General features: G+C 40.0%; 2 protein-coding genes across 5 annotated transcripts in view; both read right to left on the minus strand.

The window, feature by feature from the left end:
• LOC126416163 (proton-coupled amino acid transporter-like protein pathetic) overlaps positions 1 to 10,476 on the minus strand; it is a 225,464-nt gene extending 214,988 nt beyond the window's left edge. Inside the window, exons 1-2 of one of the 3 annotated variants that reach the window (XM_050083728.1) lie at positions 10,324 to 10,417; positions 9,719 to 9,763 (exon numbers count right to left, since the gene is read on the minus strand). In XM_050083728.1, the coding sequence (XP_049939685.1) occupies positions 9,719 to 9,751 (33 nt within the window). In that variant the 5' untranslated portion in view covers positions 9,752 to 9,763; positions 10,324 to 10,417. Of the gene's footprint in view, positions 1 to 9,718; positions 9,764 to 10,323 lie in introns of all 3 variants that reach the window. The other 2 variants (XM_050083729.1, XM_050083727.1) reach the window with 2 other exon arrangements.
• Positions 10,477 to 68,719: 58,243 nt separating this feature from the next.
• LOC126416152 (kelch domain-containing protein 3) lies at positions 68,720 to 179,418 on the minus strand. Of its 2 annotated transcripts, none has more exons than XM_050083701.1 (9): positions 179,309 to 179,418; positions 178,394 to 178,552; positions 156,225 to 156,395; positions 138,955 to 139,142; positions 129,576 to 129,789; positions 104,041 to 104,127; positions 89,584 to 89,796; positions 88,049 to 88,127; positions 68,720 to 70,527 (listed from the first exon to the last, which is right to left on the minus strand). In XM_050083701.1, exons 1-9 carry the CDS (start codon positions 179,334 to 179,336, stop codon positions 70,464 to 70,466), a joined length of 1,203 nt encoding a protein of 400 aa, XP_049939658.1. In that variant the 5' UTR covers positions 179,337 to 179,418; the 3' UTR covers positions 68,720 to 70,463. The 2 variants fall into 2 exon arrangements, with proteins under 2 accessions (XP_049939658.1, XP_049939659.1); XM_050083702.1 differs by lacking the exon at positions 179,309 to 179,418 and adding an exon at positions 178,635 to 179,282.
• Positions 179,419 to 229,709: the final 50,291 nt, after the last annotated feature.

Raw genomic sequence — 229,709 nt, forward strand, 5'->3', positions numbered from 1 at the left:
GTATCTGCTGTGTTTATTAAACTTTTGGAAAAACACTACAAACGTATAAACTAAGCCAATAATCGAAAATCTGATGACTGCGATTAGCAGGGCCGCGGCAAAGGATGCCGCCAAGGGAGCACGCACAGACGAGGCGCAAAAACTCACTGGAAAAAAACAAAAACAAGAAAGAAAGACGGTTGAAGAATTAACCGATAGAGGCGCGTGAGTTCTTCCACCCCTTTTGTTCCTATCTGCTGCCTAAGAAAAGAAGACTTCCCTCGACCCTCAACAGTGCACACACGCTTTTGTCACCGTGTTTTCTACAGCGTCATTTATTCTAAATAGCATCATTAAAAGAAAAAAAAACTATTACTACGGAACAGACGTCTGTCACTAACACGGTTTACGTGGCATGGGTGCGCCTGATTCACACAACTGCCGCCTAAACAGCTCGCTCATGTTCAACATTGGAGTTCTTGCTGCTGCTTCATTATGCTGTTGTCGGAATTCAAAGTTCGGCGAGTGGGTGATGAATGAGACACGATATTAAGTCGAAGGCTTCTGATGTTCCTTGTTTTCATCCGACTGAGGACTTGAGCGATATGTGACGATCAAAGGAAAAAGGGTGAATGGGTGACCATACAGCCAATACTTTTGCTGCTCCAAAGTTTCGATGGGTTCGATATGCTGTGTAAATAAAAAAGAATTCAAGTATAAGCCTTCCGAACCCGAAAAATATTACAAGTTTTGATACTCGGTGTCTCCATGGACAGATATACCCTGTTCATCTAATCTGAACCCTCGTGTAACATACGTACGCTCTGCCACTAATCGTAGTCAATCAAATAATAAATGCATTTTTTCGGTCAAAGAAAGGAAATGCAGAGTAGAATCATAATAAAAACACCATTTCTGGATGGAGCTATTTTGTTAATTATTAATTACAGTCGTTTATTATTTCGTATGATTATACACTGTTAATAGTTAGGAGGAGCAAATAATATCTGTTCCTTATTACAACAATATACAGTAGCTGTCATAAACTGAAGAGCATTGATTTTGTTTTATTTTCAATCTTTTTTAAGTTTGTACAATTTTTAATTTACTTACTACTGTAATACAGTTAATTTGTCGTGTGCGACATTTCCAACAGTATAGTCAATATATTTAAGACGTATTTTTCAATAACGCTTTATTTCATTAAACCTACTCACAAAATTATAAAAGTTGCTAAATCTGCATAGAAAAATTGCTGAAACATGGATAAACGAGTAAGAGGGTAGATGGGGGGGGGAGGGGAGGGGGGAATCAGGATCAGCTCGGTACAGCTCTGATGATTATATGCACAACTTCCACAAATTGTGTGATAATTAATAAGTACATAAAAGTATGTACGCCTTACACGGTACCGTGGAAAAGTAGTGAATTGTCTAAGACATTCAGCGATTTAATTAAATTCTGTTATTTTCGTAGGACACAATCATTTGGCATTTCACAATGTAGTAACTAGTTACCCTACATTTCAGCAGGATAATGCACGACCGCATGTTGTACGGGCCCTTCTGGATACAGAAAATGTTCGACTGCTGCCCTGGCCAGCACATTCTCCAGATCTCTCATCAATTGAAAACGTCTGGTCAATGGTGGCCGAGCAACTGGCTCGTCACAATACGCTAGTCACTACTCTTGATGAACTGTGGTATCGTGTTAGAGCATTTTTGGAAACGCAATCAGTAAGGTGGTAAATTAGTGAGTGAAAGATTTTTGAAAATAAATTATTAAAGCGCTACTAAAGCATTTTTAACGATGCATCTATGAAAACTGGTATTTGACTTCTCAGTTAGAAATAAAAAATAGGCACGTGTTTCCGTGTTTTTGGATATTTAACCCCCTACGGGACTGAAATAGGGCATGAAAATGTTTATAAAATTATCTCATTATGAAAGCGTTTTCAAATATAAATCTACGAAAATTTGTATTTGGCTGTCTGTTAGAAATAAAACTACGTGTTTGATGTTTTTGGAAATTCAATCCCTATGAAAATTTTTACGAAAATATTTCCTTTGTGATAAATTTTTAAAGCTAAATCTATGAAAACTAGTATTTCACTTCACAGTTATATAGAAAGACATATGTGTTAGGAGGTGAAAGTTCCTGTGGAAATATCACCACAAGAACGCAAAAAGCACAATTAACAAAAAGCTTGGAATCCAGCTACCAGAATCGCTTTTTGGTCAGAAGTACATTCGGAAAAGACCACGCTTCTATGGCCTTAACTGGCATGAAAAGTTCAGAAGGTGTTGCAATTTGTGAACATAAAATGTCGATTAAAAAAAAAAAAAAAAATCTGTGTAGACCACACAATCTACGCGAGCGAAGCAGCGGAAGCTACGCTAGTCCTGCTATAAACCGCTACCATATGAAAAAGGAAACAATAGCTTTTATTATTGTTTCACTATAAACAGAGCACAGTAAAAATGAGGTATGAAAATATATCACATTTCCGCGTTGTGCAGGTCAGTAATTCTCATTTCTTAACGATTTAAGACGTATGGCTTCTTCGTTCAATCCCGACCCATGTGTTGTGAGGATTTGCCACGAAAATGAAACAAAATAGTAAAGTGTCTATTTGAATTTTTTTACGCGCTACAGTGCCTAATTACCTAAGAGAAGCTGATACCGCCAATGGACACTGTGGGAAGTGACGATGGGTGCTGGAAACAGCTGGCGCATGAGATAAGGATCTACAACCTGACCCACTTTTTCCCGACAGCGACGACATAGCCCTGCTGTTTCCGGTCAGTCCACTCGACGACCTTCCCGAACAACACTGAGATAAACCCAGGCGGCTGCTTCTGGACTTGGTTCTCCTTCCGCTGCGGGTTACCAGCGGAACAAAGCAATCAAAAAGGCACTTCTACAGGGTGCAGCAGAACGAATAGTAAAATATAAACAGGACTCAACCTGGAAACAGATTGACGAATGCACTGAAACACACAATGAAAACAATGAAAAATGTAAATCACTACATACAGGATGATTCAAAATGGATGGGATAAAAAAGAAAGTGTTCCTGTGACTAAGGTAACGACTTTAGTTCAGAAATACACACATTGCCTGAAAAGTGATTCATCATTCATCACTCCATATTACTCGTTTACAGCCATCCACTGTTCAGTAGCATCGCTCTTTACACCACCTCAAGCGTCGCTTAACATTGAGTAGATAGTGTGGCTTCTGAGTTGCTGCTCAACCACTGTAGCCCTTTCTTTTTCACACCCTACGCACATTCGTTGTACTACCTGGAGTGCTGGTAGCAATTTAGATTGAGGAGTGATCCGCTGATTTCATGCGATTTTTTACAGCCAATCTCCGCAACGTTCGACGGTTCCTCTTCGTCAGTATATTAGGTCTGCCTGACCTTGGTTTCGCTGTTGTTGCCCTTTCGCCACTTCACAGTCACATCGTCAACAGCAGAGGCAGCTTTAGAAGAGTTGATATATCACTGATGGATCATTTTTCACATGACATCCAGTGACTGGTCCACCTTTTACGTCACAGAGTTCTTCTGAGCGACCCATTCTGCTTTTACTGCCTATCTATTGCCAACAGATACTCCCTACCTCATTTTATGACGGCGGGATTGCTTCTCGTGACGTCTAGTGGCCGCTTCCGCATTACATAGTAGTGTCCAGATACTTCTCACCAGATAAATGACCTTCAGAGACCGCTTGAAAGCCGCGAGGTATCGGGCGCCTTGTCACGGTTCGCGTGGCTCCCCCCGTCGGCAGTTCCAGTCCTCCCTCGGGCATGGTGTGTGTGTTATCCTTAGCGTATGTCAGATTAAGCAGTGTGTAAGCTTAAGGACCGATGACCACAGCAGTTTGGTCTCACAGGGTCTTACCACAAACTTACAAATCTTACCACGGGAAGAAACTCGCACAGATGGCTAAGGGCGTATTTCAGTATACGAGAGCGTGGACAGGAGTTCATGCTATTTACCTATTAGGCGAGGTCTGGGCCAATGGAAAGAGGCCATTCCTAACCGAAATAGCTCTACTAATATCAACCGTCGACTTTAATTGGAGGACGAAATTTCCGAGATTGTACGCTGAGAGCTTAGTATGATTATATCTTTACTGATGTACTTTGGAACGATGTTAACAGGGTGCGAGTGTGTGTGTTTTTCTTTTTCTGGCGGGAAGGAAAGAAGGAGCGATGTAAAGATATTTCTGCTGTGCTCAGCTACTGGACAAATTGTGAATTCGAGTTGCGTACAAATGGAATGACAGCAAGGCATCTAGGACTATTAAATACGAAAATTACTTACGAATCAGTTTGTCGTCTACGTTGTTCAAGAAACACCTCAACCTATCAGGTTGTAGACAAAAGAAATTCAAGCCATGGATTGAAGGAGATCCTCAAAAAACTAGATGAGTAATTTATCTTTAAAACTACCTTTAGACCCGGCCAATCTTTTTTACCCAATGAAATTAATTACAATTAATGGTCATACAATTGTGGGTAACAAAGGAGGTCGTTAAACTGGTAGTGAATCATGGACCGCGGGAAAAAAGGGAACACCAGCGTGTAAGATATGGTGCTATAGAAAGATACTGAAAATTAGGTTTACTGATAAGAAATGAGGATGTTCTCCATAGAATCGGCGAAGAGAGGAACATGTGGAAAACACTGACAAGAAGAAAGGACAGAATGACAGGACATGCGGGAAGACCTCGAAGCTTCTGGGAACAGTAGAGGATAAAAACTGTAGAGGAAGACAGGTTGGAACATATCCAACAAATAATTGAGGACTTTGTGTGGAAGTGCTCCTCTGAGATGTATGAATTCGTGACAGCCCACACAAAACCAGTCAGAAGACATGGGAAGAATGGTTGTATCCAAAGATGGACAACAGACGGTAGCTGCCCACAGCGCTCCATCGCCACAGAAAAAAAAAGACCTTTGCAAACCGAATCGAATCCCTCTACACAAGCAGACGTGTATCAATTCACCACCAGTCTGAAGAACAAGAAATAATGGATACAAACTATTAACAAGGGTATCCACAACTATTTATCGTTAAATCCTGGAACTATTTCGCCATTCGCCACTGTTCTCCGTAAAACTGAAAATGTCAGACGGATCTAGGTTGTTAATGCTTCCAGTAGCGCTGTACCTTCAATTCCCGACTTTATTTTTCCTGTTATCAGCCAATGTGCCCGCCTGGATAGCAGTGTGCGCTAAAGCGCCATTTCCGGGACGGGGAGATGCGCCGGACCGAAGCGTATCCGCCTGGCGGATTAAGGACGACGGTAGGTGCGCTGGCCAGCCTCGATGTAGTTTTTAGGTGGTTTCCCACATCCCACTATCTGAATACCAGGCTGGTACTCAATAAGCAAACATTTAAAAAACTTTCTCTCGTTTTTACATGGATAACACTACAAGCAGACAGTTGAGGTAGACATATCCCATCAAAGGGGACACAGAAATAATGACAGGACGTGTATCTGACGTGCCCCTTAAATTAATCATGCCAAATCTGTTAATAACCTTGCTGACCCTATACCGAAACATATGAAGAAGGGTGTAACAATCAATATCAGAAACTATTAAAAATGTGGATGTAGAAGATATCTGCATGTTACCTAGCTGACAATAAAACAGTATGTACAAAACTCATATGAACTATACTAACTGCTTTCAACAGTTTGAAGTTTTTTTTGTGTGAAATTGTGCTTCATTACCTTTACCCTTCCATGAAAATAACGTCTTCCACCCCCACCCCCACTCAGATGCTGGATAAGCTCTCGAAACTTACTTTACTTAATCCTTATAGGAATTAATCATCAGTTACATATACATGCATGGAACAGTACATAGACAACATATTTTTCGTTAATATTAGACAGTCGTTAATATTTTAAATTTATTTCCTTACTGATTCCTTGGCTCCACCATTCTCCTCCACCCTCAGCTACGTTTAACACAACTTCAGTATTAACAAAACATTAACCAATAAAATACAAATAACAGGTAACAGATGTGACTAAATGAACTTTCCCAGCATATTAATTGATTATATTCTTGACAGGTCTGCAGTCCGATTATACAGACATCTTGACACAATACTTCAGCAGTCCTTTTATCCTTCATCTTTAGGTAAGAGTAATGGTTGCTAACACTCACCAGAATAATGGCAGCCAGATGAACCACTGAAAAATTTTGTCAATATTACTGTAGAATCTGGCTGCAGATCTGACAATAATACAGCACATTTAACAGAACCCAGTTGGTGCTTATAACACAATCTTCAGGACAAATTAAATGGATAATGTGGTGTCCTTTCCCCATCTAATGCCTGGTCGGGACTGGTATGTTACTTCTCCAATTTGCCAGAGAAACAACTATACCTGAATGTGGGCTATTATTACGATGGGATCCACATTTCCACAAGCTTTTTAAAGCTACTGTCCAGTACATGAAAATAAACTTAAGAGAGAGCTTGGATGAGTTAATAGGTATAGTAACTAACTTGACACAGGTCACAGATATTTTAAATAGTGCTTCATCACAAATTAACAAAGTTTAAGGTCTGATGCTTGGCCAGTCCTAAGATTTTTTTCTGTGTCTTATCTCTACTTTCACTTCTAGCAGTGCTTTAAGACCTGAAACAACAAGCTGTTATGCACATAACTGTTTAGGTACGAAAAAATGGAAAGGAGGGTAGTTCATAAGCCAGAATAAATGAAAAAAGACATTCCATATCACAGATGAATCATGAGATGTCAGTACCAGTAATGGATAAGCCTGAAAGGACAGATAAAGTCACAGAGTTAAAATAAAAGCATCCAATAGGGCAAGAAACCTGTGTGACATGAAAGAAAAAGGTAAATATTATGCAAGGAGAGAGATATTTGTAGACAGTGAGGCAGAAAAGAATTGAAATACGAAAGAGGATTGGGGAACACAGTGACTTAAGCAAAAATGGTACAAACCAGCATAAATTACAACCAGCTGAATGATTAAGAGTCTTGTGTATATATGGGCCTATTTTGAAAGGATGTTTCCATCTCCAGAATCAGAAAGCAGTGATTTTAGAACAGTGGATCGAAAGATCGTGTTTGATGAAGCAAGTTTCCAAGTCTACACTATTTTTTTCCCACAGCAAGTGGTCCAGTTGGGTTTCCTGGAAATATTTATTATGGATCAATCCCATAATTGGCAAAACAATATAAAATGATGGTGGTCACTGACAGTCAACATATCATCCCTATCCCCACCCCCCTTTCTCTTGATGCTTTTTGAAAGGTAAGGATAGACTTTAATATCAAATTATAAAAGCACAATCTCAGTCACACAAGAATAGACCAGAAAACTGGTCACAACCATTCTAAAGGAGCCACTGTTGCTTTTAGAAAAACTCTGTGAAACCTGAAATAGATTCAACATGCACTGCACTGAAAACTTGTCAAAGTGAATATAAGCTCATAATTTTACCCACTATGCCATCTTGATTCCTTTGAATACAAATATCTGTCCACTGACAGAAAGACAAAGGAAAAGTGGCGTTTGATGTCTGGTCAGTGGAAAGATCACTAAAAATGGAGGGCTAGCTCGGATTGAGAAGGGAAGTGGAAGGAAATTGGCTGTGCTCTTCTAAAGGCAATATCCCAGGATTTTTCTTCAGCAATATGAATTTAATTAAATTGCCATCCTCTAAGGGTAAGTGTCAAGTGCCTTAACACTTGGCCACCTTTGTTGATCTTTCCAGATACAGGTCTGGAAAATATGATACTGTAACAAGCGGTTATGAAATGAGGCACTCACATAATATAAAGATCATGTGAAACATATCACTACTCAACTTACAAAATATGGCAGAAAATCAGTCATAGCTTTACTGACAAAACCACCTTCATACTTGTTTATGTTATTTGGAGACCAACAGAAAACTTAGCTCAGTATAGAAAGATAGGTATTTGAATTACAGTCTCAATGAAAATGATCTGAGCTTTTGCCCGCTGTTACACCTTGCTCTATAAAAATTTTGTGGTAGAAACTATACTTTAGAAGTGTTACACTGGCACTCAGTAAAGTATCAATAGCATCTACATATATGTTGTACACCTGACAATCAGTTTCTTTCCTCTATTCACAGTTTTTGGAAAATCAATCATTTAGACTTACATGCAGTACAATTATTTGATTTCCTAACCTCATGATAAATGGAAAACAGTGGTTTTGCATATGTCAACAAGGTTACTTATCTGTTCGTAACTGCTGCAGTTTATAATTTCTTCACTAATAAACAAATTTTTGTGTGCTATGCACTGTTCATGTACTCAAACTGAATCTGTATACAATTTATTTTCCACCTTTTGAATGAACCTGTTAAATCCTGTGAAGTGTATACGTAAGTATCGTGCATGTATGGTTTATGAACGAAAGAGATCTATCAATAACCAATAAGATAAAGGTGGATGACTCAACAAAATAACAGCACAGAACATGAATTATTATTACAGGATCCTGCACAATTATAGTTTACTTATAACTGAAACACTCTTCTAACTGCCAAGTACTTCAGTAACTTTATATATGTCTCTGCATTTTAAGTGGGGGGAATTCAACAAAAAAAAATTCTCATAATCTGATACAATTAATTTCCCTCCATTGTCTGCATAAGTACCCTACGTCTGTAAACAAAAAGAAACTGGTAGAACTTGCTTTTAAATTAAGTGATAATTCATCATTGCTCACAGTGAAAGAAATTGACTATGAAATTGTTAAGGCTTATTAACTTTTTCCTGCTTGTAAGATTCTTCCACAATTAAATAATTCCTATGTTGCAAGAAAAGACTTACCTGAAAATTGGCAAGGCTTATTACTGTCATCAAATTTGTGACACAGGGCACAATTATGCACATTTAATGTGTACTTACTTCAACAAAAATAGTAGAGCATAATTTAAAAAATTCCTATATATGCCAACTCTACCAAAACAATGTGTAGTAACCAGAAATAACAATTCAGTGTAAAGATTCTAAGGGAAATCCTATTTAATTCTGCTGCTGCATTCATAATTAGCTCCTAGCAAGCAAGGACAGCTATACACTAATCACTGTGCATTGACATACACACATCTATCATCCAAATTACTTGCAGCAAATATTTGCTTTATATGCTTTCTGTGAAAGATGCAAATAAATAAACAAATGAATAAAACCTCTAAGCTAGTATGAAAAGTGAGGGTTCCTTCAAGTGGAATATCTAAGACATGTCCTAAAGTGACAATGTGTCTTGTTTCTAACAACATACCGCATTTTTCTAACAAAATAAGATTTGAATAAATCACATAAAAAGTATTTTCATCATGAATTTAACAGTTCACTAAAATTAACTTCAAAAGACTTAGATTACAAAAGACAACAAAAATTTCTTTAAGAAATGCAGTGAGAGAAACCTTTGTCACTACATCATCTACACTTAACAAGTGTTAAAATAAATAAATAAATAAATAAAAAAATAGCGAATATAAAACTATAGTCCTAAACATTTCAGGAAAGCACTATATGATTGCAAGAGTGTAGAGTATGCTGGCACCCAAACAATATAAAGCTGATCCTCGGCATCACAAACATAAAAAACTAAGCAATCACATGTGTAACTAAAGAATCACATGCAATCAGACGTAACTGTGCTTCAAGCAGAACGACCAATTAGATATATTCACTTTTAGTTGTTGTAAAGGAGTGATATCTCCCATGCTGCTTCTCAACTGGTGTGCAGATATGTTGATGACGCCAGTGCGATTGCAAAAACGAAGCAAACACACAACATCAACCAATATATTCATCAAAAGAAAAAGTGCATTTCAGGCATACAAATAATTTAGTCAGGTAATATGGAACAACGTCAGTAGTCGCAAACGAAAATTATATTTATTAACATATTGCTTGTGATCTCTCTCATCGAGCGAAGAAATAATGTCACTACGTTGCAAATATGTACGTTACCTAGTGTAACAACAGTATTAAATGTAAGTCTTTCATAAAAAAAAAATTCTCGCAGCAGACGGAATACACACGAGTCGTCAAACTGCTGTTAGAGGCTGTCATATGTCTATTTTCACTTTCTAGGCGATCAGAATTGCAGCCAAGCTTCTGGGCCTTGGGTTTATAAGCGAATTTTTGCTTTATTGTTAACAAAGGCGTCCACAAGAAATTTCCCTGAAGTGGTTAGAATGAGTGAAATACACTTCCAACAACTTAAGAACTATTATAACTCAGAAGCTGCTGACAGATTGCAGGTTAAATAGAAGGTGAAAAACACATTTACCTTGTGAATCCACTAATAATTCAGCAAACCATTCCGATAAACAGCATCCCTACAGCTCTCGGTTTTCGACCTGCCGTAACAAAACAAAGGACCTACCACCACTGTGTTTGTCAATAATCGCAGACGTCCACCTGTCAACTCGCCAAGGCTAAATCCACAGATATCGTCGCATCAAGGGCGAGTGCAGTGTTTACAATATCTTTCACACCAAATGAAACGTTGTGAAGCTAAAAAGTAATGAATACGTCCAGAATGAATTTTGTACGAATACAAACGAGTTACCTGGTTCTAATAGTAGGAACACAAGACAAGCTATAGCCTGATAAACGCAACTCAAGGCTTCTGTTTGTGATAATGTGGTTTGAACGAACATTTCAGGGCCAGATGATGACACATTGTCGTTAATAATAAATTTTTGTACAGTGATATCAGACCACTGCTGTTGTTATCTTTGTGTGGCTGTGCATGACACACAATGAAATTCGACTGCCCAGAGAGTAGCTCTCACCATACCATTTGGGAATGGTTTAGCTCCTAAAATAACAAAGAAGGCTTGTAAGTCTTTGAAGTCATCTAAATGCAAAACCTGAAGACACAGAATGGTTCTAATCCCATTTACGCTGAAAGAATGTAAATTATTTTTCATGTGTTCCTTCTGCAACAATGCGATAACATTAACCTGACGACATGAGTAATAGTGTGTATCAGGCGTGTATTGACAGTAGTAGGGTAGGTGGGAGTAAACCCTCGCAATTTTAAGTTTTTTCTAATATTGTGATCCATGAAGGGTACATTTTCCTGCGATTTCAAACTGAAGTCACAGGTTGAATTGTTACCTATGCCTCATAAAAATTCCAGCTCTGTGCGGGTCTTTGCCCCATTGGAAATACGGATGACCGCATAATAAAAACTGTTGAAATAGCCCTTTGTTAACATTGTTGTACTGTAACCAAATTACTCAACAAAATATTGAACTAAAATGTCTCGTAAATTTTGAACGTCATGCTTAAAAATACTTGTACACAAATACTTTCATCTCAACGAAATGAAGATTAGTAGGTTAACCTGAAAGAGTTCAATTACTAAGGGTAAGCTACCTAGGTATCTAGTAAATAGCGTACTTTTTTAGGTCCTCTGATTCTTCCTTCTTTGCACCTACGTCACGCGTTCACCGACAGACAATGTGCGTTCACTAGTGTTCTGAGCGCTCCGCTGTGAATATTGTATGCAATGCGAAAATAATACGTGATCATAGCGAGTCATTTAGTGAACTTTTTTTCCATCTCTTGCGAGTTGTCGTGGTCGTGGTGAGCGAAACATTCTACACAAGCAAGCGGGAGACATAATTTGGGGGATACAAGCTTTCACCAAGCGCAAAGCACATGTTTCCACGTACAACAACTGGCGCTTGCAACCGGCAACAATGCAATTTGTCTTTGTCTCGACCTACGCGAATCGCCATCGTTCGTAGATCGGGCTGTAGCTGCCCATACATTTAGTTACTTGAAGTCGCAGACTCGTGTTCTTCGTCTTCTTTAGAATCTTCTTCGCCAAATAGTAAGTCCATATTTGCACTGTGCTACTGTCATGATGTGAGAAGTCTGAATCTGCCTGCGAGGAGTTTGGTCCACTGGCGGATACCGAAAAATCTCAAAGAGGAGGTGCTAAGGATATCTTGAGTTGGCTTTACTTTTACCACAGTCTATTATGTTAGACTATGCTTTTACCATAGCCCGCATTGCCGCCCCCCACCTCAGTAAGCCCACACGCTACTCGATATTCGTTTCTTTCGTCAGTTGACTCGACTTAATCGAGTGGTTGTACTTTGCTATGTAGCTCGAGCATAAAAGCCCTTAATGATCGTGATTCTGTCATGGAAGCGTTGATTGTTTGTCCTATATCTGACTATCTTACTCTGCACACGCAGTACAAAGTATTTGCTAGCCCACCTGCATCTATTTATTTATTTATTATCATCCCAATGATCACATTTGTGATATAGGATTTGGCAGGATACATTTTAACAATATCTTTACAAAAAATTTTCTATGCTGAATTCATATGAATCTATCTTATGTTTAATACAATATACAACTAATTATAACTTAATTTGTTATGTGCTTGATAGATCTATTCCTTGATATGATTTCATTTGTCACATTTATGATATCATATATTCTTACACAGTTGAGCAGAGCTATTCACTTATACTGTAGTGACATTTGTTAAGCATGTGGTTCTCAATCTTCCTATGTGCTTGATAGACATATTTATTGACGTAATTTCATTTGTCACATTAACTTAAGAATACATTCTTATACAGTTGTGCAGTGATATTAACTAATGCTGTAATAACATTTGTCAAGCATGTAGTTCTTTATATTCTAATACAGTTGAGCATAGAAATTCACTTACACTGTAATAACATTTGTCAAGCATGTGATTCTTTATAACAGTTTTAAATTTATCCTCATTTTCCAGCTCTTTGATATGTTTTGGTAGTGCACTAAAAAGTTTGATGCCTTGATTACATACATGCTTCTGACTTGAGGTCCTTGTTACAGCTTGTAAGTGGAAATCTTTACATTGCCGTGTATCATAATTATGGTAGTCTGTATTTGTTTTCAATTTTGTTCTATTTCTACAGTAGATAGAAGTTTTTCAATACAAAGACATGGCTGAGATCGACAACGGAGGAGGATCGACTTAATGACTTAGCTCTGTTGAACACTCACCCTGACATTGATTGCCCTGTTGACGATGTAATTAACCAATTTTCCAGGAAGAATAGGTGCATACAACTCATAATTTAACAAAGAAAGCCACAATTGTAATTTTTATATGATAAGATGGCATTGTCCTGTATGTGCGTATAATCAGTATTCTCCATTAAAAAGAAAATACTACGAACAAACGGAGGGAGTCGCCATGGGTAGCCCACTCTCACCGGTGATAGCGTATTTGTACATGGAGAACTTCGAGGAGGAAGCCCTGTCGTCATCCGTATGGAAACCTACTTGCTTTTTCCGTTACGTGGACGACACGTTCGTCATCTGGCCACATGGTATGGATAAACTCCTTGACTTCCTTACACATCTAAACTCCATTCACCCCAACATCAAATTCACTATGGAGACTGAAACGGAGGGTAAATGACCTTTCCTTGACGTCTTGGTCAAGAGAAGGGCTGACAGCACCGTAGGTCATGGGGTGTATCGGAAGACTACGCACACTGATCTGTATTTGCACGCAGACAGCTGCCACCACCCTTCACAGAGGAATGGGGTACTTAAAACTCTAGTAGATAGGGCGCGCACTATCTCTGACGCAGAGAGTCTACCCCAGGAATTGGAACATCTGAGAACTGTATTTCGAAAAAATGGGTACTCAGAGTGGCAGATTCAACGTGCTCTCCGCCCAACCACTGCAGCACAACCTGTTGAGATGGATGAAGTCACGATGGAGGAGGTAGGCACTGCATTTATCCCATACACAGGCGCGCTCTCGGGGAAAATCGCACGCATTCTGAAGAAACACCGGGTCGGAACTGTGTTTTGTCCTCCAAATAAAACTCGTGCACTGGTGGGGAGCGCCAAAGATGACCTGGGTTTGAGGAAGGCCGGAGTGTACCAGATTCCGTGTCAATGTGGCAAGTCGTATATTGGTCAGACGATGCGTACCGTCGAGGATCGATGCCGTGAACACCAGCAGCACACTCGACTGATGTATCCGAGCAAGTCGGCGGTCGCTGAACATTGTTTGTCGGAAAATCACGCCATGGAGTATGACCGCACGAGGATTCTGGTACAGACGTCGAGATACTGGGACAGCGTTGTTAGAGAGGCCATCGAAATTCGCACCAATGACGACGTCATAAACCGTGACTGTGGCTACAATCTTAGCAAGGCTTGGGAACCAGCGATCGGGTTAATCAGGAGTAAATCGAGCAAACGTATAGTTGTGACGACCACGTCGGACAGAGCCATCACACCGACGTCATCTCAGACGCCGTCGCAATCTGTTCCACCGCGCGACCGTGGCGCGGGGCGCGGACGGCGGAGGGAGCGCGCCGCGGGCGGAGGGTATTTAAACCGGCCGCCGCCGCGACCGAACCCAGTTCCCTCTGAGCAGCCATAGCGTACGGATCTCCGTGCCGGCACGTTCACAGGAGCTCAGTCCGTCAGTTCACCTGATGATGGCGACATGTATGATCGCCGAAATATTGTGCCCGTTGGACACTATAGACCGGCAGCATACCCGTGGATATTTTGATTAGATATGGGCCCGTTTACAGTCTGTGCCGACACAACATTTTCATAATTGGTCATTACATGATCTATGGAACTGCTGCTTGACTCAAGTTATTCTAGTGGGCACATGACCAAGTAGATCTTTAATATCATAGGATCGTATGCAGTCTTCTAAACCTTTGTATTCTTGGCTGTTGCTTAGTGTGTTTATATTAAAGTCTCCTAACATTATAATATTTACTGTATTGCCACCCTTGCTTAGCTTCCCCAATACACTGTCCAGTGCTTCCAGGAAAACCTCGAAATTACCAGAAGGGGCTCAATATATACCTACCACAATAAGTGGGACGGATACAATCATTGACTTAATTATCACCGCTTCAAAATCTTTCTCAATACAATAATCATTAACCCATGATACTTTTTCTACAGAACTTATTAGGTTACATTTCCTTACGTAAGTAGGAACACCCCCTCATTTATGTTCTGTTCTACAGAAAAACGATGTATGATTATACTCCTGTAACTTATAATATTGAATAATATGGTTAGTTTTTTGATGCTCTGTAACCACGATTACATGTGGGGCTAGATCTGTAACTAAGGCCTCAAATACATCGATTTTGTTACCCAATCCCTCAACATCATAATGTAAAAATGATATATTAGTACAATCATGAGAGGATATATCCTTGTCGAGGTTAATATTATCACACAAATTGAAAGTTTCTAAATTAGGAACACTGAGGGACTTTGTTCTCCTAAAAAATCAAGTCTTGACATTGCAGTGAGGAATTATTTCCGTTTGCTTGCTCTGCAGGCATATATAATTATCACTTCTGTCTTTCGTGTGTATGACATCTGAGGTAAAAGGTAGCAGATTTGAATGATTGCTTTTTGTTTCCTCAATAGCTCTGTTGATGTCAGTTGCTAGTTCATGGGGCAGAATTCTGATGTACAGTAACACAAATACTTCCCATATTTTTCAATATACAAAGAATAAAATATATAATTTGCTTGTTCAAACTGTAAAACTGTTCTCAATGAATTCTTCAGCAGAATACTAATACTTTCCCATCAGCAGAGTAAATTTTCGCAATCTTTTCAGCCAACCAAGCTTCTTGTTAAATATATTACTGCTTCTTATTTTATTGTACACATTTAACCCCATATACTCTAGTGTTTGCTCATAGAGTTTTAAACAAGTGTCAGAAGTTTGAAATTCTCTCTGTTGAAAGTGCTGTGGCTGGAGTGGAAACAGAAAGAGACAAGATATGTTGGTTTTTGTGTAATGAAATCAACACCACCTCTATATTTCAAGGGAGGGAGGGAATGGATAGCACTTTTAAATTGTTTAGCATTTGTCGACAGGATACCAGCTGCTTGACAGCTATCCTAATTATTTTCTTTTGCAATACTAGGAGCTTCATGATATCTGCTGAACTTCTCCAGATGATTATGCCGTAATGAATAACTGACTTAAATTAGCAGTGATAGACTATCTTTCAGTTGTCCGTATTTGCGGCAGCTGACAATTTAGACATTGCATATGCTCAGCAGTTCAGTTTATTTCCTAAAAAGTCAATGTTTCCCTTCCGGCTTAAGTTTTTAAAAGATTTAAGCCTAAGAACTTTAGATGGTTTGCATCTGTGATATCATGATCATTGCAAATTATTTTAAGTTCATTTGTTTCTAATGATTTAGTTTTAGATTGCATCATTTTAGTTTTAATTACATCCATTTTCAATCCAGTTTTATAGTAGCAATAGTCTAGTTTTCTGAAGTATTTTTGACACTTCATGGAAGTAAACAGGAACACAATACTGAACCTTGTGCTCTTCTTGGAATTTTGTTTCTACTTTCAGAATTTAAAGTTACAATTACTCTTTGTTTCCTATCTATTAAGTAAGAACAGAACCATCGTAAAGCAGTGCTCCTGACTCCATATATTCATAATTCATAGAGAAGTAAGGAGTATTTCACTGAACTGAATACTTTTGTCAGATCACAGAATATTCCTGTGACTTTCTTACCCTTATCCTGTGTGGAGCACACTTATTCTGTAAAGTCCTTGAAGATATTCACAATATTTTTTCCATACTGGGATCCAACCTGGTTTGTAATATGTCATTCATAGCAAGTAATTTTTGAATTTTGTTGTTGTAACCTTTTAAAATACTTTAGAGAAGACAAGCAGAAGAAAGATGGGATGGTAATGCCCCATACCTTCTGCAGGTCCATTTTTGAATAATAGTTTTATCCTGACATATTTCAATACATTTGAAAAATGTCCCTGCTCAAAGCATTGGTTTACAATAATCAACAGTGGTAGTGAAATGATATCATATGCACCCTTGATTACAGAGATATATATTTCATCCCACCCAGATGAGGTTTTTCCACATCTGTGGGTAATTTTTCCCCAGATCATTTAACAGATGTGTTCTGGTTGTTTTCCAAGCTTATAAAATTCACCTTGTCTTGATAGGCTGCCATACCTACATTTCATCTTCCTACATTGATAAATAATTTGGTGAAACAACTGGACATCTGAATAAGATTTACTATATATCATTTTCAAATCTAATTATCAGAATCTATTGATTGTTAACCCTAATTATGACTAAACAACTGACCACACTGCTTTTGTCTTATTTATGTGTGGAGGATAAGTGTATTATTTTCCAATGTTTTATCACTCAATACAAATTTCTTGAATACAAATTTATACAGTAGTGTTTAATGTATACATTACATTTATTTTAGCTCATTGTGGAGCTGTCTCTTTGCAACACTAGAGGGTTTTCTACCTTAAGTTTACTGTTTACTTTCTGTTGCCAAGTTCTGCTAAGAAAAGATTCATTGAATGTATCTAAGATACAATTTAAGAACTTGCCATAGTTTATGGTGCTTGATATTCAGTGGTGTATGGCCCAGTTTGCAACACTTCGTTTAATGCAGAAAAAAGTCCATTTGTCTTTTGATGGAATCTCTTTTTATATACGTTTATAGAGGCTTTAGTTTATCTGCTTTTGGGAGCTCAATAAACGCAGCTGAACAATGTAAAATACCTACAGTTGAGCGGTAATTTTCTGCATTTTCAAACTAGTAATTTGTAATTATATTACCAATGTAGGTCATTGTGAACCATGGATGAAAGGCAACAGGCTGCTTCCATATTACTACACTCCTGGAAATGGAAAAAAGAACACATTGACACCGGTGTGTCAGACCCACCATACTTGCTCTGGACACTGCGACAGGGCTGTACAAGCAATGATCACACGCACGGCACAGCGGACACACCAGGAACCGCGGTGTTGGCTGTCGAATGGTGCTAGCTGCGCAGCATTTGTGCACCGCCGCCGTCAGTGTCAGCCAGTTTGCCGTGGCATACGGAGCTCCATCGCAGTCTTTAACACTGGTAGCATGCCGCGACAGCGTGGACGTGAACTGTATGTGCAGTTGACGGACTTTGAGCGAGGGCGTATAGTGGGCATGCGGGAGGCCGGGTGGACGTACCGCCGAATTGCTCAACACGTGGGGCGTGAGGTCTCCACAGTACATCGATGTTGTCGCCAGTGGTCGGCGGAAGGTGCACGTGCCCGTCGACCTGGGACCGGACCGCAGCGACGCACGGATGCACGCCAAGACCGTAGGATCCTACGCAGTGCCGTAGGGGACCGCACCGCCACTTCCCAGCAAATTAGGGACACTGTTGCTCCTGGGGTATCGGCGAGGACCATTCGCAACCGTCTCCATGAAGCTGGGCTACGGTCCCGCACACCGTTAGGCCGTCTTCCGCTCACGCCCCAACATCGTGCAGCCCGCCTCCAGTGGTGTCGCGACAGGCGTGAATGGAGGGACGAATGGAGACGTGTCGTCTTCAGCGATGAGAGTCGCTTCTGCCTTGGTGCCAATGATGGTCGTATGCGTGTTTGGCGCCGTGCAGGTGAGCGCCACAATCAGGACTGCATACGACCGAGGTACACAGGGCCAACACCCGGCATTATGGTGTGGGGAGCGATCTCCTACACTGGCCGTACACCACTGGTGATCGTCGAGGGGACACTGAATAGTGCACAGTACATCCAAACCGTCATCGAACCCATCGTTCTACCATTCCTAGACCGGCAAGGGAACTTGCTGTTCCAACAGGACAATGCACGTCCGCATGTATCCCGTGCCACCCAACGTGCTCTAGAAGGTGTAAGTCAACTACCCTGGCCAGCAAGATCTCCGGATCTGTCCCCCATTGAGCATGTTTGGGACTGGATGAAGCGTCGTCTCACGCGGTCTGCACGTCCAGCACGAACGCTGGTCCAACTGAGGCGCCAGGTGGAAATGGCATGGCAAGCCATTCCACAGGATTACATCCAGCATCTCTACGATCGTCTCCATGGGAGAATAGCAGCCTGCATTGCTGCGAAAGGTGGATATACACTGTACTAGTGCCGACATTGTGCATGCTCTGTTGCCTGTGTCTATGTGCCTGTGGTTCTGTCAGTGTGATCATGTGATGTATCTGACCCCAGGAATGTGTCAATAAAGTTTCCCCTTCCTGGGACAATGAATTCACGGTGTTCTTATTTCAATTTCCAGGAGTGTAGATTTCTGGAAAGCATTTGACACAGTGCCCCATTGCAGGCTGTTAATGAATGTATGACCATACAGAATAAGTTCACAGATATATGAAGATCTCTTAACTAATAGAACCCAATATGTTGTCCTTTACAGAGAGTATCTTCTGGTAAACCTTGCGGGATGTAAGGTCGTGGTCCATGAAACTCTTCAGCTCCTAACGTTTCGTCCAGTGCTTCGCTGGACATCTTCAGAGGGGTGTTTCTCCTCCGGTGAGTCTTGCCGACAGTCGGCAAGACTCACCGGAGGAGAAACACCCCTCTGAAGATGTCCAGTGAAGCACTGGACGAAACGTTAGGAGCTGAAGAGTTTCATGGACCACGACCTTACATCCCGCAAGGATTACCAGAAGATATGTCATCCGGTCGTGAAAGCCTTCATACTTTACAGAGAGTGCTCATAAGATCAAGGATATCATCAGGAGTGCCCCTGGAAGGTATGATAAGACCACTATACATAAATGATTTGGTGGATAGGGTGGGCAGCAATCTGTGGTTGTTTGCTGATGATTATGTTGTGTATGGTAAGGTGTTGAAGTTGAGTGACTGTAATGTGATACAAGATGACTTAGACAAACTTTCTAATTGGGTTGATGAATAGCAGCTAGTTCTAAATGTGGAAAAATGTAAGCTAATGTGGATGGGTAGAAAGAACAAACCTGTAATGTTTGGATACAGTATTAACAGTGTCCTGATTGACACTGTCACATCACTTAAATATCTGGATGTGACACTGCAAAGTGATATGAAATGGAATAAGCATGTGAGAATTGTAGTAGGGAAGGCAAATGGTCGATGTCAGTGTATTGGGAGAACTTTAGGAAAGGTTGTTCTCATGCATAGTACACGACAAGACACTGGTGTGACCTATTATTGATACTGGTTGAGTGCTTGGGACCCATATCTGATCAGACTGGAGGAGAACATTGAGGCAGTTCTGAGATAGTTTGTTAGATTTGTTACTGACAGATTCAAATATCATATGTATTACAGAGATGCTTCAGGAGTTCAAATGGGATTCCATGGAAGGAAGGCTGTGTTCTTTTTGAGGAACACTGTCGAGAAAATTCAGAGCATTTGGAGCTGAATGCCAAATGATTATACTGACACCAACATACATTGTGAACAAGGACCGAGAAGACAAGATAAGAGAAATTAGGGCTTATTTGGACACATGTAGACAGTTTTTCCCTCACTATATATGAGAGTGGAATGGGGGAGGGGGGAGAATGACTATTAGTGGTACATGGTACCCTCTGCCATGCACTGTACATTCACTTGTGGTGTATTTATGTAGATCTTGAAACAGATTGATCTACTGTTTTCCCTAGCATGTTCAGAGAACTTTAACATGAGACCGATTCTTTACTTTCAACTAGCGCATTTAACTTGAAGTCTGCTGTGATTATGACTTTCTTGTTACCTTATTTTTGAAATTTTTCTGAAAGGCGTTAGAATTTTGCTAAGAAAACATTTGTCACAGCAAATCCAACGTTTCTACATATTGCTACAATCACTGTATTCAAATCGCTGAACTCTACAAACCAACTCTCAAATGCACAGTGTCCATTTAAATAATTAAAGTTTAACCATACAAAGAATGTGTACTCTCTTGTGGAATATTACAAGGAGAGAGCATACATTCACAATGTGCATGGATAGCACCTCTCTGAGAGGCTGTTTCCTGACATTGCATTTCCTTGCCAACAGTTTATGTTTGGCATCAACAGAGTGGTGTGGCTCGAAGGTATCCCCACATACTCTGATGATGACAGTTCGCCATAAACTGACTGTTCTGGTAGTTAGATTTCAGCTGATTTTTCTTATAATGAAATTAAGTCCTTGGATTTTGTCAAGTCTGCCTCCACAGATTCGAAAGTATTTTCTTGCTTTATTGTTGATATAAACAAAACTAGTGGGAGCCTGTGGCAAAGGTTGGTTATTTGTGTGGATACTACACTGAAAGAAGGTTGTGACATCATTCACTGCATTAACCTCCTAAAGCAGTATGGTAAAATATCAGCAGTTTTTTTTTTATAAAAATGCCATCCTTTTTGAAAATATGAAGTCCTTTGTAAGATGTAATAGTTTCATCAAGAGGACTGTGTGATTTATTGTCTCATCAAATGAATTTGATTCTACAGAATCAGCTTCTGAGGTTTTTCATTTCTCCATATTAATTTGTGACTTTCTCAGTTTTGTGAACTTGATAACTAATCTGAAACTTTACAGTGCTTTTGCTGGCTTTTGACTAGTGCAGCTCACGTCATCATACATGTAATGTGGTCCACTCATTGATGAACGTTGTATAAGTGATTGACTGCAGCCTTTTCCTGTAAAATAAGCAACATGTGTCACTAAGAACCACTCTGACAGATTGCTAATAGCCATTACGCCACCTGAAAAGTGTGTCCATGTCAGGAAGTGGTCACAAAAATGCAAATCATCCACTTTGTACTGATCAGTGTACATCAGGGCAAGTTAGCATTGTGAAAGATCTACCGTAGAGAACAAACCTGTAACAGTGATGAAGTGTGTGATCTGTGTTGCATTCAAAAGATACTGATCTCCTCACTTAGTTGCCTCATTCACAGGGCAGGTGGTACTGGAGCTACTTGGCACATTGTGTGCTAGAAAATGTCCACAGAAGAGAAAAGGCTGGGAAAGCTAAGTACAAAGTAATGAGAGTTCAAATGGCTCTGAGCACTATGGGACTTAACATCTGAGGTTATCAGTCCCCTAGAACTTAGAACTACTTGGACCTAACTAACCTAAGGACATCACACACATGCGTGCCTGAGGCAGGATTCGAATCTGCGACCGTAGCGGTCGCACGGTTCCAGACTGAAACACCTAGAGCTGCTCGGCCACTCCGGCCGGCAGTAATGAGAGTCTTACTAGTTCGTGCTTCATGTGGTGGCCAGTGAAACGTATGTGCAAACATTGTATTCTGTCACTATATCTGACTCTTTGCCTGTAGATTTACTTATTCATACGGATTCTGAAAGAGCATGCACAAGTGCAGATTTTTGTGCTTTTAGTTATTGTTTGTCATTGTTTGACTACCAGCAGTCATCCCTGAGAAAGGTTTGTCAGAGAGGCTGTAAATAATGACTCATAGATGGAACAGATGGCAGTGTGTTGCTTTCATGAACATATAAAAGTCGGATCCTACTTTGATATATGATTGTGAACAATAGTGATGCAGTCCACTGATTGCTAAATAATGATCTTTCAAAGAGACAGACGAATGAAATTTGAAAATTGTTGTGCACTGTAAAATTTCCTCATGCATAGCTCCATGATGGTTTATTGTTCTGCCGCAGCACAGGATGAACCATAACTGACAGGGATTATCCAGAAAGCAAGTTATTCATGGCACTATAAAATGGCAGGCCATGCAGTGTGAAAGGTGAGAGTGCATTTATAATTGCCTACTGTATGCAACAGTTATTGTTTTCCATAGCTCTTTATTTTTTTACTGTCCAATCGGAAAATGACATTTTTGATATCATCTTCTGCCAGCTGTGACATAAGATCAGTAACAATGTATTTGTGAGCATACAGCTTTGTTATGACCAAAATTGATCATCAACTCTGCCTGATTTATTGATGAACTGCCATGAGTAAGCAGATTCAGTGTTTTTGATGCAAAGAATTATCCAAATGTGTCAAAATAGCTATGATGCATAATTCAGTTAGGTAATTGCAAGCAGTCATCCTTCACAAAGGATGATAATGTGAAGTAAGTGTGACAGTGCAGTATGGAGAACTGTGCTTTACCATTACAGACTTTATCAGCCATTTTCTGTAATTATTCTTCTCTATCAAATTGCAACAAGCAGCTCAGAATAAGAGGCAGCTAGAGTAACTATTGTGCTGATCCACAACAATACTGTCTATATTGGGTTCAGTGTGGAAAACATTTCCTGCAGGTGCTACATTTGGAGATATTTGTCCATCCATCATACAACACTTATCTGCTCCTACCAGTTTCCATCTTTTCCTATATGGAACTTGAAGAAACTTCTATCTCCTCAATATTTTTACAACTATGAAAATGCAAATGGATCTTGTGCATCAGGTGTAATCACTGGCAATGTACTTTTATGATACAGGAATGCAAACATTGATCCACAGCACAACAGGTGTCTCAGTTGCAGTGAAGACTATGTTAAGAAGTCAGTCAGCATTTGCTGTACTTATTGCAAATAAATGTTTTCAGGCAACTATGTATTATTAACATTTATAGCTTAATGCAACTGACTTTCTGAATGTTGTTGTTTTTGTTGTTGCTGTTGTTGTTATGGCCTTCAATCCTGACACTGGTTTGATGCAGCTCTCCATGCTAATCTATCCTGTGTAAGCTTGTTCATATCCCAGTACTTACTGCAACCTACATCCTTCTGAATCTGCTTAGTGTATTCATCTCTTGGTCTCCCTCTATGATTTTTACCCTCCACGCTGCCCTCCAGTGCTAAATTTGTGATCCCCTGGTGCCTCAGAACATGTCCCACCAACTGGTACCTTCTTCTTGTCAAGTTGTGCCACAAACTCCTCTTCTCCCCAATTCTATTCAATACCTCCTCATTAGTTATGTGATCTACCCATCTACTCTTCAGCATTCTTCTGTAGCACCACATTTCAAAAGCTTCTATTCTCTTCTTGTCCAAACTATTTATCGTCCATGTTTCACTTCCATACATGGCTATACACCAGACAAATACTTTCAGAAGCGACTTCCTGACACTTAAATCTATACTCGATGTTAACAAATTTCTCTTCTTCAGAAACGCTTTCCTTGCCATTGCCAGTCTACATTTTATATCCTCTCTACTTTGACCATCATCAGTTATTTTGATCCCCAAATAGCAAAACTCCTTTACTACTTTAAATGTCTCGTTTCCTAATCTAATTCCTTCAGCATCATCCGACTTAATTCGACTACATTCCATTATCCTCGTTTTGTTTTTGTTGTTGTTCATCTTATATCCTCCTTTCAAGACACTGTCCATTCTGTTCAACTGCTCTTCCAAGTCCTTTGCTGTCTCTGACAGAATTACAGTGTCACTGGCGAACCTCAAAGTTTTTATTTCTTCTCCATAGATTTTAATACCTACTCCAAATTTTTCTTTTGTTTGCTTTACTGCTTGCTCAATATACAGATTGAATAACATTGGGGAGAGGCTACAATCCTGCCTCACTCCCTTCCCAACCACTGCTTCCCTTTCATGAGCCTCGATTCTTATAACTGCCATCTGGTTTCTGTACAAGTTGTAAATAGCCTTTCGCTCCCTGTATTTTACCCCTGCCACCTTCAGAATTTGAAAGAGAGTATTCCAGTCAACATTGTCAAAACCTTTAGAAACGTAGGCTTGCCTTTCCTTAATCTTTCTTCTCAGATAAGTCGTAAGGTCAGTATTGCCTCACATGTTCCAACATTTCTACGGAATCCACACTGATCGTCCCCGAGGTCGGCTTCTATCAGTTTTTCGATTTGTCTAAAAATAATTCACGTTAGTATTTTGCAACTGTGACTTATTAAGCTGATAGTTTGGTAATTTTCACATCTGTCAACACCTGCTTCCTTTGGGATTGGAATTATTATATTCTTCTTGAAGTCTGAGGGTATGTTGCCTGTCTCGTATATCTTGCTCACCATATGGTAGAGTTTTGTCGTGATCGGCTCTCCCAAAGCTGTCAGTAGTTCTAATGGAATGTCTACTCTTCGGGCCCTTGTTTCGACTCAGGTCTTTCAATGCTCTGTCAAACTCTTCACGCAGTATCCTATCTCCCATTTCATCTTCGTCTACATCCTCTTCCATTTCCATAATATTATCCTCAAGTACATCGCCCTTGTATAGACCCTCTATATACACCTTCCATCCTTCTGCTTTCCCATCTTTGCTTAGAACTCGGTTTCCATCTGAGCTCTTGATATTCATACAAATGACTCTCTTTTCTCCAAAGGTCTCTTTAATTTTCCTGTAGGCAGTATCTATCTTACCCCTAGTGAGATAAGCCTCTGCATCTTTACATTTGTCCTCTAGCCATCCCTGCTTAGCCATTTTGCACTTCGTATCAATCTCATTTTTGAGACGTTTGTATTCCTTTTTGCCTGCTTCATTTACTGCATTTTTATATTTTCTCCTTTCATCGTATATCTTGCTCACCATATGGTAGAGTTTTGTCGTGATCGGCTCTCCCAAAGCTGTTAGTAGTTCTAATGGAATGTCTACTCTTCGGGCCCTTGTTTCGACTCAGGTCTTTCAGTGCTCTGTCAAACTCTTCACGCAGTATCGTATCTCCCATTTCATCTTCGTCTACATCCTCTTCCATTTCCGTAATATTATCCTCAAGTACATCGCCCTTGTATAGACCCTCTATATACACCTTCCATCCTTCTGCTTTCCCATCTTTGCTTAGAACTCGGTTTCCATCTGAGCTCTTGATATTCATACAAATGACTCTCTTTTCTCCAAAGGTCTCTTTAATTTTCCTGTAGGCAGTATCTATCTTACCCCTAGTGAGATAAGCCTCTGCATCTTTACATTTGTCCTCTAGCCATCCCTGCTTAGCCATTTTGCACTTCGTATCAATCTCATTTTTGAGACGTTTGTATTCCTTTTTGCCTGCTTCATTTACTGCATTTTTATATTTTCTCCTTTCATCAATTAAATTCAATATTTCTTCTGTTACCCAAGGATTTCTACTAGCCCTCGTCTTTTTACCTATTTGATCCTCTGCTGCCTTCACTACTTCATCCCCGAGAGCTACCCATTCTTCTTCTACCGTATTTCTTTCCCCACTCCTGTCAATTATTCCCTTATGCTCTCCCTGAAAGTCTGTACAACCTCTGGTTCTTTCAGTTTATCCAGGTCCCATCTCCTTAAATTCCCACCTTTTTGCAGTTTCTTCAGTTTTAATCTACAGTTCATAACCAATAGATTGTAGTCAGAGTCCACATCTGCCCCTGGAAATGTCTTACAATTTAAAACCTGGTTCCTAAATCTCTGTCTTACTATTATATAATCTATCTGAAACCTTTTAGTATCTCCAGGGTTCTTCCATGTGTACAACCTTCTTTCATGATTCTTGAACCAAGTGTTAGCTATGGTTAAGTTATGCTCTGTGCAAAATTCTACCAGACAGCTTCCTCTTTCATTTCTTACCCCCAATCCATATTCACCTACTATGTTTCCTTCTCTCCCTTTTCCTACTCTCGAATTCCAGTCACCCATGACTATTAAATTTTTGTCTCCATTCACTACCTGAATAATTTCTTTTATCTCATCATACATTTCATCAATTTCTTCATCATCTGCAGAGCTAGTTGGCATATAAACTTGTACTGTTGTAGTAGGCATAGGATTAGTGTCTATCTTGGCCACAGTAATGCGTTCACTATGCTGTTTGTAGTAGCTTACCCGCACTCCTATTTTTTTATTCATTATTAAACCTACTCCTGCATTAGCCCTATTTTATTTTGTATTTATAACCCTGTATTCACCCGACCAAAAGCCTTGTTTCTCCTGCCATCGAACTTCACTAATTCCCACTATATCTAACTTTAACCTATCCATTTCCCTTTTTAAATTTTCTAACCTACCTGCCCGATTAAGGGATCTGACATTCCACGCTCCGATCTGTAGAACGTCAGTTTTCTTTCTCCTGATAACGACGTCCTCTTGAGTAGTCCCCGCCCGGAGATCCAAATGGGGGACTATTTTACCTCCGGAATATTTTACCCAAGAGGACGCCATTATCATTTAACCATACAGTAAAGCTGCATGCCCTCGGGAAAAATTATGGCTGTAGTTTCCCTTGCTTTCAGCCGTTCGCAGTACCAGCACAGCAAGGCTGTTTTGGTTAGTGTTACAAGGCCAGATCAGTCAATCATCCAGACCGTTGCCCCTGCAACTACCGAAAAGGCTGCTGCCCCTCTTCAGGAACCACACGTTTGTCTGACCTCTCAACAGATACCCCTCCATTGTGGTTCCACCTGCGGTACGGCCATCTGTAACGGCAAGGTCCATGGTTCATGGCGGGGAGGGGGGCGGGGGGCAAAGACGTTAATTGGGCTAAAATTAATGTTCAGCTAATGGCATCATTTGTATGTGCCTCAGTCAGGTTTTAAGTACAAATACATGCAAAAAAGAAAAAAAAATGTTTTTTCTGGATGGTTTTTGAAACATGTCACTTCTATACTTACTCTTAGGTGATTTGGTTCAGACTTTGCACCAAAATAGATGAAGTCAACATGAATTTTTTTTTTATCCACTGATATTTATCCATTGTTGAGATTTGATGGTTTATAGTTGAGGTAAATGTAGCACACAAAAATAATTCTTACTGAATTGATGCATGGAAATGTTTTGAAGTGATTCATATAAATGAAAAATGAATTGTTACAATAAAATTGAAAACCTACTTCCAAAAATATAGCTTCATTCAGATTTTGTGTGCTTTTTTATGTGCACCACTTCTCTGTTTCAAACTTGTGCAAATCGCTTCAATTTTGTAAGAATGTAGGCAAATGTATCATGTAATTAATGGTCACCTTGTTGTTCCATGATAGTTTTCTCCATTGCCTCGATATAAGCAACATTGTTCGAAAGACAATAAAAAAAATCTATACCAAATCAGTCATCACCAAGCCAACAAAAATATACATTGGTTGCCAAGCTATGGTGGTCAAGTGTCAGAATTAGGGTAGAGTAAAAGTTGGAAACCAGAATAAAAAATTTTCTATCATAGCACAAAAAAGGGCTAATATGTCCTGGGCACAGTTATGGATGTAAAAGAAGGAAACTAGCTATTTGACTTATCTGGCAGCTTCAAAGACATTCAAATCAAAATAGCTTGACATATTCGCACTTTTTTACAAGTTAATCCCACTTCCCCTGCCCAGTGGCTCTCTTAGCTGTAATGTGTTGGCGCACCTGCATTTTGCAACTTATAACCTAAAGTCCCTGATCCTGTGGCCAAAATCCCGAAGATTCACTGGCCACAGTAAACAATATATAATATCATATCGCTGAAGAGCATTTATGTAATAGTTAAAACATGGTTCTGGGGGAATAAAATTTCTAGGGGTGGATTTCTTACTGGGGGGGAGGGGGGGAGATGACATCATGCATCATGTTACTTTACTTGACACTAGTACTAGTACTAACAAGTAAAAAATGCTGTTAAGATGTTTCGATTTAAATGCCTTTGAAGCTGCCAGGTAAGTCTAAAAGCTAGTTACCTTCTTTTACTTCCCTAACTCTGTCCAGGACTTACTTGCCATTTTTGTGCTGTGATAGAAGCATTATTTATTCTGATTCTCATTTGACATTTGATGTGAATGATGTTATATAATTACCCATTTTTTAGTACTGTGTATGAGTTATGGAAGTCTAAAGTGTTAGTAACATGTAAAGGTATTGTTGTGGATCATGCAGTGATCAATATGGGTTTAGGTAAGTCAAAACAGTCAGCAAGCTCAGTCAGTTAGAAGTCAGTGGGACATGCAACAAGCAGAATGCAACTGTAATACTACACATGAGAGCCACAGGAACTTTAACAATTACCTTGTCTGTCCAATACTAATAATCTGATAGTAAATAATTTACAAATGTATTTGAAAGAGCACAGGATACTGGATTGGTCTGAAATGCCTTTATGAAATCCAAGAATAATTTAAAAGGCAATAATCTTAGATTTTATAAAGGTGTTTCAAACTAATTCAGGATCCTGTGCTCGTTAAATTTGTAAATTGTTTATTATCAAATTAGTATTGTTGCACAGGCAAGGTAATTTTAAAATTCCTGTAGCTTTCATGTGTAGGTTTTAAGTTCTGTTAATTGTTAGTGCTTTCAATGTTTTCGTGTTTGGACATTTCATAGGATGAGAACCTATGTAGTACATGAGGCAAAATGTGAGAATATGAGGTAAATACACCAATGGTCCAAAAGATCATGACCTCATGCTTAACAGCATGTCAGTCCATTCATCAACAGTTCTTTGTGGCATGGATTCACCAAGTCTGTGGCAGGTTTCTGGAGGTATATAACACCCAATGTCTACATACAGGTGATGCGTTTCCCGTTAATTATAAGCCAGTGATTTGTGGACACAAATCCAGAACCCAGTAGTGTTCTACATGTGCCCACCTGGTTTCAATTTGGGTGACTTTGGTGGCCAAGACCTCAGTATGAGTTCACTTGGCCTTGTGGTGTGGACAGTTGTCTTGATCCTAGATGCTGTCACAATTGTGTAAGACATCAAGCATGAAGGGATGAAGGGGACTTGCAGAATTGTGCATTTATTCACAGTTGCCAGGGTGCCTCTGAAGACTACAATAGGTTCCAGGAATTCTAATTAAATCTCCCCCATAGCATAATACTGCCCCACACCCCCTCCCGGACTATGTCTGTGGTGTGGTGCAAGTTTCTAGGCAGCCATCCCCTAATGACAGCATACCTGGGCATGACCTATTATAACAAAAGAATACATGATTTACCCAACCTGTTGATATATTTCCACTGGTTTGTGGTGCAATATTGAGATCTTGTGCACACTGCAATTGATTATGATGTAGGATCAACATGGGAACACACAGGGGTAATCTGCTGCAGAGTCCCACATTCGACTATGTACACTGAATGTTGTGCTCCAAAACACTTGTGCCTGAACCAGCATTGTACTCTGTCACGAGATCTGCCACAGATCATCATCTATTCTTCACAGAGTGAGCAAGTCTGCATGTTTTGTGATGAGGTATGGATATCCACCACCTTGTCATTTACTCATGATATCAAGTCCTTCAACCATTTTCTGTAGATGCTCACAACGGCAGCAGCCAAACAGCTGACAAGCTTCACCAATTCCAAGTGCTCATTCCAAAACATCATGATTTTGTCAGTCATATATTTTTAATGGATTACTTCATTTATGCCCCTTATGGATTACCTCCACTCCACTTGTATTCTTTCCTTACCATATCTTTTGCCCACAACATTGCTAGGAAGCATTCAGACTCATGGGAATCAGCGATCATAACATTTTTGCTCATAAATGTTGATGTGTTGGCAAATGTGCCAACACCTTGTAGATAGAGGAGGAGGAAATGCACGCTATCTAACGCAGACGGGCGTGAATTCTGGAACAGGATAAGTAGTGAATGCTAATAAGAAAAGTATGCAGCTCCTCGAATACTTAACTTTTATTCCTTCATGTGAATACAGCATTCTTGATGAGACATTTCATACGATAACTATCAAACTATGTAAGGCTAATGGCACCTTGCTAGGTCGTAGCTATGGACTTAGCTGAAGGCTATTCTAACTGTCTCTCGGCAAATGAGAGAAAGGCTTCGTCAGTGTAGTCGCTAGCAAAGTCGTCGTACAACTGGGGCGTGTGCTATTCCGTATCTCGAGACCTGCCTTGTGGTGGCGCTCGGTCTGCGATCACACAGTGGCGACACGCGGGTCCGACATGTACTAAATGGACCGCGGCCGATTTAAGCTACCACCTAGCAAGTGCGGTGTCTGGCGGTGACACCACAAATGTATTTCCCATCTTTCTTTTGAATCTGGGATTTCAACCAGCACCAGTGAAGTTAGAAATACTGTTTTGTACACTATTATAATTTAATTTATAAAATCATACATTATTACTTTTAAAATTACTACAGAATTAATTATATGTGACAAAGAAAAGAATGTGTTACTGCATTCCCGTTATGAGCAGATCCAGGCATATTCAACAACAAACAATGGAAGTTCAGGCTGGAGTATCAGCAATACTAGGTAAATTATAGATTGCTACTCACCATAAAGATTACGCATTCAGTTGTAGACACAGGCACAGTGAAAGGACTGTTAAACACTTAGCTCTTGGTCTAAGCTTTCTTCAGAAAAGAAAACATACACATTCACACAATCAGGCAAACCACACACACTTGTGACTGCTATCTCCATCATCTCTGACTGAAATGCAGCTGTCACATTGAACAAAAGAAGCAGTCTGAAGTGGGCAGGGAACGAGGTGCAGTGTCAGAGGCTGGGGGTCAGGGAGGTGGGGGATGGGTGGACTGGGGGAGCAGAAAAGTAAAGGAGCAGAGAAAGAGTGAAGACAATTCGATGTATTGGCAAAATGACACACACAGTGAGATTGATGAGATATGAAGAAGGAGAAGTTGATAGGACAGAGGGGGCACAAACTGTTGCTAGGAGGGTATGAGCACAATAGTTTACTGGCGTAGGTTTAGGCAAAGATAATTTTGGCAGCAGAGAATGTGTTGTAAGGATAACTCCCATCTGCACAGTTCAGAAAATCTGGTGATGGAGGGAAGGATCCAGATGGCTCACATTGTGAAGCAGCCATTGAAATCAATCATGTTATACTCAGCTGCATGCTATGCCACAGGGTGGTCTACTTTGTTTTTGGCCACAGTTTGGTGGTGACTGTTCATCCTAGTGGACAGTTGGTTGGTAGTCATAGCAGTTCTGTGCAGTGACTGCAGCAGAGTGGTATATGACATTGCTGCTTTCACAGGTGGCCTTGCCTCTGATGGGGTAGGATGAATCTGTGACAGGACTGGAATAGGAAGTACCAGGTGGATGAATTGTATAGCACCTAGGTCTTCCACAGGAATATAATCTCTATGGCAAGCACTTGGGATTGTTAGTGGCACAGGGATGGACTAGGATGCTGTGGGGGTTGGATGGGTGATGTAACACGACTTTAGGAGGATCAGAGAAGGATTTTTGGTAGGATGTCATTCCTATTGAAACATGATGATAGATAATCAAAGACTTGATGAAGGAAGTAGTTCAGACATTCCAATCATGGGTGGTTCTGGGTGACAAAGGGGCATTCCTTTGAAGCTGATTCTTGGGGGTGTGCAGGAAAGTGACATGGGGAATGTGTTTGCAGACTAGGCTTTGGGGATAGTGCCTGTCTGTGAAGACTTTAGTGAGATTTTCAGCATACTGGGCAAGGCAGTTCTTGTCACTGCAAATATGCCATCCCCAGGTGGGTAGGCTGAATAGGAGGGACTTTTTGGTGTGGAAGGGATGAAAGCTGTTGAAATAGAGGTTGGCAGTTGGTGGATTTAATGTTGAGAGAGATGTGGATGGAGCCATCAGGAGGAAGAGGTTAATATCGAGGAAGGTGGCATGCTGAGTTGAGGAGAACCATGTGAAGTGGATAGGACAGCAGATGTTCAGGTTATGAAGGAATGAGGAGAGAGTGTCTTGGTCTTGAGTACAGATTGTGAAGATATCATTAATGAATCTGAATGAGACCAGGGGTCTGGGGTTTTGGGAGGCTAGTAAGGTTTCCTCTAGATGGTCAATAAACAGGTTATCATAGGAAGGTGCCATGCAGATGTCTATGGCTGTTCCACAGATTTGTTTGTATACCTTCCCTTCAAAGGAGGAGTAGTAGTGTGTTAGGATCAAGTTACTAAGATGAGGTAGTGGGTTCAGAGTCTGCAGGACATGGGGAAAGGTAGTGTTCAACAGTTGGCATGAGGGATGTTGGTGTATAGGGAAGTGGTGTCAACAGTAATGAGTAGGGATTCAGGAGGTGAACAGGTGGGGATGATGGAGAGTCAGTGAAGCAACTGGTTGGTATCTTTGACATGTGAGGCTAGATTTTGGGCAATTTGTTGGAGGTGTTGGTCAATTAGGACCAAAAAAGTCTTTCAGCAGGTCACAATAACCAGTTACAATGGGGATTTCAGGATTGTTGGGTATATGGATTTTGGGGAGCATCTAGAAAGTAGATGTGCAGGTTGTCATAGGGGGGAGGAGGGGAATAGATTCAGGGAAGAGGTTCTGAAAAGGGACTAAGGGTTTTATAGGCAGGGATTGGAGCTGATGTTGGACTTCTGGGACGGGATGGGAGCAATAGGTGGAGGAACACGATAATTAGCAGAGGCCTTCTGCCAGGTAGTCACTGCAATTCATAACAACAGTGGTGAAAACTTAGTGCGCAAGTAGGATGATTAGGTCAAAATTAGTTTTGAGACTGCATATGGCTGTCCTTTCTTCCACTAAAAGACTGGGGTTCTTAGAAAGGGACCTGGGAAATGATAGTGAGGTGAAGGAAGGTGACCAGGGGGTGATTAGGCGGGAGACGAGGAGGATCACAGTTGGATGGTGGCCTGACCTGAGAGAGGCAGGGTCACAGGCACTGACTCCATGGGGCCTGAGGGGGCTTGAGCCCCCTCAAAAATTTGTTTGGAGGGTGGAGCCCCCCCAATAATTTAAGAAAATTATTAGTAAAATCACAAAATTATGTTGGAATTTTTTATTTTGCTTGTTTGATGATAGTTACCTTTTAAAATACATTCAGTAATGAGTTATAACAAATAATTTTTACAGTAGTAAGGGTAACTGAAAATGAGTGGTGTGAATCGTGATAGTGTTATGGTGCTATGGGCATGCTTAGAATTTGTTCAGGTGCATGAACCTTCAGGTAAAGTCTGGTGCCGGCAGGCCAGTGCTGTGGCCATGGCAACATCAAAAAGGACTGAAGTAGAAGCACCTGGAACCCTTTGCCTTGACGCTTCAAGACATTATGATGCCATGGCTATATAAAGCCCACCCTGCTGTCACAATCATTCAGTGTGGATAGTTTCATTCAGTGCATGATGCAGACATGTTTAGTGTTCCAACTTTAGTGTCTAGTGACTATTTTACATAACTATAATTTATTCATTTACTTTAGTCTCTTAGCGTATTGTGAATTAAGTGTGCAATGGATAAATTTGTTACCAAAAAGGGGCACTTGGAAGTTGATGATACTGCAGGTCAACCTCCATCAATTATTGTGTTGTCAATTGCTTCATCGTTTTCAGACAAGAGCCATTCACAGCCAAAACCTGGACAATCCAGTAAGGGAAGATCATTTCAGAAGTCTTGGTTGATCAAATATACATGGCTAGAATGTGAAGCATCTACCGCAAAAGTTTTTTGCGAAACCTGCAAAAGGCAGATGTTAAAAACTATTTTCTTCGAAAACAGAAGATGCATTTACTTCCTTAGGGTTTTCTAACTGGAAAAAGGCTTTGGAAAAATTCCATCTTCATGAAAATAAGTTTACGCATAAAGAAGGTGTTCTGAAACTAACCAAAGTGAGGCATCCCAGTTGAATGGACAGTTAGATAGTGATATGAAGGAAGGCCGTTTAGCTGTTGAGACAATTTTTACTAACGTGCAGTTGCTATGCCAACAAGGACTAGCAATTACAGGGCACAAAGATGTAAACTCAAATTTTTTTCAATTGTTAGAACAGCATACCTCAGTTTAAAGATTGGTTAGGGTATTCGGGGTACAAGCGGATGTCCCACAATATTCAAAATGAGATCATTGATCTACTAGGAAAGTCTATGTTGACGAAGGTATTGGCTTCAATCAAGAAGAATGAACAAAGTTTTCTATTAGGGTTGACGAAACAAGTGATTCTTCGATTCATGAACAAGTGTAATTTTGTATTTGTACTGTCGATGATTCCTTAATCATCATCGAAGACTTTATTGGCTTATACAAGACCCCCAACACTGAATCACAGATCAGTGTGGAAAATACAGTGCCAAAATATCGGAGGATGAGGGAGAAAATGTGATCAAAATCATCAATATGAATGATTATAATTATCAGCGGGACATGAGAAGCTGCTGCAATAATCCGTGCAGTCATGTAGCTGTGTGTTGTGCACTGATTACACAATTAACAAAGAGTGGCTCAGAAGTCATAGCATGGGCAGTTTGAAAGGTGATGAAAACACAGAGGAAATAAGAAAAGGAATGGACACTGGGAAGAATAATGCTTTAGATAATAGTAACAAAGGAAAACATCACAAGGTTATGGAAATGAACAAGAACTGTTAGGCAAAATAAAGCCTGGCAACATGGACACAGCATATCTGCAGTGCAAGAGCTCCCTTGCCCAGTATACAGAGGCCACACCACGGCCTTCATAGAGGAACTGATCCCCAGACCTAGTCCGCAAACAGACTTCCTGTGCCATTTCCCCACACACACCCAATCCTCCAACCATCCCCATGAATCAAAGGAGTCCCCCATCATCACCTGGTACCAACTACGACTGGAGCAACTGAACCGCATCCTTCATCAAAGCAGCGATTATCTGTCATCTTGCCATAAAATGAGACATCCTTCCAAAGATCCCCCTCTCTCCTCCTAAAGTGGAGTTCTGTCACCCACCTGACCTCCACAATATCCTAGTACATCCCTATGCCACTACCAATCCCAAACCCTTGCCACAGGCACCATACCCTGTGTAACACCCAGGTGCAAGATCTGCCCAATACATCCACCCAGCACTTCCTATTCCAGTCCTATCACGGGCTTGTCCTACCCATCAGAGGCTGGGCCACCTGAGAAAGCAGCCCTGTCATATACCACTCTGCTGTAATCACTGCACAGCATTGGTATGACTACTTTTTTTGAACTACAGAAATGGAAGTTATCCTTACAATACATTCTCCACTCCTGAAATTATCCTGGCCACAACCTGTGGTAACCTATTGTGTTCACACCCTCCACACAACAGTTTCCACCTCCTCTGTCCTGTAAACTTCTCCCTGTTCACGTCCCCTCACCCTCACCATGTGCTGCTCTTTGCCAATGCATCTACTTGTCTTTTCTCCTTCTTTGCTCCTTTACTTTTCTGCTCCCTCACTGCCCCCATCTCCCTATCGCACAGCTTCCTGATGCTGCACCTGGTTCTGTGCTCCACCTCAGATTGCTGCTTTTGTTCAATGAGACAGCTGCATTTTGGTCAGAGCTGCTGCAGACAGCTTGCTTGTGTGAAAGATTGTGTGTGTATTTTCTTTTCTGAAGAAGACTTTGGCTGAAAGATAAGTGTATACCAGTCTTTTCATTGTGCCTGCTTGCAACTCAAGATATCATTTTTATTGTGGGTAGCAATCTATTCTTTTCCTAGTATTGTTCATACTCAACAAGAGACATGTATACTGAAATGTTCAGTTAATTAAGGAGCAGTTGGTCCAGTCTCTGTTTCTGATGTGTGCTTGTTGGTGTTCAGTTATCTATACATGATTATGGTATTTCAGCTATGAATTCATTATCAATGGACAGTCAAGAAACAGAGGTAATATTAACAGAAAGACTGGAATTTATCATTTATCTGTTTGCAGATTATTTTACTCTAAACTTGTCAGAAAATTAAATATTAGGAGGATTGATTTGAAACACTGATTGGCTGTTGTACATTTTGTATGTATGTATTGATCACATTGAAAAGCTTTAAAAATTTATTTCCAGTGACATAATTCAAAGCAGAGTTCAAGGCACAATTCAATACTACATTTTGAGCATGAAACTAGGGTAACTGCTATTTTTTTCTATTTTATGTACACAAATTGTTTGTAGTGTGTTCATACTGTTTTAGGCCTGAAGAATCACCTAGTAAAGTGATTCTGTGTTATTTTAGTAAGTCTCCAAAATTTCACTTATGAGATGAAGACAGAACTTGGCAACTGAAATATTTGTTCCAGTTTTATTACTTTATTCCAGTTCTATGTCATTCAGCAGCCACAATTGGACAGACAGCATCTAGTTACAATATTACTACCACAAAATGAATACAATATTGCATTTACACTACAATACCAAGTATTTATTATATATTATTTATGTTTGTATGAAAAAAAAATCAACTGCTTGTATTAGCAAAAGTTCTTTAAGTAGATAGTTTTACAACTCATTATCATATCCAACCTATTTACTGCCTCCGTTAACTTAGTGTAATCAAAAAGACTCTTTAATTTTTGGACCTTCATTCCAGATAAGCACTCAGTTTTTTAAAATAATTCCTCTGTGTTATGAGTTGTCGTATTTCAGTTTTTTTTTTTTTTTTTGGCCCCCTCTCTCATGCCATTTGACTGTGAATTAAATGACAGATTCCTTAACTTAATCTCTCCTCTCTTCAGCTAGTCCCCCAATTTTTCAGAGAGTGCTACCTACATTTATACCTTTGCCATGCTACTGCCTAAATAATGTAGAACTAGAGTGCTAATTGTTTACATAAATGTATATCCTTTCTGAAAAAAAAGTTTTAATAGTGCAGCTACTATGTACTCTGATTTCCCCAGCCCATATTCTTTGATGTCACTGGCAGTTCCACTTAAAGTTCTCTTGCAATTATACAGAGTGGGACAAGAAGTCACTGTCCAGCATAACCCATTGAAAACATTAAGCTAATCCTGTTTTTTTGGTGGTAATTATAGATTCAAACATTACATATCTCATCTGATACATGGGCTATGGGGAGACAATCCTGATTGTGGGCTTTAGTTTTGAGAGACATTGTTAAGTGAATTAAGAGAAGGTGATAATGAGTTGTTTTCTAAGATAATTTGAAATGATGGGGCAACTTTCAAACTGAAAGATCATGTGAATCGATATGAGGGTAATCCCAAAAGTAAGGTTTCCTATTTTTTTATAAGTACTTATACCTCTTTATTTCTACAATGGTATACATCAGTTTACAGCTTGAACATTAAGCTATTTTTCGAAATAATCACCATTTCTGTCAATGCATTTTTGTAGACAGTGTGGCAGTTTCTGTATGCCCATGTCATACCAGCTCACTGCCATGCTGTTCAGAAAGTTATGAGCCTCTTCTTTCACCTCGTCACTGGAGCTGAATTGCTGGGACCACAATTAACACTAACAGGTACTGTGAGACTCTGAAAAACTCAAACAGGCAATTCAGAACCGGAGAACAGGAATGTTGAGCAAGGGCATACACATTCTCCATGACAACGCTTGCCCACACATTGCTCGGCAAACTGTTGCTCTCCTGCAGGAGTTTCAGTGGCACATAATCACCAACCCACCCTATAATCCTGACTTGGTACCCAGTGACTACCCCCTGTTCCCTAGGTTAAAAGAACATTTGGCCAGAAAGTGATTCAGCTCTGACAACAAGGTGAAAGAAGAGGTTCATAACTTTCTGAACAGCATGGCAGTGAGCTGATATGACATGGGCATACAAAAACTGCCACACTGTCTACAAAAATGCATTGGCAGAAATGGTGATTATGTCAAAAAATAGCTAAATGTTCAAGCTGTAAACTGATGCAAACTATTGTAGAATTAAACAGGTCTATGTACTTATAAAAAAATAAGAGACCTTACTTTTGGTATTACCCTCACACAATTGTACCTACAGGTATGCAGAGAACCATAGAACTGTTTTTGAGAGCCAGTTAATTCAACCTGGTGTTTATGTTTGGAATGTATCTCATGTATTGGAGTAATTAGGCCTCAGGTGTTTGATGGAACAGTAGCTGAAGACAATTACCTATGTCATTCCAAGACTACAAAAACCTATAACTTCAACTGGCTTTACTTTCAGTGTCATGGACATTAAACATGCTTTTATTTATACATATATAATTACATATGAACTTCCTCATGCTTGGTGCATAGTGTGAAGTAGGGTTTCCATGGTAACATATGAACACAATGGTTGTTGAACAGCCTTGTGATTTACATTAGTTGATAACAGGAGACCACTTGCCACACATTGAATACATTATCAGTATATACTCAAATATACAATAAATGTGGCTTGTACAGAACTATTGTGTTTTGCAAATTGTACTGTACACTCATTAATCATCGTATTTTAATTTGTAGCATTTGAGGGAGATGTGAAGTGGGGTGATTTTCAGATTACTGTGAGCTCCTTCTAAAGTATGAACATTAATAATATCGACAAACTGCAGGGACAGATTCCTGACTGGAAATGGAGAGAAAAGGTCCTGTGAACATGCATCGTTGCTGTGGTAGATGGCACTGATGAATAAAAGTTCTCTGACCACCTGGTGTATGTTCCAGGCTGTGTGAGTGATGCTCCACACTATAAGCAGCAGAATGGTCCAGTATTCATGTCAGGAACAAGCTGAGATGGTGTGTGTGTGTGTGGCCAAGCAGATGGAAATGGTTGAGAGGCAACACAGGTATACCAAAACAAGTACCCTTACAGACACCAGCCATGTCACATAACATTTCAACCCCCTTTTTGGGTGTTTGTATGACATGGGTCCTTTCGGATGACGAACATGCAGGGAGGTGGCGGACTGTGTATTCACCATATTTGAAGGACCTGGTTCTACAGGATATTGAGACAAACCCTAGTGCAAGCTCCAGGCAAGCAGCCTATGAACATGGTGTAAGCTAAAGTATGGTTACGTATTGTCTGTTGTTGTGAGACATGGACTGCCTCTTCAGTAGACTAGTATTTCCTGATAGATGTACACGCGAATATAGTTCTTGTGAGATCGTGCTATGGTCAGGACACATGCACAGTTCAAAATGGAATGTCAGCAAACACTTGAGGAAGGGGAAATAAATAAGGCTCAGGAACCAGAGGCAACTCAGTCAGTTATGGTAGATCCTTTAGTGGCAGTGTTACAGCAACTAAGACAAATTAATGTGACTGTAGGTACATTAACTACTAAACAGACTGAAATGTCTAAAAGTATTAACAATGTCGCCACAAAAGGGTATCTAGTTGCAGTTACTAGCCAGTTTACTGAAACAGAGAATGAGAGTGTTGAGCTGGGATGGGCTCAGGAGTAATATCTCCTCAATGAGTAGGCTCTGTCTATGGAAGGGAACAGGAGAGTACAGATAATAACGTACATCAGTTAACACGGGAGGTGGACAATCTTACCTCAACTGAAGGAGACTTTGTTGTGCAACTACTCACAGATAGTTGAAATCAATTCAAACCAAACTTGGATGCTTGGTTCAGACTGAAAGAGGAACAGGTGTATCAGAATCTATCCCAACCCATTCAAGCTACAGTTCAGCCTTTGCCCCCATTGAATAACTTGGTAGATATACACTTAAAAGAAGCTCTACATGACATAAGACAAACTAGGACCAGATTTTCTTAAATGGAAAAGCCAAGTAACAGACAAGGTCAAACCTGTAGCCAGAGACTTCAGTGAGGTCCAGGGGACAGTTAATAAATCAAAGGACAGATTCTGTGAGGCACAAAAACCACTAACATTGAGCCCTAGCTCACATTTTGATTATGATCGGGCTTTTCAGCCCTCTATGAAAATGAGTTCACCTCCTGGCTCTCTTCAGACAATGAATTTTATTTGGTGTTATTAAGGGAAGAGAAACTATTAAGACACCACCAGTTTCAAATTTCCTCTTCCCAAAAAGTCAGTCAACCCAATGGTTTTCATCAGGAGTTTTTGAAGTGTACTACCATGGGCGTGTTGGGATAGCCAGGAAATGAACCTGGTTACTTGCAAGGAGATGGAACTATGTGGGCTACTAATGCAATAGAGATGTGAGACATATGAAGATTTTGAGTAAGCATGACACACACAATATTGGTTGCAAGGGGACTAAGAGCATATGTGGAATGAGGTTTACAATCCTGAGCCTTTTTTTTAAATACAGGAATGGAAGTCTCCACCAGTATTTGAAGAAATATTTGGGTAAGGGAGGATACTGAGAGGACCCACTACCCCTACCCAAATTCTGCAAATACTAAAGGGAAAGTTACTTATAGATATCTGAGAAAAAATGACACGTGTGTCTCACAAACATATCAAACAGTTTACGTCAGTGCTTGATTCAAATTATTTGATACAGGAAGACATGAGCCTAACAAGAGCAGAACAATTTCTGCATGAATGGCAAGAGTTCTGGCAGTACGTGCAGTAATAGTTAGTTGCATCTGACTTAAACAAATGTTGCTCACAAGCCAAGCCATAAAATAATAATAATAACAATGACAGACAAAATGGGAACAACTGAGTACAAACCAACGTCAGAACAGTAGCTATGACCAAAGGTACAATTCTGGACATAATATAAATGCTCAGCAACAATCATGGAACTGGAACCAAGCCATAACACCAACTAATAATCACAGGAAAGCTTACTTGTAGTGGAAGAGGGTACTCGAACAGATGAAAATGATACAACAAATAGATTTCATTTGTATAATGTCCCAGATCAGCAACCAAGGACAAGGTAAGGGGCAATAGATGAGACTTACAGTTTTGTAGATACAATGGAGGAACTGACATTAAGGATGGCCTCTGATCCCACAAAGATCAGTACTTCAGGCAACTATAAAGGCCAAGGTGATGGATAATCTGGTTGTTACATTTTAAAACACAGGTTCTGGGCTGAATGTCACCTTGGCTATCTTATATGAGATTATGTCTGAACAGATCAAGCTGAATGTCTTACCTGTACATAACTGCAAGATAGTAGGTGCTATTGGTTCAAGATTAGAAAATGGCAGAATGCAAACAAACACAATTGTACACTTAGGCAATGTAACCACTATATGCATGTGCCTGGTTGTTGAAGGGTTGGCAGTGAAACACATCTTAGGCATTGACTTCCTCCATGAGAAGAATGCCAAAATTGACTTCTCTATGTGATAGGTGATGCTCTGGATTGATGGAGCCAAAGTTTAATTTGCAAAGAGGCTGAACACAGCTGGTATTGCTGGGGAAATCAGATTCAGTTAATCATGAAGCAGTGTCAGAAATTTTTCAGGTTTCCTGTATACCTCATAAGTGTGTTGGAGATCCAAATCCAAGTACAGAAGAAGATACAAGACCGGAGACACTCTTAAATGAGCAGAGGCAGCAGTCGGCTGACCTGCTTGAACAGTCTTCATGTGTTTTTGAGGAGAAACCTGGAATTATTCAAAGTTATACTTGTCATTTGAACATTTTTCCATACCAGAATGATTGCAACAGTGAACAATTTGTACCCTGTTCCATGGGCCAGAAAAGAAAGAGACTATGTGTCAGAAAGAAATGGAACTTGATCATATTGTCATTGACTAGTATCTACCATGTACTTTAGAAATTTAATTAGGGAGTGAAATAGTGATGAACTTGATCCATATCTATTTTTTATGTGCATGTTAACTGTGCTTTTTTACCTGAGTTCATTTAGTATGTAAGAAATGTACATTGATTTATGTATATTCAATCAAGATTTGATATCAGAGTTTTCAACAGTAATTGTAAAAGATTCACAATGAATTTTGTGATGATTATAAGTTCAAACAGCAACAACAACAACAACAACAACAACAACAACATCAACAATGATGATGATGATGACAGTATTAGTTAGATTGTTGAAAATAGCGGAAGAGCCTTCCGATACAGTTACAATAATTAATTACTCCAGGACAAATGTTTTTAAGGATAGTTTACAAGAGGTAGCCAGGGATGAAATTTATAGCAAACCAAATGCCAACATAAAATTTAATTTATTTCATGATAAAATTCATATCATTATATGAAAATAGCTCTCCACATAAGCTAAACAGAAAAGACAGTAATCAGCCTTGTAAAAAAATAAAAATAAACTCTGAATCACTAGAGGGATTAAAGTATCTCAGGAAAGGAAATCTATTGCAAAAACATGTAGAGATCCTGTAGTAGTTGCACACTATAAAAACTACTCAAAATTACTAAGAAAGGTTACTAAAAATCAAGGAACATGCACATAATGTCAGAAAGTAGTACTTCCAACAACAGACTGCAGGCTATATGGAATGTAGTGAAAAGAGAGACAGGGCAACCAGCCACAGAAAAAGGATAACTTCACTACTGAACTAAATGGAAGGGCTATAAATGATGAGTCACAGATAGCAAATATATTTAATAATCATTTCTTAAATATAGTAAGAAGTATAAGCTTTTGACAATGTTGACTGGAATACTCTCTTTCAAATTCTGAAGGTGGCAGGGGTAAAATACAGGGAGCAAAAAGCTATTTACAATTTGTACAGAAACCAGATGACAGTTATAAGAGTCGAGAGACATCAGAGGGAAGCAGTGGTTGGGAAGGGACTGAGACAGGGTTGTAGCCTCTCCCCAATGTTATTCAATCTCTATATTGAGCAAGCAGTGAAGGAAACAAAAGAAAAATTCGGAGTAGGTATTAAATTCCATGGAGAAGAAATAAAAACTTTGAGATTTGCCGATGACATTGTAATTCTGTCAGGATGAACATCAACAAAAGCAAAACGAGGATAATGGAATGTAGTCGAATTAAGTAGGGTGATGCTGAGAGAATTAGATTAGGAAATGAGACACTTAAAGTAGTAAAGGAGTTTTGCTATTTGGGGGGCAAAATAACTGATGATGGTCTAAGTAGAGAGGATATAAAATGTAGACTGGCAATGGCAAGGAAAGCATTTCTGAAGAAGAGAAATTTGTTAACATCGAGTATAGATTTAAGTGTCAGGAAGTTGTTTTTGAAAGTATTTGTATGGAGTGTAGCCATGTATGGAACTGAAACATGGACAATAAATAGTTTGGACAAGAAGAGAATAGAAGCTTTTGAAATGTGGTGCTACAGAAGAATGCTGAAGATTAGATGGGTAGATCACATAACTGATGAGGACGTATTGAATAGGATTGGGGAGAAGAGAAGTTTGTGGCACAACTTGACTAGAAGAAGGGCTCGGTTGGTATGACATGTTCTGAGGCATCAAGGGATCACCAATTTAGTATTGGAGGGCAGCGTGGAGGGTAAAAATTGTAGAGGGAGACCAAGAGATGAATACACCAAGCAGATTCAGAAGGATGTAGGTTGCAGTAGGTACTGGGAGATGAAGCAGCTTGCACAGGATAGAGTAGCATGGAGAGCTGCATCAAACCAGTCTCAGGACTGAAGACCACAACAAAACAGTAAGAAGTACAGGGACAAATAGTTCAAAGAGAAACATCACATCATTATGTTGAAAAAGTAACTCTCATAAAATTGAGTCATATGAATGTTATCACCAACTTCTCCTTCTGAAATTAAGAAAAATTATACATTCTCTCAAAAATAAAAGCTCATCTGGTTTCGATTGTGTTTCAGATAGAGCACCACATACTTGTTCCTATATAATACCACAATCTTATGTGAAATATGTAATGCATCATTAACTCAGGGCATTTTTCCAGAGAGACTGAAATATGTCATCATCAAACACTTACACTACTGGCCATTAAAATTGCTACACCAAGAAGAAATGCAGATGATAAACGGGTATTCCTTGGACAAATATATTATACTATAAGTGACATGTGATTACATTTTCACGCAATTTGGGTGCATAGATCCTGGGAAATCAGTACCCACAACAACCACCTCTGACAGTAATAATGGCCTTGATACGCCTGGGCATTGAGTCAAACAGAGCTTGGATGGTGTGTACAGGTACAGCTGCCCATGCAGCTTTAACATGATACCACAGTTCATCAAGAGTAGTGACTGGCGTATTGTGACAAGCCAGTTGCTCGGCCACCATTGACCAGACGTTTTCAATTGGTGAGAGATCTGGAGAATGTGCTGGCTAGGGCAGCAGTCAAACATTTTCTGTATCCAGAAAGGCCCGTACAGGACCTGCGACATGTGGTCGTGCATTATCCTGCTGAAATGTAGGGTTTCGCAGGGATCAAATGAAGGGTAGAGCCACAGGTCGTAACACATCTGAAATGTAATGCCCACTGTTCAAAGTGCTGTCAATGTGAACAAGAGGTGACCGAGACATGTAAGCAATGGCACCCCATACCATCACACCGGGTGATATGCCAGTATGGCGATGACGAATACACGCTTCCAATGTGCATTCACCGTGATGTCACCAAACATGGATGCGACCATCATGATGCTGTAAACAGAACCTGGATTCATCCGAAAAAATGACGTTTTGCCATTCGTGCACCCAGGTTCATCGTTGAGTACAGCATCGCAGGCGTTCCTGTCTGTGATGCAGTGTCAAGGGTAACCGCAACCATGGTCTCTGAGCTGATGGTCCATGCTGCTGCAAACATTGTCGAACTGTTCATGCAGATGGTTGTTGTCTTGCAAACATCCCCATCTGTTGACTCAGGGATCGAGACGTAGCTGCACGATCCATTACAGCGATGCGGATAAGATGCCTGTCATCTCGACTGCTAGTGATATGAGGCTGTTGGGATCCAGCGATTAGTAGATGAAAGTACGTGCCTCTCCAATGGGAACCAAAAACATTTGATCGCAAGGTCATAGGTCAACCGATTCCTCCACAGGAAAACACTTCTGATATATTCTATAAGACAATGGTGATGGCATGTGCATCACATGACAGGAATATGTTGTCGACCCACCTAACTTGTACACTTGGCGAATGGGTAAAAAGATTCTTCTACCTTGCCCGATTTAGGTTTTCTTGTGGATGTGATAATCACTCCCAAAAAAGTGATGAAAACATAAGAGTTTGTCACATAAACTGCAACAAATGAATGCAACAGTTTCACAGTCGCACAGTTTTCCCTGTGCTCTGTCAAAACATATGTTTTTAACGTTTTCCAATTTTTTCCGTGTGTAGACCGTCAAATCCTGCATATGTCCAAGCAAATCTGAAAATGTCCTGGAATTTTGGAGAGCGACGTTGATTATGTGTGAGTGCCTGAACTTTCATAACTGACACACGTCAATTGCCTGAAAATAAAAAGTTAAAATTTTTACTCGAGGGAAGACTTGAACCAAGGACCTCTCGTTCTGCAGTTGCTCACGCTAACCACAGGACCATGGCGCTCCTGAGGTCACATTATCCTTGATGTTGCCTATCTTGCACATTGACTACTCAATTTGTATATTTTGCTTATTTTTGTCATAGTTCCACAAAACTTCTTTCTGTTTTCTTGATTGATCCGTGTTCAGTTTTTCAAGGCCTATCCACTGTGCCAACTTATAACTAAATATGAGGGGGGTGCGATGGGGAGGTTCCCTTGTTAGTAATTCTGGAAACGTTATTCTGCCTGGGGAGAAACAACATATGAGTTTCCCCAGGGCTCAATGTTAGGCCCACAGTTGTTTCTCAAATATATAAACAAACTTCTGTCTAATATAAAACAAACAGAATTAGTTCTTTTTGCAGATGACATTAGTATTGTAATCAGTCCAAGCATATGTACAAAAATAAAAGAAATGGTAAGCAATGTTCTTAAAAATAATGTTGCAGGTTTTCTGTGAATGGCGCTCACTCTCAATGTTAAGAAGGCTCATCTTATTCAGTTCTGCACATCTAGGGGATCTACACCAGTGATGAGTGTAGTACATGTTCAGAAGATAATAAATATGGTGAAAACTTCAAAAATTTTAGGTGCCCATATTGATGAAAATTTATACTGGAAAAAGCAAGTTTAGTACTCCTAAAACAACTAGTTTTGCTGCATTGACACTTAGAATCATTGCAAATCTCGTGGAGAGACTAATCAGTAAGGGAATATATTTTCATTCACTAATGTCATATGGAATAATGTTCTGGGTGTAACTTACCTTTAAGAAAGTCTTTATTGCTCAAAAACTTGCTGTTTTTGCTGGTGCACACCTACAATCATTTTGTAGACATCTATTTAAGGAATTGGGCATTCTGACTACTGCTTCATGCTATATTTACTCACTCATGAAGTTTTCTGTAAATAATCTTCGCAGTTAAAAATTAACAGTGATAAACATAATTACAGTGCCAGAAGAAAAAAATGATATTCGTTACTCCACATTAAGGTTGTCTTTAGCACAAAAAGAGGTACATAATGCTATGGCTAAAATTTTTGATCACTTATCTGGGAATGTAAAATGTCTGGCAGATATCAAAGTAAAAGTTGACAACAAACTGAAAAAGTTTCTTCTTGAAAATTCCTTCTAGTCCACTGGCTAATTTCTATTATTGGAATATGTAAAAGGTGATGAGTAGGAATTACTAATCCAAATCTAAAATTCTTTTCTTATACAAAAAGAACCTTATAAATTGTACTTGTGGTTTGGGATGTGAGTGTCAAAGCTATACTCTAAGATGGATCTGGTTGATGCTGGTGAGAGAAATGCTCAGAATTCAGGTTTGGCTGATTCATGTTTGGTAATCTTTCACGAGATATAAAGAAATATCTCATGAAACTTTATGTACAAGGCAACTATTAATGATGATTGAGTTGAATGCAAAGGAGTACCAATCACAACTCACTTTTTGTGACAGTGTTACTGGTTTATGGTGGAAATAATGAGCTGATGATTAGTTGATGTGAGAAGGACTGTTATTTCAATTTAAAGGACAAGCCAAAGTAAAACCTTCTGAGGTGGTGTTCCACTTCATTAAGAAGGGTTACAGTGGTATGCGCAGATGTAATTGACAGAAGATGCTGAAGTGTGACATGGTATTCTGGGAATGAGATGCTGATTTTTCTGCTCTCCATTGGCCAATGAAAGATGTTGGTGAGTTAAGGTAGTTAGTAAGTAGGAAGCATCTCACTATTGGGAGGTGTTTTATGGCCTGTGCAAATTGGAATTGTACCAGTCCTGTGCTATTGGTGAAGTGGGTCACGAACAGTTGCTTCTACCTGCTGTATGGAGTCACCTGCTCTGTGGTTTGTGAATGAAAGGCAAGGAGAGAATGTGATCGCCTTGGCGCCAAAGAAATGCTTGCCATAGGGCAGATTATGTTGAAATATATTTGCACCAATTGTTATTGTCTTGACTGATAGAGACACATTCTCGTCTGGCTGGAGTATGTGCAGAGTAGTTGATTGTCATGATTTAGAATTTATATTACAGGGAACACATTGACTTCAAACTATCTTGGTGTGCTATTCCAGAGAAGAGTTGATTCACAGATTAGCAGGACCATTTCAGCATAAGAAGTATGGCAACCGATAAATATATTGCAAATATATATGAAATTTCTACAGATTGACTAATGAAATATTTTAACAATTCACACCTATTAGCAAAATAGGAAAAGTAGGAAGAAACATTTCAGTTTGTGACCTCGGTGAAGGATGTGAAAGGTAAAAGATGCAAAGAAATGGAGGAAAAGAAGATTTGAAGAATCTTTTTTATGAAATTATGCAAGAAGCTAGATCTTTGCTCAGGGCAATCGAATTCAACAACAGAAAGTTGCTGTGTGGTCAAATTTAAATTAAGAAAATGTCTGTGTTGGTTATGACTAGAAAAATAAGAAACTGGTTGCATAATAGGAAGACATAAATTGTGGTTGCCCACAGCAATAGAGTCAATTGTTACAACGTTGTGCCTGTTAATGGAATAGTAGAGTTGCAACCTGGAAGATTTACTTCAGGTTTGAAGCAGAAGAGTGCTCACCTTGTACCAGCAGATGAACCCTGTGGCAACAGTTTAACTTGGCATGTGGCATGCAGAAGCTCACCTGCGCAGGAGAGCTTCTGTTAAGTTTGGAAGGTAGGAGACGAAGTACTGGCAGAAGTAAAGCTGTGAGGACGGAGCATGAGTCGTGCTAGGGTAGCTCAGATGGTAGAGCACTTGCCTACTTAAGGCAAAGGTCCAGAGTTCGAGTCTCAGTCCGGCACACAGTTTCAATCTGCCAGGAAGTTTCATATCAGCGCACACTCCACTGCAGAGTGAGAATCTCATTCTGGAAACATCCCCCAGGCTGTGGCTAAGCCATGTCTCTGCAATATCCTTTCTTTCAGGAATGCTAGTTCTGCAAGGTTCACAGAAGAGCTTCTGTTAAGTTTGGAAGGTAGTAGACGAGGTACTGACAGAAGTAAAGCAGTGAGGATGGAGCGTGAGTTGTGCTTGGGTAGCTCAGATGGTAGAGCACTTGCCTGCAAAAGGCAAAGGTCTTGAGTTTGAGTCTCGGTCCGGCACACAGTTTTAATCTGCTAGGAAGTTTCATATCAGCACACACTCCACTGCACAGTGAAAGTCTCATTCTGTTAACTTGTTTTGAATAACTAGAAACATCGAACAAAGAGAGAGAGAAGTGCACACATAGAGATGACAATGTAAATAGTAATAGTAAAGATTGTAGATACACAAACAGAAACATAAGGAAAAAAGAAAGCGTGGTCTTCAATCCTGTCTCATACATCTTGCTCACCAGATGGTAGAGTTTTGTCAGGACTGGCTCTCCCAAGGCTGTCAGTAGTTCTAATGGAATGTTGTCTACTCCCGGGGCCTTGTTTCAACTTAGGTCTTTCAGTGCTCTGTCAAACTCTTCACGCAGTATCATATATCCCATTTCATCTTCATCTACCTCCTCTTTCATTTCCATAATATTGTCCTCAAGAACATTGCCCCTGTATAGACCCTCTATATACTCCTTCCACCTTTCTGTTTTCCCTTCTTTGCTTAGAACTCGGTTTCCATCTGAGCTCTTGATATTCATGCAAGTGGTTCTCTTTTCTCCAAAGGTCTATTTAATTTTCCTGTAGGCAGTATCTATCTTACCCCTCATGAGATAAGCCTCTACATCTTTACATTTGTCCTCTAGCCATCCCTGCTTGGCCATTTTGCACTTTGTATCGATCTCATTTTTTGAGACGTTTGTATTCCTTTTTGCCTGCTTCATTTACTGCATTTTTATATTTTCTCCTTTCATCAATTAAATTCAATATTTCTTCTGTTTCCCAAGGATTTCTACTAGCCCTCATCTTTTTACCTACTTGATCCTCTGCTGCCTTCACTACTTCATCCCCGAGAGCTACCCATTCTTCTTCTACTGTATTTCTTTCCCCATTCCTGTCAATTATTCCCTTATGCTCTCCCTGAAACTCTGTACAACCTCTGGTTCTTTCAGTTTATCCAGGTCCCATCTCCTTAAATTCCTGCCTTTTTGCAGTTTCTTCAGTTTTAATCTACAGTTCATAACCAATAGATTGTGGTCAGAGTCCACATCTGCCCCTGGAAATGTCTTACAATTTAAAACCTGGTTCCTAAATCTCTGTCTTACTATTATATAATCTATCTGAAACCTTTTAGTATCTCCAGGGTTCTTCCATGTGTACAACCTTCTTTCATGATTCTTGAACCAAGTGTTAGCTATGATTAAGTTATGCTCTGTGCAAAATTCTGCCAGGCAGCTTCCTCTTTCATTTCTTAGCCCCAATCCATATTCACCTACTACATTTCCTTCTCTTCCTTTTCCCACTGTCGAATTCCAGTCACACAGGACTATTAAATTTTCATCTCCCTTCACTACCTGAATAATTTCTTTTATCTCATCATACATTTCATCAATTTCTTCATCATCTGCAGAGCTAGTTGGCATATAAACTTGTACTACTGTAGTAGGCGTGGGCTTCGTGTCTATCTTGGCCACAATAATGCATTCACTATGCTGTTTGCAGTAGCTTACTCACACTCCTATTTTTTTTATTCATTATTAAACCTACTCCTGCATTCCCGTATTTGATTTTGTATTTATAACCCTGTATTCACCTGACCAAAAGTCTTGTTCCTCCTGCCATCGAACTTCACTAATTCCCACTATATCTAACTTTAACCTATCCATTTCCCTTTTTAAATTTTCTAACCTACCTGCCCGATTAAGAGATCTGACATTCCACGCTCCGATCCATATGACGCCAGTTTTCTTTCTCCTGATAACGACGTCCTCTTTAGTAGTCCCCGCCCGGAGACCTGAATGGGGGACTATTTTACCTCCGGAATATTTTACCCAAGAGGACACCATCATCATTTAATCATACAGTAAACCTGCATGCCCTCGGGAAAAATTACGGCTGTAGTTTCCCCTTGCTTTCAGCCGTTCACAGTACCACAACAGCAAGGCCGTTTTGGTTGGGGTTACAAGGCCAGATCAGTCAATCATCCAGACTGTTGCCCCTGCAACTACTGAAAAGGCTGTTGCCCCTCTTCAGGAACCACATGTTTGTCTGGCCTCTCAACAGATACCCCTCTGTTGTGGTTGCATCTACGGTACGGCTACCTGTATCGTTGAGGCACACAAGCCTCCCCACCAATGGCAAGGTCCATGGTTCATAGGGGGCAGCGAATTAATAGACACTATTAAAAATAAATGTAAGTGTCCTATATTGCCGGTAACTGGAGTACATTTACCAGGATCACTGACTAGATGCAGAATAATTAAAGAGGAGATGACATTACTATTACATATAAATAATATTAGGCACATGCAAACTCTATTAATGGCACCTAACAAAAATTTACATATACTGTTAGTGATTGACTGGCTGATAACCTACAAAGGAAAGTTTGATTTTGATAACAAACAATTATTTTGGAAATATGAACAATATAATTTGAAGTACCATTTAAGATAAATCATTCAGTTAATACAGAAAAGTATTAATGTTTATTTAATATTAAAAACTAAAATTCTCACCAAGGAAGTGGGGGAGGAGGGGAGGGGGGGGGGGGGGTCACAAAGCTTTCAAATCCAACCTATTAACCAAGAAGCAGTAGAGGGAGTTGCATAATATTTTACAAACTTATAGTGATGTACTTTTGGATAAACTGAGAGTGACTGGTGACTATGTACGTCATTCTGAAATTAAGGATAGAGAACTTTTCTTTTGTAAATCATATCCAGTCCACTTAGTTTTAAAAATGGCAGTTCAAGACAAAATAGAGAAACTGGTCGAAAATAACATTGCAGAAGGGGTTCTTAGTGTTTACAACAATTCATTACTAGTTGCAAGAAGAACTACAGGAGGAGTATGCTTAGTGTTAGATGAATATATGCTAAATAAACACATGGAACCACATGTATGTTTTGATCATGTGTAAGCAATATTTTAACATGGAAAGTATGTTAGTTCAATGGATTTAACCACTTGCTATTGGCAAAATGGTCATGAAGAATTAAGAAAATATACAGCTTTCCTATATGACAGTACATTGCACCAATTTTGTGTTTTACCCTTGGAACTGAACATCTCGTTTTGGTGTTTATAAGAGCACTTAATGAAACATTACATTATATGTTGATGGCATTTTGATAGTATCAAAAATGTGGGAAGAGCATTATAGAACAATGGTTAAGACTTAAAAGAAATTTCAAGAAGGAGGTATTACAATTAAACTAGTGAAGTGTCACTTCAGGAGGAAGAACTAAAATTCTTGGGAAATATGAAGGGTGTGGTCCAGAATGGATCATAGTGATTAAGGAGTGTCATTGATGTAATTCATATCTAGGGATGGTCTAGATAATGTCTCTGGGACTACATTTTGTGAGCCTTTGATGTGAATAATTTCTATAAGATATTCTGGCAAGAATAAGACCCGTTATGATAGCCATCTATGCTAGAATCAACACACTATCAAGAATAGTAGTGCTTGATGTTTGTATGTTTATCCTATGCACACCCTTCAAGCAAGCAAACAGGTGGAAAAGGAGTGATTTTCGTTACAAATTTTCTTTTGTTAATTTACACTAACTGGCAATAAGAATTAAACGAAGCATTAAAATGGATAGCTATGCTAAACTGGCACTACAAACAATGTAGGATAAAACCCTGTGGCTGTGGGAAGAGGGTGTGTTGCTCTGGAGAGCAAAAGAATGTAAATCACCCTGGAAGTTGAGTATTCTACAAATACCAGAGAACAATTTAATATGATTTATTCTGAGAGGCTATGGACATTATGGTAATGAATAAGTTCATTATTTCAAAAATTTAAGTGGAAAAATAAGGGAAGTCTTAACCCTTAACTCATGAGGTGTGGTCTCTCAGACTGCCAGAATTTTCCCAGTCACTCTCGTAGGCCAATTATGGCAGGACGTTTTTATACACCACCTGCCCTCTTTTGATCACCAACCCTACAAATTATTATTGTCAGTTGCATTATCACCTTACTTGACTGTTGTTGACATGTGATGGTGTCTCCTAGACTGCGCCTTGTGACCTAAGCCCATCCATTTGTCTGTCAGTACAAAATGTGTTAGCAAGCAGGTGACAACTTTACATGCTCTAAGTTCAATGAAATTTTTAGTCAGTGGATGGAGATTGATGTCAATGATATAGAACAAGAAGTAGATTAAGGAGACAATGATTTTTCAACAGCTAGTCATCACAATTCTGCTGGCAAACAAGAGGAGCATTCAGAGGAAGAACTTAAGGACAATTGTGATGAGCACCTTTTTGATTCTCCGACAAAATACTTAGTGTAAGTTAAAATTAAATGTTTTCTGGATGGTGGTAAAGAAAGATGTAGATCTCAGTACTGAATATTAATTTTGCAGCCTTCTTTTTTCTGGCTGTTGAGTTCAGTTTTTATATGCAAGTTTAAACCCCAGATATTAGCTTTATGCAAAAATTTGCTTTCTACAGAGATACCAATTTTTCAGAAGGTAAAATTCAATTCTCTAACAGTTCATTTTGTGTACTATTGAAAAAGCTGTACAAAAATATGATTTTTGCTTGACACAAAAATAAAATACTGTTGGCCGTATTTAGCACAATAAAATCAACAAGGAATATTTAAACAACACTTATACAGTAGTAACCCTAAGTGTTTTATAACATAAATTAAATTTTCAAATGATTTACAGCTTAAATCTTGGTTTAAGGATAGGGCTTTCAGAGACCACACCTCAGGGTATATGTTACAGAAAAGTCGCCTTGTGAGTTAAGGGTTAAGGACCTGCGTGTCAGAAAGTGAAGGAAACTAATGAAGTTGTACCTTGTAGGCTGTTGCCTTTAATTCGTAAGTGATTACATGATTTAACTGAGGCAGTTATCAATGGTCCACTTCCTCGAGGTCACGGTGAGATGATGTATATTTTGTACTTGTAGAATGCTGGTCTAAATGTGTTAAACTTTACGCAGTTAAACAAACTGATACACATACAGTAACACAGTGTTTACAAGAGTATTGCCAATACAATATGTGTGAACATGTCAAAAGAAATAGAAAGATTACACATGACTTAGTGCTCAGAAAGATGTACAATGTGGATTTTCAAGTAATTCCAGTGGATACACTGAACAACAGAAATTTCTCCCAGTACTTTTTGATGCACTGAGAAAATCTGGTCCACTGGTAAAGGGCCATTGATTAGCAGAATCCTTTCAGCATAAAAAATATAGTGACAAATAAATATATTGCAGGTACTTTGAAGAATTAACCTACAAAAATTCTACAGACTGAGTAATGAACTGTTTTACCTCTGAATGCGTATCACCAAAATAGTAAAACAAGGAAGAAACATTTCAGTACAATTATGTGTACATAAGGACACTGTTCCCTTACATGGAGAGTACAGTATGCAATTCATATTCACCTAAGTCTGACAGTAAGCATATGGTGAACCCTTATAAGCTCATATCTACATTAAATTACATATATTTACCCATAACTGTTCCACGTTCATGCTATTGCTTTGGACATGGCAGTGTTGTGTACCTTCCAACATACATCCCAATGACCAGATGTTTCCTTGGCCGAGATCCTTTGGACAAACATGGCATTCATCTCAAGTATCTTCACCACATACCCTCTGATGGCTAGCAGACATTGTTGTGATATCATACTCTGCTGTCACAAGCGATTAAGATATTGTTACCAATTTTTTTCTTATGGCAGCTCAGTTACAACATAATACTATTATGGCTATTGTCAACTACTGCAATCAAACCTACATATTGACTATTTATTCTATTTACAAATAACTTATGATATGTTGTAGGGATATTATAATGTATTAATGTTTCTGAAATTGATAGGACTGCTTAGGAACCGTTCATCGAACACCATCACTTAACGAAAGAAAGGTTTGTTTGCTGAATGTGAAAACTAGATAGGACTGCTCAGTGACCGTTCATCGAACACCATCACTTAATGAAAGACATGTTTGTTTGCTGGATGTGAAAACTAGATCTGTCAGCTACTTCTAAATCCAGTATCATATGAAGATATTTATAACTAGACTATCTTATCCCTTACAAGTTTATTGTCATTTGCAGCTTTTTTTAAAATTGTAAATAAATAAAATTGCAAAATTTTGACTGAGTCTCGTCCACGGTTTCTGTGGTTTCCAAATGGACCCGCACCCAAATGGAGGGACTCAAAATGTAGTCATAAGTTCCATGTTTTTACTACCAGTAATAAAATAAATGTTAGTAGGTGAACCAGAAGTCAACTTCAGCACTTAATTGACTGATGATATGTGAGCGCCTTATTGTCAATAGGTATTGAACTCTTAGCATGCTGGGAGCAACACAATTAATAGAATTAAGTGAGAACTTTCAGGAGGGGCTTATACTGACCCTTTTCTATGGCTGTGTGCTCTCAACTTATCAAAAATAAGAGTGTGTGTGTGTGTGTGTGTGTGTGTGTGTGTGTGTGTATGTGTGTGTGTGTGTGTGCGCGCGCTGGATACGCCAGTGATTATTATCCTGAAAGTAAATGTGAGCTAGCTGCGGATAATAACTATTCTGTGAAGTGCAACGTTAAATGACGAACAAAGGATACATGGACTACTACTTCAGCTATAATCGAAGTATGTCAAGGTGTAATTATGCTCTAGAGAATTCATTGTTATATATGCACCAGCTTATATTAATTTGTGGAACTGTATAAAGGGATCCAAAATGTGGACAAAATTCGCACTGAATGTACAATAAAAATATTAGAAATGTGTGATGCTATTCTTGAGAATACAATGATTTACATAAGGTACATTTTAAAGTCTTCGTTATGTAACCAATATTAAAGCATTTTATACATTGGCTTGTAGTGAAATTGCAAGCATCAGTGATAAGCTGGATGACAGATAAGACCTGCAATTACTTACCCTTTTCATGTGAAAGAATATTGTCTGCTTTGAACTTTCATATAATTACAACAGATTTTTTTTTTTTTTTTTTTTTACAGCAGTTAGCCCTTCTTGGTGAACTGTGTATACACACCACACATATTCCTTGCCATTTTCAATCAGACTGAAAACTGCTCATGTCTGATTCTAGATTGAACACAACTAAATTTTACATTGACTTTTTGAGGGCAAGAAGACATGACTAGAAGATCCAAGTAAGATATTTGCACAAGTATTCATGAATAATAAACATGCTTCTACATATAAATATATAATTACATATGAACTTTCTCATGCTTGGTGCATAATGTGAAGTAGGATCCCTATGATAACATATGAACAAAACAGTTCTTTGGTTTGCAATTTAGATTTTCCAGATACAATTTTTTCTTTAATTTTAGGGCTTGTGGTTCAATCTGTAGAAATGGAACACTTACAGGATCATTGTTATCCATCGGTCTATCTGTCTGACTGTTAAGAAACATTATTTTCAGAAACAGGTGGACATATCAAGTTCAAATTTCTGTCCAGTATTAAGGTCTACGGTCACGTGGCAGTGTAAAAATTTTAAGATTCTGCATCAGTTTAGTCAAAATACATGGCCATTTAAGTCATATATTTAGACACTCAAAAACTATAGCGTACTTCCCATTGACCTAGAATCGTGAAGCTTGTGAAGATGCACAGTATCACAACCCAAGTAAAGGAAAAAACTCCTAAAATCATTAATTTGTAATTATATCACACAGAAAGAGTGTTTTTGTTTATCATTTTTTATCTATCTGTCTGCCTGTTAGGACCCATTTCCTCTACAATGGGTTGGCGTACCAAGTTCAGATTTATGTCAGATACTGAAGTCTGTGATCCCCTGGTGATGTTTAACATTTAAGCTTCTATGTCAATTCAGTCATTTATGTTACATATTTTGAAACTTGTAAACCCACTGATCAAAACCCGTAGGGCATTTCCTGTTGATGTAGATTTATGAAATTTGGCAAGAAGTAAGGTTTCACAGGACAATCTGAAAATTGTAATTATTTTACATAAAAAATACGTTTTTGCCATATCTTTTAGAACATACATTGCATTCATCATCTGTCAGAGGCCTAACAGACAAACATTGTTGTATGAAAATACAGGATTAAGTTGATAAAAACATTTTTATATGTGGTGTCTGAAAGAACAGACACCATATACGTATGGTTAAGGTGAGGATGGCCAATGATCTCATCAGTTCAGATGCACAGTAGGGTCACACTCTCACAGTAATCGACAAAACGCTGCTAGTTATGAGTATAACGGATAAGGGACACTACATTGGCAGTGTGAGAGTAAGGTAGACGGAAGACATGCTACGGTAGTCTGTGCCATTGTGATGACCACTGTGTCCGGATGTCTTAATGCTCAGGGTATCTGCCTAGTAAGCAGGAAACTGTTCTTTAAATTTTCATGGTGAACTGTGTATATGCACCACACATATTCCTTGCCATCTTCCAATGGCATAAATGTCTGGCATAAATTTTCAGCTTTCCCCATTGATGTAAATAAATGCTCATCCACACCCAATATCTGCAATTCCTTTGTGTCTTAAAATATATTTTATTAAATCTTCTATATGTAAATAGACAAACTGAGGTCCCCTGCTCACTTCTTTTTTATGTCTGGGCTAATGTGAGGAATTAATGTGGAGATTTTGATACATTTATAGCCCTACTCACACTTCGCCTTGCACTTCTTGTTTTCATACATGGTTTCATTTTCAGATTATTCTTTCCTTCCATGAAGAACATGGAGGAAAATGGAATCTGCAACCCGTCTTGCCAAGTACTATCTATCAATACCACTTGAAGAAACTCTAGAAACCATGTCTTTCCCTGACTGCTGGGCATTTAACTTCCAATTTCTTAGGCTCCCAATTTTGAACATTTCATTACTGTACTTCTGTATCTCATATGGTGGACATCCTATGACTACACATACTTTGGATGACTCCACCTTTCTCCCTGTATTATGTGATGTCAACAAACTTATCCTTTTCCTTGGAACATGGAGGAATTATTGTTTCAAAACCTAACATTTTTGTCATCTCACAAATTAAAATATTATCACCAGATAAATAGTACTTCTTTTCCTATTTTTGTGCAATTATAGTTTCACTGTGGAAATTGTTTAACTCAGAGATGTTCCATAGGTTCCATGTTGTAGTCTTCAGTCCAAAGATTGCTTTGATGCACCACTACATGTTAGTCTATCCTGTGCAAGTCTCTTAATCTCTGCATAACTGGTGCAACCTACACTCATTTGAACCTGCTCACTGTATTTGAGCCTCCCACACTTTTTACCCTCTACATTTCCCTCCATCATTAATTCGAAGACTCCTTCATGTGTACTATTAACCACAGGCTGGCTGTGCCATGGATTTATTTTCTCCCTAATTTGCTTCAGTATCTCGTCATACCACCTACCCATCTGATGATCAGCATTTTTACATATCACAACATTTCAAAAACTACTGCTTTTTTTGTTTAACTTCTTTATCATCAACATATCATTTCCGTAGAAGGCTACACTGCAGACAAAATACCTTCAAAACAGACTTCTTAATATTTGATGTTAAAAAATTTCTTTTTCAGGAAAGCTTTTCTACCTCTTTCTAGTCTCTATTTTACATCCTTCCCTTTCCTCTCGCTGTCCATCATCAGTTATTTTTCTGCCCATACAGCAAAACTCTTCTAATAATGTTAGAGTCACATGTTCTAATTCCCTCATTGCCTCCTTATTTACTTTGTCTACATTCCATTACCACTATTCTACTTTTATTGATGTCCACCTTACAGCATTTTCAAGACACTATCTATTCCATTCAAATACTCTTTCAAGTTCTTTGCTGTCTCTGACAGAATTACACAGTCACCAGCAATTTTTTTTTTTTAAAAAAAAAGACTCCTCTCCCTGAACTTTAATTCCTTTTCCAAATTTCTCCTTTTTTCACTCACAGCTTGCTCAACATACAAACTGAATAACATGGGTGTAGGCTACAACAGTGCCTCATTCCTTTCTCCAACTACTGCTTCCCTTTCATGATGATCAATTCTTAAAACTACAGTATGGCTTCTTTACAAGTTGGAGATAACCTCCACTCCTTATATGTTATTTCTGCTACCTTCAGAATTTCAAAGAGTGTATTCCAGTCAGCACTATCAACAACTATCTCTAAATTAACAAGTGCTATAAATGCAGGTTTGCTTTTCTTTACCCTATCTTCCAATGTAAGTCATAGGATCAGTACTGCCTTGTGTTTTGCTACATATCTTGGGAATCCAAACTGATGTTCCTCAGTTTCAGCTTTTACCACTTTTTCCATTCAAAACTGATCATTTTGTATTATTGACACCTGTCAGCACATGCCTTCTTTGGAGTATGAATTATAAGTCTGATGATATTTTGCTTGTTTCATGTGTCTTACATATCAAGTGGAAGAGTTCTGTCATAAAAGTTAGCCCAAGAATTTAAGAAATTCTGAGCAAATGTCTACTACAGGTTCCTTGTTTCAGCTTAAGTCTTACAGGGTTCTGTGAAATTATTATTGCAGTTACAGATTTCCCAGCTTATCTTAATGTACTTCCTTTTCCCTTGCTATAATACTGCTTTTGACTTCTTTCCCTAGTACAGCCCTTTTATGAATTTGTTCCACATTTCAGCTTTCCCTTCTTTGCTTAGGACTTTTTTTTTTCAACCGAATTCTAGATTTTATACAGCTGCTTCTCTATTCTAAGGCCTCCTTAATTGCTCTTTAGATGGCATCTTTCTTTCCCCTAGTTATGCATGCTACTACAGTCTTGCAATTATCTTCTAGCTGTACCTGCTTTTCACTTCATGTCAATGCCATTTTTTTTTTTTTGGTCATCTGTATTCCCTTTACCTGCCTCACTTTTATATTTTCTGCTTTCATCATTTAAATTCAGTATCTTACATTATCCATGGATTTGTGCTAGGATTTGTCTTTTTGCTCATTTTAGCTTCTGCTGCTCCATTATTTTATTTCTCGAAGGTACACATTTTGTTACATTATATTCCTTTCCCTGTCCAGTCATTTGTTGCCTATTGCTCCATTTGAAACACTCAACAACTTTTAAAGTGCGCGTCATTTATGTTGGCGGCCAAGTTTAGGTTCGTTCTGCACATCTGACGTCACAAAACACAGTCAGCCAATGGACAGAGAACGACGTTGCCAGATCTCGACTGCAGAGCAGAGTACGGACAAGTGTCTTCAGTTTTCGAAACATTCAGTCATAAATAAAGTAATTGAACAAAAATAATGTCTTGATATCAGACTTCCTTTTATAGAAACTTTGGAAAAAGCATTCTTTATACCAATTGCTTCATATTCTGTTAATTAGTTAAACAAAATAAGACTACTAATTCAGGCGATAGCAAGGAAAGGTGTTCGTATCAATCTCACGAACTGCTTTTCCGCAATAAAGAACAGCGGTAATTGTTTATTTCCTATTGTACTTCGATGAAGTGTGAGTAATTCATAGTCATACCAACAGTGTGTGTCAGTATTTTGCATGACCTGTTAGAGTCCTCAAGGAGTTACATTGTGGTAAGAACTGCGTTAGCGTAACGGTTAAGGCGTTGGGCCAGTCAGTGAACGGTTAAGAGTTCAAGCCGTGTGCAGTGCTTAAAATTTTCTTTATTTAAAAATAATATCGAAGTGTCTTAATTCACGAATTTTATTCATTTGAATGCAATTTTTTAAAATTTCTAGTGCTTTGTCTCTTCATTAACCCTTTCGCTGCTGCAGACACGTGCTCCCCGCAATCCGCACTGTGCGCGGTTTTTTCGTCACTGCACTGCTCGCCTGTGCAGACACATGGTGTTTCGACTGCTTTGACACACTTATTATTCGATTTCACAAAAATCTGGTTTTTACACATCTTCTTGACTGATACCTTCCCCCCATAAATGACTTAATTTTGTTTCGATGGTCAACGCAGTTATCGTGCGGCATTAAATGTAGTAAACCATTGCACGAAATTTTGAAGAGTTTGCAGAGGTAAAAGTCCATAGCGTATACTTTCCGTATGGTCGATTTTAGTTGCCACAATGTTGAGAATGAAATGTGGACAAGATACCTAAATTTCATATAAAATATACTGTACAACAATATCTCATTTAATTTAAGTACCACATAGGTGTCGTATGTAATATTAAGAAATATTCCGTCTTTCGCGACTGTAATAAAAAGTTTTATTTACACCGGGCGCGTTTGGCTTTATTTTGTAACACTTCAGTCAATGAAAGGTATGGCACATACACAATGGTACTCATGTTCTCTTTCTTGTTTTTGATCCACAGTCGCAGTTTTACCAATGGTATTGAAATATATTCCTCTTCTGCAACTGTAATAAAGCGACTTATTTAGACCAGATGCGTGTCTCTCTTTTGAAGCATCTTCAGTGGACAATATTTTGTCTCCTCCAATGCCAAGTCACCTTTCGTAGTTTTGTGCTGCGGTAACACAATATTCAACGTTTGTGTCGGCTGATCAGTGATTTAGCAAATAAATGTTGTTTGTGTGTGCCACACACAAAAATTATATTTGACATAGCTCGGAGCACTTCACTGATAGACGGTATATTCAAGTCCTAATGTTTTTGTAAATCCGCAGTTTTGTTTAATTTATTTTGTCTACTTCCTTTTGATTGATTGAAGTACTTTAAAATAAAGCCAAACATGCCCGGTGTAAATAAAACTTTTGTTACAGTCGCGAAAGACGGAATATTTCTTAATATTACATATGACACCTATGTGTTAATTAAATGAAATGAGATATTGTTATGCGGTAAATTTTATATGAAATTTAGGTATCTTGTCCACATTTCATTCTCAACATTGTGGCAACTAAAATCGACCATACGGAAAGTATACTCTATGGAATTTTATCTCTGCAAACTCTTCAAAATTTCGTGCAAAGGTTTACTATATTTAATGCTGCATAATAACTGCGTTGAACATCGAAACAAAATTAAGTCATTTATGGGGGAAGGTATCAGTCAAGAAGATGTGTAAAAATCAAATTTTTGGGCCAAATAGTTTTTGTGAAATCGAATGATAAAATGTGTCAAAGCAGCCGGAACACCATGTGTCTACACAGGCGAGCAGTGCAGTGACAAAATCGCGCACACCGCGGAATGCAGGGTGCACGTCTTTGTAGCAGCGATAGGGTTAATGCGGCCGTGGAGGCTTTACTTCATGAACTACGCGCTCCCCCCTAAACCTAAGCTTGCGAACTATGCTATACTATGACGCTGCTTCTCTTGGCGCGTGCGTCGTGTGCAACTGGCAACGCAGCAATCTCCCGCGTCTGGGCGGGCATGCACAAGCCGCCAAGATAAAAGAATTCAACTATAGTTCTTCCACTTGATCCACGTCTCATCTTTATTTCCCATCTTTCTCCTATCTCTTCAGGCTTAATCTGCAGTTCACCTGGAAATTTTTTTTTCATTTTAAAATCTGATTTTGAATCTTTGTCTTACCATTATATTATCAGTCTGAAACCTTCCTGTCTCTCCAGGTTTCTTCCACATGCACAGCCTTCTTTCATGATTTTTATTTATTTATATATTCTTTAAACATGTATTAGCATTGGTTAAATTATTCTTTGTGCAAAATTATACCAAGTGGGTTCCTCTCATTCCTTTCCTCCAGTCCATATTATCCTACTACTGTTCCTTTTCATCCTTTTGCAACTATCAAATTTCAGTCTCTCATCACAATTAAATTTTCATCTCCCTTAATTATCAGATTAATTTCTTTTATTACATCACACAATCTTTCAATCTCAGAGCTGGGAGGCATTTAAATTTGTACTATTGTGGTAGGTGATGGTATCATGTCTATTTTGGCTATGATGTGTTCAGTACACTACTACATGCATTCCTATTTTCACATTCTTTATTAGAGCTACTCATGTGTTACCCTTATTTTATTTTCTATCTGTGACACACTATTCACCTCACCAGAAGCACTGTTCTTCCCACCACTTTACTTCACTAATTCTTACTATATCTACCATAAGACAGTTAACTTTCCTTTTTAAAACCTCTATTAAGCAATCTAGTATTTCATACAATGATCCACAGAATATCAATTTCATTTTTCCTGATAACATCCTTCTGAGTAGTCCCACAGCTGCAGATCCAAATGGGCAATTATTTTATCTCCAGAATATTATACCTAAGAGGATGTCATCAATTTTGAGCCACACAGAAGAGCAGCATATTCTTGGGAAATATAACAACTGTAATCATCTAAACAATACATCACATTTATTTCGCCATAGATACAATTTTATGGTTGTCTTAAATAAGTATGATATTTTTTGGAAATTTAATGAGACGAAACAAATTATACAAATTAACTGGTGATAAACTGTTCTGAAAGATAATTAAAAAATTAAATTCTTAGATGGACAAATTAATGATTCTATGGCAGATATCCACATGTATGTATACTACATTGCAACAATATATAAGGATACTGACACTACTTTTGCATTCTTGATGTTAAAGCACAAAATATAATCAGAAAAAACTGAAATTAAAACAGGAAGCACGCAAGCAGCTTCCAAGAATTAATTTATATCAATAGCTCTGTGGTGATATGAACTCTCCATACATTCTTTTTCTTATGTTAACATACAGTAAATGGATTCATCAACCTGTAATATGACACACAAACCACAGAATCCAAACACTGGCACTGAATTGACTGGAAAGAACAAAATTTAGCTTGAACAAAATTTAGCTTAAACAAATCAACTTGTGGAATAAGTTGCATTTTACTTTGACTGGAATAAAATTGTGATAGAGAACAAATCTTACTGTAATAAAGCTATAGGTATCAGGAACATGTTGCAATTATAAACTAAAAAATATTAACAAATAATTTATACAACAGTAAACTTCTCACATTCTTGGCAGCTATTTACACAACACAACATCATGAGAATTATACATATATGAAACTGCATTTACTTATAATGAAGACTTTTTATTACATAAAAATAGACATCATATAACTTTATTTTGCATCATTATTTTATTACAGCCTTAAATTTTCCATAAATTTTGGAACATATGCATAAACAGAAATTATCATCAGCAGTATCTGTTTTAGAATGTACTTGAATTATGTATTTACAATAGCATAGGAAGCCAATTCGTTATCTGCTGATCTAAGTAGAAAGCTGATTCCTTCAAAGTATATTGTGAACAAGACACTGCCGATAGTTTTCTTATGAATTGAAAGGTGCAGTAAACCAGTTACTAATTTTGCTGAATACTTGGCATAATTGTTGCTATAACTGCATGCTTGCTTTCATACACACAACAAAAAAAAAAAAAAAAAAAAAAAAAAAAAAAAAAAAAAAAAAAAAAAAAAAAAAAAAAAAAAAGGGAAACCAATATGAATCTTGATACATGAACTCTGTTATATGATGTGATTTTTTTCACCGAGTTAACCTGTCAATCAAAAGCATCATTTTCAATATGGATGTAAAAACAGAAGCTCCTATGTGATAAAATTACAATATGGTGTAGAGAAATGTCTACATCATAATAACAACAATTCTGCTGTAAACAACATATGCTTAAACAGGAGTAAAAATACATAGCACAAGATTGCAGTCACATGCAGGAATCGTGACAAGATCAACAGCAACATGGTAATGTAGTTAATCCACTAACCACATTAGACTTCTTAGATGAACTTATCTATTAGAACTATAATTGATAGTGGAGCTAACAGATAAGTAGCGACTGATGACTAACCTCCAACCTGTTATTTCAATGTGATTCATTGGTAAAACTCTCTTTCAAATATCTGAAACTTTCAATATTTGAATGCCTCCTCAATAATTTTAATTACAGCTTGGTTTCTGGTCTTGATGGACATTTATTTGGCTTTTCATAAGGATAGCATAAAGCATCATGAATCCAAAGAAACCTAACTGAAAATAAAATAAATGAAATGCCAAACACAGGAGACAGGGACAGAATGACATTAAATCTTTGATTAAAGCACACAATATTAATTATGAAAACAATCAACTTTTGGCAATATAATGTAATTGGAAACATGAAAAATCTACCCACCAAGTGGTGGTACAAAACACATGTAATAGAAGGTTATAATTAGGCACGCTTTCTGAGTCAGTGGTCCTTCTTCAGGCAGAAGGGTTGAAGTGGACGGAAGAACGGTGAAGAAAAAAAGACTGAAGAGGTCTAAAAGTCACCCAGAACTGCGAGTCAGGGGAGGCTTACCACACTGGATGAGAAGGAAACTAATTCAATGACAAAAATCTGACAGAAGCACATCCAGAATGATAGCATGGGGCACAACCTGTGTTCTCTGACCTAATAATAGTCATTTGTATAGAAAAAAAAAGAAAGAAACATTTCCTTCTCATCCCATCCGGTAACTCTCTCCTGACCCACAGTTCCGGGTAACTTTTCCAAAGTTTACCCATTCTCTTAAGACTTCTCCAATCCTTTTCCTTCACTTCTCTTCCTTCTCCTTCAACCTTTCTGCCTAAAGGAGCCGCTCGTCTAATTATAACCTCCTCTGTGTGTGTGTGTGTGTGTGTGTGTGTGTGTGTGTGTGTGTGTGTGTGTGTGTGTGTGTTCTGTCGCCACTTGGTGAGTAGATTTTTAATCTACCCTATTAGTAACATTAATTATGAAGTACATTCATAATAGCATAAATATTGTACCTGCAATATTGCTGCATGCTGTAAAGAACATTACGGTACACCAACAAGAAGAATGTAAATCAGCAGTTACACAGTACTTTGTATTTAAAAAAGGAAGCTATAAATTTTTAAAACAGTGGAAGCCTAGTAAGCCATTTTCTAATGAAATTTGCTTGTAAAGCAGGCTGTGGAACAGTTGTTGAGTGGGTGCTACACTGCAAAGCGAAGTACAGGACAAGAAACTAATTCAATGACATAAATCTGACAGAAGCACATCCAGAATGACAGTACGAGGCTCAACTTGTATTTTCTGACCTAACAATAGATGAAAAAAAAGGAAAGAAACATAATCAGGATGATCTATTTACAACCTGTTGTATGCATTTATGTGGATCCTAACTGTTTCATTTATAAAGATTACTTTTTCTGCTTGTGTGACAAGAACTAGTTTTAGCAGCCTCTCTACCCACTGATGACACATGTAACAATGGAAACCTATAATGCAGTGTTTTATATAAGTAGGAGCAACAGAAAATTTCATTCATAATTTGTGTGTTAACACAACATGTACTATAATAAAATACAGTTGCCTAATTAGAAAACTGGTCTGACAATGGAAAATCTGGGATGGAATAACACCAACTGAAATGTTTAGATTGTTAGTCGCCACACAGAAGAGGCATTGAGTGGCAGCTACACACACTGAAAGAAGACAGTACTTCCTCTATGTTGTGGGCAGCAATCCATCCCTTTCATTTGCTGTTCAAGATAACAGTTCTTTATAACGTTAAAACAAGCTTTATTAAGATAAGATGAGAGAGAAAAAATATTATGAGGCTAGACTGAAGTTATGAACAATGGGAAGATAAGGGAAGTGGGGCCATCAGACAGAGCAAATGTCTGAAACCAAAAATGTATTAAAGATCAGTTTTTCTTATACAGTGTTAGAAATTTGAGTGGCAGCTCTGTAACTGAAGAATTACAAAATCCCACTTGGCTTTGAAATGCATTATGCAATTGTACAGAGCGTCTATTTTCCTATAAGTTATGACTTCATGAACAAAGAAGGAGTGAAGTGCTGTTGTTGGAGTTAAAACAGATAAGTGTATGACCATGTCCTGCACTGGAAGTTTTGGGTTCACAAAGCATGGAATGAAGCAGGTTTGGGCTGACAATTGGTTTGACAGGAAAATTAGGCAAGCAATGTAAAGGTACTATGACCCATACAGTAAGACTCTCACATGTGATGCTGTCTGTTATCAGATACTTTATAAGTCATTTAAGAACAAGATAATGGTGTAAGTGAAATCTGGTGTTTATAGTAGACATGTTAAAATGAGAATATTGGTAACAAATGTCTAAGAAATTTGTCCATAGTCAACATCTGAGTGAGGTAGGAATGTAACTGAGATGAGTGGTGTTATTTCTGAGATTCTTGGATATGTCATTATGGTCCTTGAGACAATTAAAGAAAAATCCTGACATCTATCTCCCCATATGGTACGAAGCAGGAGGAGAGGGAAAGTGGCAATGGCCTCCTTGGAGGTCAGAAGAGCAGGTATAGCATAGGATACAGGGTACCCTATTACAAGGAGAATAGTGCTGTTTCCATCAAGACTGTATTGAGATTTACTGAGCTCTGTCTGGGGTATGGCTTTATACGGTTCAGAAATGTGGATATGCATGCCATAAGCAACTTTGGGAGATATTTGAAATATGGTGCTAGAGAAAGATCAAAATTATCTTGTGGACAGCAAAGCTCAAGAATGAAGAAATTCTTAGAAAAATAGGCGAAAAAGCTTTCAGCTACCAACAGTATGGAAAAGAAGAGATCAATTAATTGACCATCTCAGCTGTCCTGATAGTTTTCTAGTTAATGTAATGGAAGGAACGAGTCAAGGTAAGAGAGGAAGATGAGAACCTAGAGTGCAACACTCTAGCCTGATAACAGATGATGTAGAAGATGGCCCATATGAGAAAATTAAGAGGCTAATAGGGTACAGGTAGGAGTGGAGAAGAATTGTTGCCACCCAACTTTGGATTGAGGATTAAGTGTAGGGAGTTTCTCAAAATGTTAAAAAATTATTTCTGTCTGTGGTTTGATGGGCTGTTCTGAGTATAAAAATGAATTAAATCAGTAACTAGTCTGTTGGTGGCAACATAATATCAACAGCAGGAATAATGTTACTGATTCCTGGCCATACTGTGCTCTACAGTCCATGATATGTGGGTGAGACTGCCAAATGCAGTGGAACACCAATAGCAGAGATAAAAACTTACTTCCATTTTTGTATCTCAGCTCAAATATTACACACCTATTTCTCAGCAAGCTCAAGGTGAATTCGGCAGTGGTTACGGCAATTACATGACCAGCATGTCACTTTTATGTTGCATTGCCATTATTAATACCTACAACCTGTGAGTAACACTTCCTTGAATATTCTGTCACTATTCAAAACTTTAATTTCTAACATTAGTTGTTAAATTATATATTTGTAATGTACACCATAAAAATCAGAACATTTAGAAATGAAATAAATCACATACGTTTCAGTGCCTGAGCTACAATATCAACTGTGAAAGAAGAAATACAAGCTTCACAGTTTCAAATTACACTGTACAAATTTCTGTCCTCTACATAGCTTCAAATACTACAATATAATGGAATATTTAGTTATCACTTCAATAGATAAAAGTAACAATTACCAAGAAAAACATTGTTTTATTGTGGTAACAAATCTCGGGTTACCAGTTAACAGGTAGACTATTTTCATTGAAATATAATATGTTGTTGTTGTTAGTCTACTGTAATTATAGTAAATCAAGCTGAATACACATATTATCCATGTTACAAACATCTATCTAGATATGTCACACAGCAGTACAGTAATTATGAACAGCACAAACTGATACAGTTTTTTTAAATTTTTCCCCCAGAATGGTGCCTAGTTGATGACAATGTCTTTAGAAGTGGATTTCAAGTAATCATATTGAGAAAAGAAAGTAGCTACAAGGTTCAAAAAACTATTTTGGCTATGTATATATAAAAAAGAAAGAAAGAAAGAAAGAATATGCAAATGTAACACATTAAAGTTAAGAGAAAATAAATGTCACTTTTACCCTCAGTTACTTTATTTCCATGTATCACATTTATGATGACAAGTCTCAAGTCATTACTGCACTTTGTAAAGGAAAATACCATTCACATATCTCTCTCTCTCTCTCTCTCTCTCTCTCTCTCTCTCTCTCTCTCTCTCATACACACATGTGCACCGAGAGAGAATTCTGTTTGTTTCACACATGTTTTCTCTACTGATCACATTCTGAATGCAGTCATGTACATTCACTTTCATCAAACTAACACCCAAGAGGTCTTTCTACAAATTTCATGGCTACCAATACTGTGCAACTGTCAGTCACTTTCTTACAAAAGCAAGAGGAATAAAATATATATATGGTATCAATCATCGGTCAAAATCACTTTTACACACAAAAGTTTGGAGATTCTTGCTTTACAGTATGTATATTAATAATCATCTATTCACTTCTCATATAGATAGCTTGTGTTCAATCTGTATTAATTTTTGCATCCCCTATTGATATAATTTTCCATTCTTCCACTAAGTATGATTGCAAATAGTCCTTGCAGCAAAATAAAAACAATCTCTCTTTTGAGACTAACAATTTGAGTTTCTCAGCAAAATACACATTATAATTTTTTGTCATACACAGTCTCATGCAAACCATTCTAGCCTGTCAGGCATCTTAAAGATACCTGTATAATGCAGGTGACTAAAGAGAATGCTGGTATGAAGCAATGACATGAAGTAAAATAGAAGTAACTTTTCTCAAATTTCAAACCAGTCAGCAACAAAAGATAATGGAAATAAAACAGAAAAATCTCACACACATACACTGCACTTTTAACGTTTAAAATATCTCTTGTGATTGATGATAAACAGAATTTTTGATATCTGCCATTTGAAGGTTCATATCTAGTCTCTACATAAAGAAGGATCACTTAATTCTGAGCTATATGTTTCTTTTAAATATCACATTTTCTTCCGAGGTTGAGGTTGTACCTTATAAAGTCTTAATACAAACTCTGCACTACTGCAATCTATTTGTTAAAGTGAAAGGACACAATAAAAAACAGTTTTTATGTGAATTACATCTGATTTTCACATCAGCAATATATATTTTGTTCCTGCTAATAGTTATATAAACCAAATACTGAAGAATTAAGTGTGATTTAGTTATTAGCTGTACACGTTTTAGACTTTATAGCATAACAGAGCTAATAATAATTGTTTAACAGTAAAAAAAAGTTTCAAACATTTTCTTTGGGTCAAAAACAACATTATGCTAAATGAATTAAACATTATTTATGTCAACTGAAAATTCAAATGAGTACACCCAAATTACTGAAAGTTACACACAAAAACTGCATTACAACTGCACATCACATCAATAACATCAGAGATTCAACAATATAACCTGATGACACGTATTTATGTATAAAGAGACACATCATGTAGTGGCTGCAATTTCAACAGTGTATCTTCATACAATGTCAGCAAGTCTTTTCAAACAACAACAATATGTCACAAGTTTTGTACCTAACATAAACTCACACCAAACCTCTCTCTCTCTCTCTCTCTCTCTCTCTCTCTCTCTCTCTCACACACACACACACACACACACACACACACACACACACACACACAATTTATTTCACAAGACTTACATTCTCAGTAGTAATCTGATACTTATAACTTGACAACAGAACAGTCTTGCCCTATTCAGCCACACTGACCGAGTTATAACAGCATAATGAACAAGTTACCCTATGTCAGCCAGTGTTGTTCAAAGGTCTTGATATGGAGTTTGGTGTCACCATTACACGCAGTTCCCACCTGAAAATTAATATAATTTCACATAACCATACAAACATGTTAGTGTATGATACTTTAAAACAACAGTACAACAGTTCACACTTTGATTTCTTGAACAATATGATGAGAAATTAATTAATCTGTCACCAAAAGGTACGTTGCCGAACACACGGTCAGGGTTTACAAGAAATTTTGTGAATGCATTTCCTTTCTTTCCCAAATTTTTGTTCTTGTTAAGAACCTATCTGCACTATGGCAAGCATTTGGACTTAGTAAGTAGGGTGCTTATGCCAATAAGAAACATACAATTGATCAAACTTCAGTTTCACAAATTTTTTACAAAAATACTGTCTACAACTTCACAGTACTCAAAAAGATGCAGTACAATGAACACTGAAGATTTTTTAATAAGCTAACAGCTTCTGTAGAGTAGTAACAGGCACATAAAAGCTCTCACTATTGGTCAACAAAGAAAGTTCTGTATGGAAATTGTCACATGCTTATTGAACACTTTTCTGGATAATTTTAGGATTGGACTAGCCGCCGCCTCCTCCTCCTCGTCACTATCAACATGTACAGTTTCCTGCCATTTGCAGGATCTGTTTTGAACACAATTCTCTCCATCTTTTTCATTCTTGCCACTACCTCTCTATCATTACTTTGGCCCATTCTTCTTCATTCTTCCAAACGCTTTTTCCCACTGTTTTTAGCCAGTTGTCCCTTTGTCCTTCCTTTGGTTTCTTGCTCTCCACTTTCATCTCTTGCATCTTCTTTGGTATCCTTGAGTCTTCCACTCTCTCCATATGCCGATACCAATTTAATCTGTTTTCCTCATTCTTCTCTTTTAGGGGTTCCACAATTGTTATGCCCCAAACACTTTTGTATTTCTTTTTGCATTTTTGTTATATCTATTCAACATCAATAAACCTGCCACTTCACTTGTTCAAGTCTTATTTTTTCCCCTTTCCTACAGGTTTCTGCAGCATATAACAAAACTGGTATATAATACATTTGGTATATCACTTTCTTGCTTTTCTGAGTGACTTCTTTGTTCTCTATTGTTCACCTTATAGTTCTCACAAATTATCAGCTTGTCTTGCACATTCACTTGTCTCTTTGTCATTTCTTACATTTTCTTCTATTACATTCCCCCAGGTATTTGAAACGTTCCACCATTTTCAGATGCTCCCTACCCAGTGTCATGCTTACCATAGGTCCACCCTTCTTTCTTGTTGTGACCACTGTCTCTTACATCTTTGCGTAACATTTTTCTCATACTACATTGCACCAAATTTAGACTATACTCTTGCAGACCACCTCGCCACAGATCCATGAGGGCTGTTCAAAAAGTATCCAACTTTTAATATCAATTTTAATTCAGATATAATTGCTTGACACTAGTCACCTTCAAAGTAGTCCCATTCAGCTTCTATAGACCTCTCCCAATTCAACAGCCACTGCTGGAAGCATCACTTGAAAGTCCCTTTTGGTATGGTGTGCAGATTCTCCTTTGAATTCTGCAGAATGTCTTCCGTGTTCTGAAATCTGGTCCCTTTCAGTCTTTTTCAGCTTAGAGAAAAGTCAGAAATCATTCAATACTAGGTCAGGAAAATAAGGAGAATGACAAACCATAGCCGCGTTGTGTTTGACAAAAAATGTCTGAATTGATAATGATGACCAGGTGTGTTATTGTGGTGGATGCGCCAACAACCTGCTGCCAACAAGTCTGGCCGTTTGCACCTCACTGCTTCACAAAGGCCATGTAGAACCCCTTGGTAACACTCCTTATTGACTTTAGTACCTTCTGGGGTGTACTCATGATGGGCCACACCACTGGAGGTAAAAAAAAGATGGTCAGCATATCTTTCACATTGCTGCAGACCTTCCTCGGCTATTTTAGGTCAAGAGGATGATGGATGCTTCTGTTTTGATGACTGGAATTTCTGTTCCTGGGTCGTATTCATAAACATAGGATTCATCACCATTAACCACTGTGCTAAGAAAGTCGCGATTACTATTCACAGTATCCATCATGTATTGTGTGATCTCCAAACCAAGTTGCTACTGCTCAGATGTTAGCAACTTTGGCGTAAATTTTGCTGAGATCCTCCTTAGGCCAAAATGTTCCCGTAAAAATGGAATGAATGGATTCAGTACTAATTTTAGCATTGTCTGCAAGTTCCTTGTTCATGATTTGTCTATCCTGTGATCAATAACAACCTCATTTGTGGATGTGAGGGCTTTTCTGAATGTGCTTTACTCCTCACTGGTGAGCAGCCATCTTTGAAGCAGTTTTACCAGTCCATTATCTGTGTAGTACCCACTGCTTTGTCCACTTATCAAATATTGCGGACTGTTTCAGCTTCAGAATGGCCAAGCTTAAAATTTGATGCAATAACTTTGGTCCACTTTTTCTATCATTTTGCCAAATAATATACAAATCAGACAACTACCACTTACACATATTCACTTGTCAACAGCTACTGGAGTCACTTGTCAACAGCTACTGGAGGTTTCCCCAGTCATGAAAAAAAAAAAAAAAAAAAAAAAAAAAAAAAAAAAAAAAAAAAAAAAAAAAAAAAAAAAAAAAAAAAAGGGATGCACTTGCATTACATATGCCTCCAAACATAGGAAGCATGTGCACCCCGATGCCAAAGTTGGTTGCAACAACAAAAAATAAGGTTGGTTATTTTCTGAATAGCCTTTGTAATTGCCTCTGTATTTCCTCTGAGTTGTTACCTTCCCCTCACCCCCTCCAACACCACCACATCAAATCACCAGCAAACACAAATACTGTCTTCCTGTTTCATATCTGTCTTGTCACTAATTAATTAAGTGTTCAACAGATCTCATTCATAATAAATTTTATAACGTGGAATCCATCAACACCATGAAAAGTAATGGAGAGGCACACTTCTGTATTCCAGACTGCTTCTCTGTGTTATTCTTCCTGTCCTCTCACACAACTTACATTTCTTTTACCCTCAGGGCAATCTGCTTCTCTTCCCTTCTTAGTGCTTCCCAAACTTTACAGTGTCATATGATTTCTCTGAATCCAGGGGGGAGGGGGGGGGGGGGAAGGAGAGGGGGAGGGGGGAAGTCAGCCATGTAGCTCTCTCCCATACTCACGGTCATGGTCCTGCAGCTGTCCCATTGAAAATATACAGCTGCTTTCTCCCTATTTTCCAGATTCATCTCTCCTTAATCTTCCCATAAATTTTTGCACAGTGGAACATAAGGGTACTGCCCTTAGGTTTTTAGATCCTTTTGTCACCCTTCTTGAAGAGTACACCTATGCCCTACTTCTCATCTTCAGATGTTCTCATTTCCTTCCAAACTGCTCTCATAAGTCCGCATAGCCATCATGTCCCCAACTCTTCTACTGCTCTGATCATTTCCACTCTTGGTTCATCCTACTTTAATGCCTTTTCTCCTTTCAAATTATTCAGTGTTTCCTCTACTATATCCACATTAGATATTGTTCAATCTACAGATCTGTCTCTATTTCATCCAGAGCTCTGTTTCCTCCAATGGTCCATCTGCATTCAGCAAATCATCCAAATTTGTCTTCCACAGATCTCTAGAGATCCTCTTACATCAATCCCATCTTTATCAACCATTTTGACATTCTCTGCCATTCCTCCTATTTCTGATCATTCTGTACAATATTTTCTTATCTCCTATACTACCTTGTTCTGTAGCTGTGGTCCATTTTCCATCCACTTTCTTTTCCTCTAAATTTTTTATGCCTCCTCTTTGTCACTCCATATTTTTTCTTGCTTTTGGTGTTATTTGTTGGAACTGTACTCTAAATAGCTTATTATCCTTCAAAACTGCATCTTTAACTTCATAATTTTGCCAAGGGGCCTCCTTGTATCTCCTTTTATTAATATTTCTTGCACACACTTCCTCTGCTGCTTCTAGTGGTGTGTTCTTAAAAGTCCTCCAGTCTTCTTCCACAGTTCGCAGCTCACTCAGAGGCACCTTTTTTCCCCTTTTTTTCTTCTGCTATTGTGTCTTCAGCTCTGCTTCTTTAAACTTCCACATTCATTCATGTATCTTGGTTTTCTGTTATTTTTCCCTCCTTTATTTCTCAGATAATGATTACTAACAACTGATAATCATCGTCTAAGGCCTCTGATGGTATTACCTAAATGCCTATTATGTTTCTCATTTTCTAACGTATAATCGATTACTCATATTTTAGATCAATCACTTCTGTACCATGTTAATTTATGGCTTTCTCTCTTATTAAACTGTAAGTTCCAACCTTCATTCAATATCTGTTGGAAGAGTTCAATCATCTTTCATGTTCCTTGTTTCTGCTACATCAGACATTTGTTCCAAGTTCATTTTCATATCCATGTCTCTCTACATGAACTTTATCTCCCATTACAATCATCTCTTACTGTGTAAAAGCTTTTCTTTTTCCTCTGACGTGCAACCTGTCTGTAGGACACAGATTTTTTAAAAAATTACTGCTTCCCCCTTCAATGATACATTGGTCTTTTATCATTTACTCATCCACCTTGCTGCCTATCCAGTACAGCCTAACCCGTTTCTCAGTTCACATCTTCCTTTGCATCTTCACCTAGTTTCAGCCATCTTTGAAACACCCAGATTTTTTCATTCCATAATGTCATAAGGTTCTTCCACATCCCTTTTCAAAGTATGTACACTCCATGCTGCAAATTGTAATCCATGCCCATTGCTGTGTCTTCTGCCTTTAGACCCAGTCTTTATTCTGAGTCTTGTTCCATTTTTGAAAGCTCCTTTTTATCCACTGTTGGCCTGTTGTGTCTATCGTAACTTCACCAGAGACCCGATTTGCTAGCACTTTTCGACATTATTGTAGGGCTTTCACACCTACTGTAAAAGACCCTCAGTATTTTGCCACCACAGGCAGTCCCTGCTTCATGCTGTTGCCTATCTCCCATGCACCATTGCACATAAGCTCGATTCCTCATCCAGGTGTTAGCTTTGCCCATTACAGCTTCTACTACCCAAACTCTTCAACACACACATTAAAACACACAGTTCTTATTATAATAAAGTTCAAAGAACAAATAAAACGGCTATTTGTTGTTACAGGAAAGTATTTCCTTGTTCCATCGACTGTCCACCTAACTATATCTCCTGTCCACCTCAATTTTAATTGCACAGTGATAAAGAAATTCCAATACCAGAATGAAAACTGCAAAATTTCCTGAGCGGATTTGGACTCTAACCATAATTTATTAATTATGTACAGCAAGTAAAAATTAAGGAAACAGCAGAAAGGAATGTTATTAATGACATGGGACTTGGATAAATCTGAAGAACCAAATGTAGCCAAGTGTTTCAGAAGGAGCAGCATTAAGCAAAGATTCACAAATAGGGAAAAGAAACACAACAATATTGTGGAAAAGGAAGTTGCTACTCACCATATAGTAGAGATTCTGGGCCACAGATCGGTACAACAAAAAAGACGGTCACAAAGCTTTCAGCCATTAGGGCCTTTGTCAACAACAACAACAACAACAACAACAACAACCACACACACACACACACACACACACACACACACACACACACACACACAGCGAGAGAGAGAGAGAGAGAGAGAGAGAGAGAGAGAGAGAGAGAGAGAGCTAACTAACTAAAAAAGAAATGCAAATGCAACTCTCACACATGACTGCAGTCTCAGGCAACTGAAACCACACTGTGAACAGCAGCACCAATGCATGATGGGAGTGGTGACTGGGTGGGGGTAAGAAGGAGGCTGAGGTGGAGAGACAGTATGGTGGGGGTGGCAGACAGTGAAGTGCTGCAGGTTAGACGGTAAGCATGGAGGTGGGGAGGGGGGGGGGGAGGGAGAAGGAAGTAGCGGAAAAGGAGAGAAGGAAAAAGACTGGGTGTGATGGTGGAATGACAGCTGTGTAGTGCTGGAATGGGAACATGGAAGGGTTTGACAGATGAGGACAGTGACTAACGAAGATTGATGCCAGTAGGATTATGGGAATATAGGATGTATTGCAGGGAAAGTTCCCACCTGGACAATTCAGAAAAGCTGCTGCTGGTAGGAAGGATCCATACGGCACAGACTGTGAAGCAGTCATTGAAATGAAGGATGTCATGTCAGGCAGTGTGTTCAGCAACAAGGTGGTCCACTTGTTTCTTGGCCACAGTTTGTCAGTGGCCATTGTGTGGGCTGACAGCTTTTTGGTTGTTATGCTCACATAGAATGCAGTACATTGGTTGCAGTTTAGCTTGTAGATCACGGCTGGTTTCACAGGCAGCCCTGCCTTTGATGGGATAGGTGATGTTTGTGACCAGACTGGAATAGGTGGTGGGGAGAGGATGTATGGGACAGGTCTTGCATCTAGGTCTATTACATGGCTATGAGCCATGAGGTAAGGGGTTGGGAGCAGGGGTTGTGTAAGGATGGACGAGTATATTGTGTAGGTTAGGTGGATGGCACAATACCATGTGGGAGAGGTGGGAAAGATAGTGGGCAGGTCATTTATCATTTCAGGGCCGACGAGATGTAGTCGAAACCCTGACACAGAATAAAATTCAGTTGCTCCAATCCTGGGTGGTAGTGATTTATGAGGGGAATGCTCCTCTGTCGCCGGATGGTGGTATTTTGGGAGGTGGTAGGAGACTTGGTGCAGGAGATTTGGTTTTGTACACGGTTGGGAAGATAATTACAGCCTGTGAAGGATTCAGTGATACTCTCACTATATTTTGAGAGGGACTGCTCATCACTGCAGATGCAATGACCACAGGTGGCTAAGTTTCACAGGAGGACTTCTTGGTATGGAACAGGTGGCAGCTGTCGAAGTGGAGGTATTGCTGGTGGTTAGTAGGTGTGATATGGATGGAGATACTGATATGAATCTGAAGCATGTGAGAGGTTTAGGATTATCGGTTTTTTGGTAAGATTCCTCTAGATGGTCCATGATTAGGTTTACATAGGATGGTGCCATGCGGGTGCCATAGCTTTACCCCAGATTTGTTGTAGGTAATGCCTTCAAAAGAAAAGTAATTTTGGGTAAGGATATGGCTGGTCATGGTGACAAGGAAGGAAGTTGTTGGTTTGGAATCCATCGGGCATTGAGAAAGGTAGTGTTCAATAGCAGTATTAGGAATGTTTGTGTACAGGGAGGTGGCATCAATAGTGATGAGCAGGGCACAGTGTGGTAAAGGGACGGGAACTGTGGAGAGTTGGTGGAGGAAATGGTTGGTATCTTTCACACAGGAGGGTAGGTTGAAGCTGTTGGTCTATGAGAGCAGAGATTCTGTCAGTGGGGGCACAGTAACAGGCCACAATGGGGCGTCCTGGGTGGTTAGGTTTATGGACTTTAGGAAGCACATAGAAGGTAGGAGTGTGGGTAGTGGTAGGGGTAACACACCCTCTACACATTCCTCCAGAACATCAACAACTTCTCCCCCATCTGCTTCACCTGCTTCTACTCAACCCAATGAGCCACCTTCCTAGATGTTGACCACCACCTCAAAGATGGCTACATCAGCACCTCCATCTGTATCAAACCTACTAACCACCAGCAATACCTCCACTTCAACAGCTGCCACCCATTCCACACCATGAAGTCCCTTCCATACAACCTAGCCACCTGTGGTCAATGCATATACTGAGGGTCTCACTGAAGCCTTCACAGATTGTAATTATCCTCCCACCCATCTACACAAACAAATCTCCCATACCTTATCTTTACTACCTCTCCCATCACCTCCCGAAGTCCCACCATCCGGCCACAGAGGAGCATTCTCCTCCTAACTCACTACCACCCAGGACTGGAGCAACTGAATTACATTCTCTGCCAGGGTTTCAACTTCCATCGTCATGCCCTGAAATGAGAAATGTCCTGGCCACTGTATTTCCCACCCCTCCCACAGTGGTATTCTGCTGTCCACTGGACATAAAAAATATACTCATCCATCCTTACACAACCCCTACTCCGAACCCCTTACCTCATGGCTCATACCCCTGTAATAGACCTATATGCAAGACCTATCCCATACATCTTTCCATCACCACCTTGATGAACATCACCTATCCCATCAAAGGCAAAACTACCTGTGAAACCAGTCATGTGATCTACAAGCTAAGCTGCAACCATTGTGCTGAATTCTACATGGGCATGACAACCACTGACAAACTGTGGCCACAAAACAAATGGATCACCCTGTTGCTGAACATACTGCCAAACATGACAGCCTTCATTTCAATGACTGCTTCACAGCCTGTGCCATATGGATCCTTCCCTAACACCAGCTTTTCTGAATTGCACAGGTGGGGACTTTCCTTGCAATACATCCTATGTTCCCAACTCAGTCGGTGTGACCTTTTTGTATGAATCAGTTGCATAACGATTCGGATTCACAGTTCCAGTTTTATGCCACCAAATGATAAGCTTGTTGGTACAAATAAAGTGTATGGGGCCTGAAGATGGCAAAGTGGATTGCCAAACCTGATAGCGTTTGATATAAAATAGAATGACCTAAAGTATACGGCTGTTGGTAAAGCTTATAGAATTGAGAAGTTGAAAGAAGTTGCCATCAAGCAGGAAATACTGCAATATGCTGTGTCTACACATCCAGAAAAATGTGCCAATTTAAATGGCATCAGAGATATAGTTGTGATTCATAAATAATGTACTCAGAATGCCCTGTTTGGGATATTGGCAATCCACAACTTTACTGGGAGACCTCAGCTGTGAATATGGCGGTGTGTATTATTTTTATGAAGTATGCTGGTTGTGTACAGGTGTTGCTTTCAAATGTTTCTACATCAAGTATAAAGTTTGCTCCATGCATGTAATTCTATTGTAATGTAACTGATTGAGATTTGTCAAAGAAACAATATGACACAAACATTTAATGCAAACCATGAAATATAAAATATTTCATTTCCATAACTAATCTTTCAATTCTCATGTCATTTCATAGTACGACATTAGTGCTATTAAGTTATGCTTATTCTTCTGTAATATTTTTGTAGTTTAACTTCATTATTTTGAAAGTTAAGTAGAAAAGAGTTCTGGAGGGAGAAGGGTGGTGGCGGAGAGGGAGGTGGTGATGGAAGGGGGGGGGGGAGGTGGTAAGGGAGGGGGGAGAGCAAGGGGGAGAGACTGAGACAGAGGGAGTTGTTACAGTTAATGGAGAACATACAAAGGACTGTCAGGAAATAATTTCCATGAAGCATTTATAACTTTATTAATCAGCACTTTTTACAGCATACACTGCAGGCCACATTTCAGATGTTGCATTATGATTTCATATTTTGTATATAATAGTATCTTAGTAGTCATTTCTAGGATTAGCCTTTCTTAAGCATATTTCAGTTTGCTGGTATAAAATGTAGATAAACGCACGGAAATGTTAAGAATCGGTTTCAATAGATTGTCAAAATCAATTTTGTTCATTAACATTGTGAAAAACAAATATGTATCTATAATGACTGATGTGGGAGTGTGTCTGAAAGTTTATGTATATAAGAGGAAATGATATTTATCACTTTATCGTATGCATTGTAATTTTTGTAGTAATGATGAATTTCTTCCAGCACTGTGGTGTCTCGTAAATAATATGCACATCTTTCTTGGATTAATGTAATTTGTTTGCTAGAAATGTCAACTTTTGGCACGTGTGCCACCTATAGCAGATCTAAATGTATTTCTAATATGTACATTATGTAATCAAGCAATTACATTAAACGAGTACTAATGGAAAATAATAAGACTGTTTTCTTATGTAAGACACAGAACTCATTCTGCTTTCCCCTGTACCTACATTTGTATATTTAGTACTGAATGTATATAGTTTTGGTGGTGAATGCATTTACAATTAATAATATAAATATACTTTTCTAGCTTCATGTATTATCTACCCACACAATATTTATTATTTTTAATGCATACTGTACCTTTTATGCGCTTGGTTTGACTTGACACTCACTATATAGCGCTATTTGTAGGATACGAGTGGCATCTGATGTGGTGTTCATGCAAGATTCAAGTGAAGGAGATGAAGCTGGATGACTAGTCACAAATTAAAAGAAACGAGAGAAGAAAGAAGATGTGTCTAATTACCTGCTACCCTGCTATCCCTCCCCCTCCCTGCCATAGCCCCTTCCTTAGCCCTACCACCCAGTTTTTGTTGTGCCTGTCTGTGACTCAGCATCTCTGCTATACGGTGAGTAGCAACTCTACTTTTCATAATATTGTTACAATCCATCCCGGATTTTCCATCATTTTTTTTTTATTTTTATGCATCACATACAACTTAAACAATCACACAATTAGATTTGTTTAAAAAGAAAAAATAACGCAAATGATTACCCTTCATATAGCTCTGGGTATCAAAGGTATGTGCTGATCTAATTCAGCCAATATCTACACAATCGTGACACATGGAAATTTTCTTTTTCCTGTTGCATTTATACGCTGGCAGAATTCAAGCATAAAATTCTGAGGATGTGTGTAATAACAGACCGAGGTTACACATATTTGACACACATCATGAAAGACGTGTATGTCCTAGTTTTCAAAGTGAATCTTTCTATTCCTAAGTTACTGCTGTGCAATAATACTTCATCTTCTGTAATTTTTGTTTTATTGGCATTCTACATATGAAATAATTGACCAGATAAATCAGTAACAGGGATATGTACATCACTGAAGTGATAATGTTATGTAATTAATGAAACTTTCATAACAAGACATTGATTTTTTAAAAGTTATGATCATTGAAGGGCTTTTATACTGACTGTTATTCTCATTCTTGCAGATGCGTGTCAAATTCATAGTAAATAAGGAAAAAAGTATCTAAATATATTTTACACAAAAAACTCTAATAATTACATCACAAAAGGTCAAGTTGACAAAAAAATCATCATTTAATATGAATCTTCAAGCAAAATCATCTGGATCATGAAATTGTAATTATATTTTAAAGAAAGTAAACAGTTTGCGTGTTGTTAAGAGTGTGCTCAGCTGCCTGGAACTACCAAGTGGACAGGTCTCATACACAGCACTGACCTAGATAATTTTGTTTTCTGAAACTGTATTTGTCTCATCAGGTATCAAAGAATTTTCATAATCCCCCTACTAATGTTTATCTTTCTGTAATGAATTTTTAAGATATTTCAGATTTTGTTGTTCCTTATTTTTGGTTTCAGCTTACTGTTTGGGTTTTACATCCAATAACTGCATGGGTTGTTAAATTGCAAACACTGCTTTTATTTTAAGGCACATATGAAAAGCCAGCTAAACTAAAACAGTGAAAAATAAAATGAAACCTCAAGAGTCACAGCTGGTTAATGACCTACTAGAAGTGAAGGAATCAATCACTTAGCACTCTAACACCCAGAGGGGTCAAAATGACCCTTTTCGGTTTTTAAGTGCTAGCTATGTTTTGAAGAATGATTCAAGTGACATTTACTTTCGTGACATTTAGTGACATTTATTTATTTGACATGTACTTTCATTATACAACCTCTGACAATAAAGTCTGGTGAATGAAGTCAGAACCACCAATTGGGCAACACTGGTGACTAACAACGCTACACTTGCATAGCGGCTGATGTTGACAACCTGCCCGCACCGTAGTTCGGTTGAGCATTGTGTGTGCTTTGTGTTAGACCTGTTGGATGAAGTGCTTGTTCAGTGCATTGGTTCTGAACTGAGAACAGGACAATGAACCAGCAAAGGATCAATTTAACATTTTGTTTTAAGCTTGGCGAGACACTGAAAGAAACACGTGAAATTCTGTTATATGTTCATGGCGATCAAGCACAGTCCATGAAGTGTGTGTACGAGTGGTTCACTGGTTTTCGAGGAGGCCGGGAAAGTTTCTGTCAATCCCCATAGTGCATGACCAGCGACTGTCATCAGTGACACAAAACACTGAGAAAGCGATGACATTAATCACAAAGGACCATTGATTAACTGTGCGCATGATAGTGAATGAACTGCAGCTGAACCATGAGTCCGTGTGACAAATCCTTACCCAGGAGTTGCGGAAGAGGAAAACATGTTGTCGTCTGGTGCCACATAATTTGACTGGTGATCAGAAGCAGGCACATTTAGAGGCTTCACAGGATTTTGTCAAAACGGTGGATGTGGCAGCAAATTTCTGAACCGTATTGTCACTGAGGATGGAACCTGAAACGAAACAGCGAAGGAATGGGTTCTCCAACATCATCTCATCGGAAAAAGGTCAGAGCCGAAAAACCACACATCCAAACGATGCTCACCATTTTTTTCAATAGTCAAGACATTATCCACAGAGAATTTCTACCTGAGCGAACCATGTTGAACGCTGTACAGTATGTTGAAATTTTGTCCCATTTCATGCAACGTCTACGCAGGGTACGACCCGAGTATGCACAACAAGGTTCCTGGTGTTTTGTTCACAACAACACTCTTCCAAACGCAGCCAATTTCATCAAACAGTTCCTGGAAAAAAAGGAGTGGCGCAACTTGAACATCCACCATATTTGGCAGAACTCAATCCTCCAGACTTCTTCCTATTCCCTCGACTCAAACTCGCTTTGAAAGGAAAGAGATTTGATGATATTCCTGACATCCAACGAAATGTAATGCAGCTTTTCAACACCATCCCAAAGGAAGACTTCATGCAAAGTTTCCAGGACATGTATTGCAGAGTTCAGAGGTGCATAGTTATGGGAGGTGACTATTTCTAAGGACAGTAAGGTAACTGTAGTTCAGTGTTCATTTACATTAATGTTACACGACTATTCACCGAACTTTATTGCCAGAGGTTGTATTTTTTTAAAAAAAACACACACACACAACAACGGTTCATTTCACTTAATTGATTACCACTTTTTTCCAGTTTTACTTTTAACACCAGAAGGGTCATATCATCCCTCTAGAAAAAAAATTATAATTTGTTTATAGTTACGCCATATACATATCTCATGCATTCTCAAGCCTCGGTTACTTTACTCTGTAGTGCAATAATTTACTTTCGTTAATATTATTGCCATATGAAATGACAACAATGGACTCTGTTCACCATTGTTCATCATCCCTTGAAACAATCTGTCTTTCATGGTGATTGTGAACTGAAGATTGAAATGAAATGGAAACAGTATTTATGAGTTGAAGAGATTCTTGCAGAGTTACAAAGAGTTATGGAGTGTGATTCAGATGGTGGTGAACTTTTTTCTGACAATTCAGAGGCAGAGTTTTTGCCACGGAAATTGAGAGAAGATCAATCATCTAACACTAATGACTCTGATTCTTCAGATATAGATAATGGAAGTTTACAGTCTAGTAAGTATATTATTATTATTGCTGCTAATTTATGATCATCATATTCTTATCTACATACAATGTTACTGTACTTAATCTAGATTTTATGGTGGCTTTCTTACATTTGTTCTATTATTCATGCTCCATAGAGAGAGAAGAATCATGTAACAGAAGAGGAGATAATCCTGCTTCTCAGAGTGTAGAACAAGTGATTGCTTCTTCATAGCCTGATGAAAGACATAAAGAAGTTGCTCCTGATGGAACAGTCTGGAGAGAAGCATTGCCTAATTCATAAGGTGGGCATCTTCCTAATCACAATATTTTGAGAGAATCTCCTGGACCTACACTACATCCAAAAAGAAATGTAAGTCATGAACTTGTATCAAGTGCTTGGCACTTGTTCATCGACAATTATGTAATCAAACATATCTTGAAATGTTCTGTAACACAGGCACACAGAGTAGTAGAAAATGACAGCTGGTCAATGACCACAGAAAAACTAGAAGTATTTATTGCAATTATTTATGCTTGTGGTGTGAGTGCTTGCCGAAGTACAGACCTTCACATTTATTGTCAGATTCCTGGGGCCTACCATTTTGTGCGGAAACCATAAGCAGTAATAGATTCTGTGAGATTACAAGATTCCTGAGGTTTGATGAGAAATCTACATGCTCTGTATGATTACAGAATGATAAGTTTGTATTGGTTTCTGCTGTCTGGAACAAATTCATAAATTCACAGAAAAATGTACAATGTGTTACAAACCTGTAAGTGACATAACAATAGATGAGCAGTTCTTCCCTAGTAAAACTAGGTGCCCATTCACACAATTCATGGCTTCAAAGCCTGACAAGTATGGGTGAAAGCACTGGTTTGTGGTAGATGTTGAAAGTAAGTATATACTCAATGGCTTCCCTCATCTTGTTACGGATAGTGCACAATCCCAAGACGAAAGGGTTTCAGATTATGTAGTGGTGCGTCTAATGTTTCTTTGATTGGCAGAAATGTCGCTACAGAGAATTAGTTCACTTCACTCAAACTAGCAAAAAAATTGAAAGAAAAATCAACCTCCATTGTAGGAACAGTAAATGCAGTAAATGCTCTGAAGTCCTTGAAGAGTCCTCTGTATTCCACAAAAGTTTTAGAACATGATGATATTTTGTTGACAGTCTATCAAGGGAAGAAAGCAAAAAATGTGCTAGTAATATCTTCTCTTCATCCTAGTGTTACCATAAATACAAATGAGAAAAGCTCCACAAACTGTATGTTATTACAACAAAACAAAATTTAGGGTTGACATAGACAAAATGGCGAGGCAGTATTCAGTCAAGGCTTCCTCTAGAAGATGGCCAGTGCACTACTCCGACAATATCCTTGACCTAACATGAATAAATGCATCTGTAGTATTTAGGGCTGTTGCTGGGAAGAAGATCAAAAGAAGACATTATTCAGCAGCCTGCAGATGAACTATGCTCTGAGCATGCAAAGAGTCGCTTTCCTTGTATGACCACAGACACGTATGAAAAGAATGAAAATTAAGACGAAATGCCACAGAAGAGCCATAAATGTTAAGTTCTCAAATTCTGCAAATGTAATAAAACTATTTCCACATGCAGTGTTTGTAAGAAGATGGTCTGTGGAAAATGTACACAGGAAACTAAATACAACTGTTTAACTATGAAGTAGCTGAAATTTCTGTACACATGAATAGTTAAATTTTTTATAAATTTAGAACAAAGAAAAGCCTGTCACTTGCTTACACTTGTTTGTGTGTTACCAAGTTCAGTGAAATTTGTTCATATGTCAATAAATGATATAATTTGTGTTTGTTCTTTTTATTTACAACTCTGCATCTGAAATGGCTATAAACTTGCAAACATTAAAATATAATAAATGCTTAAAATTTTGAAATAATAGTTCACAAAACTTTGTTTAAATGGTAGGGGTCAAAATGACGCCTCGGGACACTCAACGGGGCAGGCAAAGTCTGGTCATCCGAGTGTTAGTAACAGACTGGAACCATTTTTCCTGTCAGTTGCACGTAAGCTAATTCCTCAACAGTAAAGACTCAGTTTATTCGTAAGTAAGTTTCTTTGATCGGCACTATCTGATAACTGGTTTCCTTTATTTTATGTATTTTCCAGTACCTGGCAGAATGTCACCTTTTGTCCAGCCTTTGTAGGTAACAAAAGCAGTCTTTGAGGGTTGGGATTTGGCTAACAAAGTTCTGTAGAACCTCATGAAGTAGTGATGTGTGTCTTCTGTGGCGTTGTTTGTTAAAATATAACGATAATCGGTGAAAAATAAATAAAAATTACTACCTGTAACTGTGTTATTTGCAGCTCATCAAAATCCATTTGAGGTTGTACAACTGAATTCCTTGATCTCCACCAGCTCCTGAAGGGCTTAGGTCTATCCCAACACCTGAATCCATCTCCCTCCTCAAACCAGGAACATGCACTTATCTTTCACCTCCTCCACAACCCCCCCCCCCCCCCCTCCCGGTCTTCCTACCGACCATCCCATTATGGCAATCCTCCCACAGAACAAACCTTTGCTTCTTTTTGAACAGTACCTCCAAACTATTGTTCATAACCTACCCTTCTACAACCAAGACACTGGTCACTTCCTCCTTCATCACCTCTCCACAGTTCCTGTCCTATTACAGAATATCTCTGGCCATCCCTATTCTAATGCTGCATCCTATTGGTCATTCCCTTGTGGTCAACCCAGGTGCACGACCTATCCTACCCACAACCTCCTACTGCACTCCAGTCACAGCTGTTTCCTACACAATAAAAGACAGGGCCATGTGAAAGCAGCCATGTAATAGATCAGCTATGCTGCAATTACTGTGCAGCATTCTATGTGGGCTTGACAAGTAACCAAGTGTCTACTCTCATGAATGGCCACGGCCGAATGATGGCAAACTGATAACTTGATCACCCAATCGCCGAACATGCTGCAAACCACATAACAAATGACTTCAATAGCTGCTTCATTATGCAGGTCATGTGGATATTCCCTTCCAGCACTAGTTTCTCTAAACTACGTACACAAGAATTGGCTCTCCAGTTTATCCTGCACTTTCACAATCCCTCTGGCCTACAACTCTGCTAACCTGTTCCCTATTGCCTCACTTTACCTTTTTCCTTCTCTCTTCTGTTAGCACCACTCCTTCCCTGTCCAGATCATGTGCGGCCTTCCATCACTATCATCCCCCACGTGGAAAGCCTCCTCTACCCTCCCCTCTCCACCCTCCTTTCCCACTCCTCTCCTTTTCACTTCTCCCTGTCTCCCTCTTTATCTCCACCTCCTCCATTTTTTGCCCCCCACCCCCCCCCCCCCACCCACCCCTCTCAATTTTTCCATCTCTCCTTTATGCTCTACCCTTTGTACTCCTTCATCTTGTTGTGAAGTCACTAAGTCAGCCGTTGAAAGACCTGACTCTTTCCCACCACCGCCTTCTTGTATCCTTACGTATCCCCTCCCCAGCTCCTTCAGCCCAGACAACTGCTTTCAATAACCAGTCTCACTGTGGTCACATCTGTGTAGTTATGTGTGTGAATGTGTGTATATTTACCAGAAAAACAGCAAGAGCTCGAAAGATAGTGTGAATAGTGTTCCTTCTTATGTATTTCTATGCTCCGCTTAGCAGTCAACTATAGGCGAGTGATTGTTTTTCCCTTATTTTACGCACTATTCCATACAAAAAATCCCATTGTTGAAAAAAATATATAGTTTTTCTCAATTTGACAACATGCTTCATGAATGTCACTCTTGTAATTTGTGACCGGAACACTGACATGTCAGTCCCCACTACATATGTATCACATGTATTTGTTTTTCTGATGAGTTCTACATCACTGAGGACCTGCTCTTTGGAACTAACAATGAGTCTAAATAATCAACAATAATTGTTAGCTATTGTAGAGAATTAGTTTGGATTTAAAATTTTGGAAACATATGGAAAAAACCACTTTGAACAGCCACAAGGAAAGCACAACCTTTACTCTTATTTTTTCCAAATGTTATTATCAACTAAAACAATTAGCTGTTGGACTTCCCAACAACAAAATGTAAAGTAAAACTATAAGAGTGTGTTAAAACCATTCAAAGATTTAGCACACTTACTTTACCAGTTTTTTATGTCACAACATACTCCTTTTCTATTCGTTATGTTCAATCTAATGAATATTATAGCCTTAATGACTTGGAACACTAAAAAAGAAAATGGAGGGAAGTGCAGATACGGGTACCTTAACTCCTCTGGCAAGCTGCTGTAGTCCAACTGATTATTAATAACAATCATAGCACAGAGTGTTCGTAGTGAGGGTGCTGAAAGTTGCAAAAACAAGAAACACAAAATTAATTATCATAAACTGTAACCATTCTAATCAGTAGCTTATCAAACATTTTAATATTTAGTAAGTTTCACTGAAAGCAGCTCAAGAAAGCAGCTCAATTTTCAAATTAAATCTACGTACTTCTTTGTTTAACTATTAAAATACACTGACAATTTATGTTCAGTTTTATGAAGAAAATGTGGTGGAGATTAAATTATAACATAGCCTAATAAGGATGTCAAAAAGACACAAAGTTGGCACAGGAATATGTAGCTGCATTAAATTTCATTTTGCCTAGTACAAACAAAATGAAACATTTTATACGGTCACTGTCATGCAACATAAGAAAGAAAGAAGCGCTGGACTAAAAGTAATCTATAAATTGCAATATTTTTAAACAGGGAAGGACCATTCTAATCAGAAAGGAAACTGAAAATGAAAATTTGTGAAGGAATAAGCTCTATGTCAACTTTTGTACTTAGAAAATTATTTAATAGTCCTTCACGAATTTCTACTTTTATTGTGTTCCTAGTAATAAATCTTGAACTGATAAATATCTTGTAGGAAACAGGATCTGACTAGTTTGCAGGTACACCTGACAAAACATTTTGCTCATATTTGTATGAGTAACCGAATAAATATCAGAAGGTGGTACAAACATCTGGTGATGCATTATGGGACCTCAGTATCTCTCAACTTTAGGAAAACAACATTTCATAAGAAGTTTACAGAAGTGTTAATTGAAGAGCTAATACAACATACAGTCCAAAACAGATCATCTTATTTTATCATCATGAAATCAAGCAATGCCAGAATGCATGGCAGTACTGTTACCAAGCACATGTGACTATTCTCCATCTTGGTGCAATTATTATTTTATAGATATAAACTAAATACAACAAATAATCCAGGTAATAACATGCTAGTCAGTATATCATGTTCTAGCCCATGTGACAAAAATCTCAGCACTTACTAACAGTTTCACACTAAGATCAACAATACTACACTGATATTTTTCTTGCCAACAGCCTGTCCCCCCCCCCCCCCCCCACCTTAACATTGTTTCTTTACACTAGGAAAAGGAGACAAAACTGTTTCTTTGTAGGTACAAAAGGGTACTTATTGTCTGAAAGTTTCCAAACACATTAAACTGCTTCTTATTTTGTCTGCCCTTTTCCTACAAAATAATCAAACATGTTTATAGCTGGAATGATTATCACACTGACAACGAAAAGTAGCAAAATTAAATAACACTCTGAAATAAAAAATAAGAACTCTTCTTTAAAATTACAAGACGTGTTAATGGACTAGTCACACATCAACCAACTTTAAGAAGATAGAATTCTTGATATTCACTGTACTCTTCTTTCAAAAATAGAAATATGAAAAATCCAACACTGTTAAATTTCAAAACAAACATGCAACTTACAGGTATACATGTTACATACCAAAGTCCAGTATATGCATATCATTATGATCCATAAGTTTTGAGTCAATGCCTTCATTGTACAGATCTTCAATTACTTGGTATGACATCTGTCCCTGGTATGGACTTGTACCACCAAATAAGAAAACTCTGTCTCCAACAACAAGACATGACTGCCTCCTCCTCCTGCTTGGAGGTTTCCCAAGTGTCTGCATAAGTGTCCAAGTGTTGGTCACTAAAAGAGAAATGCAGGAGTGATACTCTATCGTATTTCGCTATTATGTAATACTGTCCTTCCTAAACAATGTAGTTCAAGTGTATACTAAAGACTATTTGAGAATCAAAGAATCAATATTATCATCATCATAATTTTGGAAAAGAGGGTTGATTCAGTGTTTATTGTCCTTGATGTCAATGAAACATTACAGATGAAGTATTAGCTTAGTTGGAGAAAGGGGGGAGAGAAAATTAGTAGTTACCTTGACAAAAGGAGTATAAAGGCATTCACTGAAAGTGATTTAGTGAAAACATGAAGAAATAAAATTCAGTACTACCCATTTGACTATGTTTTGGAACAGGGAATGTACTCATTAACATCTGATACTGTGTTAGTTTACTACAATGTTCTTTTCATGAAATATACCATTCACCAATCAACAAAACAAAAAGTAGAATATTTACATGGTACAACTGCACCAAATTGGATTTTCTGTCATCTGAGCAAACAACAACAATCTTTTTTAGCTTCGTCATTGTATGGTACAAGAGCTATAATTTGTAACTACCGATCTGATATTATGCTAATGATAGGCAATCAGTGTGCACCTAGAATCACTTTCTTGACCTGTGGACAAATGAACACCAACACTGATTCTACATTGAGTATATTACTTGTTTATATTTAACAACTTACAATTCTATATTCATAATAAGAGACAAATTGAGTTTTGATTATGCAAGTATTATAAATTACGCCTGTAGATAAGAAAAATAGTGGCCATGTGATGGCATTAATATTGTCCTCAAGAAAAAGAAAGTCTGTATTCAAGATTTATTGTCAAGTCGATGTGTTTTACATTGTAGATACATTTTTTAGCATAGTACATACAGCTGATTTACACAGACTGTTTCATATTTACATGAACAGAAGAAAGTAGAAAGTAATTTGTAAATTTGACTGGTTTTGTCTTTCGACGAAAGTTGTGCGACAGACATTTTTCCAAAAGAAATCCTAACTGATGGATTGTTTTTGGGCTTCTGTATCTGCGAATGATCCCATTTTGTGCTAACTATTTCTAAGAAGGAGTAAACAGTTTTCCTCAATTGTTGTAAGTACTGGCTGTGAGAATGCGACAAGCTTTGATTCCAATCAACAGACTCATTTGAGTCCACAGAATGACCACTTACAAGACCACTGTTTGTAACACCTGAAGTCAACAACACAGATTTCATTGAAATGTGTGCGAAATGGGCCTGCCAACTCACTCAGAAATGCAAAAACCAACTCTTTTCAACTGTGCCAGAAAGTACTCAGAAGTAACATGAACTCTTAATTAATTGCATTGACTGGATTGAACCTTATGAGTTAATAGCTTGATCTTTTTTTATTAACTGTCACTTACATACAAGAGATTGAAAATTTAACTGTCTGTAAGTAAGGGAATTTGAATATTGTATTTTTGCTCAGATTATATGTTCCTGTTCCTATTTTTGGTTTCATTTAGGTTTTTGCAATGGCTTCTACTTGCTTTTGATACGGACAACACTGCTAAAACTAAAAATAAAATATGCATAATGATCACTTAATTTAGTATTACTGTAACCTAAAACTTCTGTATGTATCAAGCAAGCGATCATTGTACAATAACTTTATTATGAGCAGAACAACAGAATACACATAAAATGTCATCAGTTACATTTCTTAATTTCTTCCAAAGCTTATGTTTGAGATATTGTACTGTGATGAATGCTGTTAGGTGGTTATATTTGTGTCGTGGTAGTACAATTAACTGGCCACTGAGATCGCCAGACCTTAAGCCATTAGTGTTTTGTTTATGGTGCTGGACAAACTAAAAAAAAAGATGAATATGCGAGATGTACTGCTCGGTCACATCATGGAGGCTACTGCCCTTATTAGGGAATGTGCACAGCCACTTGGACAAGCAAAACAACATGTTCTCTCACGAGTGCACAAATGCACTGAAGTTGATGTTTGTTTGTTTTGTTTTGTTTTAGGGCACAAAAACAACTTGGTCATACACACCCATGTCAAAACTGTAGAACACGAAACCAAAGAGAGGAGTTACAAACGACTACATGTCAGTCCCAAACAACTAAAGACAAGACAGCTAAAAACAGGAATGTGGAGAAAGGTCTGTAAAATATGCCATAGAGAAGCAGAGTTCTAGAACTAAAAATTAAATGGTCTTCGTCATATTGCTACAATGGACAGAAAGTAAAACACGATCAACAGCCCAAGCATCGTAAGCTAAAACGTCCAACAACTCAGACGGCAAACACAAACGGGAACGTAAGTGGTTGAAAAAGTGGTATTCCATCAGAAAATGGCAGACAGTCAAAAGTTGGGCGCAATGGGTACGAAGAGGTGGGGGAGTCCCACTCAACAAATAGCGATGGCTAAAGAGATAGTGCCCAATACGCAACCTAGTTAAATTGATCTCTTAGGACTGAGAGAAGGTCGTCTAAGCCACTGGGAGAGGCTTAATGGCCAGGAGCTTGTTCCCATGAAGGGAGGATCAACAGTGACACCAGACTGACGCCACCTGCTGACACACAGCAACACAGATACCATCGGAGGGAATATAAGAACTAGTAGGCTGAGGTACAAGGACTGCAGCTTTGGCAGCAGCATCAGTGGCCTTGTTTCCTGTCAGACTGACGTGACCAGAAACCCACATACACATCACAGTGACTCTGTCAAGAGTGAACAAGTGACAGGGATGTACAGGATGCAGCACACAGAGGCTTTGAGAAGGGCACTGAGAGAGTTGGAGCAGATGATGCAATTGAAAGGCACGTGTTGGCAGATGCACTGCATGGCCTGATAAAGGGCGAAGAGCTCTGCTGTAAATACTGAGCGTGTTCCAAAAGCTTGTAATGAGGCACCATTTTCTGACACTTTTTTTTTTTAATAGAAATAACAGATATCATTTATACTATCGATTCTTGTGTAGGTGAACATTATCTCCACTGTTTAACTAAAGGAATTTCATATGATTATGTGTACCATGGATAATATTTCTGACTACAATGTATAAAAAGAAATTAATTTGTCACACACTGTATGTACAGTTAAAATTACTCTTCTTTTAGAAATATTTGAAATTACAAAATATCTGGCATACTTAAAATTCATATTATTAATTGCACAATCTAATGCTAATTATTAAATTTATTTCTGGATTCATTTATAAAATAATGTTATATCTTGGTGATGATTCTTCTTTTCTCAAGAATGCTTGTAAACTCTTTTGCTTTGTAAATCCTTAAAATATCGTTAGTACCGCAGAATGTAAGTAGTAGTGGGTATGCCTCTGATGGAGACAGATGTATTCTTTATGATTGACACTAACAATGTGATTTGGAATATTAAGTGGAAATTGTAATAACGGTGTGATATTGAAAATGTGGAAAAGAATAAAATTCAGGAGTAATACAGGCAAACCTTCATAAGTTATTTGGTCATCAAGAACCTACAAAATCAAAATTTCAACCACAAGAATGTGTCCCTAGACACAATAATTGCAGCTAACAACAAGAAGAGAAAATGAAGATAAGTAAAACATTTCTCTTTTGTATATCTTATGCCTCTCGAAGCTTTCAAAACTTGTGCAGAGACAGAGAATTTTAAAAGTGATGTGTGGGAGGGTAAGATTACAAGCTGATACCAAAAAATGTTGGCGCAAATGACAAAGGCGCACCTGACACCATGGTCAGTCAGAGCCATCAGTGCACACAAAGGTACAACTGGAAAATTAAATGCGAAGGTCGTGAAACTTAAGGTGACAGAGCGAGGCTGGAGTAGTGTCCTTAGGAAGCAAATGAAGGCCAAGGTGAAAACGGGATGCTGCACGAAGTCAACGTGGTGAAGGGTTCACACCCATCGGGAAATTGGCAAGTAGCATGAAGTTAAGCTGCTGGAGCAAGAACTGAAAGCGAACTCCAGGAGGTAACAGAGAAGAGGGACACACCCTATACTGGTGATGAAAGGAGTCATCGAAGAAGGAAGCATATGATAGGTGGCCACGCATGACAAACGAGCAGCATGCATACCTGCTGAGGAGAAAGTCACAGCAGTAGGACAGCAGTAGTTCGGCAGCTTCTGTATAAAGATTCTCAACTGGGCTAGTGTAAAACTCCACCAGTGGCCAAACGAATGCCATAATGGTGGATAGTATTCAGATGGCGTAATACGGGCAGACGTGCAGATGCATGAACAAAGCACCCATAGTGTAGTTTCGATCAAACAAGGGACTGGTGCAAACAGAGGAGGGTGGTTCGATCGACACCCTAGGCTGTACAATTGCGGATATGTAGGACACTGAAGGACAGCCTATAGGGGGCTTCCAGGTATGACACGTGGGAGGAAAAAAGAGTTTCCTATCGAGCATGAGCCCCAGAAATTTCATAGTTTCAAAGAATGGAAGAACAACAGGCCCACGATGTAAAGATGGTGGGAGAAACCAACTGTGCTGCCATAATTCCATACAAACGGTTCTGTCAGCGCAAAAATGAAAGCCATTATCAATGCTCCATGAGTACAGACAATCGAGACTTAGCTGAAGATTCTGCTCAATGAGACAGGTCCGTGTAAAACTGCAACAGACACAAAATCATCAACAAAAGGAGCCAGAGATGCCCGGCGGGAGACAGGCCATTATAGGCTTAATGGCAATGGCAGAGGACAATGCTCAGGATGGAACCCTGAGGCACACCATTTTCCTGGATAAAGGTGTCTGGCAAGGCAGAACCCACACATACCTTGAAGACTCAGCATTTAAAAATTCCTCAAGGAAATGGGGCAGGCTGCCACAGAAGCCCCACATGTAGATAGTATGGAGGATACCAGTCCTCCAGCAGGTGTTATAGGCTTTCTCCAAATCGAAAAACAGGGCCACAGTCTGGGATTTCCCTCAGAAAACCATTCATGACATCGGTCGACTAAGTGACAAGATGGTCAACTGCAGAACACCACGCTCGAAATCCAGACTGTGCAGTGGTTAGTAAATTGCGAGACTTGAGCCATTATACCACCCAGGCATAAATCATATGTTCCATCACCTTGCAAATTCAACTGATGAGAGAAATTGGGCAGTAGCTAGACAGAAGGTGTTTGTCCTTGCCAGGTTTGTTGTTGTTGTTGTTGTTGTTGTTGTTGTGGTCTCCAGTCCTGAGACTGGTTTGATGCAGCTCTCCATGCTACTCTATCCTGTGCAAGCCTCTTCATCTCCCAGTACCTACTGCAACCTACATCCTTCTGAATCTGCTTAGTGTATTCATCTCTTGGTCTCCCTCTACGATTTTTACCCTCCACGCTGCCCTCCAATACTAAATTGGTGATCCCTTGATGCCTCAGAACATGTCCTACCAACCGATCCCTTCTTCTGGTCAAGTTGTGCCACAAACTTCTCTTCTCCCCAATCCTATTCAATACTTCCTCATTAGTTATGTGGTCTACCCATCTAATCTTCAGCATTCTTCTGTAGCACCACATTTCGAAAGCTTCTATTCTCTTCTTGTCCAAACTATTTATCGTCCATGTTTCACTTCCATACATGGCTACACTCCATACAAATACTTTCAGAAATGACTTCCTGACACTTAAATCTATACTCGATGTTAACAAATTTCTCTTCTTCAGAAACGCTTTCCTTGCCATTGCCAGTCTACATTTTATATCCTCTCTACTTCGACCATCATCAGTTATTTTGTCTCCAAATAGCAAAACTCCTTTACTACTTTAAGTGTCTCATTTCCTAATCTAATTCCCTCAGCATCACCGACAGGTTTAGGTATAGGTATAACAGTAGCTTAACACCAGCGAAACGGTTAATGGTGCGTACCAGTGACATGGGGGTTAGCCGGGCAAGGGTATCACATGGCAACAATGTTGTAGAGAATCTTCGAGTCGGCGAAGTAGAAGACCATTTGCTTTTGTTTGACTTCTTCAAGCCTTTCTGGGTAGTAGAGGAAGATTCAGTTGTTGGGTGGCTGGAGGGACGTAGGAAGTCTTCATGAGAGTATTCCTTGTGTCCTTTCCAGCCTGCTGGTTGTGTAGCTGGTGACTTCGCCCCACGAGGCAAAAGTTTGGTGGCGTGTTGCTGCACAGTTGGAGGAGATGACAGGGATACAACTATGATGCTGGGAAATTTCACAACCACAACACAAAATTTGAGGTTGCATGTCTGTGTGGCCATGTCCTTCGTGGAGCAAGATGTAGCAAGAACAGTACTGTAGGTGCCATATGGTACAACACAGGGTTTCTGACTAGCCAACAACTTGTGAGCATCTAGGTAAGGCACTTTTTCTTTCACCCGGATCTCCTGTACACCCCGCTCATCGGGATACACGGGACTATCGCGGGAGGCAGCGGCGTGATCGCCAGTGCAGTTGATGCAGCAGGGAGAAGGAGGTGGACAATCGTCCTCATGATCATCCCTGCCACTGGTTACATATTTGGCTGGCGTCGACAGAACTATCGAGTGTGGTTGTAACAATGACACTGATAGCAGCACATCGGGTTTGGAATATACGGTCTGACTGTGGTAACTTCATAGCCTGCTATGATCTTTGATGGAAGAACCACTCTATCAAAAGTGAGAAAGAGAGTGCGTGTGGGCACTAATGAGACATCTACTTTTTTCATCACTCAATAGACGGCAATGACACCCAGATCAGAGATGTACCTTTGGATTTTTGCCTCTGTCAGACCATCAAGAAGCCTTTTGTAAATAACATCACAGGAAGAATTCAGTGTTTGATGGACATTGACACAAGCAGGATAGCCATGGAGGAGTGAAGATGCAAGCAGTTGTTGTGCTTGAGAATCAGAAGTAGTCTCCAAAAGAAAAGTACCATTGTGTAAACAAGAGCAGGATTTCACAGGGCCAGTAATGGCTTCAACACCTTACTGAATAATAAATGGATTCGGTGTTGCAAAGGACAGGATTTTTAGGTACAATTTTCAGATGAAAAAAAGGAACAGGCGCTAAAATAAAATAAAAATGGGGTAAGAAGATGCTGATTTAATCAACTATTTCAACAAGTTCTCTTTTGTTCATTCTAGTTTATTAAATTGCAAACAAATACATCAAATCATCATTCATTAGAAGAAGGAAAAAACAAAGCCGTTGCATGGGTCATTAAGCCTATCTACGTTTTTTAAAAAAAGTATGTTTCTATTAGGAGATAGAACATCTTTGTAGTTGCTGAAGCGTATTCAAAATCCACAGAAACCAGCGGGGAAAATTTTGTACTCACTACGCATAGAAACTATACATATGTGGCAAATTCCTCAAAAGCCACATTATTTTGAGGACTAGACTCAAGTTTGTCTTTGGCAATGCCATCCAGCTGCTCCCTCATACAAGGAAGAATGTCCTACTGTTTTTTTCCTATTCAAGACCTTGCTCTTCTTATCATTTAATAGGTGCAGTCAGGTACTTGTAACTATGGACACAAAATAGTTCTGTCCACAAATTATGCATTTTCTCCAGTATCAGAAGTTGCTTTGCCTTCAGAATTGCACCTGTGTCAGCTGCATCCAAAGAAAGAACAAACTTTTTAATTTTGGCACACACTATACAAGATCCCCAGGAAGTAATAACCGAGAAATCTGGAGGGACAGGCCATTCATTTCCCTGTACGCAACAACGCGTCTTAGAGCTTCCAGTATGATCTTTAGGGCAGAGATGAATTGATTTGCGGTGGCACATTCATTCCTTATGGATTCACAAACCCTCTGAAGGCCATTGATCAATCGTGTCACCTGCTTCATTTTAGGGAATAAAGGTTTCAATTGGTTAACAGCTGAAATCAGGAGTGGAGCCTGGTACATAAGCACCAGAAGAACTTTTTAAATCTTGGTACCATTTGGCAACAGTTTCTGACAGAAGTTCATGATTGACTGCGTTACTGAACTGCCATTGGCTTTCACTTTTAAATTTCCACTTTTAAATTTCGTAAATTTGTGGTAAGACCTTACAGGACCAAACTGCTTAGGTCATCGATCCCAATCATCCACTTTTAACAACATGGGGTTAACTACAAATTAATCATGTTCAATGTTAACATGCAATAACCACTCACAGATGGCAGGTGGCAGCACTAGCAGCGGAGGGCATATAAAGCGCATCTGTGGGGACGCGGAAAACAGTCCAGTTATTGTTATAATGTGGAAACAGTGTGATTTATCTGATACCCAAAAGCACATGAGCAGTTCCAAAATGGCTAGGTTTGTAAACTGTTTGCCACCACAGTTAAAGTTGACCATGCATGGCAAAATGGCACTATCCAAAATAGGCACTGATATGCTGGTGTGCCACGGGTGACAGATGATGGGTGAATAATGGCTGTGGAGAAGTTTGCAACTGTTGAGAAACTGACTGTCAAGATGAACCAAGGGGCTACCAACAGTGTCTCCTCAATAACCATTCAGCAAACAATGTTGGGTATGGGCCTCCACAACAGGTGCTTTGCTCATGCCCTCATGTTGACTGCTGTTCATTGGCAATGAAAGCTGGAATTTGTACACCACTACTGTAATCCTCTCTGTCCATCTCCTCCTCCCACTATCCCTGTTCATTTCCTCCTTTCTTCTCTACCTCTTTTTCCCATCTGCACCTTCCATCTATCCAGAAGATGTGGGCAGAGAGAGGGAGAGGAGGAGATGGACAGAGAGATGGTGAAGCAGGAGATATGTACAATACACATGTCAAACCCATACGAAATTGAAGCCATGGGAAATGGCTAGAGTTAAAATGTATGTGACTTTCAAAGTTGAAAGTTGCTATCTTGGGTTAAGGCAGTAGATTACCTGACTAACATTTAAATAGGCAGGCAGGGTGAAGTTAAGAGTCTCATCTTCATTGTTTGGTTTGTAAGTATGGCTTTTGATAACACTGTACAGGCAGACAGCTGTGTGGGCGTAATTGTTACTTGGAACTTTAAATTATTCTGATGTGCTACCATTTAGAACTTATTATGGGTGCATCAGCTCAGGACAGAAATACTGTGTCTGATTACTAGTGGGCATAGACTCTTAGTCACACCATCAGTGAGTGAACACTTCTGTGGCAGTGAATTTGTTAATGTACAGAGAGTTGTATGTGCTGGCTGAATTTTATGATTTGCTGCTATTTAGGTGACCTAATTCACAGCTCTACTTCTTAGTTTCTAACCACTATTGCTTAAATAGCACACTGCTTGCACTGTAAAGTTGCACTGTTTTTCTTTTATATTTGTATTGTGTTCAGCAACTACTTGTTTGAACCCAGTACTCAGAACAGGTTCCTATTTGATTTGAATAAATGTATGATTAATACCAATCCTTTGCTTATGAGCCACATTATTGTCCTCTGATATCACATCCTATTTTTTCCATTATTATTCACAATCATTTATTAATTTGCTAATTTAAGTTGCCTCATGACTGATCCTGGTTTGTAAGGGCTCAAAGCAATGGTACATGATCAAAACTATGTTGTACTGATGAGCCATATTTTGTTTTAAGGTAATGATCTCTCCTTTTGGTTGTTAGGTACCAATGAATTAATGCTGATACCAATTAATTTCTCATCTTTAATTTTTTACTGAGCCCAAGAGATGTTTCTATTGTTTGGTCTCATTCAGGATTAAAACTGTTGTAGCTAGTATGCTGCAATGGGAGCATCAGAAGTGAGACACACTTTAAGAATAGAATGCATGATATTTGTGAACCGAAACCACAGATTGTATGATTAAATTTTTCTAGACTAAGAAAACTTTTTGTGACTGTCCAGAGCTGCTCCATAATATACTCCATGAAGAGGCTCTTCCAGCTCGAGTGCCAACATGCTGGCAGCCTGGAGCCTGCAGGCAGATGTGATCAAGACTGAATGAACAGCTGATATATTGGAAAACTAGCAGTTTACCTGCAGCGTATGAGACCATACATTGAACCAAGCACTTATGGGCATGGATAGACAATGGCTCACAAACACAACAGCACGAAGTGCAACTGCAGTTTAGTAGGGACACAAGACAGGTAACCTATGTCTACCACTTGTGCATGTCCATGAGTGGGCTGATGGGTACTCACAGGCGAGTATGCCCCACGCAGGCCAGCACTGGAACAGCTTACCAAAGGAGATGACAAACTGAAAATAGTCGAAGTAAACAAGCTTTGACATTACAGTGTCATTAAGGGAGGAAATTAATCTTGTGGTAAAGACAACAACAGCTATTTTCAATAGAAGATCATAAAAGCAAGACTCCCAATGAAACTTCCCATTTTCCTTCAGACATCAGGATTAAATATATTCAGGATTTAAAATGTTCAGCTTTAATTGTTACTTGAGCATCCTGTGAAGAATTCTACTTCAGAAATTGTATGCACTGTATCTCTTTGCAGTCAAGTAACAACCTGATGACTGAACAACAAGCCAATGTTGTCAGCTACCCTATTTGCTACATTTTTAACATTACATTCATTGTATGTCTTTCACAAAGACATTTGTGTGATCAACAAATATAATTTTTAAAATCATTTGCTATGTTTTGGGACAGAAAACATATATGTTGAGTCCTAAAATAGTAATGGGAATTTTGTGTGTTTGGAAAGAATTTTATTTGTCTTAATCAATTTTCATCCCCTCCAATGTACTCCCCATTAGAAATCATACCTTTATGCCAGCACATTCTTCAGCTTTAGTAACATTACTGGAATTCTTATCTTTGGAACAGCTTTTTGTTCTCTCAGTGATGCTTCTTTAACTTTATCTATATTTGTAGAATGATGGGCCTTTAGAGCTTTCCTTTCTTTTTGGGAACAGAAAAAGGTCACATGGGCCCAGGTCTGGCAAATGTGGAGACTGAGGTGTCATTATTACATTGTATCTGTAAACAGATACACGGAAGAGCAACAAAGTGTGAGCAGGTATTTATCATGGTGCAATATCCATGAACTGTTTCACCACAAATACGGATTTATTTCTGGATTGCTTCAAATAAACAGAGTTGAACTTTTAAGTAGTGAACCTTACTGTTCATTCAACTTTCTGGCAAAAACTCATGGTACACAATGCCATTAAAAACTAACACCATGAGCAAAACCTTCACATTTGACCCACTTGTAGAGCTTTTTTCAAACTTGGCAATTCAGAATACTTCCAAAGAGATGACTAAGTCTCAGCTCCAAGATCACACCTGTAAATATATGTGTCACCATCTGTTGTGACATGTTTCAGTACTTCCTCATTGTTGACTACTTCTGAACTCCTGAGCATTTTGCATTCACTGATAATTTTATTGAAAATTTAACAATATCGTGAAACATTTTACTGTAATACATTTCATACTCAAACATCTAAGTAGAAAAATTGTATCATGGGCCAACTGATATACCATTATCATCTTCAGTTTCTTTGACTGTGACTCAGCAACTGTTCATAATCATTTCTTTCAATTTTCCAAGACTGCATCTGTTGATGGTATGGCCGGAAATCCAGCGTGTTCATTGTCTTCATCACTGTCATGACGTTTACCACTTGTAAACCCTTGTTTTACTCGTAGCAGACTCACCAAAAGCAATATTCAACATTTATAAAATTTTGCTGCAGTTGCAAAAATTATTACAAATTCTCCAATCCATTTTTCTACAAACAAAATAATTGCTGCTATTGCCAAAACACATGTAACATTTTTTAGTCTGGTGCCAGCTAACACTGTACACATACTTTTCTCGCATTTTCACCAATACAAGAAAGAAAAAAAAACAAAAAACAAACAAACCATGTGAATTAAGGTAATACAACATTCAAAATTACAAAAAGTCCTGGTGATTATATTAACTATTATTCAATTGCAGCTTAGTAGAAGTATTTTATCTCTTAGTACATGGTAATTATTGTTGACAATATAATTTAATTGGATAAATAAAAAAATATACTCACCCAGCAGTGGCAGGAGAACACACATATATAAAAAAAGGTTTTACTTATGCAAGCTTTTGAAGTCAGTGGCTCCTTCTTATGGCAGAAGGGTTGAAGGGGACGGAAGAGGTATGAACGACAAGAACTGCAGAGGTTTAGGAAAGAGAGATAGAATTCCAAAAAGTGACCCAGAAGCCCAGGTCAGGGGCGACTTACTGGACAGGATGAGAAGGAAAGACTGATTTTTGGGGACTGCATTGGGCAACATTTGATAACCTGAGAGCTTAAAGGTGGAAAATAGGGTAACATACAAGACAGAAATTACCGCGAGTTAGGAGGAGTGAAAAGCTAAGCACTGTACTCAACAGAGGTAGGAGGGGGACAGTAAACTGTAGACACGTCGTTGGAAAATGAAAGATGTAGAAAACTAAAATGAAGTGGAGAAAGGAGTAGCTACTCTAAGTACTTACCAACAACTACTTCACCTTTGAGGTGCAGACATACAAATAGGCAAAGGGTACGACCACAGGAACCAGGATGGCTCCTTCCTATGTCAACCTTTTCACGGGTTGCTTAGAGGGGGCTTTCCTGGGATCCATAAGCATTCAGCCCCTAGTTTGGTTTGGATATATTGATAGCATCTTTGCCATATGGACTCGTGGTGAGGCTGGCCTGTTAAAACTCCTGTTATCTATCAATACCTTTCCCCAATAAAATTTCAGATGATCCTATTCATCCCATACTGCTTTCCTTTATGTTGATCTCATCTCATTAAACCTACTAACAAACAGCAGTACTTACATTTCGACAGTTGCCATTCTTTCCACATCAAATGTTTCCTCCCATACAGCCTTGGTATTCAAGACAAACATCTTTGTTCAGCTGCAGACTCTTTACAGCAATACACCACCATTCTCACCACAGCCTTTACTGGACATAATTATACATTACCCTAGCTCAAAAGTACACTTCCTGGGCCATCACATCCAATCCTGGTCCTGCTGATCCCTCCAAAAAACTACTTTGAAGTGCACCACTTGTCATTCAGTATTATCCTGGTCTTGAATGTATTTATCAGCTACTTGACAAGGCCATGACTTCCTAAAATCTCACTCTGAAATGAGACCCATTTGTCTGAAATTTTGTCCACCACACCTAGAATAGCTTCTTGTTGCCCTCACAATATCTGCAATATCTTTGTCAGACCCTATGCTCCATCTGCACCCATCTCCCTACCCTATGGCTCCAACCCCTGACTGTCTCTGCTGCAAGACTTGCCCTATGCACCCTCATACCACAACCTACACCAGCCCTGTAACTGGCAAAACATACACTATCAACAAATCATATCCCGGCTTTTATGGAAGCACTGTTCATCAGCCTTCTGCATCGTCATGACTACCACCAAGTTATCAGTTAGGATAAATGGGCATAAGCAGAGGGCGTACACTGGCAACACACAATATCCTGTTGCACAGCATGCTCTTCAATGTGACAGTCATGACCTCAGTGCCTGCTTCACCACACATGCCTTTTGAATTTTCTTCCCACACACCAGTTTCTCAGAACTCCACAACTGGAAACTAGTGCTACAACATGTCCTTGATTCTCACACCCACCTGGCCTTAATTTAGATTAATTTCATCTGCTTCAGCATTTCTTCACAGTAACTACTTCTTCCTTCACTCCATTTTAGTTTTCTACATGTTTTGTTTTCTGACCTTCAATTTTTCTGACCCCGTATTTTTCATTCTTATTAACTCATACACAAAGTTCTAGCAGTAAGCTCTGTCTTGCATACTACCCTGTCTTCCACCCTCAAACTCTGAGGTTTTCAAATCTTGTACAGTGCAGTCCCCAATAGTCAGTCTTTCTTTCTCATCCTATCAGCTAATTCTCCCCTGACCCAGGGTTCTAGGTGACTTTTTCGTACCCTGCACCTTTTCCTAAACCTCTCCAGTCCTTTCCATTTACCCCTCTTCCTTCCCCTTCAGTCATTCTGCCAGGAGGAGGAGCCACTGGCTCTGAAAGATAGTTTAAGTAAAACCTTTTTTTATGTGTGTGTTCTACCACCACTAGGTGAGTAGATTTATTTTATCTATCCAATTACAGTAAATACTGTTGGGTATACATGTGCTTCACGTGCACAGCTTATCGCATAGTTCAAAATTCTTAAGCTTGTATGTTGTAAAGAAGTCGATGGATGTCTCATCAATGGTTATGATAAATAAATATTAATATATATATATATATATATATATATATATATATATTCTTATTGGAAAGAGAGATCAGCTCTCTACTAGTAAATATTTTACTATGCCACTTACCTGGAGAAAACTGGTACAAGTCATTGAAGTGCTCATCACAGAGTCCATTGTAGCCACCAAACACATACAGGCTATTTTTGTATACAACTGTCAACAAGAAAATGCATAATGCAGTCAATAGTAATTGAAACGCAAAATAAAAAATGTAAGAAATGGGGAGGGGGGGGGGGGGGGGGGGGAGGGAGAGGGGGAGAGAGAGAGAGAGAGAGAGAGAGAGAGAGAGAGAGAGAGTGTGTGTGTGTGTGTGTGTGTGTGTGTGTGTGTGTGTGTGTGTGATATAATGCCAGTGGGAACCAAAATTACTAATGCTGTGTAGGTTGACAAAGCACCATTTTTGAACTACGGAAACGTGGCACCACGTGTTCCGATTGGCTGCAGGATTGCCCTGTTGCCAAATGCTCTGGACAATGCACGACTACGAATGCTTTGATTGACGGAGATCATGATGTATCGACGGCGACCCGCACACTTGGCGGTAGCGCCCCAGACTTCCACTCTGGGGATAGAACCCGCTGGGGCCCCGACACATCCATTGTAGTTTCATGATAAGACATACTGGGAACAAACCCATCAACAGCTGTTAGTTCGCATACAGAAAGCCTTTTACAAATTGTGTCAGCCCTGAAAAGGGCCTTTTTGTAGCAAGGACATTGTTTACTTAAAGGAGATACTTTAACTGGCGACCTTCTGACGCGACATAAGCCTGGTAGTGCCTAACTCCTGGAATTGTGCTGATGCAATTGGCGGCATGCTGAATGTGATCCATTAATTCCTCTTCGTTTCTAGGTGGTTCATGTCCGGGTGGGTGAACTAAAACCTTGAAGAATACCCGCAGGAAGAAGAACTGTGGTGTGGGATCTGGTGATCGTGGGGGTCATGTCCTATGAGCACCTCTGCCAATTACCTGGCTGTTGAACAGTTCATTTAAATGCCTGCACACAGCATGTCTATTATGTGTGGGTGCCCCATCATGCTGCAACCACACGCATAGCTGTATGTCCAGGGAACACATTCCAGCAGGCCGGGTAGAGTTTCCTGGAAAACGTGAAGTTAATAATACCCTGGTAAGTTGAGGAGATAGACTGACCGGTCCAATCAGATGGTCACGTACAATGCCTGCCCAAATGTTGAGTGAAAATCATTCCTGGTGTCCATGGACGTACACGACATGAGGATTTCCCGTTGCCCAGTAATGAACGTTTCGAGTGTTGTAAAGGCCATCCCGATGGAAGGTGCACTCGTCGGTAAACAACACAATGGTGGGGAATGTGAGATCTCTTGCCACACTTCGCAAAATCCACAGGCAAAATCCTAGCCTGTGTTTGTAGTCCACCACCAGATTTAGGTCTTGGACAGGGTGAAAACTAAATGGATGCTGGCCATCATCCCTCAAAACCTAGAAGACCAACCAATGAGTGAGCCCCATGTCGTGTCAAACCACTCTAGTACTTGTCGTAGGTGCTTCCTCGAAGCGCTTGAGAATAGTCTCTTCAAATGCAGCATCCCATCATGTTCGAGGTCTTCCAGCATCACCATGATATCCCACTAAAGAGCCTGTTTTGCTAAGTCGCTGGTGAGTAGCTGCAAACTTTTGCGGGCGTGGGTGGCGTCTTGCTCGGTACCGTTACTCATACAACCAGCGAGCTTCATGCGTATTACCATCAGCTAGTGCGTAAACAAAAACCATATTTCGTTCTTCAAATGAATACTGTGCCGTCATGCTTACTGTGTGACTAAATCACAGCCGATGTGTGTGCTCCAAAGCAAAGCTTACATATGAATATTTACTATCAAAAACAGTCTTGATCACAAATTAGTTATTCTAGTAACCAGTTTCGACCACAACTGTGGTCATCTTCAGACCAATGAGCAACAACCTCCTTCTGGTGGTAAATCACTACCTGGTGGTAAATCACTACTCACCAGTCACCAGAATAAATAATTTGTGATCAAGACTGTTTTTAATAGTAAATATTAGTAATAACATTGATCATTGTTTGCTCCCACAATGTATTCAAGAGTAATTTACGTGTAAATGCCTCCAAAATTATTTGGAGACAAATAGCAAGACCTATTCGGCACATGTGCGTACCTCATTTTGATCACTCTCCCTGCCTCAATCTCCCATATTTTCGCATGTTACTTCCTGTACCTTTCCAGTGCCACACAACCCTTTATCCCTTCCTATGAACCCCTGCCCACCCCTCACTCTTTCTCCTTTCTATTCTAGTTCACATCCACTACTTCCACCTCATCCAGTCACATGTGCCAGCCACCTCCTTCACATTTATCTACCCTCAAACCTGCTACCCACATTAATGTATATATTTTTATTATTTATTCTTTACTTTGATCGTTGTGACTTCTCGCCAATTTTAGTTAGTTAGTTTTTGCCTTTCGCTATTGCCGACCCCCTCAGATTTCATCTTTTTTCCCCCTTTTGCATTCATTTCATCCTTGTCATGAATTTTCACATGTATTTGGGTGCATTTTTGTGAATTTTTTGGATGTAATTCTACGTTATTTTTGTAACTTTTCACATTTTTTCCAGCACCATGAATCCTTGCTCCTTCCATCTACATCAATACAAAAAAGTTTCCCCATCCCTAGCCAGATCCCAGTCCCAGATACTGTTCCTGCGTTGTTGCTTAGCTCATGGAATCCACCCCTCCCCCCCCCCCCCCCCCCCCCCCTAATGGCTTTACCATTGAATTACCCATCTCTGGCTGCCACCCCTCCTTCCACAATGCCCTCTACCTGTTCAAATTCCGCCAATCCTTATCCCACCACATCCCAAAATCCCACTGTCTGGCCACAGAGGAGCATCCCCCTCATAAATCACTACCACCCTGGTCTGGAGCAACTCAATTACATTCTCCGCCATCGTTTCGATACCTCTCATTGTGCCCTAAAACGAGAAATGTCCTACCCACTATCCTTCCCACCCCTTCTACAGTGCTATTCCGCCATCCACCGAGCCTACACAACATACTCTTCCATCCTTACACAACCCCTGATCCCAACCCCTTACCTCATGGCTCATATCCCTGTAACAGACCTAGATGCAAGACCTGTCCCATACATCCTTCATATCAAAATTGTTTCTAAGGGTGGAAGGAGAGCTATCTCACTACAATGTGAAATAAATATAATTTACATAGTCACAGTATGCCCCTGTGCACTACAATCAATTGTCTACGAGTGCTATGCTAAATTCATCTACTAGTTTCATGTTTCTGTTTCTTGCGTTCTTTATCAGGTCACTCACACCCATAATCTAGGTCGATATTACGATTATAGTATACTGCAACAAAATTAAATTAAATTAACATGTCTGTGTGACACATTAGTTTTTTGGGGGTTTTAGGGCACTCAACTACTGAGGTCATTAGCACCCAGTCACAAATGTAAGTACAAATATAATCTGGTAAAACTCCAGAAAGTTCTTACAAAGACGCAGATAAAATAATTATTAAAAGAGTTAGATGTCTTTGGACAAGTCCGTCAAAGTAATAAAACGAAGAACATGAGCAGCTGCTCGAACATCATCAGCTAAAACTTCCTGTAAAGTAGATGGCAGAGGCAGGACAACACGAGCTTGATTAAAAAGGGGACACAAGAATAAAACATGGCGCACTGTCAATGCATGACCACAAGGGCACTGCAGGGCAGGGTCACCGGATAGCAGGTAGCGGTGGCTAAACCGGCAATGCCCAATCCGCAACCTGGCCAAAAGGACCTCCTCTCGCCGAGATGGTCAGGAGGAGGTTGTCCAAGCTGTTGGGAATGGTTTTATGGCCAGGAGCTTATTTTCTTGAAGTGACGACCAAGTATCCCACCATGACGACACAAGCCTCTTACAAACAATCCCACTAACGTCAGACGATGGGACACAAGGGGAGACTGGCCAAGGCAAGACAACTGCAGCCTTGACCGCAGCATCAGCAGCCTCATTCCCAGGCACTCCTACATGGCCTGGAACACACATAAAACTAACAGGAGAGCCATCATCAGCAAAAGAATGGAGGGATTGCTGGATCCGTTGCACCAAGGGATGGACCAGATATGGAGCTCCAAGGCTCTGAAGAGCACTGAGTGAATCAGAGCAGAGTACATATGGAGAATGGCGGTGGCGGCTGACATACTGAACGGCCTGATTGAGAGCAAAAAGCTCGACTGTAAAGCTGGAACACTGGTCGAGGAGCCGGTATTTAAAGGCGACGTCCCTGATGACAAAGGCACAGCCAACACCATCATCAGTTTTGGAGCCATCAGTGTAAATAAAGGTGTTACTGGAAAGTTGTGCACAAAGTTCAACAAACTGTGAGCAATACACTGCACCCAGAGTACCCTCCTTCGGGAGCGAGCTGAGGTCAAGATGAATGTGAACCGGAGCCTGGAGCCAAGGTGGTGTCGAGCTCTCACCCTCTCTGAAGGTGGTAGGCAGGGCAAAACCCAATTGTCGAAGCAGGCGACTAAAGCGGACTCCAGGGGGCAGCAGGGCAGACACATACGACCCATACTGACGGTCGAGAGAATCGGCGAAGAAGGACTGATAAGCGGGATGGTCGGGCATTGACAACAGCCGGCACGCACACCGACAAAGCAGTACGTCGTACTGGTAGGTCAATGGTAATTCGGCAGCTTCAGCATAAAGACTCTCGACGGAACTAGTATAGAATGCTCCAGTCGCAAGACGTAACCCCCGATGATGGATGGAGTTGAGACGGCATAAGAGGGATGGCCAAGCAGACGAGGCTCCCATAATCCAGCTTTGATCGGACTATGGACCAATATAAGCGAAGCAGGACAGTTCGATCCGCTCCCCAAGATGAACCACTAACAACATGGAGGGCATTAAGGGAATGTGTACAAAGAGCAGCCAAATAAGAGACATGCGGAGACCAACAAAGTTTCCTGTCCAGTGTGAGCCCTAAAAACTTCGTTGTCTCCACGAATGGGAGAACAACGGGACTGAGATGTAAGGATGGTGGAAGGAATGCTTTATATCGCCAAAAGTTGATGCAAACTGTCTTCTCTTCAGAGAACAGGAAGCCATTAGCCACACTCCATGAGTATAGGCTGTCAAGACAACGCTGAAGGCAGCGCTCCAGGAGGCATGTTCTCTGGGCACTGCAGTAGATCGCGAAATCATCGACGAAAAGTGAGCCTGAGGTGGAATGCAATCCATAATTGGATTGATCGCTATGGCAAAAAGGGCTACACTCAAAACGGAGCCTTGAGGCACTCCGTTCTCCTGGAGGAAGACGTCGGACAATACGGAACCCACACATACCCTAAACATTCGATCTGTTAAAAATGAATCAATAAAAAGGGGCAGGCGACCACGCAGGCCCCACCTGTGCATAGTGCGGAGGATACCTCCTCTCAAACAGGTATCATAAGACTTCTCCAAATCGAAGAACACAGCTACAGTTTGGCGCTTTTGCAAACAGTTGTTCATGATGAACATCGACACGGTCACAAGGTGGTCAACAGCGGAGTGGCGTTGACGAAAGCTTCATTGAACATTGGTAAGTAGCCATCGAGATTCAAGAATCCAAACCAACCTAGCGTTAACCATGTGCTCCATCACCTTACAGACACAGCTTGTAGGAGAAATGGGGCGGTAACTAGAAGGAAGGTTTCTATCCTTCCCGGGTTTGGGTATGGGAACAACGATGGCCTCACGCCAACGCATGGGGACCTGACCTTCGGCCCAGATGCGATTATAGGTATGAAGAAGAAAGCATTTGCCTACCGTAGAAAGGTGTGTTAGCATATGAACGTGAATGGCATCTGGCCCCGGAGCAGAGGACCGGGACAGTGCAAGTGCACGTTCGAGTTCCCGCATGGTAAAGGGGGCATAATAATCTTCCAGATTCAGCGTGGAAGGGTCGCCGAGCCTCTTCTGCCTCTTTTCTGGGAAGGAAGGCAGGGTGGTAATGGGCGGAGCTTGAAACCTCCGCAAAAAAGCGGCCAAAGGTGTCGGAGACATCCACAGGGCCCACAAGTACCTCATTACCTGAAGTCAGGCCAGGTATCGAGGAGTGGGCCTTAATGCCCGACAGCCAGCACAAGCCACCCCAGACGACAGAAGAGGGAGTAAAACTGTTAAAGGAGCTTGTGAAAGAGGCCCAACAAGCTTTTTGCTGTCTTTGATGGGTCGACGACATTGTGCTTGGAGTCGTTTGTAATTAATACAATTCGCCAGCGTAGGATGGCGGCGAAAGGTGTGTAAAGCACGTCGTCAAGCACGGATAGCGTCTCTGCAAGCCTCATTCCACAAGGGGACTGAAACGCAACGTGAAGAAGAGGTAGTACGAGAAATAGAACGTTTGGCAGCATTGTTGATAACAACCATGAGGTATTCGACCTGACTGTCACAGCTGAGAAAATCTTGGTCCGGAAAGGTCGCCAGGGAAGAGTAAAGTCCCCAGTCAGCTTTTGGTAGGATGGGGTGTGGTGCAGGAGACAAACGACACAGGGGAAATGGTCGCTCGAATAGATGTCAGAAAGGACATACCACGCGAACCGACGGGCAAGAGTGGTAGAACAGATTGAGAGGTCCAAGTGGGAGTAGGTACGAGTAGAGTCAGAGAGGAAAGTCGGGGTGCCAGTATTGAGGCAGACAAGATTGAGATGGTTGAAAACATCCACCAAGAGGGAGCCTCTCTGACAGGATGCAGGAGAACCCCAAAGGGGATGATGAGCACTGAAGTTGCCAAACAATAAAAACGGTGGAGGAAGCTGAGCAATGAGGTGCATCATGTCAGCCCGACTAACTGCGGATGACGATGGAGTGTAGACAGTACAAACAGAAAAAGTAAAGGCAGAAAGAGTAATATGGACAGCTATTGCTTGGAGTGGGGTGGTCAATGGGATGGGATGGGATGGTAATAGAGATCGTCCCGAACGAGCAACATGACCCCACCATGAGCTGGAATACCGTCCACAGGCGGTAGGTCAGATCGCTCGGAGGTATAGTGGGTAAAAGCAGTACGGTCAGTTGGGCATAGCTTCGCTTCCTGGAGACGAATGATGAACGGACAGTGCAGGCGGAGGAACAGTCATATTTCCTCCAGATTAAATTGAATACCTCTGATGTTCCAATGTAATAGAGCCATCGCGAATCAGAGAAAGGGGGAACAAAACAGGTGAAGAGCTGGTCACCTCGACGGCCGCGGAGGGCCAGGTTTTGAGGGAACATAGCTACAACCGTCGGGAGGCGGATCCTGTTCCATCGAGTTGTCGCCAGCTGCGGCCACATTCCTGGGTTGCGCAGGAGGGGCAGCATCGTCCGCCGACGACAGGCCAGCTGAGCGTCCCGGCGAAACTGAGGACGGCCGGGAGCAGCGACTGTCAGATGAAGCATCAGACGAAACGCACCGGGGTGGAGAGGGGGATAAATACTTCTTCTTGGAAGACCGATGAGTCACAGGGATGGTGGGCTGTGGGGGCTGGGCCCAAAGAAAGTCCTCACGCTCAGGGTCCTTTTTGGAACGCCGGACCTCGGAAGCCGCGGTCCGTAACGTTTCCCCGATGGACGCCTGAGAAGAGGATCACTTCTCAGGTGGCGGAGGAGGAGGAGGAGGAGGAGGAGGAGGAGGAGGAAGGGTGGCTCCTGGGGCAGGGGCCGTGAGGGAGGAGGATTTGGAAGGGAGGGATTTGGGAGGCGGAGGCATAGACCCCGGATGGAGTGAGGAGGTGGAGGGGGGCAGGATAGGGGTGATGATACTGCGGAAGGAGTGGACACGACTGAAGCAAACGACGTTGTCAACATCACGGGATGGAGGCGGTCATATTTCTTCCGGGCCTCAGAATAAGACAGACGGTTCAAGGTTTTCAATTCTTGTATCTTCTTCTCCTGATATGCAGGGCAGTCGAAAGATCTAGGCGAGTGGAGGCCAGGACAATTGACGCACCGAGGTGGTGAGGTACGTCCCTCACGAAGAGGACGTCCACAATCGCCACAAAGGGGCTCAGCTTCACACCATGACGACATGTGCCCGAAGCGCAAACATCGAAAGCATCGCATAGGAGGCGGGACGTAAGGTCGCACGTCGCACCGGTAGCACATCACCTTTACCTTCATCGGGAGAACATCCCCCTCGAAGGCGAGGATAAAGGCCCCAGTGTCGACGCGACGGTCTTTGGGGCCGCGTTGGACTCGCCGGACGAAATGCATGCCATGACACTCCAGGTTGGCCCTGAGCTCCTCATCAGATTGCAGCAGGAGGTCTCGATGGACAATAATCCCCTGCGTCCTATTGAGCGCCAGATGTGGGACAATGGACACTGGGATGTCCCCTAGTCGGTTGCATGTCTGGAGCGCCGCCGACTGTGTAGCGGAGGTGATCTTTATGAGAATGGACCCCGAACGCATTTTACTAAGAGCCTCGATTTCTCTGAAGATATCCTCGATATGCTGTACAAAGAACATGGGCTTGGTGGTGGTGAACGTCCCTCCATCGGTCTGAGAACAGCCATCCTTCCTCCCACGGAGTGGCCAAGGGGGAAAAGGCAGAAGTACCAGAACCAGAGACAGAACCTTTCCTCTTGCAAGACGCGGCCGCAGAGCGACCTGATGCATGTTGACGTTTCATCTGCGAAATATCCGCCCCGATACCACCCACTCCGACCAGGGGCTCTCCCCACGGGCGCCACCCACCCTCAGCAAGGGTCACCTGGCAGGATGACCATTGCCGGGAGTCCTGATGCCTCAGGTAGATGGGTATCTACTCCTTGGCTGATGTGGGGAGGGTGCAGCTCAGGTATTGGCAGTACGATCCCTGTGTTGTCAGGGGGTTACAACCTAGAGGGTACATGACGACCCCACCACAATGGGCTGGCTACCGTGCTGGATTTCGGGTGCCATGGAAAGTCCATCATGATCGTAGGTGCAGATGGGGAGGGGACACACTATGGGCCTAACTTGGGCAACCCATCAGGTGTTTAGGCCCAAATTGATGAACAGTGGGTGCAGTTACGATGCCGTTATGATGATGAGTGCCAAGGTCTTAGGGCACTGAGGACCGGTGATACACCACGTAAGGTGTCCTTCCCCAAAAGGCTCTTACTTCTGTAGAATTTTGAAAAATGGAGGTCAAACTCCAATGGGGACCATTACATTGAATGGCCGAAATGGTTTAAACTCCTTTTAGTCGCCTCTTACGACAGGCAGGAATGCCTCGGGCCTATTCTTACCCCGGACCCCCAAGGGGGGGGGGGGGGGGGGGGGGGGGGTGGTGACACACTAGAGTAGGACTAAAGCAGTGGACTGGTAATGAAAAGGTTATGAGTTTAAATATGGTACCCGTTCAAACTTTTTTAATCTTGTTTGTTATATTTCTCTAAGACACATATGTTCTCACAGTAAGTTGGTCATAAAATTAATAGCTCTCATTTTAGTTAGTATTACTCCTTTTATCAATTTAACAAACTATGTGTTTTGAATTTATATAAATGATTATTCCTAACTTTTCGTTATTGAACGATGCATTGCAGTGCAATGGAGATTTGTCTCAGCTAAAAGCATATAGAACTGGAACCTGTAAATCATTATGTTGTCCTTGTTGATATCGAAGTAAAATACATTCCATTTCAGAGGAAAATCAGCAACAAAGAAAGGTTCCTATGCATGAAGTCCTCGAGAAGCAGGTCTGTATCGTTAATACTACTTGAGAACATATTACTCAGCTAACCTGAAGAGAACACTATACAAAACTTTGTTTGGTATGTACAAGGCCATATACTACATTTGTAACACAACATACTGTTATTACTTCTTCCCTCAAAATGGCAACTAATTAATTGTAAATTTGTTAGTAATACAGCAACTGTTGGGAGATGGAGCACTGCTGCAACTGTGCATACAGTATAGCAAAACCCCAATACCATAATGTTAGCTATCCGACAGAAATCTCTACTGTAAGTCCACCACTAACCAACATCATTATGTTCCTGTTGTGATGTCTAGTTTGGATAGTGTGATTGTAACACAAGCAAAGGAACTGCAGCACTCTGACAGTTAAAACACTTTAAGGATAAAGGAAAATTTGGGGCAAATTTCTGAAGTTTTAATTGTTATTGTAAGCTCTGCTTATATCAACAATGTAGGAAAAGATAGATTTCTATGTACTGTAAAGAAGACACATTAAGTTTCTGACACAACACAACACACAACACAACACACAACACAACACAACACACAACACAACACAACACACAACACACAACACACAACACACAACACCACACCACACCACACCACACAACACCACACCACACCACACAACACACACACACACACACAATTAAAGGACACTTAAACAAAGCTTTTGGCCACCGCCACCATCAACAAATGAGAAACACAGAAACACACACCATACACCATTCACGCACCCCAAGTAAGCATATTACACACACACACACACACACACACACACACACACACACACACACACACACACACTCAAAACTGCCAATTCCAGCAGCTTAGGCCAGAATGCAACTGTCACTTGGGATGGCAGCAGCAGTCTGGAGGGGCACAGAAGGGGAAGGAGTAGTGATGTACAGGTGGGGGGGGGGGGGGGGGGGGGCATAGGAACACTACCTGGCAGAATGTACAGGGGCTAAAATGCCAACAGGCAAAGTGTCAAGAGGTTGTGGGTCAGGGAGGTGGAGACAAAAGCAGCAAAAGGAGTGAAGCAGGGAAAGATAGGCAGGTGCACTGGCAAAGGGCAGCAAACAAAGAGGCTGGGAGATAAGAATACGGTGGAGATGATAGGACAGAGGGTGTGAAAACTGTTGGTTGGAGAGTATGGGGCAGTAGGTTATTGTAGGTTGACACTGGGGTAATTACGGGAGTAGAGACTGTTTTGTAGGGTAGCTCCCATATGTTTATTTCAGAAAAGCTGGTGGTGGAGGGGAGGATCCAGATGGCTTGGGCAGTGAAACAACCACTGAAGTTAAGCATGTTATGGTCAGCTGCATGTTGTGCTGTAGGTGGTCTGCTTCGTTCTTCGCCACAGTTTGGTAGTGGTCGTTCATCCTGGTGGACAGATGGTTGGTAGTCACACCAATATAAAAATCTGAGCAATGGTTGCAGTAAAGCTGGTAAATGACATGGCTGCTTTCACAAGAGGCCCGGCACCAGATAGAGTAGAGTAAACCTGTGACATGACTGGAATATGAAATGCTCGGATTGTGGATTGGGCAGGTCTTGCACCTGTGTCTTCCACAGGAAGTGTGTGTGTGTGTGTGTGTGTGTGTGTGTGTGTGTGTGTTGGGGTTTATGGGCGCTCAACATCGAGGTCATCAGCGCCCTCTTCCACAGGGATATAATCCTTTTGGCAAAGGTTGGAACAACTGAACCAGATTGTACATCAGGGCTTTGATAATCTATCACAACACCCTGAAATTAGGGCATCCTATCCAAGATATCACCCCCGCACCCCCCACCCATGAACCATGGACCTTGCCGTTGGTGGGGAGGCTTGCGTGCCTCAGTGATACAGATAGCCGTACCGTAGGTGCAACCACAATGGAGGGGTATCTGTTGACAGGCCCGACAAACGTGTGGTTCCTGAAGAGGGGCAGCAGCCTTTTCAGTAGTTGCAGGGGCAACAGTCTGGATGATTGACTGATCTGGCCTTGTAACACTAACCAAAACGGCCTTGCTGCACTGGTACTGTGAACGGCTGAAAGCAAGGGGAAACTACGGCGGTAATTTTTCCCGAGGGCATGCAGCTTTACTGAATGGTTAAATGATGATGGCGTCCTCTTGGGTAAAATATTCCGGAGGTAAAATAGTCCCCCATTCAGATCTCCGGGCGGGGACTACTCAAGAGGACGTCATTATCAGGAAAAAGAAAACTGGCGTTCTACGGATCGGAGCATGGAATGTCAGATCCCTTAATCAGGCAGGTAGGTTAGAAAATTTAAAAAGGGAAATGGATAGGTTAAAGTTAGATATAGTGGGAATTAGTGAAGTTCGGTGGCAGGAAGAGCAAGACTTCTGGTCAGGTGAATACAGCGTTATAAACACAAAATCAAATAGGGGTAATGCAGGAGTAGGTTTAATAATGAATAAAAAAAATAGGATTGCGGGTAAGTTACTACAAACAGCATAGTGAACACATTATTGTGGCCAAGATAGATACGAAGCCCACACCTACTACAGTAGTACAAGTTTATACACCAACTAGCTCTGCAGATGATGAAGAAATTGATGAAATGTATGATGAGATAAAAGAAATTATTCAGATAGTGAAGGGAGACGAAAATTTAATAGTCATGGGTGACTGGAATTTGAGAGTAGGAAAAGGGAGAGAAGGAAACATAGTAGGTGAATATGGATTGGGGCTAAGAAACGAAAGAGGAAGCTGGCTGGTAGAGTTTTGCACAGAGCATAACTTAATCACAGCTAACACTTGGTTCAAGAATCATGAAAGAAGGTTGTATACATGGAAGAATCCTGGAGATACTAGAAGGTATCAGATAGATTATATAATGGTAAGACAGAGATTTAGGAACCAGGTTTTAAATTGTAAGACATTTCCAGGGGCAGATGTGGACTCTGACCACAATCTATCGGTTATGAACTGTAGATTAAAACTGAAGAAACTGCAAAAAGGTGGGAATTTAAGGAGATGGGACCCGGATAAACTGAAAGAACCAGAGGTTGTACAGAGTTTCAGGGAGAGCATAAGGGAATAATTGACAGGAATGGGGAAAGAAATACAGTAGAAGAAGAATGGGTAACTCTCAAGGATGAAGTAGTGAAGGCAGCAGAGGATCAAATAGGTAAAAAACGAGGGCTAGTAGAAATCTTTGGGTAACAGAAGAAATATTGAATTTAATTGATGAAAGGAGAAAATATAAAAATGCAGTAAATGAAGCAGGCAAAAAGGAATACAAATGTCTCAAAAATGAGATCGACAGGAAGTGCAAAATGGCTAAGCAGGGATGGCTAGAGGACAAATGTAAGGATATAGAGGCTTATCTCACTAGGGCAAGATAGATACTGCCTACAGGAAAATTAAATAGACCTTTGGAGAAAAGAGAACCACTTGCATGAATATCAAGAGCTCAGATGGAAACCGAGTTCTAAGCAAAGAAGGGAAAACAGAAAGGTGGAAGGAGTATATAGAGGGTCTATACAAGGGCGATGTACTTGAGGACAATATTATGGAAATGGAAGAGGATGAAGATGAAATGGGAGATACAATAATGCGTGAAGAGTTTGACACAGCACTGAAAGACCTAAGGTCGAAACAAGGCCCCGGGAGTAGATAACTACTGATGGCCTTGGGAGAGCCAGTCCTGACAAAACTCTACCATCTGGTGAGCAAGATGTATGAGACAGGCGAAATACCCTCAGACTTCAAGAAGAATATAATAATTCCAATCCCAAAGAAAGCAGATGTTGACAGATGTGAAAATTACCGAACTATCAGTTCAATAAGTCACAGCTGCAAAATACTAATGCGAATTCTTTACAGACAAATGGAAAAACTGCAGAAGCCGACCTCAGGGAAGATCAGTTTGGATTCAGTAGAAATGTCGGACATGTGAGGCAATACTGACCTTACGACATATCTTCGAAGAAAGATTAAGGAAAGGCAAACCTACGTTTCTAGCATTTGTAGACTTAGAGACAGCTTTTGACAATGTTGACTGGAATACTCTTTCAAATTCTAAAAGTGGCAGGGCTAAAATACAGGGAGCGAAAGGCTATTTACAATATGTACAGAAAGCTGATGGCAGTTATAAGAGTCGAGGGGTATGAAAGGGAAGCAGTGGGGAAGGGAGTGAGACAGGGTTGTAGTCTCTCCCCGTTGTTGTTCAATCTGTATATTGAGCATGCAGTAAAGGAAATGAAAGAAAAGTTCGGAGTAGGTATTAAAATCTATGGAGAAGAAATAAAAACTTTGAGGTTCGCCAGTGACATTGTAATTCTGTCAGAGACAGCAAAGGACTTGGAAGAGCAGTTGAACGGAATGGACAGTATCTTGAGAGGAGGATATAAGATGAACATCAACAAAAGCAAAACGAGGATAATGGAATGTAGTCGAATTAAGTTGGGTGATAGTGCGGGAATTAGATTAGGAAATGAGACACTTACAGTAGTAAAGGAGTTTTGCTATTTGGTGAGCAAAATAACTGATGATGGTCGAAGTAGAGAGGATATAAAATGTAGACCGGCAACGGCAAGGAAAGCGTTCCTGAAGAAGAAAAATTTGTTAACATTGAGTATTGATTTAAGTGTCAGGAAGTCGTTTCTGAAAGTATTTGTATGGAGTGTAGCCATGTATGGAAGTGAAACATGGACGATAAATAGTTTGGACAAGAAGAGAATAGAAGCTTTCGAAATGTGGTGCTACAGAAGAATGCTGAAGATTAGATGGGTAGATCATGTAACTAATGATGAAGTATTGAATAGAATTGGGGCACAACTTGACTAGAAGAAGGGACCGGTTAGTAGGACATGTTCTGAGGCATCAAGGGATCACCAATTTAGCATTGGAGGGCAGCGTGGAGGGTAAAAATCGTAGAGGGAGACCAAGAGATGAATACACTAAGCAGATTCAGAAGGATGTAGGTTGCAGTAGGTACTGGGAGATAAAGCAGCTCGCACAGGATAGAGTAGGTGGAGGGTTGCATCAAACCAGTCTCAGGACTGAAGACCACAACAACAACAATAACAACAACATCCAAGATATTTCAAGACCCTTCCTAAAGTGGTGTTTGGTTACCCATCCAACCTCCACAACATCCTAGTCCATTCCTATGCTGCTCTCAGTCCCAATCCTTTGCCACAAGGATCACATCGCTGCGGAAGACCCAGGTGCAAAACCTGCCCAATCCACCCACCTAACACTTCCCATTCTAGTCATGTCGTAGGTTTATCCTACCCCATCAGTGGCTGGGCCACCTGTGAAAGCAGTCATGTCATTTACCAGCTTTGCTGCAACCACTGCATGGCTTTTTATATTGGTATGACTATCAGCCAGCTGTCCATCAGGATGAACAGCAACTGCCAAGCTGTGGCTAAGAGCAAAGTAGGCCACCCTGTGGCACAACATGCAGCTGAGCATAATACGAGGGACGTCTACAAAGTAAGCTCCGTTTCTATTTCCATCCGCAGCAGCACTATGATCGCAGTTCCGAGTATGCACAGCAGTTACTCTAACTCAAGGAGAAGATATGTATGCCATTTTCAGATCGCTGCTACTGACGTGCTTTGCAGTGCTTCTTTATAATGTCAGCCGTAATTGAAAATGTCACCAGGTGTGAAATCAGATCTGTGATTTGTTTTCTAAATGCAAAGAAAGTTAAACCAAAGGAAATTCATGGGCAAATGTGCTAGGTTTACAGACAACATGCTATGAGTGATTCAATGGTTAGAATATGGGTCAAACTGTTCAATGAAGCACGTGATCAAGTAAACGATGAAGAACGAAGTGGACGCCCATCTGTGATTACTGATGAACTGGTTCACACAACTGAAGAGAAGATTAAGCGCAACTGTAAGTTTACACTTAGTGCCCTTGCTTTGGAAGTTCCACAAATGTCACAATCACTAATACATGAAATTGTTACTGAAAAACTGAAATGTTGAAAATTTTGCTCACATTGGGTACCCAAACTACTTACTGAACAACACAAAAAACAACAGATGGGCAGTGCACTTCAGTTTTTGACATGCTACAATGAAGAAGGCGATGGTTTTCTTTCTCAGATAGTCACGGGGGATGAAAATTGGGTATCATATGATACACCTGAAACAAAATGGCAATCAGTGGAATGGAGGTGCACTTCATCCCCAATGAAGGTTAAGCCCAAGCAAATCTTGATACCTCGAAAAGTCGTGCACCATTTTTTGGGACAGAAATGACATTTTGTTGATTAATTTCTTACCACAAGGCCAAACAATCAATGCACATGCTTACTGTGAGATTATTAAGAAATTGTGCTGCACAATACAGAACAAGCGCCGAGGATTACTGTCAAAAGTTGTTTTTTTTTTTTCTTTCTTTCCCCCCCCCCCCCCCCCCCCCCCACAATAATGCCCAATTTCAAACGGTGAAGGTTCCCAAACAACTCTTACGGGAATTTTACTGGGATGCATTTAATCGTCCTCCATACAGCCCGGACCTCACTCCTAGTGCCTTTCACCTCTTCTTGCACCTAAAATCTGTCCTTGGTGGTCAACACTTCAGTGATGATGATGATGATGATGATGATGATGATGATGATGATGATCTGAAAGAACATGTTACCACATGGTTGAATACACAGGCGGAAAGCTTCTATGAAGAAGGCATACAAAAACTTGGGCCGCGTTACGACAAGTGCCTACAAAATTTTGGAGCTATGTAGAAAAGTAGTTTAACAGTTGTAGATTTTTGCACAATAAATATTTTTTTCTGTATCTGTACACATTTGTTTTATATAACCAAACGGAACTTACTTTGTGCACATAGCTCGTATGTTTCATTTCAATGGCTGCTTCACTACCTGTGCCATCTTCCCCTCCACCACCATCTTTTCTCAACTGCACAGATGGCAGGTATCCTTTCAACACATTCTCCGCTCCTGTAACTATCCCACCCTCAACCTACAGCAGCATACTGCCCGACACCCTTTGTCCAACAGTTTCCACCTATCTGTCCTATCACCCTCCCCCCATTCTTATCTCCCAGCTTCTTTGTTTGCTGTCCTCTGACAGTGCACCTTCCCGTTTTTCCCTGCTCCTCTTCACATATCGCTTTTTTCCCTCCACCTCCCTGCCCCACAACCTCCTGGCCCTTTGCCTATTGGCATTCTAGTTCCTGCACACTCCATCACACAGCATTCCTCCGCCCCCAAACCCATGCACTACTATCCCTTCCCCGCCCCCTCCAGACTGCTGCTGCTATCCCACATGATATTTGCATTTTGGCGTGAGCTACTGGAGTTGGCAGTCATGTGTGTTTACTAGTGTGTGAATGGTGTGTGGTTCTCTGTTTCTCTTTTGCCGATGATGGCTATGGCTGAAAGCTTTGTGTAAGTGTCTTAATTGTGCCTTTCAGAAGCAATTTATCTTTTCCTACATTGTTGTATTCCTTTGTGAAGTTTCCATTACTTGTTTTAAGATATGGTTATAATATCGACAGCCAACTTTTCACCTGCACACTCCTGCAACGTAAAAATTAAGGCAAATTGATAAGCTGGCAGTCACAGAATACATGCTCTCTAAGGAATACGAAGTATTGTTTGGAAATATTAAAATTTTGGTATATGAATTGCACTGTTGGGAACAGTAATCAATGAAACAATGTGGAGCTGACTGTATCCTAAAAGATCAATGGCAATACTAATTGTTTCTGTGAGTGCTGCACGTCAGAGTACTGGCTGCGCAATGTAAGTACCTCATTGATTATAATAGTGGTTCCATTCCCAAACCATCAACATGACTACTGCATCACACTATTAGAAGCTTTTCATCACCGATTTTACATATTTCAAACAACTTCTGGAATCCTGTACACATGGGTATTAAAGATTACTAACTACAAGTACCAATTGTCTCTAAATACTAAGAAATGTACAGGCCTTAATCTATCAGTCAGATTTTACTTATTGACAATAAAGACTGAGCTGGTGCGTTGCTGGCGCCAGTTCCCATCGATTGTCCTTTCATTGTTAAGTCAATTTCGGTGCTTATTTGTCTTCTTCACTTCTTTGGCGGCACAGGATTTTAAATGGAGTGCGCGCGCTCTGCTGGTGGCTGGTGTGTGGGTATCAGCGGTGTGAGGTGGAGTGACGTGGGACTGTTTTTTTATGGAGCACGGCGAGAGGCCGAGTCGGCGTGACAAAGGAGCATGGCCAGCCGCTATTGCGAGTTTAACCATTACAATACAAATTGTTTGTCCGTGGTGATGGGAATTTCCTCGAGTTTGGAAGGACAAGTTCCATCTAGTTGGTTACAAGTTACACAGGCCAAATGCATTGGAGTTCTCGAGTTGCTTTGGTGGCTGGTGTTTATATTAACTAAGAATTCCAGTGAACTAAAAACCATTTGGAACTGTTCCAGTAACTTACCACTGAATTTGGTATCATCACTACATACACTGACGGCAGTTAAGGAAGTGTAACGATGCCCACCACGGCAGTTAAGGAAGTGTAACGATGCCCACCAAACAGACACGATGCATGGCTAAACATGTAGCTAGAAGTGTAACTAGGTAGTGAAGTCAGTGTTTGGCATTCCAAGCTGCACTGAAATATTTCTCTCAGAGTACCTGTTATGTCATTATTTTAGTCTGGCCTTTAAATGTGTGCCGAGATTATTCTTGTTATTCTAACTTTTATGCCATTATTTTGGTGATGGTTTTCAGGGATTGGCTAACCAAATTTTAAGAGCCGTGACAGCCCAAGTAAGTCACGGAGGTTAATTCTGTTCGTTGATAACTAGTTGTGCAGTTAGGATTGTGTATCCAATGCCTCAGAATATTGTCTGCCGCTGATGTGTTTTATGTTGCAGATAACTGGCCATAGTTGACGCGAGCAAACTGGAATCTTACAACAATGCTGACAGAGTGACATTTAAGGCCCTGTCCCCACCCCCACCTCCCACGTCTTGGGTTATGTTGTAACTGACCTGTAATTCTATCCTTTCGGTGGAGAGTTGTGTTTTCTGAAGATCAGTTACAGTGCAAAGTTGAGTACCTTTTTATTTAATTTCTTGTCCCATGGATTTCTTGTATGGTGAGTGGAAGTGGCCTCTGTTAAGTTTTTCTTGGGGAGATCTCGTTATAGTCACGTACTGAAATCATACGAACCTGGTAAACGCAAGTAGTATTGTTCTAATTAATCTGAAGTTGGCCGAGTAACTTTTGAAAATTTGGGGCTTGTTGAGCTCAGAACCTTGATGTGAGTTGGTCATGTTAGTCATATTTTATGAATTAGGATTTTATGAACATTGTATTAGTTAATGAAAAGTTGGCCGAGTAAACCTTAAAATTTTGGTGCTTGTTGAACTCAGAACTTTAACTGGGATAGTAATGTTAGTCATATTTGATGAGCATGCTTTTATAAATATTGTGTTTTAATTTTGAAAAGTTGGCCAAGGAAGCCTTAAAACATTATTGTCTGCTGAATACTGGGTTGGATATGTCAGCCATCTTTATCTTAATAACAGTTTAATTAATAGTGTTTCATTTAATGAAAAGCTGGCCAAAGAAGCCTTAAAACATTACTGTCTATTGAATTCTGAACTTGGATGTGATGAAAATATAGATAAAAGAGTTTCCATGTAAGTGATGAAGTAGGGATGATTTATTTGTGAGTCATTTTGATTTAACTATGGATCCATGGATATGGTTTAAATTAATGTAAATGATTGAAAGAAAATGATATGTGGACGATACCTTAGAGGTTTTTGGTGTTATTATGCACAATGTGTGTGTAATAAAGAAGTGTGTGGCAACTACAACTGATTTTGATTGTGATTTCGGTGTGTCCTTAGGGACCACACCCCAATAGTAGCAGAGCAACCGTTCTGCGAGGTGAGCTGGAATGAGTAATTTGATCACGTTGCAGTGGCTACACTTCTGCCTATTTCTTCTCTGAATTGTCTACTGAGTCCGTATTACTGCTTCGTTGGCGTTTTCGGGATTTCCTTATCACCATGGCGAGTCGGATCTGCCCTGGAATTGCTTATTTGCGCCGGGAACACCTGTTGCACGAATTACGTATACGGAATCTGTCGACAGAGGGCAGCGTGTCCGATTTATTGGACCGACTTCGCGCAGCAGCCAACGCTCCTTTGTTGTCGTCCACAGACGTCTTCTCTTATCAAAGTGAGTTTCTCTCTCATCTAACGACTTTCCTTGCTGAGTTGGCATCTACCATTTCCTTTTTTTCTAAGCCGATCCTCCTACTCCTAAACAGTAGTAAAGAATACAGGCCTATCTGGCCCATTGCAACTATTGTCTGGTAGATTTGGCCGCTATAGGGTATCAGCCTCTGTCATCCAATTGTTTAATTGCTTAAAGGATGAAGTACAGGCCTAACATTGACACCTCCTAGCACTGTCTTTGGGAGGTGAAGGTGATGGTCCCCAACTGGTTAGTCAGTGTTCAGGGTCAGACAGTAGTATGGATAGGATACAGCTGGTAGTAGATGCGATGGTTGTTTTGTCTAACCAGTTTTTTAAATTACCTCATCCTCTCCACGGATTGTTGCAAGGGATTGCTGAATTAACAACAGATAATTTAGAACAGATCCAATCATTTTTATGGCTGACCATTAAATTGCAAATTCATGCTGATGTGTAGCGGGTCTCGTATTCTGTTTTGTTGGCTGCCTTGTACCCATTAACGAAAGGGGTGCTTAGTTCCCTGACGGCAGAAGTATTGCAGGATCAGGGTTCGTTGATTCAACTCCGACAACGTGTTGTAGATAGTAGGTTGTTGGAACGTATGCAGGTGGCATTAGAACAGAAATTTTACTGGAGTGTTCAGGCTAGTGACGAGAGTTTATATGAATATTTTGAGCGCATATGTATATCAGTAATCGCTCCGGGGATACCTGCCTCAGAGCAGACTTGCGTTGCACACATAATGGAGGGAATGCACCCACAGGATCACATATGCTTTGTGGTTGCCAAAAAGCCATGCAGTTACAAGACCTTAGTAATACTGCAGATGCTTTAGTGTTCCTATATGGGCAGCATCAGAACTTAGTTTCCGGAACAGGGTCCTCACTTAGGGTCAAACCACAGATGCCACCTAGCAGGGGAACATGCCTTCTCCTTGACGCTGTTTCTGGTGTCACGCTTCTGACCATCTTGTGCGACAGTGTCCGTTACAGCGCCACGAATTCACGTATAAATGATGCTGGTGTCAGGGAGGGGAGAAGCAGCAGGAGAGCAAAAGCTGGCTGGTTAATTCCCGCATTATAAGTGCCCCCCAATATGTCCCACCTCCCTTACGTATGTGCACGTCTGGGTGAGGAACCAGTCTGCGTCCTGCTCGATTCTGGAAGTTCGCAACCCCTAGTTCATAAGCAGTGGTATCTTGAGTTTCATTGCACCCCACCAAGTACAGATGTCTGGTAGCCAATGGGCAGAAGTTGCCTGTCTTGGGGAAGGTGAGAGTTATTTGTTCAAGGCTTTTCTTGGCCGGTTTCTTTACTTGTAGCCAAGAGGCTGAGTACCCCGCTTATTCTCTGGTGTGACTTTATCCAGGCAACCCAGTTGGTGTTAGACTATTCAGGGGGTATGTTTTATTTCAGGTTTCGGTCCAATAGGAAAATTGCCTTTTGCAGCTGTAATCGTGGGGTTGCTGTACATGCACTTATGGAGGACACTGAGCATGTTGATGTATCACACTTGGACCCTGATCAGGCTCATCAAGTAAGGTGTTTACTTGATGATTATCCTGAGGTTCTCATGACCAAACTGATGCATGTAATTAAATTTAATATACAGTTTACAGATAATATCCCAGTGCGTCATGCACCTTACCGCCTTTCACCCCGTAAAATGAAGCTGTTACGTGCTAAGATTGATCGCATGTTGCAGGACAGAGTTATTAGGTATTCCACTTCTTATGTTTCTCCAGTTTTCCTTGTCTAAAAGGGTCAAAGTGGGGACTATCGAATGGTGGTCTATTATCAGAACTTGAATGAGAAGTTCATATTAGAATCCGTTCTGTTGCTGGATCTCCATAATTGTTTTACTTGGTTTATAGGTGCCACCATCTTTACTGTCCTGGACTTGAACCACGCTTACTATAAGATTCCTCTTACTGAAGGTTCCAAACCAGCCACTGTCTTCTGCACAGTCTGAAATTTATTCGAGTTTAACCGTGTTCCTTTCGGTTTGGCTACGAGTGCAGCAGTCTTGTCCCGACTTTTGAATAATGTTCTAGGGCACCTCAAGTTAAAGCCTGTCTACAATTATCTTGATGAGCTAGTAATCTTCAGTAGCTCATTTGCGGACCACCTGGAGCATCTGGTTTAGTTTTTGATAGGTTGTGTTCTGCTGGCTTAACTGTGAAACCCTCCAAGGTTACCTTATGTCACCTGCGTATATCCTTTTTAGGTCATCTGGTATCGGCTGATGGAGTGTGCATTGACCAGGAGCGTACCAAGGCTATTGGGGAATTTCCTCCTCCTCTCGATAAGCAGGGAATCGCTCGTTTCATTGGGATGAACAATTTCTTTAGAAAATTTATTCCCAATTTTGCTCATGTTGCAGCACCCTTGAATGAACTGCTCAAGAAGAACAGCATGTTCGTTTGGGGTTACAAGAAGCAGGAAGCCTTTAATGCTATCAAAATGCGATTGCTAATCCACCGGTCCTGGCTTTACCCGATTTTAATCAGATCTTTAACATTCAAACGGATGCCTCCCATGATGGTATTGTGGCAGTTTTATTACAGGAAAAACGGGAAGAAAGGCAGCTGGTCGCCTATGCGTCTCTGCACCTTAATGACACCGAGCGCAACTACCCTGTGTATGAATGCGAGGCACTGGCTGTTTTGTTTACCCTGGAGAAATTCACATTTTATCTTGAACATCGTGAATTCATTTTGGAAATGGACAACCAAGCCGTCAGCTGGGTGTTGGCTCGCCCCCGCAAGATGAGTCGTATCACATGCTGGGCGATACGCATTTCTGCAATCCATTTCCAGGTGCAGCATATTAGGGGCAGTGAGAATGAAGTGGCGGACGATCTCAGTCGTATGTTTGCAGGAGAATCCAGGGAAGGCGAGGGCTACATGAAGCCGGATCTTGGGGTCAATTTCCTTCTCTCTGAGACACCAGGTCTCTTCTGCGACTTAGCCAACAAACAGGCTTAGGACCCTAGATGGGGACCAATTTGGCAGCAGTTGGCAGATGGCAAGGTTGTTCCTGCTTATTGCCTTCATAGTGGCCTCTTGTGTAAAGGGGGAGACAACGATGGTGAAGTGAAGGTCTGTATTCCACAGGAACTAGTTAGCATGGTCCTCAGATTTTTCAAGATTCTGCAGCCAGGGGACATTTGGGGTTCTACAAGACCTTGAACCGAGTTTTTGAACACATATTTTGGCCCAATCTATATCGTGATGCCAGGCGATTTGTGGGTAACTGTATCCAGTGTAAGCGCGCTAAGCCTGATGTGGGGCCGCGCAAAGAACTACTACAGTCAGTTAGGGAGAAGTATCCCCTCGACCGCATTTTTATCGATTACATTGGACCATTACCCCGCACCAAGAGGGGAGATAGGTACATACTTGTAGCTGTTGAAGCCTTTTCCCACTTTGCTTGGCTCCTAGCCACCAAAGGAATAAGGTCAAAACTACGTTGCAGCAGCTGTCCAGCGCCATTTCCTGGTATGGTCCTCCGGAGAGTTTGGTCTGTGATAATGCTCCTGCATTTTTATCTAAGAGCTTCAAGGGTTTCTGTTTTACTAATGGTATTAAGCATATAATGACGAGTCCCTATTACCCCAAGGCATCTTCGCAGAGCACATCAACTGCAATCTTAAGGCCACTATCTGTGTTCACCATTTCTGCACACCTACTCCATGGGACACTACTTTGACGTGGCTAAATCAGGCCTTTAATTCTGCCAGGCATGAGTCTATAGGCACTGCACCCAGTCGATTGATGTTTGCCTACATTCACAACTCACCTCTCACTAATTTCTAGGAGGTTAATGACCTTCTCCCGCTGCAGGTCACCCCGGCTAGCTTGCGCAAGAATTGGCAATGCGCCAAGTGTAACATCAATCTTGCCCACCAACATGAAGCAGCTCGGTACAATAAGGGAAGGCGCCCCTTTCAGGGCAGGATTGGGGATGTGGTGTTTGTGAAGGATGTCGCCAATCACTTGGATTTCGATTTAAAGGGAAAGTTGGGCCATGTTTCCAGGGGCCTTGCCAGATCATGAAGATTATGAGCCCCGTCAATTTTGAGGTCAAGGACCTCGTATCTGGTCATAAATCTCAGGTCCACCTCAGTCAGCTTAAGCTCGGGGACCGGGGAACCACATAGTCTACTCCATCGTTGTCTTGGCTCCTCCCGTGTTCATCTTTGTGGGGTGGAGATGGAGCTGGTGCGTTGCTGGTTACTGGGGCCAGTTTCCATCGATTGCCCTTTCATCATTGAGTCGATTTCTATGCTTATTTATTTTCTTCACTTCTTTGGCAGCACAGGATTTTAAATGGAGTGCACGCACTCTGCTGGTGGCTGGTGTGTGGATATCCACGGTGTGAGGTGGAGTGACGTGGGACTGTGTTTGTATGGAGCATGATGAGAGGCTGAGTTCACATGACGAAGGAGCATGGCCAGCCGCTATTGCGAGTTTAACCATTACAATACAAATCTTCTGTCCATGGTGATGGGGATTTCCTCGAGGTTGGAAGGACAAGTTCCGTCTAGTTGATTACAAGTTACACGGGCCGAATGCATTGGAGTTCTCGAGTTGCTTCGGTGGGTGGTGTTTATATTAATTAAAGATTCCAGTAAACTAAAAACCATTTGGAATTGTTCCAGCCAGCCGGAGTGGCCGTGCGGTTCTAGGCGCTACAGTCTGAAACCGAGCGACCGCTACAGTCGCAGGTTCAAATCCTGCCTCGGGGATGAATGTGTGTGATGTCCTTAGGTTAGTTAGGTTTAATTAGTTCCAAGTTCTAGGCAACTGATGACCTCAGAAGTTAAGTCGGATAGTGCTCAGAGCCATTTTTGAATTGTTTGAGTAACTTATCACTGATTTTGGTGCCATCACTAGATACATTGATGGTAGTTAAGGAAGTGTAACAACGCCCACCAAACAGACACAATGCATGGCTAAACACGTAGCAAGAAGTGTAACTAAGTAGTGCGTAAGTCTGTAGTAGGGGTATTTTATTTGTGAGTCATTTTGATTTAACTATGGGTCCATGGACATGGTTTAAATTAATGTAAGTGGTTGAAAGAAAATGATATGTGGATGATATCGGAAAGGTTTTTGGTGTTCTGTAAGACAAGCTTTGTTGTAATTATGGTTACTGTGAATGTATTATGCACAATGTGTTTGTAATAAAGAAGTGTGCGGCAACTACAACTGATTTCAATTGTGATTGCGGTGTGTTCTTCATGACAACACCCCAAAGACTATGAGAATGAACTTTCCATGCTTGATTTTTAACTTTACCTTGACGTGTCATTACCGAGACATTTATATTAATAAAAGTCAATGTAACGAACCATTAATGGTCCATTTATGAACTAATGTTGCAAAAATGTCTAGCATTTTTGTATGCACAATACTTTGAAGGACTGTTTTGTTTCAGATATCTGAAGTCCTTCGTGTATCCTATCCAAACCTGTCATCAACTCGCATATTTTATCACTTCTTCTTCCCTACTAGACTAATGTCGTGAACAAACCTGCACTGTGGCATATCTCTTAAACAGAGATGTGACAGCTATAATTTGAATATAATCTGACATGTTTGACAAATGTAAAGAAGAAACAGAAAAATTAAATAAAAAATAAGAGTAAATGGATACATTACATGCAGAATGGCTCCTCCTGCCTAAAGGTATATCCCCAGTTGTCCGAGGCTGATGCCACACTCCAGTAGCTGTATCCAGGTACATTATACTGTTTGAATATAGTTCCTCTTGTGAATGGTAAGGACCATACACATCTCCTCGCCCACCAAATATATACATTCTATCATCTATTGCATTTGCCGAATGGAAATCTCTGTATGATGGAGGGTCACCCTGTTGAAAGATACAGCAAATCAAACAATGTTTTGAAAAACACAGTTAACAGTCAAGTGCATAGGGGTGAAAAGTATTTACTACAGTGGAGTAGTGAAAGAATAGCAAAGATATGAAGTAAGACAGGAACGGCTATGCAGAAATACCCAAAGAAATTTTCAGTTCATGCTGTTCTATGAAAAATGTGCCTACGAAATTGTTCAGGGTAACTACCTCCACTGTCAACACTTAGATGAAAATAATGAAATGATTTGCATTTAATTGCTTACATGACAATGAATGAATGAATGAATGAATGAATGAACAACTACCAGAAGTTTACTAACTTCCATGACCCATCAACAGTGTTAATGGAGGACTATAAATTCAAGATCAAGTTTCATCATAATGTGTATGTATGGAAAAATATTTGCATAAAAGGATAAACTACAAAATTCTGAAAGGGAGCAAGGGTCTGCTATAAACAGCCTTACTAAATTTGTGAAAAAGTGTCTAAACAGTAAAGCTATGGTACAAATCATGACACTGGCTTTAATAACAGAATAGAAGGAAAATGAATTCATTATCATAAGAAGGGAAATACAGTATCTCTATCCTGCAAAAAAAAAAAAAAAAAAAATTGTTCAAATGATTCAGATCACTGCACACTTCAACAGGTGACCATAAATTTTGATTCTGAAGATGTTACAAATGAGTTCTATGCCTGAAAGATAAATTTATAACATTTCGGTAATAATATGGCTGTCAGAAATATAAAGAAAAACTATAAGCCTCAAGTTCTTGAACAATTTCTTCTTTCATAGGAAGCAACAGGGAAATTACGAAGAAAGAAGGTTCAAACCTCTGTCTTGCAAATAGAAACAAGAAGACTGACTGGCGAATAAAAATGAAAAACTACAGCTGTTCACAAGAGGTTGAAGAGTGGATACCATATGTTATCCTTATTGCACTACACTTTCCTTATCCTTATTAAACAAGACCGTTCTCTGCAGGAATTACCTGGCTGACGGCCTCTGCCAGCCATCAGGCATATACACCCACAAGCCACAGTGACCCAATTCCTGAAGTCTGAAATGATTTCCAGTCCCAGACACACACACACACACACACACACACACACACACACACACACACACACACTCAATGATTCAGGACCCCTATTGTGGCCCAATACTGCACTCCCATAGGAATAACCTCTGCCTTCATGGAGCAAAACCATCAGCCTATTATCCATAACCTACCATCCTATGTGAAACACTAACCTTATCCTCTACTGACTCCCCGAGCTCCTATCCCTTTAACACCCTGTGCCATGTTCATCACCTCTTTCAACATCAACATCCCTAATGCCCACAGCCTTGCCATCACTCAGCATTACTTTTTGCAATGCCCAACTGATTCCAGACTAATAACCTACTTTCTGGCCACTATGACCAACAATGTAACAATATTCTTGACAACAATTACTTCAGCTTTGAAGTTATCATACACAAACAAATTCATTGTATAGCCTTGGGCACCTGCACGACATTATCCTATGCCAATATATTCATAGGCCATCTAGATCAATTCTTCCTGGATACCAGGACTCCCAAATCCCTCACCCAATTCAGGTTTGTTGAAGGTATCTTCTTAACCTGTGCCGAAGATGAGGATACCGTATTCTCATTCATCCAGAACCTCAACATCTCCCCCATTTGCTTCACCCAGTTCATCTCAGCCCAATAAGTGACCTTCCTTGGTGTCAACCTCCGCCTTGCGGATCAGTACCTTTATTCACAGTAAACCTACGAACCACCAACAAGACCATTTTTATAGCTGCCACCCATTCCAAATCAAGAAGTTATTTCCATTTAGCCTAGGCAATCTTGGTCACTGCTTCTGCCATTATGAACAGTCTCCCATCCCAAGTACACTGAAGGTCTTGCTGAGGTTATCACAGACTGAAATTATCCCCCCCACCTTGTCCTGAAACAGATCCCCCACATTTTGTCCACCCATGTTCCCAAACCCTTGCCCCATGGCTCACATCCCTGTAAGAGACCTACTTGCAATACTTGCCCTATACATCCTTCCACTATTACCTACTCCAGTCCTGTCACAGGTATTTCCTACCCCCTCAAGATAGGGTCATCTGTGAAAGCAGCTATGTTCTTACCAACTTACCTACAATCATTGTGCAATGTTCTGCATGGCCATGACAACTAATAAGCCATCTGTCTATGTAAATGGGCACTGAAAAACTGTGACCAAGAGACAGCTGGACTACCCAGTTACCACGCATGCTATGCAACACATTTGACTTCAACGGCAGTTTCACATCCCATGTCATCTGGATTCTTTTCACCTCTGCCAGATTTTCTGAATTTCCCCCAAGGGAACTCTCCCTGTAACATATTCTTCCCTCCTGTAAACCCCCTGGCTGCAACCTTCCCTAGTCTCTGTCGCCCACATGCCTGCTCCTTCTATGCTTCCAGCTTTACACACACACACACACACACACACACACACACACACACACACACAAAATAATGTATCTACACCCCTACCCCTCAAAGTAAAGCTCTCCTCATGCACATTTCAGCCGACTATTCTGTCCTCACCAAGACTTTGCACACTCTCATATGACAGGTGGCATTACATCACCTTCCCCACCCCTAATCTGCTTTCCTGCTCCTTCCGAGACCTCTTCTTTACACCCACTACCCAAAACAGATCATTACTCCCTCCAGTTGGCCCAGCCATGTGTGTGTGAAGTTCGCTTTTATGAATGTGTGTGTTTCTTCATCTGATAAAGGACTGTCTGGTAGCTTATTACCAATAGTCTACTTTAAATGTGCCTGTCTCTTTCTCAGTGCTTCCTCTACGTAGTGAGTAGCAACCTACCCTAATTAATATCACTATGTTAGTTAAAGAACCTGCTGCTTGATTCATATGAAGGATGGAGAGACAAGTTATGAATATCAAATCTTCCCACTGACTAGGCAGCATAAGAGATCTGAATAATGGCAACTATTGCAGAACAGGTACACCACAAGCGTCAGATTCACTAAGTATTAATGTACCAGTAATAATTACGATTGGGGAGGGGGGTGGGGCGGAGTTTGGCTAACTATTGCATGTATTTTTTTGTTTCATATATGATCTAAAATTCTCGAGAATCCCAATATCCACAGTGAAGGAGAAAGTGAAGCACAAAAAAGGAAAAAATTAAGATTTGCACTAGTAATGAAAGTAGTTAATCTTCAAAATTTAATCCAGGGCATTGTCTTGGTTTTCTGTGACAGCAGTCATGCTAAAATGCTGGAAGATTAAGACAGCTGTTAGCATAGGAATCCTAAAAACTGACCACAGACAGAAACAGTGTCCAATGATCAGGAAAGCATGACAGAGAAAGTATACACAATTTCCACAAAACTGGAGACAGAAGGGGAACACACAGTCCAGACAGAAACCGATTTATCTTAAGGCTCCACAGGGAAGGAACACGCTAAATGTAGACATCGCCAAGATAAAAATGTCAAAGAAATCTTAGAACAAAAATTCAAATTTTGGAAATGAAAATGTTCCAACACAAGAGAAATTTTAATGAACTTTGGCATAGATGGTTTACTGGATCACACACAGATTGTCACAGATGAATGAAACTTTCTTCAGCAACTGCCTATGGACATAAAAGTACTCAAGTGATATTGAGGAAGAAGTTTCTGAAGTTGTATGTGTGGAACAAAGCATTAAATAAACACATGGTATTATATGAAAACAGTATATAACTCCTTGAAACTAGAAGGGAAACAGCTAAACTTATCAGGAATACAACGAAAAATAATGATAAAAATCAATAAAAACAGACAGATCATGTCTTCAAAATGAATAATACAACAAATTTCTACAAAACTTACAAAAGAAGCTTGAGTAAATGTCCTCCAACAACCATTTGCTTCAAAAATAAAAATGGGAAAACACCACACAATAACCAAGAAAATTAATATTTCACCAATGTATTTTAAAAATTCACAACAATTTGAATATCCTAAATCTAGATTTAACTTCACAACAACAACACACTCAGTACCTAAACTTCCATCCCCTAATTGATCAGGAAATGAACAAAATCATCATACCCCTCAAAACAATAAAGAAACTGGGTGACAATTTCATGACTGCAGAACTCTAGAAATAGAGAAGCTAACTGAAATTGTCCAAAACATCTGGTTAATAGAAGAAATTCCTGAAGATTGACAGACAGCCCTAATCCATCTGCTGCACAAAGCAAGTGATAAAAGTGTGAACTACTACCAGTTTCCTACAAAATCTGATGCAATAGTATTATTAACTAGGGCAGAACAACTCTACTGTCAAATCAGTGAAAGTAAAGGTGGTTTTAGAAAAACAGATCATGTTCAGAGCAGATACTCAACTTAAAGTGAATAATAATGTATCTGAAAAGGAGATCTAAAACTTCTGTAAGCACTTTTGTTAGCTTCAGTACAGCCTATGACTCAGATAATAAGGAGTCATTGTTTGAAATTGTCAACAACCAGGGCTTAGATAGTAAAATCACAGCTCTAATTAAACCAACACTAATAACCACCTATTCTAAAGTGAAATTTAGAGGAGAAATTTCTAGAAGTTTTAAGATTAATGGAGTCAGCCAGGAAGATGATACCTTCCTGCTGCTCTTTAACTGTGTGCTGGAAAAAGTCATAAGGGAATGGAGAATGCCCTTAGAAGAAACAAAATCAATGAGGGTGTTAGATTAGGTTAGAAAAGAGAAACTACAGACTGTAACATTTGCACATGACCTAGCTCTTATTTCAGACTCAATGGAAACAGCCACTAGACAGAATTTGATAATGAAAAAGCTGAAAAAGCAGGTTTACAAATCTCATTTGAGAAAACCAAATTATGACAAGATAATCATAACAAATATGAAAGAACTGAGATAGCTACATAATAAGAAATCGATATCCGTCAACACTAAACTTAGACACCACTCAATAGTAATTTGGTCAAAAACATTTTATGTCGCAGAACGTTTAACTCTGTACAAAAAGGTGATAATGGAAGCACCAGATCACAGAAATAAAAATCTGAGAAAAACTATGGGATCAGTTAAAGAGCAAACACAATAACAAAAACACCATAATAGTGAACTTTGAATATACACTGAAAAAATTACAGATATGATTAGGAAAAGAACAGCTTTCATGGCCAAAGGATGAATCCCAACAGACTGACAAAAAAGATTTTTCACTTATTTCAATAATTATAAATAAATAACAGAAGCTGCAAAGAAGTTGAAAGAACATGGAGGAACTCAAAATTTCTCCATGAGATATTAAGGAAAGACTGCCACTCAGAGATAGTAAGAGTCCAAAGCTTTCCATGAAAAACCCAAGATGATAACTGTATCCAACTAGACAAGAAAGAAAAAAAAAAAAACACGGAAATTATGAGGGATATGGGTGATGAAAGAAAGAAACAGATGAAATAAATGTAGTCCCAGTGACTCATATTAAAAGAAGAAGGGAGAAGAAAGGAAGTACCAGACAGACAAGTAAGGAAAAACAGCTACAGGAAATGCTTACAAGAAGACAGGGCAGCTTGGTGTAAATTGTGCTATTTCTGTCACTAAGATGCATGAAGGGAGGTTGTATAGGTGACAATGACCTGGAGACACCAAATGGTTTCAGGTAGATTGTTTAACTATATTACAGATTTCAAAACCAGTTTTAAAACTTCCAAATATTTCAGTGACAGATTTGGACTCTGGCCTTAATTTATTGGTAATGGACTTTACATTAAAACTGAGGAAAGCAGGAAATCAAACACATGGGTCAAGTGCCGATTGAAAGTACAAGTGGTTGAGAGTTTAAAAGGGAGCATTAGGCAAAAACTGAGTGAAATAAGGTACAGAAAAACAACGGAAGACAAATGGGTAGCTATGAGTGACTAAATACTGAAGGCAACAGAGGCTCAGATAGACAAAATAACAAGGCTCACTAGAAATTCTAGCATGATACACAATTTACTGAATTTAATCCTTGAGCAGGCATGCCTGTTTATAAAGTGGGCCAACCTCAAATAATTTTTATTTATTTATTCATTTATTTTTTCACCATTCCATTTTTATTTCACAATTGTAAGCCCATACCTATTCCTTCATTATTGCTTCAAGTAACACAGTGATAACTGTGTTGTCATACATCCAAGTAAGCAGCAGTGATATGAAACAAAACAGCAAGCTAGGTGAGAAAACATTTACAATCCGTGCAAGGAAATGACACAGATTATGAGCTAGCAGTGCAATCCCACAATGAGGCAGTTACCTACAATGTAATTAGTAACTGAAATCACAGCTGGCTGGGATCTGATGCAGCTATGCTGTTTAATGCTTTGAGTGGGTCATTAATGTGGGGTATAACATGTCTGTGGCATCTGAGCATATAATAAAAGTTTATTTCATTACTGTTTAATTGAATTGTGCTTTAGCTCACATTATGAAGTTTATTTTATCATTGCCTGATTAAACTATGGTCACTCTGTGATTTTGATACATGTTTACCTCAGATACATAAAGACAGATATTCATTACATGTGTATGAAGTATGCCACGCAGCTGCTCGTGTATGAAAAATGGCAAGCCTGCTCAAGGGTTCAGAGACAAAAAGAGAAAGTATAAAAATACAACAAATGATGCAGGCAGAAGGGAATACAGATACCTAAAAATTAAGTATGACAAAATGTGCAAAGGAGCAATCTAGGAAAATATCTAAAGTTGCACAAGCAAGCCTGACTATGGGAAAGATAGCACCTATATAAAAATACAACAAACCTTTGTAGAAAAGAGAAGAACTTGTATGAAAAGTAAGAGCTCAATGGCAAATCAGTCTTAAGCACATTGCAATGTAGGAATTGCTTGAAGAAGGGAAGGTTGAAAGGTGGAAGGAATTCATAAAAGGGCTTATTGCAGAAAGGGAGAGGAAGTAGATGAAAATGATAAGGGGGACACAATACTGTGTGAAGAATTTGACAGCACAGTGAAAGACATACAATGAAAGAAGGCCCCTGGAGTAGATGATATTCCCTTAGAATCACTGAGATCCTTGGAAGAACCAGCCATGCTGAAACTATTTCACCCAATATGCAGGAACTATCAGCCAGGTGATACAGATGAATGTTGTCACATTCCAGTTCCAAAGAATACTGGTGCTGACAGATGTGACTATTACGAAATCATAATTTTAATAAGGCATGGTTGCAAAATACTGACAATTACTTACAGAAGAATGGAGAAACTGGTAAAATTCACTCTCAGGGGAGTGCAATTAGGGTTCCACAAAAATATGGGAACACACAAGGAAATAATGACCCTTTGACTTCTCAAAGAAGATAGGATGGAGAGCGACAAACCTACATTTATAATATTTATAGATTTAGATACTGTTTTCAAGGAATGAACTCTTTGAAATTCTGAAGGTAGCAGAGATAAAATAAAGGAAGCAAAAGGTTATCTCCAACTTGTAGAGAAACAATACTGTAGTTATAAAGGTAGCAGAACATGAAAGGTTAGCAGTAGTTCAGAAAGGAGTGAGCCAGTGTTGCAGCCTACCTCCAACGTTATTCAGTCTGTACACTGAGAAAGCTGCAAAGAAAACCAGGAAGATGTTTGGAAAGGAAATTAAAAGTTCTGGGAGCATAAATAAAAAGTTTGGGATTTGATTATGACACTGTAAATCTATCAGTGTCTGCAAAGGTCTTCGAAGAGCAGTTGAGTGAAACTGACAGTGTCTCGAAAGGAGGGTACAAGATGAATGTTAACAAAAATAATATAAGGGTAATGGTATGTAGTCAAAATACATCAGGTGATGATAAGGGAATTAGATTAGGAAATGAGGCACTAAATACAGTAAATATGTTTTGCTATTTGGGCAGCAGAATAATTTATGGTAGCCAAAGCAGAGAGGATATGAAATGCAGACTGGCTATCACTAGAAAAGAACTTAAAAAGGGGGAAATCTGTTAATACTGAATACAAACTGAAGCATCATCAGAAAGTCTTTTCCGAAAGTATTTGTCTTAAGTGTATGTCCTTAAAAGGGAGTGAAATGTGGACAATGGGCAGTGTAAATGAGAAGAGAAGCTTTTGAAATGAATCTTCCTTGCAGGTTTTAACAGCGTGCTGGACCAAGACTCTAACTCGCAAGCTTTGCCTTTCACAGAGCTGAGGCACCACAGTGCAAATCATGGCCTGTCCTCATTTTCTACCTTCCAAACTTCACAGAAGTTCTGGAAAACTTGCAGCACTAGCTTTCCTGGAAGAACAGATATTGTGGAGACACAGGTTAGCCATAGCCTAGAGGATGCTTCCACTATGAAATTCTTTTCAACGCACACTGCATTGCAGAATCAAAAATTTTGTTCTAGAAAGACCCCAAGGATATTGCAGATTAATGGCTTAGCCACAGCCTGAGGAATGTTTCCAGAATTCACTGCACCCTCCACTACAGAGTGACAAATTTCATTCTGGAAACACCCCCCAGGCTGTGGCTAACCCATGTCTCTCCAATACCTTTTTTTCCAGGACTGCTAGTCCTGTAAGTTTTGCAGAACTTCTGTTAAATCTGGAAGGTAGGAAATGTACTGGCAGAAGTAAAGCTGTGGGGAGGGGTAATGAATCATGACCGGGTAGCTCAGCTGATACAGCTCCTGCCCGTGATAGACACAGTTCTGAATTAGAGTATTGATCTGACACACAGTTTTAACCTGCCATTAAGTTTCGTATCAGTGCTCACACTGTTGCAGAGTCAAATTTCATTCTAGCTTTTGTAAGGTCATGCTACAAAACAATGCTGCAGATGAAATGGATATATCAAACGTGTGTGCCCAGCAGATTGAAACTGGTAAGTGCTGAGAAAAGAAATAGTGATTCATAGAGTGTGTGCTAATTCATACTAAGATACCTAAGGGAAGCTCACTCACTGCTGGAAAGAGCAGTAGATGTCACGATTAGAATATGTAAAAAATATTATGCTGAGTGTATTACAAGTGCACAGATGGAAAGACGAACATGGTAGGAAGATAGAATTAAACAAATCAAAGGACATATGATGAAACAAATTAAGACCATTACTATCTATATGCATAGAAGTATGAAAGTACCTGAGTTATTATGTATCTCCACACCATTGTGCGCAGGTCTAAAGCATAGACATCTTGTGAAAATCTGTCCATCTGTTCCTCAAAGCCTCCAAAGACAAACATTTGATTATTAATTACACAAGCTGAATGGCCATCTCTTGCAGCAGGAATCATCCCACTCACTTTGGGACTGCTCCAAGTTAAATTATCTGAAAATAGCAGTGAATGAACTGATAACTTTCTAAGGGATGTGATCATGCAATTGATAATTTAGAATAAAACAGATTTTTGGAGCAGAACACTGAGAACACTGTTACTAAAATGCCTACACTATCTTTTTTATTAACACACACATTTTTTTCTTTTTTTACAAATCCTTCACAAGAAGTAAGGAGAAAAGAGAGCCAAATTAATATAACTTTCACCAGACAAGGCAGTAGAGATTAAAACCTTATTTTCAATTATTAAAATAAACTATTCTTCTATGATAAATATCGATGTGACCTTGAAAATTTAAACCAACAATTGAAGAGGATCTTTAGCTCAGAAGTTAAATGCAAGCCTATAAATCCAAAAGTTTGAGGTTGATCTAGTCAGTCCTAGAATTTTTTTTCTGTCAGTACTTCTTTCACATCTAAAATCAATTTGTTAATGTGATGCCAGGTTATACAACAGTTCAGAGTACACTTTAAACTGCAGGTCCTTTATAAAAAAAACTAGCTGGGTAAATGATTTCAAAGTAATGCAATAATATACCACCTCCACCTGGACCAAGCCTAGTAAAGTACTGAGGTATTCAAACCAACTTTTGGCTTAAAGACAGCTTTCCCTAATTAGGAAATTAACGACAGCAGGTATTCACTAGAACTGAGGAAAAGTTGTTAGCCTATCAATTTCGCTATATTAAACTTACTTAGCTAGCTAGACCAACACAAACAATCTCCAGTAAAATGAAAAACTTTTACTTTTTTTACCACTTGATGACTAGTTTTGGGCCGAGACCCATTTTCAAATCATTGTACAGATTACCTGTATGCACTGTAACTGATCACTGCACATTTCTGTCATGGTTTTCACATCTTCGGAAATACCATTTTTGACTATGTTTAGATTAATTGAAAATTTGCTGCTGACCTACAGCTATTCTAGCATGCTGGATATTTAATAGTGACAGTTAATTTTAATGAAGTGCATAATAGGTGCTTCACTTGTTAATATACCCCTTGATTCATTGCATATCCCAGACCATTTTTGTCCTAATCAGTGGTTCACAACCCTTCTGAGACTATTACCCTGACTGCAATGAGATATTAGTTACTAACGTACACCCCACCTCAGATCAACGTTAGTGCCTGACTAAACTTCGGAATGAAAAATCTTCTTTGAACACTTTTATTTATAAAATGACAGAAGATGTATATTTAGTTTTTGTAGGTGCTTTATTAAACCATGAATTAATGAGTCAGTGAGACAAGTGGTATTGCTTACTTCTAACAATTTTTGTTATAGAATAATGAAGCAGTTCTCCAGACCCTTCTCGCAAAAGAATGCTAACCACCCACATTGAAGACATTAAGGGCAGACACTTGTTACAAAACATACATTTCTGCACCACTCCTCTCTCTAGCAAAACCTGCTTCAACCATGCCCCGTATCCCCATTTAGAATCATCCAAGTTAAAATGTGTGCACTGTACCTAACTTGTAAATAATAATAATAACAACAACAACAGGTAAGTTTCAAAAGCTGTGACCTACACCACATTGTGTCATGTATTAATGTTAGCATTTTTTACAAATATTATAGTAGATAACTTACATAATCAGTGTTTCAGTCCTATGAAATAATGATAATAGTAATGACCTTTTACAAATAATTAGTAGCATTACTGAAACCCTTTTGTTTTTCCCCTCCCCAGCTCCCCCCTCCACCCCCACCAAAAGAACAAAAATCATCTTACCCTTCTGGGGGTAATTATCCCCAGGTTGGGAACCACTGGTCTAGATCCATTAAATTCAGCAGTTGTCACCCTTGTTGTCCTCTATCTGTTCAATGATTCCATTTTAATTGTATCAAATAACTTTAATATTTTACTCATTTTAATCAAGAAAGGTATAGCTAATACTGTTCATAACATTTAGCCATTTGGATGGATGAAACTAAATGACATGTTACAACTGTGCACTAGGCTCGACTCAAACTTGTACCCTTGCTTTCCACAGATAAATATGATGTGTGAGCTACTGAGGAATGCTTCATTACTCACATAATAGTTTTAAGTATCTTCTGCCTACTTTCCCCAAGTAATTGGGTAGGTGTAGCAATTTCTGAATATTACACAGCATTAAGTGTGGAAAGTACTCAAGAGTACTGTATTTTACAGGGAGAGAAAAAAAAGATTCAGAAGTTTTTATCAAAACTACAGGGTCAACTGCTTTAGCACTTCAGTTATAATGACATTTTTTTTAATATTATTATTGGTGTTATAAATCGACTAATGAACGCATACACAAACCTATCTGCAGTAGCAATCTTCACCTGAGCAGTAGCCTGCATTTAGTTCCCTTTGATTAGACAATACTAGGGACAGTTATGCACTGTTTAAAGAAACACACTATTTCACCAAAATAAATTTACGGAATGGAAAAATCTGACTGTTAGGTTGAATAACAACAGACTGCAGAGTTCATCAATATAATGGTCAGAATCCACCAACTTTAATTGACTACATTTTTCACACTGTAAAACAAAGTAAGATTTACTGTCATCATAAAATAAGAGCTGTACTTACATAACGTCGATGAAGAAACAATACCGCGCAACTGACAAATTACCAATTTTTCATTTTTCAGTCAGATGATGTCGTTGACCGTACGCGCGTCTGCTCTTAACGCCATAATGCTGAATTTTTAATTATTTACCAGGAAAAAATTATCTAAAACAATACTGCGTATGTGACACAGCAAATAAACAGATGGCAATACCGCGGAACAGTAGGGAATTAAATACCGCGTATCTACAATCTATGGATACTGTAAACAATACCGCGTAAATACAAAAGTCACATTGTTACTGCCTTATTAGGTATTTAACAGTGCTCAAAAGTAGTTCCATGCTTGTAGCTTCATTCGTGATAATGGACAGCAAATATAGATGACTATCTTCTTACTGAAGAAGAAATTGTTTCTCAGCTAAAATCAGCTTATGAAAGTGGTGAATCATTCCTGAGAGTGACTGACATTGGTAAGAAAATTGTTTTATTATTCACCTTTGAATAATAGTAGCACCACAAGTGTCTTATTGTGATATAAATCAGAACGCTCCCACTTCACTCGTTCTGTGCTTTATTCATTTCTGCCAAAGATTTCTAGACTGTCCACTTTCTTGTAGGATCTTCCATAAATGCAGAACAAACAACAGGCGAGAGAAGTCATAACGCTGAAGTTACATTTACCGAGGAAAAATTAATTTCATCGCAGGAAAATTTCCTTGGGATTATTGTCAATAGTATTACTCATGCTGTCGTTCTCATAAATACATGAATTTGACCTTCATCTTTGTCTGCTTAAATTAATTTATAAATATTTTTCCATCTAGAAACTTCAGTAGCTGTATCCAACAATGCTCAAAATGAAACCACAGTCACAGTTTCCACTAAAGATGATAGTACTTCACATTAACTGCTATGCGATGGTGCTCATTCTTTGCCAAACACTCTGGATAAATTATCGGAAGATCATGGGAGCAATAATGATGCTTCCAGAGAAGGCCAAGAATTTTATGGCGACGTAAACAGTGACTGGAAAAGGAAGTCTAAACCACATACTGAAGATTGGAAGAAAAAAGTCAATAAAATTCTAAGAATGCATGGACAGGTGTACACTGGATACAACAGAAGTCGAATTGGTAAAATCACTCATGATACTCCAAGAGAGGCACGAAAATTAGGTCCAACATGTACTTCGAAGATGTGCCAGAAATCCACTGAAAGGAAGTGTTATCAGTTTTCTGCTGATGATAGGCAGGCAGTATTTAACCCATTTTGGGAAACAAGGTCATAAGATCAGAGGAAGGTTTACATTATTAACCTTGTGGACATAATTCCAACCAAACATCCAGGGAAGAACACTGGCAAATCCAGTAGAAAATGGACGCTCATTTATCATTTGAAAAATGAGCTGGGGAAACAAAGTATGCAAAAAGATGTTTCTCAATACTCTTGAGATTGAAGAATGGAGTGTCCGATATTGGCTGGGTAATTTCACACATGGGATGAGTCCTGATACAGAATCGTGTCATGACCTCAAATCAAACAGATGAAGAAGAAAGATGAGAGAACTTTCATGAAAGAATTCCTGAACTCTCTTCCGAAACTTCCATCGCATTACTGCAGGAAATCCTCCTCGAAGTTCTACCTTGAGCCTATTCTACAATCCAAACAACAGTTGTATGGACTCTATGTGGAAAAATGTCATGCAGAGAAGGTTTCACCATTAAGTCGGGCAACCTTTAACTTGATTTTAGAAGATGGTAATATTAGCTTATTTTCCTCCAAGAAAGACCAGTGCAACTTGCGTTGTAGTTACAGGCTTGGTAACTTGAGTGAAGACGTGTGGAAGCAACACACAGAGCAGAAAGAGCAGGCAAGAATGCAAAAAGATGCTGACAAGAAAGAAGCCCAGCAGAAGCTCTGCTCAGTGTACAACATAGACTTACAGGCCATGAAAGTAGCTCCATTTTTAAGTGCAAGTGCAGTTTATTATAAAATAAAGTCGGCTGTTCATAACTTTACAATGTATAATTTAGAAAGTCGTGATGCAGTATGTTACTGGTTTGATGAAACACAAGGTGATTTAGTAGCATCATGTTTTGCCTCATGCATCGTGGACACCCTATCCAGAACGATTAAGGAAAATCCCGTTCTAGTCATTCTGTATTCTGACGGCCGCACATATCTGAACAGAAATGTGATATTATCAAATGCTCTTTTAAGATTAGCAATTGATACTGGAGTATTGATTACACAAAAGTTTTTGAAGAAAGGTCATACTCACATGGAACATGACTCAGTTCACAGTTCCATTGAGTGCAAGCTTAAAGGACATGAAGTTACACTTCTTAGCCAATACGCTATGAATCTAAAGAAGCAAGAAAAAAAGCCAGAGCCATACAAAGTCCATAACCTAGATTATTCCTTTTTCATCAACTACACAGAGAAAAGTTTGTGGCTGTACGACTAAATTACGCCTGGAAGAGCTGTTAAAAAGGGCCTACAGTTACCAATCTGAGGGTGCTACAGTACCATCCAAATGGTATTATTTACTACAAGTGCTCTTTTGACAAGGTGTGGCAAGAATTACCGAGGCACCCGAGGAAAATTCTTGGAGATACAATGAAAGACTGAAAATCAAGAAATCCAAATGGGATCATTTACAACAACTTAAATCTGTTCTTCCTAAAGATTGTCATAGTTATTATGACAACATTCCTTATGAATTAAAATTATTGTGGAGGAAAGTATGTGATGAGTATCAGTGCAGCATAATTCTCTGTTGCTGCTTTGAGTGATGTTTAGGATTTTTCTTGAAGAAATGTGCAGACATTATTGGAACTACGTGAACAGTATATTTATTTAAAATGTTTCTATGAAATCATACAAAAAAAAAAAACCGATTAATGCCCCAAAACGTGTTCTTACTAATTTTCTCAGCACCAAATACCAACGTAAATGTATCAAGTCATGCCGGGAGACTGACAAACAAATACCACGTAAGTAACAGATCACGGCATAAATACAGAGACGATTCCGTGTATGTACTGTAGTTAAGCTTTGTAAAAGTGTGTTTTTCTTTGTTTCACATTTTCATTTGATCAAATATTTCCTTGTAGTGCTACGATGCAAATTTAGTACCACTGTGAAATGTATTAGGCATTTTAGACAGTTTTTTGTCCCTCATATAAAATTCTTATTTTGCTACTTATGCGGTATTGTTTCTTCACCGACGATAAGCAAACTGACAACCACCAACAAGTCATAAAATTCTTTGAGTGACATGACAAATTCAACAAAATACACTAATATTTGCAAAAACTGCAACAGCAAGAAAAATGCAAAGGCTTAAATTAACTTTATACCACACAATTTTTTACCATAAATTATGAGTATCATTCTGAAACTAATGCCTGCTATTCTTTTTACATTTACTTTGAGTGTCAGAACCAGATTATGTTGAAGTACTAAGTTTTGGATCTTCTTGGTGATGTCTTGTTGGTTCCATTTTCTTCTGACATACATCAGCAACAGAGGAGTGTTCCAAAACTGTGTCTGACACTGAGATGCATATGAAACAGAAGCATCATGAATTTCTCACTGTTGGACAAATGGTTCACACAGAAACAACCAAAATCTATCACACTTGACAAGGATGTACTGGGATGATACAGTATATGTCAGCATTGTTAGCTGCAACAGGCAGAAGACGAGTTTTGTTGGTGCTGCTATGAAATCATACAAAAAAAAAAAAACCGATTAATGCCCCAAAACGTGTTCTTACTAATTTTCTCAGCACCAAATACCAACGTAAATGTATCAAGTCATGCCGGGAGACTGACAAACAAATACCACGTAAGTAACAGATCACGGCATAAATACAGAGACGATTCCGTGTATGTACTGTAGTTAAGCTTTGTAAAAGTGTGTTTTTCTTTGTTTCACATTTTCATTTGATCAAATATTTCCTTGTAGTGCTACGATGCAAATTTAGTACCACTGTGAAATGTATTAGGCATTTTAGACAGTTTTTTGTCCCTCATATAAAATTCTTATTTTGCTACTTATGCGGTATTGTTTCTTCACCGACGATAAGCAAACTGACAACCACCAACAAGTCATAAAATTCTTTGAGTGACATGACAAATTCAACAAAATACACTAATATTTGCAAAAACTGCAACAGCAAGAAAAATGCAAAGGCTTAAATTAACTTTATACCACACAATTTTTTACCATAAATTATGAGTATCATTCTGAAACTAATGCCTGCTATTCTTTTTACATTTACTTTGAGTGTCAGAACCAGATTATGTTGAAGTACTAAGTTTTGGATCTTCTTGGTGATGTCTTGTTGGTTCCATTTTCTTCTGACATACATCAGCAACAGAGGAGTGTTCCAAAACTGTGTCTGACACTGAGATGCATATGAAACAGAAGCATCATGAATTTCTCACTGTTGGACAAATGGTTCACACAGAAACAACCAAAATCTATCACACTTGACAAGGATGTACTGGGATGATACAGTATATGTCAGCATTGTTAGCTGCAACAGGCAGAAGACGAGTTTTGTTGGTGCTGCACATTTTAGTGATTTTGATCAAGACAAACTCACAATGCAATGTTCTTGTTTGGCACACTAATGTAGCTAAGTGAAAAACCTGTGCAATATGCACATTTATTTATATACAAAAGCTGACTTTGAAATTTTCCCTTGTGTGAGACCATGTGTACGAGATCGGTTGCCAATTTAAAGTTCTAGGTTCACATATTTTTACTGTTCACATTGTTTCCGAATAATCTTTCATTGATTGTATCAATACCCATTTGTTTTGTGATATACTGTGAAATTTCCAACTTAAACGAAATTGTGCTTTTTTAAAATTTTGGGAACAGTAGGCCTATCCTCATTCAAAACAATTGTTCTCCAATTTCACTGTACAATTCCATGAGAAACAGGTTATTTTGAGAATTTTTGGACACTTCCGAAACTGTGTTTTCACAAATTACCGGTACAAGTGTTTTGGATACAAAAGTTATTTTGTAGCAAATCAGCGTTTGTGGTTTACAGTTCAGTCAAAGAATACATTACCCCTGAATTTCATTGTACATCAATACAAATAAAAGTACATTTCTGAGAATTTCCTGAAGCTACCATTGTCCTTTGTTTAATCTACATGCAATTTGTAGCCAATCGGCATTTGTGATCTAGCTACTGTAGCAGATTTTCTAACAAACATATTATGTTACATCTAGTTTTCCCTTAAAAAAGGAGTAACCCAATATATATTATCTGCATTTACCATAAATTAACCCTGTTTTTCAGTTTGCTAACAACTATAATTAATCTCAAAACGTTTTAGGAAACTACCAATTTTTACCACACGTTTTTGTGTTGCCTTTATAGGTATCTCGTTTTGTGTATTTATTTCATTTCTTACAGGGAATTAGCAACTTCTTAGCTCAACAGATTGAATGATAATCAATGAGCTTAATTTAAGGTTCTTTGTTCACTGCTTTGTAATATACTGCACTAGCCAACATAGAGCCCCACTGTGAATGCTGTTCTCGAACATGGATTGAATTGGTTGGCATTCGTACGCAGCTTGAAATTGCCCTGACTACTGTCAAACAATTGGCGGCTGCTGCAAATTGGTGTGTTGGAAGGGCTCCTGAGAATTGTGTACCTGTGATACCTGTACCAGAGGTACCTCAAGTATAATCCTCTCCTGTAGATTCTGTCTCCTCTGCAGAAAGTACAAGATCTGTCATTACCCCTCTACTTGATTGACTGCAAGTGGCATGTCAATGGTATAGCTAGGCACTGTGTACAGGGTGGACCAGGACCAGAGAGGACTAAGGCTGTTGTACCAATCCCCCTAACCAACAAGTTTGAGGTGCTGTCTTTCACTGAAAATGGAACGGAGACAGTGGGTCTCACTTCACCTGTTTTAGGAAAAACTGTTTGGTCTGGTGTCAGACGGTGGCAAAAGCAAAAGAATAGGGGTCTATTAATTGTTGGCAGTTCATACATATGGTGGATGATTGTAGCCCTTAGGGAAATGGCAGTAAGGGGCACGAGAGGACATCAGGTGCACTCAGTGTGTATGCCTCAGGGCCTCATTCAACATGTTGAAGGGGCTATTCCAGCAGCCACTCAAGAAACAGAGTGCAACCAACTGCAGACAATGGTATATGTTGGAACAAATGATGCCTGTCATCTGGGCTTTGAGATCATTCTTGGGTTATTCCTGGGACTGGCAGAGAAGGTTGAGAAGACCAGCCTTGCACATGGAGTTTAAACAAAGCTCACAGTTTGCAGCATTGTCCCCAGAACTGGTTGTGGTCCTTTGGTTCTGAGTTGAGTGGATTGACTGAATCAGATACTTTGAAGGTTCTGTGACAAGCTAGGCTGTGACTTCCTGTATTTGTGCCACAGGGTTGAGAACTGTAGGGTTGCCCTAAATAGGCAGGTCAGGTGTGAACTACACATCAAAGGCTGCTACTCAGGTAGCTGACTGTGTGTGGGATGCACACAAGGGTTTTTTTAGATTAGGCTACCCTCAATCCAATCCAGGAAATGACAGCTGTAAGAAACCCAGAAGTATCAGTGTAAGATCGAAAAAAATGCCTCGAACGGTTGAGAGTATTAAAATCCTAACGGTAAACTGCCAAAGCATACACAACCAAATGTCAGAGTTTTAAATGCTTGTGAAAAGCAGTGAAACTCACATAATACTAGGTAAAGAAAGCTGGTTGAAATTTGAAATTTGTAGTAAAGAGATTTTTGGGTAAAATTTATGTGTGTATCACAAGGATAGGCAAGTGGGAAATGGAGATGACAGTAGATAATGAACTCAAATCCACTGAGATAGGAACTGAAGCTGCATGTGTGACTGGGCAAGACTCAGTATCATTGGTGGGCATAAAATGATAATTGGATTCCTCTATCGCCCACCATACTCATCGCCTGATGTAACCAAAAACTTCGGAGAAAACATCAATGCACTTGTACCTATCTATCCCAGTCATATTGTAATCATTGACGAAGACTTTAACCATCCAAAAGTGAACCGGGAAAATTAAGAGTTTTGTTAGTGGAGGGTGTGACACGACGACATCTACATCTACTTAGTTACTCTGCAATTCACACTTAAGCATCGGCCAGAGGGTTCATCGAACCATTTTCATACTACTTCTCTACCATTCCTCTCTCAAATGGCGCATGGGGAAAAGGAACACCTAAATCTTTCCGTTCGAGCTCTGATTTCTCTTATTTTATTATGATGATCATTTCTCCTTATGTAGGTGGGTGTCAACAAAATACTTTCGCAATCGGAAGAGAAAGTTGGCAATTGAAATTTCGTAAACAGATCTCACTGCAAAGAAAAGTGCCTTTGTTTCAGGGACTGCCACCCCAATTCGCGTATCATATCAGTGACACTCTCACACCTATTGCGTGATAACAGAAAACAAGATGCCCTTCTTTGCACTCCCTCGATGTCCTCCGTCAATCCTACCTGGCAAGGATCCCACAACGTGCAGCAGTATTCCAGCACAGGACGGACAAGTGTAATAGGCTGTCTCTTTAGTGGGTTTGTCGCATCTTCTAAGTGTTCTGCCAACAAAGCCTTCCTCACAATATTATCTATGTGGTCTTTCCAATTTAAGTTGCTCGTGATTGTAATTCCTAGGTATTTAGTCGAATTGACAGCCATTAGATTTGTGCAATTCATCGTATACCCAAAATTTATCAGATTTCTTTTAGTACCTATGTGGATGACCTCGTACTTTTCTTTGTTTAGTGCCAATTGCCACTTTTCGCACCATACAGAAATTCTCTCTAAATCATTTTGTGATTGGAATTGATCATTTGATGATTTTACTAGATGGTAAATTACAGTGTCATCCGTAAACAATCTAAGGGGGCTGCTCAGATTATCACCTAGATCATTTATGTAAATCAGGAACAGCAGAGGGCCTACGACACTACCTTGCGGAATACCATATATCACTTCTGTTCTACTCAATGATTTACCGTCTATCACTACAAACTGTGACCTCTCTCGGTGGAAATCATGAATCCTGTTACACAACTGAGACGATACTCCATATGCATGCAATTTGATTAATAGTCACTTGTGAGGAACAGTATCAAAAGCCTTCTGGAAATATAGGAATATGGAATCGATGTGAGATCCCTTGTCGACAGCACTCATTACTTCATGGGAATAAAGAGCTAGCTGTGTTGCACAAGAATGATATTTTCTGAATCCGTGTTGGTTATGTATCAATAAGTCATTTTCGTCAAGGTGATTCACAATGTTTGAGTACAGTATATGCTCCAAAATCCTACTGCAAATTGAGATCAGTTATATGGGTCTGTAATTCAATGGGTTACTCCTATTTCCTTTCTCGAATATTGGTGTGACTTGTGCTACTTTCCAGTCTTTAGGAACAGACCTTTCGTCAGGTGAGCGATTGTATATGATTGCTAAGAAAGGCGCTATTGTGTCTCTATACTCTGAAAGGGACCTGGCTGGTATACCATCTGGACCGGAAGACTTGCCTTTCTTAAGTGATTTGAGTTGTTTCGCAACACCTAAGATATCTAATTTTATGTCACTTATGCTAACAGCTGTTCTGGTTTTGAATTCTGGAATATTTACTTCGTCTTCTTTCGCGAAGTAATTACGGGAAACTGTATTTAGTAACTCCACTTTCGTGGCACCATCATCGGTAACATTTCTATCATTATCGCGCAGTGAAGGTATTGAATGTTTTTTGCCACTGGTGTACTTTACATACAACCAGAATCTCTTTGGGTTTTCTACCATATTTTGAGGCAATATTTCATTGGGGAAACTATTAAAAGCATCTCACATTGACATCCGCAATAAATTTTGAGCTTCCGTGAAACTTAGCCAGTCTTGGGGATTTTGCATTCTTCTGAATTTGGCATGTTTTTTTTGTTGCTCCTGCAACAGTGTGCTGACGTGTTTTGTGTACCATGGTGGATCAGTCCCGTCTCTTATTAACTTATGCGGTTTGAATCTATCTACTGCTCTCGATACTGTATCTTTGAATTTGAGCCATATCCAGTCTACACTTACATAATTAGCTTGGAAGGAATGGAGACTCACTCTCAGGAAGGCATCAAGCAAATTTTTATCTGCTGTTTTAAGGAGATATATTTTGTGTTTATTTATAGTGGTTTTGGTTGATATGGTTTTGAGCCTCACTACAATGACCTTGTGTTCACTAATCCCTGTATGCGTCTTGACGCTCTTTACACAATCAGGATTATTTGTGGCTAAGAGGTCAAGGATGTTTTCGTAACCATTTACGATTCTGGGCTCATGAACTAATTGTTAAAAGTAATTCTCAGAGAAAGCATTTAGTACAATTTTGGAAGATGTTTTCTGTCTACCACCAGCTTTGAACATGTATTTTCGCCAACAAATCGAGGGTAGATTGAAGTCTCCACCAATTATAACTGTATGAGTGGGGTATTTATTTGTAATGACATTCAAGTTTTCTTTGAACCGTTCAGCTAATATATCATCTGAGTTGGGGGTTGGTGGAAAGAGCCAATTATTATTTTGGTACGACTGTTGAGTATAACCTCTATCCATAGTAATTCGCAGGAACTTTACAAAACGCCTTCTCAGAAAACTACCTATAACAGACATATAGCACCCTACTCATGATGGAAATATATTGGATCTAAGGCAACACATGGACCTGACCTATTTGATCACATCAAAACTGGTATCAGTGACCATGATGTAGTTGTGAAAGCAATGATTACCAAAGTGCAAAAGACAATTAACACAAGCAGAAAGATTTAGATGTTCAGTAACCTAGATAAAAAAATTGTATCTCAATTAGGAACTTGAAACATTTAGCACAGGGAAGGAGCATGTAGAGGAACTCTGGCTCAAGTTAAAAAGAATAATCAACCATGCACTGGATGGATATGTACAGTTTACAATGGGAGGGAACATCAATGGTATACAGTCACTGTAAAGAAACTTCTAAAAAAAACAGAGATTACTACATAATAGGCATAAAACAAAATGTAGGGCAATAGATAGAGATATGCTGAATGAAACACATTTGGCTGTGAAGAGGGCACTGTGTGATGTCTTCAATGACTACTGTAGCAGAATGTTGTCAAGTGATCTTTCACAGAACCCACAGAAATTCTGGTCATATGTAAAGGCTGTTAGTGGCCAGTCCCTAGTGAATGAGACCGGAAGTGAAATTGAGGGTAGCAAAGCAAATGCTGAAATGCTAAAATATGTTTTCAAATTTTCCATTACAAAGCCCCAATTTGATCCTCGTACCACTGAAAAGATGAATGAAATATGTATTAGTGTCAGTGGTGTTGAGAAACAGCTGAAGTTGTTAAAATTGAACAAAGCTCCAGGGCCTGATAGAATCCCTGCCAGATTCTATACTGAATTTGCAGCTGTGTTAGCCCCTCTTCTAACTACAATCTCTCATAGATCCCTTGAACAAAAAATCTTGCTAGTTCTTGGAAAAGCCACAGGTCACAGCCACCTACAAGAAGGGTAGCAGAGGTGATCCACCAAACTACTGTCCAATATCCTTGACATCGATTTGTTGCAGATTTTAGAACATACTCTGACCTCAAACATAATGAGATAACTTGAACAGAATGGCCTCCTCAATGCCAACCCCAGCATGGATTTCAAAAACATCGATTATGTGAAACCCAATTTGCACTTTTCTCACATGACATACTGAAAGCTTTGGATCAAGGCAACCAGGTAATGCAATATTTCTTGATTTCCCAAAAGCATTTGACTCAGTACTGCACCTACACATATTGTCAAAAGTACAATCATATGAGGTCTCAAATGAATCTTGTGACTGGATTGAGGACTTCTTTTGTAAGGAGGACACAGCATGGTATCTTGGATGGAGTCATCATCAGCTGTAGATGTAACTTCGGGTGTGCCCCAGGGAAGTGTGTTGGGACCCTTGCTGTTCACATTGTATATCAATGACCTTGCATACAATATTAATAATAAATTCAGGCTTTTGGCAGATATGCAGTTGTCTATAATGAAGTACTCTCTGAAAGAGGCTGCATTCAGTCAGAAGCTGATAAAATTTCAACGTGGTGCAGAGATTGGCCACTTGCTCTAAGTGCCCAGAAATTTAAAATTCTGCACTTCACAAAATGAAAAAATTATATCCTCTGACTATAATATCAATGAGTCAATGCTGGAATCAGCCAACTCATACAAACACCTGGGTGTAACACTTTGTAGGGATATGATTAGATTAATTATTCATTCCATAGACCCATAAAAGAGGGAATCCTCCTGGGTGTGGAACATGTCAGATAAACACATTACAAAAATGTAATTAGAAAAACTTGAGTTTCATTAATTTTAATGATCCTCAGTCAATAAACAGTAAAATTATGTACATGAATTAAATTTAAACTTCTAATATTTATAGGTTTAATACTTACATCTACTTTCATGAAATCCATCTTTCAGACATTTGCTAGTTTCTTGGCTATTACAACCAAGTATTGTCAAAAATTAAAGTATAATAAATTTTCATTAAAATGGTCTACTGCACTTGTTGAGAAACTCATGGATGGAATAGAAAGAGTTTGCCACCAAAAATTCTTTTAAATTATGTTTAAATTGTGCCTTGTATGAAACTAAACTCTTAATAGTTGCTGGTAACTTACTGAAAATATGAATTGCCAAATACTGGACTCCTTTCTGGGCAAGAGTAAGTGATTTTAAATCTTTATGTACATTGTTCTTATTCCTAGTATTGATAATGTGTACCAAGCAGTTAGTTGGAAAAAGATATGTATTATTTACAACAAACTTCATTAAGGAATAAATACACTGAGAAGCTGTGGTTAATATGCCCAATTCTTTGAATAGGTTTCAACATGATGTTTTTGGATTTACACTACTCTTTACTCTTATTATACGCTTCTGTACTCTAAAAATTTTCTCTCTGTTTGTGGAGTTACCCCAAAATATGATACCATATGACGTAATGGAGTGAAAATAAGCAAAATATGCCAGTTTTTTTTATATTTATATCTCCTATGTCTGACACCATTCGCATTGCAAAAACAGACTTGTTTAGGTGCTTTAGCAGTTCATTAGTATGTTGCTCCCAACTGAATTTATTATCAAATTGTAATCCCAGGAATTTTACACTCTCAATTTCTCCTATTTCCATGTCGTCATATTTTATACACACACCAGAAGGAAATTTCTTGGAAGTTCTGAACTGCATATAGTGAGTCTTTGAAAAGTTTAATGACAGTGAATTGGATATGATCCACTTATTAATGTCAGTGAAAATTTTATTAGCTGCCCTTTCTATATTTATATTTTATTTACTATTTATTGCAATGAAATGGAATGATCACATAGGTTCAGTTGTGGGCACAGCATGTCGTAAACTTCAGTTTATTGGTAGAATATGGGGGAAGTACAATCAATCTACAAAGGAAATTGCTTACAAATCATTCGTGTGACCAGTTCTAAAATATTGCTCAAGTGTGTGGGAGCTGTACCAGATAGGACAAACGGGGGATATTTAACATATATAGAGAAGGGCATCAAAAATGGTCAGGGGTTAGTTTAATCTGTGGGAGTGTGTCACAGAGATACTGAAGGAACTGGACTTGAAGACTCCTGAAGATAGACATAAACTATCCCCAGAAAGTCTATTAATAAAGCTTCAAGAACCAGCTTTAAATGATTACTCTAGGAATACAATACAACCCTAAGTATCGCTCACATAGGGGTTGTGAGGACAAGATTAGAATAATTACTGCACGCAGAGAGGCAGTCAATCAATCACTCTTCCCATGCTCCGTACATGAATGAAACAGGAAGAAACCCTAATAACTGGTACAATGGGACTTACCCTTAGCCAAGCACCTCACTGTAGAGATGTGATATTATATATTGTGTACTGTGTTCCATCAGCAGTGAAAAGGGGTCCCACAGCTCAGACGACTGTTCACCTGACATTACACATAATGAACAGGGTCTGAATCAACTCTTAAGTGATAATCACCAGATTATGTTTTAGCAATTGTGTGCACAGCTGAATGTTGGCTATAATGCCTTAGGAAAGACGTTATTGTTAGGTACTCACAAAATGTATTGTGCGAAATGAGTCCCGCAAATACTTACACGAGGAAGGGAGTGACAGTGGTGGTGGGTAGTGGGGGAACACTTGACTGTAAATTTGCTGGGATATGCTGTTGTCAAAACTGTAAGACAGATTGTTCAAGTTTTCATGAGAATAGCGTACAGGATCTTATTCATTGTTGGCAAAAGTGGATAAAAACTATTGTGACCATGGGGAATGATGACATTATGCAGCTGAAATCTTGTTCTGTTTAACTGAGTTATTGTGATTTCCATGTCTATTGTATGTTGTACGAAAATAAATGGAAGATATCAATTTTGAAATAATCCTCACAGACACATTGCAGCATGTATGTGATTATGATTACATAAATGCACGATTTATGACTCACAGAAAACCATATGGTGTGCAAACAGGGCAACTAAATTGGTGGTATGCAGTCAAAGAGTGCCTGCTTATGTTTCAATGGATTCTCCCTGAAAAACAGTTTGTATTTGGGTACATAAAATAATCAGTAACAGGTAGATGAATGATGAACAAGCAGCCATGCAAACATCTCTGACATTTTCGATGGGTGAGAACTTAAGTGACCCTGGAGGATGGGGAATTAGCAGTACACGTCATTCTTTACAGATGTCTCACACATCTGCTGTTTGAAGTATTTGTGGGTTTGGACAACAAAAGCAGCATGTGTGTCACCATTCCTGCCCACAGCAGACAGTGATTAACTGTTTAAACAGACAGTTTCACATTTAGTGCAGTGTTCCATCATTAAGACACCATGGAAAAAGCTGTACAACCAGTTAAAGTTCCTGCAAAGAAGATGTGAGTCACCATGTTATGTGATCACTTGTACTATCCAGCACCAGCTCATTACTGCTAATGATCCTCTTCTATCCACTGTTTCTATGCATATACCACTTCTGCAAAAGCATGACCAAAATGAGCCAAAATGTTACAGTATTATACACTCATCCTCTGTCTTATTCAAACTCACATGCATATGTTGAGTCCTTTGACATTCATACACTTGCTTTCACATTTCAAGGTCTGTCAGTCTGCTCTTCACAGTCCAATTTTGACAACACTAATCTTTCCAGTAAGATAAGTGCTGCTCGGCCTTTATATGCACAACAGGTACATAATCTTTATCATTTATGCTGGCATATTGTTCTAAATATCCAGTTTATTTGAATTAATTGAAGTCAGTACCTTTGAGTGTTGCAATTTTTCACAAATATTTAGTTTTACATTAAGATAGGATGAATAGTTGCTGAGTGCATGAAATTTTATTATCCAGTTTACATTTAACCACCGTGTCCTGAAGCTAAGAGTAGATTACCTGGATTAAAACAGAATAATCTGTTGCACGCAGCTTCATCATTACGTCCACCCCATATGTAAATCTTCTGCTCATGTTCAACAGCTGTGTGTCCATACCTCTGATATGGGACAGTGATTTTTGTCACATCATTGTATTCTGGTGTAGGTAAAGCGTGCCACCTGTAGTTACCTACAAAATATAAAGTCAAATTAAAGGAAATTTAATACATCTGTAAACAAGTGCAGTTTCATTTATGACTACATAATGGAGGTTCCTAAGCAAGCAAGACAAAAATGAAAGCTCAAATAACAAAAAAATTCACAAGCCTAAAAAGTGTACCCTGAAATTAAAATGAGATAAAGCCGAATCTGGTCTGCACATGAATGTTAAAAGAATTTAGAAAGTCTTTTTTAACATATGGGAGGCCATATGCAATGATACACATGCTGAGAATGCATCACCTCTTTGACCTCAACAGATAATCTTATACTTGTAATTTCATAATGTTACAGAATCTATACAGTAAATTATTATGAGTGTTAAACGCTGCCATTTTTTTACTTAATGACGATCTTGCTGTGGAGCAGAATATAACAGACCAGTGTATGCAGTGTTGCTTGCTTTCAGGTGTAACACTGTACAAAAGGGGAGAGAGGCTGGATGTGGCTCATTATTTATTCTAAGAATGTGTGGACATGTCTGGACCACCACAATTCCTCAAATGCAAAATAGCCACGATCTATCTTCATGGCATACTCGGTGAAATCAATATCAACATTTTCTCACAGGAACAAGATAATACTGAAAAAATTTCTAACTATCACTGTTTACAGTTGAATAAAATCTGCTCCATTTTCAAGCTGCGATACTTTCAAATAAAATCAGACTTTCAACACTTGCCTACTCCGAGGGTGGCTAGCACTTTGAAAACTTTCTTGAGACTAAGAAGTTTATGTCCACAAATCAGCAAGTTTTACACAGCATTGCTTGAGCGAAATCAGCTTGCCCTTTTCCCATGTGATACACTGTAAACTACGGATGAAGGGCAACAGGCAACTGAGTGAAGTGGTGCAGTGGTTAGCACAATGGACTCACATTTGGGAGGATGACTGTTCAAACCCTAACCAAGCCATCCTGATTTAGGTTTTCTGTGATTTCCCTAAATCACTTCAGCCAAATCCCGGGATGGTTCCTTCCCCACCCTTCCCTCATCTGATGGGACCGATGACCTCGCTGTTTGGTCCCCTCCCCCCAAACCGATCGACATATGGGATAAGTTTACAGAAATGTTAATGGATTGAAGATGCCTTAAGTAAAGAACCCAGGATGTTGTCCTCCATGGCGAATGTTCATCAGGGATAAGGGTATCATCAGGAGTGCCCCAGGGAAGTGTGATAGGACTGTTGTTGTTTTCTATATTTTCTATATACATACCTGATTTGGCAGAAGGGTGGGTAGCAATCTGCAATTGTTTGCTGATGATGCTGTGATGAACTGTAAGGCATTGAAGTTGAGTGACTGTAGAAAGACACAAGATGACAGACAAAATTTCTAACTGGTGGAATGAATGGCAACTAGCTCCATATGTGGCAAAACACAAGTTAATGCAGATGAGTAGGAAGAACAAACGTATTATGTTCAGTTACAGTATTACTAATGTCCTGATTGACACAGTCAATTTGTTTATATATCTGGGCGTAATGTTGCAAAGCAATATCAAATGGAATGAGCATGTGAGAACCTTGGTAGGGAAAGTGAATGGTTGACTTCGGTTTATTTGGAGAATTTTGGGAAAGAGTGGTTCACCTATAAAGGAGACTGCATATAGGACACTGGTTCAACCTATTCTTGATTACTGCTTGAGTGTTTGGGACCCGTACCAGGTCAGACTGAAGGAAGACATTGAAGCAATTCAGAGGCAGGCTGCTAGATTTGTTACCAGTAAGTTCGAACGACATGTACGTTCTACGGAGATGCTTCGGGCATTCAAATGGGAGTCCCTGAGGGTGGGTGATGTTCTATTCGAAAAACACTGTTGAGAAAATTTAGAAAACCAGCTTTTGTAGCTGACTGCTGAATGATTCTATCGCTGCCAACATAAATTGCGCATGAGGACCACGAAGATAAGATTCAAGAAATTAGGGCTCATATGAAAGCATATAAACAGTCATTTTTCCCCATCCTCTATTTGCGAGTGGAACAGGAAAGGAAATGGCTAGTAGTGGTACAGGGTACCCTCCACTATGCCCTATTCGGTGGCTTGAAGAGTATCAATGTAGATGTAGCTTTCGACTCATGGCCCATGTCCGTGCTGAGTGCTAAAGCACTCAGGCTTGCTTCACGTTTCTCGCGCTGCCATGCCGCACTGTCTGAGATTGAGGAGAAGGAAGAGGGGAAAACAGCAAATGCATCACATTTAGGTGACAGAGCAGTCACACTGCATGCAACTTCATTTTGTATTTCTCAATGACATAGACCACAAACAAAACAAGTTTTCACAATTAATTAATTATTTTTGGTGCACTGAAGACATAATGTAATTTTTATCTGGTTCAAATTGTCAGCATACGGACAGACGTAGACAATTTCACAGAGTTTCGGCCTCAAGTTGCCATGTAATTGCAACTTATTTAGTTTCATAATTGAAACAAAAAAGTCTTTCATACAAATACGTTTATCAACATATCGTAGCACTTTTGCAACCCCATTATGGAGACTTGGAAAATCTACCTGACGAAAGCAATGTAGACATCCTGGGCAGTTTTAATGTAAAAAGATTTGTAATTGAAACTGGAATTACCTTGCAGGCCAATCAGTTATGTCTGTACATGCACAGGGCACTTTCAACTGAAATGACAAATGGTCTCAAAAACAGCACAAAAAGAGACATAAGACTGACAGTGTCTTCCAAAGCTTTGTAAAACTGTCCTTTTAATTCTTGCGAGACCATAATGAATTCTTCGCACCTCACACCTTCTGAAATGCCAGTGACCTTAGGGAACTGGACTGTCTTTGTCAGAATGTGTCCCTTTGACAATGCAATTTTCTTTTTAAGTGCATCCCTTTCAAATCAGAAAGAAGTTACCTTGCAATGTTTTACTGTGGGCAGTGTGAAGTCAAGTCCACTTCAAATGCGAAGTCTGCAATCCATTCCTGATGTTCTAATTTTTGTTCCTGTACTCCTATTTTCTTAAGAAATTTGACAACAGCAAATTTTAAATAGAAAAATCATTCCAGGCATGCTGCTTGACTTAACCAATGTACTTTGCAGTAATATACAAAGTCTCCATACTCTTCATTCATTTACATTGGAAACTGTTGTAACCGAGAATGGGTGTGACTTCAAAAATTTTACTATTCATACCACCAATTTCCCCAAGTGCTCCATGCCTGAAAATTTCACACAGAGTACTTCCTGATGTACAGAACAACGAACCCTGTCTGTCGACTGTTTTGTTTTTTGCTCTTTCATTGTCATCTAAAGGTTTAAATTCTCTCTGCGTGGTACTGTGATGTCATTTCACAGAAAATAAGCAGTACCTGTCTCTTAGGTGAACTGAGAATTCTCATCCCTCTCTTCTGTCATTCCCATTCATTTTAAAGAACTGTGATGATACAATACTAGTATGCCTCTTTATGCACGAACAACCGCTAGACTTGTGAACATCCTTCATACCACCTACAAATAGTGACGGGTAAACAGCACTAACACCACAATTCTGCTGAGATCAGAGTTTTGCCGACTGAAAAATAGTGCACCACAATGCAAAATGAAAGTCATGTGATTGCAGATACTTCTGAGAAACACCCAAGCAAACCAGAGTGACAGGCCAGGCCTTGGTATGCCTGTGGCTTGCACAGACAGCATGCATGCAGTTTGGTTGTGGCTGGCCCTGATCTACACCATTATCAGCAGGAGTAAAACCTACCAGCCAGTCTGGTACAGTTTTCCACTTATATAGATGTGGCAGGAGTGACTGGAATCTTCCATGGGTCTGAAATGAAGAGCAAATGGAAAATCAAGTTGAGCAGCTCTTGGCATCTTTGGCTTATCTCGCAACGAATGACGTCAGGTAGTGCCACGGAACAATGCACATTTGAAACTGCCAACCTGTCTCCCACAAAGTGTCAAGCATCTGTCTTCACTTTGCTCATGCCCAGTTATTTGTATAGGTTGACTGATTCCAATTATGATCCAGTGATATTGGAATCATGGGCCCCTATATTTCTGCATTTTGTGAAATGCACAATTTTACATTTTTGAACATATAAATGAAGTTTCCAATCTTTGCACCAATTTGAAATCTAATCAAGATCTAACATGGTATTTCTGCATCTTATTCAAATAGTATTTGTTACAGATAACTGCATAGTCAGTCTGCAAGAAGTCTGAGGTTACTGTTAATACACAACATGAACAGCAACCGTCAACAAATTTCCTTGAGGTATAAACAAACAATGTTCCTCCTCATGTAGCAACCCACACTAATAAGAGGAACTGAGCTTTCCATAGTCAATATAGCCCCTGCGTGAATCACCTTACCAAAGCTTTCAGATGTCCTGTTAATAAATAACAAAACAAGGCAAACTGATTAATTCATTACATTTTTCCCTAGTTGGTTAGATTTATGGACTGTGCTTTAATTTTTGAAATTAACCAGCCGACAAACATATTGCAACTGTTCTGAGCATGCATGTTCTGCTCGGTGACTGCTGCCCACAGTGCACACCTAGTGGAGTATGATCATGTATGCCCTGGCACACATCAGCTATTGGCCCACCCTTGCCTGCGAGCAGGCATTTGAGCTGGAATAGTCTGATCTACATCTTAATCAACAGGATAATGGAGTAACAAAATTTCTGCAGTTAAAAGGTGTACAACTTTGCTTCTGCTGTTTTTTCCCCAACATATGAGGCTTTAATGAAACAAACTGGTTACACATGTATCATTCAAAGTGTTTTCCATTGCTGGCCACTACTTTCTCCCACCTTTTGGGCAGTGTACGAATCCCGCTTCGAAAAACTTGTTCATCTTTTGAAGCGATCCACGAATCGATCCAATTTGTGACTTCTTCATGAGATCGGTAGTGTTGGTCAGCCAGGCCATGCACCATTGATCTGAACAGGTGATAGAGGGAGCAATGCCTGGAGAATACAGCGCGTGGGGTAGGACTTCCCATTTCAATGTTTCCAAGTATGTTTTGACCTTTTTTGCAACGTGGGGGTTGAGCATTGTCGTGCTGCAAAAACCACTTTATCGTGCCTCTCCCTGTATTGCGGCCGTTTGCCTTTTAATCCTCGGCTCAAACACATTAATTGCATTCAGTAACAAGCACCTGTGAATGTTTCACTTGTTTTTAACACCACATAGTACAAGGTGCTGAGCTGGTCCCACCAAATGCAGAGCGTGATCTTGGAGCCATGAATATTCGGTTTGGCTGTCGACGTGGAAGCATGGCCGGGATATCCCCACGATTTTTTGCATTTAGGTATCGTAATGAACTCATTTTTCATACCTGGTCACAATGCAATGCAGAAATCCCTTCCGTTTTTGCCTCTGAAGCAACTGTTCACAAACGCACAAATGCCATTCAACGACTCTTGGTTTCAGCTCACAAGGGACGCAAGTTCCTTCTTTCTGAATCATGCCCATAGCCTTGACACATTTTGAAATGGCTTGCTGTGTCACTCCCACTAATCGTGCCAATTCTTCTTTAGTTTGATGCGAGTCTTCACTCAACAATGTCTCCAATTCTGCATCTTCGAAAACATTCTCTCTTCCACCACTATGCTGGTCTGTGACATTAAAATCATCGTTCTTGAAGCATTGAAACCATTCACAACATGTTCTTTCACTAACAGCATCCTTACCATATGTACTTGAGAGCATTCAATGACACTCAGCCGCTGTTTTCTTCATATTGAAACAAACAGTAACACTTCCTGCAAATGACGAGAATTAGGTTCGTAAACTGGCATTTTCAATCAAGAACAACTTTATGATGCAGACACAAATCAACTAATGTTTGAATGAGGTTATGTTGACCAAAGTCCAAGCTAACTGCCTGACGGCTGCGATCTGTTTGTTTTGAGCGCTAATTACCGTTGTTGCTACCTATCAGCAAACAGCAGAAGCAAAGTTGTACACCTTGTAATAATGTCAGACGGGAACTTTTCTTCCCATATTTATAATTTAAGTTCAGACAGTTCCTATTTCACGAAGAAAAGTAAGTTTTGGAATAAATCTGATGTACGATGCCATAATTTCAGATACACCAAAATTAAAAAAGTAATTTTCTTGTCTGTTTGGATGATAAATTAAAAAAGATAATGAATCAAAATAAATATTGTGAAGCATAAGAAGGTATCAGGATGGAGAACTCCACCACAATTTTCTAGCTCTTTAGCAGAAACATTGGAAATACCAGATAGATCAATACTTTGTCCTGACTAAGACCCAAGACATCATCAAACTGGCGGGCATAAGCAACTTATGTAACTCCATTATGACAATCAGGCTTCATTAGTAGTTATCATCTTCAGTCTGAAGATTAGTTTAAGGCATTTCTCCACACAACTATACCCTGTGCAAGTCTCAACATCTCTGCATAACTACTAAAACCTCTATCTACACTCCTGGAAATGGAAAAAAGAACACATTGACACCGGTGTGTCAGACCCACCATACTTGCTCCGGACACTGCGAGAGGGCTGTACAAGCAATGATCACACGCACGGCACAGCGGACACACCAGGAACCGCGGTGTTGGCCGTCGAATGGCGCTAGCTGCGCAGCATTTGTGCACCGCCACCGTCAGTGTCAGCCAGTTTTCCGTGGCATAAGGAGCTCCATCGCAGTCTTTAACACTGGTAGCATGCCGCGACAGCGTGGACGTGACCCGTATGTGCAGTTGACGGACTTTGAGCGAGGGCGTATAGTGGGCATGCGGGAGGCCGGGTGGACGTACCACCGAATTGCTCAACACGTGGGGCGTGAGGTCTCCACAGTACATCGATGTTGTCGCCAGTGGTCGGCGGAAGGTGCACGTGCCCGTCGACCTGGGACCGGACCGCAGCGACGCACGGATGCACGCCAAGACCGTAGGATCCTACGCAGTGCCGTAGGGGACCGCACCGCCACTTCCCAGCAAATTAGGGACACTGTTGCTCCTGGGGTATCGGCGAGGACCATTCGCAACCGTCTCCATGAAGCTGGGCTACGGTCCCGCACACCGTTAGGCCGTCTTCCGCTCACGCCCCAACATCGTGCAGCCCGCCTCCAGTGGTGTCGCGACAGGCGTGAATGGAGGGACGAATGGAGACGTGTCGTCTTCAGCGATGAGAGTCGCTTCTGCCTTGGTGCCAATGATGGTCGTATGCGTGTTTGGCGCCGTGCAGGTGAGCGCCACAATAAGGACTGCATACGACCGAGGCACACAGGGCCAACACCCGGCATCATGGTGTGGGGAGCGATCTCCTACACTGGCCGTACACCACTGGTGGTCGTCCAGGGGACACTGAATAGTGCACGGCACATCCAAACCGTCATCGAACCCATCATTCCACCATTCCTAGACCGGCAAGGGAACTTGCTGTTCCAACAGGAAAATGCACGTCCGCATGTATCCCGTGCCACCCAACGTGCTCTAGAAGGTGTAAGTCAACTACCCTGGCCAGCAAGATCTCCGGATCTGTCCCCCATTGAGCATGTTTGGGACTGGATGAAGCGTCGTCTCACGCGGTCTGCACGTCCAGCACGAACGCTGGTCCAACTGAGGCGCCAGGTGGAAATGGCATGGCAAGCCGTTCCACAGGACTACATCCAGCATCTCTACGATCGTCTCCATGGGAGAATAGCAGCCTGCATTGCTGCGAAAGGTGGATATACACTGTACTAGTGCCGACATTGTGCATGCTCTGTTGCCTGTGTCTATGTGCCTGTGGTTCTGTCAGTGTGATCATGTGATGTATCTGACCCCAGGAATGTGTCAATAAAGTTTCCCCTTCCTGGGACAATGAATTCACGGTGTTCTTATTTCAATTTCCAGGAGTGTATTTAAACCTGCTTATGTTATTTGAGCCTCGATCTACTTCTACAATTTTGCCCCCTCCCTCCCTCCCTCCCCCCCCTCCTAATTTTGAACAAGTATCAAAGTGGCAGTTATTTGATGCCTTAAGATGAGCTTTATCAACTAAAACCAATTTTTCACTCAAGTGGTACAATAAATTTATTTATTTTTTCAATTTTATTCAGCATCTCCTCATCAGCTATTCCATTTACATATACCATTTTCAGCATTCTTCTCTAACAGCACATCTAAAAAGCTTGCACTCTCTTCTTGTCTAAACTGTTTATTCTCAAATTTTCACTTCCATACCCCGTTATATACCAGAAAAATGCCTTCCAGAAGGATTCCTAACATTTAAGCTTATACTCAATGTTAGCAAATTTCGCTTTTTCAGAAATGAATTTTGTGTTATTACCAGTATTTGTTTCATATACTCACTAGTTCATTTATCATCAGTTATTTTGCTTCCCAAATAACGAAACTCACCTACTACTTTTAGTGTCTCATTTCATAATCTAATTCATCAACATCGCTCAGTTATTTTAAGTACAGTCCATTACCCTTGTTCTGCTTTTTTTTAATGTTCATCTTGTAACCTCTTTTCAATATAGTATCAATTCCAGTCCTTTGCAGTCTTTGGCAGAACATAATCATCATCATAAAAGCTCAAAGTTGAGCTTTTAATCCTTTTCCAAATTTCTCCTTGGTTTCTTTCACAGTTTGCTCAGCATATAGCCTAGATTGAATAACTCAAGGATAGGCTACAACTCTGTCTCATTCTCTTCTTAACTAATTCTTCCCTTTCATGACTTTCCATTCTTCTAACTTCAGTTTAGTTTCTGTACAAATTGCAGAGAACCTTCTGTTCCCTGTATTTTTTCCCCTGCTACTTTCCAAACATTTCCCCATAAACATCATCAAAAGGTTTCTCTAATCCAAAAATATTGTAAATTTAGTTTTATCTTTCTTCAACCTACCTTCTATAATAAATTGTAGCGTTGTTATAGCTTTACACATTCCGACAGTTCTCCGGAACAACAATTGATCTTTCCACGTTGCCCTCTACCAGTTCTTTTTTTTTTTTATCCTTCTGTAAGTAATTCGTACCAGTGTTGCAAACAATACCTTATTAAAATTACGATTTGGTAATAACCACACTTGTCAGCACATGGCTTCTTTGGAATTTAAATTATTCCTTTCTTCTTGAAGTCTGGTATTTCATCCATCCCACATATCTTGCACACCAGAAGGAATAATTTTATCATGGATAGGTCTCCCAAGGATCCCAATAATTTTGAGGCATTACTGTCTACTACTGCACCTTTTTTTTAAAAAAAGATTTTTCAGTGCTCTGCCAAATTCTTCACACAGTATCATATCACCCATATCATATTCTTCTAACTCTTCTTCCCATTCCAAAATATTGTCTTCTGGTCCACTTCCCTTGTGTATATATATTCCTTCCAACTACCAGCTTTCCCTTCTTTGTCTAGTACTAACTCGTCATTCAAGTACTTGATATTCGTACAGCTGATTCTCTCCCTCCCCTAGCCCTTCCTCAATTACCTCCTTAATCTTCCTATAGCTGGCATCTATCTTTCCCATATTCACACATGCTTCTACAGCCTTGTATTTATCTTCTAGCCACACCTGCTTAATACTTTTTCACTTTCTGACAATTTGATTTTGTTTATTTGTATCGCTTTTGCTTGCTTTATTTTTGTGTCTTCTCTTTTTGTCAATTAAAATCAACACCTCAGATGTTGTCAAATGATTTCTGTATGAAGCACACTGTGCTAATGTGGGAGTGATCTATATGCTTGTAAAACAATAAAGTGGTAGCCAAGATTGCAGGAATTCTTTTTATTCTATGATTACCAGTTTCGGTGAAACTAAAGCCACCATCATCAGATCTTAGGACACATACAGGTTACAACTTCAAGGCAAACAATGGTGATATTAATAGTTTTCCTATATAACGCAGGCCTTGTAACCTGTATGTGTCCTAAGATCCGATGGTGGCGGCTTTAGTTTCACCAAAAGTGGTAATCATGGAATAAAAAAAAATCCTGCGATCTTGGCTACCACTTTATTGTTTTACAAATGATTTCTACTGGGCCTTCTCTTTTTTTCTCTCTTTGATCTTCTCCCCCATTCACTATTTCATCTCTTAAAGCTACTCATTCATCTTCTCTTGTATTCCTTTCTTCTGTTTCAGTCAATTATTGACTAGCGCTCTTTGAACTCTTAACAACCCAAAGTTCTTTGAACTTATTCAAAGACTATCTCTTCAATTTCTTACCTTTCTGCAATACACACAGTTTTAATTTACAGTTCATAACCAATAAATTACATTCAAAGTGCACATCTATCTATGGAAATGTTTTTCATTTTAAAATTTGGTTTTGAAATCTCCACGTTTCTATTATATAATTTATCAGAAACCTTCTGGTGTCACCAGGTCTCTCACTGTATCAAACACTGTTTCATGATTCTAATACCATGTATTAGCAATGCTTGAATTTTATTCTGTTCAAATTTCTACCAGGCGGCTTCCCTTACATTCCTTTCCCTCATTCTTGTTCTCCAATTATTTTTCCGTAAAATACTCCTCCTGCTATCGAATTGCAGTCTCACATCAAAATTAAATTTTCATCTCCCTTAACCACCTGTGTAATTTGTTTAATCTCATTATACATTCTTCCACTCTCTTCACCATCTGCAGTGTTAGCAGGTCTATAAACTTTTACTGCTGTGCTGAGTGTTGGCTTTGGACTTATCTTGGTTCCAATAATGTGTCCATTACACTGTTCATAGCATTCCTATTTTCTTATTCATTATTACACGAACTTCTGAATTACCCATATTTGATTTTTTAGTTATAATCCTGCACTCATCTGATGACAAGTCCTATTTTTCCTGCCACCACACTTCACTAATTCCCACAAGACCTTAAACCTAACCAGTCCCCATTTTAAATTCTTTAACCTTCCTACCCAATTATGGAATATAACAGACTGCGATCTGACACTTAGAACGCCACTCTTGTTTTGTTGATGATGACACGACCCTTAGCAGTCCCCACCTGGAGTATCTGAATAGGGGACTATTTTAGCCCTCAAATATCTTCCCAAGAGGATGCCATCAACATTAAGCTATACTGTAGAGTTGCATGCCCTTGGAAAAAATAACAGCTATTGTTTGGCAGGGGAGGGGAGGGGAGGGGAGGGATGGGGTGGAATTCACTCATGCAACTATAATAAACCCTTAACAACAATTTTGTCCTAAAGAATGTATTCAAACCAAGTGGATACCCATGGGAATTTGAAAGCTCTGAGCTGGGACAAATAGCTCTTCAGCCCCTCCTCAAAACACACCACTTATTTGATATTGTTATCTTCTTAACCCTTTAACTGCTCTGGACGTGTTAACGCGTGCGTCTTTGTACCTGTCCCTGTGTGCTCTGAATGTGTTTATGCGCGCTACCAGTGCTTCTACCTGGTACTCTAAACATGTCTACAACTTCATCAACCAGTATCTGTTTTTCTAACCAAACACCAGCAAAAGTTTAAAAAATACTCCATTCAAAATAAATCATCACAAACTGAAAAAATTTAAAAATACATGCAAGTAGTCTTGGCACACATCGAAATCCCCATGCCACAATACAGCAGAATACCACTTGAGTAGCCTAAACAAAATCGCTAAGTCCACTGATAAAGTGGAATATCCTGTGATAATTTTCAAAGTATGGGAAATGTTCCAACTATGTCATGCCAATCTAGATGACTTATTTAGCCATCAGGATAGCCCAATTTAGCTGCAACATTTCCGTTGCTGCCAAAAACGAATTACCACATATTAATTCACTTTACCAATGGGGTGCATTATTTTGTTTTTGTTGTAGCTGTGTCATCAGACAGTGAGACTGGTATCTTGCACTGTCTGCTATCAATTAATCCTTCTGTGGCCTGAAAGACGCACCTGGTTGCTGGTGTCAAGTCCGAGACAAAACCTGTCCACTGAGTGATTACAAGACACATCAGATCATGCTGTGCTGAAGTTTATACCTCACTTACACCGTAAGTTTACTTTGTTTATCAGATTTCCAGTAGACTATGTTTAGGACTGCTATTCTATGGATTATTAACAAATTCGCTCGAGTCTGGACAACCTGAATTATCCTCTTGGTGTGTTCTTCAATTTACGATAATCCAGTGAAGACTGGAATTGTGAACCATCAACTGACTATAGTATATCAATATTTCTTGTGTTTTAAAGAATGTGTTGCACCATAGTGGGTGTGCAGCTTTGGCTCCTCTAACAGTGTGCTAGGATATTGCTGCGCGAGGATTTCAATGTGAAACCAAGACTGCAGATGTGAAGCTGATACCACACAAAAAATTAATTATTTAACTTATTTTTTACTTTACTACTACACCTCATACATCAAACAGTATTGTAGATTGTGTATCTGGATTTCTGAACTAGAACTGCATACAACCACCACTGCTACGGGAAGGAGCCATTTAACTCCTTTTGTCACTACCCAATATTTACGAAGTAAAGTTATGGTGCTCAGCAAGTTTCAAGCTACTCCTCCATCAATATATGCCTGTTAAACTTCACTGTTGGATCCATCACAATATCAACACTTGCAACGTGCTTTTATGAACAACAAAACATCAACCCAGTTTCCTGACAGAAATTTACCACAGGGGAGCAACACCTCAGGCAACACATCTGCTTCAAAATGCTATCTTCTCACATGTTACCTTTCAGATACACTGCCCACCTAAGACTTCACACATCACATCATCATTACATCACAGGACAAACCAATAACCAGTACTGAATCCTTCCATTAACTCTCTCCTCAACTGACAATTCCACAAAATCTTAAACTTTGATTTTAATAGCTGATTAAACATTTCCATTACTGTAATAAATTCCGCCTGTCCTGCCATTTTGAAATGAGAAGCATGCTGAACACAGAGAAACTCCCTCCCTCTCTCCAAAAATACAATCAAACTAACAGGACAACTTCAGGAAATTCGGGGTTTTAGGGAGGGGACAAGCTAAATATCACAGTAAAAAAAAATACCATGATCCCAAAACACACAAGACGATGAAAAAAAAAATATATATATACAAAATCTACAGAATCTGACACTGTATGGGTCAACAGCAGCTGACGAACCAAAACACCAACGCTTATAGCAAAACTACGGAAATTGGAATCAAACATTTCCCTTGACCACAGCTCACCATACCGAAACACCTATGCCTACATATAAAAATACGAAAATTGGAATCGGTCATTTTCCTTGACCTATAAAGGTCGACTATAACTACTTACACAAAAAAACCGACACCTACAGCTATGAAAAACAAAACCAAAACCACAACACCTCAAAAATTAAAACATCTCTATGTAAATTAAAACACATTCAATACACAAAACATCACAACTAGGAAAAAAAAAAAAAAAAAAAAAAATTACTTGCCACCAACAAATTTCGGCCAGCCATCACACACACACACACACACACACACACACACACACACACACACACACACAGAGAGAGAGAGAGAGAGAGAGAGAGAGGACACCATCAAACACAATAAGACAACATCTACAAGCACAACCAACTGACTCCGCAGCATAATGATGTCACACACCACAACACCCTTAAGTCATGGGTCAAAGCAGACGGGTGGAATCTGAGGCTTCTGTGCACCCTATTTCTTGGTTTCTCCAGCTCACAACTGAACTGTCACTTTCCTATACAATCTAGACCTCAGGTTACGATACATTTCGGTCTGTTACTGCTATTTAAAACACATGTCAACAACAGTGTTGGCACTGGTCAAAGTAGAATAGTTGTATCGCAGTCTTCAACATACTCACCATTCCCACTAGATGTTTATAGGTCTAGTACATAAAACAGTCAAGTCTACCACCTGCAACTACTAAATGACACATTTTAAACAAAACAGATCTACAGAAACAACATCTGCAACTGAACACAAAAACAAAGATATCACATATGCCATCTACAAAACATACATCACCACCACAGAAATTTGCCAATGGCTCATGTTGTGCACTATATCCTTATTTCCTCCCACATACACCTTACAAAATTTCCACGATAGTAAAATTAGATAAATTCAGCACTGTATCAGCAGTTCTCCCATCCGTGCACCATTTAGAATGGGCTAGGAGGTGCAATTGTAACGATACATCAAATACTCCGACAGCCAGAATGAAATTTTTATTCTTCAGCAGAGTGTGCACTGATATGAAACTTCCTGACACATTACAACTGTGTGTCGGACTGAGATTTGAACTTAGGACCTTTATATTTTGCAGGAAAATGCTTTACTGACAGTGCTACCCAAGCACAACTCACAATCCATACTTAAAACTTTACCTCCACCAGTTCGAGCCTCTGTCTGGCACACAATTTTAATCCATAAGGAAGTTTCATATAAGCACACATGCCATTGTAGAGTGAAAATTTCATTCTGGATACATCCCCCAAGCTGTGGCTAAGTCATGACCCTGCAATATCCTATCCTCCAGAAGTGCTCGTCTTGCACATTCTGCAGAACTTCTGCAATGTTTGGAGACAGGAGACAAGGTACTGGCAGAAGTAAAGCTGTGAGGATGGGCTGAGTCATGTAGCTCAATCGGTAGAGGACTTGTCCGTGAAAGGCAATGGTCCCAGAGTTTGAGTCTCAGTCCGGCATACACGGTTTTAATATGCCAGGAAGTTTCATGTCAATGCACACTCTGCTGCAGAGTGGAAATTTCATTCTGGGAACATCCCCCAGACTGTGGCTACGCCACATCTCTGCAATATCCTTTCTTCCAATTGAAAGTTTTCCAAGAGAGCTTCTGTGAAGTTTTGTAGGTAGGACATGAGGTACTGGCAGAAACAAAGTTGTAAGGACAAGTCGTGAGTCATAGTTATGTAGCTCAGTACGTGAAGCACTTCCCCGTGAAAAGCACAAGTCCCAGAGCTCGAGTCTGGGTCCAGAACACAGTTTTAATCTGCCGGTAAATTTCAGACTCTGACATTCATAGTTAGATAGATCTTATAGATATTAATGGTTTCAATATCAATGACAATGAGAGGACAGGGTTTTGAAATATTTAAGAGCAGAAGGACTTCTCAAAAACTGCCACTCAGAGTTTCATACAGTAAAGTATCAGGAATGTTTCTGAAATGCAGCAGCTATTTGCTTAGTTTTCCACTGATTTACATGACCTCGAAGGCAGAGTTCAGGTAAATATACTGAAGCGCCAAAGAAACTGGTATAGGCATGTGTATTCAAATACAGAAATATGTGAACAGGCAGAATATGACACTGCAGTCGGCAACGCCTATATAAGACAAGAAGTGTCTGGTGCAGTTGATAGATTGGTTACTGCTGCTACAATGACAGGTTATCAAGATTTCAGCGATTTTGAATGTGGTGTTATAGTCGGCACACAAGTGATGGCACACAGTGTCTTCAAGGTAGCAATTATGTGAGGATTTTCCCCATACGACCATTTCACGAATGTACAGTGAATATCAGGAATCCGGTAAAACATCAAATCTCCGACACTGCTGAGGTCAGAAAGAGATTCTGCAAGAACAGGACCAATGGCAACTGAAGAGAATCACACAAAATGGCAGAAGCACAACCCTTATGCAAACTGCTGCAGGTTTCAATGCTGGACCATCATCTGGTGTCAACGTGCGAACCATTCACCGAAACATCATCAATATGGACTTTCAAAGTTGAAGGTCCATGCATGTAGCCTTGATGAATGCATGACAGAAAGCTTTACACCTTGCCTGGGCCCATTACATTGACAATGGACTGTTTGTGCCAATAAACATGTTGCCTGGTCGGACGAGTCTCATTTCAAATTGTACTAAGTGGATGGACATGTATGGGTATGGAGACATCCTCATGAATCCATGCATCCTGAATGTCAGCAAGGGACTGTTCAAGTTGGTGGACACTCCGTAATGGTGTGGGGTGTGTGCAGATGGAGTGATTGGGATACCTGATACAGCTAGACCGGTGACACACATGTAAGCATTCTCTCTGATGACCTGCATCCATTCATGTCCATTGTGCATTCCAACAGACTTGGGCAATTCCAGTAGGACAATGTGACACGCCACACATCCAGAATTGCTGCAGAATGGCTGCAGAAACACTACTCTGAGTCTAAACACTTTCGTTGCCACCAAATTCCCCAGACGTTAACGTTATTGAGCATATCTGCAATGTGCTATTCAGAAGGGATCTCCACCCCCTCGTACTCTTACAGATTTATGGAAAGTCCTGCAGGATTAATGGTGCCAATTCCCTCCAGTACTACTTCAGACACTAGTTGAGTCCATGCCACATAGTATTGTGGCACTTCTGCATGCTCGCAGGGGTTACTACACAATATTAGGCAGGCGGACCAGTTTCTTTGGCTTCTCAGTGTATATGTAACAAACAGTTCAGAATATTTATTCAAATAATAGCCTGACTGGTTTTTATTCATTATCAGTATGCCAATGCTCACCACTCCCCATCCCCCCATGTCTCAACAATTTACACTGCTTACAGGCATATAATACATTTCCAGTAATCTTCAGATGGTTCATTTTCAACCATCTTGTTGCTCACTTCTCCCTGTGTTTTAAGTTGGTTTCTGTTGTCATTTACATTTTGTTTGCTGAGACTCCTTTATCAGAAGTGTCCTTACAGTCATAACAAGGGCTATTACTGGAGACATTCACTATCTACCCCCCACCCCCTTCCCAACACAACCAACCAATAGCCCTTCCCAACACAACCAACCAATAGCCCAATGGTCTCTCTCTATTCCTTTTACTGTGTTCCTTCCTTACATAAACACTATCATTAAATCATTAAACTGGCCTTAAATTTGGGAGGATGGAGGCTCATGCTTTGCTCAGGCATCCTGATTTGTGTTTTCCATAGTTTTCTTAAATTGCTTCAGTCAAATGCTGAAACAGTTCCTACAACAAGGTTATGGCCTCTCATTAAGTATGTGTATATTAACATGTCTGTATAAAAGATTCATGTTTTTCATTCTATTAAGCTGACAAGTCTTTTATCATTTTAAAATCATCAGTAGACACAAACACTTATATCAGTGTACAATTAAAGAAAATAATAATCCCTATGGAAATGAGTAATATCTTCTTACACCTGAGTAACAATACCGTAATATGCAAATTTGACAATATGATATTAGCATGAAACCTGATATCAACTCCACAACATTCCACCTATGCGCTGTACAATTTCTCAAGACAAGTTTTTAGCTGATGCTATTGTTTCCTTACAAAATCATATATTTATTTCTGAAATCAAATAAATGGTGTATAGCTTCAAAACAAATATCCATAGCCAAGACTACAAATCACTTCATGACTTGATTAAAAACTAAATTATGAGGTGCATATCATATAGCTCTTTTGTATAATTAAGATATTCTGGAGGTAAAATAACATCAAAACGGATCTCTGAGTGAAGCTGGTATTCAATGAGCAGGAGTGAGGAATATTAGATCCCTTATGGTAGTGAGGGTGGTCAATTGAAAAAAGGAAATAGGTTGAAGTTAGATACAGTTAGAATCAGTGAAGTGTGGTGGCAAGAGTAACAGGATCTCTGGTCAGATGAGTAAAAGGTTATAAACACAAAATCATATAAGGGTAATGTGGAAGTAACTCATTTAATGAATAGTGGAAATGCTGAGTCACAGATAGGCACAACAAAAAGACTGTCACAAAATGAGCTTAGGCCATTATGGAAAAAACACACACACACACACACACAAAATGCAACTCGCACACATTACCACAGTCTCTGGCAGCCAGACCACAAGCAACAGTGCATGATGGGAGAGGCAACCGGGTGGGGGCGAGGAGGAGGCTGGGGTGGGGAGGGGGAAGGATGGCAGGGTAGGTATGTGGGACAGTAAAGTGCTGCTAGTGGAAGTGTAAATCCAGTGTACGGCAATGGGCACCCACATGGCACCACCCTATGCCAACCTACTCATGGGCCATCTACAGGAATCCTTCCTAAACATTCAGAATTCCAAACCCCTCACACGGTTCTGATTCACTGATGACATCTTCATGACGAGGGTGAGGACACCATATCCAGGTTCCTCCTGAACCTCAACACCTTCCCTCCCCCCCAATTCTCTTCACCTGGACCTACTCAACCCAACAAGTCGCCATCCTCGATGTTGACCTCAAACTCTAAGATTAGTACCTCTCTCCATATCAAACCTACCAACAATCAGCATTACCTCCACTTCAATAGCTGCCACCCATTCCACACTAAAAAGTCACTTCCATACAACCTAGCCACCTGTGGCCATCACATGCAGTGATGAGCGATCGTTCTCGAAATATGCCGAGGGTCTCACCGATGACTTCACAGACCGTAATTACCCTCCTAACGCTGTACAAAAAAAGATCTCCTGTGCCTTACCCTTCCAGTTACTGACCACCTCACAAAGTACCACCGCCCATCGATATAGGAGCATTCCTCTCATGATTCAGTACTACCCAAGACTGGAGCAACTGAATAACATGCTTCACCATGGTTTCGACCCCCTCTCATTGTGCCCTGAAATGAGAAATGTCCTACCCACTATCCTTCCCACCCTTTCCACAGTTGTATTCTGCCACCCACCGAACTTACACAATAAAGTCATCCATCCCTACACAACTTCCACTTCCAACCCCTTGCCTCATGGCTCATATGCCTGTAATAGACCTAGATGCAAGACCTGTCCCATAGATCCTCCCACCGCCACTTAATACAGTCCAGTCACAAACATCACCTATCACATCAAAGGCAGGGCTATCTCCGAAACCAGTCATGTGATCTACAAGTTACGCTGCAACCACTGTGCTGCATTCTACATATGCATAACAAGCAACAAGCTGTCTATCTGCATGATTGGCCACCGACAAACCGTTGCCAAGAAAAAACTGGCCAATCTGTTGCTGAGCACACTGCTCAACACAACATTCTTCATTTCAATGACTGCTTCACGACCTGTGCCATCTGGATTCTTTTTCTGAACTATGCAGGTGGGAACTCTCCCTGCAATATATCCTATGTTCCCGTAACCCCCCTGGCCTCAACCTCCATTAGTCATTGTCCTTACCCATCTAGCTCCTTCCCTTTCCACCAACACACCCAGTCTTTTTACTTCTTTTCTGCTACCCTCCTCTCTCTCCCCAGTCCTACGTCTAACTTCCCGATTGTACCTAGCTGCCCTAACCTCTCTCCACATCATCCCCTGCATGCTTCTACTAGCAGCACTTTACAATCTCCCACCCCTACCCTCTCATCCCTCCCCACCCCAGTATTCTCCTTACCCCCACCTGGTTGCCTCTCCCATCATGCACATAGTCTGGCTTCAGCTGCCAGAGACTGTGGTCAGGTGTGTGTGAGTTGCGGTCGCGTGTGCATGGTCTACTTTTGACAATGGCCTTGTTGGGTGAAAGCTCATTTTGTGATAATCTTTTTGTTGTGGCCGTTTGTGACTCGGCATCTCCACTATATGGGGAGTAGCACCTATACTTTTCATAGTATTGTTACTTCAATCCTGGATTTTCAGTTGTTTCATTTAATGAATAAAAATATAGGAACGAAAATGAGCTACTACAAACAGCATTGTGAATGCTTTCTTGTAGCCAAGATGTGCACAAAGCCAATAAACATCACAGCAGTACACATTTGTCAACTAGCTTCCTTAACTGAGGAGCCAAAGAATGTACAGCGATACAGAAGAAATTATCCAGATAGTTAAGACAGATGAAAATTTAATTGCGATGGGGGACTCGGATTCAATAGTAGGAAAAGGAGATGGAAATATTGCACATGACTGTAGACAGGGGAAAGGAATGATTGAGGAAGCCACCTTGAAGAATTTTGCACAATGCGTAAGTTAATCATTACTAACACATGGTTTAAGAATCGTGAAAGAAGGTTGTACACGTGGAAGTGATATGGAGACACTGGAAGGTTTCAGGTTGGTACCATAACGGTAAGAAAGAGATTTCAAAACCAGATTCTAAACTGAAAGACATTTCCAGTAGCAGATGCGGGCAACATAAAAAAAATCCAGCAAATGAAGCAGGCAGCAGTGAAGACAGATGACTTGAAAAATGGGACTGGCAGAAAGTGCAAAATGTCTACGAAGGAATTGCTAGAGGGTAAATGCAAGCATTTATAACCAGGGGAAAGATAGATGCTGCCCATAGGAAGACTGAATTGATCTTAGGGGAAAAAAAAGAAAGAAAAAGAAACTGCATGAATATCAAGAAGTAATATGGCAAGTCAGTACAAACCAAAGAAGGGAAAGCTGAAAGTGGAAGTAATACTTCGAGAGGATCTACAAGGGAAGTGAACTCTAAGGAAAGAGGATATAGATGAATACGACATGAATGAACACCAGAAATTTAAGTCTAAATGGTGTTGCAGACAAAATTCCCTTAGAATTGCTGATATCTTTGTCAGAGTCAGCCATAACAAAATTACTGCATCTCCTGTGCAAGATTTCTAAAACAGGAGAAATACTCTCAGACTTCAAGAAGGATGTAGTAATTCAAGGTACAAATAAAGTAAGTGCAGACAGGTGTGAATGTTACCCAACATTTAATAACGCATGGCTGCAAAATACTGACACAAATTATTTATGGTAATGATGTTCAATTTGTGGGGCACTCAACTGCATTGTTATCACCGCCCATACAAAGTCCCAACACAACACAGTCCACTCTTACCACATTCATGAATAATGACGAAATGACACAAACAACACAAACACCCAAGTCCTCATGCACAGGAAATCCCCAATCCGGCAGGGAATCGAACCCGGGACCCTGTGATCCAGAGGCAGCAATGCTAGCCACTAGACCAGAGTTGCAGACAATTATTTATGGGAGAATAGAAAAACTGGTATAAGCCAACCTTGGGGAAATCTGTTTTAAAGTAGGAACATGTGATGGAATACTGACCCTATGACTTATATTAGAAGGCATGTTAAAGAAATACAAATCCACACTTTTAGCATTTATAGATACTGAAAACGCTTTTGACAATGGAGATTGGAATACATTCTTGGAAATTGTTAAGATAACAGGGATAAAACACAGTGAGCAAATGGTTACAGACAGCTCATACAGAAACCAGATTGCAATTATAAGAGGCGAAGGACATGAAAATGATACAATAATTGTGAAGGGAATGAGACAGGGTTGTAGCCTATCGCCGATTGATGTTATTAAATCTCTACACTGAAGAAGCAGTAAAGGAAACTAAGGAAAAACTTGAAAAAGGAATTAAAATGCAGGGAGAAGCAATAAAAACTTTGAAATTTGCTGAGATAGTAATAATGGACTTGAAATATCAACTGCACAAAATGGACAGAAGACCTATCTTGAAAAATAGGTTGTAAGATGAACATCACAGAAGTTAAATAGAGGTAATGGAACGTAGTCAAACAATCCGAGCATGCCAAGGAATTAGATTAGGAATTGACACACAACAAGTAATAGACGAGTTTGCTATTTGGGCAGTAAAATAACATGGTGCACAACGTAGAGAGGCTACAATATGCAGACTAGCTGTAACAAGGAAAGTACTTCTGAAAAAGAGGAATAAAGATGAATTTGTTAACACTGAATACAAATGTCATGTTAGGAGCACAGGATAGGCTAGTGTGAAGAGCTGCATCAGACTTGTGTTTGAACTGGAGACCACAACACCACTAACTGCACAGAAATAAATACGCCAGTTTTTTTAATGGAACTCTGGCCAACACCATCACATCTATGGATAATTGTCAGCCAGAAGCCAAAGACTAATGAATAGTTACATACACAAAATTATGTACTTGCATTAATTCATAAGAATGTCACCAGTATGTGAATAATTTAAAAATTTGAAATTTCCAGTCGCGTAAAACAAGGCAATGAATCACTGAGATAACCCATAATAAAACATGGTCTATAACAAACAAAAATAAATATGGTATAATTTTTCCAAGGAAGAGAAGTTCCCTACCTGTGTTAAGAATGTGAACATCCATTGGCCGCTTCCTCTGGTAGTTCTCCCCCGTGCAGTAACCACCAAAGGAGTAAATCTTATCAAGAACAACAACAGCTGCATGATTAACTCGTCTTGGTCCACCTTCTAAGTGTACTGTCCAATACATTCTGTAAGCTAAAATGCCAAAAGTTTTTTCTCAGGATAAACCACAATCCAAGTTAAAAAATTGCAGAACTTAATTATTAAGGTCCCTCACCACTGTAGCTGACTAACGTACAGTATGTTGCAGTTTATTATGAGCAGGCTTTAAGTGTCACAAACATTACTACCATCCAAGCGTCAACACTACTGGAGTAACATATATAATCTACTTTTCCCTTTTTGTAGTCAAGCCTTTGATAAAAATACCCATCGGATTGATCTGCACCTCATGAATTACTTCTTAAAAGTATTTAAACAATTCGTTGAGAAAATCGAATGCTTACTAAAAAATACAATCTTCTAAAGAAAGGGATCAAACAAGCGCAGTTTAACATGCACATTGGCGTATTTTTACGGGGAGAAATAACGCATTAACGCTCTGATATACCATATAATCGCGGAACAATTTTTGTTTGCAAACGTTTGCGGCGAAAGAAATGACAACAGCAGTCATTGAAACAACAGCAGCTTATTTACGACGGAATCAAATGGGTCCTCCGTAATGACTCTGTTCCATACATAGCAGAGTAAGGTTATATTACATATCGTTCCCTAAAAACATCAAGAATGTGCACAAACTCAACGGAACTCATTTAAAAACACACGAAAACCTATTTAATGTTGTCTATGCCAGTTTAAAACTTCACGAAATATTCCTTGTACCCTTACGCATAAACTCGACAACATTGTTTTGCTTTCTCTATGGAACAGATCTATGACAGACGATACCTTGGATATGGGGAATCGAGGATGCCATTTATCCAGTTACTGCAGTCAACTGCGGTCGCTTTTTGTGATACTAGACCATAATAACTCATAAATTTATTTATTTATTGTCATTTGTAGTTAGCTTGCGCAATTTCGCTAATTTCATGATTTTTCTTTCTAGTTCTAGTACATATGCCACGCGCAACACGCAGGCAAAGATTATTTACATCGCTAAGTTGGAAAACTATAGAATTTTCTTGTTCTCAAAAATAGTGAATAGTTATAGTTTTTTTCAGGACTCACTAAGCATTGTAAATTTGTTTCGCTCTTCTTCTCAACGTTTATCAACACGCTTTTTCGCGTTTAAGAAAATACAGAAGCGTACCCACGGGCTTTTCAACAGTCCACAGTAAATTTTTTATTTCGAAACAATTTACCGCAATGGCCATATTCGTTCTGCTATAATGAAGATCACATTCGCATAGTCACATTATTTGCGCATTTTTCATTACAATCGATTGATGTGCAAATTATTAATGATATCATATAACACGAGTGTTAAAGCATGACCTATGTACATCTTCCATATAGTAAAGCGGTCTGTGTCATAATGTTGTAAAATTATCTTATGCATTTAAGAGAATATGTATTTATATGTTTGGGACTAGTTAAGTATTAACTTGCGAATGAAACCGCGTTTCAGATTTTCGACTTACGACACTCCCTAAATGACCATTTCATTTAGAATCTGTGGAAGTAACATTTTCATATCTCTTCTATCTAATTACGGATTGTTTATTTTATGTGACATTTTCTACATCTCTGAGGACAACTATGGGTAAGTGAAAAGAAAAGTATAGTCTATCTATTTATACAACATCACTGATACCGGTATTGGAATTACAGATCATTCATAGAGTGGCAGTGATTGTGTCAGTGTTTCCAGATCGTAAACAATTTTTCGGAAGGTAGAATATAAACATCTCAGATATATTTTGGTCCTTTTATTTCTTTTAATATAACTAATAATGAACAATAGCAAGAAGTTATGCAATTTTCATCGATCCAGCATTCGTCCTTGTATCTCCATCATCTTTAGAGGTGTCACTCGCCCCAGACTTCAGCCAATATGAAAGTCGTAGTAACACACAGATCTCGTATTCCTATTGAGATGTGTATATCCTGTTACCCTTTTAATGCTCGGTCGCTTTCTTATTTTTATTTTAGTTCAACACACATAAAAAAGTTTTGCATCACCTCGGTTCCGAGAGATTCGGAACCTGTACAGAAAACTGGTATAGAGATCAACGTAAACATCATTTCCGCCATTTTTATTGCTCATGAAAACCACACATTGCATGTTGTGCCACCATACAGCGAGACCTTCAGAGGTGGTGGTCCAGATTGCTGTACACACCGGTACCTCTAATACCAAGTCGCACGTCCTCTTGCATTGATGCATGCCCGTATTCGTCGTGGTACACTATCCACAAGTTCATCACTGTTGGTCCATATTGTCCAACTCCTCAACGGCGATTCGGCGAAGATCCCTCAGAGTGGTTGGTGCGTCACATCGTCCATAAACAGCCCTTTTCAATCTGTCCCAGGCTTGTCGATAGGGTTCATGTCTGGAGAACATGATGGCCACACTAGTCGAGCGATGTTGTTATCCTGAAGGAAGTCATTCGCAAGATGTGCACGATGGAGGCGCGAACTATCGTCCATGAAGACGAATGCCTCGCCAATATGCTGCCGATATGGTTGTACTATCGGCCGGAGGATGGCATTTACATATCGTACAACCGTTACAGCTCCTTCCATGACCACCAGCGACGTACGTCGGCCCCACATAATGACACGCCAAAACAGCAGCAACCTACACCTTGCTGCGCTCGCTGGACAGTGTCTCTAAGGCCGTGTCCTACGTGAGCGACAGAAGCAAGCGACTTTCGGATAAGCGACACTCCAGCGACAAACAGCAGCATCAGGCGAAAAGCTCGAGTGTCCTGTGTGCGAGCGACCATGTTGCGCTACAAGAGGGCTGCTTAGAGCCAACCAGCTGTTTCTATAAAACGATTCCCCTAAACTGTAGAATACTGTAGCTGGAGAGTAAGGATACAAATTTAGGTTTACTCAAGAAAATAAAGCGAAAAGGAATGCTGTGCATGAAATTTACAAAGAGAAGAATCTCCATGGAGTATTTCATAAATATCATCAACTACGAAGATCACCAGACAAATTCTTCGAACACACTTGAATGAGCAGAGGAGCATTCGAGTATCTCATCAATAAATTAAATACGAATGTTTTTTTACATGATCAAGAACTTTTAACAGCCAATAAATGTGGAAGAATGACTGAATACGTGACTAGCTACCCTTAATACACACATAAATACACAGATTGATTCCCAGTACGAATATGTAGCTGTGGTGTAGCGGTAGTGTTATAATTCGTGATTACGTGCATCGGAAAGATTTTGGGCTCTTATTATATTTTAGCTGACTCAGTTACAATTCTGTGTACTAATTCTTATCTATACTGTTTACACTGCATGGCTAAGTACATTTTTAAGGTCTTGCCAAAGAACTTGATCTATATGTGTATACACACCTATCCTAGGTTATAACACACACTAAATCTCTAATAAATTTCAATGAACCCTGAAAGTTTACAGATATTTGGTGCTTCGAACGTAATTCATCAGTAGTCATTATTAAGGCCAAACGTTTCAATTGATCTAAATAGTCTGTAAAAATAAAGCATACAATTTTTTTAAAAAAGAAAGTCAAACGTTTTGTGTAATAATTTGTCTAAAAGTATGAAATATAAAATATTGGGGACACGTCTGATGCACCTAATTTTCTGTCCATGATTTTGAGCGTCATTCAAAGGCACATAGAACATTTCTTTGATCTACTTATTTCTTTCACACAAATCACTTCATAACATATTTGACTGATTTCTTTAATTTTTTTATTTTCAAGTTTTATTCAGAAAGCACGATCCCATTGACTCCTCGTTTGCCTTCCTAATGTGCTTGATTCGAAGAAAGCCTTTTTGAGTTTTAAATACCACACCAAAGTATCTTTTTATGTGCAAAACAGCTAGGCCTTGAACAGATGAAAATTTTGACACTTCATTTATCTAGCTTGGCAGCATCTTTCCATGAAATATTTCAGTTTTTCCTCAACTCATTAATTAAGTTTCTGTTAATTACCCTGATTACTTTCAAGCAGTTAGATATTTGAAACTTCCTGGCAGATTAAAACTGTGTGCCGGACCAAGGTTCGAACTCGGGACCTGTGAGGACAGGGTGTGAGTCGTGCTTGGGTAGCTCAGATGGTAGAGCACTTGCCTACAATAGGCAAAGGTCCCGAGTTCGAGTCTCGGTCCGGCACACAGTTTTAATCTGCCAGGAAGTTTCATATGAGCTCACACTCCGCTGCAGAGTCAAACTCTCATTCTGGAGTTAAATATTTTCAAGCAAAACTAGACCTCACACTGTTTATTTTGATACGCCATTTACCCGTTCCTCTCCCTTTGTTTGACTATGAAAATTCGGACGAAACCTCATGGTGTAATATATAGGGAGTCTTATTTTCGTCTACTCACGCGTTTACAAAAACGTGTCGATTGTTAATCATACGATAAAATAATCCCTTCTACGCGCTGTCATTTCCAAAAATCGTCGTTTCGATATCTTGAACCATTAATGAGATATGACGATTTTTATGGCCACCTGATTCCCGAAGCGCAGGACAGGTTCGGAAGCGCCACAAGCAAACCGTCCCTGGATATAACAACCAATATTTTAATAATGAAGAGATATATCATTCCAGTCTTCAACTTTAAATACAATTTAGATATATTGGTTACATTTGGTACGCAATAATGTATGGGCTTAAATGAAGTGTACGGAAAGACTACCTCTGCAAATTCTTAAAAATTTCATGCAGCCATGTACTCAATTTCGTGCAGCACGGTAACTATGACGAATAACGAAAATAAATTCAGTCCCTTATCGTTTAAAGATATCAAGCTATAAGACGCGGAAGAATCAAATTTTTTCACCGAACAGTTTTCCTAAAATTGGATGATATGTATTTCATAGCTGCTGTCGCGTCTGCTCCACTGCTTCGCAGGGAAGGCATATGACTGTCGCTCTCTGTTGCGCATGCTGCAGCGACATGATTCAAACATGTTTGAATTCAAACATCGCCAGTTGCAGCGGTTGACAGGCATCAACACAGATGTCGCTCACGTAGGACACTTCCATAACTATACCTGCGAATGTGTTTCATCGCCTGAAGCTGTCGCGCGCAGTCAGTAGCTTCTGTCGCTTACGTTGGGCGTGGCCTAAGGCGTTCAGCCTGACCGGATTGCCTCCAAACACGTCTCTGACGATTGTTTGGTTGAAGGCATATGCGACACTCATCGGTGAAGAGAACGTGATGCCTATCCTGAGCGGTCCATTCGGCATGTTGTTGGGCCCATTTGTACCGCGCTGCATGGTGTCGTGCTTGCAAAGATGTACTTCGTCATGGACGTCGGGAGTGAAGTTGCGCATGATGTAGCCTATTGCGCACAGTTTGAGTCGTAACACGACATCCTGTGGCTGCCCAAAAAGCGTTATTCAACATGGTGGCGTTGTTATCAGGGTTCCTCCGAGCCATAATCTGCAGGTAGCGGTCATCTACTGCAGTAGTAGCCCTTGGGCGGCCTGAGCGAGGCATGTCATCGACAGTTCCTGTCTCTCTTTGTCTCCTCCATGTCCGAACAACATCGCCTTGGTTCACTCCAAGACGCCTGGACACTACCTTGTTGAGAGCCCTTCCTGGCATGAGGCAACAATGCGGACGCGATCGAAATGCGGTATTGACCGTCTAGGCATGGTTGAACTACAGACAACACGAGCCGTATACCTCCTTCCTAGTGGAATGACTGGAACTGATCGGCTGTCAGACCCCCTCCGTCTAATAGGTGTTGCTCATGCATGGTTATTTACGTCTTTGGTGTGTATAGTGACATCTCTGAACAGCCAAAGGGTCTGTGTCAGCTGTCATATAATATCCACAGTCAACGTCTATCTTCAGGAGTTCTGGTAACTGGAGAGATGCAAAACTTTTTTTGATGTGTGTATTTACTGCATAAAATAATGTTTCCTGGCTAGCCAGCGCATGGAGTAAAGATTATGGATGATAACTTGGGAAGTTTTCCATCGTAGGATGGATTCCAGAATTGAGCCCCATGAAGCTGTAAAGGTAGCAGGAATAAAATACAGGAAGGAGAAAGCTCTGAAAGTCTCTGCAGGTTTAGTGCCAAACACTAAAATCAACTCAGTTCAGTATTTTGGCTATCCAACTGTTCGCCATCTTCAGAAGAGCGCTTCTTCTGCTGCTGAGTCCCGCTGAGAACTGATCTCCTGAAGATGGCGAACAGTTAGATTGCCGAAATATTGACTCTAGTTGATTTTAGTGTCTGGGAGCAAACCCAAAGAGACTTTCAAGACTTATTATGTTGGGAATCTATGGAGTCACAAGCAAAAGGTTATTTACGACTAGTACAAAAACCGGATTGCAGGATTTGAAAGGTAAGCAGTGGTTAAAAAGGGAGTGTTATGGGGTTGTAAGCTAGCTGTACAATGAACAAGTAGTAAAGGAAACCAAGGTGAAATTTAGGAGGCAAACTGAAATACAAGGAGAAGAAATAAAAATACTGAGATTTCCTGATGATGACGCTATAATACTTCCAGAGACAGCAAAGGACTTGGAAGGGCAGTCAAATGGAATGGATACTATCTTGAAAAGAGATTATAAGATGAACTCCACCAAAAGCGAAACAAAGGTAATGGACTGCACTTTAATTAAATTAGACAATTTTAAGGGAATTAGATTAGGATATTAATATATCTGCTGAAGGTATATGTAGGAAAAACATCCAGGTAATATCCAGTTATAAAACAGTATGTAGTAACTCCCATAAAAAGTCTTCACTGATGGGAGCTCTTTTGGAACGCAATAACTGAAAACCAATCACTTCTACAATCTTGAAAGAACAACAGTGATATTTGAAGCCTGAAGACCTGAAAAGTTACACTAAATTTAAAGTTCTAAAATCCACTGTCCATGCACTAAGCATGTCACAATCAAAGTCTGAAGGGGGTGTGCAAAAGTTTAAATTCACTGTAATGAAAAACAAAGAAAAATATTATGAAGTTCGATTTCTGGTCATGGTGCCAGTGACCACGCCTCTTTAATGTAGAGGTCACAGATAGATTACGTCTGTTGCTAGGAGTTCCTCTAGGTAAATGTCAATGTGAATGGTGTCATTATAGTGGTGATTGTGGAAACGATTTCGCCTGGCCCAGGTAACTCACCTGGAGTGAACTGATTGAGCGAAGTACAGGCATTGGCCTAAATAGCGCCTTGGTGCCAGGATACTGCAGGTACCACTTTCAGCTATGTGGGCCACAGAGGAGAAAAGATCCACAGGACCAGTGACCTCTGTATGCTTGTGTGTTCCCGCCTGGTGACAGGCAGAGTGAGGCCATATTTTGTCAATCATCTGAAGCATTGCCCTTTGTGATGTCTGTGCTTACATATCCCACTTGGTTTGTTGGTTGTTGGCTGAATAGCCACAAGACCTCAACACAGTGTTTCTTTCCCTCCCCTCAAAGGAGAGGGGAGGTGGTAGCACATCTCAATGCCTTCAAAAGGGGCAGGGTACCAGGGTGGTTGGATGGATCAGGTCAACCTCCATTGGCATTGGCGCTGGTGTGATGTATGGAATAGCTGAGGGTCGCTCCAGTGAGCTAACCACAGACTGGATCAAAGACAGGCCATGGTATCCAGGATGGGCCTTGTGGAAGACTCTGCCTCAGGAACGAAAAGTGATGATAGACTACCGGACCGAGGTGCCGTCTTGAAGCATCACCTCAACCATGAACTGACCCAGAAAACTGGAAACGACTGCAAGAAAACGAATCCTGGGGTCCTTTAGTGAGGACAAGCGCCCACATGGGATCATGGAGACAGAAATGGTGATGGCTGGACCGTTAAGAGAAAGGGTGGGCGCTGGTTGCATGGATGGTAGATAATTGTGACTGATGTGATTGGCTGCGGAGTTTATATATTAGCGATGACTCACGCTGGGAAGTGGAAGAAATAGCATAAGGGCGGTGAAGCTTGGACAACTGGGATTTAAAGCTATGGACTAAGCTAGATTATTAGAAGCAGGGTGTAAGGGCACATTATGTATTAGCACTATGCCATTTGTTTTGCAGAAACTGAAGAATTCTGCAGAAGTAAATTGAAAGCCATTATATGTGACAATAGTTTCTAGGAACACTTCAATTGAAAAAAGTCTGAACAGGGTTTGAATGGTCAGCCCTGCCGACTTGCTAAACATGCATGAGACACTGGGGATGTCACTGCCAGTACTACAGCGATTAACCAGGAGTATCCCAAGAAGGAACCAACTAAATTCAGGTGCCACTGGGACCAAGGACAGTGTCTGGCCATGCAAAATAAACGACATGGAACGGTGGTTTTCTTGCTTTGGCAGGAGTTAACCATGCTGGTGATCACACTGTCCATACTCCATCAGTGGACATTTTGGTTGGCTGGGCACTTGGTGAGCACGAAGCAACAGTGCCCAATATGGGGAGAAACTAGATGCACTACTGAAGCCTGTCAGGATTATCACCCTGCTGTGATTGTTGTCCTCCAGGAGTAGGAGCACATTTTTCAGGGTAGAGAGCTCGTTCTGGTGATGCCAGTAGGCCTGGACCTCTGGGTGTCACAGCTGCTTGTGGTCTGGCAGCTAACCATACTGCAACAGACAGAGTATTTCATGGAGCACTAGGTCCTCTGTAGTGTGGAGTGTGACAAGCTTGGTGTCCAACAGAACATTGTCCACAGCTACTTTAGTGGTGATGTCCAGATGGAAGCAGACTTTGGGATCTGCGTTGAAGAAAAGGTCCTGCCCCAAGGGAAAATGTGAGACAATGTCAGCATTAGCATTGGGGGTTGTTGCATAGTGCTGAATGGCATAATCTCTGAAGGTAACATACTGTTTTGGTTGGAATATTTGCCAACACTTTGAAAAGAGGTTGTGGTCTGTTAACAACTTGAAATGGCAGTCATAGATATAGACACGAAACTTTATTAGGTAAAATATGATTGCTAGGGCTTCTTTTCGATTTGACTGAAGTTACTCCGTGTACTGAAAAGTCTGAGAGACAAATGCAACTGGCTGCTCCACCCCGTCAATCACATGTGAAAGGACTGCCCCCACTCCGTAGTCCGAAGCATTGGCTGGAAAGATTGTGGGCTTGGAGGGTCATATGCCATGACCAAGGCCAAGGGAGAGCCTGTTTCAAGTCCCGGAAGGCTTTATCATACACTGTTGTGTATTAACAGTGAATGTTTTTGCATAAGAGTTGATGCAAGCGTTCTGCAATGGCTGCTGCATTCAGAATAAATTTACAGTAATAAATGAGCTGCCCAAACACTGATTTCTGATGGCTGATGTTGGTAGGAGCCAGATGTTTTCGCACTGCTTAAATATACTGTGAGGTGAGACAGATACCTAACACACTATAAACGAGACCCAAGAACTCCACTTTGTGAACAACAAAATAGTTCTTGTCTTTATTTCATTTGAGGTTAGCCTGCTGTGGGACTGCGAATAGTGCCTACAAGTTTTTAGCCAAGTCCTGTGTGTCCTTGCCAGCAGCGAGAATTTCGTCTAAATACACTACTGGCCATTAAAATTGCTACACCAAGAAGAAATGCAGATGATAAACGGGTACTCATTGGACAAATATATTATACTAGAACTGACATGTGATTACATTTTCACGCAATCTGGGTGCATAGATCCTGAGAAATCAGTACCCAGAACAACAACCTCTGGCCGTAATAACGGCCTTGATACGCCTGGGCATTGAGTCAAACATAGCTTGGATGGCGTGTACAGGTACAGCTGCCCATGCAGCTTCAACACGCTACCACAGTTCATCAAGAGTAGTGACTGGCGTATTGTGACGAGCCAGTTGCTCGGCCACCATTGACCAGACGTTTTGAATTGGTGAGAGATCTGGAGAATGTGTTGGCCAGGGCAGCAGTCGAACATTTTCTGTATCCAGAAAGGCCCATACAGGACCTGCAACATGCGGTCGTGCATTATCCTGCTGAAATGTACGGTTTCGCAGGGATCGAATGAAGGGTAGAGCCACAGGTCGTAACACATCTGAAATGTAACGTCCACTGTTCAAAGTGCCGTCAATGCGAACAAGAGGTGACCGAGACGTGTAACCAATGGCACCCTAACCATCATGCCGGGTGATAAGCCAGTATGGCGATGACGAATACACACTTCCAATGTTCGTTCACCGCGATGTCGCCAAACACGGATGTGACCATCATGATGCTGTAAACAGAACCCGGATTCATCCGAAAAAATGACGTTTTGCCATTCGTGCACCCAGGTTCGTCGTTGAGTACACCATCTCAGGCGCTCCTGTCTGTGATGCAGCATCAAGGGTAACCGCAGCCATGGTCTCCGAGCTGACAGTCCATGCTGCTGCAAACGTCGTCGAACTGTTCGTGCAGATGGTTGTTGTCTTTGCAAACGTCCCCATTTGTTGACTCAGGGATCAAGACGTGGCTGCACGATCCGTTACAGCCATGCGGATAAGATGGCTGTCATCTCGACTGCTAGTGATACGAGGCCGTTGGGATCCAGCAGGGCGTTCCGTATTACCCTCCTGAACCCACCGATTCTATATTCTGCCAACGCGAGCAGCAATGTCGCGATACGATAAACCGCAATCGCGATAGGCTACAATCCGACCTTTATCAGAGTCGGAAACGTGATGGTACGCATTTCTCCTCCTTACACGAGCATCACAACAACGTTTCACCAGGCAACGCCGGTCAATTGCTGTTTGTGTATGAGAAATCGGTTTGAAACTTTCCTCATGTCAGCACGTTGTAGGTGTCGCCACCGGCGTCAACCTTGTGTGAATGCTCTGAAAAGCTAATCATTTGCATATCACGGCATCTTCTTCCTGTCGGTTAAATTTCGCGTCTGTAGCACATCATCTTCGTGGTGTAGAAATTTTAATGGCCAGTAGTGTAGTTCACCACGCCTGGCACACTGCAGGTGAGATGCTTGATGTAGCACTGAAAAATGTCCGGAGCACAGGCAATGCCAAATGGAAGTCTGTTATACTGAGACAGTCCAAAAGTAGTATTGATCACTAAGACGCATCATGAATCCTTGGCTAACAGAAACTGGAGGTAAGCATAATGGAAGTCAATCATGAGAAACACTTTGCTGCCTGTGTGGAAGGTCACTATGTCCTCTACCTCAGGAGTAAGATAAGCGCATATGATAGACTTTGCAATAATGGTTGCCTTGAAGTCCCCAGAAATGTGCAATGAATCTTTTGCTTTTTATGTGTTGATGGCCCATTGGCTGCTGTGAATGGGAGTGAGTATGCCCTCATCTTGCAACTGCTGTAGCTCCAGCTGAAGTTTGTCTCTGAGTGCAAAGTGCACATTTCCAGCTTTGAAGAACTTTGGTGTAGCTGATGGGAGAAGAAATACATGTGCCTCCAAATCTTTCACACCCAAAGAGAATTCCATGAACACTGATCTAAAACTGGAAAAGAGGTCTTTTAGATATGGACTGATGCAAAGTGACTTGACAGTTGGGTGCAGAATCATGGATTTCTAAGCCAAGTGCATTGTACAGATCCAAACCCAGGATTCTGATGGCTGCACAAGAGTGAATGACCATAATGTTAACTGTGCGGGCAGTCAAATGGTACTGAACTTAAGCTGTAAATTGGCCTCTGACTTTAATGATGTCAACGTTGTAATTACACAATGGGGTGTCAACAGGTTGAAGGAAAGGGGGATCCAAGTGATGATAATACTATCAGTCTATAATGGTTGCAAGGGACCCATGTCTATCTGTAGTTCGATGGCCACATTGTTGATAGCCACCATGAGCGATAGCGATTCCTCTGAGTGGGGAAGCAAAGACTAGATGCAAGACACATCTAGAGCAGGTTTACCTATCATCCACCCCCACATCTGAGGGTTCCATAACTGCACAATGGACTTTATTTTGTGCTTTGCTTGGCACTTTATGTCCCGATTTTCTGTAAGAGACGCAATCAGCATGCCACAGTGAAACTGGTCTCCTTTGTGCCTAATGCAACACCTGGCTGCAGGACGGAAGCTGTTGAGGGTGGTGTCTGGCTGCTTAGTCTTTGTGTGCACCATGTGAATCCAACCTGGCTGGGGGTGTGACTAGGCCTGTAGGTTTGTGGCAAACACTTGTACTGTTTCCTACAGGGTGGCAGAGAATTTGAGAGATTGTTCAAAAATCCAATAAGACGTCCGATATGGAGGGTCCTACAATTCTACACCAGAACCACAGCTGGAACACCTGTGACTCACTTCTTAATTCTTTCGTTTGTCACTCTTGCATTATTGCCTAGAGTGCTGAATTCTGTGACCTTTTATGAAATAAGGTAATCATCGATTATATTTAATTTTACATTTTTTAGGGAAGCCTAAAAAGGGAAATACGAAGATTCACCTAGAGCCACGTATGAGTCAGTTATGACGCTTCTGCTGCAGCCGCTATAATAATCGCATGTTTCGTATAGCTTCATACTTACTGTTAGATTGTGTTTAGTCAACAATCGCAAGACTACCTTTTAGCTCAATGCCTGATGTTTCCGTTTTACAGCAGGGGAGGAGAGGGATAGCATGTTGAAACAAGTATGACTGCATATACAAGTACTGCGCAGCAAGTGCTTTGTTCCATGAAATGCGGTTTTAATAGTGAATCGTAACTGTGTAAATAGTGCTTGCAACATACAAATTTACTATGGGCAGATGTCTACGAATAGAAGAAGAGATTTTCAGTCATGAATCTGAGGGAGAGCTGCTGGAGATGGAACGATCTGGAAAGTGGGAGTTATAGGTGATTGTTCAACTGACAGATATGGACAACAGAATGTTTTCAAAGAACATGCTGGACCATCTCCGCATGCAAAGTGAAACGTGAATGAGACCTGCTATTCTGCTTGGCACCTTATGATAATGGCCAAAACATTGAAACACATTGTAAAATGCACTGAGACTGAAGCACGTCGAGTATTGGGTTCAGATGACTGGACTATGAACGTTGAAGAACTGGACGTTTTTATAGCTACATTGTACGTCCATGGAGTGAAGACCTTAGACATTATGGTCAATGAAGTGGGGAAATAATTTTGTGAAGTCAACAATGGCTCGTGACAGATTCAGAAAGATAATGCATTATCTCAGATTTGGCATTAGATCCACAAGACTGGAACGACAGAAAGAAGACATGTTTCCTTTGGTATCAGAAATCTGATATGAGCTTATCGCGAATGCACAATGTAGCTACATATCGGGTCCATTTAAAATAACCGACAAACAGCTTTTTCCTTCAAAGTGCCGTTGCGGATTCACACAGTTCATGGCCTCAAAACTGGACAAATAGGGCAAAAGTACTGGATGCCAGTAGACAAAGACTCTAAATATATTACGAATGTTTTCCCTTATCGAGGAAAGGATGACACTAGGTCGAGTGATGGGCGTCTTGGCGATTTTGTTGTGAAAAAGTTGATGCCACCTTACCTCAACAAAGGTAAAATTTTTCACCTCCTTGTCTCTCTGTGAAACCTTTAAATTCTAGAGGGCACCATAAATCGATCTCGCAGGGAAATTTCAGTCTGTATCAAGAAGGCAAAAGAAGTGTTATACAGCAGAGTATTGTTGGAAAATAATAATACCATTTGAACAGTTTACCAGGGAAAGAGCAACAAGAACGTCCTGATTCTCAGCACTATGCATTCTTACATTAAAATTGAAGATGGTTTTAAGAAGAAGCCAGATACAGTTACATTTTATAACGGCTCTAAATATGGAGTGGACCTGGTCGACCAAATGGCTCGCAGGTATTCTGTGGAAGCACCATTGAGATCTTGGCCTCTTCACACATTTTACAACTTGCTGGATTGGGCTGGGATAAATGCCCGAGTATTGTACAGTGCTGTAAATGAGAACAAGTTGAAACACAGAGACTTCATACTGCAGCTGGGAGAGGAGCTTGCTGAGAAGTATGCAGCAACCAGGAAGATTTGTATACCTCCATCACACCCAAAGACATTCCTGACAGACAAGAAAAGCGAATGCATTGCCTTGTAAAATGTAACTGTGAAGGATACAAGTCATTTGTAAAGCGTCATATGTGCAAGAAAACTGTCTGCAACAAATCTACATCAAAAGACTATTATTTGTGCTCACGATAAAATAAGAGAAATCAGGGCTTGCACAGAAAAATTTAAGTGCTCGTTTTTCCCGCGTGCCGTTCGAGAGTGGAACGGTAGAGAGACAGCTTGAAGGTGGTTCATTGAACCCTCTGCCAGGCACTTTATTGTGAATAGCAGAGTAATAACGTAGATGTAGATTATGATAGCTAGTAAAGGCACCCAGCAAATGTGTGTGTTTTTTTAAAATAATAAATTGTAACTTGTGTGAAACCACTTTACTTTTGTTGATTTCACAATAAAATTTCCAGCACTTCAAAGAATAGATTCTTTAGTAGTAACAATAACTCACTGACACAGAATAACAAAAGGGGAAGATACACAGGTCATTAGCTACCCAACGACGGTTCTAGTTATGTTCAAATATCAGCAGTTCTTGTGTTAGGGAGATCTGTGTGTAAATGGGCATATGCACAATAATCTTGTCCCAGACCTAGGAAGCTGCATATGGTTGCTTACACTGTAGATTACTACACTGGAAACAGCCATAGCAAGATAAACCACGGAGGTGGGCAATCCATACACAGTAAGAGTGCCTGTTAAGTTTATGGCAGCTGAAAAACTTGAAGCGTGCTGCTTACACGTTCCTGGGAGCCAGAGTATACTAACAAAATGGGCTTCAACCCGTCACAGGACAGAGCGTGAGGTTCCATTTCCAGGTGAAGTTGTTTCACAAGGCAATAAATGTACAGGACTGCTTGGTCTTGAGCTAAGAGATGTCATTCCATGTGTGTGACATAGTTCATCCTGGTTTGACTTTCTTGTCGAACTGCTAGAAGCTCTTGACCATGAAGTCGATCTAGGAGAGGCAGTTGGAGAGCTCTGGAGGTGACACGGAGATGGCTACCAGTCACTCGACAAGCCGTTCATGGGTGCACTGTATCTGCTGGAGCAGTAACAACACGTGAACAGACACATCCACCAGTTCCATCATGCTGGAAGCAATGTGACTGTAAGTGTACGAGAGAATGGTAAAACATATGCCAAAACACTTTCTACCTGGGCCGGAGCAAATGCATGAGATACCGACCTGAAAAAAGTTACCTTATCGCCAACTGGCATACCTGCCCAAGACGCCACTTGAATTGCTCCATGCATAAGGAGCCTCAGTCCAGTATACCTACTTTCGAGAAAACTTAAAAAAATCATTCTACACACCAGAGTATCATATCAAAGCTAAGAGAAAAAATATATGTTGTTTATCGATCGAATATCAAGGTCCTTACAGAGTTTACATGCATTAAAAGTGTTTTAATTCAGGAAAAAAAAAGTTTTTTGGTGATGGACTGAAGTCCTTTCTGCATGGACCGAAATAGATTTTCACACTTTTAGTAGTTTCTTGAGGAAAATATAATGATTCCTTTATTACTTTGAGGATATGCTTATAGTTTAGGAATGGGAAAGGATCATGAGCATCAGATAAAGCAAAACAATTGGTTTTCAATCAATATTTATTAAGAAAATAACTGAGAAGAAAAACAATTCAATACATCATTTTGAGTTTCTTTAGTTATCTTGTTCTTCACTGTTAGCAACGTCACTTGTGGGCAAATGTGTCAGTTCGTGGTAGAATTCTTCATGCTCATTCGGTATATAACGTAGTAATCTAGTAATGTCCTTTATTTTTGCTGCTTTTATTGGAACTTTCCCCACGGAATTTGCACAGTTGGGTGGAAAAGTAGAATGTGTCATATTGCCAGGTTGAGACAGATGGAATGTGTGTTTCACAATACCATCAATGCACATCCACAGAGTTGGCTACTGTATGAAAAATGCATCATTGTACTGATTCCGAAATGTACTTTCTGGTCTCATGGTACTGACTTCAGTTTAGTTTCTTCTGATATGCAGTTTCTTTTATAAAGAATTGGCCACCAGGCGATCATGCCTTCTAAGGGTGATTTGATTGTAGCAAAATCCCTGTCACAGGGCAGTAAGGAATGACCTCTGACTGGAAAGAATTGCTCCATTAGTTTAAATTGGTCAGTGTCTGTTAAAAATAGAAGCAGCCTTACTAAAGTATGGTTCTTATTCTGCCCTGCACAGTTATCAGAATACAAATGTAGCTCAGTAATATCAGCAGGAATGTCCTGCAGGTAATTATACAAGAAAGAACATACCTCATTACATCCTTTTCTGGCAATTCCCTCATGATAAATGTATATTTTAGCTTTATTTTTCTCGATATCATGAATGAAAAACACAGTAGTCAGCTGGCGCATGTAAAAAGTTTGCTGGACAGGGATTACTGGTAACTGAATGTTCCACATAAAATCTATTGCCAGAGATAATACATGGTGTTTATCTTTCATTTCAGTTTCTGCTTCAAGTTTATTAAAGAATTTTTTAGCATGTCACTTGTGCACCATCAATTCAGCCACTGCACACCGTTTTGCCGCATCATTAATAAGGGGTTTTCGAATCTTAACTTTTAATTCTTCACACAAACAGTATGCATCTATCTGAGGTCGCCCAAATGACAGGGAGTATTTTTCATTGAAAAACAAAGCAAATTTCTGCTAGCTACATTAACGTGAGTATGTTTCTCCTTGAACATTTTATATATCAACTTAATATTGAGTCTTGAATCAAAATACTTGGTTGTTCTCCCACTGTAGTGGCTTTCTCTTACTGGGTAGCTATTGATGGGTTCTCTCATGAGTTGTCTGACTTCGGCTGACAAAGCGTTTACACTCGGAGTTTTCCCTCTTTTATCATGTGGCCTCTGATCTGATATAGACAGCTTTCTCAGTCGTTTCACTTTCTTGTCACTTAAAGCTAGAAGAGCCAGAAATGCTTTCTAACATATCTTCCTTTTGGTGTTATCCACAATTACATGGTAACTAAATAGTTTGTCGACTTGTCGAATTGAATCGTCTTTTCTAGGTCGACATCGCTGGACGTTATGTATGTCTGTAAGTGACTGAATGTAAACATCTTGTTCATCCTTAGAAGACAAGTTGTGAAGCTGTACTAAAATAGATTCCTTTTCATCTGCACTGGTGTCTTGTAAGCACATGAACCTCTTGTACCTGAAAACATAAAAGAATCCTATATAGAAACATATTCTCAATTGACTGCTATACTAGCACAGGCGATGCCAAAATGTACATAGTGAACAAAAGCAGCGTCATGGACGATCCATAATAAAGTTTAGCCCAAACACTATGTAGTCACAGTGTTCAAAAAACTGTCTGTAATATCCAATATATTTAAAAATTACCTGCACTCACGCCCTGTAATTTTTCCTTTATAGTTAATATATTCTTGGCCTTTTAGCTTTGCTGTTTTTGAAATATTCCTCTTCCATGTTGAAGGATTCCTTTTCTTTCCTTCTCTACTTTCTTCTTATCGTGACACAGTGGCGCCTTCCATCGCTTTCAATGCGCTCTGCACATTGAAGTTAACATTTCCGTGTGAAGTGTCCAACTTCATAGCTCAAATGCAGTTATTAGCAAGAAGGGCTTCAGTCCTGGACTGAATTTCTTTCTGCATATAACTCAAAACAAGAAGCTTCAGTTTGTGTATTTCCAAGCACTGGACGGAATACATTTTTGCTCAGAATGATGGAACAACCATAAAGATACGATTTCCATCATAATCTCATGTTCACAATTTTGTGGCTGAAGCCCTTTCTGCATTGAGCGATTCACTTGAAAAACAGCCAGATATAAAACGAATATGAAGTTTATTGTAAAACACATAAAAGATCTTCTGTGATTAGGGTTAGTTTGGAACATAATGATTGCAAAGAAATCACTTCTTAAGTACTGAAAAAACAGCAATATTATCTGAAGGCTGAAGCCCGAAATTTTTACAGTAAATTGAAAGTTCCGAAATCCAGTATCCATACACAAAGTGCACCACAATCAAAGTCCAGAGGGGACATAGCAAAGTGTAAGTCTGGCATACTACTGATGAAAAACAAAGACAAATATCGTGGCGTCGGGGGCCACGCCTCTCTGGTGTAGAGGTCATGGATGGTGTAGGTCCGTAACTGGTAATTCCTGAGAGCAAAAGTGCAGGGAGACTGCGTCGTCGTCGTAGTGGTGGCTCCAGAATTTAGATCCAAATTGCAGGAATGCTTTCACAGTCGGCACCTTGTCCAGGAAACTCACTCAAGCAAATTGCTCAAGCATAGACAGGGCACCGGTATAATTATCGTCTGGCGCCAAAATTCTGCAGGTATAGTACAAACTGGCTAATCCAGTACCTTCAGAACCTTGACTGTGCTTGACAACCGAAAATGCCAGTTTACTGAGCCTTATCTAAAAATACCAGTGTATGGAATGTGAGACACAAGGATAACAATGTACGACCTGCAGCTGGCCTTTGATTATTTATTGTACGTTCTTTGTTCCCGTTAAGGGATAAAAATGTATAGGACTGTATAAAACAACATTTTAGTGGACAAATGAAATCTTTATTGCATACACTCTGAAATGGAATTTTAAGATTTTGTGTTAAGTTCAGAACAGTACAGTATTATACTGTAATACAGTACAGAGAGTGTTTTATAGAACAGTGTATACAGTACTTCCATATTTTATTCACTTGAAATAAGACCTAATTTTCTTTTGATGTTTATGCCCAACTTTTTCTTCAAAAACTCGTTATACTTGCTACACAAAATTACAAATTCCGCTACGTTGTACAATTTGCTGCTTTTAGCAAATGTTATAAGCTTATGAAAAGCGGCAGCTGCTTCATTTCTGGTAGGTATAGATGTTGAGTGTGTTGTGTGAGCCCCTTCTTCTTTATTGGATTCGATATTTGGTCGTTGAAGTTCTTGTTAAGGCCCTATCACATTTTCTACTATCAGTCTGACTGATAGTTCCTCAACCACAGACTACAGCCAGTGGCGGGGCTAGGCGAAAACTGAACGTCGGCGATGAATCAACTTCGTGAGGCTCCTTTTACTTTCCAGTCAGAATTTTTTTTTAAATTTAATGAGTTGAATTATACACCAATAATAATTATACATAGATTGTACTATTATAATACACAAGGATTACCGCAGTGTCAAAAACTACATTAAACAAACATATATAACAATAAATGAAACTTCCATCTTTTCGCCTAACTGAATTTTTTAAAGATTATGTCGTAGTTAATAACTGCCGCTATTTCCGCTTCAATATATAGTATTGACAATGCAGATAGTATATCTTGGCACATTGTGCTTCTTAATATATGTCTTAATCAATTGTAATTTTGAGAAACATCTCTCGGCAGAGGCTGTACTGACCAGAACTGTGAGCGTTATTCTGATTGTTATGTAAAAATTTGGTTATATTTCTTCCAAATTATTTTCTAATATGCACTGAATAAGTTGTTTTGCGTCTTTGGTGAGTCCTGTAGGTTGGATTTTAAAAGTTGGAGCTCCTCATAAAATTCTAAAGGCTGTACGTCGCTATTTCCACCTTCTTGAAGTATTGTACCTAAATGATTACAATACTTGCGAACGTCGGCCTTGGATAACAATTTCAAATCATTCATATCGTAAATAAAACCAAATCGTTCAAAATAACCATTGAGCGCTTTGAATCTACATGCAGTGTTGACTATTATAGCGTCATTCATTGTGTTAAAAAAAGTTAACTCTGAACTGCAATTCAGCAGATTGTGTAATTCATCCACTTTTTCATAACCGAACAATTTTTTTTCTGTACTATTCTTTTTTTAAACTGAGACTTAATTTGGTAACTACCTGTTGCAAATTATTAAGTCTGAACAAAACAGTTTCATTTAAAATGGTATATTTCTTTAGGATACAGATTTGGCACTTAAGTGAAAAAAGAAAACGAACTTCAAGGAGATCCTATATACATAAAACATACTTCATGAAAATACCCAGGAATACTACATTGAACGTTAAAAACATTTTTCCTTTTTTACAACACTTCTTCCAAAAGGATAAATAAAAAGTCCTATGAAAACAAAGAGTTACTGTTTGACTTCCTTCACACCAATCCATGCACGCACCAAATTAAATTGAATTCGTTCAAGTGGCTTTGTCAGCAGATCATATAACTGGTTTTTTCCATCTATATGTTCTACCAAAGTTTCACCATTCACGAATCTTTCACGAACATAGAAGTTTCGAACCTCTATGTGTTTTGACAGACGATGATATTCAGGGTTTTTTGCCAATTTTAATGCACTGGCATTGTCAGTATAAAGTGTTGGAGGTCGTTCCGGCATTTCAACCAAGTCACTTAGTAAACGACGTAACCAAATTAATTCTTGGGCTCCTTCACTTGCTGAGATGATATCTGCTTCAGTTGCAGATGTAGCCACTACCTTCTGCTACTGACTTGTCCATGATATTGCCTGTCCGTGGTACTTTGCCACAATACCAGTTGTTGAACATCTTGTCTGTTTGTCTAAAGCAAAATCAGCATCACTTTAAACTCTCAGATTTTCATAGCTAATGCCATAATTTAATGTACCTTTCAGATACCGAAATATGTGTTTAACTCGGTTCCAGTCTGAAGCAGTTGGTTTTCTCATAGCTCGATCACCTTTATTGACTGCAGAAGTTACGTCTGGACGAGTTGCTATATAGAGATACATAAGACATCCAATTGCCTCGCTGTAGGGAATGGAGGACGGAATTGCTTCTGTTTCATTCTGATCATTTTCTCGATATCCAATGGGAGTTGAATTCCTGTCAAATTCTGCCATTCGAAATCTTTCCAGTATATCTTTCGTGTACTTTTCTTGATTTATCATAATTGCTCCATTTTCAGTTTGTTTTATTTTTATGCCAAGAAAACTGTCAAGAGTCCCCAATGTTATATCAGATTCACATTGTAAAGTGTTCAGAAATGCTGTTATTTCTTTTTCGTCACTGCCAACAATTAGACCGTCATCAACGTAAATAGCAACATAAAGTCTTTTTTCATTGCCAGCAGCTTGGTGCTTGTTTTAGTCCATAGAGACTCCGTTTCAGGAGACACACTCGATGTGTACTATCTTCAAAGCCTTCTGGTTGTTCCATGGATATTTCATCTTCAAGTATTCCATTAAAAAATGCCGTCTTCACATCAAATTGTTTCAACACCAGGTTTTTTGAAGCAGCTACCGCTAGAAAAACTCTAATGGTCTCATAACGTGAATCAAGACTAAATGTATCTTCATAATCTATTCCTGCTTGCTGCATATATCCTGTAGCAACTAATCGGGCTTTGAAGCGAGTGTTTCCATCAGCTGAAACTTTTCGACGTAGAACCCAACAATTTTGTAATACTTTGGCATTCATAGGACGTTCAACTAACACCCAAGTATTGTTTCTCTTTAGTGATTCTAGTTCTTCATTGATAGCTTGCATCCAATTTTCTTTCTCATTCGACTGCAATACATCAGAAAAACAGTTTGGATCTTCTTGTTCGCCAGCAGTAAGTTTTGAAAACATCAAGGACTCACCACTTTCTATCCAGGCTGGTTTTCTTCATAGTCTTCTGTTCTCCAGTTCATCTACGTTAGAAGATTCTGATGCTTTGGCTTTCAGGAATTCTGCTGATCTTTTGTTACTGACATCTGATTCCTGACTTCCTCCAGATTCAAGTCCGTTAAAGATTTCTTCACTTTGACTTCCTCCAGACGCAGACTGCCAAGGAATATCTAAGGTAATGTGATCACTGTGGGAGCTACACACTATCTCTGGTTTAAATTTTATATCATGACTCAAGACAACTATCCTTTTGGAAGGAACCCAGACAACAATCCATCTCTGTCATTGACATACCCAACGAGTTGTCCAAAAACAGCCTTGTCATCAAATTTTGAACGTAATTGTTTGCTTATATGAACAAAGCAACCTGTGCCAAAAGTTCTGAGATGGTCAAGTTTTCCCGCTAATCGACTGTACCACAGCTCATATGGAAATTTGTCTGTGACCGAAGACCTTCCAGTATGATTTAAACTATAGACTGCTGTATTACATGCTTCTGCCCACAGTCCTCTTGGTAGCTTACTTGTGTTTAGCATCGAACGTGCGGCTTCAGCAATTGTTCTGTTTTCACGTTCTGCCACACCGTTTTGTTCAGGAATATACGGTGGAGAAGTCAGTAATTCTATTCCTTTATCCATGAGTAATTTCTTAATCATGTTGTTGTTAAATTCCTTGCCTCCATCACGTCGAAATTGTTTAACAACATGTCCTCTGGTTTGTGCTTCATTTAAAAACTGCTTAAGCACATCGTATACTTCATGTTTGTGATTAAGAAAGAAAATTGGACGAAATTTACTGAAATCGTCTTTAAAACATACATAACATCGAGCACCTCCAAACGACTCTGTACTCATTGCTCCATTGAGATCTGCATGAATAAATTCGCCAGTAATTGTGGAGCGGTTTGTTCGTTGTTTGAATGGTATTTTATGTATCTTTCCTAATGCGCAACCGTCACAAATTTCATCATTTCAACCTTCTACACTGATGTTAAGTTTCTTCAAAATGTTCTTGATATGTTGCTTATTTTCATGACCGAATCTTTCATGGTACACTTGCAGTGTTTCAGATGTCGCTATATTTACTTGATCATTGTTTTCTGGTCTGATAACACGCATATTCAACACGTACAGACCATTTTCCACATAGCCTGTCATGACGATGTCGCCACTGATTTTTTTTAAATCATAACACTTTATTAATCGAATGTTATACTGTAGCCATTACCTGCAGCTGCTCTGACAGAGAACAAATGAGCACTTGCATCAGGCACATACAAAACATTTTCCAACCTGGCCCTATACCACTCGTTGTTTCACCTTATTTCGATGTAAACTGTGCCTTTACCAAGTGCATACATGTTAGTACCTTGTCTTCCTAATGAAACCACTTCAGGAACATCAGATTTGCTGTACAAGACGAAGTATTGTTTATTTGGGGTGATATGCTTCGTAGCACCACTATCACAATACCATTTATCAACGTCAATATAATTTACAGTAGATGCACCCATGGCACACGAAGTAAACACAGCATTTTCACTCACCTTCTCTCCTTGCCGCTCGTTATTGCAGTCACAAGGGTTCTGTGGACACTCCACTGCCCAATGTCCTAGTTGTTTACATTTGTTACATGAAATTTTTGCTTTGCTCGCTCTTTTGACATCTTTTTTCGTGAGTTAAACGCAACCAATGCAGTTACATCTGTTGCACTTTGTTCACGCAGTTCAGTAGCACAAAGTTTTTCAATAAATAAGTTCAAATTCTTGTTTTCAGCCGGTATTGTGTCCCAGAGATCTTTAAAATTATCATATTCCTTTCCCAGCTAGAAAAAATTCGACCATTTAATATTCTTTCAGGCAACGATTCTCTTCATGTTTCGCTAATTCATCATTTAAATCTACAAACAAAATCTCGCATGTAGTTTGTCCAATATTTCTTTAGCGTTTCTGCACGTCAATACAAGTTCAGCTACTGCTTTGCTTAGCGCACTTGCTATCAAACTTGCCGCTTTCGCGTCATTCTTTTGCCATTCTGTTTACGCTTCCTTCTTTTCACTTGTTGGTTCCCGAGTCAGCACCGCAGGTTCGCACGTACCGATAATAACGTCTTCCAGTTCATATGAACGGAGTACCATAGAGATATGCCATTTCCATTTTGCCCAATCTTCAGGCCTTTTGAGTTTATCGATAATTACTTTATAATCTGCGTTTGTAGCCATATTCTTACTGTTCAGCTCGATTCAGCAACAGATAGCTTCTACCAGCACACACTGAATTGAATCAGAGTTGGAAAGAACTGCATTTTGTTCAGTTTCACGTAGCCTGGGTCCATAACCTGTTGCAAATTATTAAGTTTGAAGAAAACAGTTTCATTTAAAACGGTATATTTCTTTAGGATACAGATTTGTCACAACTGAGAAAAAAACGAACTTCAAGCTCCTATATACACGAAACATACTTCATGAAAATACCAAGGAACACTTCATTGAATTTTAAAAACATTTCTCCTTTTTTAAACTACTACATTTTTCTACAAACAATCGAGCTTCTACAACGCTTGTTTCAAATACGGAATTCTTGAATACAGTCACGAAATGTATGTAAAGTACGAATAGCGACTCTCAAGTTCACTTGAACCAATTGCCATAGTTTACTTATATTGTTGACACGTGGTAAAATCTCATATCACACGTGTATTGCAACAATAAACTCAAAAGTTAGCATTTCTTTCAAGACTGCTTCACAGTCGCTAAGACTTTCGGAGTGATCAGTTCTATTTTTCAGGTCACTCAAAGTTTCGATGATATCATCAAATTGCAGAAATATCGCTTTTACAATTCTGATTCTACTTTCCCATGGTGTTTCAGACAGTGGTTTTAATGTCAATTTCAGTTTAGTTTTTATGAGATCATAACACTTGCTTGATTTTGTAAAAGCACATAAACTTTATTGATGAAACCGAAAAACGTTTTAGCTGTTGTAGAAGTGTTAGCAGCATCTAGCAGAAACAAATTTCAAGAATGGCATCTGCAAGGCGTGAACAAAACTTGTGGATTAATGCTGGGTATTCTTGTTCTAACATCTTTATTAATGCCAACGATATTGGCACTGTTATCACATCCCTGTCCTGACAGTTTTGGATGTCTAGGCCATTATTTTCTAGTTCCTTCGAAATGGCATTTGTTAAATACTCTCCTGATGTTTCTGCAACAGCAATAAACCCAACGAAACGTTCCTCTATCTCCACTCCAGTTGATGAATTACAGAATCTTAATATTATTGACATTTGCTCCACATGGCTCAAATCTCTGGTACAATCGAGCATAAAGGCACAATATTTTACTTGTCGAACTCTGTTTATAACTTCGTTGATAACAGATTTGGTCATTAATGTAATTAATTCATTTTGTGTCGTGGCTAAGATAATGCTGATAAAGTTGCTTTTTGTTAATATGTTGCAAGTGCTCTTTTAGTGTTAGATCATATTTGGATAACAGTTTAAATATATCTATAAAATTTCCACCATTTCTGCTGTCATTCAGGTTAAGGGATTCTCGATGCCCTCTAAACACTAGATTGTTTGAAGTATTTTATAACATCTGTAAACCTTTCAAACAAGTTATACCAATAATTTTGTGATTCTCTAATCAGTCTCTTGTTTGTTTTAATTATTGTTCTTCCATATTTGATTCCTCTAGAATTCCGTCCATCTAATCACTCACTCCATGTGTCCTTGACTTTGTTCATGCCTTTGCAATATCCTACTAACATCCTTCCAGTCACAACATCCTTCTTTTACCAGGTGTGTCTGAAAATGTGAAAAAAGTCGACGTGGAAAGCAATAACCTTTATCTTGAGAAATGGAGTAAGCTAACCATCTACGATGCTGTTTTTCGCAGTCACTCAATTTTCTAGTAAAATGAAATTTAGTAAAATGATATTTATTTGCACATTAGGGGCTACTTTGTTGGGGACCATTTTGAATTAAATCAGGACACTGCAAATCTGTTACTGGAAATACCCACTTTCCCAGATCTAATTTTATAAATGACTCTCTTTTACGAACAGTTTGCTCTTGATTATCACATTTGGATACTCTGTTAGGCTCAAAATCACCCAACTCTGACGCTGTATCAGAAAGGGTAACAGATTCATCCGGCCCTGAAGCTTGTTCTGTTCTAGAAACTAAAGACACTTGGATAAGAGCTTCATTGGAGGCCTCTGGAACAGTTACACCTGAAGTTTTCTTAAAAAATTTAATGATACTCGAACTCATAGTTTGGCTGGATATAATCGCCTCGCCCTTTCCTTTTCTTTTTGATGCGCCGGATTCCCATTTTCTCCATATGTCTCTGTCTCTTAAGCGTCCTCCAGACATGATGATCTAAAAAACACTTTGTGCTAAGTACATTGATAAGAACAGTAGGGTACGTAAAGCAGTTGCAGGTACAGAAAACCTCAAGGAGTGGGCGCTAAAGATATCTTGAGCCACCTTTACTTTTACCGTAATAAAAAATAATCAAGTCACATGCAAAGTTTAAGAAAGTTTTGTTTAAACTGATTATACACATATACAAGACAGTGCCATCTTATGATATAAAAAGTTACAATGTGGTTCTCTTCCTATAACCACACCTTCAGAGATAAAAGACTGGATCACTTGCACCTGTTCAATAACTTGAAAAAAAGAGTGAAGTGTCAAGTGTCACTTGGTAGGATTGGTTTCAGGCGAAACAATGCCTCTGCCTGTAACGTCTCTTCCACAGAGCATTTTTGCATTTGCTTGTTGTTGGATCGAAGCGTCAATTCGGTAATACTGAGCATACCAAGCGGGCTGTGAATACGCCATAAAGAAAAGTAAGTGTATTTTCCATTTAAAATGCGTCTTTCTTTAATATGGCGATCACCTTCCTCTCTAAGTATGTAATTTAATAATTTATTTCAAAAATTTTTCTTGGTCTGTGTGAACGACTTTACAACAAAACAGTCTCCTTCGAGTTCCATCTGTTATTGCCGATTCGCGACAGGTATATCCCGCGCGAATCGTGTAATGCCTAGGTCGGAAACCTGTGGCTCGCGAACCACATGCGGCTCTTTGCATGTGAAGCTGCGACTCCTTAGTTCCATACGCAGATATTATTTATTTTATAAGAAAAAAAATTGTAATCGTTCTGAATCGATTAACGAGGATTAGGCACCATTTCTATCCCTCACAATCAGCCCATTATTCTAGCTTTTCCCCGCACCCCTCCCCCGTGAGACTCGTCACTGTCGCACCGCGATAAGCAAGTTGTGAGTTCTGACAAGTCCGTTTGTGCCAGTCGACGATCACCCCACACAGGAGGCAACCACAGATTGAGACAAACAGAGTTTCGTGTCTGAATTATATATTTTAATAATTCAAGTGTTGGAGAATTATTTTTTCTATCAAGGTAAGTATTTTTAATTCGGAAATATCGATGTAAAATGTTTTTTGATAGATTATATTTTAAAGCCCAGCTTTTGGTATGCATTTACATAGGTATACGTTGACATAGTAAATAATTAAAAAACTTGTCATTTGCTGTTTTGGATACCTGAATAATGATTTTAAAAATTCTTTATCACAGCTTCACCGCAAACATGCCACCTTAAAAAAAACTGAAAAGAGCATCGACAATTCAGTCAGGATTGGAAGGAGTCGCTCGCTTTCATATGCAACTCAGATGGCCTTCCGACTTGTCTTATTTGCCACGAAAAACTCGCACACAATAAGAAATCAAATTTAGAGAGACACTTCACTACAAAACATACACAGTTTGCTAGTAAATATCCAGCTGGCGAAGAACGAAAAAAAGCTGTCGAGCAGCTCCAGAAACAAGTACAGCAATCAAGTTCCACGTTAAGAAACTGGATGCAATCTACAAGTAATCACTAGAAATTGCATAAAAAGGCAAATCATTCACAGACGGCGAGTATGTCAAAGATTCCTTCATACGTGCATCTGAAGAACTATTTCGTGATTTCAAGAACAAACCAGAAATCTTGAAAAAAATCAAAGATCTGCTACCATCCGCTAAAACAGTACAAGATAGAATGACTAAAATGTCTTCAAATGTAACACATTTGCAGGTGGAAGACATTCAACTGGCTTCTGCCTTATCGCTTGCTATCGATGAGTCTTGCGATATAAAAGATACGGCACAAGTTGCACTTTTTGTGAGGTATATGTCTTCCCATGATCCGAACAAGAACTTCTAGGATTCCTACCGCTCTTGGCCAAACTAGAGGGGAAGACATAGCGAGTGCTGTGCAGAAATGCCTCGACGATAATAAGATCGATTCAAATAAAATCGTTTCAATAGTGACTGATGGAGCCAGAAGTATGACAGAAAAAAATAAAGGGACAACAACGATTCTTCAGAGCAAAATAAACCACGAAATTCTTACGTTTCACTGCATAATACAACAAAAAGCGCTTTGTGCGCAAACATTTCCGGCCGAAGTAGTTGAGGTCATGAATTTAGTAATCAAGATTGTTAACAGCATCCTGTCAAAAGCACTCTACCATCGTCAGTTTAAAGAATTCTTAAACGAAATGGAGACTCAGTATTCCGACCTCCTCCTTCACAATAAAGTGCGATGGCTTTCCAAGGATAAGATGTTGAGACGTTTTACTTTGTGCTTCAATGAAGTAAATAAATTCCTCAATGGAAAAGGCATTAATCACCCTGAATTAGAGAACAGAGAATGGCTGCAAAAATTTTGCTTTATGGTGGATACGACGACGAAATTAAATGAGCTGAATCTAAAACTCCAAGGATAGGGAAACCCAGCCTATGTTTTGGTAGAAGAACTGGTTTGTTTCGAAGAAAAATTAATTATTTTGGCAGAAGATATTCACAGCGGTAAATTACTTCATTTTCAATTTCTAAAGCAACATCACGATAAAACCAGTACAACTGTTCACTCGAGTTACTTCAGCACAGTTATTAAAAAACTGAAAGATGAATTTGCTGAGAGATTTCAGCAATTCAAGGCCAACAAATCTACTCTAGCATTCATAGTAAATCCTGTCAACACAAATAGTAACGAAATCCAAATCGAGCCATTTGGAGTTGATAGTGGATCTCTAGCAATGCAATTGATCGATTTAAAAAGTAAAGTTTTGTGGAGTGGAAAATTCACAGAGGTGAAAAGCAAATTCGAAGAGTTGGAAGTCTAGAAATGTAGTCACGTAACACAACAAAAGTGGACAGCTTTAAAAAAAAAAAGCCGCGAGTTGAGGCACTTATATCTGACGCATGGAATAGTCTTCCAGATTGTTACAGTGAGGTGAAGAAGTTGGCATGTGGAGTGGTGACTATCTTTGTATTGACATATTCATGCGAGCAAGCGTTCTCTTGCATGAATATAATTGAAAGTAAAGTAAGGAACCAACTAACGAATGAAAATTTAGAGTCGTGCTTGAAACTTAAAACAACAAGTTATGAGCCAAATTTATCCAAATTTTCTAAGACCATGCAAAGCCAACGATCCCATTGAATTTGTTTGCACGAATGTATGTTATCGTTTTTTTTTCATTTTTAAGTACACATTACATTGTTTAGTAAAGTTCAAATTTTCTACTTGAATAACCAGGCAAAGCCATCGCTCCCATTGAATTTGCTTACTCAATTGTTTGTTATTGAAGCACAAGTTAGTGTTGTAAGTGAACGTTTAATTGTTTTAATATTTTACTTCAATAATAAATGTTTATATAATAATACCATATATACATTATCTAATTTGTTGTGAAAAAACTACTTATAGTACATGAATAGATATATATTTGTCTTATGACTGAATAGATTAGTTTTCTTCATCAAAAAACTTTAATTATGCAAGTACTATTTATTGTTGGCAAGAAAAATTTTTGTCGCTCTTTAAAAACTTCGAAATTTTATAAATTGTTATTTCTGACTCTTCTGACTCAAAAGGTTGCCTACCCCTGGTGTAATATAATCGGTCTACCAGAACAAGTCTGCTACGTAGGTGTACACCTTAGATGAATCTTGTAAGTGGCCATAACTGTCACAATGTTGCCTGCAAACCTTGATAAATACTACTACATTCGTACGGGCACCGAGATGGACAACTAAACAGTTAAAATTTTAACAGCTTCAACAACTGTTTTGCGGGCCACCCACAGGCGCGAGGCCGTCAGCGGTCGCCGATGTAGCGGACGCCTAACGCCGCCACCAACTACAGATTCTTCATTGTCAGTGTCTATCCAGTCCAAAACTCCACCTCGTGGCAAATTTCTCATTTCATTTTGATCCCCATCTAACATTTTAACAACAGATCATTTTCGATTGGTATAGTGGAGTCTGTTTTTTCTTAGTAGGCTCTTGGCCAGACTTTTCGACTGCTGAGGTGTAGCAGGATTAACTTATTTCACGCCAAAGTTGTTCAAAAAATAGCATCTTTAGTGTTCATTTCTTTTTAAATCCACCACTGAACAGTCTGAATTGATAAGCCCTCAAACAAAAGAAGCTCCATAAAAACATTTGGAATTTTTAATTACTACCTGATCTATTGGCTGAATTAGGGAAGTAATGTTGACTGAAGTTGACTAATATACTGGGTGATCAAAAAGTCAGTATAAATTTGAAAACTTAATAAACCACGGAATAATGTAGATAGAGAGGTAAAAATTGACACACATGCTTTGAATGACATGGGGTTTATGAGAACCACCCCATATTGCTAGACGCATGAAAGATCTCTTGCGCGCATTGTTTGGTGATGGTCGTGTGCTCAGCCGCCACTTTCATCATGCTTGGCATCCCACGTCCCCAGACCTCAGTCCGTGCGATTATTGGCTTTGGGGTTACCTGAAGTTGCAAGTGTATCGTGATCGACTGACATCTCTAGGGATGCTGAAAACAACATCTGACGTCAATGCCTCACCATAACTCCGGACATGCTTTACAGTGCTGTTCACAACATTATTCCTCGACTACAGCTGTTGTTGAGGAATGATGGTGGAAATATTGAGCATACCCTGTAAAGAACATCATCTTTGCTTTGCCTTACTTTTTTATGCTAATTATTGCTAATCTGATCAGATGAAGCGCCATCTGACGGACATTTTTTGAACTTTTGTAGTTTTTTGGTTCTAATAAAACCCCATGTCATTCCAAGTATGTGTGTCAATTTGTTCCTCTCTATCTACATTATTCCGTGATTGATTCAGTTTTCAAATTTATACTGACTTTTTGATCACCCGGTATTCCTTGAGATCAATTCAGACGCTGGATGATGGGCTGTATGGTTATCTAGGAACAGTACAACCCTGCTCTGTTCAGACAAACTAAGTTTTTTTTTAAAATTGTGTCTCACAGAAGATACGATATTATGGAAAACCAGTCTTTAAAAAAATCTGAAATTTTTTTGCGCTGGAATGAGCTGCATAAATTAAAGGAAAATTTAAAATGCCCTTAAAGGATCTTGGCTTTTTCTGCTCTGCAATAACGTAGTAACATGAGTCAGCAAGCAGTCAACTGAAGTATTTGAACATAATAAAACTGTCAACTGAGGCTTATTTTTGTAAGCTTTGGCCCACTTTTCATTTTTACCTGCCAAAGTTGAACTAGGGAAACAACTCCAAAATAGGTTCATTTCATCAGTATTGTAGATTTGACCAGCAGTTAAGTTATGGTGTTTAACCAAATTGCAAACATTCCTTTGTATCCTTCAGCTGCATTTTGATCTTTCGATCATAGCTCCCCACCTATCTCAAGCTTCCAAATTCGAAGATGAGTTTTGAATCTGATTAGCCAGTCATAAGAAAATGAACATTCAGTTTATGGTAACCTCAGATGATCACAGGACTCTCTACTTTTTTCTGCAATCAGAGGCCCGGTTACAGGTTTTCCTTCAGACCTTATGGCACAGAACCAGTTGTACGAAATTTCATCGAAATGACCTAGTTTGGTCTTCTTCAATGTTTTTTGTGATTCATTTTCTTTTACTACAACTGTCTATGAGACAACCATTTTGAAGTTGACCATTATTATTTTATTATCGTAGATTGTTGAAGAACCAACTATTTTATTCCGTTATCTTATTTCAATTCTCATCTTTATCCATCCGATTAATGATGTCGAGGTTTTGTTGCATCGTAAGCATAACATGTTTACTTTTTACTTGTGCTTTGTTTTGAGAGGTGTTTGGTTGAGAAAATGCTCCCACAACAAAACTCATTACTACTGTAATTGCGATATATAACAGCACTAATCGTGATTACACTTTAAAACACCGCTTTTTAATCGCCATAGACAATTGATGCACAATTGGTGTTGACATTGGTGTTTGAGATGACTCAAATACCTGTCAGCACAACTCAAAATTGTTGAGTACTGCCGAGCGCGACCGATATCTGCTGAACGTGTCTGTAATATTTCTTTGTATTCCTAATGTATGAAACGATGCCAGATTACTGAATGTGCTGGAGTATCGGAAGCTGGATTAATGGACTTTTACTCTACTATTTTTGGTCAATGGCCCACAGAGAAAAAAAACTGTCTGTGGGGACAGTGAACTTTTTCAGCACATGGAATTCCGCCTGGCGACTGGCCGGAGTGTAGCCATCCTTTGCCTACCATCTGAAGGGCTGTACTCTATGAGGTCCATGCCTGCATAACCCATCTCCGTTACTGGCTGCCAGCTGAGTAGGTGCAAGCTTTTGACACAATAACTATAGATACAAATAGTAACGGATGAATTTTGCTACTTAGGCTGCAATATAACTAACGGCAACAGAAACACATATGGTATAAAACGCAGATTTGCACTAGCAAAAACTGTGTTTCTGAAAAAAGAGGGCTCTTTTAATATTTAATTCAAACTGAAGAATCTGGAAGCCTTTTCTAAAAGTATATGTCTTGTGTTGTACGGTGGTGAAATGTAAACAAGAAGCAATTTAGGCCAGATGAAAATACAAGCTTCTGAAATGTGGTGCTATAGAAAAATGCTTAAGAGTAGGGTAGATCGGTGACAAGTAGAAGGGATCAGTTGATAGGACAAATCCTGACGCATCAAGTAATTGTCAGCTTGGTAGTGCAGGGCAGAGGAACAGGAGTAAAAATTGTAGGCTTGAATACATTAAGAAACTTCAAATGGATGTCGATTACAGTAGTTATTTGCAGAGGACGGGACTTTCACAAGGAAACTGGTGTAGACAGCTTTACCAAATCCTTCTTTAGACAGAATACCACAACAATAACAACTGTACTGTTTATTTCTACCTCTGTATTTCTTACTAGGAGGTCTGTGTGCAAAACAGCATCTCCACGTTTATTGGCAATGAATGTTACACTGATAAAAAGGCTGAACTTTCATCTATTGTTAGACATAATTACCCTTCACAATCAATGCACACTTGCATGCGCTCTATGACTTTTCGTGTACCCTTGTCTCAGAACTCTCCCTCTATGTTTTGCATGTAGTGCATGACGTCGTTTTTCAACTCTATGTCAGTCTGGATTTGCGTTCCACCAAGGTGTGACGTCAACACTGGAAATAGGTGAAAATCACTAGGTGTCTGGGCTGTAGGAGATGGGGGGAGGGGGAGGTGAGTGAAACTGTCACATCCTAACTGGGTCAGGATATCGGCTGCTGCATGGACAATACGTAGAATGAGTGTTTTTGTGATGAAAATACACTCTCTTCATCAGCCAGGCCCGGATTACAGAGGGGGGGGGGGGGGGGGGGAGCAAATCGGGGTATCTGCACAAGGTGGCAATTTCACGGGTCTCAAATTCATATTCTAGAAATAAAAAAATCTTGTTTCACAAAGTGCCTGGCATCCAGCATCCAGCACACGTTGCCTATCAATTATTCATATGATTTTGAAACACTTCCTTGTTGGTTTTTCGACATTTCGAACGCATTCTAATTTGATTTCTGAACGAATCATACGTTGACTTTTGAATGCGAGCATAGCACATGTGATGTCCCTGCTAGGGAAATCCCCGTCACATCTAGAAATAAAAAAAACTTTTCCGTAAACAAAAGAGATTGGGCTCTATGAGCTGAGCCTAATAAACCCATAAGGGTGAATACCGATGGGTCAATACCGATTCCTCTTTGATTATGTGGTTAATTGGGTGAGCGAATGATAAGCATTATTATAATTATTAGCGAAATCCGTAGGCTCAGTCTACCAGAGTGGAAATAAATGACTAACAGAAATAACATGTAAGGAAGATTACGTATTATATTTAAAGTGCATCCAAGAAAATGAAATTTGACAGAAAATTTTTGCTATATCGCTACATTACTAGGAGCCAGTTGTACAGTTCCTGGTTAGCAGCCACTGATGTTCTGTTCTAAGAACAGCGCGGAAAAACGCGTCCTGCGAACATATAATAACGCCTAATCAGATAAAATATGCGGGATAACTGAACCAGTGACTGGCAGGGGTAGTGATGTTAATAAGGGGGGACGTAGGAGAAAATGGATGTGTTTACATAATCTAACAGTTTTTGGTGTTTGAAAGATAATAGAACCAAATTTCGCACATGAGGTAATTATCTTATGGGCTACAATCTGGAACTTTTTTCTCAAAAGATTTAATCGTGGCATTGTTGGAAATTTTTGCAACACATGCTATCAGACACGGGACATTTCCTCAAAAATTACTTTACTTACAACTTTCATATAGTGGTAGGTAATTCTTAGTAATCAGATAATCAAATGTGTGGAACAGTTTATAATATCAGTTAATAATTGTGACAGAAATACACTTAGAAAAAATTTGTACCACAGGAAGTTGCGTTATACTATGAACAAAGTCTGCAGAAAATTTCACACTCCAATGGTTCAGCGGAAAGTGTTCCTTATACAATGAAAAATGAAAGTTCCAGGAAATGCACATAAAAGATTTTATAAGAATTTACACCATAAACTACTACCTTAATGTTAATACATGTGGTCTTCTTGCCCTTCGTATACCTGTTTGCTTTTTATCTGATGTTTCTGACGTGCCCTTTTCGCTATATCCTTCACAGACAGTTAAGAATGTGCAATATGTGCAGTATCTATCTTCTTCAATACCTTCTTGGTGAAGCAGCCTGCAACAAATCCTAGTCCAGTAAGTGTCCTTTTTCTTCCAATGTTACCGTCATTAAACACCAGACATGCATCATATGTGGGAATTTTAACAACAGAAGATGAACTAAATGTTGGTTTGAGGTATCTCTTCCAAATGAGACTGTTGAAGCTTTCATTTTGGTTTTGTGTTCCACCATGGGTACATTTCTGTAACAAATCTGGATGAGCTAGAAACTGGATTGTTGGCTTTATGGTGTTTTAGACTGCTTCAGAAGGACTGTGTTTACATATATGGGTTTGTTTTCTGCTTTTGCCTGCTTTTTTTTGCACCAGAATATATCTCACAATTTATCTACTGGCTTCTCATCTGTTGGCAACTTATGAAAAAATATTGCCCACGCTGCTTTCTGCATTGCCCTCAAATCTCCAGTGTTTTGGCTTATTGCTTTGCCAAAATATATTTGCAAATTGTGGATCTCTTTGTCAGTCAGGCGTTGTGGCCCACCCAGTGGCTTTCCATCTTTGCGTTTTACACCTTTTTGTTCTCATTTCAGATTTAGAAGTCTCCCACCCATCCTCTTCTGAATGCGCCCCACACAGTCTAGCTTTTCAGTGTCGCATCCATTTCCATGTGGCTTGCTTTCTACAACAGATTTGAAAGCACTAGAATCTCCATCACCAAGATATTTCACATATCTAACTCCATGCCTCATTTTGCTCCAATGAAATATTAATTTCATTCCTGCTGGCTCCATGCCTTCACTGGAACCATCATAATTCCTGCTGCAAATTATTTTGTGTTTTATTTTCCATTGTCTCTCTTCTTCCTTGTTATCTAAAGTCTTCCTCTGTGCACAAATAGGGCAATATCTGGACATCACCTGCAAATCCAAAACTTTTCATGTGTCAACATTTTTAACTGATGAAACACCATATAGGGAGGTGTGGCCCTCTTTCATCCATGTGCTATCACATGAAAGACATAGATCTGTAGAAGGCAAAAGGTCATTTACTCCTGTCTGATTGTCTTTGTTAAATAAAACTCTCTCTTTCACTGGTGCCGACAAACTGCTGTTGGATTCTGTTTCCAAGGCGTTCAGAAGATAATTGTTTAGTGTTGAGTACGAGGCAGATAGATATGGCATATTCATTATTGCACAAAACAAATTGCTGTCTTCCTTTTCAACACCAACACATCTCATCCCATAGCAGAATCTTATGTTGGGTTCATTCACCCAATCCTTAGCAGTTGATGTTTTGAATTAAATGTCAGTTTGACAGCTGTCACAAAACAAGTGCAAATCACACACAATACCATCTCTGTCATTGCTATCATATAATCTTAAAGATTTATTGCCACAGTTACCACATGCACATGAATTTCTAATAATAGAACATATAATTTCTGAATCAATTATCCTAAAACCACTACTCACATCGTCTTTAGAGGACTGAAAGTCTACACCAGTTCCAAGTTTCTTCTGTGAACTGCTCGTCGTCTTAGTCTCACAATTATCTTCTGCTGAATTATGTTGACTATCTTGTAGAAACTATTTATTCACACGTAAATGATGAGCTTTAGCCACTTTCTTAAACACTTTACCCACTTTCTTAAATACTTTACCACTATATATTGGCATTTTAAACGGTGAATATTACAAAGAAAACTCGAACACAGTCGTAATTCTCACACTAATAGCAGAAGTGAAATGTTTATATTTCTGCACCACAGACAACAACAGGTGCCAAAGATAGCTAGCAGAAGGCAATGTTAACACGACGTAAATGGGTCCACAGCGTTCTATACTCTTCCGATACTTTTATGACAGAAGGAAGTAATAAAACATTGCAAACAAGAAGTGTGTCATCTACAAATGTGGGTGTGGCATTGTGCAGCGATTGAAACAAGACAGCTTTTTTATCATTTGTAGTTCGAATTAATCTGTAAATATTGGAGACACTATTTCTAACATGCTACAGAACTGTCCGGTGGAAAAATTTTTTTTGATCATTTTTGCCCAATTTTGCCTACTCCCCTCTTAGCTGGAGAATAATTTTGACTGTGATTTGAATAGTTACAGAATTAGTGATGACAAGATTTGTTGAATCCTACCTATTTCTCAACTATGAGGAGTCTAGGAAACCTGCTTTCACACATCGATAGACAACATTCAAACAAAGCGTATTAATGAGTTTTTATCACAGGAAGATATATGACAATACTTAACTTTGAGAAATACACAGATGAGTTTCAAGCAAAGGGCGACTTGTAAAATAATCAATGTTCTTCAGTGTAACAATTCCAAGATTGAGCTACATAGAATGTGTGAGGAAAGTAATGAGCTGAGACATTCTATTCAGGTCACTGGTCTTGAAGCTTCTCGTAGAACTGGGCCGCTGCCAGTCAGGTGTGTCACTTATGTTCCCTTCACATAGAGGCCACTGCCATTGCGTTGTTGTCCTGGAGAGGGGTCGCTCAGCGTACTATTGGCTGACGTCTTCTTCACAGCCCTCTCCGCTCTCTCGTTCTCGACTGGCGAGCCGGCGCTTGACTTTACGCTGTAACAAGATTGTTTTTTAGAATGAGGAAGGACAAGAAATACGGACATCACACAAATTATATGGAAGAATATGAAGACTCCAAATTTTATAAAAATTTCGTGCTTGAGAAACTGGAGTATATGAATGAAACGTGAAACTATTTCCTAACATAAAACTGTTTGTTTGTAGTAGGACTAATAGGCATTTGGTGCGAATACTTCGTGAATTATGTTCTATCGTGCGATTTATGTTAATGAGGTAGATAAAAAATGACAATTTGTACCAAAACAGCCTCGTTTATTTGGCTTGTGTTAAAATTGCTGCAATATTAGGAAGTCCTCTTTCGTTTTATCTAGTAGACAGTGAGAAAATAGACGTAGTCAAATCGGGAAACCACACCACTCAATGATACTATTCATATTAACATCTTTTTCGGTATTAGACAACTGCATTTTGATTTTTCATGTAGCGAAATGTTTGATGAACTTTGATGTAATAGATTCTTTTGCAGAAAGGAAAGTACACCATGTAAAGCTGTAGAAACAATAGAGAGAAAAAATTGCTGGGACCCAACGTTTGAGGAAATGTGCACTGTCTTGTTTGTGTCTTGTCTTTACTAGTTTTATTATTCCTATATTTAATTTTATTTCACATAAAAGAGAAAGTTATTAGCTAACAGGCAATAAAGAGTTGAAATTTTCTGAAGAGTTCTTATTCTCCCTACCACTATTAATTGTGAGTTTCTTGTAAGGGGGGCAGGTAGGAAGTAAAACCGTCCGACTGGGAGCAGGAGAGACACCACAGGATATTTTAATTTCGAGTGTCCTAAATATAGGTTTGATGACTTCCATTACACAATATATAAGTTTGAATTCAACAGAGCAAAACACAATGATGTGGGACAGAAGAATGCTGTGTGAAGATGTGTGGCACTGCACTTTGGCACACTTAAGACCTCATAACATGTCATATTTCGTCGAACATATATGTTTCATATATGAAGCTCTTCACAAACATGTGCGCTAGAAAACGAACATTTTTTGAAAAACAATTTTTTTTTATTTTTGACGCCGTATCTCAAACGCTCGAAGGAGGGGGGAGGGGGGGGGGGCGCCACTCTCAAGTTTTTGCGCCGATTCGGAAATATCGTAGATCTGGGGCTGTCATCAGCATTCCCCTCCTTCGATTTTGAGTGGCACACTGCAATTGTTTTAAAGTCTCACTGTAGCGAGTAGCATTTGTTGTTCCGACAGTAGGTATGAACTCACACACCAATATATCTCTTCTGTCTCAGAACACACTGCCCATCGTTTTGCTGGCATACAATGTTTGGTAGAACTTTCATGGCTCCAGGGAATTCGAATGCTGGAACTGGCGCCCTTCTTTCCTTAGATTCAGGTGACGTGTAGTGTACCATGGTTTCATCGCCAGTAACAGATGAATCCAAGAATTCCTCACCCTGCTCTGCATAGCACTCCAGGTCATTTCAGTACGTTGCTGTTTATGGCCTATAGTCCGCCTTTCTCAGTAACCTCAGCAATAAGGAAATGTTTATCACACAGTTTGTGCAAAAACTAGAGAGTTTTGGTATGTAAACCAGGATTGCAATTGATGATGCAGATGTTGAAATTGTTCCAAAAGCAATAAACACCCCAAAATTTTACCACCAAGTGATTGTATTGGGTCTTCTTGTGCTACTTATCACTCTCATTCCAGACGACACAGACATAATCCTGATGAAGGAAGGTAAAGGTAGCATCAGAACAAGATGTTACAGTTCTAAAGATATACTTAACTTCTCACTCATTCATGAATGCAATAATTCAATACCATTTCTTCATGCAGTAAGTGGTTGTGACAGCACTTCAGCCTTGTTTGGAAAAGGAAAGCTGCAAGCTTTCCAACTATCCAACCAGTATCCTGAACTTCATAATACTCCACAGATATTCAATGATCCTGCTTCCTCTCTTGGTACCATTGCAAAAGCAAGAGAGAAATTTATGCTCTCTCTCTCTCTCTCTCTTCACAAAAACAGTAGAGAGTTCTGATGATAGCAACGTAAATGCCATTCAATTTAAATGTTTTAATGTACTTGTGGGTCAGGCGAACATTGCTGTCACACCAGCTCATTTCCCACCCAATACTGAGGCAGGACACCCCCACTCTTACCAAGTTTACCTACAAGCACAGCTTTGGCTGGGGAACAACTTGGATCCCAGAAACTGGGGCTGGAGGGAATCCCTCTCCCCAATTTACATGAAATGACCACCTACTCGAGAGAAAATACTGCTACTGATTTCATGCAGCTGCACTCAAGGCTGCGGAAGAAAATCCGGATATGTGAAGGCTAACCTACTTTGCACAACAATGGGCAAAAACTGTCATGGACAAAGCTGCACTAACGTGCCTCACAGTGATTTGACAGACGATTTGGATGATGGTTTTATGTAAAAAAAAAATTTAGAAGAATTTATTTGTTTGATAGATACTGTGGTATTTTCATTGTCTACATGCTGTATACAGGGTGAAAAGTATTTAAACCGACAAACTCTGGGAGGTTGTAGGGGACATCAAAACAAATATTTTTCCCTAATGTCATCTTTTCCTATGAGGAGTATTTAAACCGGTGGAGGCCGTATTACGCTCTTCAGTTGTTAGAGGTCGTATTACGATCTTCAGTTGTTAGAGGGCATATTACGCTCATCAGTTATAGGCAACTGCTGTCCACCAGTGTAGTAGTGCATTGTCTCTGTTTACTAATGGAGCAATACACCTAGAGTGAGTACACTGATATGGTTGGTGCGTACTACGTAGCGCACCACAGCGGATGAGCTGCACAGCGGGTTTATCAACAACAATATCCTAATCGCCGTATCCCGCATCATACGACCTTTGCTGCTGTGTACCAACGTCTGCGTGAGACCGGGTCATTTAGTAGATTACCTGGACAGTGACGCCATCGCACTGTCAGAACGCTGCAATTTGAGGAAGCTGCCTTACAACATGAAGAGTGGGAGCCTTCAATCAGCATTCGTAAAATTGCACGTAACATGGGGATGAATCAGACGAATGTAAGAACAGTCCTTCGACAGCAATTGTTACGTCCATTTCACTTAAAGTGTGCCCACAATCTGGAACCAGTTGATTATCCACCCAGAGCACAGTTTTCGTAGTGGTACCTGGAACAGTGTGAAATTCATCCTACATTTCCATCCTCTGTGTTGTTTACCGATGAAGCAACGTTCAGGCGTGATGGAGTCTTCAACATTCACAGTTCGCATGTTTGGAGTGCGGATAACCTACATGCCACAGTTACTATCGCTCATCAAGTGCGGTTCTTCGTTAATGTGTGGGTCAGTGTTGCTGGGGACTGTTTAATTGGGCCATATCTGCTACCTAGGCCATTAAATGGCAGGCACTATTACAATCTTCTCGTCAGAGCATTGCCAGAATTTCTGGAAGACGCCCGATCCCTACAAGACAACGCATGTTGTTCCAACTTGACGGGGCGCCAGCACATTTCAGCTGTCGGTGCGTCCATTCCTGGACCGACAGTTCCCAGAAACGTGGACTGGCAGAGGTGGTCCTGTACCATGGCCTGCTCGATCCCCAGATATGTTCCCTCTGGAATTTTTTGTGTGGGGAGAGATGTGCAACCTTGTTTCTGCAACTCCTGTTGCATCAGAAGAGGATCTGGTTGCCCGGATAGTAGCAGCAACAGGAACAATTCAGGATACTCCTGGGGTTTTTGCCCATGTCAGACAGAACATGATCCGATGGTGTAACCTCTGTTTATGTGTCAATGGAGGCATTTTTGAAAAGCTACTGTAATTGAAACTGGGTTGTGTTAATCTGTTGTCTCTTGGTCATAAAAAAATGGAAAAGTGTTTGTTGGTTTAATTGATTTGCCACCAGAGAAATCTTCCTCTACTGGTTTAAATATTCCTCATAGGAAAAAATGACATTAGGGAAAAATATTTGTTTTGATGTCCCCTACAACTTCCCAGAGTTTGTCGGTTTAAATATTTTTCACCCTGAATATGATTGTAAATATATTACAAAAAAATTAATTGTTGATTAGTTCTACTTTGTTAAAAGAACCGTTTTTTGTCAAGTTTGAAAAAAGGAAAATGAATTACAATAAGGGGTGGGGGAGGGGAAGCTCTCCCAACAGCGGAGGGAACTTTTCTGTTTTTTACTTCTACATCCCCTAAGAATGTTTTCCCCCATTTTTCCTACTTTACCTGGACTAATTGGCAAATGTAATGACACAATAGAGTTTTTCAAAAGCACTCTATGAAAGTTAGATTTTGTCAAGGAAGCACAAAATGCAAGGGACTGAATGAGAGATAATGAACAAAATTCGCAAGGTGTGTCAGGTGGAAATAATGACGGGCAAAACACAAATAGAAACAGAGTGACAAGAAGCTCCTACCAAGGCAAAGAGTTAACAATGAGCCTCATCGGAGTGATAGAAGCAGACAGGGGAGCTATGGTGGTAATTTTCAAGAAAATGGAAATAACAAGAGGGAAACACAAAATTCTAACCAGTTCTTCAAGCTGGTCTGGATCTCAGGGTCAGAGTATGAGGTCATAGGAGAATTTTTGCGTGAGAAAAAAGAGGTGATTAGCAGACAGAATTTACATCCCATCACTCATGTGACATGACATCACTCAGGTGACATGGCAACCACATTACGGCCATATCAGAGTGTGCATACAATATATACATTGAAAAGCACCCATATCCTGCATTCAAAATCAATAAAACAAGAATAAAAGGTGACTTATGGGGGAAGCACACTGAAATGTAGTTTCAAACTTGACTGGTGGTTAACTGCCAAGGGCACATGCTAGAAACAAACTTCCTGGTCGTCCCCACTCTGTCTGTTGAGATAGTGTTTGTAATAGACTTCTTAAATCGACAGCCGGCTGTTCTGGATGTAGGGCGAGGTGATCGTATCCTGCAGAAAGAGGGAGTGGTCAGATTCTTACTTACACACAACATAGTACGAACACAGATCCCGGTAGAGTGTTTAAACCTGGGCTACACTACCAATGGGGAAGGAGCTTTAGGGCCACCATGTCGTTGTGGATGTATGTAGGGCGAGGTGATCGTATCCTGCAGAAAGAGGGAGTGGTCAGATTCTTACTTACACACAACATAGTACGAACACAGATCCCGGTAGTGTGTTTAAACCTGGGCTACACTATCAATGGGGAAGGAGCTTTAGGGCCACCATGTCGTTGTCGATGTAGATCGACAGCGCAAGAGGTGACACAAATTCAACAAGAGGTGCACAATGTAATAGACTGCATGTTGAGCAAACCAGGCAATATCCCAATGCACGACAAGGTGATTTGGAGAGTCTGTTAAGATGTATTCTTGCCAGAGACAGATGCAATTAGAAATTTCTAATATGTGTTCTGGGCATGTGACTACAACAAATTTTTTGTGCCTTCCTACACAATGCCACTGGCATACTGGTAGAGAGTGTACATGGAGGTTAAGAAAATCCTGGACAGTGATACTACCGAACCAGTGACCTCCACATACAATAATCCAATCACTGTGGTTGAGAAACAAGTTGGCTCAATTTGCTTGGTGCTAGATTCGCATATACCAGCATGTAACTGAACAGAAAATGCATCGACCAGAAAAGCTAGAAGAGGTGCTACAAAATTTCAATGGAGTCACAGTTTTCTCCATGATCGATTTAAAGTCAAGCTTCTGCCAAATGAACCACCCACCTGACTGCCAGAAATACACAGCAATTCTAGGATTCCGTTAAAGTTGTCAATTCAAATGGTTACCATTTGGTTTGAACATCTCTTTGGCTGCTTTCATGAGATTACTATACAGAATCCTTAGTGACTCAATCAAACAAAGGATCACCAGCTTTTTGAATGATATACTGATTGCAGAGCCGATGTGGAGGCAACACAGTATGACATTATAGGAAATCCTCTGTACCTTCAGAGAGTGTGGTGTAACAGCAGATATTAGCAAATCATATATTGGGACATCCAAAGTGAAACTCCTGGGCCATGTCATTACAGCAGAGGGAATCTTGCCAGATCCAGAGAAAATAGAAGCAATAGTGAAATTTCCTATCCCAACAACAAAAAAAGCAACTGCTTGGGTTTCTTGGTATTGTCAATTTCCACAAGAGGTTTATACACATAAAACAAGTGGCAACACCATGGCTTTGCCAACTCACTGGAAAGAAGTCTACATGGGTATGGGACAACATGGCTGAGGATGAATTTCAAACACTCAAAAATGCTCTCATTAATGTGCCAAACTTGTCTCACCCCAGAGTAGCAAAGGAATTTTGTATGGTCACAGACACCTCCTATTGTAGCTGGGAGTTATGATCTTCCAGAAGCACCAATAAGGTGGTAATATGGTACACAAAACCATAGATTTCGGAAGCCGTGTTCTGAGTAAATGTGAAAAAAATTATTCAGTCGCCGAGTTGGAAGCACTGGTGGTCATCTGGGGCTTCGAGAAATTCAGACTCTTCTAGTGTGGACGAAAAACGAGAGTATACACCAACCACAAGCAGTTAGAGTTATTTCTCACAGCAAAATTCTGCAATAAAAGACTGGCAAGATGGGTTCCCTCATTACAAGAATTTGATTTTACAATCACTTACATACTTGGGGATCAGAATATGATTGATGATGCATTGTCATAATCACCTAAAGGATTGGAGAAATACAGTGTGAACCCATTGCAAGAGAAAGACTTGTCTGTACTATATAAAAAAGGTAGAACTTGAAAATTATGTAGCCATGAGCTTGAAAGACATTGGCAGACAACAGGAGAGAGATCCCTCTCTGTCGTTCTTGATGGAGAGACTCAAGGACCATGCAGAAACAAAGGTTAGGCACTTCTATTTGTTATGTAAAGGGGTGCTTTTAGAGCGTGGCGAAGGGGAAGATGCATTGTGGCATGACTGCATCCCTGTTGAACGCATAAAGAAGGTTATATGGCGCGCGCGCACACACACACACACACACACACACACACACACACACACACACACACACTTGAGTTATGCACACTTTTGTGCCATAAAGTGTTATTTCCAGCTACACACACAGTGCTATTTTAAAAATATGGAAATCAGGATAATGAGAGTACTGGCAGTGTGTCAAGCCGCGTACACATTGAGACTGACACGTTTTCAAAACATGTTTCCGGTAGCTTGATGTGGACACCATTTGGAAACATGTTTGGAAACACAGAAACATCTATCCGTAGCAGTGTCGGTACAGATCAAAGGAAACAATGTTTCAGGCTAACTACCACTTGTCACCGCTGCACGGCGCTTGCGTGTGTGTGTGTCGTCAACTGTTGAGTGGTTTTCTGTTTACTGTCGTTTAAGTTTTCGCTTTATTTTTGTAAAATAATGGAGTGATCAAGGCAACAAATTGTTGATTTAATTGCAATGTACCAGGGGGAGGATTGCTTATGGAGCGTCTGGAGCAAGGAATACAAAAACACCGTTAAAAAATACGATGCACTTGCGAAAATTGCAGCAGCTTTTGGCACGGACAAGGGAAGTGTTGAGAAAAAGATACGATCGCTTGTGGTTGCGTACAGGCGCGAGAAAAGAAAAATTATTTCCAGCCGACCATCTGGTAGTGGTGCAGACACTGCATATGACTCGAACTGGTTCGGCTATCGGCTGCTGCAGTTCTTGGATGATGTACATGAGCCGAAGGAGACAATTATTTTGCCACGGTACACTTCCTTGTGAGCTTAAAAAATAATTAGCAAATTCGTCTCGAATTTGTTTATTTGTGGAAGCAGCTTTCCTTGGTATATTCTGTGCTGAAATGAAAACTGATGCAGTGTCATCTCGTCTCCATGTGCCTGGAATTATCTCACCTGTTTGTAAATCGTAGAAATCGAAGCTTCCATGTGGGGTGTACTGGTTCCTTGCCACAGAATTTTGCCTTCAAAAATTGTGGAGACATACAGCTGTAATTGTGACAGTTTCTGCCTTTTCCGGTTGTAGCAACATAGGTTTTCTAAACACACGAAAAACTGAAGCCATAATGCCGAAAGTGTTCTCAACAACCAATCTGGCCCTTGAAAGTCTGCAATTAAAAACTCTCTCTTTTGAACCTTTACCATGTTTTCCTGTAAGGGAAAGGCATCGTCTGCTAGAAAAACATATCGTAGGGCCTTGGTGCCACCTGGTAAGCATTCAGCTTGTGGCAAGTTAAGTTTCTTTTTGTTAATTAACTCATTTATGCTCGCATTTTTGAACACACCACCATCTGATATTCTGCCTTGGCAGCCGATATCAGCGTACAAAAAGTTGTAGCTGGCATCGACGACAGTGAGCAGCACAATGCTGAATGAACCTTTATAATATTCACTTCCACTACCAACAGGGCACTGTAGCACGAGACGTTTCCCGTCAATTGCTACGACACAATGGGGGAACTGAAGAATCTGTGAGAATAAACATGCTGTTTCACTGCAGGCGTTTTCAGACGCAGGTATCTGAAAGAAAAAAATTTGATTTCAGGTTTTCGTACATTCGCCAGAGGGCACAAATGAGGATGAAGAGGTTGTAGCTGGACCTTCCAGTCCTCCACCACCAAAAATTAGAAGGATGGGCGTGAAAAAAGACATGCAGCAACCCTACAAGATTGCGTCTCAATTGTTAAATAAAGTGCTGCAAAAACAAGAGGAGGACAAGAACGATGAATGCAGTGCGTATGGGCAGTATTTGGCATCAGTTTTACGGAAATTGACCGAGTTAGAACGAGCAAAAACAATGGTTTTGCTTAATGATGTATTAATGAAACAACATGTAGCATATTTGGAAAGTGAGCAGTCAAAAACAAGTGTGAATGTGGCAGGGCCATCATCATCATCATCATCATCATCATCATCATAATCAAGTAACAATTCCCCTGTTACATTTACAAGCTACAGTGACAACGCAGTTGAAGAAGTTGTGTTTGATGAATTATGTAATGTAATTGAGAAATAATAACACTTCGAAAATGTGCTTATTTAACGATGTTTTTCATTTACTTACCTTTACATAATCCTTCAGTACTTCCACCAGAGCTCCACACACTTCAGGTACTATTTTAGATATTGCTTGTTTCGAAATGCGAAATAAATACGCAAGGCTCTGAAATGAATCTCCTGTTGCCAGGAAGAATAACTGCAAGCCTTTGGTTGACTGAAATAGCTTTCCTGAAATTCGTGTCTTTTTTTGAAACAAATGGTGATATCATATTTGCCAGATATTCAAAATCGGTAGGTGAGATCAGAGTGAAGTTGCGGAAACCAGAGCCGTCTTCCATACTCAGCTCACGTAGCAGGTTATTTCCGCCAGTTCTTCTATAGAATGTTTTTCTCCACCAACGACGAGGACGCTTTTCATTTTGTTTGTGTAAACCTTCTAGTATTAATAATGCAGCTCCACATATCATTATTGTTTCTTCGACACCAGACATAATGCAGCAGCAGATGATACGATTACAATAACACAAGAGGCACAGCAGACGGCGTGAACACGTGAGAAATGTTTGCCGCCAGTGTGGACGGAAACAGACACCAGAAACAAAATCGGAAACATCGCAGAAAACAATGTTTCCAACAGAAACATGTTTCCATTGACAGTGTGTGCGCGGCTTCAGGCACGTTAGAAATTGAAACACACAACAGTCGCGATGCAGGTCCCATAATGCCCTGTCATCTTGACGAAATTAAAGCATATGGCCGCCACAGATTACATGGAACCTCTCGCACACACTTGTAGGGGTACTGATACATACTACTTGTTGCGGAGCTAAAATCTAAATATGCCACTCTGATGCCACTAAAGAAGGCTACCGCACAAACAGTGAGCAAAGACTTTTGCAAAGATTTCCTGTCACAAGTAGGACATGTAGGTAGAATCATCTCCAACAGTGGACCCCAGTTTAGCTCAAACAAATGGAAGGCTATGTTGAGGCAGCACGGGATAAGGCCAATCTATGCATCTATAAGGCTTCCCCAGTCATCTCCAGCAGAGAGAATAATGAAAAGCCTCAGGAATCTTTGCCGCATCTACTGCCCAAAAAATCACCACGCCTGGGATACCTTCTTACATGATTTCCCAGATGTAATGAATGAGCTGCCACATAGAGTCACAAGAATAATGCCAGTGGCCATGCTGAAATACAGGAAGCCCAAAGATCTGATTCAAAGTAGCTGACTTTCCTCCGCGAGCCCAGAAATAACACAGAAATATTGTAGAACTGGCTCTCAGACTTTGTGGGTGGCAAGTGCAGAGAGAGAGGATGCATGGGACAAGAAAGCTTGGAAATGAGAGTTTTGGATGGACAAAAAGTCTTTCAACTACTGAATAAGCAAAAGCATCTGTGCCACAAATTTTGCCTAATATATTTCAGACCTGTTTGAGTTTATGGGTATAGCGTGGTAGGGTTGCCGATTCCAATGATGCACGCTACACCACATGTAATAAACATTATTTTTATTTCTCGTAAGCACACATATACAGTTGTTTACATTCTGAATTCTCGGTACACGTCCGTACACTTTCACGCGCGACCACGGACTGGGGCAAAGAGCTTGCCAAAAACAAAGATATTACCCGCGACTTGGTCGATAGTCGCCACATTAGCCCCCCCCCCCCCTAGAGTGTGGAGCACAAACATAAATATTGGGGCATACATGTAAAGGGAACACCCAGGGGGGAGGGAGAGGGTGTTTAATCAGAAACCATACCTTACGTTACATTACATTAGTAATTGAAGTCTTCGAGCCAGCGAGGGGGGCGGATGGTCCTGCCTGACCGGGTGAATCCTCGTACAGCAGTTGAGGGATCTGGGGAGGGGATGGTGGGTTGTGAGGGGCCAGGATAGCGGATCTGAATGCCTGTGGCGGTACGTAGGACTTTGACCGTTGATGGGTCAGTACCAACAGGCAAGGGGACAGACTGGAGGAGATGAATGTGAGTTAAGTTGTCACTGGGGAAGCTGGCTTGTTCGTAGAAGATGCACACATTACCCGGCTGCATAACAAAAAACACATTAGAGCTGCAAATAAGATCTGTGTTGACATTCACTATCACTTCCTTATACGGGTTGACAGAATCTCCACACGAGTCGTCATCGGTGACATCACACGCTCTGAGGCTGGTCCCTGATACATCACTGAATCCTAACAGGGGAGAGGCGAGGGGCTGCCTGTAGGAGGGTAAGTCATCACACGCATCACTCTGCATAGGAATGTCACACGCACCTGTAGCACTGTCACACGACTGGGAGTGGGGAACGTCACACGTGTGGGAATGGGCGTCGCTCATCCATGGACTGTCAGTAGATGCCTCATGCGAGGTGGGTGCAGCAGGGGATGGGGTCTGACTGGGTGGGGTATCGGGCAGTTCTCCCAGAGTCCATGCAGGTTTGAGGCGGCAGACGGATACCGTTTGAGGCGTGCTGTTAATGAGCACTTCGAACGTGTTGGTACGCCATGATATGACTCTGTGCGGGCCCGTATATGGAGGTCTGAGTGCCGGTCGGATGGTGTCATCACGCACCATGACATGAGTGCACGACGCCAAGTCCTTATGCAGAAATACGGGATGGGGCGTGTGTGGTCGAGGAGGCGGCACGCGGATGTTAGCAATTAGCTCCTTGACCTGCCTGACGAATGTCGAGTCGCAGATTTGATCTGGAGGAAGTGAAGGCTCGACTAACTCTGCTGGGAGTGTGAGGGGTTCTCCATACAGTACCTCTGCCAGGGATGCGCCAAGGTCCTCTTTGTACGCGGCCTGAACGCCTAACATTACCCATGGTAAGGCATCGGCCCACTCACCTCCGTGGCACATCAGGGAAGCTTTAAGCGTTCAGTGCCAGCGTTCCACAAGCCCATTGCTCTGGAGGTGGTATGCTGTAGTCCTAAATCGTTTCACCCCACACAGTTCACAAAGCTGTCGGAAGAGGGCAGACTCGAACTGGCGGCCCTGGTCGGTGGTAACAGAGACTGGGCAGCCGAAGCGCGAGATCCACATTAACAGCAGGGCTCGGGCCACTGCATCAGCTGTGATAGTAGTGAGAGGAATTACCTCTACCCAGCGGGTAAACCTGTCAATTGCGGACAGTATGTAACGGAAGGGGCCTGAGGGGGGTAAGGGCCCGACAATATCGATGTGTATGTGCTGGAATCTTCTTTTTGCCACATCGAATGTACCCATGGGGGGCTGTGCATGACGCCCTACTTTTGCGCGCTGACAAGCCACACATGCTCGTGCCCAACTGCGACACTGTTTTATCACCCCGGGCCAAACAAAACGTTCAGATACCAGACGTGCGGAGGCGCGAATGCCAGGGTGTGCCAAGTCGTGGATACTATTAAATATGTCCCGGCGGAGAGGTGCAGGAATCACCGGGCGTATGCGTCCTGTTGAAATGTCGCACCAGATGGGTGATGAAAACCCAGGAAGTGTCCGTAACTCTAGTTTGAGTCCTGTTTTGATATCGGAACGCAATGCTGCGAGTTCAGTATCCTCTGTCTGCAATTTAGGGAGCTCACTGAGGTCAAGTTGTGAAGATAAAACCGACATCCGAGACAGAAAATCAGCGACGACATTGTCTGCGCCTCTGACGTAACGTATGTCATTCATAAACTGACATATAAGGTCCATATGCCTAAAACGTCTCGGGGATGAGTCCTTACCTGGGTTACGGAAAGCGTAAACCAATGGCTCGTGGTCGGTAAATACCACGAGATGGCGACCTTCGATATCGTCTTGGAAATATTTGATAGCAGCGTAAATAGCAAACAGTTCCCGGTCGAAGGTCGACCATTTACGTTGGGAAGCGGTCAGTTTGTGGGAGAAAAATCTGAGCGGCTGTACAACAGAACCCACGGATTGCTGAAGTACTGCCCCCACTGCTGTATCACTTGCGTCTGTAGTAAGCGAGATGGGAGCATCAGGAATGGGGTGAGCAAGCGTAACAGCTGTCTGTAAGGCTGACTTTAGATTATCAAATGCGCGACGCATATCTGGAGTCCACGTGACCGCCCGAGACCCTGATGTGTTTTTTCCTGCGAGGGCATCCGTCAGTGGGGCTTGTATGTCGGCGGCGCGGAGAATATGTTTACGGTAGTAATTTACCGTTCCAAGGAAGCGGCGGAGGCCCTGAAAATCTTTGGGCAAAGGCACCGTACTAATGGCCTCCACCCATTCAGTTAGGGGGCGGATGCCGTCGCCAGAAACTGTGGCCCAGAAAAGTGACACTGGTGCGGCGGAGTTGTGACTTAGTATTGTTCACTGCGATACCGTTTGCTTTTAATAGTTGGAACACTGTATTTAAATGTTGTTCATGTTCCTCGAGGGAGGAAGAAAAAATTAACAAGTCGTCCAGGTACGCATATGCAAAGTCCAGTTTTCCAACCAGCGAGTCGATGAACCGTTGCCACGTCTGTGCAGCATTTTTAAGGCCGAATGGCATAAACAAATACTCGAACAACCCGAACGGGGTGATGATAGCGGTCTTTTCAACGTCCTCAGGTGCCATTGGCAGTTGGTGGTACGCCTTATGACAATCGACTACACTGAAAATTTGTGCCCCATGCAGCTGGGAAGCAAAGTCTTGAATATTTGGGACGGGATAATTATCTAAAATTGTTCTGGCGTTAAGCGCCCGATAGTCACCGCAGAGGCGGAAAGTGTCATCTTTCTTGGGCACCAAATGAATGGGTGACGACCAACAACTAGAAGAAGGGCGGATAGTCTTATTATCTAAAAGTTCCTGAACAATAGCTTTAGCGTGTTTAAGTTTTTCCGGATTTAAACGCCTAGCCTTTGCACGTACCGGTGGGCCTTCTGTGGTATTTATTCTGTGGACAGAACCGTTATTGATCGCGAACACCGATGGGGATGCTGGACCAGCACCCGTTGCACTGTGACTA

The sequence above is a fragment of the Schistocerca serialis genome, chromosome 8 (genome assembly GCF_023864345.2).
Source record: "Schistocerca serialis cubense isolate TAMUIC-IGC-003099 chromosome 8, iqSchSeri2.2, whole genome shotgun sequence".
Classification (NCBI taxonomy): Eukaryota; Metazoa; Arthropoda; class Insecta; order Orthoptera; family Acrididae; genus Schistocerca; species Schistocerca serialis.

Coding starts and splice junctions, on each gene's coding strand:
- LOC126416152 (XM_050083701.1), bottom strand. CDS start 179,336: ATGGCATCCTCGATTCCCCATATCCAAG. Junction 178,553..179,308: donor CTCGATTCCCCATATCCAAG/GTATCGTCTGTC, acceptor TTGGCATTTTAG/CTTACAGAATGTATTGGACA. Junction 88,128..89,583: donor TATGCATATACTGGACTTTG/GTATGTAACATG, acceptor TGCAACTTTCAG/CACCCTCACTACGAACACTC.